Source organism: Miniopterus natalensis, chromosome 5, assembly GCF_054644295.1.
Source record: "Miniopterus natalensis isolate mMinNat1 chromosome 5, mMinNat1.hap1, whole genome shotgun sequence".
In the NCBI taxonomy this organism is placed as follows: Eukaryota; Metazoa; Chordata; class Mammalia; order Chiroptera; family Miniopteridae; genus Miniopterus; species Miniopterus natalensis.
In genome coordinates, this window is record NC_142085.1 from 63,098,952 (window position 1) to 63,315,727 (window position 216,776).

Sequence of the window (216,776 nt, forward strand, 5' to 3'; positions counted from 1 at the left end):
CTGGAACTCACCAGTGAGGGAGGGCGTGCAATGTGGAGCACATGCTGAAACCGAAGGAGGGAGCCGGCCTGGCCCAGAGGGTGCACCCAGGGCAGCTTCCTGCAAGGAAAGGAGAGAAAGTCAAGGACAGCAGAGTCTGCTTCCCACAGCCTCGGGGCACTTCTACATCCAGTCAAACCAATCATTTTGCAGACTGTCGGCCCAGCCGGCTGTGGGCCAGTGTTTTAGGGTGATGTAAATCACCGTCACTGCAAGTCTCCTAAGTCTGACCAGGAGCCAAGCAGGCCATGGTTTCACTGGCAGAGCAGTAGATTCTCTCATCCAAAAGCACCGTGTGTGTGTGTGTGTGTGTGTGTGTGTGTGTGTGTGTGTGCGCGCGCGCGCACGCGAGGGGGGGCATTGAGCCCTCACATGTAGAAAAAGTGTTGAAGTGAGAAATCCCAGCCCAGTCAGATTCAACCTTCAGCACTATTTTATTTTGGCTTGTGAAACAAGGTTTATTTCTTGTTTATGTTTTTAATTTGGGTGTTTTTGATGTGAAAATATGACACAGCTTTTAAAGCAATAGTATCTTAAAGACGGGGTGTGGGATGTCAAGGGAATCGGGTGTTATGACGCCAATATGAACCTGTTTCTTTCTAGCACCGGTGTCTCTGATGTGTCTCTGGCCCCGGGTACATCTGTGTCTGCTTTTGTCTTTGCATCACTTGTCTTTCACACAGTCTCTTTCTATTTGTCTCTTTCTCTCTGTCTCTGCCTCTTTTTTCCCCACCCTTTCCTCTCCTTTTCTTCCCATTAATTTATTCAAAGCCAAATTAAGTGCCAACCACTGCATATTGTCTCTAAGAATTGTAAAATTCCTTCTCTCCTAACTCTAAATCAAGTATCCTTTCAGGCAGGTCTTAACTTTCAATTGACCTTACTTTCAAAGGTGAGTGCCCTCGAGAAAAAAAATATTCTCGATCATTCTCCTGACCCCAAATGGAGTTTCTAGGGGTGTCCTGTGTTCGTCTACACAGAGCGCTGGTGCCCTTTCAGGCTTGTAAGAAATAAGTTGGTAAAAGGAGAACCCAGGCTTTTAGATGTAGAGGAAAATGAGACCATACTTTCTGTAAAAAGAAAACATTTAATTAGGTTGCCTCATTTTACACTTTTACATGGCTCTAAAAAGCATGGCACAGGAACTGAAAATGAAATAACCTGGTCAAAGCATGAGTTTTTCAAATCTACAAATAAGGCTTTTCAGTCTTAAAATGACTCAGACTTGTGACTGGGATACTCCCTAATTTATTTCTCTTAAACAGGCAGAAAACAAACCTTCTAAGGGCCTCAGGCTAGGAGAGCTTCCAGAATCCTAAACACAGGAAGCCTGCAGAGCTGGCACCTCACTGCCTTGCAGGTAGTTGGTACCAGGTACATGTGGGTTGAAATTCATCAGAGAAAAAATCCGATGCTTGAAATGATTTCTCCCTAGAATGTACTATCACACTTTCTAAGAATTCCTCCATTGCCTACAGTTACTGGAAGGTCTCATGTTTCACACCAATAATTCCAGTGTTCATGGGAAACTCAGAAGACATGAGGGAAGACGGATTCATTATTAATGAAAATCCTGCCCCCGCTGAGGAAACACAGTGCACTTAATGCTCAGCTTACCTCATCTTTCCATCAATAAATCCATGCTCTCTAATTGTTTATGACATCCCTTGGTAGGCTCACTGGAGAGGATGACAGCTAATTAACAAAAATGCTTTGGCCTAATTAAGCTTGGCCTTCCCTGTCTATGATCTGACTTCAATATAAATGGAAACTCTTCCTGTTTTATCTTATTTCCCTTATAGAACTGATTTCCAGGTTAATTCTTTTAAACCATGATTCAATTAAGCTTCCTTTAGCTATTGAAATGCACATATTTTGTATTTTCAATGAGAAGGGGAATTCTCTAGGACTGCTGCAGCAAAGGACCACAGGCTGGGTGGCTTACCAGCAGGAACTTACCTTCTCAGTCCTGGAGGCCGGCAGCTCCAGGTGAAGCTGTCCGCAGGTTTGGCTTCTCCTGCGGCCTCTCTCCTGGGCTTGTCGACTGACTTCTCCCTGCGTCTTCACAGCACCTTCCCTCTGTGTCTGTGTCCAAATTTCCTCTCCTTATAAGAACACCAGTCCAGACTGGATTAGGGTACACCCTAACAGACTCATTTTTAACGCAGTCACCTCTTTTAAAATCCCTTTCTCCAAATATAGTCACATTCTGAGGTATTAGGGGTTAGGGCTTCAACATATGAATTTTGAGAAGACAAAGTTTGGCCCTCACAGGAGGAAGAGGCAACATTTGCCAGGAGAGGCAGTGGAGTGTGTGGTTAAGGGCACCACCTCTGGAGCCAGACTACCTGGGTTCAGACCTCAGCTTCTCCGCCTGCCTCTTTTGTGGTCTTGGGCAAGTCACTTCAATTCTCTACCCCTTAGTTCCTCCATCTGTAAGACAGGTTAATAATGATGCCTACCTTGGGGGCCTCAGTATTTCTGGAGAAAATCACCCCACGCGGGCGAGTTCCACTAAAATATCACGGTCTCCAGCCTCTCCCGGGCCCTCTGTCCCTCTGAATCATTTTCCTATCCTTGGTCCACACCGCCTCCCATTCTCCTGGGCAGCTATTCCCAACTCTTAACCCTGCACTCAGGGCACACCTCTCTCTCTCAGGCCATGACAACTTGCCTCTCCTTCCGCAGGAGCACAGTGGTTCTAGCAACACGGAACAGCTCAGTTCCACACGCACCACGCCGAATCTCTCCTCTGGGACTTTGCTCTTGCACAAGGAAGGCCTTCTTTTCCTCTGGGCTCCTCTGTCTTTGACTTACTTTCACTCTTCTTGTAAGACCTGGCTCAAACACTGCATGGCCCTCCCCAGAGCCTCCTTAGGTCAGCGTCCCCACCTCCCCGCTGGTGCTTCCACCACTCCCCGCACACATCTCTAGCATGTTCTTATGACATTGCTATACCATTTTCTGTTACGTACCTCTCTCTCCCAACAGAATAAGTCTCTTGTTGTCAGAAGTCCTGTGTGTCCATTACTGACTCTCACTGCAGCATAGCAGATGCTCCTCAAGTGTCCTGTCGTGCCTCCAGCAACCGACTGCATTGGGTCACTTGTGCACGAGCTCCTGGGGGCCCGGGGTCAGGCTCCATGGCTCTGCCTCCTGTGTTCATCAGGGCTCTCAGCTGTAAGAAAGATGCACCTGTGTTTATTGAGGTGCACAAGGATTTTGCTAAAAGGAACTGAGTAGCTTACTGAACCAGTGGGAACCTGGGCTTGAAAACAGGTGTGAAAAAAGGAATTCAGAAAATTGAGCTTGAAAACAGGTGCGAAAGCAGCCAGGGCCACACTGTCAATCCAGGCCACTTGATGTCCAGAGTGCACTGCCTTCCAACTGGCCCTGCCAACTGTTCCTGGAAGCTGGAGTTGGTGGCAGCATGTGTGATAGCCCTCCTCTGGTGGGTAATCAACCCTCCCCGCTTCCTGGCCTCTCTGGCTCCCAAATAGCACTGGGGTGTGCACATCTAACTGGCTAAACCTTCGTCAAAGGGCCTGTTCTCTGAATGTGAGAGAGACTAGGCCGGTGTGTAGCTGATGTTTTCAGCCTAGTCGGAGGAGGTGAGGGAATTCCTCACATAAGGAGGGTGGCTCAGGTGATGGTGGCCAGATTATTACAAGTATCTATTCTAGTTCCCTCTGGCTTAGCTCAGCCTGGCAAACAGTGAGTGCTAAGTAAAGGCAGATAAAAAATAAAATATGAATGAATCTTCTCTGTTTTTCCAGAAACCCACTTTTTAATTGAATTTGACATATAACATTGTGTAAATTTAAGGTGTACGTTACTTTGTTAATTTATATATTATAATATGATTGCCATTGTAGTGCTATTTATCACATTGCATAATTATAGTACAATATTATCTATATTCACTATACTGTGCATTAGATCTCTATGGCTTGATACTGGTTGTAAATTTATACCTTAAGCAGCATCAGTCTTATTCCCCACTCCCCATCTCCTGGTAATCACCATTTTACTCTCTTTTTTTTTACAAGTTTGACTTTTTTAGATTCCACATGTAAGTGATATCATGTAGTATTTTTCTTTCTCTTTCTAACTTATCTCACTTAACATAATGTGCTCAAATGAGAAAGAAGGGAATCTTGACCTGCCCCAGTCTGTATTTTTGAGAAGACAGGAGGAAAGGATGCGAGAAAAGAATCAGCGTGTGCCAGGCACTGTGCAGACATAGTCAACTTTTGTTAGGACGCAATGTGCAAGAGACAGGTGCCAACCGTGTCTGTCCTATCGCGTATCCCTCCTGTAGCACATGCCTGGTGTCCAGTCTATCCTTGATGAATACTTGTTGGTGTTGAACAGTGCTGCAAAGGAGACACTGTGCAGTTTTGTTGATGTCAGATTAAGTACTTCTGGTGGTCACAAAGCTGAGTGGCAGCTCTGTCTGCCACCCAATCCCATGTTTTTCTCTGTCATGACACCTGCATGATGCTAAAGTACGAATCACCAATATGAAGGCTACTGGGAGGAGTGACTTCAGCATCATGATAGCATAGATGTCCCTCATTTTTGGCCCCTTTTAACACGTAAAATTTGGCTTTTTTCTCTCTCTTCATGAAGCGCCTCTGTGGGAGCCGTAGGGTCTAGTACCACATACCAAGGGATGCGGAGGAGTCCACCCCCCTGAGTAATAGGCCGACAGACCCAGGTGCGGGCTGTGGAGCCAGCAGGCACCTGTGGACTGGCTCCAGCCCCTCTGGGCCAAAGTCCGGAGCACCTGGAAAACAGTGGGGCCGACATGCGCAGGCCAGAAGCCTTTGTAGAATTCCAGGCTTCTAGGCAAGTTCTAGCACTCTGTTGGAACAAACAAAACCCAGTTTGGATAATGAGGGTAAGGGAAATATTGCCAGCATCACCCCTCCACAGTGGCCTTAGAGAAAGAGGGGTGCAGGGAGCCCTCCGGGGCAGGGAGCAGGAGAGCGGTGAGCGAGCACCCAGCCACCCCAGCTGTGCAGACGCTGCTGGAGTAACGGCCTCTTTCTCACAGCACCAGGGCTGCTAATGCGAGAGCCCCATGACCTTGGCGGGGAGGAGGCTGGGAAAGAGGCAGGTAAGGATATCGGAGGGCAGTAAGGGACATGGTTCTTGCTGACTGCACTCCAGAGACTCCAGCACAAAGCCTGCTCATGAGATACTAGGAAAACCCTACCCGAGGATCCCCCAACTGGCCCAGGAGCACCCCCAAGGCCCCAAGTGCCAAATCCACACCTCCTGTAAAACTCCTAGAGATAACATAGTGGGGAAGCTCCTTGGCATTAGTGTTGGCAATGACTTTTTTTGTGTATTTGACACTAAAAGAAAAAGCAACAAAAACAAAAGTAAACAAGTGTGACTACATCAAACTAAAAGGCCTCTGCACTGAAAGAAAACCATCAATAAAATGAAAAGACAACTTATGGAATTGGAGAGAATATTTGCACATCATATATCTGACAGTGGATTAATATCCAAAATATATAAAGAATTCATACAACTTAATAGCAAAAAAAATAAAAATAAATCTCCAGTTAGATTAAAAATGGACAGAGGAACTCAATAGACATTTTTCCAAAGAAGACATTCAAGTGGCCAAGCACATGAAAAGATGCTCAACATCACTAATCATTGGGGAAATGCAAATCAAAACCACAATGAGATCTCACCTCACACCTCTCAAAATGGCCAGTATCAAAAAGATAAGGAATACCGCGTGTTGGGGAGGGTGTGAAGAAAAGAAAATGCTTGTGCACTGTGGGTGGGGATGTAAGTCGGGGCAGCCACTGTGGAAAACAGTATGGAGGTTCCTCAAAAAATTAAAAATAGAACTGCCTTATGATTCCGCAATCCCACTTCTGGGTATATATCTAAGGAAATGAAAACAGGATCTTGAAGAGATATCTGCACGCCTATCTTTAATGCAGCATTATTCAACACAGCCAAGATAACCTAAGTGTCTGCCAACGGAAAAATAAATAAAGATGTCACACACACACATACACACACACACTGGAATATTAGTCAGCCAAGAGAAAAAAGTACATCCTGCCTTTTGGGACAACAGGGATGAACCTTGAAGGCATTAAGCTAAATGAGATAAGCCAGCGAGAGAAAAACAAACATTGTAATGATACCACTTATTTGTGGAATCTGAAAAAGCTGAACTGGTGAACAGAGTAGAATGGCAGTTACTAGGGGCTGGGGGTGGGGGTACTGGGGAGATGTTCGTCAAAGGGTACAAAGTTGCAGTTAAAAAATGAATAAGTTCTGAAGATCTAATGTACAGCATGGTAATCATAGTTACTAACACTGTACTAAATACTTAAAAGTTGCTAAATGGTTAGATCTTAATTGTTCTCACTACTATATATATGTATGTGTGTGTATATATACACACACATACATATATGAATATATATAATTATGTAAGATGATGGAGGTGTTAGTGCTAAGGTGGTAATCATATTTCAATATATAAATGTATCAAATCAACAAGCTGTACACCTTAAATTTGCCCAATGTTGCATGTCAGTTATATGTGTGAGATGTTGGAATTTTTTTGAAGCTTTTAATAAAAATCTCTGAGGACCCTGCAGCTTTGGAATTGGACTGCCTGCTCCCCACCTCCCAGAGAAATCACGTTATTAACTGACTCTTTTAGAACACAGGCTTCCATAGAATGGGCTCTGGCCGCACGGCTCCGAGCGTTTCAAAGCCCTGTTGCAGTCGGCTCTTTACTCATTTCGAAGCCTTCAGGAGATGGAGCAGCCTTTCCACAGGGACCAGAGGCCAGGCCTCCTGAGGTGCCCTCGCCTGTCCTCCTGCCCACCCCTCGGCTGGACCGCGTGCCTGCCGGAAGTGCCCAGATGAGGCTGGCCCTGGGAGAATGTCTTCACGGGAGCTGAACGCGCGCGGGCCGGCCTCCAGCTTTGGCTGGTCCATTTTTAGGGCCTCTATCGGGGACGCCTCCCGCCCCCTAGTGGTGTGAGCAGCCGAAAGAACAGCTGACCTGGGTTCCCTTTCCAGAGCCTGCTCTTACCCTGAGAGCAGTCACTGTTCAAGGCAAAAAAGGGCAGGAAACGAACCAACAAAAAACCCTTCAGGAGGGTTATCTAGGGTCTAGAGGCTGGAAGTGTTTTAATGAGGAAAAGTGCTCTTTGAAAACAGTGCACACAGTCGGTGGAAAATGAAAGGGGCTGTCGCCCTGCCGGGCAGCGTCAGTGATCTGCGGGGCCGGTGCCTGGGGCCCAACCCGAGGAGCGCGGCCCTGCCTGGCCCGGCTCGCCACGGCCGCCCTGCAGTGTCGCTGCACCTCCCGGGCGCCAAGGCGCCGAGGGGTCGCCTGCTTTGGAAAGTGGAGCCGCTGCTTGTGGCGGAAAGGGGCCCGCTCGCAACGTGGCACTGTTGCCCCAGCGTAGAGGCCATCAGGGCGGGCTGCCCCCCGCTTTTTTCCTGAAAGCACATGATGATTGAATTGGAGATGAGCCAGGATCCTACGGCTCTGGCCTTCCCCTGACACAGTCCCATTTCTTTGCAGAGCGGTCCCGATATTGCTGACCGGGCACTGGCTTTGGACTCAAGCAGAATCCATTTGTTAGCTGTGCTACCTTGAAAAAGCTTTAGCCCTTCTGATCCTGTTTTCATCTGTAAATCAGGGTTTATGATACCTTTCTCACAGAATTGCTATGAAAACTTAATATCTATCTATTTATTTATCATCTATTTATCTTATCTACCTATCACTCGTATATATTATATGTATAGGCCCATACACATATATAAAGTGTCTATGTGATGCCTAACACATAGTAGGTGCTCACCATGGTCAGTTCCTTCAGCTCCCATATCTGCGCAACCGTGTGCTCTCCTCGGATCTCTCTGAGCCTGGGAAGGCGCAGTGCGTGTGCATCCCGGGGCGGGACCCCGTCAACTCTCCTGAGGCTGCACGTGTGGCTCCTGCTCCAGAGAGAGGCAAGACAGCCGACTCGGTTCACCTGCTTCGGAAACTTCTCAGGTCTGTATTTTTATTTGCCAGGCTTGTATTTTGTTTCGAAATGACATTGGAGATCTCATGCTTGGGACTTCTTCTGTACTCTCACCTTGGCAGGACACAATCCCACTTGTCTGTAGTGAATGGGAGTTGCCTTTAACCCACTGAGATTCTTTCTGACCCAGAGACTCCCAAGTTCCCTTCACTGGCTAAAAAGAACGTTCATATTGGCTGTGGGTGCAAACGGGTAGGGTGTGGCGACAGCAGGCCCTGCTGCAAGGAGGGAACGTGGCAGAGTCAGAGCCTGGCGGCTCTCCCGGCATCGTCTTTCAGCATCATGTGTGAAAGTGCTGCCAGCTAACCCACACCCAGGGGGTGCTGTCTCCATGAACCAGCGTCAGCCTAGCTCCCCTCAGGGCTCGAAAAGTCCCACCCGGACGGAGAGCAGGGGAGGCGAGCAGCCTGCCGACCGCTACACTTTCCACCTGCATCTGAGTTTTCTCTTTAACTTTTGGTCCTGGAATTCCCGTCCATACTTAGGGGGCAGGGCGAGTTCTTAGGAGTAGATCTGAAGACCATTTCTCATAATTATACAAGCTGACAACTAACAGCTGTAGTCAGGACAATGGCATGAACTACATATATCCCTTATATCTGATGATGAAGCCAATGAAATATTTTTAAACACTTACACCTCAAAGTTGACCTGTATAATAAAACGCATCCTATTTTGGTCAGATGCTTTCCCCAAGTCGAGCACGGCTCCCTCCAAGTCTCGTGGCTCCCAGGTGAAGGCGGCCTCCTGTGTACAGTCAACTCTAGTGAAGAAACTGGGAAAGAGAGGAGGGAGAAACAGGGAAGTGTAAATAAGTGGGCATTCCTTCTTCAAATGTCTTAAAAGTCTCATTCAACAAATATTTACTGATGCCAGACACTCTTCTAGCTACTGGGGGTGCACCAGTGAGTAAACCAGACAACAGCCCCACCCTCAGGGAGCTTCCATTCTAGTGGGTGTAGACAGAGGATGCCGTGCTAAACCACATGGAGCCTGAGGCAAAGAGAGAAACCAGTGACCTTGATCCTGCCTTTATCTAAAGTTTTCATATTTTGCTCATCGAAGACTTGTTTTCACATTTCGATGTTTTAAAATATTTCATCAAAATATTTATTTTTACTTATTTATTTTTAAAGATTTTTTTATTGATTTTTAGGGAGAGGGAGAGAGAAACATGGATGGTGATCATGAAACATCAATCAGCTGCCTCCTACATCCCCCCCATTGGGGATCGAGCACGAAACCCAGCCATGTGCCCTGACCAGAAATCGAACCAGCAGCCCTTTGGTGCATGGGACAAGAGCCAACCAACTGAGTCACACCAGCCAGGGCAAAATATTTAATATTTAATTTTCTGTGCCTGAGACAAACCTTACTCCCTCACTCCAGTCCCAGACATGAGACAGATGCTGGTAGATGCATGGTAGGGCCTGAAGGGCACTGCCCACATTTCCCCATCAAAACCAATGCACTTATTTTCCCCAGCTGCTGAGTGTTGACAGCTGACAGCTCACAGCTGAATTCTCGCCCCAGAGATTGCCTTCCACCGCCCAGAGCCCTCGCCCAAGGGCATGCCCTCTCCCCAGAAGCAGCTACACCCAATGATTGATCATTGACAGAGAGAGATCATCCCAGAATACTGGAGGCCAGGTGACAATGCTTAAAAGTCAGAAGCAAATGGGAGCAAATATCTCACCCAGCAACAAGGTCAGAGCAGCAGGCAGGGAGACTATGGAAATGGTTGGAGTCCCTACCCCCAAGATCAATCTATACAGGTGTTCTCAAAGTGTGGTTCCCGACCAGCAGCATCAGCATGTGGATGAAAAGGGGCTGAAAAGGGGCCACATACTAAACCTGACAAGCCTGCATGGCAGCCTTGCAAACTCAGAGACCTAAAATAACCACCAGGGATGGTCTAAAAGGAAACTTCTTAACTAGAAGCAGTTTATGGTGGGCAGTCGTGTCCTAGGCTAGAATCTTTCCTGACAAAGGTCAGTCTTTGCCTTAACTAAGCCTGTCTTACTGCCTTTTGCATCCTTTGGAACGTCAGTGTAACTCCCTTTTTCTGGACCCCTCAGGCACAACCAGTGCAGCAGGGGGAAACCCAAGTCCTCACATCGTTTTCCCATGTTAATCGCCAACTGCTAACTACGCTGCACCCACCTACGTAAAAGATGCGCCTCTCATTTTACTTCTCACCCAATCCCAGAGGCTCCCCTGCTTTGCTTTCTCCCGCCACCTACTGTGTCACCCACGGATTTCACGTAAACCGCTGGTGTGCTCTCTTTTGATTGTAATGTATAAAATAAGGTGCAAAGCTGCCATTCCCCGGGGCCTTCTCTCAGTCCGTTGAGATTTTGCTTCCCGTCAACTGTCGACAGTTTGGCTCAAATAAACTAAAAAATTCTTCACAGACTGACGAATTTCAGAGGGAAGGTGGGGGTGAGTGGGTGGGGAGAGATCAACCAAAGGATTTACACACATATATGCACAACCCAAGGACACAGGAAGTGCGGTGAAGGCCTGGGGTGGGGGTAGTGGTGGGGGGTGGGAGGGGTGCAGGGTAGAAGGGGTCAGTGGGGAAATAAAGGGGACATGGGTAATAATTTCAACAACAAAGATACATTTTTAAAAAATCTTCACAGGTTTTAATGTTTCTTATGTTGACAAGCAGCACCTAGAAAATTATTAGAAACCAATCCTCAGGCCCCCACCCAGGCCTACTCAGTTAAAAACTCTGGGTGTAGGGGTTAGCAATCTTTAACAACCCCCAGGTGATTCTGATGGACTGATCTGTACTGCCAAGAGAAAGAAATACAAAAAGAAAAATTGAAAAAGAAAAATTAGGGAGGGGCAGGGGCCAGGCATGAGGCTGAGGCAGCTGTGCCAATGAAGTCGGAGTTCTATGAACAGCTTCTGGGCCTGAGCTAATTTTTGGACCCAGAATCCACCGACTAAAGGAAAGGCCAGCTCCTCAGAAAGGATCCCCCGCAACACCTTGGCAAGCTTGCGTGACAATAACTGCCCGTCTGTCTCCAATAGGCACTTACCTGGGTAACCATACCCTGGGGCAAGGAAAAAGCCCACCATTTTGAAAAGTGCTGGGCAGGTCTGAGCTGACAATGACACTGTCAGTGTAAGAAGTGTCCAAGCCTGTGGAGAATTTTTATGAGTGAATTTTAGCCAACTGATGGCATATGTCACCTACGCATTTCCCTCTCCTCATGTAGATCTAGTCCCTGCTTTGTGGGCAGTTAAAAAGATGATCTTGTCCGGCCGGTGTGGTTCAGTGGTTGAGTGTTGACCTATGCACGAGGAGGTCGCAGTTCAATTCCCAGTCAGGGCACATGCCTGGGTTTCAGGCTTGATCCCTGGCAGGGGGCAACCGATTCACACTGGTTTCTCCAGGTCCCTGGAGAGGGGCAGTAAATGGGAGTGACTCACCAAGAGAAGCAGTGGCAAGGGACCTTGAGGACCCAGGAGAGGTTGAGGGAACTTCCCAGTTCCAGGGCTCTGTAACCTGGTTGGTTAGACTTTGTTTCCTGCCCCTAATGAGACTCCCTGATGTAGCCTTAGGGGAAATCCACTTTTACTTCAGCTAGCCTGCTAGGTTTTCCTTTTTTGTAACTCAAGAATACCTGACTCAGGGATCCCTGGCTCAAAGAGAGGGCAGGAGTGCCTGCAGGGTTCACAATGTGACCCCAGAGCCCAAACCACCTGTTCATATAGTTGTTCTGCTGCATTGCCCTGTTACACTCAACTTACCTGTGATCACAAGACAGTTGGGCTACTGAAGGAAGCGTCACACACCTTTCAGATTCACTAAGGCCCATGCACACATGTGCATGCAAACACATGCACACACACCCCCCCCCCCAATATTTGCTGAATTATTGATGTTAGGAAAGCACTGCTACCTAAGAATACTTGTAAGGTTGTTCTCTTTCCTTCTCTAAACAATCTTTTTTCTTACAATTGTTTTTACATCCTACCAAAAAGTTAACATTTGAAGTTATCAATCACTCACAGAGTACAGATTCACTAGCATGGTTTTTTTCAGATGTCAACTTTAATGAAGAATGTTGCATTAAATATGTTTAAATCTAAAAATATATATATCTGACTTAGAAATGCCTAATCCTCTGCTGTTGTGGACGAGATCACTGAAGACAGGGCGGGCACACTGCAAGCAGTAGTCATTCGTTTCTAGAACCCAACTTGCCTGATTCCCAGTTTTGCTACCCTACCCCATCTCCTTTATGCGTCAGCAGGCACTGAAAAAGTTAGATTGGAAATATTAACCAACATATTTCAACACTGGCTTGGATTGTAATAAAAATCCTAAATTAAACCAAGTTTGTCCCCCCAAAAATGAATCTACTTCAAATGCTTGCTTTCTGGTGGTTCATCTTGGCCAAGGTTTAAGGTTCCAACCAAACATAAAGAGCAGCCTAAAAACCATCTGTGCTCACAGGATAAATAATTTACACCCTACGTCTTGGTGAGATCAGGCTCAGTGTGTATATCCTGTTTCCTTTCTTGGCTTGTATTGGAGTGTTTACATATGTATATCATCAGTTTAAGCCTAATTTAGCATTACTGTTAAGTCACTTCCACAAATATTACCTTTAGACATATTTTAAGCCTTGAAGAAGGGAGACAGTGGACCTGCTATAAGAACAACAGAACAACCTGTGATCACAAGACAGTTGGGCTACTGAAGGAAGCGTCACACACCTTTCAGATTCACTAAGGCCCATGCACACATGTGCATGCAAACACATGCACACCCCCCCGAACAGAAGAGGGCTTCATCGGGGGCAGTCACCAGCTTCCCGTGTAAGTCCTCTCAGTGAAAGGGGATGTGTTTCCTGCATGAACTCTGAGTGACGGTGAATGGGATGGGTGTGGGTAATGGCTCCCCACATACCTGGGGCGCTATGCCACCTGCAAGATGGGGCGCAAATAGCACAATCCCTATTGGAATGAGTATTAATGTGAACCAGGAGCCTTCTTTTATCTTTGTTGAGTGTTAAAAACATGAAAAGCAGACAGGAATGTTATTCTGAACACTGAGGAACAGCACTGGCCTAGTGTTTCACATTGAGTTGGTGAAATTTGGAATGAGGCTGTCTGATAAACTGCATCTGAAAGATTAACCTGGATCCAGGGTAGTCCCTTGTGACCTAGACTTTTAGGGTATGTTGATCTGAACTCCCAAATGTTGTGCATTGGCTAAAAGTGAGCTCTAAAGATTTTCCCTAGAATTGGTTTTTCAGTAATTTCACCAGGTAGGCAGGCTAAGCACTTGGGAAAGGCACAGAAATCAAGTACCATATACACATAAAGAATACACAGGTTTGCTGGCATTAAAATTTGTCAACCAAGAAAATATCTCTATTGTTAAAGTTTTGGTATACTTTCAGAAAAAGTTTAAAGTTTGGTTGAACTCAGACAGAGTTAAAGATAACAGAATAATATGCTTGTTTTATTTTTATGAAGCACCAAAAATTACAATAAAATCCCTATTATAAATTTTAGATTACCACATATACACTGAAGAGTATATCTTTTACTGTATCAGAAAACTCAATTCTTTTATATAGTTATAAGAAAATTAAGTATCTGGTTTTGTTCTCTCACACAAAAAAAATACGTATAGCTTTCATTGTGCTTAAATAATTTTACATTATTAAAATGTTTTCAAGGAGTTCACTGGCCTGAAATAAAAATATTATGATACGCTGATACAGAATTAAAGGTTATTTTTACACTTTACTGACCAGAAATCTGATTTCTGAGACTGTACATATTTCTCCTGAGACACCTATGTGCTACCTTGGTCTACACACTAAATGCCATGTAAGAGAACGTCTTAGTTGTGAAATCACATAGTTGGCCTCTAACACCATTAGATTCTAAAGGAAATACAGCACCTTAGGGGTAGCTGATTCTGTGCTTCAAGGCAGGGAAAAATATCAAACGGGATCGAGAACATGCTCTTGTTTTCAGACAGCATGGATGCTGTTAGCAATGTCAGTCATAAAAGAACACTGGCATCAGCATAAAGGGACTTCCTACTGACCAAGTTGTGAGACTTTGAGTATCAAATACAAGCACAAAACCAGGGTGATACAAGTTTAATTTTTAATAAGTAGGGGAGTGTTCACACTGAATATTTTATTCTAACAATCATGTCTGTTTACATTATTTACATATATAGTTATTTTTATCTGGGTAAGCACTGAAGAATAAACACATGGAACTTGTAACTTGGCCAAATGATTCCGGCAGAAGTTACTAAAATAAACAACAGGGGGGCTTTATTAGGACAAATAATAGGATGTACGGTGAGTACAAATAATAACCAGGTAGGCGGTGACATGGTGGTCATATACAATAACTAGGAAAGGGAGGCAATTCAACACTGTATTTTAAAATATGAATTACTCAATGTCCTTAAGAGACAAGTTAACTACAGAAGCTAAATCCCTCATTGCTAAGAAATGAAAGTTCTAGAATCAAGATTCCCAATAAGGAGTACAAGCATCTTAAATGACAAAAAAGAACAATCTAAACACCCTAAATGATAAGCCAAGAGGTTAAGTGCTATCAGCCATGTAAAGCTTAATACATCATTACTGCAAAAGATACCAAGTTTCAAAGATAAAAAAATTCAAGAGAGGTATTTAGAAGTTTACCTTAAACAAAACAAAACAAAGCAAAACAAAACAAAACAAAACAAGTCAGCTCAACACTGGCTCAGGTTTGAATTGCCCTAGTCTACACAGTCAGACCAAGAGTCAACTCGTCAATAACCCAGATCCTTTCCTTTTCCCTTAGTTCTAGTAAAAATACTAAAACCCAGGAAAGTACTAGTATCAAAAGATTAGTAATATATCACATTAAGAATCATACTAACTAGAGAGTTATTAAGTACAGAAATAATAAAGAAATTATCGAAACCATAATCTTGATGTTTTAGAATAGGTTTAAAAGAATGTGCAATAATACATTTTAAGTTACTGCTTATGTATGTCTTTTATCAGCTGTTTAAGGTGTTTAAAGATTTCAAAAGGCCCATGCATACTAAATTTGTACTCATAGCTTAAATTTTTTCAGAAAATTTAATCAATTTTGGTCTGTTATTTAAATAAATTAATGTTTAAATAAATGCGCAAGAAAAATTAGGGTTCCTATTTTTTTCTGTGTAAATTTAATGAAATGATCATTAAACGAAGTACATATAATTTTGAGTATTCTTCATGTCTAAAAGTCCTTCAATGAAAGAATCTATTATTATTATTTTTTTAGAGTCACACTTCAAAAGATAAATCCTATAATTATGGATTCCTGAGAGCCCCTGCTAGAATCCAAAGGAAGAGGGACTTTAAAGGACTCAAGACAGACAAAGCTTGAGTTGTCTATTACTACCAAATACAGTCACTTGCTTGGTTTAAAGACAAATAAGTCATAACAGGAGGAATCACTTTTCCACATTAACTACTTGGGCAGATGCCATGATAGATGACTGAGACTACTACACACTCTTTCCTTCCAACTACAGGACTTAAGCTGTGCTGAAAGGAGGTCCCCAAAGATAAAAAGAATTTGAAGTACACAATGTTGGCTGAAGGAGGAAAGGAAACCTCAAAAGGGCAGTATTTCAGAATGCTTCTATCTGACCGGCTGTCAGATCTTTAGGAATACAATGGAATTGTGAGGGTGACTCCCAAAGAAAGAAAAGTATTAGTCACTGTCAATCTTACACATAATAAACACAAAAACTATATTAGAAAAATCATATGATTTTGTCAAATCCTAATATTCACCACACTTGGCACATCATGGGATTAAAAAAAAGGAAAAATAGAAGAGTTCACCTAACCTGTTGGCTCTAAGAGTGCTACTGTCCTGACATTTGTTCCTGAGGGTGTGAAGGGAGGAATCCTGGGAAGACCCACCCTTAAAAACAAAACAAAACAAACTGAAGCATTGTCAGGAATGCAAGTACTCCATTCTGCAAAATTACACACAGTGTCAATTAATTCGATTCAAATGCTGGTATCACACTGACCGACACTGACTAAACAGCTTTTTGAGTCATGAGGATAAACCTGAAATTACAAAACCTGACTGGGGACCTGGTATTCAGAAAGGCACTCAGTATGGCCAACAGTTCTGCACGTACACAAGCGCCACGCAGATATCCTGTGTTGAGTTGGGATGAAATTTGACCAGCAGGCTTTTCATGATTATGACTTTTTTCTCATTTCTTCATCCCAATCAAAATCTAATGCTTCATCTTCTAGTTCTGATAAAGTAAAGAGAGATTTTTTAGAAAGACTGAACCTCTCAGTGGACCCCTCCAACTGAAAAGTTTTCCTTTTCCTGCCAAGCATTGTAGCTGTGGTGGTGGGAGGAGGGCTTGGGCCTCTCTCACCCCAGTTCTCACTTTCAGAAGGAGGCAGGGATGCAGATTTGGATTCAGTGGACGTAAAGGAGAAGTTGGCCAACTTGGCTAACGTGCAAGCATGAAGCTTGCCGCTTTTATTAGTGCACGAAAGCTCTTCCTTTTTGTCTTTTTCACAAGTACGACGCAAATGCTCAGTTTCGCGCCAAAGCTCAAATTCAGGCTGAATAACTCTCTTTCCAGGGGCACAGGCCCTCTCCCCTCTCGACCCGCCTTTCTCTGGTGGCTGCCGAGACACCTCTGTTGCCCTCCCCTGCAGCAGACCCCAGTCTCTGTTTCCTGAGGCAGAGGTCACCTTCTCTGGACCCTGCACAGGCAGCGCTGCCTCCCGTCGTGTTCCGTGCTGGGAAGCTTTGGGATCCTGCACTGCCACGTCAGCTGTGCCAGGAGACGCACGGCTCTGGTCTCCAGGGGGGTGGGTCAGTTTTGACTTCCGTTTGAAAGTAAATTTTGCTAGCTTGGCCACAGGGGGACTTGGGCTCTCAGCACTCGCAGGCTCGGGCGCTTTCACCGGAGGGAGGGGTTTCTGCTTCTTCCTTTCGGGAGTTCCCAGCGCTCTTTCTGGGCTGTGCACAGGGATGGACGGAGGGGGAGAAGGGGCTGTGGGCTGTGAAGGCGGCCTGGCGGGATTTCGGCACAACCCCTGGGCCCTCTCCCTGCGCAGCCTGTGCAGTCTCCTGGGGACACGATGAACCAGCACCGAGTCCGCTTCGCCAGCAGTTCCCACTGTTTCGGAAACTACCGCTGCATTTGTTTCCCTCTTACCCTCAACGCTCTCCGGCCTCAATGGAGCTTCTGTCTCTCCTGGTGCTGGAAGCCGTCCAGTTTCCAGCTTGCTCCTTTGGTCTGGCTCACTCTCTTCCTTACCCTGAGGCTTGTTGTTGGAGTTTTTCAAAGCCATTTTCCCCCCAGTTGTTTTGGGACCAGGAGACACAGAAACAGTGTTTTTCGGTTCAATAAGATGAGTTGTCAGGGAGTCAAACCAATCCAAACTGTCATCTCTGCTGCCTCTGTGCTGAGCTGAATCTTTTCTGCTTGTTGACCTACTAGGCCCCAGATGGGGCGGGGGGTGGAGAAGTGGGCTTCCCCTGGGACTGCCTCCAGGAGAAGAGGTGTGTATGCTACAGTTCACTTCTCGCTGTGTTGATGTTCTGAATTTGGATTCCTCCCCTGGATCATTTCTCAAGGATTCTGGAGTAGACTCTGCTTCCGCTGTCTTTGGTTGGGACTGGTACACACTCTGATTCTGTAACCTGTAGCAGAAATAAGAAAAATATGTATCAAAGGGAAGGAAATTTGCTTTACCCTTTTTATTTCTTTAGTGTCTGAGATGCCATCTAAAGGGATAAGTCCAATATAATTCCAAGTTAACACCAAATTATCCTTTTTCATCAGAATAGAATTTAAATGATCCGATTATCATTCTAATTTTACCTTAAACTGAAGTAAAAAAAGAAAATGAAGTAGCAGGTTTGTCTACATTTTCCTTCTCCCTGAAAGACTATTTAATTCATTTAAGGCTGTTTGGAGGTCGATGTAAAACGCTCACTCATAAGACAGACTTTTAACTATCTGCACGATAGCTTATTGCTGATTTAAAAAGTGGCTCTAGTTGCTTAGTAGCAAGTCTGCAGATCAGAACCAAAGTGGAAAACTAGAAATTATGATCTCTCACATCTCTTTACCTAACTGAGGTACTGAATTTTAGTGCGCCTAAAAGGTCACCTTCCTCAAGAGGAGAAACTGTGATTCCTCTGTACCCATGGCTCCTACGTTCACATTCCTGGCAGACCTTCCCCAGGCAACTGTGCCAGCTTTCCTGCAAAGCCCAGCGCTGTTTCAAATGTGCTCTGGGCAGCTACTCTCCATCAAGTTGATACAGATCAAAACCTAGTGACCCTCCCTGAATGATCAGTGCTATCCATTTTAAATCTTGTGCATTTTAGAAACAGAATTAAAGCCAGAGGCTCAATTTCTCACAGAAATTGTAGTTTCTCAAAGAAGGTCCTTTAGAAATTCCTGCCTAACAACCTAGAAACACATTTTCAGCATCAGGGCAACATGACCCTGCTTCCATGTACTAAATCTGAAAAGGAATTACACAGAAAAGCAGGTGAATAAACTATTCTAAAAATATGTGATCATAGAAAAAGGAATAGAGGAAAATATATTAAATTTAAATGAATTTTAAATTTTAATGTTGTAAATACATTAAAATGTTAATGGTAGATCTCTCTGGGAAATAAGATTATATGTGATTTTTGTTTTCTTATTAATTCATTACTGTTCCTTTTAAAAATACTCTATAAAGAACATATATTACCTCTTAGAATCAGGAAAAAAACCCAACAATTTTACTGAAACTATATTAGGTTACATTCACACATGCTAGATTTGGAAACATCGCTATAGTAAATCCATGTTTAATTGCAGTTGCAACCAACCAACCAACCAACCAAACCCCCAAAAAACAAATAGCTTTCAAAATTACTACCATGTAGCCCAGCTGGGCGTGGCTCAGTGACTGAGCATCAACCTAGGATCCAGGAGATCGCGGTTCGATTCCCGTCACGACACATGTCCGGGTTGCGGGATTGATCCCCAGTCGGGTGTGCAGGAGGCAGCCAATCAGTGACAACTCTCTCATCATTGATGTTTCAACTCTCTCTCTCTTTCTCTCTCTCCCCCACTTTCTCTCTCTGAAATCAATAAAGATATATTTTTAAAAAATTACTACTACCTAGTATACTTTCAGCAGCAAACTGAGGTCAGGAATACTAGTAATTATTAAAGCTCCATAACAAAGTCCTAAAAGGTAGGAAATTTTCAGGGCTAGGATAATAATTTAGCTCACCATTTTAGTCTAATTCTGACTTTGGGAATTAAATTCTCCCCTATATAATAAAATGTCTGCAGTTTAACTATAACTCCCTAGAAGACAGCATCTTTGCACCCTGATTCGAGGTAGGTAGAATAGCCACCAGTAGAGGCAAGGATGTCACTAAAAGCATTTTCCAGAAGAAAAATGTGATAAAAATACAAATAGTTTTATGATTGATATGTGATCTCTTTAAGCAATAGAGAACTCTTTCCAAAGGGGGTAAACCCATATGCTACTCAGGGTTTTCTCACTGTTAAGTTAGCTTTAGGTTGTGTTCTAGAGGTAATGCACTTCCATCTGGGGGCACCTGGTTTTGTTTCTTTGAGGATCACTATCCAATAGGCCTCTGCATTACAAAGAGATACCAGAAAAAAAGAACATTTTAAGGCCCAATCCTATTTCCTAGATCATTACTTACTCTTTTTTTTCTTTATGCCTTGCAGGAGAGTCATTCTGAATTTGGTTAAGTCCAATTGCTATTTTTCTATCACATGACACTGATTCTGAGCCTTGCATTCCTTCCCTTCCTGAATCTAGCATGTTTTTGGTCGTCAAAATGATCAGTTTCTGGTCAGTCAAAATGAGCTGTGTCTCCACAAGCCAAGCCAAGCCAAGCCAAGCCCAGGGCAGGCCTGGAAAGGATCTGCTATATCAAACCATAAAAGAGCCAAAGGAATAACTTTTACCTTAACACCATGCTCTGGGTCATTAAAAAAAACCCAAGAGACCAAAAGAAGGGGACTGATTTTATACAAAGTGCAAGTTTACTGCAGGCTGCCACCTGGTGTATTAGTAGGACAAAGCCAGGCCCACACTTCCCCGGGAAGGCTGTGCTGAGGTTTTATAAATTAGAAAGAGAATGCCGTTGGATGAAGGGAAGAAGCAAATAGGAGAGAATGCCAGGAAAAGAATTCTCAAGGTCTTACTTAATACAGCAACAATCCAAAGTGGTCCCCACACTCTCTTGCAGCTGCTCCATTTCCACATGGGCTCCATTCCCCAGACCCCAGCTTTGAGATCACCATCAACAACTGACCAGGAAGATACCCAAATGGCTACACTTGCCATTCCTCACTCCTGTTTCACAGGCACAGACTCAGGAGTCTAGGTTTTTAGAAGCTCATATATTTAGGGACATGTAACATTAAATTCCTGGCAACAATTCTTCAGGTGATGCATGTGACAAAGTCCTTCCCATATGTCCACATTTTAACAAGTCCTTAGAAAGGTGAGTTTTGGAACATTGCCATTGTCATTCCCGAGTTGTTACCCTGTAGGATGATCTCCCTCTTTAACATAAAATACATCACTCTCACTAGGGATTTTTTGAGTCTTATTGTTAAATATGCAAGTTTTTAAAGGTCATGAATTTGGGCATTCAGGAAAGGAAAACTGCTGCTAAGGAACCAGGAGGGCCTTTCCCAGGTAGAGGTGAGTGCTAGTTATCTCTGTTCCTATAACTTGCCCTGCATACTAGCTTAGGCTGGCCTAAAACCAGTGGCGCTTCAGTCTTCTACCTGTGAATTTCTTTCACCAGGGTAACATAAGGACTAACGATCAAATATTTATTATGTTTGGAAGAAAGCTTTAAAAACAACAGGAATAACATTAAAATATTAATAAACACTAAGGTTCTTTATGTAAACTCCCTTGCGCATGTTGTCCCCCCTTGGTGAGAAAAGGGGTAAGGCCAAGTAGATACTTTGTGTTTGGGTCTGGCCTGGCATAGATGGCTCCTGGAGTCCAACTTCCTCTTTCTCAACAGCAGTCCCAGCCGGCTCTGTGAGGGCAATGCTCTCCTTTGTGTAGCGAGCCAAGGAAAAAGGGGAAGAAGTGGTGGAAGCAAACATGATAAAGCCCACTCACCAAGGTGTCTTGATTCTGCAGCAACTGTGCATCTTGGGTGTGAACTGCAGGTAGCTTACCTTGGTGCTTCTCATGTAATTGAGAGCCAGTATTATACATTTTACTATATATAGTAAATTTATATATAGTTTACTACATATAGTAAAGAACCAGTCAGTGTTCTCCGTGAGGTTCACCAAACCAGCAAGGCAGGAAAATGTAGCCTTGGAAGGTAGTCACCAAAGATGGCAGCCATCAGTTCCCCCATTCCTATGTGCCACACTGCCCATCAACTGGTGGTGTCTATTTGCCTTTACTTTGCCTGTGGGCTGACCTTGCGACTTGCTCTAATCTACAGAATGTGACAGAAGTGAGGCTGCTCCAGTCCTGGCCCAGCCCGCAGGACGCCTGGCAGCTCACACTCTTGCTGTATTGGAGCCCTAAGCTACCATGGTAGAATTCTGACTACCCTACAGCAGACAGCCCAGACAGCCCCCAGACATTTAAGCCACCCCAGCAAAGACACCACACAGGTGACGGAAGCATCTTGGATGTTCCAAAACCAGTTGAGCTCCCAGTTAAATGCAGGTGTATAAGTAACCCTGGCTAACACTATGTAGATTAGAGATATCCCCTTGAGCCCTCCTGAATTTCTAACTCCCAGAAAAGTGAGCACTAGAATGAAGGTGGTATCTCTTTTTTTAAGCCATTGAATTTTGGGGTAGCTGATTATATAGCAATAGATAACAAACAATCCCCTACAGATAGCACAGACAGATTTTCCACTTAATTTATACTTCCTTTATTTCACTAAATGTGAAATAAAGACTTTCCATTACATGACTTTCTTGGTTTTCTTTTCTCACCTTTCAAGTCTTCCTAGCTCTTCACTCAGGAGGCTGTGCAGCTCCAGTTTCTCCAGAATAAGTTCACACTGCCTCCGGTACTGCTCCAGAGGGTTTTCAGGAAAGGAAGTGTGGAGTGCGTTCACACCTCCTAGCAGTGCACCTCCCTGAAGGGTGAGAAATGGAGAATGCCAGGGAGAGTCACCAGGCCAGCCTGCATAGAGGAAGTACACACGAGGGACCACTGATCCCAGATGGCTAAGACCAACCCTCCACAACCCCACCTTGAAATCAGAATCGCCTGGGAGCCTTTTTCAAATTTCATTAGTCTTCTCCCTGTTCTTGCTGGCAAGCATTGCTCTGGGAAGCCATGCTCTCACTAGTGGGACCGTGAGCATCCCTCAGGTGTGTCAAGGAGAAACAGGATTGAGACCCACTACTTTACACTGATGGGCAAAAGCAATGCTACTGGTGCAGAGAATGTGTCAATGACAATTTTTTCCCCTTCTTTTAAATGGTTTCTTTTGGCTATATTTCTAGGAATTATTAGGTCTAGAATATGATCATTTTAATAACTCCTGATATGCTATAAATTGTCTTTTATTTAATGCTTGTAATTACAGTTCAAATATTACTACAAAATGTTCTCACCTGCATTGAGGACTCCATTACTGACACCACTGTAACTGCGTCTTCCAGAGTCACAGTCTCACGAAACATTAGGCGAGCATGAGCTGAGAAAATAAAGTGCATTTAAAATTATAAAGATAGAACATTTTTAAATGAATATGTGAGGTGATAAATGTAGTACTCTACCTGATCTTCCTCCAAAAAATTGTCTATTATGAATGATCTACTAATAAAAATTAATTTCACCAGAACAAGCACGAAGTCTAAGTCCACCTCGCTTTAAGACTGTCCTTCTAAAAAAGGGCCTAATCCTTGTGCACAGTGCATGGCAACTCTGTGTATTTATATGAAAAGTACTCTGGGCTCCAGTAAAGAAAGGGACTATATAAGCATATATCAATATTCAACAACTTTTAATCCTCACTTTCTAGTCTATTACAGAAATACACAAAATTAAACTCATTTCTCATCTCTGGCAATTTTCTTTATCTGTGAGCTTTTTAAAACTATCAAACCTGTGAATGTAAAATTTTGGTATTTCTTGCCCTAATATTAGCTATAAATCCTTAAAGAAGTAAAGTGCATCTGTTTTATAGAACTTTTTATGAAGCATATACTATGTTATCATATGGTACAGTCAGTTCATGTTAATTTTTTTTTAAATTATTTAAACAAGGGCTAAATGTAAAAGCCAGTGTTAAAAAAACAAAACATCTTGAGATGCATGCTAGCTACAAGTCTGCATGTGAGTCTCATACCTCAGGGATGGATAGCATGGCCTTATAAATTTGATGTCATATATTACTGGTGGGTTGCTATATAGGAAACAATTCCAAACACGGCAGTATCTCAGCCAAAATGCTAATAGACTGCCATTGAGAAACAAAACCTCAGTAAATGAGACTTTCTAAATGAATGGTCTTAAGTTATAGGAGGTCCTGAGATACCACAAAGATGCCTCTTTCTTAATGACACCACATTTCACTCAACACCCATAAATGTCCCAGAAGAGAGGTTTCATGGCTCAGAGCCTTTACTTCAATGAGCAACTTGAGCATCTCAGAGTAGGGATTACTGTCACTCCTCTGAGTTCATGGTGCCAACCCCCATGCTTTGAACATGCTGGGTACCCGATAGAAAATTCATTTGTTGAATGAAATAAACCTTCTGCTAATCGTATCAAGCTCTCCAGCAGACGGATGGTTGTCCGGGCAGCGTTCCGGGAATCACTCTGCCTTTGCATTTGGTAGTACCGGAGAAGAACCTGATTGCCCACGTCAGACAGCGTGGGCTGAAGATTCCTAATGAGGCTGAAGTAGGTTTTCATCTTTTCCATGCTCCAGAGCTTCTCTGATTTGCTTGGGTAACCTGTATATAGCAGGTGTTGGTCAGTAACTTCTAAGAACAGGCAAACATCTCATTTTAAGGGTTTTGATGAAGTTCTTTTACTTATTTTTAAAAAGATAACCGTTAGGTTTTGTGGCCATTGAAATCTAGACCTGACTCTGTGTAGCATATAGTTCTAGAACAAACAGTCTTAGGATCTAAGCTTAATAAAGGTAAGCTGCCTACAGGGGTTAAAATTACTCAGAATAATTCTGGTCTGCCCTATAGGATTAAATAATACTTGAGTAAATTGAATTGAATTTAAAGATAAACCCATATTTGGATTTGTTTCATAATTCAGTCCAGTTTTCTTTGTGTGTAAGAGGTGAGTAATAATTATATATCATAAGATTGTCCCCTTTCATCACAAAAACATTTTCACAACCATAATCCCATCAACGGCAGACAGAAAGGCCCCTTACCTTCTGCTCATCATTCTGGGCTCACTAGTCCCATTGCTTTCAGTCTAAGCATCTCTCTGTTGTCTGTTAGGTAGGGTACCTTGGGTATTTATTTAATTTCTTCAAAGAGAATTTCATTTGGCTGTGCCTACCTTTTTTCTTTGTAAATAATTTATTTGTCTCCACCTACCTTTGTTTTCTAAGATAAAGGAGGAAATTATACGATCCCAGTCTTCATTCTTGGTATCAAGCAAAACCAGGATCAGGTCAAATCGACTTAAGAGTGGGCTGCCAAGGGCGATGTTCACAGACACAGACTCGTGGGGGTCGTACTGGCCTTTGGGGTTAGTTGCTGCCAGGATGGTGGTCCTTGTGTTCAGCTTGCACACAAGGCTACCAAAAGAGAGGGTACAATTCACTGACTGTTGAGATGCAAATAAAAAACAATATTAAACTTAATGAAAAGGGGTTGCTCTTGCTCCTTGGGAATCTAGAGAAACTCATGTGAAAGAGAAAGTGGAATGATACAAGGAGGTATCACAAACACCAAGTTCAACAAAGTACATTTACACCAGCTTATCTTGCAGAGAAATAAGTGTTCGTGAACACTTTTTTGACACTCCTATGAGCACATCCCTCTGCTGGGTGCTAAGAGGTACACAAAACAAACCAAACATGGATACTGCTCTCAAGGAGTTTGCAATCTCCTAGCTATAATAGTAAGACAAAGAAGAATACGGTAAGTTCTAGAAGTATAAAGGTCCCAGGAGAAGTAAAGACGATATCTATTCATCTATGTGGATGGAAGAGATGATCAGAAAAACACTACGAAGTAGCTTTGGAACTGGGCCCTTCATGACATACGGACTTTTTTAAGTGGAGACATATATATACATATATGTGTGCAGAAGATGAAGGTGGAGGATGAGGGTGATTTTGGAGAATCGTGAGTGCTTGAAGCAAAAACTTTGTGTCACTTTGTCTTGATTTTTCCAAAAGTGAAAGAAACAAAAAATAGAAGTAGAGAGATGGAGGGAGGGAAGGAAGGGAGGAAAGGAAGCAGGGGAAATCAGGAAAAATAAAGGCTGATTAGCATCAAGTTTTTGAGGAGTAACAGAGAAGGGAAGATTGAAGGGGACTGGGAATGGTGGGTGGGTCAGATGGGGGAGGACCGGGGACGGGCACATGGAGGAGACGAGGGCAGTGGTCTAGGAAGAGGCACCAAGTCCTAAACGGACAGTGGCAGGATAGGTATGGATATGCCAACATTTAGATATTGTTTTTTATTTATTAATGATGGGCAAGTCCTCAAGATAATATGGCATAGGCACTGACAATAAAAAATGTAAAATTTTTCCTCTATAAATTTGTATGCTCTGCAGTTGATGACTGTTTTTAATTATAAAGGCATGTCTGCCTCTCAGCAGTCATAGCCCTGTGGCATCAGCCAACATGTGCTACATTTGTTAATCCCTGATCTATTTCCAGTTGGCTCTAGCAATTACCTCATGCCCTAAGACTGAAAAAGTTTGAGAATCTTAATTTGCGGTAAATGACACAAGTAAACACCCAAAGAAGAGAAAGATACTCAAGACACTTTCACTGAAAACACAATCCCCTTTTAAATTACTGAAATGTAAAAATTCTGGACAGTCCACGTCTTCTACATTATGTGCCAAATGATTTTGTAAAGGTAGAATCTAGCTTGCCATAAAAATAATGTAATAAATGGTTCCTAACTAATCCCACAAAAGCACATTTAATTCATATTGTAGTGAGGCTGTTTGCATTTATCATCAAAAAGGAATATTGTGGCAATACTGGCAATGAAATAAAATACAACTGCATATGAAATAACTTCTTTAAAATTATTCTGAATGTAAAATTAATTGACTGCTCTTCCTCTCTGGTCAATAAATATTTACAAGCCATTTCCTGTGTACAAAGAGGTGTGTGGAGAATTCAGGAATGTACACAGCTGCGCGCTGCCTCCAGCTAGCTGAGTAGGAGTGCTGGAGGGTGAGGAAGCTCTGCACGGAGCCCGCAGACAGTGCAAGTGCTCGGGGGGCATCGGCGTCAGCGTCAGCAAAGGGAGGCTTCTGGGGAGACTCCTGGTGTCTGTGAGGCAGCTGAGCCTAACGCAGTCCATGGCGTGAGAAGGAAAATGAACTAGCAAGGAGAGAAAGAAGGTGGGGAATCATTCCTCAAGTAACTGAAAAAGAAAAGAAAAAGAATAAGCTTAAGGAAGGGGCCAAGGGAGAGTCTCAGAGGAGTGAGCCGGCTGCCTGGAGCAGGCAGTGGCCGCGCCAGCTCTGAAAAAGGGGTGGGCGGGAAGCGGAAACCGTGTGCGGGGATAAGGCAGGCAGCCGCCCCAGCAAAGAAAGAGCACAGGACGGCGCCAAGAGGGGCAGGGTGGTCTCTGGTCATCTGAAAGAAGGGAAGACAGTATAGATAAGCCTGGGGGTGCACACCTGTGATACAAACATCACTGCGTCCAGAACTGAATAAGGCTTTTGAAGACACAGATACAAAGACACAGTCTGATTCTAAGTGCTTCCTGCCCACTGATGGCTCACTAAATAAGTACTGAGTGAATTAACTCACAAATTAGTATAAGGCAATGTTCTCCACCTTCAATAATAATAGTAAAGCTTTCTACCAAATCTGGAACACCAAGCACTGTGTTAGGCTTTATATATACAAGTATCCCTAATCTACACAACCACCTAAAAGGCAGACATTATATTATTAACACCAATTCAGAAATTAAGGAAGCCAGAATTTCAGAAATGTTAATAATGTCCCCACGGTTACAGAGAGCAAGCAAAAGCAGCAGAGCTGAGATTCAAACCCAGATGTGCTTAGCCCCAAAACCAATGTCTTTCACCTCCAGACTACTGCCCCGGTGGTGAAACATTTTAGATAAACAGTTCCTGCGGTCCTAAAGATTATGCCTGATGTTGTAGGCATTAATTTACTTACCTTACTTTTTTCCTATTAAATTTCATCTTCCTTGCGGGACTGTCACTTATTGTTATAATCCTCACATTGCCTGTCACATATTAAATGCTCAATAAACATACACTAAATAAGTGACAAAAAAATAAACCTTTTTTCAGTATTTCTAAAATTTAGAATTATTTTATATTCACAGGCTTCAACAGTCATAAAATAATCATGCTAATATTTTTTTTCTGGTTAATTTGGAGTGAAAACATTCGTTTCTCAAAAAAACTACTGTCCCATTTTTAATCTACATAGGTTAGCTTTCCTACAAACATAGTAGTAATTTTTCTAAATATTGTACAGTTAGGTTACATAAATTATTTTTAGCATTACAGGCCCTCCAGAAGGTGCCCTTGTTTTTGAGACAGTCTCTCACTACATCCTTTACGGGTGATCCCAATCTTCACTCATGGCTGTAGTCACCTACATTTTGTCACTTGCAAATTTAGCTCTGGACTGTGGTGGTAGCTGCTATATGTTCAACCAAACCTTATTTCTTTTCCCCCTGGTAACAGAGCAAGATTATGTTTCCTATCCCCCTTTACAGTTAAGTAGGGCTATAATACTAAGTCTAGGCAATGGAGCGAAGGTAAAAGAACTTATGCTACTTTCAGGTCAGGTAACCATCCTGTGCAACCATCAAATTCACAGAAAAAGAAAGTAACAAGGTGGTTGCCAGGGTCTGGGAAAGGTGCAAATGGCAAATTGTTGTTTAATGGATACAGAGTTTCATTTCTGCAAGATGAAAAAGCTCTGACGATTGCTTGCACAACAATGTGATTATCCTTAACAGTGCTGAACTATATACATAGAAATAATTAGGATGGTAAATTTTATGATATGTGTTTTTTAACAACAATAAAAAAAAGAAAGTAATGAAGGCTGTTATGGACTAAATGTTTGTGTCCCCTCAAAATTAGTTATGCTGAAGACCCTAATGACCAATGTGACGATATTATAAATTGGGGCCTTAGGAAATTAGGTTTGGATGAGGTCTGAGGGTGGAGTGCTCATAATGGGATTTATGTCCTCATAAAAAGAAGAAGGGAGACCACAGCTCACTCTCTGCTCATTCATGCATGGGGAAAAGCTGTGTGAGCACATACAAAGAAATGAACTACTGACACATGCGACAACCTGAATGAACCTTAAAAGCACTATGCCAGTGAAAGATGCCAGACACAAAAAGTCACATCTTGTATGATTCCATTTATATGGAATGTCCAGAATAGGCAAATCCATAGAGACAGAGTATTGCCAGGGACTTGAGAGACTGGGGAGATGGGGAATGGAGGGAATGAGGACTGACAGCTAAAGGCTACGAGATTTCTCTTTGGGGTGATGAAAATATTCAGGAATTAGATAGTGGTGATAGTTGCACACTCTATGAATGTACTAATGTCCATGAAATCGTATCCTTTAAAAGGGTGGATTTTAAGCATCCAGGACAAGTGTAAGATATTAAAAATCCCAAATTTTAAAAATGGTTTTAGGCTCAAAGCTGTCATGAGGAAAAAGTGAGAGAAAAGAATCAAAATAAGTGGCATGTTTGTAAAAAAAAATCAAAAACAATCTTTGCTCCCCTAAAGAGGAGCATGCAAAAAATGGGGGTAACCCCCCCACAAAACTACACAAAGTAAAAACATATCAGTATTAGTGATATCCTCATAATCCATTATATACATATTTTTGGTAATCTAACATGCTGGGACATACACCCTTCCTCTCTTTTTAACAGGGCTGATAAAGTTCACAATTACCATTCATGTCTAGACTGACTCAGTGAGTGATAACAGGAGATTCACAAGCAACGGGAATAGGAAAGAGGAGAGGGGTGAAAGCACTGCTCATCTACTTCATCTGGAAAGAACAGAAAACTCTCAAAGTGCTTGATCTGAACTTATATTTTCCTATCTTGGGAGCATGCTTAGAGGCCTCCAAGGCAGGATTCTCATGTTCCACAGTCCCTTCAGGCCCCAGGAATCAGAGCCCTCTCAGGGGTTGGGTAGAGGGGCTGGTTGCCTCCTCTCCCGGCCTCCCCCCTCGGCCTGAGGATGGTTTGTGAAAGATGCCACAGAGATGCAGCTTCACAAGATCCTGGGAGGGAAACGCAAACAGGGCGCCTGGCTGTGGAGCAATCTCACCTGGAGCTGTGGTTCCTAAGCCTGCCTCTTCAATGAGAACCCAGGTAGGTTTTGACAGTACAGGTTCCCAGGTCCCGTCTCAGAGATTCTATCAGTGGCCTGGTGTGGACTAGAAAACTGAAGAACCGCTGAGTGGGACTGGTGCCGTGGTTCTTCTACGGCTGTTAGAACCACAGCGCACAATAAGTGTTCTCTGTCTGCCTCACTGCCAGGTTGTGAGCACCGTGAGAACAAAGGCCTTGCCTTTTCATCTCTGCGGTGTGAGCAGCCAGCAGAAAGCAGGACACTGCTAGTGCTCAGGCATGTTTACTGAGTAAGACAAAAAACTGCCATCTTGCTGTTTTTAAATTTGAGACTACACTCCCTCCCTAGGCGTAAGTATAATTTAGTCACACCAAATACACAACTGCAATGTCAAATTTTCTCCTAAGATGTGTCTTTGGCAAATAGTGAGAGTCTCCCCTATTATTTAAGAGTCTACTGATATCCTGCCCTTGATGAGGTGCTATCCTAGTTAAGTTTGAAAAGAACCTTGCAGATAATGAACCATTACCTTTCCCAAATCATTACGTAGGTCAGCATTCTAGTCTTAACGATCATCATCACATAAAGCTCTCCCCCGTGACTCCACACTGCGGCGTGGCCCTGTGCTGCCTGCCACTGCCCCGGCACGGGGACTGATCTGCAGTTTTAACAGACAGGTAAAGGCAAATACTGATAATCCCTTTAAGCCCATATTGCAGCATTTGCCTCTTGGTTTCCTTTTCTATTTCATTAAGTAGCCAGGACAAATGTAAAGTATTAAAAATCCCAAATTTTAAAAATGGTTTCGGACTTAAGTAACATAAGCAAAGAACAAAATTATCGGTCTTCTCAAACATGCACTGATTTAATACGACCTATATTTTGGTTAATGACACTGTAAGTTATATTTTAGCAGACTCTAGGCATCCCGAGTATTTTAGCTTTTTTTTTTTTTCTATTCTGGCTACCCATAACAAGCTTTTACACTGTAGAAATCATACTAACTGGTTCCTTCCCAGCCACCCGCACATCTGAATGGTGGGTGTATGGCTTATGATATGCCCTTCCAGGAACATGTCCACCACATGGATAAAGTTTAACCTCTATTCAAAAACCAGTTTGTATGGAACAATTACATGCATGGTTCCTGTTTTTTAAATGAACTCTCTAATTCTGTACAGTGTATATAAAATGACACATTAAAAAAATATCTGAGAAATTCCTTGCAGCCTCAGAGGCCAGCCAGATGTTCCGATGCAGTGGTTTACACTATCATCCATAGGGAGATTATAATTCAAATAAAAGTCCTTTACAAATGAATCAGACTTTAGTCACTTGAGACATGTGAGAGAGAGAGAAAAAAAAGCCAAAAAATCAAGAGATCCTGAAAATGATATTGCAAAGTATCAAAAATCTCAATGAAAAACTTGAAGTGGTGCTAGAGGGTGAAGGCTCAAGGAAAGTCTCCAGTTTTAGGGCACAGGAGACTTTGTATTGCTGGTCAAAAAAGAGAAGTCTTTGAACTGGGGAGTGGGGAGTAGGGAAGGCATTTTAAGGGGAAAATTCAGTCTTTATTTTACTTTGGCAGAATACATGATAAGTACTCCTTTTCCACACTTAACTCTTCTTACCTGCTACTAATTAACATCCTGATATGCTTTATGACTCGAGAGACATTTTCTCAAGGGTTCTACATTTAGCGATTAACTGTATACTTGGAATCAGAAAGATTAAAAGGCTTCTAATTAGGGGAAATGAATTTATATTCTGAAAACTGTTAGCGAAAAAATTAGATGAGCTGCTGCTGGGAGGCAGATCCAACTTTTCTTCAGTCGTAGAGTGGCACACAGAGTAAGGGCTATGAAGAATGAACACATGAGCTAAAGTGGAACTTAAAGAATATTTTCATTGGTTCTCACCACCAAGTGGATTAGATGTAACTGTTGATTGAGGGCACATTTAACTGCTGGCCCAAGAGCAAAAACAACATGTACTACTCTTACAATTCTTTGTAAGTAAATACAATGTCAAAATAAAAATTAAAAAACAAAATTTAAAGGACAACTTGAATGGAGGGGAAAAAAGTCATATAATTGGTGGTAACTATGATCTGGGGAAAAATTGTAAAAATGACTAGAGAGCTGAACCAAGCTAGGCACATGTGACTGAATACTTACTGTCTTTAAAAACCCTGCCTCTTTGAAACCCACCGAGTTCAAGAGTTTTCTCATAAAGAGCTAGCTCCTATTTATATTGATTCACCAGGCTATTCTATCTTTTCGTCTAAACTATTGTTTACCAGCAATGACTAACCTACCAGCAAGGACAACTGCTGTATGACTCTTTCTTTGGTACATTCCTTAAGTGATTCATTACAGTCCTGGACAGGCCAACCACTGGAATGCCCACCACACACATAACCCTACAACCTCTTCCCTGAAAACTGCCAGACAAGAACAGCACACTGGACCCATGATTGGAACCTGACTCTGGGGGAGTCAATCCATAAACTGGCCAGAGGCCTCTGAGCTGGTCTTGCATAAATCTTCCAATAGGGATGGCGGTATCTAACTAGGCCTCTTTTGAGGATACTTGGCATGAACACAAGAGGGAGAGTTGAACTACTAAAGAGAGCTGACCAAGTCTAAAAGATCCACAAACACAAGCAAAAATCAGTGACAGAGAAAGCATCCAAGTCACAATGATGGGAAAGCAGGTTTGAAGAGAACATACTTCTGTTGCTAAGGTGGCAATGAGTCAATATAGCTGCTATATTATATCTACTTTGAATATCCCCCAAATTATCTTCCAATCATCAAAATATACTGCTTTTGCTAATCCCATGACCCTAGCAGCCCTTCACCATAACTAGTGTGAAAAGCACTGTTCCAGTTCATAAAGTAGTCATAGCTACGACAAGAGTGTCCAATCAGTGGGTGTCGCAAGTGAACTGTTCATCTACAAGAATGTTTCTTTTGGAACTTAGGACATACGTATGGATAGCATGGAGGAGTCTTACTAACTCCCACTTGCAGAGGGTAAAGGCAGGAGTAGTAGTTAATAGGATGTTTTCACTTATAAAGATTTATTCTGTAGCCCATCATACAGCACTGCCAATGTTCTCCCTTTCTAAAATACAATCACAGCATTTGTTTCAATTTTCCCTGATGCCAGCATTATTTAGGAATCTTTCAAAATGTCCCAGATTTCCTCTGGAAAAGGTATATAAAAATAAACCACAGATTCTACCAACTAGCAAAGGTACTAATTAAATGAAGATATAATGAGAAGAGAAAGTAGCCTTGAAGACACTTAGTAAACTATTACCTCCGATTTCCCCTGATAAGTAGTTTTGAAGCATTAATGATTCTAAAATATGTTCTCTCATAATATTTTTATTATGGACTTATCACTTTGATGCTCTTGTGTCTATCTTTCCCAACAAAATAGTAAATACTTCAAGGACAGTGTTGTATTCATCTTTGGACTTCTCAGTGTCTAGCACAGTGCCTGGCATATAGCAGGTTCTTGATAAATACATACTGAGTGAATAAATATTGAGGAAAATGAATAGATCTGATAATAGTTCTGTCTAGTTTTTCTTTTATCTTTTCCCTCTGGGCTATAGCCTCACCCCCCCACCCCTTTCCTTTTTTGTGAGTGTATATAAACAGATCTCACATAATCTATAACACCAGTGTCTGTCTGCCTGGCTCCCAAGTAACCATTAGTTTGAAGACTGCTCGCAGACCTATCTACCTGATCAGCTGGCCTCAGACCTATAATAGCAGCATTAGGGATAAGATAGTTCTGCCTCTGTTCTTTGCTTGGATGACCTGGCAGCCTTTTTGGGGGTCAGCCTTTGTAGCCAAGTAAGTTTCTCATAATCACCTCAGGACCTGGATTTTTATTTGAACCTGCCTATTTTTTTCTTATTGGCCATGTGTAGTCAAGGACTCACATACCTCAACCCTTGAGCCTCCTTGAGTCACAACAAGTACTTCATCTTATGCTAATACATACTATTCTTTAGTTTTCCATATGCTGTAATCAACCTTCCATTCAAATATATTAGGGGGGGAAAAGACATAAGGAGAATACCACTGAAAGCAGACATTATGTTTTGTCTTTTAGAATCTTTCAAAATTCCTAACATAATAAAATACCCAGAGTAGACACACAATTATTGAATGAGATAACAGGTTGAAGCCTAAATTGAAAGCTCTTCCTAAGTTCCCTCCATGAATTAAATCAACTTACATTTACACTTTAGTTTTCCCTTTCTTCTTCCCAACTCATTTTTACTGCTCTTGCTCGCCTCCATGGGAAAATTAATATGTGTCTTGAAGGGTGATAACTGACAGTCCCTGAGAGGGACAAAAACACCTTACAGTTCAATAAGGTTTGCATTTTTCCATAATCATATATTAACTAATCTCACAATTCAAATAGATCTAAAGAAAAGAAAGTCTTACCCAGCCTTAGCAACGCTTATGGTTTGTTGCTCCATGGCTTCATGGATACTGGTTCTATCATGCTCTTTGAGGCTATTAAACTCATCGATACAGCAAAGACCTGCATCTGCAAGCACTAATGCTCCAGCCTCCAAATTCCATTCTCCTGAGTCTTTTACAGCAGTTACCGTCAGACCTAAGGAAACAAGCAGGCTGTGTTAGCTTTTATTTTCAAAAGGTATCTTATACCTATGAAAGGGAATAAATACCTACATTTTAAAGGGCAGGAAAGGACATAGAGTCAAGGCTTTTATTTGTACTCTACCAAGAATGGATGGCATCAGGACAACTATTTCAGGTTGTCACTAGGTCTTGGAATATCCTATGTTCTAAAAACCTAACAAGCATTACTGAGTATTTTGTAGCAACCCAAAGTCCTCAAATTATCTGTCGTCTGTCCTTGGTAGGAACCCTCACTGAGTGGTCTAAACTTTAGAAGGAGCAAACAAATCTCCAGAGATCTTACGACAAGAGGTTTAGTACTATGTACTATTTACAGAGAAAGGTCCAAAGACAGAGAACAGTGGATATTACAGTCAAAAAAGAAAAGTTTGCTCCCAGTCACTGAGGATTCTCTTCATATGTCTTATCTGATTTTAATTCATCCTTTATACCAATCAATAAAACAGAGTGGCAAAAGCAAAGCCTCTGGGGTCACCCAGACTTGGATTTGAATCCTGGACTTCTCATTCTGGCTATCATATAGCAGGTGAGTTTCATAACATATCGAGGCCTAGGTTTACTAACCTATAAAAGAGGATAACAGTGGAAAATATTTTATAGACTCTTGAATATTCAAATAGAATATAAACAAAGCTCTTTTAAAAAGGTGTATGATACATAATGAGTATTTATAATAACTATTGTTGATTAAAAAAATTGATAAACCTCTGGCTAGACTGAATAAGGGGAAAAAAAGAAGACAAAAGTTACATGTATCAGGAATGAAAGATGGGACACCACTATAGATCCTATAGATACTGAACTAATGATACAGAAATAAAATTAACAACTCTATGTCCTACGTTTAATAACTTGGATGAAATTGTCAAAACCTTTGAGATATATAAACTGTCAAAGTTTATCTTAAAAAATTATAACTTGCATAATCTTATATATGCTTTGAAAATTGACTATGTAGTTAAAAACCTTGCAATGAAGAAATCTACAGGCTGAGATGACGTCATGGTGAATTCTACCAAACAAATTTACAGAATAAATAATACTAATTCTATACAAAATTTTCAGAAATGTAGAAAAGCAAGAAACACTTCCCAACTCATTTAATGAAGACTGAACTATCATGGTACCCAAAATAGATAAAGACATGGTAAAAGAAAACTATAGACCAGTATCCCTCATAAACATAGATGCAAAATCCTCAAAAAAAAAAAAAAAAAGCATAGCAAACAATACATAAAATAATAAAAGATCATAACTAAGTTGGGTTTATTTTGGGAATGAAGGCTAGTTCAACATTCAAAGATTTATCAATGCAATTCTCCGTATCAACAAACTAAGGAAGAAAAAGCAAAAGATAACCTCAATAGATACAGAGATAACAATTGGCAAAACTCAACAATCATTCATGATAAAAAAATATCTCTCAGATAACTAGGAATAGAGGGAACTCCTTCAATTTGATAAAGTGTATTTACAAAAATCCTTCAGCTAACACTTAACGATAAAAGATTGAATGCTTAGAGCCCCATACCCCTTCTACCCCCAAGATCAGAACAAAGCAAAAAGATTTCCTCTCAACACTCTTTTTCTTGAAAGGGAAAACTAAAAAAAATTTTATATACTTACAGACAATATGATTATGTAGGAAATTACAAAAATTACAAAAAAGCTGCTAGAACTAATAAATGGGTATAGCAAGGTTGCAGTTTGCAAGTCAACATACAAAAATTAATCTTATTTCTATATATTAGAAAAAAATTAGAAACTGCAATTTTAAAATAATACATGATAGCACCCAAAAATATGAAATACCTGGGTATAAATATTTTAAATGATGTATAAGATCTGTATGCATAAACTACAAAACGCTGATAAAATCAAAGATAACCTAATCAAATTGAGATATCCCCGTAGTTAATGAATGAATTAAAAAACTCAACATTTTAAGATGTTTCCCCAAAGTGCTCTCTAATTTTCCCCCAAATGTTCTGTAGATTCAATACAACTCCAAACAAAATCCTAGCAGGATTTTTCTTTTTATAGAAATTGACCAGGTGATTATAAAATTTATATGGAGAAGCACAGAAAACAGAAGAGTCAACCCAAAAACAAAGTAGGAAGTCTCACATGACCCATTTCCAGATTTACTAAAAGGCTACAGTAAATCAATTCAGAGTGGTATTGGAGGAAGGACAAAAACAAATAGAATAGTGGAATAGAAAAGTCCAAAAATAGGCCCACACATATATGGTCAAGTATCTAAAAGTAAAAGCAATTTAATAGAGAAAGAATAGTCTATTCCACAAATAACTGGACAGTCTTATGCAAAAAGAAAAAATCTATCTTGATGCACACTTCACATGTAATACAAACATTAAATCATAACAAATGAAAGATCTAATGAAAAATGTAAAACTTGTAGAAGAAAACACCTGGCTTTTGGTTCAGCATTTAAGGAGCTTAGAAGTTACTATTCCATCTTAACACCAAGTAAAAACCTGAATAAAGTGAGAAATCAATAATTCTGAGATCCATCAGAGAAACGAGGTCACAGCGCAAACCCCTGCCCCCCAAATTAAAAAGACATAAAGACAGAGAATCACAACTTACCAGAGCAGAAACTTCCAGGGGAATCTGTACTGGGAAAAGAAAGTCTGAACCATAATTCTCAAATTGCTAGAGGCTCAGTATGGAGAATTCTGAGAATTAAAAACTCCAGAGGAACCCAGTCATTGGGGGCAGAGAGTTCCCACATTTTTGTGAGTTTTAATTCCAGGAGCTCTAACAGGTTCTCACACTAAATACTGACATTTTTTCTCTGATATTGTAAGCAAAGAGATGGAAAGTCTAAGAAATAATAAAAAAAATTCTAAAGATGAAAAACACTACAAAAGAAATGAAGAATGCTTTTTGATGGTCTCATTAGCAGACTGGCATGGCTGAGGGAAAAAATCTCTGAGTAAGGATAGTCAATAGGAACTTCTGAAACTGAAGAGCAAAGAGAAAAAAGGTGGAAAATAACAGAACAGAATATCCAAGAACTATGAAAACTATAAAAGGTATAACATAGATGTAATTTATGTAATGGGAACAACAGAAAAGGGAAGAGAAGGAACAGAAGCAATATTTGAGGCAATAATGACTAAAAAAGTCCCCAAATTAATGTCAGATGCCAAACCACAAATACAGAAAACTCAGAGAACACAGAGCAGGAAAAATGTTAAACAAAATTACACCTAGGCATATCATATTTAAACTTCAGAAAAATCAAAGATGAAGAAAAAAACCTTGAAAGAAGCCAGAGCGGGAAAAACACTTACCTATAGAGGAGCAAAGATGAGAATAATACCCAACTTCCCTCAGAATATTTTAATATAACCTTCAAAATACATTAATGCAATAGCATTCACAAGTGAAGATATAATCACACTAGGCTCTGCACTGGTTAGATAACATCTAGAGCAAGAGTCAGCAATTTATGATTTGTGGGCAAAACCTGGCCCGGACACCTGTTTTTGTAAAAATACTTTTTTTGGAACACAGTCGTGGTTATTATTTGTATTGCCTATCGCAGTTTCATATTACAAGGGCAGAGTTTAGTAGTTGTGACAAACATTGAATGGCACTCAAAATCTAAAATATCTGTATCTGGCCCTTTATAGGAGGTTGCTGACACCTGTTCTAGAGTATTGATATCTACACTTTGAGACATCAAATTTTAAAAGAAATACTAATTTTTAAAAAAGGGCAAACAGATTATGAAGGACATGTTAATAATACCTTAAATTTAAGGAATAGTTTATAACATGGGGTATAATTAGCCTGAAAGAAAGATTTAGAGAAGTGAAAACAATGTTTATATATTTAGAGAACTATCCCATGGAAGAAGCATTAGACTAATTTGGGGCAACTTCAAAAGAAATAACCTAGAACAACATGTAGAGTTTTACAGGGGACTGCTGGATACATTGAGATGTTTAAAAATGTGGGATACTTTACAAAGTAGTGAACTTTTCCTCAAAGTAACTATTTAAAGCAAAAATGGAATGTCCATTTGTCAGAGGTAGTGTAGAAAGGTATTCATGCAATGAACAAGTAGCCAGACAAAAGAAAAATTAGAAAACACTGAGATGAAAGAAAATGAAGATACACCACACCACAACAATGGGATGCAGCTAAAGCAGGGCTTACAGAGTAACATAGCTATAAATGCCTACATTAAAAATAAAAATTACAAGAATACTCAAGACCAATATCTCTTATGACTACAGATATAAAAATCCTCAACAAAATGCTAGCAAACCACATTCAACAATATATAAATAGGATTATACAGCATGACCAAGTGGGACTTATCTCAGGAATACAAGAGTGGTACAACATCTGAAAATCAACTAATGTAATATCCCCATATTAATAGAGTAAGGGACAAAAAACATATCATCATCTCAATAGAGGCAGGAAAAGCATCTGATAAAATTCAACAAATTAGGAACAGAAGAGAACTTCCTCAACCTGATAAAGGGCATCTACAAAAGAAAACAGAGCTAACATCATTCTTAATGGTGTTAAGATGGAATGTTTTCACACTAAGATCAGAAACAAGACAGAGATGTTCATTCTCGCTACTTCTATTCAACATTTTACTGGAGATACTGGAGGTTCTAGGAAGGGCAATTAGGCAAAAAATGAAATAACAGGCATCAGGAAGGGAAAAAAAATAAGTAAAATTATTGCTATTTACAAGTGACATGATCTTGCATATAGAAAAATCCTAAGGAATTCACTAAAAATGTATTACAACTAATAAACAAGTTCAGCAAGGTTGAAGGATTAAAAGTCAAGTTTTAAAAATCAATTTATACACATGCAATGAAGAATACAAAAATCTATTAAGAAAATGCTAATTCCATTTTCAATAGCAACAAAAAGAATAAAGTACTTAGGAATACATTTAACAAAAGTACAAAATCTTATACTCTGAAAACTACAAAACATTGTTGAAAGAAGTTAAAGATGATTTTAATTTAAATAAATGAAAACACATCCCATGTTCACTGACAGGAAGACTTAACATTGTTAAAATGGCAATATTCCCCAAAGGGGTCTACAGATTCAACGTGATCCCTATCAAATTCTCAGTTGGCTTCTTTGCCGAAACTGACAGTGATTCATAAAGTTTATATGGAAATTCAAGGAATCCCAAATAGTCAACACGATCTTGAAAAAAATTTTTTTGAGGACTCAAACTTCCGACTTGAAAACTTCCTACAAAGTATCAATAATCAATACAGTGTGGTAATGGCATAAGATATAGATCAACAACAAAAATTAACTGTGCAAAAATGAACCCATACATTTATGGCTAATTCATTTTTGATAAGGGTTCCAAGACAATTCATTGAGGAAAGAATAGTGTTTTCAAAACATGCTTCTGGGAAATTGAACATCCACATATAAAAATAGGAATTTGGACCCCTACTTGACACCATATACAAAAAATAATTCAAACTGGATCAGGCTTAAATGTAAAGCGCTAAAAGTATAAAATGGTTAGAAGAAAACACAGATGTAAATCTTCATGGCCCTTGATTAGGCAATGTTTTTGAAAAAAGACACCAAAAGGACAAGCAAAAAAAGACAAAATAAATTGGGCTTCATCAACATTAAAAGCTTTGTACTGCAAATGACACCCCCAAGAAAATAGAAAGATAATCCACAGAATGGAGAAAAACTTTCCAAACACGATAAATATGTCTCTGATAAAAGACTTGCATTTAGAATAAAGAACTCTTTACAGCTCAATAACGAAAAGACAAATAGCCTCATTTTTTAAATGGCCAAGGATCCAAATATACATTTCTTCACAAAAGATATACAAATGGTAAATAAGCAAATGAGAAAACGTTCAACATTTTTAGCCCTCAGGGAAATGTAAATCAAAAAGACAATGAGACACTACTTTACATACCGCCCATGTCTATAATCAAAAAGACATAATAACAAGAGTTGGGAGGGATGTGGAGAAATTGGAATGCTCATACACTGCTGGTGGGAATGTAAAATGGTGCAGATACTTTGGAAAACAGCCTGGTTGTTCCTCATAAGGAGTTAATCACATGATCCAGCAATTCCACTCTCAAAACCCAGCGAAATAAAAACATATCCCCCTCCCAAAGAAATTTGTACACAAATGTTCATCCCAGCATAGCTATTATTTTAAAAAAAAGTCACTATGTAATCATACTAGGGGTACTTGTAGGTAGGTTCTTTGTATGCTGGATTCAAGGCCTTAGCAGGCACAAATCTACCAACCTAAAATTCACCAATTAATTACCTATTAGCTCATTTGCGAAACCTTTCTCCTTCCTATCCTTTCTGGTTTTGACCTTTTCTAAACAACCCTGCATATATGACCTCCAATCTCACAAAGCTTACTTGCCTAGCTCTGTCAAGCATATCTCCATTTAATGTCATTTATCTCTATAGTAACCAAATAAAAAAGCTGCTAAGCTTAAGCAGTGGCTTTGTGCAAGCAGTGGTCTAGCGAAGAGATGTTTTAACGATCTGAGTCCTCTCTCTACTTATGACCACACTTCTCCTGGTTATCTGGAAAAGGGCCAAGCCTCTGATGAATGGGAGAGGTGGACGGTTAGAGAGGAAGAATGGAATGTAAAACATGAGAAGATGGATTATAAGTGGAGACCGAGTTCAAGAGGAAAATGAGTTCAGAAGGAGCTTCATGTAATAGGACTAAGAACACAGGGCAAAAAACTAGGTACATGAAACAGAAAATAATTATTAAGCATTCCATTAATACTCTTCTGGTCAGAATATTAACATCAATAAATTGTCAACAATAAACATAATTATGGTGCTTCAGAAAGCAGACTGATCTCATGGATAGCTATCCAAAGGATGTTCAACAGTATAGTCCAGCTATGGATAGGGGCTGAGACACAGCTTATATCTTCAACAAAGTTGTGCCCAGCCGGGCGTGGCTCAGCAGTTGAGCATCGACATAGGATCCAGGAGATCGGGGTTCGATTCTCGGTCAGGGCACATGCCCGGATTGCGGGCTGCAGCCGATCAATGACTCTCTCATCATTGAGGTTTCTATCTCTCTCTCTCCCTCTCCCTTCCTCTCTCTTTAAAAAACCAATAAAAACATATTAAAAAACAAAACCAAAAAACAAACAAAGTTGTAACCTAATGGTGGGTAGCAATGAATGCAAAACAGTGAAAATGTTATTAATGACAGGAGCAAAGAATGGGGGAGGGGGATACAAATATGGAAACCCTAAAGTATAAGAATGCATTTTCATTCCAGGATTCATTCTATCCTCCCCGCCCCTGCAATCATCCCTTCTGTAACAGGAGGCTTTACATCTGCAGTGTCTCATGGGAAGATTCCCAAAGCTTTGCCTTGGCTTGGGCCTCCTCTCACTCCCAGTATATACCTGGGCCAACCTCATTCATGGAGCTTTGTTCCTAAAGAGTTCCTTAAAATCAAGTCATTACTACAGTGTCTGCCAGCCGGTGGGTTCTTCCAGGAAATGATACCAACTGCTTTTAAAATATTTTTTTAAATATTTTAAAAAACTTTTAATCGATTTTATCTGAATTTAATTAGCCAAGTTTAGTGGTTTCATAAAGTCCACTCTAAGTATTACCTGACACAGTGAACAGAAAGTAGAGAAGCACTTGGTCAGTACTTAAAGGAACAGGTTTCTGAGTACCACTGTCCTCATTTGTTATATGGAGGTGATAACACCTTACTCTCCTACCATAACAGGATGTCTTAAGGCTCAAAATGTATCTATACATACATAACACATCACCACAGTAGGACTCCCACTCTGTCTAATGCACACAAACAACTGGGCTTGAGGAAACCATTTTTGGAAGGTCCTATTTGACTCTTTAATCCATTGACAATAAAATGGGACCCCACTCTAAGTAGTTTTCCTAAATGTGGGAAAGCCTGGTGTTAGCTGTCCCATATTGACTTTTTTAAAAAAAATATGTTTTTATTGATTTCAGAGAAAGGAAGAGAGAGAAACATCAATGATGAAAGTCATTGATTGGCTGCCTCTTGCACGCCCCCTACTGGGGGTCGAGCCCACAACCTGACAGGGAATGCAACGGTGATCTCCCGGTTCACAAGTAAAGGCTCAACCACTGAGCCACCCAGGCCGCAACATACTGACTTTGAAGACCATCAGATGAAGTTTCATCAAAAGTGACCTACTTAAGGATGAACAATGCCCGAAGAATTACAACTCGAAATTCTGGGCACTATATTAAGAGATATTCTTCCAGCATAAATTATACTTCAGAATTAATTTTCTCGCCCAGCCTGCGTGACTCAGCTGTTGAGCATCCACCTATGATCCAGGAGATAAAGGTACAATTCCTGGTCAGGGAACAGGCCCAGGTTGTGGCTGATCCCAGTGCAGGAGGGGCGGGGGGAGCCCTTGATCAATGACTCATCATTGATGTTTCTATCTCTCCCTTGCTCTCTCTGAAATTAATAAATGTATATTTAAAAATTTTTTAACTGATTTTATCTCTGAATTTAATTAGCCAAGTTCAGTGGTTTCATTCACAACTCTTAAGGAAAAAAAATAATGGTTTGTAAAACGCAGCCAATAACTTAAACCTTTATACCACTCTTATTTCGTAAATAGAAACAGTTCAACCACCTCATAAACGTGCTAAAAGCTCCCCCTTTTCCAACAATGGTAGTTAAGCAGCATAAATGAATCCCCAGTGAATGTCCATGAATCAAGCAAAAGCTCCTCAAAACTTGTGTGTGGTGCCACAGATTTTTATTTACTGACAGTTTAGGTCATAAATTTTTTTTTAAAAATCACACTTGGTATGCTTTTTCTCTACTCTCCTTTTCCCTTACATTTATTGCTCTTTGGTCTCCTGACTTTCATGTTCTCCTTTTACGTTCCTGTTATGCGCATCGAGCGGCAGAAACATGGGGTGTAACTGATCACATCCCCAGCACTCTTTTCTCATTCTAGGGCTTTCCACATCGGAAAGGGAAGAAGACCGAGGCGCAGCCCAAATACTGCCTATTCAGATTTTCCAAGCAAAGTGTGTGCGCAAATGGGTCTTCTCATCCTACATTTTGTCTCTATTTAACTTGCAGCGCTGTCGTGCCCAAACGCAGATATTGACTAAGAACTGGATTTCCAAAATGGCTTTGCTCCTTTTGAGCCGCCATCGATCTATAAAATTTAATTTATTTCCACTGCAACCAATCCTTCAAGCTACCGCAAATATTATTCAGTACATAGGCAGCTACAGCTAATCTGGTGCACACGGCCGAATCCTATTTGCTAAATTCAGCAGAGCCCGCACAGCCGCTGACCTGATGCAAAAGGAAAAAAACACATTAAAAAACACTAAGCGGACCCGAGGGGTGGGCGTCGCCCAGGATCGCGCCCTCCCCCCGAGGATGCCGCCGCGAGCACGCCTCCCGCCGCGGCCCCGCCTCCCGCCGCCGCGGCCCCGCCCCTTCCGACCCCCGCCCGCCGCGGCCACGCCCGACGTGGGGCGCGGGAGCCGCCGGGCCGGGGGCGGGGCCTGCGGGCCGCTCCTCCCCCGCCGGCGGCGGCTCCGCGCGGGCCTCCGAGCCTGCATTCCACTCACTTTGTTCTCCGCCTTTGTCCTAATCCACACCAGCAGGTGGAGCCGCAGTCTCAGCGGCCGAGTCCGTTCCGGGAGCCGGAGCCCCTCTTGCTCGGCGCCGAGGCCCTCGCTGGAGGAGGGTCAGGGCTCGGGTGCAGCCAATCGCGACCAACGCTGCTAGTTATCGGAGAATGGGCTGTAGTTTAGTGAAATAGGAAAGCTGCAAAACACTGTGGAGTGTTCCCGTGTAAATAAAAAGAGGAAAAAAAAGTTTCTCAAGTCGCCGCGGCACGACGTCGGGCCGGCGCCGGGCGGGGGTCTGCGCTCTCCCGGGAACGGCCGCGCGCTGGACCTGATTGTGCCGCAGCCAGCCCCGTCCCCATTGTTTGTTTTTTTCAAAATATGGCAAAGGTTCAGGTGAACAATGTAGTGGTGCTGGACAACCCTTCTCCTTTCTACAACCCATTCCAGTTCGAGATCACCTTCGAGTGCATCGAGGACCTGTCTGAAGGTGAGTCGCGCCCGCCCGCCCGCCGCGCCGGGCTGTCAGTTGCGGGCTGCGGACGTTGAAAGTTTCCCGGGCCGGGCCTCGCGAGGGCGGCCGGTGCTCGGCGGGCGGGCGGCGGGCTCGGCGCTCTGGAGGGAAACTTGAAGTTGATGGACGCCGGCCGCCGGGGCGCGGGAGGCGTTCAGCCGTCGCCCGGGCGCCGCCGCGGCGCAACTTGCGGGGAACTTGTTCGAGCGGAGGTAGCCATGTTGTCAGCTTTGTCTGGCGGGCGGGCGGCCCGCGAGACCCGCACCCGCCCCGGGGGCGCCGGCCGGGGGTCGAGGCGGGCCGGCCCCGCGCCGCCGCCGGCCTTCCCGGGCCCCGCAGCGCCGACGGGAAGGCCGGGGAAGGAGAGGCATGTGTGTGGTCGCGCTGGCGAGTTAGCAGCGGAGCCATCTTCCCGAGTAGAGAACTGGGCCACCGACCCCGGCGTCACGACGCCTCCTCTCCGCGGGTGACGAACGCGGCGCCCCGCCTGCCCACCTCCTGCCCTGAGCCGAGAGGCGAGTCCATCTTTAGAGCTTATGCCGGAGTTGCCGTCCTCCCGGCGGCCGAGCCCGGCCGCCCGGGGAGGAGCGCGAGCCGCCTCCGCGCCGGTTTCTGCTCCCTCGACCAACCAGCGCGGGAGGCGGGCGCGGGCTCGGCGGGGCCGCGAGGGCTGCGGCCCGCGCCCGGGATGCTGCGCGCGGGCTGCCGAGCGCCGCGGGCGCCGCCTCCCCGGGGGAATCCTGGCTCGGGGAGAAGGGCATGCTCAGCTGGAAAGTTACGCCGAGCCCCAGAGCAGAAATAAGCGCAGTACTTAAGTAATTACCAGGGCTTAATCCCTGGCTGCTGAGTAGTCTGAAAGAAGACTTAATTCAAGAACATGTTGAAATCTAATTAAAATAACTCCACATCCAAACACCCTGAACGTAAAACACAAAAGTGGGCTAGGAAGCCATAGTGGCAATGCATAAATTTTTCACTGTTTTTTCTAAGTACGTTTTAAGGTCAAAAAGATATGCTTAATATGTGCAGTAATAAATATTTAGAAAGCTGAAACTTGCTAAGGTTTTATCTTTGCGATTTTATTAAAATAATACAGTGCTTTATTTTCTGAGTTGAGGGGGAAGTTTAACTTCATCAGTGGTAATTTTACAAATTACATCTTTGAACTTACAAATCTACTTAACAAAGTGCATTTAATATTATGCTAATCAATGCATATAAAGCACTTTCCCTTTAAAAATTAGTTTTTAGTCTCTATAAAATGTATTTTATGTAGGTGTTAATTTTTTAGATTATAAAAATACACATTCATTGTAATAAACTTTCAAAAAGTCATAGACATAAAGTAACAGTTCTCTGTACTCAATGCCTTGCCCATCTCACTCCTGTAAGTAACCAGTTAACACTTTAGTCCGTGCTCTTCCACGTAGTGTAAGTACATTTATAAAGCATATATGCACATGTACAATATGTAGTGCACATTTTGAAAGATGCTTCATTTGTTAAACAAATTTCTAAATAGGCCATTGATAATAAAATTAAAGGGGAATTTTCTTAGTACTTTGAAACCATTTGATTACTTTCCCATTAGTAATACTGTAAGCATTTCAGCTCCCAGGCCCTTTTTAAAAAAACTCAAGTCTAATATTTTCCATCTTTTTCCAATTGCATATAAAAATGAGTGAATGTAAGAGAAACCATTGATCTCTTCCAATTTATACTATAGTGTTTTAGGCATTAAAAGTTCTTCAGATTACAGGTATTTCTCAAGTGATAACTTACATTTTAGGAGCCAATTCTGAACAAGGAAGACAGATGCTTCAGGATGTTACAGGGCCCTGACATTGGGTGGTTGAAGCCTGCCACTCATGGAAGCAGAACTATGTTCCATTTTTAACTGGAATCTAATCAGTTAAATTACATCAGAATTTTTACAACACTAATGTCAACAACACCCTTACTTCCACTTGTATACTTCACTTCCCAGGGTACCTAGACTGGGCATTTATTTAGTATTTTTTTTCAAAGAGTTTAAGCTGAGTCATACCAAAGCTGCAAAGGAATCTTTCAAAAAGGTGCCATGCTTGTGTACTCCACCTAGAGGCTGTGTGAATTAAGGAAACTATACTTTTATACTATTGCAATTCTTTATAAAAAATTTTTTCCCACTTTATAATTTTGTCACAAGTCACAACCCAGAGATTGACCACCATTTTTCATACTTGAACCTGTCAATAGACCCCCACATTTTTCACTTTCCTTTAAAAGCTTTGCTTCAGGAAAAGCCTTGAGGAGTATTTGCTTTCAGAATAATTTAGTTCTTTCTAATAGTGGCTACATGTCAGTTCAAATCTTACAATGTACCAGAATCGAGCATGGTGCTTCATACTTTCAAACTTAAGGCTTGTTCTAATTTTTAAAGACTACATACTTTCCACTAGACAACAGGTCTTGCCAAATAGTGTAATTAGTTTAAAATTCCCTTGGTGAATCCCTCACTCCCAACACAAATAGATACTTGCAGTCTGGGATTACCATGATTAAGTGAAACAGTTAACTTTTAAAACAAATGAATAAACTCCTTCAACTGATTAACCTGTGTAAAGCATCTGACCCTTTCCCTCCTTCCAATACAGGGGGCAGGGGAATAAGTACTGAGCATTTCAAAGTGAGTGGTTACAGCAAGCATCCCATAAACAAAAATGGTATAGGTGTTCCCTGAGTTACAGCCTAGGTTATCTCCCCTAGAAGGAAGAATTTATCTTCCTAGTTACATTTCTGGAAAGAGCCCAGGCTTTGGAGTTGCAGAGAGATAGCTTGGATTCTGATTCTTTGATATACTGTATGAATTTGGGTAGATTACTTAGCCTCTCAGAGCCTCAACTTTCTTGTTTGCATAATAGGTATAATTAAATCCATATGATAAAGCTGTCGAAGTTTAAACAACAGGTGTGAGATAGCAAGACCAATGCCCAGCACATAGTAGGTATTTTAAAAAAGGTTTGTTAGTCATGACTATGTTCCTGACAGACCACAAATGCTAACTTATACCAATTAGGAGGCCAAGAGCTCTATTTAGAGGTACAAATACATATGAAATGAACAAAATTTGAAAACCACATGACAATTCCTAGTCTTATATTCACTTGGCTAGTTTAATAGGTTCACACCCTTAAAACAATTCTGCCACTTGGCTTTTGGGTTACCTACCTCATTGGACACTAGTTTTGTAACCTACAGTATTGAGTCTTCCTCATCTCCATGACGTCTTTGGACAGTCCCATGGCTCACTCCCTAGGAATCCTACCTATTAACAACTTCCAAACTTTTACCAGATCTATTAATTATCTCCACTTAGATATCTAGTAGACATCTCAAACTGAACATGTCTAAAACTAACTCCTGATTGTTTCCCTCCCCTACCCCCTGCACATGCGCGCACACACACACACACACACACAAAGTGACTCTTGCTACCTCTACAAGATCTATCCAGAATGTGACTACTGCTCACCACCATGGCTACCTGTGATCCTAGCCACCATGATTTCTTGTGTCATGTGTTGAAATATCCTCCTGTTTCTTCCCTTGCCCTCTTACAGACTGTACTGAACACAGCAGCCAAAATGATCCTTCTGAAATGAAAGTTGGATTATGTCACTCCTCTACTCAAAGCCCTCCAATGGCTTCCCATGCCATTTGATGTAAAAGCCAAAGTCTTTTTGATGGTCTTCAAAACTTTGCATAATTTGGCCACGCCCCTCGCCCCCAATGTCATGGTGTGTATTTTCCTCTTTGCTCATCCTAGTCTTGCCTTAGCAGCCCTGCTTTTTCTTGCCAAGCATGCTTCTACCTCTGGGCCTTCAGATTTGCTGCTCCTTCTGACTAGATATTATTCATACTGATGTTTCCTCTCTTCATTAACAAATAGATGATCTGTTGAGATGTCAGATGCAGGATGCTGCATCTGGAAATGTGCTAGAAGCTGGAAATAAAATGGTCTAGCCTAGGGTAGAGCCATGCCATGAATGACATAATAGGTCCTCAGAAAATTACTGACTTCATAAGAGAAAGTATAAGCCTAAAGGAGCTTTTAGTTCAATAAATTGCAGTTTATAAATACCTTATGAATAAGTAGTACCTATACTATTTCTGGTATCTATTTAGGGAACAAAAATACCTACACAATTACACAAAAATGGCAACACATGGTGGCACTAACTAGATTCTCCACAAGTGACCCGGAAACACCCCCGCTCCTCTGGGAGGGCTCAGGTAGTCCGTGCAGTGAATCCGAGAGGCAGGCCACACACTGTTAACCACCTTGAGAGGCCAAGGAGGTCTCGGCTGATTTGTATTTGTCCAGTTTCTTCCTCTCCCTACTAAAGAGGCTCCTTCAAAGGAGCAGTCATTTTCTTCCTCTCTGGGTTCTCACAGAGCACACTGTAAAGGTACTCAATAAATCCCAACTACGTGTAATGGCGGAATTTCACAGAATGTCTTGAGTTGCACTTCAGCATGTCTTGTTCTTCCCTGTGGCTTTTCCCACCATATATACTCTTGTATCAAGTGGCAAGAGGATCCTTGGTTTCTCCTTCAGTTTAAAGAATGTACAATAGGAAGGGGTGCACTGGGGAAGAAACCAGACTCCGGTCCTTTTACAGTTGATAAGCTGAAGCCCCTTCTGAGCCACAAGGAAGCTGGCTAATGATTTTTCCACTTTGGAGCTCTTTCAAGATTTGGATCTGTGCAACATAGTATGGGGCAGTCCTTCCAAAGTGTGGTTAGTAAGTTAAAATATGTCACGAATAAAGGGGAGGTGGTGATGCCATAGCCAAATACATTTGGGAAATGCCGGATTAACGTTCCTGTTTTTACTGAAGGATGTCTCAGAACACTTCCTCTGCCAGTGTGCTTCATGAATCTTCAAGGCAAGGTTGAAGCATTTCCACGTTTTGGGCCATATTGTTTGTGAGGAGTTCTGCCGAGGTACTAGTGTTTCACAAAAGAGCATTTTGAGAAACTGGTACAAAATGTAAGCATTTCTTAAGGAGCCGTTCAGTGCCTTCTTGGATTTTCTGCTATGAAAAGCCAATTTCAGCAGCCAATAAATGGCTAAGTGGACATTAAAAGGGTTTTTTATGTCATCTCATAATGTAATTACTGAATATTAAATAACACTTTGGTTTTAACCGTAGACTTGGAATGGAAAATTATTTACGTGGGCTCCGCAGAAAGTGAGGAATATGACCAAGTGTTAGACTCTGTCTTAGTGGGCCCTGTTCCTGCTGGAAGACACATGTTTGTATTTCAGGTAAGATGATTCTTGGTAAGCATGTATGGCATTCATGTTTCTTGACAGACTGTATCACATGGTTCTTATCCCTCTCCTTGTGGGTTAAGTCACTCTACTTCTGCTGCATTCACTTTTTATCTGCTGCTGTCATGTTTTAGGAAGTCTCTGTGTTATACAGGCATGCCACCTCTTGACTTAATTGGTGTTGTCAGTCATATGCAGCTTCACTTTATGGTTTCAGCTGCTAGGAGTGATGATGATATAACAAAAGCAACAACTTGATTTCAGCATAATCAGTAATTAAACTAGGTTAACAGGTATGTTAGTAGAGATCTGTGTGATCTTGGGTCATTGGAATTGAAGTCCAGTTTCCTAAAGTATCTATTCTATGCATTTTATAAAGGATTACTATTACAAATCCACTACTGTGTTTACTGTATGTGAGGGGAAATTCTAATACAAATTATGTTCTCACATATTATTGACAACATCTGGGTCTGTGCCAAAACTTCAAACATTGTCTTCTGTGTTCAAAAGTTACTTCTTTTAACCCATGCTAAACTGTATAAAACTATTTAGACCCTTTCCAATTATCCATGCTTATTAGAGGGAGATATTTATAATAGTCCGAAGAGTAACTATCCACAGGTTTTTACAAGACTATTAATTTTATTGGAAGTATGTCTACAACAGAGTCCCATCAGTTAGGTAGAACCCACTGAAGAGACTTCATCTAGAGAAAAAATGGACTCCTCCTATCCCTGACTCCCTGTTTTCTCACTTCACAAATGAGACCAATTTCAACAAATACTATTGCTCAGATAATACCTTGAGATATGGGTCAAGACTCACTCAAACCTATGGTATCTTTAGAGCTGCTATCTTTCCCTCCCCTCTCCTAGATAGAAAATCAGAATCTTGGTCTCCTAGCCTGAGTACTTTTTATTAAAAAGCGACAGATAATTTACTGTGCCTAAACAAATGCTTTTAAAAACTCAAATACATTAAAGTGCTGTTAACCCGCGTTGTGCGAGTGCATAACCTTGGCAAAAGACATAGGTCCCAGAGAATGTGTAGGGGGAAGCACTGTAGGTACAGACCTGGTTCAAATCCCACCTCACTGCTTATTAGGCACATGCGACTTTGGACAGGCTCCCTAACCTCCCTTAGCCACCTATAAAATGTGGGGAATATCCCACCCCATAAGAATGTTATGAGGATTAAATGAGAAATAAAGCAGTTAAGTATAATCACTGACAGCGCCCTATTTCTATGTTTAGACTAAACTTTTATTCTTTTGGCTTCTTGAAATTGTTATAAAAAGAAGCAGTATTTGCTTTAAGCTTGGAGAACCTGTACTTCACCAATGATAACTCATGATGTAGTAAGAAACTTAGTTTAACGTGCAGCGAGTGATATATGTACCTGTTTATGCCACTATAAAAAGTTCTAAATAAATCCCTTGTTTTTGAAATAAACCCTTAAAAATATTTTCTTTGTATTTATGTTGTTAAGAACATTCCTAAGCTTTTGGCTCAGAATGTTGGAGAAAAAATATTCAAAAATATTTGCTCCTAGTGGTTTTCCACTGGTATTACCTTGGTAACAGTGCACGTTACCAAAAAGCAACGTAGGAAGCATGTGCAATTTAGATCCTATGTTCAGCTTTTGCATTTTACAAAATGTACCATTATCATATCAGCAGAAAGGGACTAAAATACAGTTTTCGTTTTGTGCTTTAAACACTCTGCTATAGTATTCTCCTGGTCGGCCCTGTTTTGCCTCTCAGAATAAACATGCCTTTCTCATGAGCGTCAAAAGCTAGCGGAAGATGTCCAAACATCTGCCTAGTACTGCTGGTTGGAGTCAAAGATCTCTTATAAATTCTCCATCCTGAATGATCTGAGAGGTTTACAGGTTTTTCTACTTGAATTTGCTCAAGCTGAGTCCTTTGGCAAACACATTTTAAAACACAAACATGCCTAGAACCAGTTTGCTGAGGGGATTGGAAGCACTATGGGGGAAAGTCCCCATAGCAATACTGAACTACCTCTTTCCCATCTCTACCCACTTCAGGTACATTGAAAAAAACTCTTTGGGTACCTGTAAGTAAACCTAACACCTCTGTGGAGAGATGCTCAGGATCTCTAAAATAAACATATGCCCAGCCAGTGTGACTCAGTGGTTGAGCATCACCCTATGGACCAGGAGGTCACAGTTCGATTCCTGGTCAGGACACATGCCTGGGTTTCAGGCTCCATCCCCGGTAGGGGGCGTGCAGCAGGCAGCCGATCAATGACTCTCTCTTATCATTGATATTTCTCTCTCCCTCTCCCTCCCTCTCTCTGAAATCAGTAAACATTTAAAAACAAAAATTAAAAATAAACAGCATAGTCTCAGGACAGTGCCCTTTGTCCCTATTCTGGTGTCTCTCCATAGAGATCATACCATTTCAGGGTAGGAACTGAGTTACGAATGAATTTCAAAATACGAAGTATATTGTGTGCTCAGAGCTGTGCCAGACATGAGATTATATATAAAAATGAACTGGATGGCACTTCTGCCCAAGATAAAGCTTAAAATAATAGGCAGGATTGAAGGGTAAACATATTTAGGTTGTTAGGCATCCGTTAGAGGATTTTTATTAGGTAACCTGAGTGCATAAAAAAGATTGCTATTAAATCTAACTTTTGAATGAGAAAGGGCTTCACTAAGAATAATACATTTGATGTAAACTTTAAATGATGAAAATTTCAGGCTATTAGGCAAGGACCTTTCAGGCAAAGGGAACAGTGTATGCAAGGCAGAGGCAGGAAAGATCACTGCATTATAAAGAACTATGTAATTCCCGAACAATACAAGAGGTGTGGAGTTAAAGGGAATGTGAATGGAGGTCTTGGTTGGAGGCAAATTATGAAGTGCCTTACAAGTGAAGTTAAAGAACTGAGATTTTTATCTTAGAAATGGAGGGGTAATCATTTGAAGTTTTAAAACCTGGTGAAGGAACAGGAATAGATCTAAGCTTAGGTAGCTAATACTGGCAACAGTGCAAATGACAGGCTAATTTAGGTCTGAAAATTATGGCTGGAAAAGGTTGCAGTCAATAAGACTTGATTTAATTGTTTATTATATTTTACGAAAGGTTTTATAATGAATATTGCAAAAACCCTCATAAATGACAACATGCTGCAGCCAGATTTATTTTACTCTGAAGTAGTGATGCTTTGCCCAGGGTACTTAGGTATACTGTGGAGAAATATGTGAATTATATTTTCTGGATATAAGTCAGTCTCAAAAATGAGCATTTGCCTTCCCCAGTATGATGCCCTCAACTGATGATGCCCAAGGTAACCAAAATTCTAGTCTTCCTTACAGTTAACAGCCTTTGTGACATGTTTCTTTTCTTTTAAAATTATTCTAGGCTGATGCACCGAATCCAGGACTCATTCCAGATGCAGATGCCGTAGGTGTAACAGTTGTGCTAATTACATGCACCTATCGAGGTCAAGAATTTATTAGAGTTGGCTATTATGTAAATAATGAATATACCGAGACAGAATTAAGGGAAAATCCACCAGTAAAACCAGACTTTTCTAAGGTAATGTTCTAACTAGTACTTTTACTATATAGTTTTTTAAGCAGTTGCCATTTCATAGGACACCATGAAAATGGCTGAGACAAAGAAAATTTGAGGTCCTTGTGCCAACTAAGCAAACTAATCATGGTTCCATTACCATGGATGACCTCAAACCCTCTCTCCAGATGAGTCATAAATAATTAATGTTGGGCAGGCACCTTGAGTCTCTGGTTTAGGAAATTGGAAGTGCCTTCTGTAAAAAATAGACCTTTGTTTATGGCTTTCTGTATGGCATTTCCCATATATCATGATTCTATTAATTTCAACTTTTAGGAGATTCAAATTCATCTTTGTTATACTGATTATTCAATAATACTTTTGTCTGTAACTCTTCCTCAGAACACTTGTTTTATCCATTATTCTTCAAAGTTTACACCGAAGGTATTAAATATTTTTGGTGATGGAGAACAGCTTCTGAGTGAGAAGCTGAAATCAGTGACTCAGTATTCTCAGAAATAATTAGTACTTTATGATTTCCATTGGGAACTGTTAACAGTTTAGTAACTGGTAATTTTTGAGATTAAACAACCCTGTCTGCCAGACCATGAAAGAAATGGGAATAGAAAGTAATAAGGTTAGGATGGTTTTTATCCTGTGTAGGACCTCCCATTGATCCAATTTATTAGTTCCCTGTGTGGCACTGCACCTAGTATAGGAAAAAGAGAAGAAACGAGAATACTGGGGGGTTTTGCGTGTTTGTTTTTATCCTCACCTGAGGGTATGTTCATTGATTTTAGAGAGAAGAAGGGAGAGAGGGAGGGAGGGAGGGAGGGAGGGAGGGAGGGAGGGAGGGAGGGAGGGAGAAACATCGATTGGCTGCCTCCCGTACTTGCCCCAACCAAGGACTGAACCTGCACCTTAGGCTTGTGCCCTGACCTGGAATCGAGCCCGTGACTTTTCGGTGTACAGGACAACGCTCACACCAATTGAGCCACACTGGAACAGGGCTAGAATCTGTTTTTAATAATGAGCCATAATAATTAAAAGGGAGGAACCCACTAATAACAAGAGGTTATATTTGGGGGAATTTCTCATTTTCCTTGAAAATATTACTGAAGAGACACCACATCTATCTAGAAAGCATATTAATTTGTTAAAGAAAGCATCCTCTGAAACATTCACCTTCAAAAAAGAAGAGATTCTCTCCCTTTTATAAAAAAGCAGTATCGAGGGCTTAGATAATTTATTGGATAGTAAAAGATCGGGGTGAATTCCCTCAGATTCTCTGTATCTTGTTTCCATCAGACTAAATAATTCCTTGGCTGCGGCCCTAGTCCTTGTGTATTAGTTACGTTTTAGGTGCTTTGACTTATACCTTTGTGTGTATGTGAACTTAGCCCTTTTGGAGTATTAATATTAAGCTCCTGTTTGTATATGGTGATCTAACTTTCTTAGTGTTTACCATTTATATATTTCCTTCTTCCTATAGCTTCAGAGGAACATTTTGGCATCTAATCCCAGAGTCACAAGATTCCACATTAATTGGGAAGATAACACAGAAAAACTGGAAGATGCAGAAAGCAGTAATCCAAATTTACAATCACTTCTTTCAACAGACGCATTACCTTCAGCATCAAAGGGATGGTCCACGTCAGAAAACTCACTAAACGTTATGTTAGAATCCCACATGGACTGCATGTGACCACCTGCCATCCCTTTAGTACAAATTAAGCTATAAAAACAAACAGAACTATTTCCCTGAAATTCCGTAAGTCATAGTCACTAAGACACAATGTGAAGAATTCGTTTAAAAAACATCCTGTAGAAAGTTTATAAGAAAACCAGTATTTGAGCAAATTGTGGAATATAAATACAACTATTTTTAAGTAATTTTTTTCTCTAATGTGTTATTTTATTTGTTCTGAAACTAATCTGATTAAAACATATATTATTTTTTTCTCTGTATGTAATTAAAGCACTTATAAAGAAATATGAATTATTAGACCAGGTTGTAAAGATGTCTTAACCTCTTGGACAATAATCTTTGGACCACTATTTTACTGGCCTTCAAAAGAACAAAGTTCACTTCAACTAAAATGTTTCTTCCTGTAATATAGTTTGGTTTAATTTAAAGGGTGAATTTCCATTATTTTTTGGCATGTCCTTAAAGAAGGGATTTGAAGTCAACTATATGCTACCAAGAACTTCAGGATCTGAATTTCCAGGCCATCTTAAAGCCTGCTATGGCTACTATTACAGTTTATGTAATGTTAGCATTCAGTTTGGTTTCTAAGATGATAAGTGTGGTTAATTCTTTATAAAGTCCTCTGGCTATGGTTTTTGTTATTTTAAGAGTTTAGGACATCAGAACACTGACTGAATCATATACATCATTATTACCCAGTGCAATCAACATGTCAAGAGCAGATACAAACTCCTTCAGTTTAAGAACAGGAGAGTATAATGACTTAGATCTGTTCATTAGATTTATAATAATCCTATAAACTCTTTAAAATTGTTGTCATAGATCATCTGTTGGTGGCATTTATATAAAATCTGGATTTGGGAAGGTGTATTTAGCTTTACCTTAGCAAATAAATTATTATTTTGGAAATGTATATATTTTCACACATATAGTACTCTTCTCCATATCCCTGACACTCATGAAGAGTAAGATGAGGCATATTTGTAGATGACATATTCTAGATAGCTTTTCCAGATAAGTTTTTTTAAAAGCAGTCTTAGAAAGGAATTCATTAACTAAATGGGCCTAAAGGTTCTTTTTCTTTGATGAGAGCTAGGTCCTTCCTCAAAAAGTTTTTTTATGGTCCATTAAGTTAAGTGTAGAATATCCTTATTGCTCTTGCTGCTAAGCAAGACATCAGCCATATGATGCGGAGTTACGCAGTGCCTTCATATCTAAAACTTTTATACTATACTACACTTTTTAAAGCTTTTATTTTGAGGAAGGGAAAAGAGCATGTCTGAATATGGAATCTAAGTTGTACATATTTCCTGTCATTCTAAAAGAGTTAATTTGTGAAGCAAAATTTTGCTAAATGTTAAACTCTGAAATTTAATATACCAGATTATTAAAATACTGTCCACTAACTAGTTCATAGACTTTAAAAATAAAATTCCTCCTCCTGTCAAAACTAAAGAAAAAACTAATTTTTTGTCTAATTGCAATTAAAAGAAAATGTTAAAGTATTAAAAATAAAAGTAGTATTTTCCAACAAAAAGCTCAGTGATTAATATAACAGGGACAAGATACGTGCTTGTTAGAATTAAAGCAGCTATAAGCCAAATCATCAATAAAGCATTTCGCTGCTGAGGTTTTTTGTTTTTAAAAAAAAATATTTTTTATTGATTTTTAGAGAGAGGAAGGGAGAGGGAGAGAGAGAAACCTAGACTGGCTACCTCCTGCACGCACCCTACCAGGGATTGAGTCTACAACCTGAACATGTGCCCTTACCAGGAACCAAACCCTCAACCTTGGTCGGTGCATGGGAAGATGCCCAACCAACTGAGCCACACCAGCCAGAGCACACTGCTGAGTTTTTATTCTGATAAATTATAATATTGGTTTGTATTAACAACTAAGGGTTAGGTTTTTACTGTAAATGGACAGCCAATTATCACAGAGGTTTGAGACTTTAAAACTGTTACCTCATTAAAAATTATTATGGTTCTGCAGGATAATTTAAGTATTAAAATAGATTTAGAATTCAAACATTAGGAACAAGAAACTAGTGTTTTTTTTTCGCATTTAGCCTCATTTACAGACACTATCTGAATTATGGTCAGAAGGTTTAGAACTGTTTTTCCCCCTTTTTGATCGTAGTAAATAGCTGTGTTCTGAGAAGATAAATATAAACAAATGACTTATGCCACAGAAGAGATTGAAGAGGAGGTCGGAGGGAATGAGGATATCATATCTGAGCTGAGAAAACACGCAGGAAGTCGAAGAAGCATGCATGCATTGGTTCATTTATGACCTTATGTAACCTTAGGCTTCCATGTGGTTTCTAATTTTACCAAGAAGTCTATGGCAGCAGTTTTCAAAACTTTTCTATAATCCATGGTAAAAACAATTTTTTTAAAATACATAAGTATGTATTTATATTAACAGTTTTCATGAAAATGCCCCCATATAGTGCACCTTACTATGTGCAGTATATTCTGAAATCATTGATTTCATTTTTTAAGTGCTGGTTCTGACTCACTGAATTGACTTTTATGACTCTATTGGGTTGTGATACACAGTTTGAAGAAAGGCTAATCTGGCTGTTTTGGTAGATGTAAATAGCAATAACTTTTCTATATATATATTTCTAAAATAATTTCTGTTCCCTCTCCCTGTCTTTTTTTCTCATATTTGGATTATGATCTTGGTATTTAAAAAAGGAGAAAGTGCTAATATAGTGAATCAGTAGTCATTCACTTTAAAATTTCCAAATATTCTGAAATTACCAGTAGCTCACAAGATAGCTTACACTCATTTCTTGGCCCTCCATACAATCAACTTAGGAAAAATTCCACTTCATTACTTGAGGGACACCTCTATTGTTTCTTGATTTTATACAGAACTCGAGAACATTGGGACATAAGAATTTAAAACTGCTCATGAAGTGTTCTTTATATTCTTGCCTACTTCCCTTCCAGTATCCTGAAGCTTGTCCACCCCTCTCAAGTCACAAATCCTCTCTTGTCAGTTCTTAATGTACTGATCAGTTATAGTTCAAAACCTGAGAGCTCCTTAGAATGGAGCTCTCATTTTGTAAGGCCATTAATGGGACATTTGCTGCTTTGTAAGTTTAAAATACAAGCTTCTCCTAAGAAATCTGAGTATAGGGCATGGATGGTAGGCTCCCCTGACAAGTAGTAAATAACATTTATAAAATGTGTGAAATCAGCCTATTATAGAAGAACAGGAGAAATACTTCCCCAATCAAAATAGTGTAAAAATACAAAATGGCATCAAAACATGTTTTTTAAAATAAGTTTTTCCTAAAGTCACTTTGTAATCTAATCTTGACGTCTATCTGCAAAGGCTTTTAAATGTACTTGTTGAAGAATCATTACAATGTGTGAATAAAGCTCCACATTGCAATGATGAAAATACGCTTTCCATACTCAAACATTTTCTACCTAAGAATTTTCCATAGGAGCTACTGCTGCCGTGAGATCTATGAGCATGAAAATGCTTTAAGCGCAATGTCATCTATCTACTTTACATAAAGAGATTTTCCCCCCCCTCCTACTTAATTTATTTCAATGTTCTGTTTGCTGGGGCTACAAAAAATGCCAGGTAATACATATTTTTTCCTGCGTACGTATGTATGAAGATCATCACTTGACAATGAGAAAGATGAATCATTCAAAACTAAGGTGCAAAAAGACATATGGAATAAGCTTTTGGAAAATAAGTGATGGAGCTTTTAAAATATCTTCTTAAGAGCTACAAAAGAAATGCTACATATTTCCTTCCATTTTCGGCAGTAACTCTCAGAAATTAGCTTGAAATTTATCCTATTGTAGGTTCTTTTTCCTAAGGAAAAAACTGTTGTGTTAGTTTCTATAGTGACATTAAATGAAATTGTCATGTTAAATACCTGCACTAGTAGATCCAATTCCTGTGGTGAGCACAGATCTCGGTGTAATCTTTGCTGCATATTTGAGGAATTGAGATTTCCCTGTGCCAGGATCCCCAACCAATAAAAGATGAGATTCACCTAGAAAAAAGTAAATAATGTAAAGTTTTAAATTTCTATGAAAAGATCCATGAACAAGTGTGATTAATCAAAAAGAAAATGGTCCACTTGGACTGTCAACACTATTTATAGTTTATATAATGCTTTTGCTGTATACTTAAAGTCATTTAAGGAAAGATTAACTAGAATATCTTAGGGAAGTTAACTGTCATAAATAATCTTTAAATGACTTCTGAATGTGACATTTAAAATCTAAACTCTTAATAAATTTTGTGCTATTTCTAGATGTTCAGGCCTATGTTTAACATTTTTTAAAAATTTGGCTTATAATTTGGTTTATAAAGTTTCTGATTTTATATTTTTATTTAAGCACTTTTTAAAAAGTGGAACTTTATAAGTGCTTTATAAGTATCACATCATTTATTATTTCATCTCAAGAAAATTTTAGTTTAATTAAAGAAATATCTATCTTAAAATACTCTTATTTTTCAAATATAATACAAATGAACATGAAAATCTTGTGGTGTGTATTATCTCACTGATCAAATTTCTTCAATAATATTTGAGTATTTTCTAAGTGTACTAATAGGAAACTCCTGTTTAGGCACATTTAGCATAGTACCTTGCAAACAGTAGGTGATCAAAACATACCATACACATAAAGCTTATGGCACTATTCCATACTGCACTACATGGTTTTAGAGTACCTACTAACTGCCTGATTGACTAATGTACTCATAGTCTTTTGGTTTAGTCTTTGGTTATTATGGCTCTCATGTGGCCTACAGGAGGACCATAATAAACCCACTCTATGCCAGAGTCAGGTCAGTTAAGTGTGTTAGCTGCAAAAGAGCTTTCCGCCATTTGGACATAATTACATACTTGAGTAACCTTTGCTTGAATGTGTGACCTACAGCAACACCGAACGGCAGATGGCACATTTGCAACCCACCAACAGAAGGGGAATCAGCTAAGAGATGGAAATACACTGACTTGGTGACATTAAAAAGTACTACTACTAATCTTTTCTTCTTGAAGAGAGAGTGCGGATCCAATGAAAAACACAGTAATATATATGTAAAGATTTTATTTTGTGGCACCCTGAGAGGTTGGAGCAAAACTATACTCACTGAGAAACTTAGTATTTCTTTTAGTCTTTGGAATTCTAGAAAGTAGCTCCTGATATACAGATGCTGGGCTAAGTATTAGATAGCCAGACAACTATTAGCTTTAAAAGACTACATTTGAAAAATACTGTCAGCTTTAAAAGGCTACATTTGGAAAATAAAGCTCAACAAGCAATTTTTATTCAGGAAAGGAAAATTCTAGCTTCTCTCCTTATATGTATTAATATTTCTCAAAAGTTTTAAACAGGTACTAACCTCTGACACGTGTTCCTGTAGCATCAGTCCTTTGAATCCCACCAGCCAGTACCATGGCCACAGCAAGCTTTACTAAATACATCCCAAAAACTTGAGGGCATAAGCTGGCCAATATTTCATTCCTTCCTAGGAAAGGCAGAAAGATCAGAAGTTACCAACAATTTTTAAGAAATCATAACCGAAAATTTCCTTCTACCCTATAATACACTCCACCATCTAAAATGATCAAAGGCCCTGGCCGGATGGCTCAGTTGGTCAGAGAGTCGGTCCAATACGCTAAGGTTGCAGGTTTGATCCTGGTCAGGGCACATACAAGAATCAACCAAGGAATGCATAAATAAAAGTGGAACAACATAAATAGATGTCTCCTCCCTTCCTCTGTCTCTCTAAAATCAATCAATACATAAGGAGTAATAAAGTAAAATGGTCAAGAGAACCATTTCCAAATGACTAAAAAGGGGTAACTCAGTTCTTATTAATGCCACGAGATGAAGAGTCTGCTTTATTCTTGGGTGCTACCTGCTTAAGTTTCTATAAATTTAACATACTTTAGAGGGCACAGAAAAGAATACTCTTCTCCATCAGGCTAACAGTATCCCTTAAGAATAATACTGGCTGCATTTTCTCGGCAGTAATTTCAGTAAAATTACTACATTGTGTAAATAAAAGGAAAGTGCTTGATCTCAGGACAATGAGTTAGAGCCAGTAACTTTTAAATACAGATACTTGGAGCTTCTCCAGAGGTGTTAGAGAAGTAAAATCAATCTATCCTCTGAGACAGTTCAGCATTTTCTCTGAGCAGTTTGGTAAATTGTTTTATTTAGAATAAGTTACTAGGGTGTCGGGATATTAAGATTATTATAAACTTCAACTCTGCAATCCAAGCTGGAGGTCTTGGATTCTTCTGATCATGTGCTTTAAATAAGAGTATCAGTTTTAGGTTCTGTTTTCAGAACTGTGAAAACACCAAATCTGAGAATCTGCCTATCCCATCCATGAATAAAGTAGGTATTTCATTCGGTTACTGGCCTAATCTGGTAACTAATTTGCATGTTTCAGGACTTTTATACTCATCTGAGTTTTTACTCATGTTTCAATGATAGCTGTTTTGAGGTGGAAAATAATCATACAAGTACTTCCCTAGCTAACTATTCCAGTTCCAGAAGCTTTCCTGCCAAACCATCAAGGGAAGGGAAAGGACCTTCCTCCACAATTTAGGGCCTGATACACAAAGGCTGCTTTTGTAAGGAATCGAAATTGACTCAGTGGCATAAGGTACAGTGATATGACCTAGGACGGCAGAAATGGTGAAGAAAGAAAATATTTTAGTCCTGGAAGGATGTTAATTAACCGCTAGAGGAAATCCATCCCTTTCCTGTGGTAGAAAAGCCCAGAGAAGAAAAGACGAAGCCTGGGGTCTAAGCAGATGAGAAGACCTGGCAGCAGGTAGGTAAATTCTGACCAGAATCTAGAGATTATATGTAGAAAGAAAGAAGCAATAGCCCCAAAAGTAAGGGCTATTGGGAGACATCCAAGCCAAAACTAAACCAAAGAGCTAGTTTTGTTGAATAAAGGTAGACTCAGTGACTCTCGAGTCAGGTGCCTGGATTCAAATCCCAGTGCTATTACTTACTAGCTGTCTGATCTTGGGCAAGTTTCTTAACCTCTCTGCCTCCATTTCCTTATCTGTAAAATGGAGATAATAATGGTATCACACAGAATTACTGAGGATCAAAGGAGTTAATAAGTGTACAGCACAAAGAACAAACAATACCTAGCACATATAGGAGCTACTTAACTGTTAACTCTTACATTGCCCATATTACTTGTGATTATTTCTGAACTTAAGATTTCCTGACCCTGTAGTCCACACAAAAGATATAATATGAAGGCAGGTCTGAGGAACCAGAGAAATGCAAAGGTATAGGGCGACTCCCCTAATTTGCCGTCTGAATTTGAAAAACTCGCTTCCTTAGATTGTGGCACTGGAGCTCCCATGGCTGTATCATGGAAGAAAATGTGTTAAGAGTAGATACTATTCCCATCCCTTCCTCCCTTCAAATTTTTGGCTCTAGACCATGTTAATAGTGTGGCTATGGCCTTCAGTGACCCCAATGAAGAGAACTTCTTCAATCTAAGATAACTGAGTCACTCCAGAGTGGGCTGATAGCCCAACGGATCCCAATTCCTATGTTTGGGTTTCTATCCAGCACCTAAGCACCAGGTCATGGGATCCCTGAGGTCACTGTAGATCAGAATCAAGTCTTTGGCTCCTCCTAGTCAGTACCCACAGTATCAGGTCTTAATGAAGCGGGTCAACCTCCAAGAGCTGAGCGTTGAAGTAATCTCTGGCTTTCGACTAGCAAAATGAAGATCCCGTCAGATACAGCCCCTCACCTTCAGCCACCCCACCCACAACACACACACATATACTTTACTCCTTTCCATTGAGGCATTTTATTTGTGCATATGTATTACATCCCTATAAAAGAATCCCACGGTCTTCCCTCCTATGTGTTTTTGTCTTGCTTCTTCATGATCCATGCATGATCCCCAGTGAGGTTTCCAGTTCAATGAAACCAAATTGATGGCTCGGGAGCACGTTGTTCTGCCATTTTTCTAGATCTCTGAGTTGTAAATCAAATCTGGGACTGATTACTCTGCACTGTTTAACCTCCCAGGAGGTTCACAACACCTTTCCCAGCTCTGGGATCATCAATAATTTCAAATCTGCCACTGTAACCATGCTTCATCATCACAGTTAGACACCAGACAATGCTGGAGCATGGCCTAGTAAGAACGTGGTTTGCCTTGCTTTTCTGCACCATTAATACTCTTGAGAGCATCAGTCAGAACATTTATACACACTGTTATGGGTGCATGGGAAGATGGTGGAAAAAGCCCTACTTACATTTTTCATAAGGTTATTATATTTCTTTCTTTTATTCAGTAAATGAGTCGTACATCTATAATTTTATAAGTAAAACAAGATAGACTCTTTTTAATAGCTAGCACACAGCACCGGATGGTTTGGTCAGAGCACTGTATGGTGCTTTTCCTTCCCTGTCACTAGGCAGAGTTGAGCTGAGGCACTGCAACTGATAAGGAATGACCGTGGGCCAAGGAAGAGTTACAGATTTCTGTAAGGACTTGATCCTAAGAAACAATTTCAAATAAAAAAAATCGTTTAAAAAAATATATGATTCATAGGCGATTTACTTCATAAAGCCACAATACAGACTTTTTTTCCCCAGTATGGATTAGGTAAAAGAATGATACGTGCTACACACATAAGAAAAAAAAAATCACCCCACAAAATAAAAGCAAAATGCCTATATTTAGGCAAATAAGGGCCTTTTTTGTATGTGTGTGTGAAATGATAGCTGTCCAGTTCAGCATGTGATTTAAGAATAAAGTAATCACTATATATTAGATTGGAGGTGAAGTTTATTAGAAATAGCCTATTACTACCTTTGGTTTATTTTTCTTAGAAGATACCTCCAAGGAAGAATGAAAACAGACATTTGAAGATATAATTGTTGTTTTATACACTTGGAATTTTTATAAAAAACACTCTACAAACCCAAAGGCTGTGATGTTTTAATCTATGTAATTATAGTTAGTGTCATAATCAAAATTTTTGCTGTGATGACAAAGATTATTTTTGCATCTTTCCATCTCTCATCATCTCTTTTCTATTATCTCCTATTTTTAAATCTTCAGCTAAAATACTGTGAAGATCACATATAATTTAAAGGACATCAGAAAAGAAATAATGGCTTTAACAGGATGAGGTGTCATAATAGGATGAGTTTTGCCTATTTAAGGAGGAACTGTAATATTTAATTGGTAAAGAAGGTAGAAGATTCCAAAATGATTTTGGCAGTATAAGATGTTAAAATAGTTAGAAATGAAAAATCTCTTGGAATTCAGCCTTATTTTTCCAGATTTCTAAATAGAAAAGGCTGTGCCAGAAAAGGGCTTCAGGACAGACCGTGGCTGGAGACACTGGCTGATGCTGCTACCCTGTGAACTCAGTCATTGCGTTATGGAGCGTATAAGGCTGCCCCCAATCACAGACAGCATGTTCAACTGCTGAATGAAATGCCACTAATAAGTGTCCACTTTCTACCCTCAACCACAAACCTGCAAAGGGGTCGCTCTCATAGCGTTCCCAAAAGCCTTGAAATTCCTTCCGGACCTCTTCATCCATGACGACCCCTGCAGGCTGCTCGTTATTCACTTGCACATAATTGGCCTTCAGGACTATCTCGACTTCACAGCGCACATCCTTCTGAAAGGGCTTCCACCGTTGCATCACAACCCCATAAATAGTGAGGTCATCGCCTAGGAAAAAGCACCAAGTTAGTCCAGCAGCAGCACCCTACGTGCTGGGCACAGACTCGCATGACAAAGGACCTGAACTAAGACATACACCATTTCCCGACCGGGGTTTAGAGTGCTGTACACTCATCCAACACTCATTCAGAAAACAATCTGGGTGCAAAACATCACCACAGATTCCTGATTTTTTAAAAACAGAGACTTCTATCTGCATAACTAAAAGCTAAAATCAGCATTTTTATTTTTTCTTAATCTGCCACATTACAATCACACCAAGTTATTACCCTTCACTGGGAAATAGTTTACTGGATGATTTACTCATTGTTATTATACTGGGTGAAAGGCTCATCCTCTCAGAATCTCTAGCCATAGAATTTTCATTTAAAGAGGTGAGAATTGCAGCCAGAAGGTTAAACTATAATCAGTTTGCTGTCAGGAAAGGAGACAACCTTGTGATGACTGATACTAGTTTTAGTTTTTTATTTATTATTTTTTACTTAATACATTTGTTAACATTTTTTCACTGCTTTTTTTTTTAATGAACAAAAGAATCAATGATCAAAGTAATGAAGGAATGAATAACCATTTCACATCAAAGTAACTTTGAATAGACTATGAAAGCCTGGGACACAAACCTGCTCACTCCTTCCTGGTTAGTTCCTTCTCACCTGAGGAAACTCTCCCATTCCTGGTGGGCAGAAGAGTCAACTTTTATAGATTTTTCTAAGAGGCCTTGGGTAGTTTATAGGCACCTTGTCCAAACTAACATTTGTGATAATTGCATACAATTCAATGCCTCAGTAACAAGTCTTTATGAATGCTTGGCATTCAATGTTTTGGCACTGGAGAAAAGGGGGCCCAAAAAAGAAGACATAATCCTAGTCCCCAAAGATTTCAATCTTATTGAACATAGGATGCTGGACATACCCCAAACCCTATCCTGGTGTTTATATTTTGCACAAAAATATTGTCTCTGAACTAACAAGTGTTGTCTTTATTTCCAAGGCTGTGTCAGATACATATGTACTGATGCAAAATGCCTTACACTTTCTAAGTTTCAATGTGCAATGTGTAATCCAAAGAGCTTTTGATTTTCTGAAGTTTTCTGTAAAGGCTAAGTGCATGGAACCGATGGTAGCAATTCATAGAATAGAAAGCATACTTCTAGCCAAAGGCAACTTCATAATAACAACAAATAGATGCTTTACACTTGTTTTTAATGTCCTTCCCAAGCTACTGCCTGGATGGTTTTCAAACTCAATCAAAAATAATGATCATTTACTATACTGTCTGCCCCCAATTTTTTAGATGAAAATGACTGGGGCAACATTATATGAGCACATGGAACAGTTCTCTACTATGGGCATTTTAATGGGTTATATTTAGGTTGTTTCTAAATTAGTCAAATGAGGAACTTAACTTTTAGATATAGCACATACTAGTAAAAATCTGACTTCAACAAGCAATGATAATGTGGAAAACATAGAGTACTGAAGAATAGCCAAGAGCACCGGCTCATTACATTTGGATTCAAATCCCAGCTCCACCACCCACTGACTCCGTGACCTTGGGCAAGTTACCTAACTTTGCTGAGCTTATGTCTTGACCTACAAAATGGGAATAATTATATTTATATCACAGCACTATAGTGGAAATTAAGCCAAATAATGTTTGTAAATTACTTAATACAATATCTAGAAATATAAATGCTCAATAAATATTAGCTATTACTATACTAAGCCTACCTTACATTTGTAGAGCAACTAGTACCTTTAAAAAGCCCTTAATATATACATGTTTTGAACTGCAGATTCATATGATCATCAGAACAATTATGAGGTACATATGATAGTCCAAGTTAACAAATAATCATTTTAGTTTTCTATAGTAAAAATTATAAACGATGTTATTTTCAGAAAGCTAAATTTCTTACTTCCATACAGCCGGGTCTCGGTGCCATTCTGCCTTCTGTAGTGTTTACCACTGCAGCCACCCTGTCAGGCCCGCCTCTGATCTGCTGCCCTCACGTGTTCAGCACACAACCGCCGACTTTATGGCTTTGCAGTGTCAGTTTGGGGTTCCTACCTAGACTGTAAATTCCTGAAGGGCAAGGATGATGCCATGTATGCCTTCTGATTTTCACAGAAATTTGTAGCTTTGAATAAGTGGAAAATAGCTGTTGACAGACTGCTTCCATATATTCTTTTTTATTAGTGACATGTGAAAGAAAAATACCTTAAGGTTTTTTTTCAGTGCAGAAAGAATTCCATTTAGATGAACTGTATGAAAACAACTTATTCTCTATCAAAGGATATTTTCACGTTCAGGCTAAGTTCATACAAGCACTGCTTTGCTGATCTAGATATTACAGATTTGGGTTAAAATCTAGAGTCCCGTATGAACAAGGTACTGTGACACAGACTTGCCCATTTAGCAGGAAATCCATGATCAAAGCTGTTATTTCCTTAGTATACTGTTTAGATAACTATAAACTGTTCATGTATTTGACATACATTTCAAACTATGAGTTGGTGATTTTTAGATGAATGGGGGAGTCTCTTGATAGAGAATTATTATTGACTCTAGATACCGACCTCTTTTATTTCCATACAGTGTTTAGCCTATCATTTTAATGTCAGTTCAGGAAATATTTTATAAATGAGGCATCTGGAGAAGTCTAAGGTTAAAAAAATGATAGAATTTGGCAAAATGAAGCATTTTCGATCTGTCTTGCAGAGGAGAACTGGGATATGGAATAAGAGATCAGGAATACCTGTTACAGCCCAGCATACACACCTGTGCTATCTGTTTTTTATAGAGATAAAGGTTGTTTTGGAAAAAATGGGAAATATTCAAAGCAGCGAATGTTGAGGTGAACTGAAAGGCAACTGCTGATATTCAGCTAACGTTTTTTTCTGACCCACCTTCAATTTAACTTAAATGCTAAAAAGGAAGTGGAAATTGTTAGGCAGTTTTTAAGTTATTTGGAATAAGAGTAAGAAAGACAAAGGATATGCTCTCATATCCTCCTCACAGAAAAGGTCTGGAAGGCCTGGCAATGCATGTGGGAGACAGAAGACGCTGGCTTTAAGGGAACAGGTTTCCATTCTCCTTTTCTTGGGATGGAAATAGAAGCCTTAGAGAAGCTGATGAAAGATTTGTAGTTCTGAGGAAACTTTGTTTGGGATTGAAAGTCTATAAATCCAAGACTTTTGAGCTCTATAGCAGAGTCTCCTGTCAGTATGAAAAGATGACAATAAGGGAGAAGATGGACGAGGACACCTGTGTTGACATACGGAAAACATCAAGGACTCTGGTTAGACAAAGTTTTTGATTAAAACTTTAAGATGATCACTTTGAAGGCAGTCTGCTTCTGTGATCTTCACCCTTTGCTGCCCAGTGCCATGTAAATTTTACAGCCCTACACTCTACCAACAGCTAAAGAATGCACAGTTTATTCTCCGATTCTTTTTGCATTATAAATACTAGCTATCACCAACATATCCATTTAAAAAACATACCATATTTTATTGAGAATATCTCTTATGATATTTAAATGCAGTTACTGCAGAAGAGAATAGTATTTACCCATTTGGGTGACACTGCTGATTTATGAAATCTAATATCTTGATTTTTCAAATGAAACCTTTCCCTACCATTTTCTTTATGAAAACAGTAATTTAAAATTCAGTGTAGAACACTTCCATTCTACAGCGGTGGGCTGAGATTAATCCTCGCCCTTCCACAAATGCTTTTTAAGTTTGCTTCTTCCTAGGCTCCCCAATGAAGAGTAAGAGGAGACAAGGTGAGTTGAGAGGGGCAAAGGAGAGCTTAGGAATTGTCTGTTTGACCTAAAGATCAAAGCATAACTAAGGATGACATCACTACAACCAGGTTTCTGGAGCCTTGGATTTACAGAACAGTTCCAAGGCTCAGACTCTTTAATTTGCAGGGAACACTGTAGATCTCCAGATCATGAGGCCTAAATAGCTAACTAGATGCTGTACATCCTCTGCTTAAACTCAGCATTATCCAAGGCCCATGTTGGAGACCTCTGATTAATAGATACTGAGTGGGTCTACCTTCCTGTACCTCCAGCCCATGAGACCCAATAGCATCTTCTGTAATTCCAATTCCATTTCTATATGACAGTCTTCCAACAAATGAAAGTTGGTTGTCATCTCCTTCCTGAGACTTATCCATGCTAACCACTCACAGTTCTTTCAGTATGATTCAAGTTCCCTCCCAATTCAGGCAACTGGCCAGTGGAAACACTGAGGACCCTCAAAGGACAGAAGACCAACACAGAGCAGGGAAACACAGTCACCTCCTTTTTTCTAGACATCATTAGGCTGCAGTAGCATTTGACAGTCACAGCCTCTGATGCATCTTATATAATTGCCGCTAAAACCAACACTTATAAAGTTGCTCCTGTTACATTATGGTGCACTGAGAGAGTGCTGGACTAGAAGTAAGTAGATCTGAGTTCACGTTCCAGTCTGTCACTTAACTTTCCAAGTGATCTTAGGCAAGTCAGGTTCTTTAGCTATAAAACAGGCAGCTAGACTAGATCGCTAAGCTCCAGCCAGCTTCTTTCCTGCTATCACATCCCACCTCCACGCCAGTCTCTGTCTCAAGGTAAGCAATTAAGTCTCCACACTCACTCTTGGGAAAATAAAAAGTGGCTTTATCAATATGTTAGGACCACCTATGTAAGCTAACAAAAGTTTAATTCTTACCAGATTTGCAGGTGTCTACTAAGTCATCTTCTAAGATAACTTTCATAGATCGTGGAATACTTCCAATAGCTAGCCTTTGAACCTAGCAAAGAAAAGAAAACAGATGCTGAATATGCTTAAATACATGCTAAGTAATCTGAAGCCTAGTAATTTTTGAAATTACCATTTCTATTTCTCTGGTATTGTAATACAATTTAATTATGATGGGAATTTACAGACTTTTCTTACAAATTTTGCATACTATCAGTTTAAGAATTCACTGTAAGTAGAGTAAAATAAAAACACCAATATTTGGAAAACATCTGCAAATATAATCTACACCTTGTGGATTGTCAAAATAAACGCATGCTCCAACTACTAAACATAATAAACTTACCTAAAATAAAGAGGCAGTTCTCCCTTGATTTCTAGTCATAAGACCTGGGATTAATCACTCAGTTATTTTGATTATTCCTTAGAAACAGAACTCTGGGTTTATTCTATATTAACAAGTGCCTAGTAAAAAGACTATATCTCCCAGGCTCCTTGCAGCTAGGTGTGGTCATATGACTAAGTTCTGGTCAATGAGATGTAAGTAGATACGTTATAGGAGATTTTGAAGGAAACTACTTAAATGGAAACTTGGGTTACATGGCAGGTGCTTTTGGCTATCCCTCCTTATTTTTGTTCTCTAACTAGGATACAGATGTGATAGAGTTGTAGCTGACATTCTGAAATATAGATAACCATAAAAATAGAAGCTATGAGTGAAGAATGGTGTAGAAAGACAGAAGGAGTCTGGGTCCCTGACACTGAATAAGCCTTTGTGTTTGAGTGGCAAGTAAAATAAAAATCAGGTTTACTCTCATATACTAAAGAGTGGTTATGTATACCTTACTTGGCTCAGAAAATAAAAATTAGGCCTAAACCCCAAAACCTGCCCACTCCAATGTTTAACAACCAATTAAACCCACTTAATTTTCTCCTATCCCTTAGGTAAGTACAGCTAGTTTAAACTTCTTAAATATTCATTAAATTTAACAAAATTATTAAGTCATTCCACAACCCTCTTGCCAATCCTCTACATAAAAAGATGTTTCTATCATGGCCTCTAAAGACTATATTCTGATATATGTGCAACAGTTTCACACTTGATCTTCCACAAAGTGATGACACAAGTTTCACTTGTAATCTGTTGTGTTCCCTAGTCCTGGCACTTCACCCACTTTTTAAAACAAAATATGTTTTTATTGATTTTAGAGAAAGAGGAAGAGAGAGGGAGAGAGAGACAGAGAAAGATCAATGTGAGAGAGAAACACTGACTGGCTGCCTCCTGCATGCCCCCTACTGAGCATCAGGACCACAACCTGGACATATGCCCTGTCTGGGAATCAAATCTGCAACCTCTTGGTGCATGAGACAACACTCAACCAACTGAGCCGCACCAGCCAGGGCTGAATAACACTTCTTAAAATTTGTCATTTTTCTCATTTATTTCATCATTTACCTGTTCCTGAATTTTGATTTCCTGATAATCTCTACACTTGGTTGGAGATGAAGACAAGTCTGAGAGGCAGGTGAATTTTGAAGAATCACAGCTCTCTAAGCTGGGACATGAGGAGGGGCGGCAGAAGGTATAATACTGCTCAAAGTCAGCCTTGACCACAAATACATGTTTGCATTTGTTACACATGTAATCCCGTTCAAACTCCAGGATCTTCACCAGACTTGTTCGAATCACTGTCCCAGTGACAGATAAAAAGTGTCCTACATCCTTGGTTTTAGGGATGTGCTCCCTTACCAGCTCAGGACAAACAGGCAAACCTGATGAAGAAAAAAAAACTACATCAACCTTGGCATTTGACTCCATGGAATATACTTTTCTCATATTTCCTGAGGAAAAAAGTATAATTTCAAGGGTGAAAATCTTTGTGTTTTACTCAAGAAAAAAATCATATGAAATCAAGAAAATAGAAAAGAATTATTTCAAATAACAATTAACAGTGGACTCGCTTTAAAAGTATACATCTAGATGATATAATAACCAGGATTTAAAAAAGGATTCATTCTCGTACGAGGGCTATCTCAGTAGGATCTAAATATAGTATATAATTATAACCATATTCAACAAAGAGTATATAGTGCTCTCAGCCATACATAAAATCAACTTATGACTCTCTGAGTAAACCACAAAGCTGAGTGGTAAAGAGATGGTAGAATAATGACCAAAGTGCACAGTGCTAGAAGGCTATTTAGTGCTTTTTCAGTTAGATTCAGGATTCATTAACCTGTAAGTCTGACAGTGTAGCCAACCCTTGACTTACCTAGAGGTTTACCCACAGCATCACTTTATCTTTTAAAAACCTTGTTGTTTTCACCATGTATAAAGAGGCAATTTAATAGGCGCAAAATGCCAAAGAAAATTTTTATGTGGAAATGCCCTCTTTCTCATGTTTGGCTATAATGCATCTCTGGAGTAGAGCAATGCTGGCTGTGACGGTCAAAGGCTGCCTCCTAACATGTTTATTAAGGCAGTTCTGGTTGATGTCCTACGGTCTAGTGTCTGGGCCTCAGATTTTAGTAGCTCTGAAACCTGGTAAGTGTGCATACAGAAGACGGATCTGTCAGAATTGCCAAGCTCATGAGAAATAACCATAATAGGTATGATTATACTTTAAGTTTCTATGGCCAGCACATTTTCTCCCTATTGATATATCTACTCTGAAAGCCAAATAATAATAATAATCAGAAGATAGTTTGAGAAGCATGGAATTTTTTTTTTAAAGAAAGCAAATTCGTTAGACGAACTGAATGCTTAAGGCACCAGGCTACATTAACCTGGTGTTACAGGTTACAAGTCCACAGATAGACTTGAATTTTCTGTTGCTTGCTGAAACTCTCTCTCCATATACTACATACTATACAAACAAGGGAGGCACTGCCAACATTTGCCACTATGACTTCTTTTTTTATGCTTCCAAGGCTGACTTGCCCGCTTTCTAGTGAAAATATTCTATATTTATATTAACTTAGATTGCATTACATTTCGTCAGTAAAGGAGTCAGACTTCTGCTTAGGATAATTTTTGTATATCTCTGCTCTATTCTGTGTTGGCTTTACAATTTAACTCTCAGAAAACAAACTTATTTCCAAATTCCTGTGGAATGCTTCATGAAAACTCCTGGGGCTGACAAGTGCCATATCAACCACATGATGAAAATATTTATAAGTACAAATAACAATTATTTCTTAGAGTTCGATATGCAATATGTGTTAGGGATTCTCAAAAACCTTCCTAGAGAAAAACATGACAATAAAATCCTTAAATGATTCACCTGATATCCTAGCATGAAGATTCTGCTTCATGGAGACACCCTCAGGCTGAGAAAGGGACTCAAGAATTGCCAAGGCTGATCTTCGCAGTGAACTATCAAAAATAGTTAGTACTTCATTGGGGAATGCATTGAAATATTCCCCAATTTCCATGTTGGTCTCAAAAAGGGTCATGGCATTAATCACAACTGGGTAATGAGCATCTTCATCTCTTTCCTTCAGGATTACAAGAATATCGCTCTTATGGTGTTCCGAAACATAGGACTCAAACACTTGGCCAACCAGTGCAACGTGATCACTATTCATCCTGAATCTAGGTAGCTAAAGAAAAAAGAAAGAACTGTATTACACCTTTGCTACTAGACTTACACAAAAGTACCAAACAACTGTGTGGTTGTACATCATCCTGGCTTTAGGTCATGCTATAATCTCAAAATACTAACTGAATTTATACTTCAATTAGATCTGAATTATCTGTTACTTAGTAAATGTATTATTTTTTAAGTGGGAAAAGAATTATGTTGGTACTGATTATCAAATTCCAAAATGGCCCAAAGTCTTCCCCATTTCCTTTCCAGGAAACTTCCTCCTCATTAGCCCTGTATTATGTAAAAGGTCCTTGCCTTTTCTTTAACCAGTTTCCACACACACATTTGTTCTCAAGTATAAAATCTTAAATGCTAGTCCTTTGACAAAAGTTACTCATGATAGAGTTCTCTGCAAGTGTCCTGTTTCTGGGTTTTATTCATATAAAAAACATCTCTTTCTATCTCTCTAGTTACACACACACGTATTCTGCTACATAAACGGAACATACACTACTATTCAGATTGATAGCCAGTTATGACTTGAATAGTTATCAGATTGGCTTTAGAAATTTCGATTTGGAGGTGAATTTATTTCCTGTTTTCTCTTCCTGGCCCAGGAAAACTATTGGCTTCAGCAAAAACAACTGTCAAGAGTGTAAAAAAAACCCACTAAATAATTAAACTGAAGAAAGGAAAATTGGTCTTTAAATAACTACAGATTGAGAATAAGTACAGTATTTTATTACTTCACCTATCCTATTCCCCTGGCAATATTTTTTTAAATCTGTATCTACAGATTAAAAGGGCCTACCCCATTCTGTTTTCATGTGTACATGCAGATATGTACCAAGTTCAAGGAGCTATGCTTTGAAATGAAAGCACAACGAAAGGTTCTCTATCCCCTCAGAGAACTAAAGGACAGATGAATATAACAGCACTCTAACAGTGGTAAAATGCAGCATAAATAGGAGCACAAAGGAGAGAAAGATTAAACTTAAATGAGGTGACAATCCCAAATAAACTGTCCGAATTGGATCATTTAAGAAACTCTTACTTGGTTTGGAAACAGAGAGAGCACTGGAGGACAAGTGTACATTAATTTGACTTATCTCATTCAACTAACATTAACTGCATTAGGCTCTATAAAAAGAAAAATGATTAAAGAATCCTGACAACTACAGGAAGCCAGTATGAGATTAACAGATGAGTCTATGTGTATCTAGGAGAATAAATGAACATAAATTATGGGCACTACATTGACAGTAATTTGTTTTGGTTAGGTAATGTCAACTCAGCCAAGTGTAAAGCAGAGAAAGCACCCAGGAAGGATCCAATCATATAGTCTTTCCATGATGTGGCCTTTGCTTTAACAAACAAAAACAAAACTGTACTTCCAAGAGTGGCTACCAGAGTCTATAAATGCATATTAAATTTGGAGCCACAAGTTTAGCAACTTAAAATACAGCTCCACACCGGGCAGGAAGGGGGCAGCCACAGAATTCATGGTTGAAATTCAGATCAGATTAAATTTCGCCTGTCTTTTTTAACAGAGCATCTTCTTAAAAAACAGCATTCACTTTCAATATCTGCGCAAAACTGATCAACTGTTTCTAAGCAGTTTGCTAACCCCGCCAACGTACTCACCCAGATACAAACTGGAGCCACTTATTCTTCTACAACTTTCTAGTCCCCCTTCCGCTTTCTTATTGAAATATTTGGGGTTAAAATACAATCAAAACCAGTGACTGCGGCCAGCGGGTTCCCCGGGAATCACCGCCCCCGCCAGCTGCCGCGCCGCACCTGCCCGGAGCCACGCCCTCTCGCGGGGCGCGCGGCGCCCTGGCCCCGCCCCGCCCGCAGGCCCCGCCCCGCCCGCCCCGCCGCCCGCCCGCCGCCGGGCACAGGCGCTGAGCCCCGCGCGGAGGGCCGCTCCCCCGACCGCCGCCCTGCGCAGGTCTCCGACGCTTCCCGGGCTCCGCTGCGGGGCGGCTCTGCCACCGGACCGTCCCGGCGCTGAACAGTTTCTGCACTAACCAAATGTGGGCGCTACTTGGGCGAACGGCGGGAGTGAAAGTACACACTGCTGAGCGAGCAGCGGCGGTCACTTACGGGCCAACGCGCAGCGCCAGAAGTCACTCGGGGCGCGGAGGGCTACGGCCTGGCGGCGGGGGCGCGCCGCGGGCCCGGGGCGCGGGGAGGCCGGTGGGGGCGGGGCGGGGCGGGCAGGGCGCGCGCGGGGCCGCTGGAGGCTCCGCGGGCCCGCCTCGCCCGAGGGAGAAGCGGCGCCGGGCGAGCGCTCGGCTCGGCTCGGCTCGGCTCGGCTCGGCTGGGCCGGCGCTCCCGACGGTGGCCGGGCGGCGAACCGCCCAACTTCGCAGCTCAGGTGGCTCTTCCGGGTGGGGAGGCGGGCGCGCGCCACGAGACGCGAGGAGGCGGGGCGGGGGCGGGGCGCGGAGGGGGCGGGGCGGAGGGGCGGGGCGCGGAGGTCCGGGAGGTCCCGGAGGCGCGGAGAGCCGGGGCGGGGCGCGCGGAGCCGGGGCGGGGCTGAGGCCGCGCGGGCCGCGGGTGGAGCGGAGGGTGCGGGCCTTGGAGGGAGCGTCCGGACTGCGTTTGGGCTCAGAACTCCACCAGACCCAAAGCCACGAAGGTTTGCTCCTGTGTCCTCTAGAAGCTTTAGAGCGAAGGTTGATGTGTACGCAGAGGACCCACTTTGAGCTGGTTGTGTGCATGCGAAAATACGATCTCAGGTAACTCTTTTGGCATGTGGATAGCTAGCACCATTTCTTGAATTATCCTTTTCCCACTGAAAAGCCTTTGCACTTAGGTGAAAAATAAGTTGTCCTTGTATGCGTGGGTTTAAGACTTTCCTATTCTGTGGCCCTATCTACTTGTCTATCTTTACAAAAATACCACGTTGTCTTTGATTACTGTAGCTTTATAATGAATGAGTCGAAATCAGATAGTTTTTGCATCCAGTTTTGTTCTTTTTCAAAGCGGTTTTGTGTTTCCGTATGAATTTTAAAACCAGTTTGTCATTTTCTGTTAAAAAGCTGGGATTTTTGTTGGGGTTGAATAGCATCTATAAGTCAATATGGGAAGACTTTACATGTCAATAATGAGTCATTACGACGTTTGAACAAAGTAAACCTCCACCATTTATTGAGGTGTTAAATACGTAATATATCTCAACTATGTTTGATCTTTTGTAAATCTACCTCTAACTCAGATAAAATCATGTGGGAGGGGGAAATCATACTTGTTGGTCCTATGTAAATGATATTTTCAATTTTAATTTCTGATTGTTCCTTTCCAATATATAGAAATAAAATTGATTTTTTAAAAGTTGTATATATATATTTTAAATATATCTTTATTGATTTCAGAGAGAGGAAGGGAGAGGGAGAGAGAGAGAAACATCAATGATGAGAGAGTCACTGATTGGCTGCCTCCTGCAGGCCCCCCACCAGGGATCGAGCCCACAACCTGGGCGTGTGCCCTGACTAGGAATCGAACCTTGATCTCCTGGATCACAGGTCGATCCTCAACTGCTGAGCCATGCCAGACGGGCTAAAATTTATTTTTTTAAATAAAAAATAAATAATTTTAGAGCAATTTTAGGTTCACAGCAAAATTGAGCAGAAAGTACAGAGTTCTCATATACCCACTCTCCCACACACACCCACAATCTACCCCACTATCAACATCCACTTACCAGAGTGGTGCATTGTTTTACAATGGATAGACCTACATTGACATGATTATCACTCAAAGTTCATGGTTTACAGTAGTTTCACTGTTGGTGTACATTCTGTGGGGTTTGACAGATATACAGTAACATATATACACTATTGTAGTATACAGAATAGTTTCATTGCCCTAAAAATCTTGTGTTCTATTCATCCTGCCCTCTCACCTAACTCCTAGCAACAACTGATCTTCATAATTTTGCCTTTTCCAGGATGTCCTATAGTTGGAGTCATACAATAGATGGATAGCCTTTCAGATCCTCTTCTTTCACTTAGTAATACACATCTAAGGTCCCTCCATGTCTCTCATGGCTTGATAGCTCATTTCATTTTGTTGCTGAATAATATTCCATTATCTGGATGAATTCACTCACTCACTGAAGGACATTTTGGCTCCTTCCAAGTGTTGCCAGTTATGTAGAAAGCTGCTATATACATCCATGTGCAGGTTTTGATGCAACATAAGCTTTCAATTCTTTTTGGTAAATACCAAGGAGCATGACTGCTGGATCATATGGTATAGTTTTGTAAGAAACTACCAAATTGTTTTCTAAAGTATCTGTTTGCATTCGCACCAGCAATGAATGAGAGTTCCTGTTGCTGCTCCACATTCTCTTCAGCATTTGTTGTCAGTGTTTGGGATTTTAGTCATTCTAATAGGTGCATAATGGTGCTTCATTGTCGTTTTATTTTGCATTTCTCTGACATAAGATGTTGAACATCTTCTCATATGGTTACTTTTTATAACTGTGTATCTTTGGTGAGGTACCATCTCAGGTCTTTTGCTCATTTTTAAATCAGGTTGCTTGTTTTTTTTTTTTCCTTTTTTTAATTTAATTTTTATTTTTGTTTAAAGTATTACAGATGTCCCTTTTTCTCCCCAATGCTCCGTTAGGTTGCTTGTTTTCTTATTGTTGAATTTTAAGAGTACTTTGTCAGATTATGTCTTGCAAATAATCTGTATTTGATAAGTCTGTCTTCTCATTCTGTTTAAAAAAATCATAATCACTCTATTGATTTTATTTTTAAATATGGTTTTATTGATTTCAGAGAGAGGAAGGGAGAGGGAGAAAGAGATAGAAACATCAGTGATGAGAGTCATTGATTGGCTGCCTCCTGCATGCCCCCCACTGGGGATCAAACCCAAAACCTGGGTATGTGCCCTGACTAGGAATCGAACCCGCAACCCTTTGGTGCACAGGACAATGCTCAACCAACTGAGCCACACCAGCCAGGACTCTCATTCTGTTTCACAGTGCAGATTTTAAATTTTAAACAAGTCCAGCTTATCAGTTGTTTCTTTCATGGATTGTGTGTTTGGTGGTGTACTTTAAAAAGTCATCAGCAGCCTTAGCCGGTTTTGCTCAGTGGTTAGAGTGTTGGTCCGCAGACTGAAGGGTCCTGGGTTCTGTTCCAGCCAAGGGCAGGCTCAATCCCCGGCCCCAGATGGGGGGGGGGGCAACCATTCAATGTGTCTCTCTCACATCGATGTTTCTCTCTCTCTCCCCCCTCCCCCTTCCACTCTCTCTGAAAAGTGATGGAAAAAATTTCCTCAGATAAGGATTAAAAAAAAAACATCACCAAACTCAAGGGTATCTAGATTTTTTCCTATGTTCTAGGACTTTTGCAGTTTTGTGTTTAACACTTAAGTCTATGATGCACTTTGAGTTAATTTTTGTGAAGCGTGTGAGATCTAAATTTTGTGTTATGCATGTGGATGTCCAGTTGTTCTAGCACCATCTGTTGAAAGGACTATCTATGCCTGTTTGTTGAAGGTCTGTATTGCCTTTGCTCTTTTGTCAAAGACCGGTTGACTATATTTACATGGGTGTATTTGTGGGCCCTCTGCTCTGTTCCATTTATCTATTTGTCCATTCTTTCACCAATACCATGCTCTCCAATACCAATACTGTAGCTTTATGGTGAGTGTTCAAGTTGGGTAATGTCAGTCCTCTGTTCTCCTTCAATATTGAGTTGGCTATTCCAGGTCTTTCGCCTCTCTATATAAACTTTAGAATCAGTTTGTCAACTTCCACAAAATAACTTGCTGGATTTTGACTGGAATGGGATGAATCTATAGATCAAGTTGTGAAAAACTGACATTTTGACAATATTGAGTCTTTTCATGAACATGGAATAGCTATCTTTCCATTTAATTCTTTGATATCTTCCATCTTAGTTTTATAGTTTTCTTGGTATAGATCTTGTACATATTTTGTTAGACTTATATCTAACTATTCCTTTGATGGGGTGCTAATGTAAATGGTAACATGCTTTTCATTTCAATTTCTTGTTCATTGCGATTATATAAGAAAGCAATTGACTTTGCATATTAACTTTGTATCCTGCAGTCTTGCTATAATTTATTAGTGCTGAAGGGTTTTTTTGTAGATTCCCTTAGATTTCCTAAATAGACCATCATGGCATCTGTGAGTAAAGATAGTTTTATTCCTTCTTCCCAATCTGTATGCTTTTTATTTCCTTGTCTTTTTGCATTTAGCTAGGACTTCCAGTATGCTGTTGAAAACAGTGATGAGGGGGGACAAACTTGCCTTGTTCCTGATCTTAGTGGGAAAACTTCGAGTTTCTCACCACTAAATATGTTAGCTGTTGGTTTTTCTGTAGATGTGCATTATCAAGTTGAGGAAGTTCTCTATTTTTACTTTTCTCAGAGTTTTTACCATGAATGTTTATTTTTTATTGGGATGATATTGGTTAATAAAATTATATAGATTTCAGATATACAATTCTATAATACATCCTCTGTATATTGTATTGTGTTCACCACCCCAAGTCGTCTCCTTTCATCACCATTATCCCCCCATACCCTCTTATACCTCCCCCAACCCCCTATGATTTTGTCAAGTGCTTTTTCTGCATCTCTTGATATGATCCTGTGATTTTCCTTCATTAGCCCCTTGATGTGATAGATTACATTAATTTATTTTCAAATGTTGAACCAGCCTTACATACCTTGGATAAATCTCACTTGGTGTGGTGCCAAATTCTTTTAATATCATTGGATTCAATTTGTTAATATTTTGTTGAGGATTTTGCATCTTTATTCATGACAGATAACTGTTCTCTTTTCTTGTAATGTCTTTGTCAGATTTTGGTATGAGGGGTAATGCTGGCCTAAAAGAATGCGTTTGGAAGTAGTCCCTCTTTCTGTGCTCTGAAAGAGATTTTAGAAAATTGGTGTAATTTTGTCCTTAAATGTTTAGTGGCATTCAAGTAAACCCATGGGCCTGATGCTTTCTGGTTTGGAAGATTATTATTGATTCAATTTCTTTAATAGATATAGGCCTGGTTAGACTATTTTTTCTTGTGTGTTTCAGCAGATTGTCTTTCAAGGAACTGGTCCATTTTATCTTCATTATCAAATTTGTGGGTGTAGAGTTTATAACATTTATTATCCTTTTAATGTCCTTGTGACCTGTAGTGATATTCCTTCTTTTATTTCTGATATTAGTAATTTGTGTCTTCTCTCTTTTTTTCTTAGCTTGGCTAGAGGCTTATCAATATTATTGATCTTTTCAAAGAACTGGCTTTTGGTTTTGTTGAGTTTATTGATTTCCTCTTTTCTGTTTCATTGATTTCTGCTTTTTCTTAATATTTCCTTCCTTTTGCTTACTTTGGATTTAATTTGCTCTTCTTTTTCTAGTTACCTAAGGTAGAAGTTTAGATAATTGATTTTAGATCTTTCTTCTTTTTTAATATATGCACTCGATGCTCTAAATTTCCCTGTGTACTACCTTTGCTGCATCTCACCAATTTTAATAAATTGTTTTCATTTTCAGTTCAAAATATTTAAAAATTTTAAGATTTCTTCTTTGCCCCATATGGTATTTAAAAGTGTGTTGCTTAATCTCCAAGTATTTTGTGATTTTTTTTCAGCTTTTTATTAATTTCTAGTTTACTTCCATTGTGGTCTTAGAGCTGACACTGTATGATTTCTATTTTTAAAAAATTTAAGGTGTGTTTTATGGCCCAGAATGTGGTATATTTTGAATGTTCCATGTGAATTTGAGAAGAATGTAATCTGATGTTGTTGGATGAAGTGGTCTATAGATGTCCGTTGTATCCACGTGATTGATGGTGGTGTTGAGTTCAGCTATGGCCTTACTGGTTTTCTGCTTGCTGGGCCTGTCCATTTCTATAGAGGGGTGTTTAAGTCTTTGACTATAATAGTGGATACATCTGTTTCTCCTTGCAGTCTATCAGTTTTGCCGCACATATTTTGAGGCCCATACATATTAAAGATTGTTATATCTTCCTGGCATGTCGACCCCTTTATCATTATGTAATACCCCTCTCTATCCCTGATAACTTCCCTTGCTTTGAAGTCTGCTTTGTCTGAAATTAATATAGCTACCTCTGCTCTTTTATTGTTAGCATGGTCTATTTATCTCCGTTCTTTTACTTTTAACATGTTCCTCTACCACTTAATCTTTCACATTGATAATTATGTCGTTTTGAATCATTTATTGTTTTATTTACATAAATGTTTGTGTAGTTTAAAATTATTTTATGGTACTACAATAATTCTTAATTTCTATTTTTGTCCTATTGTCTATTATTTTATTCCATTTTATTTCATAATTTACATTCTGGTAAAATGCAAGCAGGAAATTTGGCTGGTTTTGAAGCTCCTAAAACAGTGTTTTCCACCTGAAGAGGCTGAGTAATGTTTGTTGAATTGAATTTTTGTCATATCACTAAAATGTTTGTTTTTATGACTTTATTTTAGTCTTTAAATATCTTTTTTCATTGTATATCCTACTACTCTCCTGTGCTCACTCCATTATAGCAGCAATGCTGATCCTAAGCCATTCCTGGTTCTCTTCTGCCTTAGCACCTTGCATTGGCTGTTACTTCTGCCTGGAATGCTCATCTCTCCTCCCACAAGAATATAAGCTCCACAAAGCAAGGACTCCGCCCCCCATATAACTAGTTCTAAAACAGTCCTCGACACATTGTCAATAAATGCTGGAAATAGTACTGCTTTGACATGACTTTAATTTTTAAAAACTTTACCCTTTGATTTTTTTATTCTTACATGGAATATTTTTCCATTTCTTATGTCTTCTTCAGTTTCTTTCAACAATGTCTTATAATAAGTTTTCAGTGTATAGGTTCGTCACCTCTTTTAAGTTTATTTCTAGGTACTTTATTCTTTTTGTTGCAGTTGTAAATAGGATTGTTCCCTTCATTTCTCTTTCTGATATTTTATTGTGAGTATATAGGAATGCAACATATTTTTGTATATTGATTTTGTATCCTGCAACTTTACTGTATTTTTTATTGTTTCTAATAGTTCTTTTGTGGAATCTTTAGGGTTTTCAACATACAGTATCATGTCATCTGCAAATAGTGACAACTTTACTTCTTAATTCCCAATTTGGGAATGCGTTAGGAATTATTCCCTCTTGTTCAGTGTTTTGGAAGAGGTTAAGAAGGATTGGAATTTCCTAAGTGATGAGAGCCATAAAGGTGTCTTTTGTTATATTAATGAGGTGATTTTTGGACCCCACCTAATTATGGGGGCTAGTTGCCAGGGGAACCAACCATGTGATTAGCAGGTTGGAACCCCTTGGCCTCTGGTGAGTTCCATCACCAGTGGCCAATTAATTTAATCAATCATGCCTATGTAATAAAGCCTACATAGAAAACCAAAAGGACTGCATTTGGAGAACTGCAGGCTGGGAACAAGAAACTTTCACATTTCACTGAGCTAGGGCCTAAAGTCCACGAGGGGGGACCCTCACCCTATCTGTTTTCATCTGGCTGTTTGTATCCTTTAATATCCTTTGTAATAAACCTGTAATCTAGTGAGTAAATGGGTATCCTGAGTTCTGTGACTTGCTTTAGCAAATTAACTGAACCCAAGGAGGGACTCATGGGAACCTCTGATTTATAGCCAGGCATCAGAAGCACAAATAACAACCTGAGCTTGTAACGCTCTAAATAAGTCAGCAGTATTCACAATTTCCATAAATTTTTCATTCTAGCCTTGTAAGTTTAGAGAATACAGTTTAGTTATACCTATACATAGTAATTGAACAAAGTAAGATAACATACTTGCCTATCCTGATTTTGTTATGATTACTGAAACCAAATAATTTAGTATTTTATAATAATTATGCAGTAAAACTTTTTGGCAAGTCTTACCTGGAATCAAAATGTATTTAAAAAATTAAACTTACTTGAAAAAAATGAAAAGCATAAAATGAAAAGCATTATTGTTTGTTCTAACAAAATTTATTATGCAGTAATTACAAAGGTTAAAGACTCTTCCATCTCAATTAAAAATAACTATTATAATTACACACATAACATAGTACCGCATAAGAATGATTCCAATATCACAGGTAATACAGTGCATTTTCAGATCGGAGAGACAAATACTTTCTCGTTCACAGTGTTTGACATAGGAAGGCCTGTTCTTCATTATGTAAGGTCATGCTCTTAGTAACAGTCCACTCAGAGCTGTGCCAACCCAATTCTTTCAGAATGTGAAGTACCGGGCAAACCACTCCTGGCGCTGGGGATCTGGAGAAGCCGCCGGGGAAGCTTCACTCTGAGGAGGACTGAATTCATAAAAAGAGAGACATGTAACCCAGCATTAAGCTCTTTTGCAAAATGAAGGGTAAAGCACATAAAACATCAGCGTGGATGACCAAGTGGTTCCCTGTGTTAGAAGATGCGCGTTAAAGATTTGCTGCTACTCTACTCTAGATTCAGCTCTCCACTCCATGAGGCCATGAGAGTGCAGCAGCAGCTTGGATGAAGTCAGTTCAGGAGGAGCCACATCACAACAATTACAAAAAGCAAAATCAAACCGTTGAGGAAAATAATGTCACCTTTGAATAAAAAATAAAAAAAATTCAGGCATGGGGGAATAAGAGAGAACAAGATAACATTCCTCTTTCAGTACCTTTTCTTTAGTTAATTTCAGAATCTGACACAGCACTTGATTCATACAGATGTGTCCTTAAATGTAACTACATTAATTAAACCACAGTATGGTATTTTACTATAGTATATTTATATTAAACTTTCATTTCATAATTCCATAAGCAAGTACTCTAGGGGAGAGGAGTGCATTAAAAATTCAATTTCCCCTCCATTTCCAAAGTTATATAATTTATACTTAAGTTAAACTAAAGATTCTTTGGGCTAGTTGAGAAAATGAAAGCATCCCTACCGTCTTTGGGGGAAATTACAAGGCACGCAACAATGTGTAATGGCAACTCCAGTAGTCATGTTCCTTGAGCTCATGCACATGCATCTTACTGATACCTGAACACACCCATGCACGGGGGGAAATAAGCAACACAAAATATTTAGCAGGAGACACAATCAAAGGTGTACTTGGCTATTTTTTATTCTTGTGATTTTTTTTCTATTTAAAATAATTAGTTATTAACTATGTCATTAATCACTTAACCTAGAAAAAGAAAGTCTACCTGTAAGACTATTACTAGTGACACTGCTAAGAATTAGTAAAAATAAGTTAAAAAGTAAATAAATTTAAAGCAGCACAAAATAAGTAATAGTAAGTTAAGCACAAAATGACTACTTTCTGACTTTAATCTTTAATGGATAGACAACTGGATTTTGTTTAAATTTTATTTGTTAATGCATTTAATCAACAATTCTGAGATAACTTAAAATTGGGATGTCAATTTTAAAAACTTTTTTCTAAATTTATTTTTTGCTTACATATATTAAGTTCCCAGAGCTTACGTATTTTTTACTTTGGCAATAGGCATATATATTTATAAGTAAGCCTGGTAAACAAGAAAGGGAAAAAATAAACATATAAGAAACAAATAAAAGCCACTAAATTAAAACAAATTTTTAAGTTCTGTAATAAGGATGATTAATGAAAAATTGGTGACAATACTAAAAGTGAAGCAAGAGTCCATAAATATTAAAATTCCAAGCATGTGAATTACATTAGCACCTCTTTAAGCATTTAGAAAATTGCCTAACAAATTGGAAAAAATCTTTTTTTCTTTTTTTAAACATATCTTTATTGATTTCAGAGAGAGGAAGGTGGGGGGGGAGAGAGAAACATCAATGAGAGAGTCATTGATCAGCTGCCTCTGGCACGCCCCCTACTGGGGATCAAGCTCCCAACCTGGACATGTGCCCTGACCGGGAATTGAACCGAGATCTCCTGGATCATAGGTTGATGCTCAATGGCTGAGCCATGCCAGCTGGGCTGGAAAAAGTCTTTTTAAAAGTAAAAAAAAACAGTTCTCTAGAGAGGTGATAAATATATTTTGAAAATATTTCACAGAATTTTCCTAGGCTATTCTTAAAGTAGTAGATTTCTACAATGTAAGAAGATAAATTTCTCAAGTTAAAAAAGAGAAAAAAAATCACTGGTGAGACGGGGCTCACCTCAAAAATGTCTTGGGCTCTTTGGGTGGCACTGGCTGTGGAAGTGGCTTGCTGCTGTTGAACTCAATGTCGTGGATTGGAAAATTAGGAATGGGATCCAGGCGGTTAGGATGTCCATTGCCCACTCCACCAGATTCCAGAGCACTTAGATTAGGAACACTCACAAACCTGTTTGTTGGTGATTTATCATTCTTCTTCTTTTGCTGCATTAAAAATAACACACGTGAGGACAGTCCCTGCATAAGGACAAATGAGAAAATAGGAATCGTAGAAGATATAAATTTGGCATGGGGAAGCTTTGGAAGCTTTCTGTTAAGTTGGGATGCTAAATTGAACCAGTGTTACCCAAAGTGTGGTCTGGGGGTCCTTGGAGGTGTTTTTTATCTACATGGAATCCTCACAGACATGCTGCTAGGACAGACAGGAGGAGGAGGAGGAAACCTTTAGGAACGGTTCCTGAGGAGAGGCGGAGGAGGTGGAAATTGCCAGGCGATAAGAATACTGGGAGGAAAGGGAAGACAGAGGGGAAGAGAGGAGGTCTTTCAGATACCACAAGGATTTAGGCTAAAGTTAGGAGAAGGTGTCAAGTTAAACATAAATATAAGAGAGAGCCCTGTGAACTTTAGCCGTCTGTCAAAGGGAGGCAGTCCTTGCCTGGAAAAAAAAGTAACGAGAAATGCTTGGCAATGTAGTTTGAAGTAAATCTCACATTTCTACTTAAGACCTAAAGTTAACTTAGAAAAATAATTTGGTCTTAAATTTACTGCACCATCTTTCTGAAGAGAGAAAACTAAATCTGCATAGTTAAGTCTTCAGTTCCCAATTAATTGGTAGTATCATTAATTGGCTCTCAATCTTTTGAAAAAAATTTAAAGATTATAAAACAAATCAATTTTTTATTTTTAATTGTTCTTTAAAAAGGGGAATATAATCACAGATTATCAAAATTTATTATCTTGTAAATTATTAACTTTATTCACACCTCTAGAATCAAAATATGGGAATGTTGTAAAATATTTTGCATATTCCCATATTTTACTAATTAAATGTATGCTAAATTTATGAAATAACTTTTGGAAAATTACCGCAGAGGTTGGGAAAAAAAATACAATAGATAAGAAGGCCCTTTTCCTTTACTTACAAAGTAATAATCTTACTATCTAGACACTGTCCTCTCTATCATAGTCTATGACCATAGAGTCTCTGATAGGAGCCTGTTTTAGCATAACTGAAAAAAGAAAGTAAGAATAATATTTTCTTCAGAACTATTTGTGAAAATTGAAATCACTCTTAGGAGTCAAAATAGTTTTGAAAGTTCTCAGATGTATCTTTTGCATTTTCTTGTTCAAGTCACTAGAGGGCATAATGAAACCACCTTAAGGTTTCTATTTTAAGAAATCAAAGGTATCATTGGTAAAGTTATATAGTAATGGTTTTGTAGCTAAAAATCTAATTCCAATAAAATAAATAATAAAAGGAAAATATTTCTAGTATATCTTGTATTAACAAGTTTCATAATCTTGCTTTATAATTAAAAGCTTATTATTAACTTAAAACTAAAACTAACTACATTTATTATTCATTCACCAATTATTTATTGAGAGCATTCTATGTGCCAGGCAATATTTTAGGCTCTAGAAATACAGCTATAGGCCTCTCCACTTCAGTCATTCTATTTTATAAAACATCTAAGTTTGGAGCACTTTAATTTGTGAGAAGACATATTCCATGTTCTTAACACAGACATTTTATGGCCTTTGAAGGCAAAAATTCCTGACTAATGGCCTAATAGAAATTAGGCATGATGTACAAATTAATAAAATCTGAATTAAAGAATATCTTTAGCACTAGCACTTTTATTTCTACTGAATTCTGCTAAAATATATGTAATCCTATGAAGCCAATATACATTAATTATTTATTCCTTATTACTTGCTTTCATCACTAGAATAATTTTGGTACCTTATAGGAAATGTGATGCAATTTTGCAACTGGTCAGATATTTATTGAACACCACTGTACCCAAAGCACTATGGTGGGAGCCATAGGAAGCTGGGGTACAGAGATGTACAAGACTTAGCCATGTCCATGTCATTTATCTATAAGGCTCTTCTATCCTAAAGGAGTAATCAAGTATCAGAATAGGTCATGTTCAATTTTAATTGTTAAGGAAAGGTCGTAAGACTGAGAAAGGTAAAGCCTTTCTCTGACAGCCGGTCCAACCCAGTGTCTGTTGAGACGGCAGGCCTTCGGGAGGGCTGTTGGGTGTACAGGCTGGAGTGTCTTTCAGGACCTCCCCACCCCAGAGGCTGGTGAACACTAAGGAAATGACGGAAAGTTATCTTGAGGAGACTTAGAAGTTAGTTTTCTTTAGAGATATGAAAAACAAAATGATAGCACCAAAGTTTTATAATATTAATAAGATGTTATTTTAAGGAGTATTATCAACAAATAAATGATTATAGGAGTCTCATTCTGAAAACTAATACATAAAGATTTCATAGATTTTAGTCCTAGATTATTAAATTTAGGATAACATCTTTTGGAAGCTTCAGCCCATGCTGCTCTAAATATTTTATAAAAATGTCATCAAGTTTTAAACCATATCCCTATTTCACTGTGTGTATAGCACGTACCTTAATCAATGGATTAATAACACCAACAGTAGGACTTGAATTAAACACTTTGTTGAAGTTAGTTTCTCGATTGATTAATTCCAGCTGATAAAATTTATTATCCTCCTAAGCAAAAGAATTACAAACATCTCTTAAACAATTTCTGTTGAATATTGAACAACTTAATTGTATAAATGCCATTTCATTCAAAATGTAGTAAAAACCTGAATGAAGATTTATATAACTTGCTCAAAGATTTCTCAACCCGATTGCCAGTGTCTTAAAGACTGCTGGTAGGTAAGTTTTCAACATCTTTTAAACCCTATGCTCCGGGACTCTTCTCTATCCTTTAATACCTTTTTCCTTAAGACTGGGTCCAAATGTTTTATTTGCTCCATCTCTGTTGTGAAGGGCTGACAGTGCAATTTGAACCGGCTTAACCTGCATTTGTGGAGCTGTGTGCATGGTTGAGCTGTTTCCACATATGAAGATGACACTAGGATATACTGTTATTCTTGAGTACTGGAAAGGTATGTGATCTTGTCCAAGCTGCTCTCTGAGACATCAATGCATGACAGCGGTGGTAACCGGAGAACAGAGAAAAAGTGAACGGCCCACAGAGAGACAAACACTTCGCCTTCGCCTTCCCCAACAACCTGTGCTACTGAGCCACCAGACGGGAGGAAGTAAACATAGGAAATGGAACAGTGTGTGAAAGGCAGGGTTGTGCTCTAGCAGAACTAGATTCTTCATCTCCCTCTCCGTTACCACTAGCGGTTCCATCGTTAATTTCAGCCCATGTGCCTCCCAGTCCACAGAATTGGGGTGTAGTAGGAAGAGTGTGGAACAACCCTTGGCTAGATTGATGCCTGGCTCTGTCACCAACTGTGTTGCTTTGTAAAGTTAACTTTACTCTGAGGTCTAATACCTATTCTGTTGTGAGGAAAAAATACAATTTTATCTGTTACACCTGCTCAGTAAGAACTAGAAAATCAATAGCTATTTCTATGGACCACAGATGACATACACGTAGTACACTTGCTAATTTCATGTATGGAATGTAAGCTAATTTTCCATGAATCTACTGCTATCAGACAACAATCTGTGAGGCCTGTGCTCCTGCTCTCAATGCTGGGAGAAGGGGGTGGTTAGTGGGCTGAAGCAGCACAGCACATGCTCCATCTTTCCGATGCCCGCTTCATCTACGAACCCCAGTTCTACCTGCTGCTTGTGGCAGGAACGTCTAGACCCAGACAACAGACTTGCTGTCGAGGTCTAGAATGCTAAAAGGGATATGTTAAGGTAAAAGGCCTTCAGAAATAAGTGCTTTTAGGCTCTCTTTGCATGCTAATGTCCAAAGTTATTAGTTGAAGGGATTGATGAGCAAATAGGAATGGTTAGTGTTCTATTTCTAGTTTTACTCTGAAAGATTTTTCATTTGTTATAGGCAGTAAAAAGCAGTATCTTAATTATTGATCAGAACATACAATTTAGAAGACTCTGCAATGTCTTATGAAGTTTAAAACATGCGTACTTTTTATTCTTAAGGATTAGTGGCTTTAATGGAAGCAGTGTAATTGTTAAGTCTGTATTTTCTTCCCTGATGAATTTCTCAGAACTCCTAACACCTCAACGCGGACTGAGACTCTTCAAGAGAGCCTGTGGCTCAGGCTACATCATGGCACCTTTCTTCCATGGGGTGCCTCCTGGGACACACACTTTAGGAAATTAACATGACTAACCTACAATGCAGACCAATGCATGAATGTGTTGACTGTTCTTTACTATCCAATTCTAATTCTGCATGTACAATACAGACACCTCAAGGGTATATTAACTGTACATTGACAATGATATATTATTAAACACTTGATATGTACTAAAATATTGAAAAAAGAGGCACAATCTCCTTATCCTAATACCAAATTTAAATTTTAAAATTACTTAGAATTTATTTCCCTTGTTCATAACATTTTAATAAACTTTCAATCAAAGTGCGCATATTTTATACTTTCAGTTTTTGTTTAGCATTACTTAAAAATGCTTCCCCCTGTCTTCCCAATCAACAGTCTCTTGATTTACTACATGGTTACACCAAAAACAAAATATCTTACAATTAGTTTCTTTATGACATGGTCTCTTTCTGTAAGCATGGCTTTTAATTCTGTAATCATCTGTACATCTTCAGGTTTTGATTCTCTCATTAGATATTTTTCTTCCATTTCTTCTAGTCTAAAAATAAGAAAATCTTTAGCTCATTAAGATGACTCAGACACATTCTTTTGTAAAACCTACATTTTTCATATTAGTCCAGTTGAATACACACAAATACTTAAAACTGAACTTTTTCCTTAAAACTTTTGAGGATAATGACAAGATTGCCTTAAGAGCTACAGTGTTATTAAAGACTCTCCGGGAGTAGATGATATTAAAGGCTTTGCAGTTTACTTTTTTGAATAACTCACTCATGCCATTCCAAGAGTACATGGGATTGAGGTGAGATAAGCTCTGTGAAAGAAATGATATGCTGAATGATACTAAACTAGCTGGACATGTAGGCTTACAATTAGAACTCACCACAGATACAATATTGTTATGACATTAGACTTGGTAACATATACAAAAGGGACAAGAAAAAATACAGAGGAAAGGGAAACAAAGGACACACACATGACATCATTCTTTCCTGGTTTATAAGAAGTTCAATTTAAAAATTCTATATTACCAGATAATCTATATATACTCTAAAATAAGTTGGTCAGGTAAGAGAAGAATTATATTTCCTTCTAGGCCTAGTGTGCCTTGAATGAAATAGAAGGTAATTGGTCTAAAGGCCACTGAAGACTCTAGAATAGAGGCGTTTTATGAGCAATGGAGACATGGGCCCTGAAGAGTCTAAAATACAGAGCAGGGTAGAATTAAAAAGAAACAAAAGGAACCTGCTGGTTTAGTTTAGAAGCATTTTCAATTTTAGAAAATTTAAATAATTAGAACAATTAAAAACCATTATTATTTTTAGAATAAAAAGGATAACATTTAAGCTCAATAAAAGTATAGTTAATGAAGATTCATGGAAAACTTTATTCGCCCAACAAGGTCACCCTTCGAGGAATCAGTGCCCATGCCCATCCAGACTCCAGAGGGGTGCCAGAATCCCTGTATGTTAGTAACTTTAGTAAACTCCTTCTAACTCAGCCCAGGATAGAGATGTGGAGATAATACGTTTGGCTCCCAACCCAGTCCCGAGGCTAGAGTCCTAACCTTGGTGTGGGGAGGGCGGAAGGTGACGAATAGTGGGGTTAGGAAGTGACTGTCTTCATCAGCTGGGACTTTGTCAGCTCAGGGTGAGGCTTCACTATCTCTACTTTTGTTCTTTTGTGACAATGCAGAATGAGTGGAAAATGTGATTCACTGAGCTAACAAAAAATGACCTTGCTTTTTATCACAATATGGCATTTTATGAGCAAAACTTTATTTTACGGGCAAAGGTTTTAAGAAGCTTGAGAAACAGTGACATAGTCAAGGAAAAAGGCATTTGGGTTTAACACTAAAGTAGCCACAAGATGTCACTGGAGTACTTTCTTTATCATTAAAAGCAAGGTACAAGATTTTTGAACTACTTCTTGTAGCTGAACAAGAATATGTGGTTGCTGATGATCGTCAACCCCCCCCCCAAGTTTATATCTATCTTTTGTTCTAATACAGCGATTTCCAACCTTTTTCATCTCATGGCACACATAAACTAATTACTGAAATTCTTACCAAATAATATATTTTTGCTGATCTGCCAAAAAAATTAGGTATAATTTTGATTCATTCACGCAGGATGGCTATTGTGTTGGCTGTTGTCATTTTTTTATTTGAAATCTAAGGGGAAAGAGATCAGTGCACCTGACTAAACAGGTATTGCAGGTTTAAAACATTCTTGCCACACACAGGTTGAAAATTGCTGATCTAGTGAGGACGGCGTGGCTCAGCTGTCGAGCACTGTGGTTCAATTCCCGGCCACGGCACATGTCCAGGTTGTGGGCTCAATCCCCAGTCGAGGCAGCCAATCAGTGACTCTCATCATTGATGTTTCTCTCTCTCTCTCTCTCTCCCTTTCCCTTCCTCTCTCTGAAATCAATAAAGACATATTTAAAAAAAGAAAATCGCTGATCTAGAACAGTAAGGTTAGATAAAGTGAGTCTAAAACGAGTTACAGTCCCTGAGCCACTTTTTGCATAATAAAGGTCTGCTCTATACTGAAATTCTAACATATGTTTACATTTAGCTTAAACATTCTTTACCTACAAAATTATCAGTTATTCTTCTTCACAAAATACCTTTACATCACCAAAAAAATTTAAAAGTACCTGGAGAAATTAAAGGGAAAAAATAACATTAAATTGGAGAAACAGAATCCACATAAACACAAATGGGAAAGCATTAAAGGAGAAAACAAGTAATATGATTTAACTTGCAAATATATTTCCAGAATTATTAGTCCTTTGAAATTCTAATAGGAAGAACACATAGTACTATTTCAATATCCACTTCAAGCCAACACTTGCCAACATTTTACCTTTCTTCAGTTGCCTCATGCGGCATTCTAAGCTAGCACTGCTTCCCAAAGTCTAAGTGTAAACGACTGGAGGTACAGAAGATGATTTTTAATTTGTTCTCTTAATCTTCCTGATCACAAGAAGGAGAAAGTGTGTGTAGGTCCATATATCTTAAATAGCCTTCATAATATGTGCTTCTTACCCTGTTTCACAATACTCAGGCTGACCGTTGAACATCAGTGCTAGATAGAATCTAGTAACGTTTTATTTTCACAGAACTTACATTTATTTAACTATAGTTCAACTCTATTTAGAATAACAGATATAATTTTTTGGTAGTGATAATGGTTTTATTATAGAGATAATTGAGTTTTCTGTTAAATTTTTAAGTTAAAATGAGTCAATTAAAAATATTAAGAAAATAATATCCTAAGTAGCCAGAAATGACCAAATTCCCAAAGGCTGCATAGGAGTGATTATAGCCTGGGAAACACTGTCTTGAGGTAATCACACAAGTACATATAGCATTTTTACTCGAAATACAGATTCCCTTTAAAAGTAATACAAAGAGAGAACAGAAGTAGAACATACAAAATTACTAATTAAAGTCACTGTTGGAGTCTCCCCAGGCATGCATGCCCTGATTTTTTTTGGCTCTGAGAATATATAGGTCAATGTCTATGACCTATATATGGACAAAACCAATCTAAAATATGCCTAAAAAGCTGTATAAAACTGTACTTTAAAAAGTTTCTAAGTTGATAGTCCTCCCATGATGCTTTTAAAAATAAAGAATTTTCAAAAATACCAGTAAATTGAGAGTTTGGAGCCAAACAACAGTATCACTAGGCACACATACATTTTAGAATTTCAACTGAATAAAGACAAAAGAACTGTTACACCTTCCTTCTCTACGGCGTGAAGAGAAAGCAGTAATTGGAGCAGTGTAATGGCAACCATGTTTCTCCCCATAAGTTGTGGACCTGTGACAACAGAACTATCATCACATCCTTACCTCACAAAGTTTATGGAAATAACCTGAACGTAATTTAAAAATCAGATGACAACAACAAAAAGCAACGGGTGTCACAGATAAAAGAGCGGGAGCAGCTCTTAAGAATACGTAACTGTGGAGTTGGATGCTGCTCTTCAGTGGGGACGGCTACCTACCTGAAGTCCCGGTACAGAAACCAAGTGTTGCCTCCAAGAAGAAAGTATCTTTTACTTCAGTACGGTAAGAAGCTGATGTAAAGCGACCTAAGCAATCAACAGTCTTCCAGTATCTTTTCTGCATAATAAAGATCTGCCATTCTAGCGTATGTTGACATTTAGCTTAAACAGAGTTATTTGAAACAGCCCATCCTCATTTGTTTCTAGAACAAACTAAAACCATGATTTTTTTTTATTAGATAGAGGTTTTTTACTAAGATGCTGTATCGTTCAAGAAAATAAAAGCATTTCTATAGAATGTCTGAAAATCTAAGGCGACTTTAATACCTAGCTCTAGAGAAGAGGATTTCTAATACTCATTCCATGAGAGATACAGACTCTCATCACCATCTCTACAATGTTTAGACGGCACTTTTCATCCTTTAAATTTTTTGGCCCCTCTTCCCTGGCGTCCAACAGGGTTCGGGCAGGAACAGAAGCAGCTTCAGTCTGCTCCAGAGGCCCCTTCATCCTGGGAGGCTGACCTGTGTTCCTCCTCTACTACCACCCACTTCCAGTTCTTTCGGAGCTTGAAAGCCAGCATGCAGGCAGTTAGGAACGTCAACAGTGTGCCCTCAGGCCTCTGTAACAGGCTGGGAACAGTGCAGCGCTGCTGTGCCCAGCTCCTGAAGCTGGAACGGACGCTTCCTGTTCACTGCCTGTGTCTGAATGCAAACCATTCAGCAGAACCAAGCAGCTGCCTTTAAGAATATGGGTCAGAAATATCCAGTAGTCTAAAACTATAGCCCACGTGTTGGCATTTACACTTAAAAATAAGTAAAATTAACTGAAATGAAAAATTCCGTTCCGTGGCCTTGCTAGGCACAGTTCAAGTGCTCAACAGCACTGTAGCTACTGTACTACATAGAGCAGATACAGGAAATTTTCATCATCAAAGAAGAATCGGGACAGGGCTGATCTAAAATACATTTGTTTGTTTGTTTGTCTTTAACTAAAAGAGTGAACACCTAAAGCTAGAGGCAATCATGATGGCAGCAGGCTTCAGGTAAGAAAGGAAATATGATTGGTTAGCATAAACCTAGTTGAAGTATAAAACAAATGGTACTTCTAGAAAAGTGAAAAAATATTTGACTTATGAGTAATGCTAATTCTTCACTTACTGAAATGATCATAATAGAAAGACTAAGCTATTACTAAAAATCCATAATGTGCAAAACCAAATAAAACAGGATAAAGTGAAAATAAAGACATAACCTTTACTCTTTGTACATTAACATTCCTAAGGAGACAAGACACAGGACAGAGGTTATTCTTTTTGTAAGCATGCTTTTTTAGAATATATAGTGGGGGATGCCAGGATTTCAGCCTCAGCCTGATGAACAAGGCAGGTATCAAGCAACAAAAATCACTGTGCCTGGGGAAATGACCTTATGTCTCATTATTTCAAAAGTAACTTTATGAAGTAGTAAGTATTGTAGGAAATCCTCAAAAAATTCATTCATGAAACAGTCATTGAGTGCCTACTATATGAAAATTCTGCATATACCCATTAGAGAAGCTCGCCTCAGAGCCCCTATGTTCATATTGTTTCAGTTTAAGTGAATGTGAGTATATGTGCTACATATATAACAGTATTTAGTGGGAGGCTTACTTGGTTAAACGGGTGATATGTGAGGAGATGATTTTTAGATTGGGCAAAGGTATCTAGGTAGTAATGACATAGGAGGCTATTCTAGATTGTAGAAGACAGCACAGGAGAATCTCAGAAGGAAACCAAGAAGGCCTGTGTGGCTGAGCATTCAGTGAGGCATACTGAAGCTATGAGTTTAAGTTTGACTTTGACACTGAGGGTAATGGGATTAGTCACTATTTTGACTTTACTGAAGTATGTGGGAAGAATTATGTATCTTTTTTGTAACTTTTTTAATGGATTGGAAGAGGAGAGATGGAAGGTGGATAAACCATCTACAGCAGCTCAGGGTAGATTAATTCTGAGATAACTGAAGTTGCACCAGGGTTTGGACCACAGAGATGAAGTGAATGCTAGCTGCACTGACTAGAGGAGTTTAGAAATTAGTGTCTAGAAAAGAGAGAAGCCATTAAATATTTTTAAAACATTAAGCAATAATTAGAAAATTGGGTTTTAACATTAGAGCTACTATGTATGAACTTTATTTGTGATGTTTTAACTTTTGATTTAAAAAATCATAAAACAAATGCTTGTTATAGAAATTCAAACAATATCTAAGTAGAGTATATAAAATAAAAAGGAAGTCTTTGCTCTTCCCTACCCCCAATACCTCCTAACTCACTCCCAGAGGGAACCACTATCATTAAAACTTTGTATTTGTTTAAGACCTTTTGATATTTTTGTACAATATGTATTATTAGTGTGACCTACTGGTCACAATGTGCTCTTTTTACCTAACGTTACATAGGGGACATGTTTTGAGTTTTCACCATGGCATGATCCTGAGGGACAGTCTTTAGACAAGTATTTGTCCCAGTAGAATTGCAGCAGTAGCAGCTAATAAACATAATCACTCAACTGACTTATGCTAATTAAAAAATATCATACTACAATTACCATCTGTAATATGCACTTGTTTTATTTTTTTAAGTATCATTTAATTAGCTCCAAAGAGTAGCTAATTTGAGGTTAGACACAGTGCTCCTCAGTTTATTGTCCCCATATGAATTTTCTTTAATATAATGTGACTTACGACACTTGCAAAGCTGCATTTATTTCCTTGAGTAGCTCGTTAGTCTTATTAAAATCTGCCCGCATGACATTTTTCTCTCTGAGGTGGTCTGCTGTCAAGACATCCAGCTCTTTCTCAAGCCTCTTGTTTAAATCTTGTTCATGCAACCTGTTTATTTTTAGTTAAGAAAATGTTATTCTGAAGTCATGTTTCAAAACTTTCTATATTCTACCAGATTTGAAATGGTTTTTGGTATAATATATAGAAAATCAATGGAAACAGCCTAAAGTAAGTTACTTACTTTAATCTTCTAGCTTGTTAAAGTTGTCTCCTTTAATGCTTTTTAAAATAACATTTTTAAAAGGTTTTAATTTTGTACAATTTCCAAAGTGGATGAATGCATATACATCATTCAAAATATAACATTTCATCTACACTCTAGATTGTAACAGTCAACAGAGTCAAAAGTGGTCTTTGGTATCTTACTAGAAGACAGTCTATTCATAAAAATAGGCATGTATTGCTAAATACCATCCCAATAGTCTTTCAGATAACCCTGCAAATTCCTTCTGATGTAATTAATGGCATACCTCATCTGCTGGTTAGAGTCACTTCGTATCCTGAGAATTTCTTTCCCTTTAAATTCCAGCTCTTTGGTCAGGGCACTTATATTTTCATGAAGGTGCTGTACCTCTGTATCCAAGTCAGAGATATGATGCTCTCGGTGCCTTAATTCCTCCTGGAGATCTGTTATTCTGCACATGTGCTCCTTACTCTGCAAAATACAAACAATTCTTCAAAGTTTTCTACATATTTGCTTTCTGTGTTTATCGGAGGGCAAGAAAATGGCACACAGGAATGTCAAATGTAACAAATCTGACATTATTTCAAAAGCAAACTGCTGAAATGAGAAAACCTCAAGGCCTTTTCTCTTTCCATATATATAAGAAGTGTTTATATGGATACAGCTTCAATAATGTCAGAGCCACAAGGAACTCAAAAGACCATAAAAACACATCTCCCTCATTTTACAGATGAGCAAACTAAGACACAAGAGATGATGTCCGAGGATGATGTATAGTCAATGGCAGAACTGAGATTAGAACACAGGGCTCTCAGATACTCAACAAATTACATGGTCTGTGATAAAAATGCTGGTACCACTGTCTTTCAATCTAAAAAGGACCCACATCTATGGAGGTCATCCCAATACATACACACACGCGCACACACACACACCCATGGCTTAGAAAACAGACTATGTCTGCTTAGTGCTGGTCTAGCAGTTATACTGTCTGAAAGATAAAATTTCCTCCAATTTTCTTAAAAGTCACTGTTTTCTACAAGTTCTGCAGACCTAGACATTGTCAATTTCAGTGTCAGCTTACTTGAAGAGAATATAACTTCTGTCCATGATTATAAGGTAGCTCATTTATTTATTTATTATTATTATTACTGTTTTTTAATCCTCACCTGAGGATATTTTTTCCACTGCTCTTCAGAGAGAGTGGAAGGGAGAGAGAGGGGAGGGAAAAGAGAGAGAAAGAGAGAAAGAGAAAGAGAGAGAGAGAGAGAGAGAGAGAGAGAGAGAGAAATACTGATATGAGAGAGACACATCAATTGGTTGCCTACTGCACAGCCCAGACCAGGGCTGAGGCTCAAGCCTGCAACCGAGGTACGTGCCCTTGGTCAGAATCAAACCCAGGACCCTTCAGTCCAAGGGCTGACGCTCTAACCACTGAGCAAACTGCCTAGGGCAAAGGTAGCTCATTTAAAACTTCCTAGTAATGAAGAGAAAATTTGGACTGACCATTTAATATGACTGAAGACTAACAAAGTAAAAGTCGTAAGTCTAACAAACCAATCATTGTCTTCACTGTAAATGTTTATGTCTAAAAATTCCATCCATCTAGATATACATACATTCAAAATCACAACTTATTAAAGGAAGTATACTTGGCCAGAGTTTAAAAAGTATAAACAGTAGCTGTGCTAGAGTGATATGGAAATATAAGTTATCCTTTTTCTTCTTCAGGACCTGATACTTCTATAGCTGTGTTATCCAATATGGCTGTTTAAATTCAAGTTTAACTTAAATAAAATTGAAAATTCAGGTCCTCAGTCACACTAGACATGTTTGGCCTATATAGCTAGTGACTACCATAGTATACGACAGAGATGTAGAACATCATGAAGGTTCTACTGGACAGTACTATTTTATAGCACTCTGTCTTCACACTTTGTGTTATTTGTATTTGGTTGTTCATTTTCTCAAGGTGCAAGTAAAATTCAAAATAGTCAATTAAAAGGTCAAAAATAAAATGTAAATTTCTGACCAACATATTAGTCAAGTTACCTATTTACCTTTAAAAATAAAGCTCTTTAATATAGATAGTAAATAATAACTAGTGAAAATACTATTTATTATAAAATACTTTTCAGAAAATTGTGGAATAATCGGAGCAGAATGTTTTTCTCTACCTGTCTTCTGCTGATGTCTATGCTTCTCTCTAATTCCATTTTAGCGGCTGCCAATTCTTGCTGATGATTATGCCGTAACAAATCAATAGCAGCTGCATGTTGATGGTTTAGTTCTGAGCGTAAAGAAGCTGGAATCCAAGGATAAAAAGAGGTTTAGCATATTTAAAAAATATTATAGATACATAGATAAAAATTCTAAGTGTCACAGAATATTTTTAAAATCAGGACACTTGTATATATATTCCCATTAAAATATCATAAAAATGTGTATGTCTCTTAAAATATTACAGACTATCATAGAACATTATGAATTTTGAGGACATCTAACTTTCATAATAATTTCCAACTGCTTAAATGGATCAAGATATTTCTATATATGCTTTCAGCTTGCAATTCAGGTGCTAATGAAATGAAATTTTTTTAACTCTTCTCATACACTATTAGACTAATAATATTTTAGAGTTGAATGATACATAACACATATTTAGGAGGCAATTTCCCACCCAGGTAAGAATTCTCCCACAACATCCCTAACAGATGTTAACCACACTAGCTGGTAGATAGATGCTTTTAGCGATTTGAAAGTCATCATTTTCATTTGAATTTGAGATTGATTATTTCATACAATCCACATTTATTAAATGTCAGGTACTATACTAAAGGAAAAGAAAATATGACCCTGTCCTTATAACTGCCCAGACTAGAAGGAAAAGCATCTTGCCAGGAAATTAAGAGAAATATCAGAGATGAATATTAGTTATAACAGGACTGGCAAAGGAGATTAAAGAGCAGAGATCAGTACCTATCATGGAAACCAAGGGGTAAAAAGATTCAAGAAAGTCAATGGGGTCAAATGGTGCAGAGGAGGGCAAACAAGATGAGAGCTAGTGAGAATACTTTGGATTTGGAATTTCAAAGTACAATCATGACCTCAGGAAGAGTAATTTCAATGGAATAATGGGGGTGAAATGGCCTTCCCTTTGAGGCCTAAAATATTCACAACACTTTGCTCTTCTTTGTTGTGAGTTTCTACTTGGAAAGAGTGTGCCACTAAAGTGTGACAACATACATTAAAAATATTAGGAGAATTTGGATAAAAAAAGCAAATGGGGAGTGGGGAGAGATTAAGAATTTATATGCATATGTGCATAACCCATGGACACAGACAATAGTGTGGGGAAGGCCTGGGGGGGGCGAGAAGCGGGTGCTGGGTGGAGGGGGTGAGGAAAAAGGGGCATCTGTAATACTTTCAACAATAAAGATAAATTTAAAAAAACTATACAAATAAATGGAAGGAAAATGAGATGGTAGGACTAAGAAGTTATTGACTGACACTAAAAACAAACAAACAAGAAACCCTTTAATATATATTTTATTTATATCTGGTTTTTCTTCAAAACACATCTCCTTATAAAAAGGGTAGTGATTTGAACACCTGAAAGATAAAAATCCCATTAAAAAATAACTAAACAAAAAGTCAGATCTAAACATGACTTTTCTCATTAAAAACAAACAAACAAAAAAACCAGAAGTAGAAAAAACCAATATGACTATCTAGTCTAAGGACGTGGCTCCATGCCTCTCTTTCCCTTTCGTCACTGGACAGTTGGAAGCCTGAATGTCCTGACTCCATTCGGTTGGTTAGTGACAGATGGAAGCACCAGTAAGTGCGGCTTCAGCAGCCAGCATACAGAGATAGCACATTCTACCCATTCCATTCCACCATGCTTGACTCATCTGGTAGCTTCAAATTAAATATGCAAAACACTTAGATATTCATTGTGATATTTCAAATCTTAAAAATAAAACTTTGTGGTTTCATGTTAAATTTTAAAGTAGACGAATATGCAAATAAAAATGGCAAGATTATAATCCATTCAAAATACCAAGCATAGCCTTTCCTTCATCTTCTAATTCAAACCGAAGAGTCTGAAGTTCCTGTTCCATTTCTATCCGGAAGCCTTCCATTGACTCTCTGTGTGCATCTTTTAATGATTGAAGCTCTGCAGAATGTTTTTGTTGTAAATGATTTTCAAGAGCCTAGGACAGGAGAAACATATTCAAACTGTTATGTTAGAATACAGGAAGGAAAATGCAAATAAGAATAAAATAATTACTAAAATTCAGTTCTCATTTAACAAAAAACAAGGCATTTTAATTCATTTACAAGAAAATTAAATATAATCACCATTAGGACATAAATTAGTAGAGTCACTTAGAACAATATACTAATCATCATAAAACCAGTTTGACTCAACATATGGTATTTGAATTGGAATATGGACTCTTGGCCTAAAGCAGTTTTCAATAACACCATTTTCTAAAGCTGCTAACAGGTGTGAACCACCTGAAATTAATGAATAATTCTTCTGTGTGCACAGACTTAAGACTTAGGGAAGATGGGAGGAGGGCATTAATAGGAAAAGATCTTATCAGGAAAGAGGAGATGGGGGTGCTTAGAACTTCAACCGTATCAAGTACTTTGTAGCTACTTTCTGCAGTCATTCTTTTTTACTCCATTTGTGATCAGAACCAAAAGCTCTGAGAGGAGGAAAAAGTAAACTAAAGCCTTTTGTGTGATTAGTTTTAAAAGCCTAGCCAGAGAGAACAGGATGCATGTGGCTAAGACTAAGAAGATGTATGGCCACAGGAGGAAAAACAACTCAGGTACTTCAAGTTTAGAGACTGACTGCTGTAACCCGGAACACGAAAGCTTTCTGAGAAAGGTACCACGTTGTAACTAGGGCAGCGTTTCTTTCATCATTATTCTAAAATGCTGTTTTTAAAAATTAGTATTTGGCTACTTAAGTTCACTGCTTTAAAAGTGTTTTATTTCTGAAAAATAAAGCATACACTTCTTTGAATAAAGGTAAAACACAGGACTTTTAGTTTAGACATTACTTAGGTAGTTTGGCTACCTAATGACAGACATTACAACTGCAGATTCTGATTTCTTTTAAAAAACAATCAGTTTCAAAAAGCCTGAATGTGTAAAATTAAAGTACTGACATGAGAACTTATGTGTTATTCCAATTCACAAATGGTATACAATGAATCGATTACTTAGCAATGCAATCAGGCCTAACTTTTAAAGAGAGGAAATTCCTTGACCAAAGCAAGAGACTTCAACTGACTGTACTGGCAAGTTAACTGTTTTTAAAAGGATGGAACTTTCTTGTTTTAATTTCTTTATAACATACCACTTCTTAAAATAGTGCCTGCTCCCACATAAAGAATTAAGAAATAACTTATATCTGCAATGGCTGTAGATATTGAAAATTATTGCTAGTGAAACTGTATTTTTCTATCAGTCTTTATCTTAATTACCACAAGGTCCTTAGAAGAAATTGGAAAATACAGTGTTAAGAAATAAACTATATCAAAATTAATCACACCAAGGCTATGTCAAACTAACTAAGAACTAAGTAATGGATATTGGGAGATTCTGGCACATATGATTAACCTAATAATACATCTATTTGATTTCAATCTCTTCTGAGTGATCTGTTTGTATCGCCGCTTTTCACATAGCCTTTGGGGCTGTATACAGGGGATTGCACTATTTTAAAATGTCTATAATTTCATTGTGAGTTTTGTACACTTTTCAAAAAGTGTAAGAAAAAAATCTGGTTTGAAGAATATATAAATTCTTTGGGTACATGCCTCTTGTAGATCCAGCCTGAAAGAGAAAAATTAAAAATTTGATGCAAGAATATTGTACTTTCGAGAGAGTATAAAGTGATTAGAGTGGGCAGAGCTCAGTAGGACCATGCTAAATTTATTTAATCACCGTTAACTATATGACAGAACAGATGCACTATTAGTCTCATCACACACTTGGCAATATAATGGAAAACAGATATACAATGTTGGCCCTAGTCTAACTTGTCTGCGATAGTGTGTAGCTGTGACCCCTACAAGAAATCACATACTGGAAGAGACACTGAAATAAAGCCATATGCAATTTCTGGGAGCTGAAGATTTCTTAGGAATCTGAAGGCTCATCAATCACAATGAGGCTGCTGGGCTCCACTGGAATGTTTGTCCCATTAAACTTACCCTTTGTTCCTTTTCCTTTTCTTCTTCCATAGTCTGAAATGCAAGGACATGCGCTTCTTTTAGAGACTTATGTCTCTGCTGATGTTGTTCCTCTAAGTCTTCAAGCTCCTGTGTAAGTCGTTGTCGTTCTTGTGTGAACTGGGCTTGCAGTTGCTGCAAAGAGGTCTGAGACTGGGAGAGCTGCAGCTCCAGGTTCTGTTTCAGCAACGAGATCTAGGCCACAGAAGGGGACACGGGAAGAATCACCGCGGCAAGTTTCACACGCTGCCGGCCTCAGGGGAAGGCATTTCAATGATACTCACCATAGTAAAATCACTGCCTTAAAATAGGAAATATCTACTTAAAATGTTCACAACATATCATAGGTATCTAATCTTTAGGTATTTCTACTTCCGATTCTATTTTTAGTGGTGTTAAGTTTGTAGACTAAAACCAGACTGTTTTAGTGGTATTAAGTTTGTAGACTCTAAAGAACACTGCAGCCCCCATTTAGAAATACAATGAACACCTATGTCGTACTGCAATACATATTCACAATATGAAATAAAAACAAAATACAACTAATGTATTTAGTAGATTATAGTCACTTCAAAGAGATAACATGAAAAGTTAAACTGCTTATTTGTGAGGCAGTAATGTTGAGTAGTTAGGATTGTGGGCTCCGAGTTAAAATCCTAGCTTTGCACTTGCTAGTATCAACACCTCATGGGGCTGTGTGAGAACGAAGTGTGTTAGTTACCGTGCAGAGTTCACTTAGAACAGCCCCTGGAATGCAGTAAGTGCTCAACAAACGTTAGCTAAGATTATCTGAGGATTAAAAAGCTACTCTTTGAAAGACCATCAGTTCCTAATTTAGAATCCTTGTGTTAAAAAGATTTTTATTTTGAGTTTTGATTTAATTCAAAGGACTTGCAAACCTTCAAGTTTTTTAAAAATCATAAGCATCCCACAATCCTCTAGTTATATCCTTATAATAATAACAGGTGCCTTTACTTCACTATAGAAAACTGCTTTGTCACTCCTTTTGAAAACAGGTATCACCCTTAATGTCTGTATTATTTCTGGATGTCATAAATTACTTAAATCTAAGTCCTTTTTTAAAGAATAAAAACACAAAATATGTGTATAAGTATATATGTATCTATATGATTGATGAAAACATTTTGATCTGTTTCTCTCCCCCTATATAGGAGACTATAACTTGAAACTAGGTAGCCATAGTCTGAATTTAAGGGGAACTCAGGGAACCGAAATAAAAAGTTGTTAAATGTGTTCCAAAAGTAACTTAAGACACTTTATGTGTTCACATACAAGTAAAAAATTTCTGTGGCCAAGAAAGCCAATGGAAAGAGGAAGCTTTAAAGTGAGTTTTTGTAAGTGGGAAAAGACTTTCATTTCAGTGAGGGAAGGCAAATATGGACTGCCTCACGTCTCACAGAGGAAGGTACTGGGAAAGGAAGAGAACGGGTAGGGAAGCACTAGAGATGCAAAATAAGAGAGGAGGAACTGGAAGGCAGAAAGGACCAGAGGCAAGCCGCAGTAAAAGATCAAAGGCTACAGTGACTTTGGGTGGATGACTAGACATCTGGAAGGGTTTGGGGCAAAGCTGTAAATCAGGATTAGCTGTAAAGGTTAGCACATGCCTTTATGGAGACAGTCAAGCACTGGTGAGACATGACAGCGCTGACACAGGTGTTCAGTCTGTTCTAATGTACTTCCAAAGGAGTGACTCTACTTACTGAGAGTGACATGAATTCTCCTTAATGATTTCTACACAAACCTAAGGTTTCAGAGGGTATTTCATATGATCAGAGAAAAGTGGAACTGCAACACTGCCTCCACACAGTGCCACCCCCGACACCTCTAACTGGCAGTAGCACCCATGATTCACAGACTGAAATAAACCCGGCAAGTGTGAAAACTGCAGGTCACAGCAACAGCTCAGGCCATAATTAGGAAGACCAGGACAAATTATACTCTGTGACTTCTCACCATTTTATGCAAAGAAAATCAGGGTGAAGTAAGTATTAAGGACAACCCAGAAAGAAAAATAAATCATAAAAGGGTAAAAGGCAACAAAAATGTGTGTTTGTGAACATTGATATTGTAACCAGTAGAGTCATTTTCTTCCCAGCTAGCTGGCTCTTGAAACAGACAAGGAACCAACTCACTCTCCCCCCAAATCAACTCTAATCCCAGAGTTGGTACGCGGACTCATGCGCCTGCCACGTGACAACTCGGGAGAATATGTGTAGGAGTGTTCGGGAATGACTATGTTACACGCACAAAAATGACTGACAGTCAGAGCTATTACTTGGTCCCTGGCCAAGCAGGGACTAAAACCCACCCAGTGAACAAACTGCTCCCCACACGTCTGCCCTGGTATGCCTGTGTCCACCCAAGGAGAAGGGGCATGTTTCTAATGTGCACACAGGCACCATATGGGCTAGCAGGGGCCCTGGATTGTGCCCTCCAATTAAGTGTGCACGTAGGTTAGTAAGAAACTAATCAGTTCACAGCAGTGTATCTTACATTCAACAATACCTACTTCAAAAGTTCGCTGCATCAAAAAGAGATCTGTTAATTTTGACTACAATTTGACTCACAGTTGAACTATTTAAGGATGAAACTTATGAAGAAATATAACACTGAAAATGAAAGAAGTACCATAGTAATATGAGTTATAAAATCTAGCACTCTTTCAAACCTCACTAGCTTAAATAAAATATATTTAAATATTTTACATGATAATATACTTTACCTTGAAAGGACTCCAAAGCAATATTTTTCATTTTAGGATATATGATTTATCTTTATCTATACTCAAGAAAATATAAAGTATGTACAAAAAGACATTAACATGCAATTTAGTCTTTAAATATACTCAGTTTAGCTATTTTATATTAACTTTGAAAGCACACCAAAGTAATATTAAGGCTATCTAAAATCTTTTGATTCATGCTCAAGACAGTAACATGAATTATATGCAGAAAGCTTTTGTCATGCAATACAGCATCAAAACTTATTTTGTTTTTATAAATATATTAGTCGAACTGCATTGACAGCCTTTATTTAGCGTGAAAATGACATGAACTTTAAAAGACAAATAATGAGCAAAGGAATGTAAAAAAAATAATGTTTAACAGCTGAGTATAGTGTACTTTATGGAAATATATATTAATATAAAACTTCATTAATTCAAAATAAAATAAAACAAAGGTAGATTTTACATTCAATAGTTTGGGCAATCTTGATCAATAGGATTATGACAGAATTATAGAGAGACATTTGTTGAATGAATGAGAAACAGTAGTTGCTTCAAATTACATGTTTAAATTATAAAGTTTATGGTATTAGTCTTTATACATTGTTATCATTTTAAATTTTAATGCTTTTAATTTTGTTGATTTTAAATAAACCAAAAATAATCCTTATTTCAGAAAAAATTTTAATCCTCACTTGAAAAATTCTTACCACAGCAGTTTAGATGTGAATTACACAACATACTGACTGATTGATAGGTATCAGATACTTTATTTTAATGTACTTACTGATCAATAGGTACCAGATACTTTATTTTAAACAATTTTAAAGGCCAAATTGCACTGATAGTAAGTACCACAGTTTGATTTCTACCACTTAAAAATACTGTTGTTTTTTGAAAATAAAGTATTGTAAAAATGTCAAAAAAGACAGAAATTAAAATAAAAAACATATGGATACATTTTTCTGAAGAAAGGAAAGCTTTACCTATTTCCTACAGAGCAGTTTCACGAGGATTCTGTGCCTCAACAACGGGCCCCAGTGTAACATTTGTGTGTAAGACAGAGCTACTGTTCTGTCAGATCATGACAGATGTCCTCGCTACATATGGTGAACGTTGTCCAGCCACTTACAAATGATGTACTAAAAATAGCAAAAGAAAACAAAACAGGCAATTCTATCAAGAGAGATAAGTCATTCTAAAGAGTTCCTTCATAATGGAAACTGAAATGTCAAATCTGAAGTACAGGATATGACTGGATATCGACATGCCACTAATTACCTACAGCCTTTGGTTGCCGATGCACTGTTGGTGTTTTTTGTAACCCCCCCCCCCCAAATATGTCTTGTTACAGAAATGAAAGAATATAGGAAATACAAATGTTTTGTCCTCAAAACAAAGCATTTCATGAGACAGTAAATGTAATCTGTGGTTCTCAAATCTGTCTGTGTATCAGAATTATCTCTGTAGATTTTAATAAATATACTTGCCCAGGCCCTGACCCCTTGATATTCTGATTTAGTGGGTCTAGAATTGGGCCCAGGCCACCTAACAATTACCAAAGTAGTAAGTGTTCATTGTGAAAAACATTTTAAAAACATAGAAGTTACAAAATAAAAGGGAACATCTCTTTCATTCCCTTTCCTTGCCAAATCCCAATCCCTAAGGGTAACCCGTCTTAACACTTTGGTACCTCCCCAGAAATAATGACTTACTTCTCTTGATAGTACTGCCTGTTTTGTTTTCTTTTGCTACTTTTACTACATCATTTGTAAGTGGCTGGACAATATTCACTAAATGTAGTGAGGACATCGGTCATGATCTGACAAAACAGTGGCTCTGTCTCATACACAAAAGTTACACTGAGGCCCCAGGGCACAAGTCAAGAGAGCAGTAAGTGCTTACCATCTAAAGTAGCTGAAACAGACCCACAGGGCTGCTGGTTGGGAAAGACATTCCCTATGCATTGCACAGAGGGATAAACACCGCTTTAAAACCAAGAGACGTCCTGACCTGCAGGGGCTGATATGTGATGGAATGGCTTTTCGCACACCCAACTCTATGTAGCTTCCTCCAAGATGAGTATACCCATGGGTTTACTTAACAGATGGTTAATGATTTTTCCACTGGGAGGCCAGTGAGTTTGTGTTTTTATAGGTTTATTTTCCCCTTCACAGTGGTCTTTATAAAGTACACATATCCATGATAATTAGGTATACCCCATTCTTTCAGTGACTACACAGACTTCCTGCTGGAGGCACTATTTCTTGCATCCCCAACAGCCAACCTCCCCCTTTCCTTTCTTCTCAGCAGAACTCTTCCTGAGTTTGTTCAGGGATTGAATGGAAATCCCTATCTTAAAGAACGTAAGAAAGTCACATAAATCTAATTATAAGGACATGTCACCCTCTTTTCGTTAATAAGCTAAAGGAAGTGTGTGGGGAATTTGGGGGAAAGATTTTATTTCCTGATAAGTTAAAAAGCACCTAAGGGAGAGCCTGTTGCATTAGCACAGCTGTTTAAGACCATGATAACTGCAGCCATGTTGCAACTTTGACATGACAAACTTAAGGTCAAAAAGTTAACATGTCGGCACAGCAGAAGGACAGAAAATATCTGAGTTCTTAATTAAATTATCTTGACAGCTTAAGCCACTGTTAACTGGGTGTTCTGCTGTTTGTAGCCAAATGCATCCTAACAGACATAATTCCAGAATATAATCCACAATAAATTACTATAATCCTTCCTGATGGAAATTTGGATCATCTCACATAGTTTTGATGTTACAAATATTGCACATACACAAAATTCCCCCCAAACAAAAAAAAAAGAATGGTCAGAACATGCACACACATGAGTCTATTGCAAGGCTGCACCTCTCTCTCTTTAAGTTTCACAGATGGCCTTCATGCACAGTCACAGTTGAGAACCGTTGCTCTGGACGTCACAAAACTAAAGATTTTGGCTGCTGCTTTTATGACAATCTTAAGGCAATGTCTAGGGAAGTCTTTGAAATACTGGCCTTCTACTTATCCTCTGCTCTCAGTTCATTTTATGAGGTCAAGACAGAAAACAAAATAAAATTTTATTTTCCTCAAGTAATACTACCTATGGCCTTCTCTACTGCAGCTTTTATATCAATAAATGGTTATCTGTGTATTTTTTGAGGAAGGCTGTATATAAATCATGGTTTTTGAAAAATGATTTGTTTTTGTAGGGCAGGGTTTTTGTGTGAGGATTCACTCAATTTTGTGACAAAAAAAATTTTTAAGAGAAAAATTTTGAAAAAATAGGATGTGTAAATATAATTTTTTTTTCAGTGAAATAAGTATGGAATTGTGGGATTTTGAGCTAGAATACTTAACACTTTTGACAAGAAAGGTAAAAAATTATTAGAAAGTCTAAACCATATGATATTAATATTTAGTTCAATACTCTCAAATATATAAAGCAATATTAAAAACTGCTAACATAGGCTTAGTAGATGACAGTAAGGATAATTTATTACTATGTAACAACATACATGAATGCTCATGTAAAATGTTTGAAAAGTGCCTATTTTAATTCTCTCATAGTTTTCTCTTTCTAAACCACTAATTTGCTAGTTTTGAAGAGTCTAGCTAAGAAAAGTAAATTTAAGCTTGTGAAATTATGACCATTCTAAAGAAATTCTGAATTGTTCATAATTTTTTGGTATTTTCTAAGAAGACATATAAAATGAGTCTGTCAATTAAGAGCCTCTAAATAATGCCTACTTGATGTCCCTAAGATATTTCTGCAATATGTTCCCATTTGTCCTCTCATTCTTAGTTGAAAAAAATTAGAAAGCTTTCATAAGGAACAGAAGTATCAATAATCACATGTGCTTTAGAACCAGATGTATAGAATGGAAAGTTTTTGCATGGAAGGCTGGGTCAAGACAACATGTGGAGGGGGTGGGTATCATATTTTGTTTGAATAATGACAGAGTGAAGAGTTGATCCTCAATGACTATGATGTTACAAAGGAGAATTAATTAATGGAGATTTCATTGTGTTACGAACACCTTTTACTTTTTCTGTAGATGAATCAAGGCATTCCCATTCTAGTTACTAACAGATTTAACTTCATTAAGATAGTTTTTATTTTAATGAACACCTTTCCATTTATAACTGTTAAGGAAAAAGGGACTGTTGTTACAAGTGTTCTAAAGTACAAGTCAATTAATTTTGGCAATAATTATATCTTATTTAAGTTCTTATTTCTATGTCAATTAGCACATTTGTCAAAAAAGAATATTAATCCTTTTGGGTTATGCTAAAATTCTTACTAGGTTCTATATGACTGTTAAAAAGAACTTCTAAATGTATCCTTACTTCACCAATATTGAGATAAATATCTGTGTTGGTTATTTTTAAATATATTAAGGAAAATGATGTTAAATGTATTTGTGTATTTCTAATTATTTTTTAATGCAGAAAGCAAAGTTGAATATGAAAGACAGGTAAAATTTTTATTTTCTTGCATAGTAGAAAGAAATTAGGGAGATATGAGGAAATAGTTCCACTCTAGAAGAATCAAAATTTCACAGGATATCTCAAGACTCAAAGCTTTGGTTCCTCTAGGACAGGAATTGGGGAACGATTGCCTGTTTTTGTAAATTAAGTTTTATTGGGACACACCCACATGGACTCATTTACATATGTCTGTCTTTGGCTGTTTTCGCCCTACAGCATCAGAGTCCAGCAGCTGCTACATAAACCGCATGGCCCTCAATGCCCAAGGTGTTTACTAGCTGGCCCCTTTCAGGAAAAGTTTGCTCAACTCTGCCCTTGAATAGCAAGAAAAATATTCAGTAATGTTTAACTTTCTTTTCTTATTTTAAAGAACAAGTTGGGCAATGATTTGATGTTAAAATAAATCTCATTTTTTCTTTTCATATATAAAGAAAAAAATGTTAAATCAGTGTTTAAATAGAACATTGTTTTGAACCTAAATTTCTGTATGCTTGAGTGTACATAGGGAAAAAACAATAGCTTTGCTAATTCTTAGGAAACGGTTTTACTCCACTCTAAATTTTTTAATAATTATAACATTAAAATGTAAGACATATTCTGAACCTTAACAACTATCTAAACCTTTTAAATAAAAAATAGCCCTGCTGGTGTGGCTCAGCTAGTTGAGCATGGTCCCGAACACTGAAAGGCTGCCAGTTTAATTCCCAGTCAGGGCTCTGGCTTTGGGCTGCATTCCCTGGCTGGGGTGCCTGCAGGAGACAACTGATCAGTGTTTCTCTCTCACATCAATATTTCTTCCCCTCTTTCCCTCCCTCCCTCTCCCTTCCTCTCACTCTAAAATCAATTTTTAAAAAAGTCTATTGATACTAATTTTTTGAAAAAATAAACTAGTTTAACAAAAGAAGAAATACATTTCTATTCATTTCCAATTTTATGCTAGTCAACTAGTTAACAGTTTTTCAAAAACATTACTGTATCTCACAAAGTAAACATTAAAATAATAAATTTTGTGTGTGACATGTAAAATCTTGCTTGGCTTCATAATAAAATATAAGCTCATTTATACAATGTGGTAGATGTATGCACATACACAAATGAATGGCTGAAAGTTAGAAGCTTTTATTACTCATATTCAAAACATATCTTATTGAATGTCAAAGTGCATTTTTATATAAGTTTAAGCTTTAAAGCAGTGATGATGTTTATGCAAAACCAAAAGTGCAACATGCCCTTGTATACAAACTGTAAGTGCCGCTCACTTACATTGTTGACAGATTTATGCAAAGCTTCACCCAGAGAGTGCCGCTATGAAGAAAAGATCACAGGAATAAAGAGAAACATTCAGAAATCAACTAAGTGAAAGAAAGAGAGGGTAAAAGGGAGAGTAAAGCACAGAACATTAATTATAATATACTCAAGAAAAAATAAGTTGAAAACAGTTCTGAAGAAGAAATCATACAAAAAGAAATTTAAGACTTACAGTCTAAATTATCTGTAGTCTTTTAAAACAGAGTCTGATGTTTGTGGGCCGGCAGACTTACCTATGCAAAATACCAAAGGCCAGTACATATAAATCAGAGTCCAGTTTAAAAGATGGTAGTTACTGCCCGGCTGGGTGTGACTCAGCAGCTGAGCATTGACCTAGGATCCAGGAGATCATGGTTTGATTCCCGGTCAGGGCACATGCCCAGGTTTCGGGCTCGATCCCCAGCAGGGGGCGTGCAGGAGGCAGCTGATCAATGACTCTCATCATTGATGTTTCTCTCTCTCTCCCTTTCTCTCTCTGAAATCAATAAAGAAATTAAAAAAAAAAAAAAAAGATGATGGTTACTGAAGGACCTAGAAGGCATATCACTGCCCTAAATTCCTCCCAGAAATCTACAATCTATTGCTTCAAAGTATTACACTCAGTATTAATGTTGGTTCATGAAAGACTTCTCTTAAGAGAAATGAGCAGATGAGAAGGGAGCACTAACTTGACTGACTACATGATTTTGGGGCCAGAAAATAAATAAGAGATAAGCATTGAAAAATGTGAAGACTCACTATAACCTGGTTTAGTACTGGGGGAAAGAAAAAAAAGATGCATTCATATCTTTTTGATCCTATTATCTAGGACATATTTGGAAAAGTTATTTATGACCTGGGTTCCTTTTTCAGAAGCTCAATGATATTTTGAGTGATAAACCACTGGGAAAACCACTAGGCACTCTCCCTCCCCCCAAATATGAAAAACAAATGTGATTTCTGTTTTAACTACTTTACTTTTTTGCCCTCCAAAAATACAAAATAACATTTAAAATTTTTATTACTAATATAAATAGAAAAGTTCCTGTAAAATGGTGTTGACTTTGGGCAATAATCAAATTTTCAGACAGAACAGAATTATCTTTTTCCATAATGTGATTATTCCTTGGCCTGTCCCAATGTAAAGCCAGGTTTAATTTGGTAGACAATTTTTTACTAATAACTTAGACTAACATATTCTAGGGTAGAGTTTACTAGAGTTGAAAAAAATAAGTTGAGAAAAACGATTAACTTTCTATTTGATTACTCCACGACTTCTCAATCTAAACTTCCTCACACTTTTATACATATTAAGCTTATTAATTTTATTTTTTACTTTTTTCCTATTCTTTCTCATACTATTAATATTCTTTATATACTAATGAGACACTTAACTTCTCTAGATTGCATAAAACTTAAGAAAAGCTGAGGGATTTTTAATTATAGTTTTTTACCTTTTTGTAGTTGTCAGAACTGACGTCCTAGTACTAGAAGTTAATCTAAAATGTATGGCATTTGCTTATGAAGTAGATTTTACTTTTCACTCTTAAATTTATCACAATACAAAAATATGTGTGTTGTTGGGGATTCCTGAATGAACTGAAAAACTAACCAACATAACAAATCAGAGTGGAATGCCAGGTGTTCCCTTAGGGATTTTAGACTTTCTACAGCTGAAGAATACTTGAGTCTAAACTCAAATGGCAACCACCTCTGTCAACATATTGTTGCAGGCCATGGAATTACCTAAACCAAAAGGAATGGTCCCTAAGCTGTGACCTGGGTGACTTACCTCACAATCAGGAAAGGCACAACTAGTGCTGTTGGGTGGCAATACCGTTATTGGTTAATACATAAATGAAGTATTCATTTTATTACTCATTTAAAAAACATTATGGTACTACTATATTCCAGGAAATGTCATAAGCAGAGTGAGATAGATGACTGAATAACATCGTAAAACAAAAACACACAAAAAACAAGAAAAAAAGTTCATGATAAATATTATTTAAAAAAAGAAATTTGCTGTAATAGGAAATGACTGGAGGCGATACTGGGTTGATGGCAAAGACAGATGTTTTGAAAGAAGTGACATTTAACTGGGAATGAATGAAGGAGCCAGCACAAAATGAGATGATCTTGGGGAAGAGCACAAACACCCTGAGGTGGAAGTAAGCTCAGAGTAACTGAGCACGTGCCTGTGGGGGGGGGGGGGGTGCTGTGTGTAAGGCTGAAATGAGATGAGAGACACCCGCAGGGGCATGATGGTTTAAGGTCTTGTTGGACAATAGAGTCAGAATACAGCCTTAATTCAAGGAAGTGCCTTGAGAGAATTTTAAGCAGGGGAATGGCAGGATCTGACATACATCATAAAAGATCACTGAGTGCTGTGAGAAAGGTGAAATTGGGGAGGTTATGTAGGAGGCCGTTATAAGAGTGGCTTGGACTAGTGTTTACTAGGGGAAATGGAGCGGACGGAGCTAGGTATGTTTTGGAGGTGGAATAAGGAAGACTGACAGATGATGAGAGAGGTAAAAACAAAAAGAGAGAAATCAAGGATGACTCTTCATTTTTTTTGTTTTGAGCAACAAGCAGTGCCAAGAACTGAAGACGTTGGGATGATCGATGGAGAGTGTGAATCAATACTTCTGAGTCAGACATGCCAACTCTGAGATGCCTACTAGCCAACCAAGTGATTGTGAGTTCAGGGTAAGAGGTCAAGGCTGGAGATTTAACTTTGTAAGCCACTGATGACGGTATTTAAACAAGACTGGCTGAGATCATCCCAAGTAAGTGTCTGCTTGAAAGAATACTGGATACGCAAAAGTATTATTTGGCAAGCATTCTACATGAACAAAATCCACATTAATAAAAACTGATGCCCTATATAACAGTCAATTTGCTTTAAAGCATCTTAAGCTTCTTGTTAGTTTTTCACTCAGCCTCCCTCCCATCTGTCAACCATCAGTCTGTTCTCTGTATCTATGAGCCTGTTCTATTTTATTTGTTCATTTGTTTTGTTCTTTTTGTTCCCATATAAGTAACATCATATGGTATTTGTCTTTCTCTGACTAATATCACTTAGCATAATACCCTCTAGGTTCATCCATGCTGTAGCAAATGGTAGGATTTCATTCTTTGCTTTATGGCCAAGTAATATTCCATTGTATATATGTACCATAACTTTTTTTATCCATCTGTCTACTGATGGGCATTTTAATCACTGTGTATGGTACAAGGTGTGTACCTAAAATATCGAGGGGATCACTTTGTAAAGTATATGATTACAAACTCTAACCACTATGTTGTACACCTGAAACTAAAACAAAATAATACCAGATGTAAACTATAATTGAAAAATAAAATTTAAAAGAAAAAAATAACAAAATACACTGAACGAAAACACAATGTTGTATAGTGTTTCCCTACCTAGAGAATGCCAAAGAAAGTAAAACTTCATGATGTGCAGACGTTTAACTACCTGGTTTAAGAGATCTTCTACTTTCTTCTGCCACGAGTCCCTGGCTGCATTTTTCTCTCGCTCTTTTAACTGCAGAAGTTGAGACATAGCCGCCTTCTTATCCTCTTCGTGTTGAAGTCTTAGCTCTTCACGAAGTTTACAACACTCTTGTCTAGAATAAAACAAATGTGTTTCCTTTATAAAGAGCACTGTTTCTCTCAGTAACTGTAGTATAGTTGCTCACGTTTCCTAAGTACTTAACCAATCCTCCTCAAAAATCAACTCAGAAGAGGAGCCCACTACTTTACAGTTAGGGGCTATAAGGTAAACTGGTAACTTGCCCAAGATCATGGTTTATCAGTTTTATCAGTGGCAGAATAGGTGCTGGAACAAAGAAGTCTTCTGACTTCAGGTTAGTACTCTACCTATTTTATATTCAAGGAAATGAAATCAGAAAAAAGCAATCTGTATTCAAGTGAGAGAAAAAAAGAATTCCAATTTCTCTGCATCTAATCAAGGGAAAAATTCATTGAAAATTCTGCTACTATGTCTTTAACAGGAAGACAGTGTAAGCCATAGAGTAGAAAAACATTTTCTGCACATCTGTATTGATGAGATTACATTACAGAGTAAAAATAGTACCTAAGATTTTCAGTCCATTTTATTTCTAAGTCATGGGCCATTTTGTCCACTCTGAGCTTCTCCTCTCCTCTCAGGGCAGCAAGCGTTTCTTCATGCTGTTGCCTTTCTTGTTCTAGCTCACTCTGAAGAATAGAAACTTTTCAGTCAAGACTAGTCTTTAAAAGCAAAGTTACTGCTGGTTATTTCAAATAGCAGAGTGCGTGCATTATAACTTTAAATTCTTACAGCACAATAATTAATAGTGCTATATCTATGATCATTACTTGAGATTTTCTGACAATAAAATATACGGTATACATTTTATAATTTAAATGTCCTTGTGTAAACTACCTTTTATTAAGGTCTATAACTTTAAAATAATTTTAAATAGTTTAAAGTCAGTATAATTAATAATCTTAACTAAACCTTCCACATCATGGGCACGTGACTATTAGTCAATTCTCTTTATAGGCACACATGTTACATAGACGGATACGGTATTCAAATTCATTCAGAGTCATACTCAAAAGTATGCTATTTATTCAAAGCTTAAACATTACAGCTATACCCCACTGACCTGATTAAAACTATGAGAAATTTAGGCTACTGAGTGTTTTTATTATATAACTTCAAACCAGTGGTCCTTGAGTTTAGTGTTATGGTAATATGATAAGACAGATATGAAATCCTGTTTAGATTAGCATAAATCAAGTGGCTCTCTGGAGCCTGGGGCCAGAGGTGACCTTTTAGACAACACTGGCGACCATCAGTCCCTGTCAGCAGTGTAATAAGGGAAGAACAGATGATGGTCTGTCCTGTTATCACAATGACCCTTTCTGGATCACCCACCTGCTAACTGCAGTTGTGAAGGGGTATATCCTAGATTAATGGGAAAGAAGCAAGTCAATGTGGAAACTGCCATTCCATACCGTATTGTTGGCCTGGCTATGAAGCAGTAAGTACTGAAAACTGAATTCAGCCAACTATCCTCTTCACTAAGTACTCTGTCTCTGGGAACTATTTTTCTACCCCAGGTATCAGCATTAGATGGAGCAGAATTACTTAAAGTATATCTCTTTTACTGAATGCCCAGCACTTTTATTAGACATTACTGGGGTGGAAAAAAGGGTAAAAAGAAAAACAAACAAACAAAAACCCCACTTGCTCTTAAGGAAATTTCCCAAAGTTCTGGTAAACAGTGATGCAGCACCTATATTTTCTGAATTAAAACTGTCCAGATCAAAAAAGGAACCGATGATAGAGTTTTGCCTAACATTTGTATTATGTTCTACTACGTCACAGAAGAACAATGTAAATATGAGCAAGGACCTTAAAGAACTGAAAATGAATCCCTAAATCTAATTCTCAGCGCCACAATGAGAGTGGAGAGGGAAAGGCAACCAGGATAACATGCCCTGAAGGCAGAAAACGGGTGTGCAGCAAAGCAAGGGACACAGAACCTCCAAGGTACCATATCAAAACAATTTATAGTCTATCAACATTTGTTCAGAATATCTAAACTGCTTATTTTAAAGTATATTTTTACTACCTTATTTTTTTATTGAAGTATCGCTGATATATACAATATTATATTAGTTTCAGGTATACAACAAAGTGACTCAACATTTATATACCTTATGAAATGGTCATCATGATGTTGAATAATCATCTGTCACCATATTTACTACCTTAACATCATCTTCCTGTTACTTCTGACTATGGAAAGGACACATCTTAATACAGTTTAGTCAGCTTTATACCACAGAATGCTAACACTGAGATTATGGTCGGTATGTTTGGCATCACATAAATATCTTAAGTTGTGTATTACACAAGCTCTAAATTTCAATCTATTCCTTGTTACATATTAATGCTCATCTCACATAGCCACTAGGGACAGGTAAACAGAAGGAAAAAAGATTCAAAGAGAATCAATCTGTTTATTTTGTCACAGAATTTAAAAACAGAATGGAATTAGTATTCAAAGTTTTATATATAAAAAAATATAACTATACCTTAGATAAAATATAAATAGGATTATATATATGCATAAACAAGCTATATCCACTAAAGTTTATTTATATGCTTTTAAAATGTCAATTCTAAGCTAAAAAAATTTTGAAATATTAAATAAAAGGCGGCAACATTTACTATGTGCCTACTATCTTGCTAAGCACTGTGCTGTAAATGTTTTATCTCATTTAATTACTACGAGAGTGATGTGAAGTTTATTATTTTCCCCAGCCCCTCCAGCAATGATCTGATGAGGAAATTGAGGCTTAGAATAATTAACATGCCAAAAGTTATACACTAAGTGGTGGATCCTGAATTCATACCCAACCAATCTGACTTCAGAGCCAATCTGACTTCTTCACCTGTATGAAAGAAAAAGAAAAAAAAAAACTCCCTGACTACTATTCTCCTAGTTTTATGGATTATTTTCTCTCCTGTCGAAAGCAGTCTAAATATTTGCTCTGCTCCATGAGAATGGAAGGGGGAAGACAGACCTTTCTGATAGGGGTAGTCACAGAGAATCAGTTAGTTGCTATACATGAGAGTTCTAACTCTTACCAATAAAAGAACCATACACACTGTTATGGGTTGAACTGTGTCCCCAAAATATATGTGGAAGTCCTAACCCCCAGTACCTCAAAATGTGACCTTATGTGGAAATAGGGTCAGTACAGATGCAATTAGTTTAGATGAAGTCATACTGGAGTAGGGTGAGCCCTTAATTCAGTAAGACTGGTGGAGTCCTTGTAAGATGTGAGGACCCAGGGAGAATGCCATGTGAAGACAGAGGAAGAAACTGAAGTTACACTGCCATAACACAAGGAATGCCTTGGGCTACCATGAGGTGGAAAAGGCCAGGAAGGGTCTGCCCATGGAGATTTAACAGGGAAATGGCCCTGACAACATCTTGGTTTATACTTTCAGCTTCCAGAACTGTGAGAGAACAAATTCCTATTATGGTAAGCCACCCAATTTGAGATGCTTTGTTACGGCAGCCCTAGGAAACTAATACACTAAATTATATGCAGTGGGATTTTAATAACCTTTAAGCAAAGTGACTAAATGATACTTTTACCTTGCTGATGTTTAGACTACAGCAGGATTATGAAAGTACCTGAACATTTAATAGAGCATCCTTGGTCTCCTTCAGCCTGCCTTTAGTCAAGTCGAGCTCATTCTGAAGTCTTTCTTGGGAGCCTTGAAGACCAGCAATGAGTCCTTCCGCAGAGCCCAGACCTTGTTCACTTTTCCTTACCAGGTCTTGGAGGCGACCAACCTGCAAGTAAATAGGGTACCTTTAATATACCGCATTGTATTCCACTAGCAAAACAGTCACATTTGTTTTCCTAAAGTCTCCTCTTTAGTTGTAAATTTACTGGATGAATCTTTCTTGATGAGTTTGGAAGGAGCACTCAAATAGTCATTATAGCCTTCATCTGTTGTTTTTGGAAAAAGACCTCCTTATTTATGATTGCCCCCTTACATGACAACCATGTAAATAAACACTTATGAAGTATGCCCTAATTCTTTCCACAGATATATCTACTTGCCACCCAATAAATAGTAAATGTAAATGGAATAAACTATTTAAAAGCCAAAAAACTTCAGACTGTATATATATATATATTTTTAATGCAGCTATATGTGGATGGCAAGAGGCACATATAAACAAGAATGCACAAAAACAGAAAGTCCGGGTATGGAAAAAGATATACCAGTCACATCAAACTAAAAGAAAGCTGGTTATACAATAATAGACAACACAAACTAAGCCAATAAGATGATTAAGTAGCTAAAACAATTTTATATTTGTATGCACATAACAAAGTCTCTACATATAAAAAGCAAAACTGACAGAATGTAAAGAAAGAAATCCACCATCATAGAATCAGTTTTAGTAATTGGTCAAGAACATAAAAGTAAAAAAGAATACAGAATTTTTGAAGAAAATAGCTCAGAATCTTGATTTAATAAACAGACACATAGACTATACTGTTTTCAACAACTGGATGCACCCAGAACATTACCTTTCTTTCACGTGCCAGGTCACAATGCTGAAAGCCTTAAGAAGTTTCAAAAACTGTTCTATACAACCACAATTTCTAACACAAAGCAATTAAAGTTTAAAAAGCATTTCAATCTCATATAACTCTTCCAGAGAAGAGAAAAGGGAATGTGAGGCTAGTAAAACCTTGATTCCAAAACCAGAAAAGGATGGTGTGAAGAAGGAAAAGTACAATCTTACTCAAACCTAGGCTCAAAATTTCTAAAATCAGTATTAGCAAACTAAATCTATTATTAGATTTAAAAATATATAGTCCCAGCCTATTTGGCTCAGTGGTTAGAGAGTCGGCCCTTGGACTAAAGGGTCCCAGGTTCGATCCCAGCCCAGGACATGTACCCTGGGTGCAGGCTCAGTCCCGGCCCTGGCTGGGGCCCTAGCGGAGGCAACCAATCAATGTGTCTCTCTCACATCGATGTCTTTCTCTCCCTCCCTCCCTCCTTTCCACTCTCTCTGAAAAGCAATGGAAAAAGAAAATACCTTTGGGTGAGGATAACAAAATAAAAAAATAAAAATAAAAGAGATATATATTCCATGACTAATTAGGACTTACTCTAGAAATCCCACATTGATATAATATTAGAAAATTTACTAACATAAGGTACCACGTTAACAAGTTAAAGAAAAAAAGTATGATCTCAATATATACAGAAAAATCAACATCAGTTTGTGGGGTTTTTAAATTAAGAAACTAGAATTACAAGAGAATTCCCAAACCTGATTAAGATAATTTACAAAACAAAACTTTAGAGAAGCATCATAATTAACTGTGAAATGTTGTTAACCTTTACTTTAAGAGCAGAAAACAAAACAAGAATGCTTAATGCTTTTTATCTCTGGAAAGCCTAGTCAGAAAAAAATGACCAATAAATAAATAGGTAGACAGATGACGATAGATAGATAGGTAGACAGACAGACAGACAGATAGATAGATGATAGACAGATGTCCCAGGCTAAAGAAAAGACAAGTAAGTGCATATGGAGAAACGAGCCAGGCAGATTGTTGGGGAGCCATTCCAACATGGCACCAAAGCATTGTAAGGGTGCTAAAATATAACTGCAAATGCATTAAGAAGAAAAATCAATTACATGTTTATTAGAACTCTTCTCAGTAAGATTAGAGTGTGTAGGCTTGAAGAACACTTAAGCCATTAGAATTGAGAGTAGAACTCCAGGGGACCTGCATGAGAAACACAGATTGTCACTAAACTGCCTTCTAAAGAGAGTGGGACACTACAAAGATTGCGTTCTGCCAAGAGAGGCGTGCAAATTTAGAGCCAGTGGTGGATTATCTTGGACAACAGAAGAGAGCCTGAGTTAATAATACCAATAACAATCTCAGTCTCTATCACTCCCAAATGATATCTTCTCTGGATAAATGTTTAAATATAATTAAAGAATACTGAGAGCAAATTATTAGCCTCCCCATGGGCCCTTGTGAATTTTGGTGTGGTTTCTGTGAGAAGAAGCAGAGTGATGAGGAAGCAGGACTTAAGGACCGCTGGGAAAGAAGGCTCCAGGAAGGCAGGAACAGCTGACAAGACAAGAGGGGTCAAGACAAGAATTTGAAGGAAGATCAGTCCACAATCTACAAGAACAGTGAATGGAATGGAGGGAAACGAGGACAGTACTGAGACTGTTCTAAGGCCTAGCTGAACCAAGGGCCAGAGAGAGAGGGGCAGAACACACGACATCATGATTTTAAACTTTCTTTACCTTTCATTTATGCACAGCTTTTTGGTTTGTAACATTTTTATTCTATTCTGTTCTTAGGCTTTTCTAGGCTAACTAATACTATTTTTATGTAAAATTAATTTAGATGTTACTATCTAGAACTTGGGAAGTCTTTTTTCAATGGAGTCAGAGTAGAGAATACTAAGCCAATGTTTTGCAAAAAGGCAGAGGAACCTCCTTTGTTTTCTTCTATACAATGATATTCTTTGCTTTGCTTTTCCCTCCAAAAGCACCTTGGGTCTCATGTGTTTGGTAGTCAATTTTTACCTGGTGAGATATAACCAATGTACTGTGAATAATTCAGCATCATTTTTTGATTCTTTTTATCCTAGACGTTACTGTCACTGAAGCTCCCCTACTTACACAATGTTACCAAATAGGGTTTTATGGTAAAAACCTAACACAGGTGACAGGTCTAAAGAACTCTTGCCTCCTGACTGGCTGTGCACAGCTTGTGTTCCAGTTCTTTCTTCAGGCCTTCCAGCTCCAGCTGAAGCTGACTCTTACCCTCTTCCAGGTTTGCTTTCTCCTTTTTATATTGTTCCTCCAGTTCCTTAAGGAGAAGAATGTTTAAAAGATTAACAAAATTTCAAATATCATATACTTCAAAGACTCCAAGAAAAAGATCATTGCTTATATTTTGATAATTATTTCTCCAAATTAGCTTTACCCATAGTTAATAATATCAGAATTAATACTGAATCTAATTAATCCCAGGGGCTTAAATTCTATCATTCTGAATAACTTACAATGTAGCGGTTAAGTAATTTTTTAAATGGTAAGACTATTTGGTCTAGATCAAGTTGTAGTAAAAAACCCAGAAATGTGTTATATAAATGATAATTTAATGAGATAAAGAAAAAATTCTGTCTCTTAAATTCAGAATTCTTTTATATTTACATTGTTAAAAAATCCAGTAACACTCTGGAACTCAGTGCTAGACTGGAACATAGTGAAAAATTAGCAAGTATAGAATCCAGACATGAAGAGCAATACCAGCAAAACTGATACTTACTGAAGAACACTTACTATTTCCCAGGCATGTATTTAATACCTTGGATACAGATGCAATAAGACATGGTGCCTGCTCTTAATAAGCTCATCATATTAAGCAATTAAAGACTATGCAATTAAAATTTGATGTATATGGGAAGTACTGGAGTATATGGATGGGGAACTGGTAAGTTCTAGCTTATTGAGGAAACCGTGTAAGGCCCAGATCTACTATGCAACACTGTCTGTCAATGGACTACTATTAGCAAGCTTAGTACTTAATTGAGGGAAAACAAAACAAATCATTTTCCCAGGAAAGAAAACTGTCTACAAGAGAGTAAGTGCTTCATCTAGCCGAGGGTCCCTGAGGAGCACACCTCTTACTGTCTCACGAAGAGAAAGCTCGAGATCAAAGGAGTGTTTCTCTTGTGGCTTACAAAATAGAAGTGCCTCATATCAACTTAATAAACCATATCCCATATCAAGAGCTTTCATGTATGTTATTCTTTGAACCAAGATTTACAGAGTAGTTACAAGTCAGCAGCCATCAAAATGAAGCAGCTCATTACTCCACGACATAGGTCACACTGGATCATTACAGGAACTCCATCAATTTAAGTGCAATCCTCAATTGCATTTTTCTTACCATTTGCAGTTTTCTCTTATCCTTAATTGCATTACTGTGGACAGCCTCAATTGCCATATGGTGCTTCCAAGCCAATTCTTCCAAAGTCTTCGAATGGGCCTCATTTAATTGAGCCACTTCCCCTTCCAATCTATTCTGCAGGTTTTTTAGCTCCAACTCATAATATTCTTGCTGAGTTTTCTTTGCTTCATTTACCTTCTAAAATTAAAACAAATAAAGGTCAATAATTGGCACCAGCTTTTTTCATTACTGCTATTAGTATTTTGAATACTCAGTAAATACATAAACTTGAATGAACTGAGTACCACGGGGTTCAGACTATGGAACATGAGAATCATATACACACCATTGGTGTTTGCAGAAAATGACAGGGTGGCACAGGCAAAATAAATAATTTTAAAGCAAGTGATAAAATAGGCTATTATTAGGTTAGAACCAAATGTGAATTAGCACATCTGTACACTTAAGAGAGGCTCCCTACATGTCAAAGCTGTTCATAAAATGGCTTAACAATTTACCCGCTCAAATGATACTACTCAATACAATTTTATTGAGTGCCAATTATATGCCTTTTAAGCATTCACAGTCTAATGACAAAAAATGTCAAAAGACAGTGGCAATATAATTGTATAAGTTCTATGAAAGAAGTGTGCGTCACATGTTGTGAGAGTATACAGCAAAGGAGCCTAATTTGGATAGGGTGGGAAAGAGTATGTGTGTGTGGGGGGGGGGTCTGTGTGTGTAAGAGAAGGGGAGAGAGAGATCAGGGAAGGCTTTTCAGAAGACAAAACATCTGAGCTGATGACGATGACATGTTCTCTCAGTTACATTCTTACAAGCCCATCAGGAAACTAGAGATGAGAACATTTCAAACCTAGATCTGGTGTCAAAAGCTTGCATTCATAGCCATTTATAGCATTTTGAAGATGAGAGGTAGTCAACCAGGTGGTAAAGTTCAGGTGTAGATAGAACATAAGACACAAGGCTGGGAGTGGTCAGGGATGAGGCTCAGAAGTAGGCAGGAGTCAAATGATAAGGGGTCTTTTCTGCTAAGAACTCTGGATATTATTCTGACCAGAATGAGAAATCAATGAAATGTAATTAAATGACATATTTTAAAAACCAATCATCTTGGCAGTAGGTTAGTGGGCTGACTCAAGGCAGGGAGCGCGGTCAGGGGGTTGTAATGGCCGGCAATCCAGGCAAGAAATGGCAGGTGCCTCAACCTAGCATCTGTAAATGGGTGTAAAGAGGAGGGGATGGACTAAAGATACATTAAGGGAGCGGAACCAATGGGACTTGGTAACAGATAAGGGGTTAAGGAATCTTAATCGAGAATTACTCCCAGGGTTCCAATTTACCAAATTAGAAAGACTAGTGCTATTTGTCCTTTTGAGGGGACAAAGTTCTAGGCATACTGATTTGATACATTTGTGAGATATAGTGGGAGTTAGATACACAGGATTCAAGTTCAGGGAAAAGATCTGACCTAGACCGACAGATTTGGGAGCTGTCACAAACAAGTGACAGCTGATGTTACTGAAATTGATGAGCGTGTGGAGTGAGATGAAAATGCTGGAGAACATCAATGGTAAGGAAACAAATGGAGGAGGGGCGCTTACAAACAAGCCTGCAAGGCCAGGAGACAGGAGGAACACACGAGAGAAATACCAAGAGAGAGGGGATGTAAATCAGAGAGGAATAAGTACCACAGTAAGACAAGATCCACCAAGTCCAGCAACCAGGATGTCACTGGAGGCTGCGGCAAATGCTGATTCTGTGGGGTGGTAGTAAGAGAAGCCAGACTGCACCCGGGCAAGGAGTGAATGGGAGGTGAGCAGGGGGCAAGGAGAATAGACATTTTTCAACATGCTTGGTTGTTGAGGGAAGGAGAAAGGGTATCCAGAACTCCCACTTGGTATTGTAGATATCTGAAAAATTGGAATGAATATTCAGAATTACTCTACACATGATATGTCTTACTAGTTTAATCTAGAAATTCAGTATGTTGGTATATGAATTTTCAGAGCTTGATGTTTGTCATCCTTTTCAGTTTGATGGAAATTTCCTAAGTACATATGTGACAATACATTTCACCCATAGAAAACCAAATATCATTAACCACAAGTATACATTCCACACAAATAAAAGTTTATTCCGTTTGAAATAGATTGAAATGTCTTAAGTTTTTACATTATAAATTATTACTGACAATGTTTTGAACATGTACACAAAATGGGATAGTCTAGATTTACACCTTTTTTCCTCAAACACAAACAACTAGAGTTAAGAAATAGACTGAAAAGAGGAAAACTGAACTCGTTCCTTTGCTTTCTTGGGGAGGGGGGTCCCCCATTCATTTTACCTTCTCCAGTTCCAGAACCTGCTGCTTCTGCTCTTCATCCAGACTCTGAGTTTTGCTTTTCAAAAAAACTCTTTCTTCTTCAAGCTGAGATAATCTCTCATTGGCCCTTGATTTTTCTGATTCTAGATCTTTAATTGTAACCTCCTGGGTCATTTGAGTTGCTTGAAGCATTCCAATATGACCTACTCCCACAAAAGAAAAACCCCTCCAATTTAAAATCTGTTGCAATGTGGTATAAAACAGTCTATATTTATTGACACAATTGTACTTGATACCTAAGTGAAGTAAATGGTCTGCATGTACACATAGTTGATTGATTTCTTCACTACATAAAATGGAAATATCTGCCATGGGAATACTTTGCACCCAAGTAGAATAATTTAAATTACAAAGAAGTGCACCAATACTGCTCCTTGCACCCAGGACCATGCCACTTATTTTTAAAGATTTCAAGCTATACAAGCTGAAGTGAACCAACTATTCAGGGGTTGGAATAAATGTATTAGGAAGGAGCAAAACAAAGCAAAGGCGGGTGCCCTAAGATTATGGCACCAAAATGAGTAGTTTGTTTTTTCTAATCTCTTCTTTTTCAAATTCTAGCTAAAGAGGAAGAAATCTGTATGCAGAGAGTAAAGACAGTAGACAGCAGTTTGTTTGACACTGAATTTTTAGACAAGAGACCTCATAAAGAACTAAGGTGGAGTAAAAGACAGATAAGGACAGCGATGTTATGAAAAAATAAAATGAATGACAACAGCAAAAAAGCGGGGGGAACAGGGAGATAAAAAGTGAGTGTGACTGTTCTGAGCACAATTTGCACGTAGCTTGTTAGAAAGGTATTGATTAAAACAAACTCATAAACGTAGACAACAGTCTGGTGGATACCAGAGGGAAAGGGGGCTGGGGAGAGGGTGAAGGGGGTAAAGGGGGTTAAATATATGGTGATGGAGGCAGACTAGACTTTGGGTTGTGAGCACGCAATGCAGTATACAGATGGTGTATTATAGAACTATACACTTGAAACCCATATAATGTTATTAATCAATGTCAGCCCAAAAATTTAATAAAACTTAAAAGAAAGTGAGTGAGAGGTAAAGGTATCAAAAAGCATATGTTAGGGCAGGTCACAAAGCACCCTGCACCAGCAGCACCTGGGAACTCCAGTTCGAAATGATGCTCACCCCAGACCCGCTGAATCAGTGTCCGGGGCTAGAGCCCAGCATCTGTGACTGTACATGTCCTCCTGGTGATTCTCATACATGCTTGATTGCAAAACTATTACTTCAGGGAAAGGGTAATCTGGGATTCACTGATGAATCATCAAATCAGGTGATTCTCAAAGAACTAGTTCAAATGGCTTCACCTGGCACACTAAACACTCAGGCAAAATATCACTCCAGAACTGACATGGGTCACCCACATCCTCTGGTAAGGACTAGGAAATTAGCACAATAGCCATGTAAGAATGGGCAACTCAGCTTTAGTTTGTAAAGTGATCCTTATTAATAAGCCAAATGAAATGAGGATGCTGCAATTTACATACTGTTCCACTAATTTACATATTTTACAATGCATGTTGTTAACAGACAAAGCATCTTAGAGCGCAATTTTTAAAAATATTGTTTTATTGATTTTAGAGAGAGAGGAAAGAAGCGGGGGAGAGAGAGACACATACACACACATCAACGTGAGAGAACAACATCAATCAGGTGACTCCTGCACACACCCTGACCAGGGACTGAACCTGCAACCTGGGCATGTGCCCTGAATGGAGATAGAACCAGTGACCTTTTGGTGCATGAGACAACACTCAACCAACTGAACCACAATGGCCAGGGCTTAGAGTGCATTTTTATTTTAGTGACTGGCTTACTGGTGCGTTAGTAACTGCTAACTTTTAGTTTTTCTATAAAAATATCCATTTCTAAAAATAAGTTGTCATTTGCTTATTTATGATTAATGAGTAAGATATCAGAGCCCTTTAACATCGAGTCTAAATAATTATAAAATATTAGAAGAAATAATTATAAAATATTAGAAGAAAGACTAATTTTGTCTTGAATCAGCAGTTAAGTGTTGGTTCTCGTTGAGGAATACAGCAAGAACGAAGGTCAGACATACTGGCTTTGAGGACAAGGTCGGAAGCTTGCTGCTGCACACGCGCTCTGGTTGCTGCCAGCTCACTCTCCACTTCCTTGTACTTGCTCAGTAAGGCCACCTCTCCCTGCTTGGCATCATCAAGCTGTTTCTGAAGACCCTAAGAGAGATCAAATAGCCATTACTAATATGCAAGATTGATGCTAAGCAAATAATTAAATTATAAACATCAACAACTTCTCATTAAAAAGTCACACATAACAGTGCCAAGTTTTAAATATGTTTTGGTGAGTGACACTTATAACCATTTTTAATGAAGGGAAAGGTAAACACAGAAGTAAACCCAAAGTCCAATATTTTAATGATCCCAAAGCACTTATGGAAAAATTTAACATGTTATTTAAATAAAACCCTTTCACAGAAAACATTCAACAAGACTTTAAGTTATTGTTTGGCCCTTTAATATCTTTTCAGGCCTTTTTGGGTCTGAAATTCCAGTAGGAAATAGTAATAACTACAGAGTAGCAAAAATTATCCCGTCATTGATTGTTTTCCTGCAAAGGAGTAGAAAATAGCAAAATGGAAAAGTGAAAGTAGTCTCATTGAAAAGAAAAAGAGGAAAACTGGGGGAAAACCTGTGTGTTGAATGTAGTATTCTTTACTCACCTGAACACTGTTCTCCGCTGTGACAAGGGCTACCTGAAGTTTTTGGCATTTGTCACGGAGACTTCCGGCTTCATCCTGTACCATCTGTAACTCTGTCTTTAATTTCCCTATGGTTTTTCGTAGAACTGCCTCTTGGGCCTGAAATTCTTTTCTAAGGTCAGCTTCCTTTTCCTTGCTAGCCTGCAGGCTTTCTGCGGTAAAAAGCTGCGATCTTTTCAAAGTATCAAGCTCCCGTTCATAAAAGGTCTGAGCTTTATTCAACTTGCCTTCGTAATCCTCAATCAGCTTTTTCTGTTCGTGTCTCAGCTTTTCTAGGGTTTTGTTTAAGGTCTCCACCTCCGCTCGGTGCGGGTCCCCTGCCTTCTCCTGCCCCTTACCCACGGAGGCACTGTGATCCTGCTGGGACTTCAACAGCTCTTGGATCTCCCGTCTGTGAGCAGTCCGCAAATCTTCCAATGCTGACCTTTTGTCTTTTTCAAACTGTACTTGGAGCTGTCCAAAACTCTGTAATCTTTCTTCAAATTTCCTTCTAATCTCTTCCACCTCCCTAGACATGGTTACTATGCGCTGGACATGCTGGGCTTCTGCACAAAGCTGCATATCCTCAACTCTGTGCTTGTAAGCTTCAAACTCTGTCAGAGCCTGCTGCTTCATCTTTATGTGGTCTTCCAGTGATGCTTCTAAAACCTGGATCTTTCTCTTAAGGTCTAACTCCTCTGTTATTTTGCTTTTATATTGTAATATTTTTTCTCTTGTTTCAGCAAGAATTTGTTGGATTTCTTCTTCGTGAGCATCTTTGAGGGCCTGAATGGCAGATTCATGCTCGTCATTTTTAGTGTTCAAGGCATATATTACCTGCATAGTTTTAAAGAAAGGAGAAAAATTCACTGAATATACACTATGTTTTTGCTGATTTCATTTTCATTTATTTATTTTTCTAACTTGAAGTTAATTCTTGCATTTTGATATTTTTCTATGCACTTAATATCAACTAATATTAAATACTGAAACATCATGCATTGATTTTGAACTCATAAATTGATTTACTTAGCAAATTGTTATCTTAGAACAATCTTAAAATGTGCATTTGAAGAGTTTTTAATTAGGATTTAAAAGCATTCAAATTAAGAATGTTTTACTACAAATAAAACAATGAGGAAGAGAGAGACAAAGGAGGCCACCTGACCTACGAGAAAGGAGTTTTCCTACGGCCCAGTCGAGCTTCCTGGGGGCAGTGTTGGGGGTCAGGAGGAAAAGCTCATAGAAAGTCTCTACCCTACACTAGTATCCTAGAGAGAGGAGAGGCTTAGCGTGAGTGGAAGCTCTGGGCTCTAAGTCTTCCCAAAGGCCTCTTTCACCTGTTTAGTATCTGACACATTCTAAATTTAGAAATTTCCTTTTCTAATTCCCCTCTGGTTTTAAGGCCCATCCTCTTCTCTCCCAAGTGGTCTCCTTACAAATGCTAGTTATTACTTTTCTGCTCACATATCAAGTGCTGTAGTTTGACTCACTGCCTCATTTCCCCTCTGCCTCCAAGCAAGGCAGATTCTTACAGCCAGAGTGTTCTGGGTACAGGTCTTTATTTCCATTTTAGTCCCCGGGTTTTAATGACCCCACAGCAATCTCCCCAACCTTAATTCCAAATGACATGTTCCCCTTATAGTAACACTCCCATTCTTTTATGTTCCCTGACACCCTCCATCACACCACTGCAGTCCAATAGTGCACTATCCATGACCATTACCTAAGGCTTAGAGATGTGCCCACTTTCTTCTGAAGAAAAACGAAGTGAACACTATACAATCCAACAATCCAAAAGCGAAAAAGCAGCATCCTGGAGCTTTGCTCATTTTAATGTGCTCTTACTCTGGCTTTAGAGAGGAGTCCCAGCACCAACAGCAGACACTGCAATTAAGATGCGAAAGCCTTGCCATTTCTGTAGAGAACTTGTTTATGTAACCTGCCGCAATTACACAGACTACCTGGCTCTTCACATTATCCTGGTGGCTCTAGATCCTACTGCTAAATCTGGGCTGTACCTGCTGGGCCTGCGGCTGCACCTGGAAAAGGATGACACCTTGCAGGCCTTGCCCACTCCAGCGGCTTCACTCTCTCCACACAGAACTTTGTCTTGCAGACCCAGTCCCCTGTCTGTATCCTCACTTGGTCTACTATAACATTTTGTGAGAAATGATAGGATCCCCATCTGTCTTAATATAGCTACCCTTTCTCCTCCAAGGTCCACAGGAAAATAAATGCACAGGAGGGAAATAAATGTTTACTTATAGTCTTTCTCTAACTACCCTAATTCCAAAGCCCAAGCCGTGTTAGCTCATTATGTCCCTAATGAGCTAACACAGGTCCCCCTGGAGGGCTCCTTTCATTTACACATTTATAAATCCTGGAAAGTTCCATGGCTTCCTACTCCCTCCCCCAGGGTCATACCTGCCTACTATGCTGATGCAGAAGAGACTGGGACCCTAAGAAAAAACATGCCAGCCAGCCATAGAGAAGTCCATTTGACAGAATGCCTAGAGCAGAGCTGGCCTTGGCCTTGGGTCTCATACCTTCTCAGGGCAGGTCTTCACGCATCCCCTATACATCTCAGAAGCACATGGAGGGAAAGAGATAGAATCTCCAGAGAAAAACAAGTCACACCACTGGCACTTTGCTTGAGGTAATGATCTTAAAAAAGACCAGTCCATGGTGGGGATAAAATATGGGAGGGAAGCAATATATGAGCTTCCCCTAGTCAGTAATTTATTGATATACTCTTCTCTTTTTTATAATATTTCATTTCACTCCAGTCTTTCAAGAGTCAGCTCAAGTCCTGCGTGCCTGAATAGGTCCTGCCAGACCATGCAAATCCACCAGAGTCTAGCCATTTCCTTAGCACCACTCACGCCTGAAACTCAATAAATATTACAATAACTTAATTGGGGGGAGGGTCTTGACAACAGGCTGGAAAGCTGTGTGAGGATGTTAAAGAGCCTGGAAAAGTAGCTGAAGGTATAAAAGCATAGTAGCACACACAAGTGTGAATAAAAGTAATAAAAGGTGAAATTAAAAAGGACAGAAGTAGGAATTACAGCATTGTTAGGAAGAATAGAATTTAAGAAAAGTAACCAAAACACCTGACAAATAATAAGGAAATATTATGGTGAGGAGCTCATTTCACTTTATACTCTAATCCAGGGGCCAGCAAATTATAGCCTGCAGGCAAAATATGGCTGCTGCTTCTTTGAAATAGAGTTTTATTGGGGCACAGCTATGCCCATTTGTTTATGTAAAGCAGTGCTCTCTTATCCACAGGAAACACATTCCAAGACCCCCAGTGGATGCCTGAAACTGCAGATAGTCCTGAACTCTATATATACTATGTTTTCTCCTATACATACATACCTCTGATAAAGCTTAATTTATAAATTAGCCACAGTAAGAGATTAACAACAATAACTAATAATATAGAGCAATTATAATGATATACTATAATAGTTATGTGAATGTGGTCTCTCAAAATAGTTTACTGTACTGTATGTACAGCATGGATACACTGGACAAACGGATGATTCACATCCCGACAGCACCAAGTGGGGCAACACAAGATCTCATCATGCTGCTTACAATGGCGCACAATTTAAAACTTATGAATTATTTATTTCCAGAATTTTCCATTTAATATTTTCAGACTGTGGTTGACCATGGGCAACTGAAATCCCAGGTAAGTGAAACTGGGTAAGGGGAGACTACTGCACTGCTGACAGCGGCTTTCCCACTCTAACAGCAGAACTGAGTAGTTGTGGAAAAGACCTTATTACTGACTTCTGTTCTGACCTGTATATATACAGACAAGCCATTTATCACATAAAATTGATAGCCAAAAATAAAATTAAAAATCTCAATTTGCACCAACTTTGTTTACTTTCTACTGAATAGTCCAGGGTTCTTACAATTACAATTTACACATTGAAAAAACCAATTATTTGATTTGAAAGTATATTATATAAAAGAAATGTAATATCATAGAGATCACATATTAGTATTTCTCCCAAGAAAGAAATGTTAAAATAAGTTTCTAAAAACTTAAAAAGTAACAATAAAAGGATGCCAAACATAATAACAAATCAATAGTGCTCTTGTAAATGACCTTTTGAAATACATCACTATTTAATTATATTATTTTAAAATCAGAAAGCTATATATAAATTTTCAAGTAGACCTTTATTAGAGGTAGTATTCTCTAACTGTTCACTTTTCTACATAATTACAAAGGTAACCATTTATTGGTGTCTCCCTCTGATTATTTACTATTTCTCAGACCAAGGTAATATAAATGTTCTATGTTCTTTAAACACTTAGCATATATGACTTGAAGTAGCAAAACTGACCCAAACTGAATTACGACTCTAAGTAAAATAATTTCTCCAAGCTTCAAGTTTCTCAATGTTGAAGAAAGATCATATTCATTCTACCCTAGTGACACTGTTGTTAAAAGATCAACCTATCTTTGACATTTTTAGAATAATGTTACAGAAAGTTTTTATGAAAAATATAAAGCACTATAAGATGGTAAGGCTTCCTTATCATTGCATCATTTATTTATGGAGAGAATGAGACTAATTTTAAAAGAAACTTCAGTAAGTGATCATAATCACCGATAAAATTGGCTATTATTTTCCACATAGGAAAAGGAAACTCCCTAATGTCTCTTTTCATAAACTATTTTAAAAGACACTAAGATTCATTTACAGTATTTTTCTGGAACTATGAACATTCATGGAATGGGATAGTATAATCATTTCAGCAATTTCATAGTTCTATTTTACTCCAATAATGCATAACTTAGCTATAGACTCCAAGATGAATAAGCAATAGTGAGTAATTTTTACTTTTTCTATGAAGATTTTCAGATAATCTTACCCACAGATAAAATGAGAACAATCCTAGCTCCCAGTTTTAAAAATGTCACTAGGTAAAAACAAAAAGTTTCTGAAATAGTTTTCATTGTTGGCTGCTATGGACTGAATTGTGTCCCATCCCCCCAAATTCATGTGTTGAAGCCCTAACCACCAATATGAGTATTTGGAGATGGGGCCTTTGGGAGGTAATGAAATTTAGGCAAGGTAATGAGGGTGGGCCTTCTTGGTGGGATTAGTGCTTTCATAAGAAGAGACACCAGAGAGTTTGTTTCTCTGCCATGTGCGGGCACAGCAAGAATGTCTATGGTTATTTGTTAAGTAGACCAAGATGACTGATATACTGGTAATACATATATATGTTCCCTCTAAAATCTAACTCATTAGTAATGAAGTACAGTCACTGAAAAGTATGTGTTACATTAGCTTAAAATATTTTAAGTTGCACATTATACAAACATGTTTAACACTGCTAGGTAAGGGAATCATTGAATAAATGATGCTACCTTCATACAATGTCATGTCATGAAACCATTAAAAAAACACATCTCATTTAGAAGAATATCTCATAATATAAGAAAAAGCTTAGCCCTAGCTGGTTTGGCTCAGTGGTTAGAGCGCTGGCCCACAGACTGAAGGGTCCCAGGTTCAGTTTCGGCCCAGAGGACGTACCTTGGTTGCTGACTTGATCCCCATGTACAGGAGGCAACCAATAGATGTGTCTCTCTCATATCAATGTTTCTCTCCCCCTTTTCCACACCCTCTGGAAAGCAATGGAAAAAATATCCTCCGGTGAGGATTAAAAAAACCCACAAACTTATACACAATGTTATATACAATAAAATCCAATCTATCCAATCTTATAGAGAGGGAAAAAGTGTGCATGTGTGTGCAGATACATAAAGGTGTAAAGAAATATATCAAATTTCTACTGAGGATATTCAGTATTTCTAAACTTTCTATAATGAATGTATGTTCCCATTATGATCAGAAAACAATAAACCTTTTTAAATGATTAACATTAACAGTGCTAAAAGAATGAATCAAACCCTGGCTGGTGTGGCTCAGTTGGTTGGGCATCTTCCTGTGCCAGTTAGATTCTGGGTCAGGGCACATGCCCAGGTTGCAGACTCAATCTGCAAAAGGGGGGTGTGCAGGGGGTAGCCGATCAATATTTCTCTCTCATTGATGTTTCTCTCCCTCTCCCAAATCAATAAAAGCATTTTAAAAAAAGAATAAATCAATACTCAAAATGCCTTAGTTTTAGAAAACAACAATAATGAAATTGGAAACATAAATTAAAGGAACATTTGTTAATTAGCAACAGATACCCTGCAAGTTTCTCTTCAAATCGCCCCCTGAACTAAAACTTATTTTTAAAAATTATACTTAAACTTTTTCAAGAATATTGAATATTAATCATCATACTTATGGAAAAGAACATATATTCTGAGGAAAATGTAAGAGCAATAGGCACAAAGGTGGGAAAGCACAGAACTCTGAGCGTAAGATGGGCTCCGGAGCTCGAAAGGTGGACCGGGTCCAAACTGCAGAGATACTCACAGCTGGGGCTGAATGACGCCCAGCAAGGAGGAACTACTGAGAAAGAATGAAAGGACTGAGGACCAGGCCATGGGCAGGGCTCAGCGGATGGGGGAGGACGGGGACAGGCAGACAGAGGCGAACTTGAGAGAGGAGTAAGAGTGTACCAAAGGCAGGACACTGAGGTCCAGGATGCAAGGGAAGGGCAGTGCATCGTGTCCGAGGCTGCAATCAAGAAAAATGAAGACTTGGAGGCCCTGTACAGAATCTAAATCTTGAAGTAACCTCTGAGAGAGCACATTCAGTGAGGGCACAAGCTAGAGGACAAGTGGCAACAGTGGACGAGTGGGTGGTGAGTGAATGGAGGCAGTTAGCTAGCAGAGAAACACTCCAAGAAATGCTTGGTAAAAGGAAGGAAATGATTAGGGACAGCAAGGATGATGACAGAGGAGGCAGCAGAGTCCAGGCAGAGCTTCTTTTAAATAAAAAGGAGAGAAACTGGAAATTCAATCCAGGGAAGGTTCATTTTTGCACCAAGGTCATAGAGAAAGCTTGAGGCCAGGCTCGCCTGACACAGGTGCCAAGACTGTGCTGGCTGAGAGCAGAGAAAAATTCCTCCCGAGACATAAAAAATAAAGACTTGAGTGGAGAGGGAAGGTGGGCAACTCCTGTCTGATTGCTTCATACCCCTCCAGCACAGGAAGATGAGGTAATCTCAGAGCACAGAAGCCATCAGCAACTTCTCTCCATCCATCATAAATGATGCTCCTCAGCCTTCCCAGGGTGTCTGCCTCTGACTCGCGACGGACTCAGCCACAAAGCAGCACAAGCAGACCTTCTCATCATTGCTCCTCCAGGTGACGCTTTTCCTACCAGTCTCAATCCTTATTTCTTATGTATTTGAAAATTCTGGATACTTATTCACGTTCCCGTTCTGATCAATGCCAGAGACAGACAAAGAGGCCAGTTGCTGCACACACACACGCACACACACGCACACAGGGCGGGGGGGAGCTCACCCTTGGAGTACACACACACTACACTGAGACACAGGGAACTTACAAAGTAGTAAAGGAGCAAACTCTAATGCTATTTAAAAAGAAAAAAGAAAAAAGAAAGACCTGGTACACTTTAAACAGAGGAAAAATATGTTTTCATCATTCTAGCTTGATTATTAAAACCTCAGTTCTTCTAGTTAAGCTAGTCACCAAAAGATTACTTGGGCCTTAAGGCACCAGAGTTAAAGAACATTGAAAAGAGGCTCTCAAACCTCTCAGAGCAGTGGGTCCCTGACCTCTGCCACGCAGGCTCTGTTCTATCTGTTACACAGTGGTAACAACACAGACCACAGCTCAGAACCTCGGTTTATATTCAGTAGCACTCCCAGACCAATCTTATAAATAAAATCTTCACAAGTTATCAAATATTACTGATGAACTCTAACTAGCTTGCTTAGGAATCGAATGTGTCTACGAAATACTACGTTAGTAGCATGTTTAAACTGCTTCTTTTAGAGGTAACGGAATCTCCCGTCCTTTTCTTGAGTGGGGTTTGTAAGACAAAGACCAGGCCTGAACTGCTCATAACCACGGAGGGAAACTTTAAGAGGCTGTGAGAGTGGTGAGAAAAACAAGGCAATTGGCAGGCAGAATATCTAAAGAGGATTTTAACAGTCTTTTATAACATGATGTGAGATGTCAACCCTCTTAACCCATATTCTCACAAAATAGCTCTATATTTATTTAAATGATTGTAAAATTAGATCTACTAGGGAGATGCACTGAAGCTCTAAAGTTCAAGGTGAGTGGGAGGGAAACAGATGCTACCATACAGAGTAGTTTAGTCTTGGCAATGAATTACTTCTACTTTCCCTCATTTCTTGGTCCAGTTTTTAAGTTAGAAAAAATAAATAAAAAAACAAAAGCTGCTCTTCATACATTATGTAATCAAATTAATTCCAGCAACAGAATTATGTCCAAATGAAACATTTACAAGGCAGTTAACAACAACAAAAATGCTCATTTGGATTTACTTAAGCCAAGGACACCATAAAACTCTAATTTAAAAAGAGCTTTAAAATCCAATTGTTGCCCGGCCGGGCGTGGCTCAGCGGTTGAGCATCGACCTAGGATCCAGGAGACTGGGGTTCGATTCCCGGTCAGGGCACATGCCAGGGTTGCAGGCTAGGCAGCCGATCAATGACTCTCTCATCATTGATGTTTCTATCTCTCTCTCCCTCTCCTTTCCCCTCTCTGAAATCAATAAAAATATATTTAAAAAAAAAAAGCAAGATACGGTTAATTCTAAATACTGTGAGATGCCATTAAAAATACATTTAAAAAAAAATCCAATTGTTTTGGGAATTACCTTTAAAGATATGTTTGCTCTGAGTTTCTACAATAATTGTTGGAAACGTCTTTTTGAAAAATAGAATGTCTAATAAAATTGGAGGTAGATATTTTCTTCTATGGTAATATAGAATATATATGTTTCCCCAGAAGACTTAACTTGATTTCTAAAAATAGCGAACAAAAGCCTTGTTATAAGGCTTATCATTGAGGGTCCATGCAATGGAATTTGGCTCCCAAACTTTAACAACAACAAATATCAATCAACAAACTTGTCGTGAGCACCTACTATGTGCTCAGTACTTTTTAAAATGCATTCTGGCAAAGAAAAGTATAAATGTTCTTACTTAAATAGAACTGCTTAAAGTAAAACACAAAATATGGAAGACAATTTTAGATAATATATGTTAAGTGTCAAGCTGCAGAGTACAGAATGCTGTACAGAGCATGAGAAGTTTTCAGCAGAGGTGACTGGATGAAGACTGCTATAAACAGAAAGGCAGGAAAAGGGTGTTGTGGAGAACTGTGAGGAAAGAACCTGAGTTCAGGCACGAGACAAGAATGATTTTAGTGGCTGCTGTTGTTAGATAATGCTGAAAAGAGAGAAGGTGAGTGCTAGGGAAAGCCAGTTCAAGTTAAAAAGCTCCTGGTGATAAATTTTGTTCCTGCAATTTAATTAGGAAATTGTTCTCTCTAGGAATTTTAGGAGATTTAGAATCTATATAGTTTCCTGTATGTATGATCACAATTATTATAAGGCATATTTTTTCATATTTAAACATCTCTTAAATTAGGGTGCATCTTAAAATCAAGTGTATATCATAGTTTGACTGCCTCTTCTAAGATGCATCTTAAAAATCAACCACTAGTATGAATCGAGAGTGCTGTGAAGCCATTAGGAAGAATGGGTAAGTAAAGTGTTTTATGATTAAGGAAGAACGTAATTCTGAACTCCACAAAAATTTGTCTGAACCTCTTATTCACAGGGAACAGAAGAAACCAGACATCATAGAGCAGAAAGGAGCAGGAACACCTAAACCGAGTCCTTATACAAAGCGAAGAGCTGAAACCAGAGAGACCAGAAGATGCAGAAATAGTAAATGAACTGTCAAGGGTGGAGAGGGAGAAATACCACTGATGATAAGCAAATTGGTAAGTCCAGCAGAGTGCTGGAAAGCACAGGGTTAAACCAAGGCCTGAGAGGTTGTCTCCAAGTTTGTCAAGAGCAGTTAAGCCCCCAGGTTATCAGCTGGATCAAGCAATTAACTCCTTCTTAGATGGTAAAAGATAGAAAGAAAGTGAATTGAGAAAAGTGAGCTGGAGGAGCGCCAGGCTTAGGGACAGTGGGCACAGAGAGGGGCAGGGATGGGTCAAGGGGCAAAGAGAAGAGGCTTCAGTGAAAAATCTAACAAGACTCAGACTGGGAGAAAACACTTGCAAAAGACATTTTAAAAGGACTGTTATCTGAAATATACAAAGAACTCTTAAAGCTCAGCAACAATAAAATGGATAACCTGATTACAAAATGGGCAAAAGAGCTGAACAGGCATCTCAGTAAAGAGGATATGCAGATGGTAAGCAAGCATATGAAAAGATACTTAACATCACACAATCATTATGGAATTTCAAGTTAAACAATGACATACTACTACACACCTATTAGAATGGCCAAAATACAGAACACTGACATCAAGTGCTGACAGGGATGTGGAGCAACAGGAACTCTCATTCACTGCTCATGGCAATGCAAAATGGTTCAGCTACTTTACAAGACAGTTTAGCAGTTTCTTAAAAACTAAACACATTCTCACCATATGACTCTGCATAATACTGTTTATTTTTTACCCAAACGGGGTTGAAAACTTTGCCCAGAGGGTGTGACTCAGTGGTTGAGCATCAACCCATGAACCAAGAGGTGCACCATAATTTTTAACACACCCATCTGATTCTCTGACAGTATTGTTGCTATTGTCCATTTCTATTTTTCTTTTCAGAGGAAATCCAGAGAGGTGCATAATATATAATTATATTAATCAATATTGTCAAAACTGTAAGACCATAGAAAAACATTTTTTTAAATCTACCATAACATCATCTCTGCTCCAACCAGAATCTGAAGCCTAGGGAAACCCACACTATGTGGGTTCCTATAATACTTTGAACATATCTCTACCTATGGTACTTATTTAACATGATATAACACATTCCATCCCTATATACATCTATTTTTTATCCTATATTTGGTGTCTTTACAATAACTAGATATCTTACTTGTAAATATGTACTGGGCAGCATTAGCGAATTGTCAACCAATGTTTTACACATGCCTTAGAAGGTTCTATATCAGATAAACAAAACAAGAGGATACTAATATTCCCAATTTCCTATGCCGTTTAAGCAAGATGGTGAGTAAAGTGTCCTCAGCCAGGAAGAAGAATGATGAAGCCAATGTAAGGTTCCAGCAGCTGACTGGTACCTTCTTTTTAGGAAGCCCAGGCAGGGAGCCGATTTTTCTGACTTCAAGAGGTAGTACAACAAAAGTATGAGTTCCCTGTGCCAGATATCAAGTGAGTGCAGCCATTATGACTGGCATTTCTCCAGTATTTGGGAGAGGCCATACCAGACCCCAGCCCTGCTCTTACATACCCTGACATTGTGTCTCTAGATGGCCAGGAATGCAGAACAGAAATTAAGAAAAATTAAAAAGAGCAAATGCCACTACAACAATCACCTGGTACATCACAGAATCCACAAGACTGTAGAGTCTTTATTGGTAATAGCATCCTGCCGATGGACAGAGAGGTGGAATTAGAATGGGAGGGCTATAATATGTTATCTTGTTTTACTATAGATTTCTAAATAAGAGCCCAGATGTCAGCAAAATAATAAAGGAAGTCAGATAGGACTGGGATAAGATTATTCTATACAACATATATAATAGAATCTGGTGAATTTGGTGAGATCCCTCCTTGAGAAGTCAGAGCCTTCAGAGCCAGTGGGCATCAAAGGCCCAGGTTCCCAAATGCCAGTACCTGAGCATGAGACTCAGGTCCTAAGAGGCGATCTGGACTCCCTGAATATCGCCAAGGCAGTCTGTCAGACAGTAGTAGCCTCTACTACGTCAGCCTTTGAGTAGCATTTATATTGTACAAGTCACATATTCCCTTCCAATCCTAACATCAGCTACCTAACTCAAGCATAATTCAAGGACTTAAAACAATTTTAATGATCTATTTTGGATACAGACACTTATATTCTAATTTTCTCATTTCCTCCTTTCACACCTAAATGTGCTGTTAAAGAATGAAAATATGCATATGTGTCCCCTAAGAGTTCTTGCTTCTACTGTTTTCCTCACCCTCCGACATAAAGCCATTTTTAGGTCCTTTCAGTTATACTTGCAAAATATACCATGAACCTCTGCACATCTCTCCGTCTTCATTGCAACCACCTGGTGCAAAGCCACCATCATCTCTGGCTGCAGGGCCAGGACCACTACAGTGGAGACCTAACTGGTCGCCCTGCTCCCATTTGTGCTGTGTTGCAATCCATTCCTCACCCAAAAGCCAAAGTGGTCATCTCAAAATGTAAATCATAGCATAACCCTTGCTTACAACCCTACAACAGTTTTGATCAAGTGCATAAAGGGAAAAAAAAAAGCCAATATCCTGTTGTGGCCTTCGAAGTTGTACCTGATTTGGACCTGACTCCTGTCCTCCCTAAGCCTAAAGCCACTTTCCCCAAATGAATCAACAAACATACTAGAGACAGAAGAGGGGGCAGTACCAGCTTACAGAGACCAGTATTACACAGGCTGTGCTGAGAGGCTTCGTGCAAAACTCATGGGGAAGCTGAATTTCTATATATTGAGTTTTCTTAATATAATAAATATAATATATAATAAATCAATCAAAAGTCAAGGTAGCAGCATCTTTTACTGAAATCAATAAACATGCCTTTCTTTGTAGGTAATAAGAAATCAGCCAAGGATTTTGAGCAGAGAATCAACTTAATCCTACTTGCATTTTAGAAATTAAAATTCTGGTTGCACTGTGGAGCATATATTGGATGAGGTAAGACTATAAAGAACAGTCAAAAGGCATTGAAATAAGTCAGGAAACCGCCTTGAGGTTCCTAATACAAACCTTGGCAGGGAGAGATGACACCTGAGTGAGGAGCTATTTAGCAGGTCAGACATACCAAGGGAATCTGGTGGTTGGTTCAAAGCAGGAGAGATGCCTTCTCCCAGCTGTTCAGTCTGTCAAGGAGGTTACTATATATATCTCTACAAATTTAATTCTATCTTCAACCAGGGCTCATGCCTTATTAGTCACAGGGGGTTTTTATAGCATCTGCTAACTGAGATTACTCACATGCCACTGACGCCCCCCGAAGCCTCCATGGTGACTGCTGTTTCAGACAGACCTGGGATGGAACAGCTATAACTGAGGAGCCTTTGACTCCCACGTCTACAGTTCTGCTCTTACCTCCTATCTGATCCAGCGGAATAGGTACTTCTAAAAACACATCACCCCAAATTTCTCCAGCCTTCTCTAAAACTAATTGTGCTTAACCATTTTTCTGCCCAACAAACAAGGGGCTATTACACTTCCATTAATAACTTTTGATACTATGGCAGCCATCCTCAATTTGACATAGGGGTAGGAGGTAATGTAAGAATCACCAAGTGGCCTTTTTAAAAACTACACATTTAATCCCCTCCCCCATTATGGTGGCCACCCACACACCCACCTAGAGGACTGACTGAGTGGAAACAAGATTGAGAACCACCTACTGCTTTACTTAAACACGAAGAGCCTATAAAATTAATTGAGTAATTAAAAAGAAGATATACTTTGCCAACCTATTTTATAAGAATAAGAATTCTAAAATATAACAGCAGTATTCCATATTAAATTCTAAGAGAAGTTATTCTGTGTTTTTGAAATGGTGTTTTTTTTTCTGTTCTTTCCTCTGGTGATAAACATTTTCAGGTCTCAATCTACTTCTCAGCAGGAGCTACATATAGTTTAATGAGATAAATATTATGATGTGCTCCCCACTGAGAAAATCTCAGTGCCATTCCGAAAGAATCTGAAGTTAAGAAAAGTAATGAAATTCTAGGAAAGAGCTTTAAAGTTGTCAATATTCAAATTCTTTCAAGAAAATAATCATGTTTAATTTAATCACTGAAAACAAAAGAAAAAATATATATTCCTCTTTCTACTATCCCATCTCCACTTTTTTTTACAGAAAATTTTAAAGAAAATATTGCATGTAACCGTGAAAGGGAAGTTAAGGTAAATGAGCGAATTACAATAAAATAGAGTGTGCTAGCTTGGCAATTACATACATTACAGACTTTCTCAGAGTGTGGCATAGGAGTAATCAATACGTTTATTTCAATGATCACTAGAAATAATACAAGTAAGTCGGCACATCTGTGAGGTCATATGTTATTGCTGAAGATAAGACTAAAGCAGGCAGAGGAATTCACAGACTTCTTGTCTTGAGCCTTGAGTAACTGAACCTTGCAACAATTCTTTTTTTAAAATTAAATAAGAACTTTGAGACATAATCCACACACCATAAAATTCATACTTTTAAGGGTACACTTCAATGGTTTGAGTACATTCACAAGGTTGTACAGCCATTATGACTAATTCCAGAACAGCATCACCCTAAAAAGAAACCCGTAACTACTAGTAGTTACTCCCACTCCCTTCTCCCCCTAGCTCCTGGGAACAGCTAATCTACTTTCTGTCTATGGATTTGCCTATTCTGGACATTTCAGAGAAACTCAATCATATAATAGGATGCCTTTTGTAATGGGCTTCTTTCACTTACCATATTTTCAAGGTTTACCGTGTTTTAGCACGTATCAGTACTTCACTCCTTTTTAGAGCCAAAAATATTCCATTACATGAATATACCACATTTTGTTACCCATGCATCTGTTGAATGGGTATTATAAGTAATAGCTATTATAAGAAACTCTGCTATGAATGTGTACAAGTTTTTATATGGACATATTTTCCTTTGGGGGATATATACCTAAGAGTTGAATTGATGAGTCATTTGGTACATCTACGTGTGTCAACCTACTGAGAAACTAAAAAACAATTTTCCAATGTAGCTATATCATTTTACAATCCCACCAGCAATGTATGAGGCTCCAATTTCTCCATATCTTTGCCAACATTCTTTTTCCTTTTATAAATATTACTATTACAGCCATCCTAGTGGGTATGGAGTGGTATCTCATGTGGTTTTCATTCGCATTTCCCTAACGACTAGTAATGGCAACCTAACTCTCTGAGAGTACGCATGATACAGATAATACGTAAGTCCAGTCTCATATACTGCATTTTGCTGGGCACGACGACATGCTTTTTCACCCTCTGCTACTCTCCGCAGTGGGTGCGGTTTATTATGGGCTCCTTCCACCCTTTTCAGCCTCTGTCTCGGTTACCTCCCCAAAAGCCATGCCTTTGCCTAATAAGACTACTTTCTTCTTCCTCCTACAAAGCCTGCAGTCATTACTTCTCTAAGGTCTGGTCTTTATCATGTTCCTGCTCCCGTTCTGACAACACACATTCAGCTTTTTCTCTCATAGCCCTGCCCTCACCCAGCAGCCTTTGTCAGCCCTACCTCTGTAGACTTCAGCTTTTCCCTTTCTCTCAGTTCCCTCTTCTGTTTCTCAGTCTCATTTCCACATTTCCAAAGTCCTAACTCTTCCTCATGCCAACCCACCTTTCCCTTCGACTCCAGTCTCCTCTGTGCCCCTCAGTTCCTCTGTGTCCCTTCCTCCAAGTACGTCTTCAGCTACAAGTCCCACAGGCCCAGTCCTTAGCGATCCTTTCTCCTTACCGCTGTTAAAAGTTACCCCATTCACTTCCTCTATTCCCAGTTTCTCACAGTAGTTCAAAGACTGCCTGCCACCTGATTTGTAAGTAAAAGCAATGATGGAAGAAAACCTTTTTTCATTGAGGTGCTGTGATGGCTAATGTATGTGTTTACTTGACTGGGCTGTGCAGTCCCCCGAACTTTGGTCAAAAAGTCTGGGAGGGTGTTTCTACATGAGATTAACATTTGAATTGGTAGACTGAGTAAGGCAGATTGCCCTCCCCAATGTAGGTGGGCCTCATCCATTCAAGTGAAGACCTAAATAGAACAAATATGGACAGAGGGAGCTTCTCTGTCTCTTCCAGCTGGAACACTGGTCTTCTCCTGCCCTGGGACTGTAACTACACCACCAGCTGGAGACCCTCCAGCTAGCCAACTACAGACCCTGGGACTTTTTAGCCTCCATCATTATGTGAGCCAATTCCTTATAATAAATCATAGTTATATATCCCACATATATCGCTAAAAGGAAAACTGAGGCATAACATTTTCAAAGTTTATTTGAGCAAAATTGATTAGAATCTGGCAGCACCAGGCAGAAAGTAGTTAGAAATGCTCCACTGACGGGAGCCACAGGAAAGACTTACAGAAGAGGGGTGGACACAAAACAAGGAAATTATTTGACTGCCTATAGCTTAAAGCCTAGCCAGCTGTTTGTGACTGGTTGTCCTTAGGTTTAGATTTCATAACCTTGAGGCATTTTCACGTTAAGATTTTGGTTTGCTTATACAGGGTGCCAGAGCATCAGAGTTAACTCAGTGTAATGGCCTCCTTGTTTAATTAACGAATCTATCTATCATCATCTATCTATTATCTATCTATCTGTCTATCTATCATCATCTATCTATCATCATCTATCATCTATCTATCTATCTATCTATCTATCTATCTATCTATCTATCATCTATCTATCATCTATCTATCATCTACCTATCACTGATCTCTGCTATTGGCTCGCTTTCTGTGGAGAATTCTAATATAAGTGCTTAAGCCCTGGAAGCCACTTACCCCACAAACAGATAGGCAAACAAGAAAAATACATACAGAGGAGTTTAGATTTGGTCTGGTGGACGACAAAAGAGAAAATGAGCACCTATGCAGGGGATTACACTTACTAGTAGGACCATAGCAGTAAGCAAGATAAATTAAACTAAGGAGAATAGGAAAGCAGGGAGAGTACAAAAATAAGGCCTACACTGATTCTTACCCGGGAGGGTGAAAATGAAAACCTAAAAGATATTTCAAAGAAAGAAACAAAACTACTTAAAAGAAAAAAACAGAGAAGAGGAAAATTTAATTCCAAAGTTCCACTTTAAAAGGAGGGTAGGGTCAGACTGAAGTGCTAGAACTGAGAAAGGAAAGTAGGTTTTGGGGAGTTATTCCTTAATTCTTTGGCATGTGGGAGATGTCTGATGGAGAAGATGATTAATTCAATCTTGGACATGTGGCAATTGAGGTGATGGCAGGCATCCAGGTACAGATGACAGTCTTAAGAGATTAAATGGACAGAAGTTTCCTAAAATTAATTAGGGTTCTGCCATCCCACAGCAATACTTTATGTTCACCAGAATATCTTTCTTGTCTTACTCAAGGACATCACTTGGCTTCGGGCATCAAAGTAACTGGCTACTGAACCCCAGTTCTACCATGCAGTCAGTTTATCAGCTAAAAGACTGGCAAGTGGCACAGCAGTGACAATATCCAAAGTGTACACCATTATAAAGTATAAGTTCTAAAATTCTTCTAAGCTTATAGTAAAAATGCCTTTCTTAGTACCATATATCACTATATCTAGTAACGCCTTTATTAAATGCTGAGGGAAAGTGTCTTTGTTAATCTGGAGAGTCTTTATTTGCATTCAAAATGACAGAAAGAGCTCTTTCCTGATAATGTATATTAGGCTGTCAGCTGTCTTATTTTTATTTCTTACTCCCTTAAAAATCTGTGGCCAATTCCTGAAAAAGTTGTGAATGTGAGTTCCATGTGTTTACCTGTTCCCAGAAAGTGTACATTTTGGCAGCCTCAAACTGTATTTTCCAAAAGAGGTCATAATATTTTCCATTCCACATGGGCTTCTGCAATGTGACCTTGGCACTCCCCTACCAAGAAGTAACATCCAATTCTCCTCTCAAATCTAGGCTGGAATCAATGATTCATTTGCAACTAGAAGAATGTGATAAAGTGATAATAAATGGCTCAAGCCTAGGTCAGTGGAAACCTTGCAGCATCTTTCTGTCTCTGGAAGACTCGGTCTGCAGATGCCACCATGGGGTGAAAAGCCCAATCTACATGGAGAGGACACTTGGGTCTTCTAGTCAACAGCCCCAGCTGAGCCCAACCTTCAAGTCATCTCAGTCCAGGCACCAGATGATTAAAAAGTCACCTTGGAGTTTAAGACTGACAGGAAAAGTGTTTGTACAGATTGAAGAGGTCAAGAACTGTGAAGCTAGGATGTAGATGGGCCACCCATGGACAGTGACTCTCTACTGAGTATGGGAAGTAACAAGGAGGGGGGACAGGCAGAAGATCTAAGCCTCAAGATCTAATTTTACATGAGTCTAGGAGCCATGGTTTACAAGTTGCAATGTGAGTTAGAAGAAAGAAGATGTCATCTCCAGGACCGCTGCTTAATGAAATGGGTGAAAACAGTGGTCATCTGCAAAGGCAGCAGAAAATGTAGTACCCTGGGAACAGAGCCAGGTTTTCAATTAAAGTAAGGAGATAAGAGTATTTATGAAGAGATGTGGTTGCAGAGACATTTGTTCAGCATGGAATAAAAGAGTCTAGAGAACAAGTATAAAAACCCAAGTGTCCAGGAAAGGGAAGCACACAGCTGCCTGAGAATAAGCTAGATGACACAGAGGCATGCATTTGGAGCTGGGGTCCAGGGACAGAGACATGAGCCTGCTTGAAGCTTCCAAGACGCATTCTGGGGCTTGTCATTTGGACATAACAGACTGTGGACTTTACACAGGATTCCCCATAATGAAAAATGCCTCTTGATTTATGACTCATCCTATTATTTAGATTTGTCACTCATCACAGTAATAATCCAGTCACTGCCCACATTCAACGTAGATTCAGGCATGGGACTCACAAACTTCTCTCCTATCCCAATCCTGCTATTATCTTTGGAGATTTCAAAATGGGTGAGGAATCTGAAACACCAGACTGACAGGTCTTTGGGATTCCTAACCAATACCCTTCACTCCCCTGTAAATATTTTCAAGACTGTACCCTGGATGTTCTTATAACTTATTCCATCTGAGAAGTCTTAAGATAGCCCCTACTACCCCTCAGCCTCTGGGAGTTATCTATGGATACATCAACGCTCCTGTCAAATCCTAAATTTTCCTTAATCTGTTTGCACCATCCCAGCCACACTTCCTTCTCTGCAGCACATAACTAATGGTAAATTAACCAAACTACTCTATCAAAGCTCTTGAACTCTCTTAAACCACAGTTCTTCTGCTCTACTTAGCAGGCAAAACTCAGACTCTGTATTAATCTTTTTTTATATATATCTTTACTGATTTCAGAGAGAGGAAGTGAGAGGAGGAGAGAGAGAAGAGACATCAATGATGAGAGATTCACTGATAGGCTGCAGCCCACAATCCGCGCATGTGCCCTGACCGGGAACTGAACCCTGATCGCCTGGATCCTAGTTCGAGGCTCAACCGCTGAGCCACGCCCAGCCGGGCTGTATTAATCCTTTAATAACTTGCCTTCTCTCCTACATTTGGTAAAAAATGGTCCTCCCCATAGGACTGCACAGGACTTTGCAGAGAACTGCGAAGCATTCAGACTGATACCAGATTCACATCTAATTTTTTCTTGGGACAACTGCACATCTCACTGACCTTTTCACTTGCCTCTGGTCAGCTGTTTTCTCCTCCTTCCCCCAGCGGTTATTCTAAATGATTTCTACTCTACTTAAGGCCTCAACCACTCATGATTTTAAGCACTGCCTATATACTAAGAGCTTTTAAATTTTTATTTCTAGTATGGATCTCTCCTTTCAGCTTAAGACACATATCCAAATGGTTGTTAAATATTTCTACCTGAATATACCTGAATATGGTCATCTCAAATTCTCTGTACCTCTCCCATCAATGCTGCTTCTTTCTTGGTGTGACCAACCTTTAAAATGGCCCCAATGATCTCTGTGTCCTGACATTCAAATTTTTGTGTAGTCACCTCCTTCCTTATACTGTGGATGGTCTGTGTAACACACGTGCCATGGAGAGGCCCATGTAGTGAAGAACTTAAGTCTCCTCCAAACAATCGTATGTGTGAGCTCAAAAGTGGAACCTGCAGCCCAGTCAAGTCTTCAGCTTGACTGCAACCTCATGAGAAGCCCTAAGCCAGAGCCACCCAGCTAAGTGGATTCTTCAACTTCAGAAACTCTGTGAAATAATGTTTGTTGTTTTAAGCTGCTAAATTTAGGGATAATTTGTTACACGGCAATAAATGTCAGGACAGAAAACAGTAAGACTAATTATCTGCCAAAGACATTCTATTCAAAGTAATAGTTTTTTCAAAGTTGTCTTTATGTTGCATAAATTATTCCAGAAACTTCCAACCAAATGTGCTGTAGCTTCAGAAAGTATAAGATTTCTAGTTATCTTCAGATACCTAGACAAAGGCTTTTAACAAAACCATCTCCTACACTGACAGCTTGTGCTGGGAAGTAACTGCAAACATATTTTAAGCAAATGATAAAAAAATAAAACTTTATTTTAATGAAATTAAAATGGCAACATTATATTTTTAAAGGCTTCACTCCATCCCATGAAATAACTTAAAAAATTTTTTATTCCTTCTTATGACCTAGGACAATGTTGTAGATCAGGTTCGGTTTAGGAAGATTATAATTTACATACTAGTAGAGAATTTGTTTGCAATTTTATCCCACGCTTATGATTGTAGGGTGGCTGCTGAATGATTGGCAACTCACACAAAAGATGAGTATTCCTGCCCCCACTGTCCCTCCCACCCATCTCAACAAAGGGATTTTAGGGAGATAATAAGAGTCAAAGTCACACTCATGTGAGAGTGTTTAAGGTGGTAATAAGAGAAACAGTCACACAGGCCTTGACAATAGCTGACAAACCAGAGCGGGGGCTAAGGAAACAGCAGATGCAAAGTTCTGCATCCATTTTTAGATACAGAGGATCCTCTATTCATGGATTCCACATTTCTAAACCCACCTATTTGCTAAAATTTATAAGTAACCTCAAAAATCTAACACAGTGTTACCTAAGCTTCATTCTGGCATGAGTTATAGTGCTGTTGTCTGTTAGTTCACTGTTAATCAAAATGTGTATTAAATAAGGTGTGCTTAAACAGAGACACACCTAAAACAAGGTTATATATTGATTGATGAAAATATGACCGGAGGGTGTCAGAAACATAATCCTGTACTTTCCCTAGAATAACTTGATACAATATAACTACCTCAAATAATGAGAATCAACTGTATTTTATATGCTGTTCAAATTTACTTTTGATAGCTGTGGTCCCTAATGCCGTAGGGTACATCTCCATCAAAAGGGGAATATATACAAAACATAATTGTTAGACTGTGTCAGCAGTGTGAACCAAGGGGGAGAGTGGGTAGTAACTGACATTTATTGACTTCTCCAACACAAATTATCTCATTTAATCTTTACAACAATTCTATGAGATAGGCTTTATTATTTTCATTTTACAGATGAGGAAACTGAGGCTCTGGTAAGTTAAAACACTAAAAGTCACACACTGGTGAATAGGGCTGAAATTCAAACCAGAGTCTATCTAACCAATGAACCACACGTCTGACCCATGTGGTGAGCACGGCTGCCACACGGGGACACATGGCTCTGGGCGTGTGGCTCTCTGACTGCCCATGAGAGCCCTAAACCTAATACAGACCCATGAACTCCTGGGACTCAGAAAAGGAATTTTCCCTTCTTCCCAGACAATGATGGTACAGAGAAGGTGTCAACAGTATTCTTTAAATTATTCTTAAAACCCTCATTAAGTAAGAAGGTGGAAGACACTAGCTTAGTTTCTCAGATTATCTAAGAAAATTAGATATATAAATTCTACCCAAAACAGACAGAAAAAGTTCAAAATTGGACATTTTATATTTGTGACATAAAATTAATCTTTTTATTAAAATGTTCACGTTTTCTCAAGAGTCTATTGGAGCCCTGGCTGGTGTGGTTCAGTGGATAGAGCATCAGCCTCAGCACCAAAGGGTGGCGGGTTTGATTCCCGGTCAAGAGCATGTACCTGGGTTGCAGGTTCCATCCCGGGCCCCAAACCAGGCGCGTGTGGGAGGCAACCAGTTGATGCGTCTCTCCCACATTGATGTTTCTCTCTCTCCTCACTCCCTTCCACTCTCTAAAAATCAATGGAAAAATATCCTTGGGTGAGGATAACAACAAAAAGTCTACTTGGGAAAAAAAGAAAAACTATTGTCTAAAGATGGAATAGTAAATTAATACTGTTAACTAATGGTGCCTAGCATAGTATCTTTTATGGACTAGGCATTCGACAAAAGTTTAGCAACCATATGGACCTACGTGCTCTATTTCAGTCATATTTAAGTATATCTTTTTTAAAAATATATGTTTATTGATTTCAGAGAGAGGAAGGGAGAGGGAGAGAGAGATAGGAACATCAATGATGAGAGTCACTGATCGGCTACCTCCTGCACGCCCCCCACTGGAGATAAGTCCGCAACCCGGGCATGTGCCCTGACTGGGAGTCGAACCACGGTCTCCTGGATCCTAGGTCGATGCTCCACTGCTGAGCCACGCCGGCCAGGTGAGTGTACTGTATCTTCTTTCGTTCCTCTGACTAGACCATTATATTAAGCACATACATACACACACACAACTTCCTCTCAAAATTACACACGCTCTGTAAATAAGGTGTTTCACTAAGCAAAAGATCTCAAATAAGAATGAAATACTATTCAGTGTTTTGGTTATAAAATGTTTTTTAGAAGAAATGAGATTCTGTTAAGACTGTGCTGAAGGAGAAACGGCGTGAAGAATGCCAACACCTATGAACACACAGGCACACATTCAGCAGAATAATGGGATCTCTCTGACCAGGGAGTCCAATGTCTAGATATGCAAATATTCAGACTCTGTACTTCACAAGAAAGAAAGACATGGCAAATAAAAAAGTAACAGAATTTATTCAGAAATAAAATTTTAGCATTTGCCACAGGATTAGCAGAGGTTTGGCCTAATCTCCCATACATATCCCGAGATGGGAACCATGATCTGCAGGGGATAAAGGACTCCATGTAACTTATAAATAGCACGGTTTAAATGTAAGCATGTTATTCTGGAAGGTAGGAAATTATTAATCTCTATAGTGCCTTCTAGTGAACTAAGATAACTCATTCTCTAACAATTTTGAATAAATAGGATGTATCCTATTATTTTACTAAAATTACAATTTTATTGATAATTTAAATATTAGCAGTGTACTCTATGAACCAAACTTCTATTTTCAAACTGTCTCAAACCTCAAAATAGAGATGGTACATATAAATAAGAAAATACAGATTAGTAATCTTTAAGTCACTAAAAATACTATCCTTTATCATAAATAAAGTGGCACACATAGCTGAGTCTACTACCCAAATCCTAAGTCTTATGGCTGGTCACTCAGTCTTGTTTCTCCACCTTCCACACGTCCTTTCACAGCTCATCTTCCTTCTAGGTCTCAAAATGGCAGCACTACAAGATGTAGGACAAAAACTTTAGATATTCAACTTGACTACTTTTTATACATTCTTGTTAAAGTTTTGATAGGAAAGAAAGATATAATCATTAATGAAATAAGTCTGAGACGTACAAATGACAGTTCTATTTTCTAAAATATTGGCTTAGGTCTCAAATGTTAAATATACAAAAATACTGCCTACGACTCGTGATCCCCAACCTGCAAAGACTAGTGTTTCCAAAATTCATTTTTATGTATTAACTGACTGGCAGGCAGTACGAGACTATTTTCCAATAATGTTTTAAAGTACTGTATCACACTTGAAACATAAAATATAAACCTGACAGTAATATTTCCCCCACATTTAGAACTTTTCATTTGCCACAAAAAAAAAATCCTGTATTCAGTTAGCAACTGTCTCCCACTTCTCTTCAAAAACGGAGGGGACACCAATTTTGGAAGACTGAATGTCCTCTTTACTCATAAGTAGTCTGCAGGATAGAAACTTTCTATGGTGAAAAAACAAGTATGGCATTAAGAATTTCCATGATTCACATCAATCCCATTTCATGGCATAATATCCGAGTGCTCACAGATAAAATTTTTTAAATCTCGTAAGATAAAGTGAAAGGGCAGATTATCAATATTTTACCAACCTTCCTCCCACCCACTTCCTATTGTCATTTATAAGTTGAACTGGTTTTACAGGCCCTTTACTCTTCATTCTCATCTCAAATTTAAGAGAGATAAAGTTTTCGGAAATACTCATAATTTTAAGAATTAGTGTACAGTAATTTACTTATTAATTCAATTAAAATGGACAGGTTGGGTCATCACATTTTGCTGAACCTTGATCCTTCATTCCACTTTTTAAGAGGCTGGCAATTAGAAGATGGCAAAGGATTTTTATAAACAAGTGAGAGAGGCAGAGGGAGAGAAGCAATTGGAAAGCTTCCAACTTCCTGCATTCAGGAATGGTTCAGGAACAGGTGGGTCTAAGCAACAGTCCAATTAAGCAAGCAGTCAAAGGAAAAGCATTTAAAATAACCACACACAACTTTGACACCAAGTATGGCAGTCTGTAAATCAATGCAATTTAAAAAATTTTAAGTCTGAAATGACTAAAGTTGTTAATAAAAACATGAATAATTATGACATTTATCTGAAAATACAAACATAAGTAGCTCCCTTACAAATTTACCAAAGACACGGTTACATACTGTACCATCTATAAATCCAGAGGTTCTGCAGTATATGGGAGAGGAACACTGGTGTTTCGCTCTCATCAAAAGTCTGTGATTCAGATGGTAAGTAAAATATGATTCCAAGATGAAGAAAAAACCACCATCACCAATTCTGTGGCCTCTTAGGAGCTGAATGAATAATATTAGTTAGAAACAAAGCAGACACAGGAAAAAGAGACCTGCTATTATAGCTGCACCTCTCCTAGACCAATCCAGAGACCTGGGTTCATGTTCAGGTTCTGCCAGTGACAAACTGTGTAATCTTCAAATGACTTTGGGAGCTCACCTTCCACACCTATGAAATGAGGTGAGGCTGGTCAGAATCTATGGTTTCTTCCAGCTCCAAACCTTTTAACTCTAAAGGAAGTCCCATTATAAGTTTTTTGGACAACTGATAAATAGTATATCATGCTTTTGTGATCATTAGTAAAATACAAGAAATTAACTGAAACTACTCTACTATGACTAAAAGATTACATTCAAGCTACTGCATAATAAAATGGCAAAGCTACAATGTAATAAAGAAAAAAGATGTCCCATTTAGCATGTTCTATGCTAAAACAACACAAGTCATAACCAAAAGTAAATATATTATGAAACAGTACCTAGATAATTCGAACAAGCCACCTAGTGAACACTCAGATGTATTTAATGTACAGAAAACAGGATGGTTTGAAAATTTCACTGGTTTCGGTATTATCTAAACACATTCTAGTTTTTAATATAGTAAAAGCAGTCAGTATTAAGCCACTGATCATAAGACTTTATTTGCTAAGAATCTGGTATATCAATTACCTACCTTTTGAAATGACAAATATTTATACTTAAACAGAGTGCTTTATATTTTTATTTATATCAAAAATGTAAGTATATTATGAAAGCAGTTTAAGAGGAAGCCAATAAATATTTAAATACTTATGAGTAATATATGGGACAGTATGGATGGACCTGGAGAATATTATGTTAAGCGAAATAAGCCAGGCAGAGAAAGACAAACATCACATGACCTCACTTATATGTGGAATCTAAAGAACTTAATAAACTCATGAACAGAGTAGATTCAATGACATGGAAGTATGGATCAGAATGATGAATCTCAGAGGGATGGAGGGGGCAGGTGCGTGGATGGGGAGAGATTTACCAAAGAATTTATACGCATATATGCACAACCCAAGGACACAAACAATGATGTGGTAAGGAACTGAGGAGGGGGTGGGGAAGGGTGGAATGGGTCAATGGGGAGAAAAAGAGACATCTGTTATATTTTGAATAATAAAAAAAAATTAATAAATGAAAAAAAAGAGTAATATAACTCAGCTGAAATGATCTAGCAATAACCCAGAAGACAAGCAGACACAATTCCTCAGAATTATTTACTACTGACTTTCTCTACTGTATAACAAAATTACTTGATACAGCATCATCACCATCACTTTCATGACATCATCTTCAATAAATATTTATTAACCTTTATTCTATGTGTAAAGCTTTCATATCAAGGTCACAGAAAATATAAGATACAGTCTCTATAGCTGAGGAATTTAGTCAAATTAGAAAAACAAGAGAACAGGAAAACCTAATGCTAAGCATAAGGAACACAAAGAAACTACTTGCTGCTCTGTGGAACCTTCCAGTACTCTACCTTATACTAATTATGTAAGTGATAAATGGACTGAACTATATCGAAAGTGCAATCAACTGAGAGGCACTGGGTGAGCAGTGAATATAACAGGATATTAAAAGGGAAGCTTCTATTGAGAACCAAAGACAAACCAATGTTCCAAAGCAGTTACCAGAACAGTCTCAAAATTTCCAAAGGCAGTCTAAAGAAGGGGGCGCTGAGATGTGTTACCTCCTATCCCCAACACCAATGAGAGAGGCTTCAAGATTGCAGAGGGGGTTTGGAGAAACGTTCCTTGCGGAGGGAGTGCTGTGGGAACAAGTGTCCTTGTCTTCAAGGGGGAGGGTGGAGGTGGATGCCTGTCCTTCACCTAAAGCCTAGGGGAACGGGCTTTGAAGGGACCATTTGAAGGGCTTGATGTGTATCTCACACCCGATAAAGAACATAACTGAACTGGTACCTGATTCATCCCTGGAAAATCTAAACATGAGGAGCTGGATGAAGAGGGCTGTGAGGGCAAATGAGAGACGGCTGAATTGGACCCCTTCGAGTGTGCCTGGGCAAAGAATGAGTGCTACCTCTTTCAGCACATGTGAGCCCTTTGGGAAAGACACAGCAAGCTGGGGTGGGGTCACCTAAATCCATCCAGGAGGGTTACCTGGAGCTTCAACAGACCTCAGCAAAATGAACATGATGGTCCTGCCAGATCCAAGAGGCTAAGGAAGGAGCACGCAACCAGCCAGAATTTAGACATTTTCTCACTGCCAGGCAACTGAGGTGGAAGTTAGAGAAACCACATCTGCTGCTCCCCTTTCCTCTCTTCCCTTCTTCCATGTCCAACTTGGGAGGGGTCAAAACCAGGACTGGCAAGACAAAGCAGTAGAAAAGCCCAGTCAGAAGAAAAAGATTATTGATGCTCCCCCTCCCAGATTACTGGCTTCCCCCTTTGCAGGCAGAGCACTGGGGAGAGGCTTCATCCCTAACTCAGCTTGGTGTGGGGTGAGATCTTTGCAACTTACCTACTGAAGGACAATTCGCATTATCTAAAAGCACCCAGAAAAGTCAAGTTGATCCACGAGCAGGGGATGAATCAACCTCATAGAATAAATTGAAAGGGACAGTGAATGACAAAACTAAAGCTGCTTTATAATTACATCCCACAAGTCCTCCTTTTCAACCTAATGCACAAAAGAGCCAACACAGTGGAGAGCAGAGAAGTATACAAATGTGATCCTATTAAGACAGAACTCAAGCCACCCAGCTTCTCTGCCAATCCTGAGGTGGTTCAGCCATTAACAAACCCAGAAATCTGCCACTACGTGATTCAAGAATCTAACAGAAATTCTTAAAATTTGACATGAGCAACCTAAATATAACTGACTCCCTTTAAAGGCAGAGACTGCGCCTGTATGTCTGACACTCAGCGAAGGGCCTCTTACATAAAAGGTGCTCAGAAGACTGCTGTTCTTTCCATGATATGGCTGCTGTGTTAGGGCCTTAGGAAATAGAATCTCAACAAATACGTCTGCAGCTGAGACTGGTTTTTAGTTAAAAATATAGAGCCCTACTGTGTGCAAAATTGTAACTTAGATGATTTTCACCCTTACCCTTCATAGCCAGCCAAATCTCTGCAAAATGCATGTTGTATTTTTCAATACTGTACTACAACAATGCAGAATAAATGTGAAAACTTTAAACTTTTGAACAAAAGAAAAATTAGTATACACATTTTTAAATAAAGTTTAGTAGAAAATTCTCAAAAGAAATACATTGTCACATGATGCTATTAAATGCAAATGGTTTATTTTAAAGAAAGGAACATTTTAAAAATATATTTATCCAGTACTTTACTAATACTTTGTTTGTTGGCATAAAATATCTCTTTTCGGCGACGGCCTGAATTAAGAGTCTAGTATCTCAGAGAGTTATCATCATCCCTCTTTAAAGACTAGGGAACTGAGGCTCAGAGCTTAGTGACCTGCCCAAGGTCATACTGCTAGTAAGTGGTAGAGCAGGAGTTTTAACTCAAGACAGATTCCCAAGCCATGCTGACTATAATGCTAAAGAGCTGAGTTCTACTGACTCATTCCAATAGAAATAAAATCCTATTTAACGGATACCTTTATAATGTCTAACTTTGAAATATAAGCTATTGTCAAGTTCTAGCCACAGTTCTATTAACAAACCTATGCTGATGTAAATGTATTCTATATAGCAAAATACCAGTAAAGTCTAACTGTTGGCATAGTACTTGCGCTATCATTCTTATTATAGTATTTACAATGTGTATGTGTTTGTAAAATTTGGCGGTTTCCAAAATGGTCCATCAGAGAAACAGGGCTTAGGGTATGCTTCAGAAACTGAAGAGGGTTGGCTGCAACACAGTCCTATCACCAGATTGTGTCTCTCTCACACCTTATCTTAGAAATAAAGGCACAAGACAGGGGTGGAAGAAAGCCTAGATATTTCTCAAACTCGGATGATCCCCCCACCCTCACTCCAGGAACATTTGGACAATGTTTATTGTCACGACTGTGTATGGGGTGGGAGGGTGTTACTGGAACCTATTGAGTAGCACCTGCTAAACATACAGTAGTGCACAGGACAGTCTCACTATTCCCAACACAGAATTATCCAGTCCAAAATGTCAACAGTGCCAAGGTTGAAAAACTCTAGTATAAGAGATTAAATGTCTGAGGCACTTAGCAGAATGGGTGGTGCAAGTGTTAGAGATTGTAGCTATAAACACTAAATCAGGAGTCCAGGTAACACTCGTGATGAGGGCCCTGGCATGGGGGCAGCCTCCTGCTTTCTTAGATTTGAGGTAGGTCTTGGAAAAAGAGAAAGTGACAGGAACTTCTACCAGCACTTCCACCTTAAACAGTTGTGCTACATTATTTCTGATAAAAGAAGAGGAAACTGAAAAAGTGTAAATAAAAAGAAAAGTAGTTTACTGGAGAGATGAGGAATTTCTTTTATAGAATGGTGCACAGTTCCACAACCAAGTTATTGAGGGTTTCTATTACTTAGAGAAGGGCTCTGGAGGGTATGATCTAAAATAAGAACAATGGATGTTGTGGATACATCATAAGGGAACATGAAAATAAATATATATCCATGTGCTTCATTTTGGACATAAATATTTTGAAGATCACACACGACTTCAAGAACCCTGGCTTTTAGCTCCCAAATGAATACATGTTCTGATGGCACAGTATTGTTCTTTCTTGGGCCTGCCTTTCTCTGAATTTGGGGACCCTCTGTCACAAGAGGAAACAGTAAAAACTGGACACATATCAACACACAAACAAAACGCAAAACTGCACCAAACGTTGCCTTGCTTTGCATGCTTGAATAGGTGCACCCCTTCCTGTGCCTTCCATTAGCTCCCTCATTCTTTAGTCTTTTGTGTTGTCTTTCTACCCTCAATCACATTTCTTTGTTTTCTTTTTTTTTTTTTTTTTTAATATTTTGCATTGATTTCAGAGAGGAAGAGAGAGGGAGAAAGAAACGTCAAGGATGAGTCATTGATCGGCTGCCTCCTGCACGCCCCCTGCTGGGGATGGAGCCCGAAACCATGGCATGTGCCCTGACCCGGAATCCGACCGAGATCTCCTGGATCCTAGGTCGGAATCCAGCCGAGATCTCCTGGATCCCAGGTCGACGCTCCACCGCGGAGCCTCGCCTCGCAGGCTGGGCCTCAGTCACATTTCTTCACCAAAATCTTTTCATTCTATTTATCCCCTTTTCACTCTCATTTCCTTCTTTCCCTGTCTTCTAACTGTCCTACTTTTCTCTTTCAAAAGTGCCCACCAGTAGTGGAATCACGTGGGAACTATGGAGTGAAAAGTCGGGCTTGAGGGGTTCCCTAGCAATACGCCCAGGCCGCCCCTTGCCGCCAGCGCACCCCCGGCACCCGCACCCCCGGCAGGCGGAGAGGGAGCCGGGGCACTGCGGCCCCGCTTCACCTCGTTCTCAGAAACCGCCAACCACCTCACTCAGTGGGTACCGAGGTTGCTCCTGAGATCAAACAGGCCGAGGCTGTCTAAACTGCTCTTGCTTCGAAGATCACGCCTTTCTCCGAGTCAGCATTTGCTGCACCTGTAAGCGCGCGCCGTCGGCACCATCCTGAACGACAGGTGGGCAACCGAGCAGGCCGTTTGCTTCTTGAAAATTACCCTCTGCGAGGCCGGACAGCCAACGAAGACAGGCACGGGACTCACTCAGTAAACCTCGTCTGACGCTGTCGTGACCACAAAGACCCACTCCGTCCCCACGGCAGCGGGCGCGGGCCCACGGACGGCGCCCCGCCTCGGGCCCACGGACGGCGCCCCGCCTCGGGCTCCCGGACGGCGCCCCGCCTCGGGCCCACGGACGGCGCCCCGCCTCGGGCTCCCGGACGGCGCCCCGCCTCGGGCTCCCGGACGGCGCCCTGCCTCCGGCACGCGGCGCCAGCAGCCCCTGAAGTTGCAGCGGCCCTGGAGGCGGGTCCGCGGCCGCCTCCCCGAGCAGCCCCGCTCGCCGCCCGGGCGCGCCGGCCCACGCCCTCTGACCTTGGTGAGCTGGGCGATCTTCTTGCTCATCTTCAGGTGCAGGTCCGGGCTGTAGTCCACGCCGGGCCCCGCCGCGGCCGCCGAGGGCACGAACTTGGCCGCCCCGGCCGCGGGGCCTCCGTAATGGTGCTGCTGCCGGCTCAGGCCCGGGGTCGCCATCTTCCCCGCAGACCCCGGCCGGGGCGCCTGCCCCCGCGCCCGGGGGGCGGCCCGCGGGGCGACGGCGTCGGGGACGCGAGAGCCGGGGCGGCCGCTGCCCGACCCTGCGCCCGGCGCCCTCCGGCCGCAGCCCCGGGTGCCCTCCTGCCCGAGACGCCCGGGTCACCCACGTCCAGGGACCCGGCGGCCGCGCCGATCGGCGGCCGCGGGCGACCCTGGCGCGGGACAGGCTGCGGGTCCGCGGCGACAGCCCTGGCCCGGCCCGGCCGGCTCCCGCCCGCTCCTCAGCTCGCGCCCGGCGGGGGCGGGGCGGCGGGGCCCCGCAGGGCCCGCTCCCACCTGGCCCCGGGACCCGGCGAGACGGCCGCCGGCGCGGAGGGAGGAGGAGCCGCGGACGCGGACGCGGACGCAGACGCAGGAGCCGCGGAGCCGCCGTTACCAGGGCGCGCGGCCCGCGGAGCGCGGGGGCGGCGACGTCATTTCCCCGCAGCCAAGCCCCGCCCCGCGCCGCCGCCGCCTGCCCGCGCCCCGGGGTCCGCGCGGGCGCTCGCGACGGGCGCGCTGGGCCCCGCCAGGTGCTGGGCGCCGCGGGGGGCTTCGGGGGCGGGGCAGGCGGGGAGGCCCTCGTGCGAACCGTTCGCGCCGCGGAGGCGGGGCGGCTTTGCGGGCCGGCGCGTGCCCGTTTACCGAGCCTTCCCACGCGCATCGTCGCGTGCGGTGGGCCCGAGTGGCTGCTGTCCCCAAAGCCGAAGTTCACGCCCGGCTCCCTCCCGGCGCCGGCCAGCACCGAGCCCGGGGCGCTGAAGTCGCGGGGACCCGACGCTCCCCGCCCTGGCCCCGCTTCCAGACCCCGCGAACGGGACGCCACGGCGCCCCAGGCCGGCCTCCCGCTGCCGCGCTGCAGAGCCGGGCCCGCGGAGCGCCCCCCTCTCCCCCCCCCCCCCCCCCCCCCCGGGGCCGTCCCCTCCCCGGGCGGCGCGCACGGAATCCCGGGGCCTGGGGCAGCCGGGCAAGGCGGAGGATGGAGCGACGTCAGCCCCGTAAGGACGTGGGCTGGACCGAAACGGCCACTCCCGGACATGTTCGCCTTCCTAAGTGTGTCCGTTTCCTAGCGGTTTTCTTCTAACATCTCTACTCTTAAAAGTCAATTGAATTTTTTCTTTTAACATGTACCCCTCGTATTGCAGCAAGTAGGTCGTTCTGGGGCAATCTTAACACAAACTTCAAAAATGTAGAATTGTGTCTGTTTTTACAATATCAGTTCTCCATGCGGTTTGGGAGACCTGAATTCCCCCACATTGTAATATGTGATTTCTGTTTAGCATGCAAATAAATAGTCATCATATAAACCTGAGATTATTAACAAATTCGAACGGGGCCCAGACTAACAAAGTGTTTGTGACAAACATCTGAACCAATAAGGGGAAGGTTGAATAGGACCTTGAAATACTTCCAGAACTGCTGGAGTTTCAGAAAGGAAGTCTGAAACTGGCTACATCTTTTCCCAGGTGCTAGGTACTCAGCCCACCCCCTGCCCTTCCAACCGCATGAATAAATACATAAGTAAGTTGTCTAGGTCCCAGGTTCTGAATGGAGCAGATAGCCAGAAACAAGTATCAGGCAAATTGTGCTCCTTTCTTAAGCGCTAATGATTAAATGAAATTAAAGAGAATTAGGAGTTAGTGTTTTTTCACCAAATTCTAGGCATGGAAGGTTCACATTCACTTCAGCACTCTCAGGTTCTGTACATTCTAAGCAGATTGGATGCTCAAAGGGGCCCCAATTTTATAGCTAAGTCATGCTAGGGCAGAGAAGGTGTTTTTGTCTCTATGATATCATGGAAAGAGTAAGTACAGGACTAGAAACAAGGAGACCGATGTGTCACCTCAGCTGTGTCACCGAACCCATTTGCCAATCCGTAAGTGTCCCTCCTCTGAGAAGACTTATCCATCCCTTCTGGCTCTAACTTGGGAGTTAGAGGCCGCAACCCCTGTCCACTGGTAACTCACTCTGAACCCCATCACACGAGTTTCTGCCATCACTATACAGCAGAGCCCAAGAGGAGCCTTTTCCTAAACACTAAGCTCAAAAATTATCCAGTGTCACCCCATGAATTTATTCTCTTGCTCTACCACAGTGGGATAAAAACAGGTTACCTGCTATATAATCCTATTACAAATAATACACAGAAACAGGAAGAATAATATAATAGACCCAGATTCCTATCTTCCAGAACCTTACATTTTAAAAATCCAGTAAAAGAAGTATGTAATAGGGGGGAAAATGGGAGAAGCTAGTTAAATCTTTATTAAGTACCTGTTTCCCTCATGAGATGGTTTATGAGGAAATATTTATTTATTGAATTCCTGTTATGTGCCAGGTTCTGTGTCAGGTGCTGAGGCTGCAGTGAAGACAGAATCAGTCTCTGTCCTCAAGAAATTAGCAGTCTAGTGGAAAAGACAGACAAGTAAAGAATTAGGTGCAACACAGTGTGGAGTTAAAGGGACTTGAAAGAGGAGCACTTAACCTAGCCTTGGGTGTCAGAGTAGGCTTCACACGCACAAAAAGGGCAATGCTTGAACGGACTCCTAAAGAGGGTAGGGAAGGTGGACTGCAAGCCCTGAGGACAGCAAGCATGAGGCCTTGGAGATCAGAGAGAGCGTAACATTTAGGGAATCGTAAGTGGTACAATATGACTAAAGCAGATACCAAGATTCTGGGGTGGGAGGGGGCTTATTTGCCTTGATGAGGAGGCTGAGACTTTATTCATAAGGCAATGATGAGCCACTGAAGGGTTTTAAGCAGGAGAATAAAATAATAAGATTTGCTTTTAAAATATTTTTTAATGTTTTTATTGATTTCAGAGCTAGGAAGGGAGAGGGAGTGAGTGAGAGAAACATCAATGATGAGAGAGAATAGGCCACATCCTGCTCGCCCCCTACTGGGGATCAAGCCGGAAACCCTGGCATATGCCCTGATCTGGGATCGAACCACAACCTCCTGGTTCATGGGTTGACGCTCAACCACTAAGTCACACCAGCCAGGCTAGATCTGCACTTTAGTAAACATTATTCTTGTGACGGTGGGAAATGGGTTACAGAGGCAACTTTACAGGTGAGGAGACTAGTTAGCTAGAAGGCTATTGCAATTATTCAGGTGAAAGAGGGTAGACCATTGACCTAAAATATGGCAGAGAGAATAAAAGAGATGATGGGTCATCTCCTGTCAGGTCCCAGCCTGTCCTTGGTACTGGTAGATAACAGGCTGATCTCCAGGCAGCCTGTCCAAGTTCAGAACTTGGAGACCAAGCAGTGCCTTTGGCACAGTCCTGCTTGAAGCTCCTTTCCTAATTTGAAGGTTTGATGGTGTCAACCTGTAGGATGAGAAATGGGGTTAAGGAAGAGGAATTCAGGGAGTACAGAGTGGGGGCCAGAGAGGCAATAACGAGGAGAGTCCAGATTTGGGGAAAGTATATCTAAAGGAATATGGGGGTGAGAGCGATCGGGACATTATCTTCCATCCTTCCCACCTAGTGGTTTGCACTGTTCGCTCTCACCTCTGCCTCCTGACTGCTTCTGTTCACAACCTGAGAAGTGCTAGTTCCCGTTTCAGAAATGTTTCTTCACTTAAGTGAAGGGCTTGGCCTTCAGCTCTCCGCCTCTTTTTCTCTCTCTTCCTGTCCAGCTTCCCGCGCTACCTTCATAAAAAGAACAACAAAAAGCAACGGCCGAAGCAAACTAGGAGCCATCTGGAACATACAGCTACAGCACAAGTGTTACATGTCCACTTAACCGAATTAAGGAAACGAAAAACTGAGATGTTTCTCGTCTTCAAAAGCAGAGTCTGCAACAAGGACTTGGATACAAGAACTGTATTTGGAGAGTGATGAAAGAAAGCGTGGTGAGCGAGGGCAAGTGACAGGAAATGGCACGTTATTTCTGCGCCAACACCAGGGCTCACTACCACCGTGACCCTCTAGGAGAATGCAGAGCACTTCGGAAATAGTCCCCACAAGGGGCAAGGAGGTGGGAGCATTTGCCCATCAATATCTACTCATGATTGGTTGATGTTTGCTCTCAGGGCATTAACTCCCCAGGCAGAGACTTGCTTAAGGTTAAGAGGTCATTGGAGGTAAGCAAATTGTCTACCCAAGCCCAGCTGACTTCCAGGGCGGGTTGAGGGCATGTGAGCAGGGCACTGATGTCACAGTTGCATAGTTTTGTCTGAGAATGTTTTTCTATATCCTGATTATGTAAAAACCAAGGAAAACTGAACAAAGTATGGGCTTCAGTTAACAACAATGTATCATGCATTAACATAAAATGTTAATAATAGAGGAAACTGGGTGTGGGATTTTGGGAACTCTCTGGTATCTTCACATTTTTCATGTAAATCTAAAATTGTTCAAAAATTAAATTATTTTAAAAATATATGGGAGCCTGGCCGTGCATGGCTCAGCAGTTGAGCATCAACCTAGGATCCAGGAAATCACGGTTCGATCCCCAATCAGGGCACATGCCTGGGTTGCGGGCTTGATCCCCAGCAGGGGGTGTTCAGGAGGCACCCGATCAGTGACTCTCATCATTGATGTTTCTATCTCTCTCTCTCTCTCTCTTTCTCTCTCTCCCTCTCCCTTTCTCTCTCTGAAGTCAATAAAGATGTATTTAAAAATAAATAAAATAAAAATAAATAAAAATATATGGGATACAGTTAGAACAGACCTTAACTTTCAAGCTATGTTTTCGGTTTTTCCAATAATTTCTTAATAAAGTTGCTTTACCTTTTAATAATATAAATATACATGAAAACAGATTCATGACATAAATTCATTATAATCTGTACTTTGACAGCTAATATTAAGTATATTTATTGCCAAGATACTAGTAAGTTAGTTGGCAAACATTAATTTTTATTAACTGTGTGTCCCTAACTTGAAGATGTCAGTCATGAACAGCCAAGTGTCATTAAATTACTCATTCTATACTTAAATTGCATCATTATTCAAGGTCAGAGAATCGTCTTGGGTTTTTGGCGTGCTTTTTATAAATGGTCATTTGTGAATTGGATATCATTAGGAACTGAAATGCTATTAAAAATCAAACTGATTTATTTAAAGAGGGAACATACTAAACAATAGTTTGTATAGCTATTACTCAGAGTGGGGCCTTTTGTCTTTTTTCATATTTTCACAGTCTCATGATTTTGAAAAAAAAAAAAGTAAGCCAAGAGCTGACTATGCCATTAGGTTCTTTTACTAACTTAACTTTTATAATTAGAGGTCATATGAGTTATTCACTGTAAGCTCAATATATCTACTTAATTGCTTGGCTCTCATCTTAGTTTTGAAACTAGTTAACTGGATGGACTTTGGTAAACTGCTTAACCTTTTTGTGTCTCAGTTTCCTTATTCCTAAAAATGACAAATTGTAGTTATCTCACAGGACACAAAGATGTCAAGACAATAAGTAAAGTAATAAGACATGAAAAGCATTTGGTAGGTAAGGTATATTTCAGAGGACTAAAAGTTCTTTGTAAGTACAAAACTCACTGAAAAAAATCTCTGAGATGTTATGGTGAATGTGAAAGATTCTATAAGATGACAATTGGTAATTGAGACTTTTTCCAAAAATGAAAAACACACACACGCATATACTTGTTCTACTAATTTATCCAGGTTACTTTGTGAACTATTTCTGTATGCTATATATCCCTTTCATAGCTCTAATGGGGATATCAAAATTTAGGGGTAAATCTATATCTTAAAGTTTTAATAAAAGTTAATTCATAGAAAATACCACTTTATATATAGTAAACATTAAATATATAAATTGTATGTGGAAAATAATTTCTGCATCATCATAGTCTGCCAAAGTCAGTAACCTCTCTCATAGATGCTTATGTTCATACCTCCTTCTTAGGTGTCATGGGATTGTAAAGTTTTTTAAAACTTGTATTTGTTAGTACTCCCTGAGTGTGAACTCACGGTTTCTGAAGCAGAGCGGATTGTTACTTGCTTATGGCAAATAACTGTGCCAGCTCCCCTTTGCCCAGTTCTTAACCCTATGCTGACGCAATGAGAGGTAGACCTGGTGTCATCCTACACATGGCTAGGTTTGTAACGTAGGCAAAAAGTCCTGAAAACATGTATCTGGGCACTTTAACAGGAAGCGAAATCTGTCTCCCTTCCCCTCCTGAAAGGTGGGGACAAAAACCTCTGCGGGGAAGATCCTAGGTTCTTAACCCCCACCCTTTGAAATGTAAATAAATTTCTCCAGGGGGAGATAAGACTAGTATCTCCCTGGAGGGTTTTTGTGGCAATTTCATAGCTAACCCAAGTGGCAGGCTGAAATGTGAAATGGTAAGAACTCCATCACTGCAGCCTACAAGGATAAACTTGAAGGGCATATTTTTAAATGGATGTCACAGATGGAATTTCTGTATCAGGAAAGGTGATAAAACAGAGATTCTCCAAACTTTCTCCTTCTGAGTATGTGATATAAGTAAAAAGAGCATTGATTCCCCCCTCCCCTGTTAGTAGTCTGAGGAAATTTAAGACACATTCATTAGTAGCAACATTCTTTCCAAATATCAACTGAATTGGAATAAAAGGTCAATCAGACCAGGTTCTCCAGAGAGTGGAAGGAGGGTTTCTGGGAAGAAGGTCCAGAGCTGTGTTTTAATGAGCTCTTCACATAATTCTTACGCACTCTAAAGTCTGACAGGCACTCTTGACCATGGTGCTTGTTAGTACAGTATAGAGAGCTCCTGCGTGGTTGCCATGACATCCCTTTTCTTCTTATTTATGGTAAATATAGGTAGCTCATCCAGACACCTACTGACACCCTTCTCAAATAGTTACTTTTTTGTTTAATGCGGTAGAAGTGTGAGGAACTGGAGAACTTGTCCAGAGCAGAGTGCAGCCATTTCCAGGGACCTGAAGTCTTTTCTGTCTTCTAAAAATCAGTGTGAAATTCCCTATACCTGATCCAGGCTGTCCGGCACACCTCTGGACTTCAGCTTGCTCCCTCCACGTCGGTGGCTGAAGATGGAAGCAAGCCTTGGTAGCTATTCTTGCCTCTGCCAAAGTTTCAGCAATCTGGGCTTGTTACTTTAGAAAATTTTTTCTCGACTTATTTTTTTAGGACTCTCTCTACCTTTTCAAATTGTATACTTCTCTTCAAATTGCAGAAGCCAGCTGGTTTCCCGGCCCCTCTCCATGGATTGAAAATGACTGTACCTCTGAAGGTTGGGTTGGCCTTTTCTTTGGAAGGAGTCCTCCAGGCCTCGATGGTTTGATGGAGAGTGAACAAAGCTGCTGGTTCATGAGCTGAGACTCAGGACAATCTTGGGTACCCTGGGAGGCTGCTAGGTTTTCCAGTCATAAGGGTTTGAATGGAGTTGGGAATTCTGGAAGGGATAATCTCTATTCTCCAGAAAATAGGATGGGCCTCTCCTAGTCAGCTTCAAAACATTTTCTTCCTAGTATTTGAGGTCACCCGTGAATTGACCCAATACTACAAATCTAAATCTATTCTCCATTATTTTCCAAAACAAGATTTCCTCTGTCCCACAATTAAGTCAGTTGTCTTCATATCTCTTTGCTTTTCCTTCCTTTCTACTTTTCTACTTGGAAATTTCTTTCTTTTTTTTAACCTTTTTTCATAAATTCTTTCTATTCCCTTCTCCTCCATAAAACCTTTCTCAACTTGTTTTTTTAAATCCTCACCAGAGGGTATTTTTTCCATTGTTTTTCAGAGAGAGTGGAAGGGGGGGGAGGGAGAGAGAGAGACATCGATGTGAGAGAGAGACATCAATCGGCTGCCTCCTACATGCACCCCAACAGCGGCCAGGGATGGAGCCTGCAGCCTTGGCCAGAATCAAACCTGGGACCCTTTCAGTCCACAGGCTGACTCTAACCACTGAGCCAAACCAGCTGGGACTCTCAGCTCTTCTTGGTCTTAAATAGTCTCAATTTCTGTAGCACTCATCCTCCAAAGCATATAACTTAGCCATTAATTACATACTGTGCTACATAATTTGCTCTACTGTTAACGTCTTAGTTTTTTTTTAAATTCTCGGAATAGCTTACAAGTGTCATGAGACATTCCACACCTCTCACTTTACAAATGCAAAACCTGCTTTTAGTATAGAGAAGAAATGAAGGTCGCAGTTTAGCTCTATCCCACTGGGTGTTCTGATTCTCAAATATCTTCTCCAGACTCTCTCATTTTACTTTTTTAAATGAATCCTTCTCCTTCTCTCTCGGATGTTGATAAATGTTCATTTCACAGAATAGATGTATTAGTTATGTGTGCAAACCACCAAGTGTTCTCGTAAAATAGAATACGGATGTAAACAATTATTTTGACCTTGTGGCATTTCATAAGCCAATTGTTATAGCACTGTGGTAAAATATGACAAATTGAACTCTTTAGTGAATAGAGACTCCCACATTCATGAGGATTTTTAGGAGAAATATTAGGAAACTCAAATCTACTTCTATTATTTAAAAAATCATTCTCAAAATAAAGTCATTCTCTTCTGCTAGCTTCACTCCTAAATGCCATTCCTTCGTTTACCTAAAGGTCTACTAACTTATTACTTTAAATACCACACTATAACTGGCTAACTATTTTTAGATGCACATCTGATTAAAATGTAATTCTGCACTATATTTTAGGCACATTTTCTCAATTAAAAAACAATTTTGTTTAGTATTTCTGTCTTTAAACACACCTTTACCCATCTCAGAGGGTATCCATCCATCTCACTTAGGGACTGGGTTCTGCTTTATCTGCCATAAACCCAACCATGGTAATTTAACCAAATAAGGGGAGTATTTTTTCTTGCAAAGCGAGAAGTAGGAAGTTCTGCTGGAAGGTGAGTAGCCCAACTAGATAGAGGTGGGTGGCCCAGGGATGGTTAGCACCTCGCCTGAGTCTCCTTCCCCAGGCTTCTTTTCTACTTTGTGGTATTGAACATGTGGCTTTCATTTTCCTGGTTGTCTCATGATTTCAAAAAGCTGCCCCATATTTTGTTTCCCATCCAAGTTTTAGGTAAGAAGCAAACAAATAAGACGCACAAAATAGAACAATAAAGAAAACAACAACAAAATTACAAGGAAAGAGGAAAGACCTACATCAGGAAGGCAAATCCTTTGGTCTTCTCAAGGACAGAATTGTGCCAGGTGGTCTCCTCTGGCGGCAGCAGAGACCAGGAAATTTAGTGGTTTGGTTTTTTTTGGTTTTGTTTTATTTTTGCCTTTTTAAAAGTTGGGTACATGTGGGCCTAATAAAAAAAGTTTTTTGTTTTTAATTTTTAAGGAGGAAGGGTCAACAGCTAGCAGTGTCTCACAGAAAAGTCAGAGGCCAGTCACCCATGAGTGAGTAAAACCCAGTTGCAAGTTCCCAGATGTGGCAGGGAGATTATACTGCATGAGTGCTTGGCTGAGGCACTTCAGGCAAGGTTGTGGAAAGCTCTGAGCTAATTTTAAGCACTCAGATACTGCCCCTGATTCATTAGTCTTTTATATTTCACAACTAAAGTGCTCCTTATTATACTGATCACTTCAAATGAACCCAAATAAACGCTTCAAGTGTTCCTTTCAGTGAATGTAGGAGACCTAGAGAAAAATGTTGATTCTGCTCTGAAGGGGCGACATTGAACACCGTACACAAAGCAGCTGTGCTTTTAAACGCGTGACGACTAGTTAATGGATATTTGCTGCCACCTACTGTTTAAGCTTGATGTTCATCCTGGCCGTCACCAGTACCTTGAACAATGAATCCAGGAGTGGAAATGAAGCAAGCTGCAAGGAGAGGATCCTTGCCACGGCTATGGTCATATGCTTTTTCAAAACCGAATTCCCTGTCAGCACACCAAGGTTCATAGCAGCAGTGTGCACAATAGCCAAAAGGGAGAAGAACTCAGGTGTCCGTCAGCAGATGTGTGAACAAATGTGGTACCTACTTACAACAGGATATTCTTCAGCCTTAAAAACGAAGGACATTTTGACACATGCTACAACATGTGAATGTCTTTGAAGACATTTTGCTCAGGGAAATAAGCCAGTCACAAAAGGACAAATACCGTGGGATCCCACTTACATGAGATTCCTGGAGCAGTCAGCTGCCTCGAGACAAAGTGGAAGGGGGTCAGCGGGGTGGGGGAAGGAGGGAGTGGGCAGCTAGTGCTTCCCGGGTGCGGCATTCCCGCTGGGGGGAGGCCAGGGAGCCCGGAGCTGGGGGGGATGAGGGTTGCACAGTGTGCATGGACTTAACGCCACAGAACCGATCACTGAGAAACAGTTACAATGGTAAGCTTATGTTGTATACATTTTACCACAATAAACATTTAAAAAATATATGTATATATATGTGTATATGTATGTATGTGTGTGTGTGTGTATTACATTTCCAGGGAAGCAAGCAAGCTGATTCCGTGGAAAGCAGAACTGGGCTTACTCTATATTACCCTCAGTAGCAAATTGGCACTGTCTTTGGGTTCCTTCTCCTCCTGAAAAAGTAGGTCCCTTGCTGTTGATGGAGAAACTGCCATGTTCTAATCGCTGTGAAAACTGTTTTGACAGCATCAGGGCTGCAGCAATTTAATGTCCTACAAAAAAGAATGTAGCAGCTTCAGCTTCAGGGAAGGAGGCAAATGCAGTAATTTGGGCAATTCATATTTCTCTAAAAGAGCAATTTCTTGGTATATGGAGCTGAATATTTTCATGACAAGTAATAGTTTTTGGGCTGTTTAACAGTCCTAGAAAAATTTTTAAAAATTTCTATGGTCTTTTGGTAGTTTTAGAACATAGCAAAATAATAACAGCATGGCTATGTATACATTATTTTAACTGTTAAAAACTATAGAATCCCTGAATTTTATTTATTCCTGGAAAGAAAGCATGTGGGTGCCTCCTATGCCCATGAAATGATTACATAGCATCACTTAATGAAAGTGTTTCAAATTGAACATGTCATGTATAGTGACTTCCATCCAGGTTATGTTTGAGTCATTTAAAAAAATCTTTAAAGATATCTTTTCTTTTCTGATCATTGAAAGTTTAATGGATTTTACACATAGTTGTCTCCTCGTTTCTTCTCCTCTTCCAGTTTAACGGTTTCCACCCCAACACGTGATTGGAGTCACCAGAAGCTGTTCCCCTGAGGAGTGGTCCACCTGAACTCACTCCAAAGAGAAACGGAATTTTATTCTTTTAGGAATAAAATTAGGAAATCGACTACAATCCTGTTTCATTACTTGAGACAGTCACACTATTTTTTAAATAAGGAAACACATGTAGAAAAGATACAAAGTGAATGGAGAAATAGATGTAACATCTCGGGAAAGGTGAAAGGGCAGATGCAGCGGCCCACCGGGTTACACTTCCCCAGAGCTGCTCGAGCCCATGTCTTTTTTGGGCAGAGGCACCGATCCCCTGGATGGGGATCAGGAACATTTTGGCTGTCAGGCTCCCCGCCAGCCTGGTGGAAACTTTGCTAGAACTGTGCCGGAGCCTGAGACTCCCCAGCCCTTCTAACTCCTTTCCCAGGAGTGGGGCTGCCTCGCCCTCTGAAGCCGCGGCCCTCCTCCTCCTGCTTTCTGCCCATTCTCCTCCCTGAATAAGCCTCTCGCACATCTCAGCCACCTGCTGTCAACGTTTCAGAAGTCCTAGTTTACACACCAGTAAACACACCGACTTACCAAGCTCAGTACAGGCCGAGGACGCCTGAGTGAGCCCTTCCCCTGAGACAGTAACCCACCCAGCCCCAGACCTCGCTTTCCTACCTGCCTCAGGCAGCCTCAGAAGGCCCAGGCCCCAGAGCACTCATTTCAACTTGTTTCACGCATCCCTCCCCTTTTAAACTCTTTCAGGGTTGTCTTTGAAATTCTAGTGTGATCAACACACTCTCCTGTATTTCAGCTGGCCGTGAATTCTCCCAGATCTCCCCAGATTCCCAACATCCTTCCCCTTCATTTCTGCATTGAGACCCGGCTGTGCCCTGAGGCCATGGGTTCTCCCGCAGCATCTCTAGTGCCCTTTCTGCGGCAGTGCCAGGGTATGGGCTACGAGTCCCCCTCACTTCCCAGTCACTCTTCTGAAACCATTTTTCTCCTTTTTCCTACCTCCCACCCCCAGTGGTGGTCCCTTGAAGCTCACGCCACATAGCTATGCCGTGTTGCTCTCATCTGTTACTCACGGAGCACTTTAGCTTCCAGCTCAGAATTGTTCGCCACCTAGGGTTGGCAGATTAAGCAAATAAAAATGCAGGATGCCTAGATGAATTTGACTTTCAAACAGCACACAATTTTTAAATTTTATTTGGCAACTCCCTCTCCTTCCTTACTCCCCTCATCAATTTCAGTGTTTCCATGTCCACGTGGATAACCCCACTACCACTGGCCTCTTGGTTACTAACCTCCTAACCTTGAATGATCTTTCCTTTTGTTATCTTTAGCATGCATTTCTATAGTCACACTCAAAAACTCTGCCGCCTCCAAATCTCAGTTTAAAACAAGCATCTTCCACTTCGGCCTTCTAGTCTTGTGGCTCACATGCTCTAGAACAGGAGTTGGCAAACTACGGGCCACATGTGGCTCAAGGACAGCTTTTGCGCAGCCCCTGAGCTAAGAATAGTTTTTACATTTTCAAAGAGCACTAAAATTAAAAAACAAGAATATGTGACAGAGACTGTAGATGGATCATAAGGCTGAAATATTTACTGTCTAGTACTCTATAGAAAAATTTTGCTGACCTTGTTCTAGAACCTTCTCCATTACAATTGTTTGACCTTGTTGAGACCTTCAATTCATTGGTGTCCCTTCTGTCTCAATATCAGTTATCTCCTGACTTTCCTTTTTATCAAGCTTAGATTTCCTCACTCCCTCTATCTCTTTCATTTATCTCTAACTTAACCAAATTTAACCCAACTCCACTCTTTGTGCTTGCCCTCCAGCGGCTGAGTTTTGCTCAAGAAAAATCAGAAAACCTGGCTGACAAGGACATGATCACAATGCCCAGTAATTCTACCACTTTTCCCTCATGAATGGGCTTTTCCTACATCTGAGATCACCGCTTCATAGCTTCTCTCTAGTCAGTGCTCCTGAAGGTGTTGTCCTATTTCTCTATTACTTTACCCAAACTTCTCAAAATAGTTGTTTACACTCACTCTAAAATGATTCTTAAATTGTTTCCACAGACCTAATTCTCCCGTTCTTAGCCAGATGTCACAAGAAGGCAGAGCCTGCGGCCAATTTTAACGCTGAGGCTATGAGGTGACAGAGAGGGAAAGTGAAGCAGTGTGCGTGGGAAGCAATGCGCTGCCCTGGCCGCGGCGAGAAGCTTGGCCATGAGGAGTTCTCTGGGCAGATGGAGGAACCGTGTCTGGGAAGAGGCCGATGTCAAGAGAGGGGTAATTCATCTGCCCGCGTCCTCCCATGGCCTGTCTTCCCATTGTCAAAGTGACGGGGGGAACCAGAGGCCCTGGGTTGTGGTTGGTTGATCAATCTCAGTGGCAGAATGGTGTCCACCCACAGTGGTGGCTGAGGCCGGACACACTGTCAGGAGGTCGGGAGACAGGCAGTAAGGCTGAGGGAGCCAAGGGAGGACAAAAGCTATGCCCACATCTTACATCAGGCTGTTAAAACAGAACACCATAGACTGGGTGGCTTAAGCAAAACACCATAGACTGGGGTGCTTAAACAAAATCCCATTTTTTCCTCACAGTTTGAAGGCTGGGAAGTCTAAGACCAAGGCACTAGCAGCTCTGGTGTCTGCCGACAGCACTCTTCCTGGTGTGCAACCGGCCATCTGCTGTTTTTCCCCCACGTGATGGGGGAGAGAGGGAGGGGAAGCAAAGTTGGTCTGAAAGCAGCAGTCAGAACCCCCGTGCCACCCCCAGGTCCTGAGGTCCGTGGGCGTGGGAAAAGGGGCTGCAGGGAAAGCAGCGTCCTCGCAGGAGAGCCCGAATTCCCTTAGAGCGGGGAGAGGAAGAGAAACACTCGGGGGAGCTTGAGGATATCGGGGATTTTGCTGATGGGGACGGTGAGCCGCAGATGGCGCAGGCGGAACATTCCAGGGAGTGGGGAGGGGTGGGGGAAAGGGGCAGGAAGGGGACACAGGCCTGTGGGGTGGAGTGCAGGATACAAGGCGGAGCAAGGGCTTCTTGCGGATGACAGACAGTCAAAAGCGATGATGATGGATCCGAGGCCGAGGGTGGGGTGTAACTGCTGAACATTAGGGGAGGCTGGGGAAGCAGGGTCTTGTTCTTAGTGTACAGACCTCCCTTCACCCCGATGCTGAGGGTAGAAGGTCTAATGCAGGTGTAACCGCGGGCCCAGAGCAGGCTGTGGGCCCTGCCCACTTCATTTACCTCGTGCCATGCCAGTCTCCTCTTCGACCCTGTACTGTGGCCATACCAGCTTTCTGGTGGTTCTCAGAACTGAGCCCTCTGCAGCCGGAGGGCCTTTGCACTTACAGTTTCCTCTGCCTGAAATGCCCTCCTTCTCTCAGCTCTTTGCATGGCTGGCTCTTCTCCCTCAGGATTCACCTGAAATGTAACTTCCCCAGTGAGGCCAAAGGTAGACACTGTCTGCTATTCTCCGTCATAGCACCTTCAATTTCCACCCTAGCAGCTATTTTTTTAGTTCATGTGTTTTGTTAAAATGTTTATTGAAATTAAAGACCCATGAAGACAGTTGGATCTTTTATGCTCCCTAGTGCATCTCCCCGAATAGTACAGTGTCTGGTGTAGTAAGTGCTTAGTTTATAATTATTGAGTAAATGAAACTCAGCCAGCGTAACAAGAACCCAGAGGTTAAGGGGTGTTTCTACAGAGGGATAAAGCCAGTAGCCTGCCCGCCTGCATGGGGCCTTCCAGCTCTGTAAAGCGGATTTGTAAAGCTGCCCCCTTCGGCAGGAAGGAGCCGCAGGCAGACCGGGATATGCGTTCTCCTGGGGGCTCCCGGTCCCTCTCACTGTTCCTTGGGAAGCCTGTTGGGGATGGTGGCCCCGCTCTCCAGAAGGCCACAGGGCAGAAGGCGAGGAGGCGCGGCTCCTGAGGTCAGCATCATTCGCTCATCGCCTCCCCTGTGGGATTAAGGAAAGCTTGGTGGTGGCTGTAATGAACTGCAGATGGGACACTTACTGTGGGTGGGTCTGAGAGTATTAGTGAGGTGTTCTTGGTTCTTATAAAAATAATTAGGGGCTAAATGAAAGAAAGACACAGCTTCCCCCTTTGCTTAAACACACCTCTGGGCTGAGAGGTCTCATTCACGGGAACAGTGCAATAGAATGAAAAGCAAAAGCAGAATAAAATAAGTAACAAATCATTCCTCATCCCCTTCCAGTGATTGTTCAGCATTAGAAAAGAAGAGTACATGAATATAATGGAATATTATGAATCCCTTAAAATTATAAATGTGTGGATTATGTGTACAAATGGGCTAATATAATCTGATAAGTGAAAACGGAATATGTAATTAATACAATGTATATATATTATAATATAATTTGATATATAATTAAATGTACACTACACTTTCTAGTGTGAAATACGTATTAATATGAATAAGAATTTAAAGTAACATGCAATATGAAGACAGTTTTATTGGCGTGATAGATACAGTAATCTTTTTCTTTAACTGTCCATTTATACTGTTATCTTTTAAATTTATTTTTTAAATGTTTTTTATTGATTTCAGAGAGAGGAAGAGAGAGAGGGAGAGAGATAGAAACATCAATTTGATGGGCTACCTGCTGCACGCCCCCTACTGGGGATGGAGCCAGCAACCTGGGCATGTGCCCCAACTGGGAATCGAACTGTGACCTCTTGGTTCATAGATTGACACTCAGCCACTGAGACACATGGGCTGGGCATAAAGGACATTTTTTAAAAATTGTGGTTAAAACACTGTAGGGGTAAAAAATTTCCCCTTTTTCCTTTCTAGGTACTTTGGCTGGTCTAATGATTAAATTGATTTAATACAGGAGGAAAAAAACCCTTAATTCTGTATGTATGGAAGCCCCATAAAAATATGATACTCAAAGTAACCAAAGTAGGTAATTTTTATACCTTTTTTGACAAAGAAATGATAGTTCGTGAAGACCTGACAAGACAAAAGGGTTTGGGCTAGGGGTTGTAAATTGTTGCAGTGACAAGTTTTGTTTATACAGCTTTCTGGGCCCTAAATTCCCTGTCTCTGGTGATAAGGATGCCTTCTACCTGTCGGGCAGAGGGAGGGTACCTTTCATTTGGGAGATTTGTCTCCAGCTTTCAGGGAGACAAAGGAGGGTCAGAGAGTCCTTTTCGTATCAGTTGTTTCTCAAGTACCTTTCATTCAAAATAATCAGTATGCAAAGTGGCATATTTTGGGTTGACATATTCTGAACCCCTTCAATACATATACAATAAAATTTATCATCTTAACCATCTGAAGTATGCAGTTCAGTAGTGTTAAGTATTCACACTGTTCTACAACCAACCTCCAGAATGCTTTTCATCTTGCAAAACTAAAACGATACCGTTAAACAATTCCCCATTTCCTTCTCTCTCTAGGTCTGGGTGACCCATTTTCTACTTTGTCTCCAGGAATCTGACCACTCTAGATACCTCATATGAGTGGACTCACACAGTATTTATCTCTTTGCATGGGTGGCATTTTAAAGGTGGTGTTCATAGGCATTTTGTAGAAACATTTATTTGCAGTCATTAATGCAGCATTCCATTTTGGAAGAATGTTCTACTCATTAGAGATGCCAAATGCAGCATAACAAATAATAACAGAAATAGGGTATTAGAAATACAGTTGACCAGTGTACTTCAAGGGTAGAGAAAAAAATTAAGCATTTCCCCTTCTTTCCCAAGATGTAAAAGCACTGGGAGTGGGAGAAAAAGGTTGACAAGGAAGGGAGACGGACACAGAGTAAAATTGTTCCTTTGGTCATTCACTCACTCATTCCTTCCTTCCACAAATATTCAACTAAGATCATCTACTTTGTGCCAAGTGCTGTGCTAGGCCCTGGGGAAGCTAAAGAGAGTAAAGCTGAAGCCTCTGCTTACTGTCCAGCCAGGGAGACAGAGACAGGTGAGTACAAGATGATGAATGTTGTATAGGGGACCTCAGGGTGCTCAGAGGGCTGAGAACAGAGGTTCTCTGTGAGGAAGTGATGTGAAAGGAGTAGGCATTAGCTGGAAAAAGAGGGTGGAAACGCAGTGAAGAGGGGGAGGTGGAGACTGTTTTAGGCCAGGGAAAAGCATTTACGAAGGGTGGAAGCTTGAATGACTAGGGCACGTTTAAGGAACTACGGTTAGTCCATTATGATCTGAGCTGGTACTTGTCATAGTTAGCTTTACAGATCATGCTAATGAGTTTGGATCCTCATCTTAAGCCAGATGGGAAGACATGGAATGGTTTTAAGCAAGAGTGACTAGAATAGATTGGTACTTTAAAAGTATCACCCTGGCTGTAGTTAGAAAATATAGTGACGGGAGTGGCTATGGTAGAGTTAGGAGGCCATTGCAGATGGCCAGGACCAGAACAGCCAGTGGGCATGGAAAGAAGGCAGACTTAAAAGAGATGCAGAGAGTAGACTCAAGAGCACAGTGGTTGGTTGGATTGAGAGGTGATCTGTGTATCTCCAATTGCAGGAGTTATAGGATTAAATGTGGCTGCATGTATTTTAACTCACAGTTGTTCCTTTATACCACTAACATTGTTTCTTCTCCATTCACAAGATCCTTTGGTTGCAACAAGACAGCAGATCTTCTGTACCCTTTTGGAATACTTTCCCAATGGTTTGGAGTATTTCACTATGAATAAATATTTAAGCAGGATACAGAAGATCTGGATTTCAGTGTCCGGTTTCCGAATTTGCTCTATGAGAGGGTCAATTAAGCAGCCAAAAGTCTACTTAAACCTCAAGGACTGAATCTAGGCCCGATCCTTCTGAATAAGTGGAAACTAATCAGAGCACTGGGCTCACTCTGCTTTCTTCCCAGGTTGGCCTGAGTTGCCAGCTGCAGTAATAGAGGAGCTGGTGGTACCCCCTGAGGAGGAATTTTTGTATTACTCCAGCCCGAGGAGTGATGCAAAACTGGTAGCCAGAGACAGCTATGCCCATAAAGCTGCCTTCATGGCCTGGTCTCTCTGGAATTTGCCCAGTGTATCACATGGCAGGGCGATCTACCTTGAGCACCTGGGGCATTTAACCAGAACCAATTTCCTTTAACTTATTCTCTCTCAGTGGAAGAAGATAATGACATGAATTTGACATAAAATGTGCTGAGTTCTGAACTTTATTTTGTTCTGTCCTCAGAAATTTTAATCAGCCTTGGAGCTCTGTGCCTGGGCACAGACACCTGGATGCCATCTGCAGGGGGCAGCACTGAGAGAGCCCTGCCTGTGGATTACCTATCCTTTGCCAATCGGGGCTCCCCTCAGGAAAACCAGTCATGAAGCAGATGTAGTGGGGATTTTTTGCCCTTTTAGAGCCCAGATCCATTTCATTGGGACGTATGTTGCCTTTTTCTGAATTCTTCTCATAATTTGTCTTTACATGCATTTTAATTTAATTTCACTCTTATAATTGCTTAGATGAATTGTTATAAGTGCATTTTATTTTAGTCCACTAGAGGGAACCAGAGGGATTTAGACATTGGAGCCGAAAAGACTTACCCAAGATTCATAATGTATTAGAGAAATTTCCAGGGGTTCTCAAAGTGAGCTTATTATCAGAATCACTGGGGGGTGCTTTTTGTTTTCACTTTTTAACATATTTGCATTAAAAAAATAGATTTTATTTTTTAGATGAGTTATAGGTTAGCAGCAAAACTGAGCAGAAGAGGAGTTTAAAAAATATGTAGCATTGCCCGGCGAGGCGTGGCTCAGCGGTTGGGTGTCGACCTAGGATCCAGGCGATCAGGGTTCGATTCCCGGTCAGGGCACATGCCCGAGTTGCGGGCTGCAGCCGATCAATGACTCTCTCATCATTGATGTTTCTAGCTCTCTCTCCCCCTCTCCTTTCCTCTCTCTGAAATCAATAAAGATATATTAAAAAAAAAAAAAAAATGTAGCATTACACACACTGCCCCAGATCCACCAAATAAGAATCTTTGAGGGTGAGGTCTCAGAATCTCTATTATAAGAGTTAGTGAAACCCCTGCCTTTGTAAAAAGTCTACTTAACTATATAAACTTAGAGCCAAGAACAGGGGCAGGAATACATTCAACATTATGTAGCATACACAGCAGAATAGAAAAACAGAGGCTCTGTTTTTATATGGATATGTTTGTTATCTTGATGATGTTGATATTTTTACATATATGACATATACATATGTTATGAAGTTATCAATTTGTGCACATTAAACATATGCAGTTTATTTTATGTCAATTATGCTTCAATAAAGCTGTTTTTAAAAAGATACCTAACAAAATCACATGTAATTCCTGCAATGTAAAAATAAAACAAGTAGTTCTAGTCAATTTGGCACAGTGGTTAGAGTATCGACTCACAGACTGAAGGGTTATGGGCTCGATTCTGGTCAAGGGCAAGTACCTTGGTTGCAGGCTTGATCCCTGGCCCTGTTGGGGGCATGCAGGAGGCAACCAATGATGTGTCTCTCTCATCTCTCTCTCTCTCCCCCCCTTCCACTCTCTCTGAAAAGCAATGGAAAAAGTATCCATGTATGAGGATTAAAAATATAAAAATAAATAAAACAAATATAAAATATATTATTGATAATATTATAACATATTCTAATAATAATAAATAATATAAAAATGTAAAAAAAAACATCCAGAGGCTCACAAGGATTTAAACATAAAAAAGATAGAAGTTAAACAGTTGGAGATTGTCAATATTTAGAATATCAGTTATATGTTTTTCCAATTAAACAATTTCAATTGCTAAATAGAATCCACATCATTTACTTAGAGTCAGAGGAAAATCTGAAAACTACCATTAGAGTAAGACTTCTAGCTTCAGAAATGAGATTTTAGGAAACTCTCAAGTCAGGCAATAGTATACTGTTCCTGAAACAAGCGTTTCAAGAAAGACCGCCAGATTCCTGCGGATCTCACCCAGGGACTAGAAATAAATATCCTGATCTGACTGCCGTCAGGCACAGATGTTTCCACAGTATCAAATACCTCCTGCCAAACTGGTGCAAAGACACAAGCTGCTTAAAAAATTACAGAGAGAAAAGAGGGCACAGAGATCATCATAGGAAGGGATTTAATAAATTTTTTTCCTCATAAAAAGCAGTTTAAAATAAAATGGAAGTAATCTTATTAATTAATAGGAAAGTATGTTAGAAAACCCAAATGATATGAAGAAAATTAATAATCTAGTTTAAGAAACACTGCATTGTCTGCCCCTGTGGACGCTGCTGGCCCTGTGGAAATCACAAATTTGTTTGTTTAAATGAACATCAAATAGCCAGAATCCCTGTGATCAGAGCTGGTCTTTATAACAGGTCTCTGAAACCTAGGTTGAATATCAAATAAAAACTCACCAAAACACCCCCACCAAGGTCCACCCTAACTGGATATTTGCTACAATCTCAGAATTGTATTTTCTGATCCCAGTGTATTTTCTAAGCCAATGGTCAAAAGAATGCCTCCTGACTTACTGCTACCTCTAAAGTCATAAGATTCTGAGCACAGTCAAACTTAAAACATTTGTCCTAAAAGACTGTTCTGGATCAATCATTTGAAAACAATAATTTTTAAAAGTTGCAAGGCCCAATAGGCCAACAAACCCTCATCAGTGTGGGCAAATCGGCAGCAATCATAAAGTTCTTCATTATTCTTTCTCCAAAGGTTAATTTACTGTGTATGGAGGGCCTCATACACTTTTATAGTCTAATCTATTCAATCATAAAACACAGTCTTGTATTATGTTTTATGTTATAGACATATTTCAACTCAGAAAAACAGTAGAGTATTGGGAGATGAGGTGGAAGAAGTTATACAGGTAAATCTATTATTTTAAAATTTATTTTCAAAGCAGCATTTGGAAGGGAGGTTATATGAGGGAGAGCAAGATAATAATTTATACTGACTCGTACAAGTAAAGCATGCAAATGAACAAAATTCCATTTATAGCTAGCTTGATTATATGGTCATGCATTGCTTAATGACAGGGATATATTCTGAGAAATGAGTCATTAGGTGATCTTGTCATTGTGCAAACATCATAAAATGTACTTACACAAACCTAGATAGTATACACACCGAGGCCATGTGGGATAGCCCATTGCTCCTAGGCTGCAAGACTGTATAGCATGCTACTATACTGAATACTGTAGGCGATTATAACACAAAGGTAAGTATTTTTATATCTAAATATACCTAAACATAGCAAAGGTAAAATATAGTATAAAATATGATATAAAAGATAAAAATGTTACACCTGTTCAAGCATTTAAGAATGGACTTTGCAGGACCAGAAGTTGCTCTGGTGAGTCATTGAGTAAGTGAATGTGAAGACCTAGGATGTTACTGTGCACCACCATAGACTTTATAAACACTGTACCTTCAGGCTATGCAAAATTTATAAAATATATTTTTCTTTCTTCTATAATAAATTGACCTTAGGTTACAGTAAATTTACTTTTTAAACTTAAAATTTTAAAACTTTTTCGATTCTTTTGTAATAACCCAGCTTAAAACACAAATACATTACAAAGCTGTATGAAAAGTATTTCTTTCTTTTTATTCTTAGTCTATAAGTTTTTTTCTACTTTTATTTTTTTTTTAACTTTATAAACTTTTTTTTTTGTTAAAAACTAAGACACAAACACGCACATTAACCTAGGCCTACGCAGTGGCAGGATCATCAACATCACTGTCTTTCACCTTTACATCTTGTCCCGCTAGAAGGTCTTCAGGGGCAATGCGCGCACAGAGCTGCCCCGTCCTATGCTAACAATGCCTTCTTCTGAAAAACTTCCTGAAGGGCCTGCCTGAGGCTCTTCTTGAGGAGATGTCACTCTTTTCAGAAATATGTCTATGTTGGTTTGCTTTTTTTTTTTAAATCATAGATTTGCTTGGAAGCAGATAAAGTACCATGAACATTCCTCTCTATTAATGAAAACCTTTCAGGGTTGGGGTCCATGTCTTTAAACTTTTTAAGGAGCTTGTCGAGGTCTGCAAAAGCTTCTGCTAAACCATCACTGTGAACTTTCCTAGGAGGTCTTTTCCTTCTGTGGTTCCTTTTCTCCTGCCTCTTCTTCAGCTGTACGTGCCTGTTCCTGCTCCAATGACTCCTCATTAGTCAGTTCCTCTGGAACCACCCCTAGGAGCTCCTCAGTGTCATCTCACCCACACTCAGGTTAACGTTGTTTGCCTTGTCAACAACAACCTTGTTGATTTTTGCAATCTTTTCATCCTTGGCAAATTCTTTGAAGTCATGGGTGAGCTGTTTGAGGGTCTTCTTCCAGATGCTATTTATACACTCCTTGGTGACATCACCTCAAGCCCGAGCAAGGTTCTTAATGCAGTCATAGATGTAATTTTTCCAGAATTGCATCAGTGTCTTCCTCAGTTGCAGCAATAGCATGAGCAAAATTCCTTCTCAGGTCATAGGTCTTAAAAGCTGTTATAGCTCCTGGATCCATTGGCTGGACCAAAAAGGTGGTGTTTGGAAGGAGAAACACCACTTTGATATTCAGAAGAAGATCACCAATAAAAGGAGGATATCTGGGAGCATTATTAACAAAAAGCAAAACCTTGAGAGGTGCATTATTCCCCATTTCTCTGGCATAGCAATTCAGGAGGGCACCTTGGAAAGGGAGCCGGGTCCTCCATGGCTTCTTATTGCTCCTATAGTACACCGGCAGTGTGTGGGGGTTGATGTGCTTGAAGGTCTTAGGTTCTCACCGTGCCAGATCACAAAAGGGCTTTAATTTGTAGCCTGTGATATCGCCCCAACCATGATTATTATTCTGTCCTTAAAAACCTTGAAACCTGGCATTGACTTGGTCTTCTTATGGATAAAGTCCTTTCAGGCATCCATTTCCAGAATAGAGAGGTTTCATCCATATTGAACATCTGCTCTGGCAAGTAACTCTCCTCCACAATCAGCTTACCTAGAGTTTCCAAAAATTCTTTGGCTCCTTTCACATCAGCATTTGCAGACTCACCACTCACTTTCACATTATGTCATGAATAACAATTCCAGGGCTAGAAGTAAATTCAGTATCCTAGCTGGTCCAGGCTTTTCTCTCAGCATTGCACACAAACTTTTTGCTTTGGCAGTGACTGTAATGGTGCAGAGAGAGACACACTTCTGTATCTTGTCTTCAGTCCAGGGCATTAGAAGCTTCTCCATGTCTGATACAGGCCCCTCTCGAATGTTGGCTAGTCTCGCTGTCTTCAGTGAGCAGACCCTTTGACAGTTTCTGTCACTTTGTTCTTGCTCTTCAAGTTTGTAGAGATGGTGGAATGGGATGTGCCTGATAACTGTCACTGATTTTTCACTTTTGTTGTCTTTAATCACTTTTAATCTCATTTCCAGGTCAGTCACTAATGTGACCTCTTACTGGCAACATTAGCAGATTTTGTATCTTTAGGGGCCATGATACGCAAAGCAACTCAAGATTAAATCAAGCACACGGGAAATGATGCAATCAAGAGAGGAGGTAATCAAGAGATGTGACGTGGCATACCGTTTTTAAGCAAAGTTTGTTTTCAATAAGTAGAAAAGGGTATACTGAAAAATAACAATAAAAAGTATAGTAAAAGCATAAACCAGTAACATAGTTGTTTATTATCTTTATCAAGCACTGTGCACTGTACACGATTGTATGGGCTATACTTTTATACAACTAGCAGCACCGTGGGTTTCTTTACATGAGCATCACCACAAAGATGTGAATAACTCTTTGCCCTGTGATGTTAACAACGGCTATGACATCACTAGGAAGGAGGAATTTTTCAGTTCCATTGTAATCTAGGGGATTACATCATTATAAGGCACATAACTGTATATCCTTTCCTATGTAATCATATCCCATTTTGAGAATAAAAATGATAAAAGTTGTTTTTTTTTCCATAAAAGTATTCCATTGATATTATTTTCTGTTTTGAAACAGCAAGTGCCAAGTTTCCTATAGATTTTAATGAAACTGAGTATCAGAATGTATTTCTCTCTCAGACTGATGGATGCCAGAGGGGAGGGGGCTTGGGAAACTGGGTGAAAAAGGTGAAGGGATTAAGAAGTACAAATTGGTAGTCACAAAACAGTCATGGGTGTAAAAGTACAGCATAGGGAATATAGTCAATAATATTGTAATAACTATGTATGGTGCCAGGTGGGTACTTAAATATCGGGGGGACCACTTTGTAAAGGATTTTTTAAACACCATGCTGTATATCTGAAACTAATAAAAAATAATGTTGAATGTAAACTGTAATTGAAAAGCAAAAAAGAATATATTACTCTCACAATAAAGAATAAATTTACACTGTTTGCCAAAAAAATCAATTTTAGTCCTTTGCCTGCCTTTATCTGATAAATATTTTTCTCTTATCAGTCTATGGTTACAAATAAAATAAAATTTGCAATAAGCTAGTTGGTTGCAACCCCTGGTGACCCCTGCTAGGCTGGCTTGGCTAGAGGACAACAGCTCTTGTTGAGGTTCTGATAGAGCTCCAACCCCACCAGGTCATTAAAAGTGTCAGCTGGTGCTGCAACAGCTGCCTGGATCCCAGTTTCAAAAACTCCTGCACTCCAAACTTATCTTTTAGAAGAGAGAGGTCTTCCAATTTTAAATGCCACTTCACATTCATTTGCAAATTTCTTCTCTTATTTATTCAACCTCTGATTTTCTCACACCACTCCCCATGGTGCCCCGTCTGTCCCACCTGGTGAGAGACATCCCTAATGGATTACATCTCTCTGTTCCTTCCAATGGGGATGTAGCCCTCTAATCCTTTATAGCATAGTGATCCAAATAGTTCCTACCAATTGTTGGAAGCTGACACTTGAGGTGAAGTCTATTTTCTACCTTGGCTTTAAGTTATACTTTTCAGAAGCATTAGATTACAATGAAATTTTCCCTTGGTAATAAGAAGCTTGGAGAATGGGTTGAACTAGGACCCTTTTGATCATATAAGACAACTGATGTTAGGTGAGGATAGAAAAAAAGCTTTTCTGGGGCTCTGTGGTCACTCTCCAAGGAAATGAAGGTGACAACTCCTAATAGTGCTGGTGTCCTTGGGGGGAAGTGTAGAGTCTCCACCAAAGGCCATGGGGGAGTCAGGGCAAATGCAACACAGATGAAGTAGAGGAGCTAAGGGTGCTGGCAACTGAATCCTTCTTGTTTGATCTCAGTTAATACAGCTAACATTGGAGATTGTTCTGAATTAATCAACAGGGCCAGGCCAAAGTAAAAAAAAAAAAAGTGAACTTGGGTGGCTGAGCCACGAAAGGTGGATTAAATGGCTCAAATTGGTGGTTTGGGTGGTTGAACCACTAAAGTTTTCTGAGAGTGCAATACAAAGCTGACAAGAGAAAAGCTAGGCACCGACATAATTTACTTCCACAGAGGAAAGTGTTTGCGCCAGGGCAGGCCCGAGTTGGAAGACGGTGAAGAGAGCAGGAGTGGCTGGGCTCCCAATGGCCTGCTTGGTAAGAAGGGACACAGTTAATTACAAATGATCCCTTCATTGTAATCAACACTTAGAGTTGAAAATATCAGGGGACAAAGAGCTAAACCCAGCAATAAATACAGGCTTTGTTCATAAATATTACTGATCTGAGACTTCTCACTAAGTTGAAGAACTGGGTTATAAAAATCCTGTTTCATTGCAGTTGTCTATGCTCAGTTGTGGCTATTTTTGTGTTACCAATGGGTGATAATCTTATTGGAATTTTGAGAAATAGTAAACTCTCAGGAGGAAGCACGAGTTCAAAAGAGAAAGTTTGGCACAATGTTTGGCACATAAGTAAACTCTACTAATTGGTTGTTGCCAACTGCACTCTATAGCCCAGTTCCTACACAGGCTTTTCAATGTGAGTTTTAATTTATCCTGGATTGGTTTACTAATTTATTCTGAATTATCTTAATTGACCAAAAATGTTAGACAGATAATTTATACTTCTACTTCTGACAGTGTGGTAGGTTGAGGGAGGTGGTGTGTTTATTTATTTAGCTCTGGGCCAATAAGGAATTCCTCAAATTACTTAACCACACCATTTCTGGCAAGGGTACAAAGCAATATTTCTAATGGAGTCCTTTTTATAAGTTCAGAATATTCTGTTAACTGCACTGTGTTATTACACATCTATATCACAGTGAATCTTTTCTTATCTGCAACTATTTGTTTGGTTCTTCAAAAAATGACTTTTTTCTTTGAAGCACTAAAATCTTGGATAAATCATTTTTTAAAGCCTTCCTCCCTTCCTTCCTTCCTTCCTTCCTTCCTTCCTTCCTTCCTTCCTTCCTTCCTTCCTTCCTTCCTTCCTTCCCTCCTTCCTTCCCTGATAAACTGACATGAGAAGAAGGAAACTGAAGACCTACTACACAGAAGTGAAAGAGGAATTCCGGAAGGCAAGGTTAACTGTAGTTTTTAAGTATGCGTATTAAGATAGCTTGCATTGCCATTAAAAGGCTAGAAGTAGTACCTTCCAAGTTAAGGAAGGAAGCATGCAACAGAATGACTACTCTCAGAGGGAAGGGGCTGGGGGAGAGATTAACACATGGACACAGAGAGTAGTTTGGTGGAGGCCTGAGGAGGGGGTGGAAGCGGGGAGCGGAGGTTCAATGGAGGAAAAAAGGGGACATCTGTAAAACTTTCAACAATAAAGATACATTTTTAAAAAAGAGAAACGAAATGAGGATGATTTGCTGCTTTTGGCTATTGCCATGTGGAGAAACTGCTTGAGGGTCCTTGCGACATGGCATAGCAGCCGGCTCCTGTCAGAGCAAGTGATCCAAACGAAACCCAGGCAAAGCTATGATGCCCTTTATGACCTCACCCCAGAGATCACAGTCTGCCATTTCTGCAATATCTTACTGTTTATGCAGATCAGCTGTATTTTTTGTGGGCGTGCAGCCGATAAGGAGATGAAAACCAAGAGGCAAGATTCATTGAGAGCAGTCTTGGATGTGAGCTGCCCCAGATACCACTGCACATCTAACAAACTGACAAAAATTTAAAAGTCCACCATGGGACTTTCAATTTGCTAACTCACTTTGGATAGTCTTGACCTCATGCACAACTTCGATTGCAAATTCTGTGAGTGTGCCATGTCCTACGTAATCTGCCAGGGTTTTGTCAGGCTCTGTGGAGAGCCCTGCCTCTCCTCCTGGACTGAGAAACATTGCCTCCCATCGCCGTGTGCCCGGCTGGCTTGTCCGAGTCTATGACTTCTCTGCAGTTCAGCTCGACAGTCATCGCTGCTCCAGTCCTCGTAGTGTTTCCTCTTCTGTTTTTCTGACACCCCACATGTAGAGAGGCCGTGTGGAATTGTGGAAAGATGTGGAAGTCAGAACACCTGCGCTCTATTCCTAGCTCCAGCACTGTAAGCTGTGTGACTTTAGGGAAGTCGCTGAACTTCAGTAAGCTCATTTATGCCACCAATGTGTATTACCTTCTTACCAGTGTGGGGCTAGGTGCTGAGGAGTCAATGATACATGCTATGAAGAAAAAGTGTAGGATGCTCTGTGGGGAGGGTGGGGAGCCTTCAAGTAATCTGGTAGCGCAGGCCTTTGCAGAGGAAATGACACTTGATAAGATGAATGACGAGCAGGAGTGGCCTAGGAGTAACAGGGGAGGAAACACGTTCAAGACCGAGGGAACAGCATGTGCACAGGCCCTGCGGTAGGAGGGACTTGGCACTTTGAGCTTCTGGTCAGATCAAAGAAAAGCGTGGGAAGAGCCATCTAAGATGAGGCTGGGCAGGAAGGCAGTGGAAAGAGCACGCCAGGTCCTGTTAAAGATTTGTTCTTTGTCCCAGGGCCTGTGGCGGGAGTAGGAGAGAGACAAGCTCTAATATGTTTTCAAAAGATCACTCCGACTAGAATGTGGAGGTGTCCTGGAGAGGAGCAGAGGTGGCTACGGCGAGACCAGTGAGGTGGCCAGGAGGACAGTGGTTTGGAATAGGATGGGGGAGCAGAGATAAACAAGTATGTTAGTCATTTCCGGCAGGGTTACCCTGCCTGCAGATTGCGTTACATCTACCCGATTGGCCCGAGTGTTACTTACTGAGCGCTTCGTTCATTCAACAACGTTATGGAACCAGACTCTTTTCTAGGTGCGAGGATACAGCGGCCAGCACAGAGCCTGCCTCAGAAAGCTCGCTCTCTCGCAAAATGGTTACGGTCTGGCGGGGCTGTTGTAGGATCAAGTGAGATAAGCAAGCCGCCCAAATGTGAATGGTTCCTTTGGGATCTTAGTTCACTTATCTCTAGACAACACCTTTTTCAAATTCTTACCTGTAATAATTCCCTGTGGCTGCCGTAACAAATTACCACGAACTTAGTGGCATAAAAGGCGACAAATGTATTACCTTTAGTTTTGCAGGTCCGAAGTCCTAAATGGGCCTCCCTGGGTTACAATCAAGGTGTTGGCAGGGCTGCGCTCCTCTGGAGGTTCCTGGGGAAATGTTTCCTTGTTTTTCCTGCTTTTAGAGGCCGCTGGCATTCTTGGCCCATGGCTCTTGTATCTTCAAAGCCAGCAGAGGCCAGTAGAGTGTTTCTCATGTCATCTCACTCTGAATCTTACTATCCTTCCTTTCTCTCTCACTTATAAGGGTTCTTGTGATTACATTGGCCCCATCTGGATAATTCCGCAAACTCTCCATCTGAAGATCCTTCACGTAATCACGTAGCAAAGTCCCTCTGCCAGTTAACACGTGCAAGGGTCCTGGGGTTGGGACGAGAACGTCTTTGAGGGCAGGGCATTCTGCCTACTACGCTCCAAAATGCAGCGCTAGTAGGTCCAGTCATGAAACAGAGTCAAATTTTCTCTTCTCTCCTTTTGGTTTTGTTCCCAGTGTGCTACTAAGCAGTAAAGTGACTGAAACACAGGAACAACCAAAGTTGAACCAGTCTCTTTTTTCTGCATCTGAGAGGTTTTAAGAGAATCCCAGAGAGCTGCTCCTTGATGAGAGGGCCAAGTGTCAAACCACAGGCCTCTCCCAGGGCTGCTGGGGAGAAGCCCTCAGAGGCTTGCTTCTGGTCATCAGAGCTGACTCACTGTTTCCAGAATATTCCAGCCAGTGTCTGGAAATCTTTAACTGTGAGAGCTCTGTTGAGCAAGATTTCCTACCTACAGGGCTACTAGTGGGAAAACAAAAAGACGCGTACTGAGTATCTCCTGAGCCCTGGCCGGGTGGCTCAGTTGGTTGGAGGGTTGGCCTGTGTACCAAAGAGTTGCAGGTTCAATCCCTGGTCAGGGCACATCCGTGAGGCAACGGATCGATGTTTCTCTTTCACATCAATTTTCTCTCTCTCTTTTGCCCCCTTCCTTTCTCTCTCAAAACCAATAAACGTATCCTCGGGTAAGGATCAAGGGAAAAAACACACAAAGAGTGTCTCCTGACACACTTAACAGCACAGAGGCAGGAAAAAATTCAGATGGATAAGAGAAGACACGGAACTTGTATCCTTTTGGGGGAGAAGAAATTCTAAGCAAGTCCTTAAAGTATTAAACTTTCTCATAATGCTGCTATTAAAGTATGAGAAAAGCTACCGCTGGGGATTTTTAGTGACCCATTTAAAACTAAATTAATTGGCATTTCATTGTCAGGGACCAGGCTGCAGTTTAATAAATCTCTCCTGTGGCCGCTCTAGAGGAGCAGCTCTGAGAAGGAAATGAAGGATTGTGCTCAAGTCCTCTTTTTACTTTCCAGCCAGTGACTAGGGTTCCCTAATTCCAGGTAAGAAACGGCCCGGCCCAGTAAGAGCAGGTGACAGACACTGCCCCCAGGTGCACAACTGCGCCACGCCCTAAGCCTGGTGGCGGGGCTCCTCCGCCCTCAGCTGCTGCCCTGAGAGCCAGGGCCTGAGGCACTGGCCCTGCGGGGTGGGCTTGAGAGGAAGGCTGGGTACTAGAATGTTCCAGAAGGCAAGGCCATTATCTGAACAAAGGTGGGATCTGACCTCGTGAGTATGACAGGGACAGGAGTTGACAATGGGAAGGGGAGCTGAGAAAGGGGGCACCTTTCCAGCCACCTGTCTTTATTGCTTAGCAGGTACCGTGTGTTGTGTCTGATTTGCTTCCTCAGTGACAGCGAGTCTCCTTTTCCCCTGGGCTCATGAGGGGGTCCCTGGGAGAAGCAGCCAAATGAACTTCAGGTAAGACCGGCCTCATCTTTGAAGGAAAAAAAAATGCACAAGAGGCAGCCCATCTGCAGCATCCACTTTCCTGGGCTCACAGGGCCTTTCTTTCCTCCTTTCTCAGCCCCTCTGAGAGCCCCGCTCCCGCTCGCTTTCGGTCCCTGTCATCAGCATCATCTCCGCACCTTTCAGTCCTGGCACCAGGACGCCTGAGGCCTGGCTGCCCCGCCTTAGTCTCCAGTTTCCAGGGCACCAGCAGAACAGAGGCCCATTCCGCCAGAAATGGAGTCTTCTTCCCCACGGGGCGAGCAGGGAAGCGGGGGAACGGGAGGTGAGGGGCAGGGGGCTCCCCCCCTCTCGGACCCCTGGCATCGAAACCCTGCTGGGATTTACAAGCCCTGCTTCCTTGTGCATCGCCTTCTCCAGCCGCAGTCTTTCTGTTAAAGCTGGAATTGATTCACGAGGTAATAAACGGAAGAATCTTCCCCAGGCTTTCCAGCAAAATTACTCCTGTGATTAGCGGCAGTAAGCAGGCTTTTACAACTGCAGATAAGCTTCTCTGATGTCCTGTGTGTCTGCATGTGTGAAATCCAGGGCTACTCATGTGGCTGCAAAGAGGAGGCAGGGCCAGAGGAAAATGTGGCCATTAGTGTCCCGAGTTTCTTGATGTGTTCCTGGGAGGAACTGCTCTTTAATTCTTTTACTAGAAAGCCACAGCTCATTAAAACCAGCTAGACACAGAGAGCATAAAATAACAACACTTACACTCTGACTTTGCCGCAGGGTGTAGTGACCTGCCTAGTCAGGCTGCCCGGGTGTTGATTTAGAGCAAAGCTGCCTCTGTAAATAAGTCACCAGGTGGCCCTGCCCGAGCCTCCGGGAAGTCTGTGTCACCTGGTCTGTCACTTCTGCTGTAGGCAGTTTCCACAGTCGATGCAGGGCTGGCGTCAGCCCGAGTGGCCTGTTTGCAGGGTTGCTGAGCTGATGAACAGGGAGATCAGCTGATCGCCTTTAAAAGTCCATCTCAGGCCCCAAGAGCTGCAGGCCCAGATAGAAGGTGTGCAATAAATAATCAACAGTACCCTTTTCAAGAGATGAACCTGGAAAAATCTTAAGTGAAATCTTATGTTATTATTATTGCTATCACAGTCTTCTCTTTTAAGGAATCACTTAATGAGTTCTTTTTACACACAAATAATCCTCTCTTAATTTTCTCTCCTCTGGAAATGCTGATTTTCATATGTTGGAAAATGGTTATTCCTCTAGAGAACAGGGCACATGGGTGAGTGAGCCATTTAGCAGCAATATAGTTAAAGGGTTGAGAGTTAATCATTTCTCTTCCTACTGCCAGTAAATCTGTTTTGTGTGACCCAGTTTGGAGAACGCTAGGGAGCACACAGATGAACATCTGAAGACACTATATCAGCAGGGCAGCCCTTGCCTCTCTGGGGTGCGGTATTTATGGAGGTGGTGACTATTGAATGGGCCCAGGAAGGACACAGTGACCTCACAGCCCTGATTCACTTCCCGAGAACATCCTGGGCACGCTGTTTGTTTCTGCCTGTCCTCTGGGGAAAAGGGGGGAATGCAAAGCAGCAGAGAATGTGTTCTTCAGAGACCAAAAGCAACAAAAAAATATTGTAAGGAGCCGAGTTGATCTACTGAAGTCCACACTTAATGTTCTTCCTTCTCCCAGGGATAAAAACGACATTGAACATTTAACAATACACGGCGAATGTATTCCCAGTTGGAACCAGAGGGACACTCAGTAAACAAGAATGGAGTTAACACTCTAAAATAAGCCAAGCAGCACAGGGAGAGGGAAGTTCTTGTAGTCAGAAGACACATGAGCTAAATGTCAGCTTAGCCATGATCATTACTTCCATCCAATATTGATGCTTCAGCATTTACAAAATGCACTTAATGCTCACAGACATCCTGGAGGGTAGGTCTGGGTTGAATATGTCTCCCTGAAAGTAATTTAAGTCCTAATTCCAGCATCTGTGATATGACCTTATTTGGAAATAAGGTCTTTGCCAATGTAATCAAGTTAGGATGAAGTCATACTGGATTAGGATGGGCCTTAACCCGATGCTGGTGTCCTTGTAAAATGAGGAAAATTTAGACACATATAGAGAGGAGACTGCCATGTGAGGACACAGACACACAGGGAAGATAGCCATGTGACAATGGAGGCAAATGTGAGTCATGCAGCTGCAATCCCAGGAGGCCAGGATTGCCACCCACCACCAGAAGCTCGGAGAGAGGCATGAACAGATTCTGAGCTGCCAAGAAGGAACCAATCCTGCCGACACCTTGATTTTGGACTTTTAGCCTCAAGATTGTGAGAAAATACATTTTTATTGTTTTAAGCCACATAGTTTGCAGTACTTTGTTATAGCATCCTTAGGAAACTAATAGTGTGGGTATTATATTTTCATTTTATAGAAGAAAATCACAGGTTTCAGAGATGTTAAGAAATTGCCTAAGTGCCTGGCCAGGTGTGACTCAGCGGCTGAGCATCGAGCTAGGATCCAGGAGATCGTGATTCGATTCCTGGTCAAGGCACATGCCCAGGCTGCAAGCTCGATCCCCAGGTGGGGCGTGCAGGAGGCCGCCGATCAGTGACGACACTCTCACCAGTGATGTTTCTATCTCTCTCTGAAATCAATAAAGATATATTTAAAAAAAGAGAAATTGCCTATAATTACATAGCCAGTAGAAGGCTAACATCGAGACTCAGAAGCCAGGGCCGTGACTTCAAATCCTAGGCTCTCCACAACACATGACCTCTGGAAACTATTGGCACAGAGGTGAACAAAGAGATGCGCAGCCATTTCATTTCTGGGTCTACACTCAAAAGAACTGAAAGCAGGGTCTCAAAGAGCTATTTTTACATCCACATTTATAGCAGCATTATTCACAATGCCCCAAAGGTGGGAGCAACCCGAGTGTTCTTCGATGGATGAGCGGATAAACAAAATATGGAAGAGACATACAATGGAATATTATCTACCCTTAGGAAGAAAGGAAATTCTGACACAGGCTACAACATGAATGAACCTAGAGGACATTTTGCTAATGGAAATAAGCCAGTCACAAAAAGACAAAGACAAAGACAGTGTTTGTCTACCCTCTTATATGAGGTACCTAGAGTCGTCGAATCCATAGAGACAGAAAGCGGAACGGTTGTTGCCAGGGCCTGGGGGGAGGCGCCAATGGGGAATTGTTGTTTAATGGGTATAGTGTTCAGTTTTACAAGATGAGAAGAGTTCTTGGTGTTATAACCGCATAAAAGAGTTCTCGGTTTTATAGCCTCATAAATGTACTTACTACTGAACTGTACACTTAAAATGGTTAAATGGCAAGTTTTATGTGTATTTACCACAATCTAAAATCAAGCAGAGATGTGGATGGAGCTGGTGCTGATGGCAGATTGCTGGGTTGGCCATGAGAAGGCAGGCAGATTAGACAGGCTGTTTTCCTCGTTTAAGAAAACACTGTTTCTGCCTGTGTGTTACTTGCACCCTGTCGCCTGCCTTCCTCTGGTGGGGCCTGGAAGCCCACACTGACAGGTGCCAGCTCTGCCCTTCATGCCAGCACACACTCTGCTGCTGTTACTCCAAACTGCCTTCCAGGCAGCTTGGCTCAGGTCTTCAGCATCTGCCCCCGAGACGTACAGTGCTATGTTATCTCAAAAGACTTGGGGCATGCTCCCTTTCTTTGTCCACAGGAGAGCAATTCTGATTGTGCTGCTTCCTGACTTTGCCAGCTTGTGGTGGAGATGAGAGTCATGAGGGTCCCTGCTATGGGCTGTTCCCCTCGCTTCCAAAGCCATGCTCCTTGGGGTCAGAGCTCTGGCTAAGAAAACGGCTTCAGTATTGTTTCCTGACCTGCAGGGGATGCACTCTCAGTGCTCTAGATGGGTGGCACATGCCTTTGTTTTGTTTGCCCCCACCTCCCAACTCTTCTTTGTGTTGCTGATACAACACATTCACAGCCTGATTCACTTCACGTTTATAACTCATTGTACTGAGTTTAAGGGTTGCAAAGGTGCATCACAAAATAATCTGGCCCTTCTCGATCTATTCTTGGCCCATCTAAAGATGACACCTTCAGTGCCCCCTTGTCCTCTGGCTTCCAGTCAGATTCATTCCCTGGGAGCCGCTGTCAGGGGATGTTAGGCAGCAGGAGCGTCCACCCACAGGAGCTGCTCTCTCTCTCTGCTGGCCCCAAGGCTGTGACCCACAATCTGCAGTGATCTTCCCCGAAAATCAATCGTCTTATCCACAGGTATTGACCCAGAAAGCCAGCCTGCCGTGAGTCAGATTTACAGGAAGCCAGATTGCTGTCTCCAGTGGCAATCCAGGAAGCCAAACAAGAACTTCTGCAACAATTGACCCCACGTGATCAGGACTTGATTAATACATGACAATTTACCTAATTTATGTCCGTGTTCCAACTTAGGACCAACCAGAGAAAGCCACATATGTCCCCCTAACCAATTATACAGGACGCCCACCTCTAGTTAATCCCTCCTACAGCTTCCCCAGGCCGCCAGCCTCCCATCAGCACACACCTGAAGTCTTCACTTTTTTGCTCTGTGAAGCTGTCCCACTCCTTTGCCTGCCTGGGATCCCTGACAAAAGGAAACTGATGGTGGCTGACTCCCCTGCTTTAGTAACCTAAGAATAAATAGCCTTTGCTGTTCTCATTTGGTTGGTCCTTGTTTATTTCGAAAGGGCCGGTAAACTTCTTATCTTCCTAGTGTCCTGCCCGGTGATGATGAGACTCAGAGCCCAGGTTCCCCAGTGTGGACTAGATTCCCTCCCTCTGCTGGGGAGAAGTGTGCGGCCAGCAGAGTGTCAGCAGGAGCACTCTCCCAGGGAAGAGCCCGGGCCGGGCTTGGCTGGACTTCTGGTGCTCATGAATGAGATACATGGGACACCTGAATTCTTTTAAGAGCCGGTGGTTAGGCAAGACCGTAACAGAAGTTTAACTCTGGTTCCTACTTTATTTTCTAGTTGCATCCACCCCAAGAGGGTTGGGGCCTATTCTTACTCTTGCCAATAGACCCAAGCCCACTAGTGTGGCCCGAATCCCCACTGGACAAATTTCCTCTCTGCCAGCTGCCTGTCTCCATGGCCAAGTCCAGCTGCCGGCAGTGTCCTTGTTCTATCCGCTCCCCTCAGGGATCTCCCCAGGCCCCAGCACACACACTGTTGCTTCCTGTATCAGGTGCAGGACTAGCCAGCATCGTTCTCACAAGCCGCCCAACACATCATATCTGAATCCCTCAGTCTCCCTGCCAAGCGTGGCTCCAGCGGAATTTTTGCGCAGACTGAGAAGTGACCACATGGTGGCACTATAAAGCCGCCAGTGCTCTGGGAAACTTGGCAAACTGCAAAGCTCCAGGGCGTCAGGATCTGTATTCTGTTTTTGTGAATGTCAGAAAATGAAAATTGATAATGGTCAACAACCTCCTGAAAATCTGAATACATTTTGCCAAGAACTCTTCCTAATCAATGGCCATCAGTGTTTGACACTTGCCAACATCAACTCTCCTTCCTCAGCACACGTCCCCACTGCCCGAGGCCCTGTTCTCTTTGCACTCAGCACATGTGCAGTGTGCCCTAAATGGTCTCTCAGTTGCTATGAATCCAAAAATACACACAGAGCGATTTAAGAAAGATGAAAGTATCTTACCTAAGCATGAGGGAAGGGTTTCTCCTTTTGTTTCTCCTTTATGCTAAATAAATAGATGCCTTTGCCCTTTCCACATACATAGCTGGGCAAATCACATGCACAAATGAAAACTGTCCACATCTAGAAAATCCCTCAGCTGCCCTGGTCGATTAGTCATTACATATTTACCTAGCACCGGCGAGGTTGCCCAGGTAATCATACAAACATTTGGTATCTTCCCACACCTCTCCTGTCTGAGTTAAAGTCTTAGGAATTAAGGTTTGTTTGGGGCACACTTTAAAAAACAGCACTGGTGAGATTCAGGTGGATCTTATTTTTTCACGTGACCAAATGATAACCTGATATTCCCCGGTTCCGTGTGAAAGGCAGCAAAGCACAGGGGGGAGAAATATACCTTCTGGGTCAAGATTGGGGAGGGAGTGACTCGAATCCTGGCTCAAGCCTCCCTTTATTTATGACCTTGACCAAATGTTCTCAGCTACTTTGACCTTTAATTTGCTTATTTTTTAACGGGTGTAAAGAGTATCTGGCTCCTAAAGTTGTTTTTTTTCCGGGGTGGTGGTGGCGGGAGTTATATGAGCTAAGCAAATATTCATACTAGGTGCTCATCATTGGTAGCAAGCATTCCTGTGAGTAGGTTGGATGTTTCTATCTCTCCCTCTCCCTTCTTCTTTCACTAAAATCAACAAAAAACATATTTAAAAAATTTAAACACCTTGAGCAGAGAGAGCAACCCTAACTAGAAAGCCCAGTGTATAAAGAATGATTTTATACAAGATGAGGGTAGAACCAGACAACTTCTGTGATTAAACGCCGAGGCGTTCTAGCAGGTGTCAGGCCTGTGGCTAGCAGGAGACAAGCCAGCAGCACTGAAGCGGGCTCTCCGCATCCTGATTTGCTATTCATACATCTCCAGGGAGTGGAAAATCATCTATGAAAAGCACGAGATTCCTGCTAGGGCTCCTTAGTGGCTCCTTATTTTACACTTGTCCTGTGACAGCACAAGGGAAGCGGTGTAATTCTCTCATTTTTTTATGTGACCTGTCTCGCTGATGACAACTATGCAGAAGTCTTGACCCGTCTGGCCTGTGACTTGATTTTGGATCTTGGCATCCAAACCATCTCTGCACCACCCACACAGTAGAGAATTGCACATGCTTCTGGCTCACACAAGGTGTTCAATAAGTATGTGTTGTAAGAAAAAATGAACTGCAAAAATAAGTGTGTATTTTACTAATACTTAATTCTGGGCCTTAAAGATCATTAAGACAGCCTCACAGGAAAATGCAGTTCAAAAGTTTGAGGTAGAAAGTGTTAGTGGTGTTTCTTTCTGGAGAAATTAAAATCATAAGCATTTCCTTCCTCTCTTATATACCGTGTACAAACAATCCCTAGAAACGAACTGCCTGGAGTATTTAATTTCTTAATTAATTCAGTTTTGCTCTTTGGTATAAATAGGATGATGCTCAGGCTGAATGAAAGAACAGGAAAGTTTAGGGGATACAATCCAAAGAGGAATTTCAACTCCCTCCACATCTGCTGTTCTATTTTGCTTTAAATTAGATTTGTAAATTAATTTAATTTTTCATGTGAAATTGCTCAGTTCTCCCTCACCCCCTTTTCTTTTCTTCCAGCAGCTGGTCCACTTGTCTGTGCCCCCAGTCCTTCACCAGGAGACCAAACTCTTCTTTCCACATCATCTGACAATTCTTTTTCCATCATTAAAAAAAAAAATCACTTAAACTATATAGGTGATGTCTTGTAAGAAGAGCATGGCATCAATGGACAGGACTAGGCTTATTGGTATATGACAAAGACAAATATCCCCCTCACTGGTGTTATAAATTCCACTGATTTATCTCTTTTAACATGCAAATACTCAAGGTAACACAATACTATACAACTGGACACAGCTTCACCTTTGTTTCCTCATGTGGAAACACTGAGACATAGCTTGGGGCTAACTATTCCACAGGGCTATTCTTGGGAATTGTATTTTCATGTACTTATTAACACTCAGTTTCCCAACAACCAAGATTTTTATCTGCTGAACACATATCATACAAGAAAGTGGTGAAATAAAATGAAGGAATCAGGAACAAGGAGCACAGTAGCACAAAGTCAAGACTAAGGTAGGAAAAACATGCTCAGATGTTGGGGGTGGGGTGGCTACGTAGTTTCTGTAATTAAACTTTAAATATAACTCATGTTTTTGAAAGTTCAAGGTTAAGGGTCAGTTACATGGTTTTCGTTTTCAGAGAGAAGAAGGCTCCTAAGAGATGGCATGTGGTACTCTGTGCCCACACATGGTGGAAGGAACCAGGGAGCTCTGGGGTCTCCTTTATAAGGACACTAATCCCATTCATGAGGGCTCCACCCTCATGACCTAAGTTCCCCCCAAAGGCCCTACCTCCTAATACCATCACATAGGATTTCAACACATGAATTTGGGGTGGGGGGTGGCACAGACATTCAGTCTATGGCAGTGGCAGATTCCTCTGCTCAGCAGTAGGGTGGGTCTGGTCATGGAAAACTCATATCTTTTCTCTTTTTTCAATAAAAAAATGAACTCATTTTTTTTAAAGTTGCCTTTTTTGAACACAGTTAAACCCCTTGAGTCAGAGGGATGAGGAAATGTTCAACGAGCTAATAAAAGCCACAAGAAAGAAACCAGGAGGAGTTCACCTGCGCTGGACTGAGTGCTTGGCTCCTCATCAATAGCCCATTACGCTCCCTCCCCTCCTTCCTTGGCAGAGTCCTCAGCCCACACTCCACGTGCCCTCAGCACACTTGTCTGTCTCTCATTCTGGAATCTCATTCTGGAGTTGCTTGGGGGGAGAGTTTCTTTTTGTCTTTCATCTCAGTATCACCACTTCTGAGCAGATTCTTAGCTCCAAGGGGGCAGAGAATCCATTCTGTTATTTTCTGTACCTCCTGCTCAGTCTCTAGCAAATATTTGTTGTATGAATAAATACATTACCCAGCAAATTGCAGGCACTTAATAAGTATTTCTTCAATTAAAGAATTGTGCTTAAAATTAAATCATATTTTATGCAATTGAGGAGTTAAGTATTTTGAGAAACATTTACTATATCCTATATAAAGTGATTATCTTATCTACTTAAAACCTCTAGTCCTCTCTTTAGGTTTTTGAATTATTCAAATAACACATGTGTCTTGCAGAAAATCTGGAAAACACAGAAGAAAATGAAAATGATACAGAATTCCTCCTTGTATTTTCATGTACTTATTAACACTCAGTTTCCCAACAACCAAGATTTTTATCTTGCAGAAAATCTGGAAAACACAGAAGAAAATGAAAATGATACAGAATGAAGAACTGATATTACAGTCTTAATGGCACACGCAATTTTTATCCTGCTTTTTACTTGTTCGTGAATATTTTCCTACATTGTTAAGGCACATGGGTGTGCCTTAATTTTATCTAGCTACTTATCTTATTACTTCTAACATAGGTTTGTTTTGATTTTCCATTATTATAAATAATATTGAAGGGAAAATTGAATCTAAATTTCTGTCTTCATTTCTGATTGTGTGCTTAGAATAGATTCCTAAAAACCTTCTCCCAAGTCGTTCATGGCAATATATTCAAGAAACACTGGTACTTTCTGCCTTTCGTTAGTGACTCTGGGAGAAGGTAAACATGGTTACCAGCTATTAGTTTGCTAATTGTCCTTATTTGAAGCTAGTGACCAATAATTTCTACTACTCTTAGCCTTGTGCCCACCTCCAAAACTGCATCGTTATCTCAGCCAGGCTTGCAATGGCCCCGCACCCTCCAGGGTAGCCTGTGCACTCTGGATGTTTTCGTGACATCCAGAGAAGGGTTTTGAAAAGGCCAAGATTGATGGGGTCCATTCAGGACTGTGCTCTTTAGGTGGAAAGGATAAAAGGTAAGTGCATTTTTATGACGGCTTTCAGTCATCCTGAACACCTATTGACCCAACCAACCCCTTGAGTTTATGCCCCTTGTAACCCTCTGCAGAGCACTCCGCTCTATACGCACTCCAGGGCATGCTGATTCTCTAAAGACAGGCTGCGGCCGCTGGCCATCTTTTCTTCTTTCTGCCTAAAATACCTCATTAGAAGTGGAGATGAGTATCCTTTAGCCCAATTCGTTACATCAGCAATGCAGCCTCCACTGCAGGAGGGATGGCTTACCTGGGCAGTCCAGAGGTAATCCTTTCCTGGCTAAGACCTAAGTGGCTACAGATTTTAAACAAGGCTGAAAAGAAATTGCCACAAGGCTGAAGATGCAGAACTGGTCCTGGTCACTAGCTCCGCGTCCACCAAGGAAGCTGTTGTGTGATTCCCTGCGGCTGCTGGCCCATGAGCTCCAGCTGCCCCTGGGATAGGGGCCAAGTAGCCTGCATGAAAAGCCACAGAGGAGAGGACAGGACGGCATGCAAGGTGGCCATGTGGCTTAGGAGGGGGTCAAGAGAGTCCAGATGGCAAAGCGCCTACTGCTGTTATTAGAAAATTTGTGGGTTACAGTTCCCTGAGAGAAGAAAGGAAATCCTTGCAAATCAGGGGAACTGCAGTCATGTGTTGGAAAGCTGCATCTCTCAGGTGTAAGATAAGCACAGAGCCAAGGAGGAGGTGAGAAGAGTGGTAGAGGGAAGGTGCAGGTAACTGTTAACACGCCCAGGTTCATAGCCAACTAGTTCCTTCTGCTACTCTGACAGTTTTGTTTTAGAACAAAAGAAACATTTGGTCAGGAAATAGATGACAGGCAGGATTAAAGCAGACATTAATTAATAGCATAAACTTTAAATAAGTGATACACACACTTAACTGCAGCCCAAACACTGTGGTTTAAATAATATTACATGGCCAACGACTGTTGCCAATATATTTTTACAAGGCTGTTAAGTACTGCCAACACTCTGATCTTGAGCCAAATTACTCTGGAATATCGTGGCATGGAGCACAGCACCGTGTTTTTGTGAAAGACTCAGGATACCAGGGGAACAATCCATATAGCTCATGACTGTGTCGTGGGTGCCGGAATGTATGGGTGGGAGCCAGCCCTCAGGATTGAGGGTCTCACCTCCGTACCTCTGATGGCATGTGGGCGTAGAGTTAGAATGGGTGGGGCATCTTATTAGGAGGCAGGGAAGCCAGGACCTGAGGCTTGTCTTTTAAAACCCCGAGAGTATATTTCATAACTGAGTTGGGAACTTCTCCTGGCTTACCCTTGCCTCAGCCTGTGTGCCCTATAAAATGCCAATGATCTCTTCCAAGAGCAGATCTCAGCACTGGCTGAGCTCGGCTTGCAGCAGCCTGGAGCAGGTCTCCTTGAGATCATCACCGTCAAAACAGGCCCAGCATCCATCAAATGCTCACTGCATCTGTGGCCAGGCCAGGCCTGCTGCCCGTCTTCATAGACCTCCTGGCCAGGGCTGCTTCCCCTCTCTCCCAGTGGGACTTCCTTCGTGCCTTACTGACGTTCCTCTTAATTTCATGACATTTTAGCCAAATTGCATGATTAGTAAGCTCCGGTTCAGTGTATTTTTCAGAATCAGGAGAGGCAGAGGCCTGGGAGTTTGGCTAAGATTTAACTGGTACCTAACCCAGAGTAGAGCTGAGAGCCTGCTGAGGGGGCAGATGGATTTCTTACCTCTGGCTTTTTCCAGAGGTTCTCTGCAGAGTTGGCTCTGGCCTGGCTGTGTATTGCGCAGTCTCCCAGGGCACTGGCGGAGATGAGCAGATGGGTGCTGGGTGAAGACATTGGGTTTCTGGGGTACGGCAACCACACAGACCATCAACAGAAGCATCAATCACTTGCCATGGAGCATGGAGTAAGTTGCCATAACTATTTACGGAATGAAGAAATCAATGACTTCAACCATGGATCACTGTGAGAAAGGGAGAGAAGAAATCTCGTCTACACCAGGAAGTATAGATAACCAGTTATTTTCCTGGGAACAACCACCCTTCCCACCCCAACCTCCACCCTTCGAATGAAGGATGGTATGGAATATGTAACAGGCATACATTGATCTTTTTGTTTCCTCCCCTGCAGTTTCCCTGCCATCAATACTAAGCCATGACAAGTGGGAAAGAAGGGAGCCCCTGCCAACTGTAAAAAGGAGAGGAGAATGTTCTTTTCTTTGTGGGTGGATATAAAACTGAGCTGAGAGGGGACATGAAGTGGAGGCAAGGGGTCCGCTGCGAGTGTCCTGGCCACCATCTGTTGCGGTTAGGTGAGGTGTAGCAACAGCTTGAGGGGCAGACGTGTCAAGTACCAATGGAGTCTGGAGCCCTCCTCACTGTCCCTCTCCCCCACCCAGCTCAGCTCTCTGCCATGAAATGTCTCCTGGGTCACTGTGGTTGGAAGCTAAAAATGCAAAATAAAAGAACAAAAATGAATGGCACCAAAACAGTGCAGTCCGAGCTTGCCATCTGTGAGTTTTCAGAGCGATTTTGCTTCCAACCTCGCCTCCAGAGGTGGCTGACGTTATTTTCATAGGCAGAGCTTCCCATGTCCCGGCAGCCTTCTTTGGCTGCCAGAAATAGAGTATTGGGGTCGAGAAGCTTCCCCAGATATCTGATCCCCTCGAGAAGAATGTTCTCTGTGGCTCCAGGGGATGCGCCGAGCGTGACGTGTCTTACGGAGGAGGCCTCCTGCGGGCCTTGCAGCTGCACTTTCATCAACATCAGCCCCACGCACGAAACCCTCCATGACCCTGTATTTCCCAATGGATTATTTCTTAACAGGGAATTCTAAATTTTTCTTCCTGGCTTTCAACACCCTCCTTAGTCTGACCCCACCCTGCTTATGCAACTTGTTTTGGCCTCAACATCTGATCCCAGCCTGGTTGCCCTGTTGGATTGTCTGTAAATTCCTCACTTCCAGAGACTCTTCCCAGTGTCCTGGCGCTCTCTGCCTTTCTGATCACCGGTGGGGCTTTTCGCACATTAATTGTGCACTCTCTCCCGAAGCTCGCCCTCATCTCTCTTGTGTCCGTTTTGTTTGCCCCAACTCACTTAAAAATGCATTGAGGTCAGAGTCACTGCCCAGTTCTTCCCTTTGGAGCCCTATCTTGGTTAATACAGACGAAGGTGAGCTTTCCCTGGGGTCAGGTGCTGGGTCTCCTACCTGGGACTGAGCGCTGTTAGCTGTGACCCGCTGTGGAGCAGGGAGGGCCAGCTAGTTCGGGGAAGGGGAAGGGGAAGGGGAAGGGGAAGGGGAAGGGGAAGGGGAAGGGGAAGGGGAAGGGGAAGGGGAAGGGGAAGGGGAAGGGGGCAGCAGCAGGCTGACAGCTACGGTGAGCAATTCCTGGACGTCGAAAGCGTTTAAGTGGAAAGGTTCTGATGGCTCCTAGGGCTCCTGCCCTTTCTTTTCATTCCTCTCGCCTCTCCTCCCTCCAGCTTAGGCATAAGGTCCGGGCTGGAAGAGAAACCCCGGGCTGCGGCCCTGCTGGGAAGGAGCCCACGCCACCTCACTGGGCTGGGCTCCTCCCTGAGTGAGGTTCCATGTGATGGGAAGAGGCATTTGCCACAGAAATTGTGCTTCTGGGAGCCTGGCTGCTGCAGACGCCCCTCTAAACACCTGTACCTCTAGGGTAGGGAGGCGAGGCTCCTCTCGTCCTGTCAGCACTTTGCTTCCTTGCACTGCTGGTAAGACAGGCGGTGGGAGCCCCAGGCAGAGCAGTGGCAGCTAGCTTCTCCCGCCTCCGTGGCGCGCAGAGAGGGCTGCCCTTCAGACTCCCGGTGCCAAGCATCCCCCCCCGGAAAGCCCTACCAGCTCGCTTTCCTTCTCCAACGTGCCCTCCTCTCTCCCGAGAACCTGCTGGTTCACACCTACCTCATTCATTAAAAGAGAAGATGGGGGACACACGGCCAGGGGCCCCCAGGACACTGTGCAGCAGGGGAAGGCCCCTCCCCTGAGCCTAGGGCTTGGTCAACCCCAGGGGGGAGAAGGGGGAGGGGGAACAAGGGAGGGAAAGGAAAGCCCCTTGGGAACAGAAGTTCCTCCACTTCAGGCTCTTTCCCTTGACCTTGGGTCTCTAGGTCATACCGTGTCCACCTGCTGCCAGGGACTGCTGGCCACGAGCTGCCAGGGACTGCTGGCCACGAGCTGCCAGGGACTGCTGGCCACGAGCTGCCAGGGACTGCTGGCCACGAGCTTGGGCTGCTGGCTGGGGGTTGGGGGAAGTGGAGGGTGGTGGCGAGGTTCAAATTTGTTAGAGAAAAACACCTTATTTTAAAATGTTTGCCCTCTGCTACTCTGTTGTAGGGCACAGCTCTCATTTCCAAGCCCTAATTTTGGGCTCATGGGCACGAGTTCTGCCTTCCGAGGAAACAGAGGAGGCGGCAAAGTCCTCTGAGCTTTCCGGAGGCTCTGCCTGTGCCGTGTCGAGCCCTTCACGCCTGTCACCACGCTCGCACAGCCGCCTGCAGAGGCGCTTTTGTATCTATCACACCCAGGAAAAGCTGAGGGCCGAGAGAAGGCGACTTGCTCCCGACAGCGGTCTCCCCCCCGGCAGTCCTCTCCTCCTGCCCTCACTCACTCCATTCCTGTCGCCTCCGCTCCTCAGCCGTCCCTACCCCAGCCCGTGCCCCGTAATCCCCTACCCCATTCCACGTTTCCATTTTCCTGCCGTTCTCACCTTCTAGCATTTATGTAATTTTCTTATTTACGAAGTCTTTTTGTCTTCTGCTAGAAGGTAAGCTGCCCAGGGAAAGGGAGCTAGGTCTGTTCACTGCTGTCTCCAAAGCACTTGGAACAGTGACTGACACGTGGAAAGCATCCATCAATAGCTAAGAAATCAATTTAACGAAAGGTGACCCTAGTGTCGATCTAGCAAGAGGCAGAGCTGGATTTGAACTCCAAAGCTGGTCATCCTGCTTCCCACCTCTAACCCGTGGCCTGTGCTGATGGACAGCGCGTCCTTGGCTGCTCTAGAGATGCCCGGTAGCTGGATTTCCCCTCAGCCACTCCCTCGTACCAGAGATACCAGAGCTGTGTGTGTGAACATAGGGCCTTGCCTTGTTTTTCCTGGGTGACAGGTTTGCTGGCGTCCTGCCTGTCCTGATGAGGTGGCACGTTCCTGGTCACAGAGCACTAAGCTTTATGGTCCTTGGGAGTGTCCGGAATGAATCCTCTTGGAAAACAACACAAGCTGTTGGGCCCATGCTGAGTGCTCAAGACATATGCTTGTGATCTCTCCAAGTCAGACACCTGTCACATTCCGAATTGGCTCCCGGCCTTGCTTGAAGGATTTGCTCTCTAGGAAATTATGGAGGAAAACAGCTGGGGCTTGTAAGGCATGAGCTGGAGGTGCCAGGGCAGAACAGAGCCTGAGAGGATGTGAGGAGAAGCCTTGGAGCAGGGACACCAGGCATTACCTGGATGGCTGCTCTCTGGGCAGAAACACAGCTGAGCCCCTGAGGGTTGGGCTGCTGCGGTGGTTTTGTCGTTTTTGTTTTTAATGAGGTTCTAAATATGGACCCTAATTAGTGTGAAGAAGCTCCATAATGTGAGGGCAGAATTGGGCCAACAGGGGTCCAGCGGCTTTGAGGATGCAGGCGCTTCACTGCTCACCCGCCATCAGTTCCCTCGGGACAGGTCCTCTCCTGGACTCAGTCACCCGATCCTTCTCCTTGTTATGCTTGTGGTTCTGGTTTCTGTTTTGTTTTTCTTGTTTTTGTTCCTGTTATTAGCTGACCTTGTTTATGTTGGAATTGAGGACAGTTTTCATCCTAATCTCGATAGCTTGGTAATAGAAAGTTACACATTAAATGGATTTGGGTGAAAGGGAGCAGTCGTATTTGGTCTCATACGTGCTGGCTCACTGTGTGTATTTCTAGGATAGCCCTGGAATTAATGCTTTAATGAGCACTCCAACTGCTCAGGAATACCATTCTGGAACGTATTAGCCCAGAGAGCAGCCAGGGAGGCTGGTTATTTGGTCAACAATAAGCATTTCTTCCCCACAAAAGAGAGTAATGGGATTAATTTAGCATTTCCTAGCTTGTGGCGTCTATTTTGACATAAATCTCTATATAGAGATTGATTGCACATATAACAATAAAACATAGTATTTGGGGAAATATTTTGATGAGGAAAATCAGAACACAAGCACAAATCAGGCCTTGGCTGGTGACATACAAGAAAACCAATGCATGCTCTCGGGAACAGCACTTAGAGGGAGGTTGGGGGGCTGGGCAGAAAAAGGGAAAGGATTAAGCAAAAAGAAATCCCACCCCTAATACCAACCTCACAGACACAAACAGCATGGTGATCACCAGAGGGAAAGGGGGGGGGGAGGCGGGGGGGGTACAGGGAGATACATGGGGACGGAAGGAGACTTGACTTTGGGTGGTGAACACATAATACGATATACAAATGATCTATTATAGAACTGTACACAGAAACTTATATAATTTTATTAACCAATGTCACCCCCATAAATTCAATAAAAATTTAAAATGAAAAAATGAGCCTAATGAAAATAAATCACCTCTAGATGACTTCCCATTGCAAGGAACTGGAGTCTGCAGGTAATCTCAGTATTTGCAATGAGTGTGGCATTGTTTTAGTTAAACTTGGGTGATTCGGTTTTGCTCCCAATGAATATACATTCTCTTCACAAGTTGCTTTGCAACAGAAGATGTCAAAGTGTGTTGTGGGATTCAGATTGTCACTTTTTGGTCACCTAACAAATAAATACAAAAAATCTTTTAATCAGCACCCTGGTGACCTGAGAGAATATACATAGCTTCCCAGAGTGTATAGCTTACCACGATGTAGTGTGCCCTGGCCCAGATTGCCTGGCCTAGCAGAAAATATACAGAGTGTCACACACAGTAGCAACTTCCCTTTTTTACACATGTGCATCTCTTCCTTGGTATTCTAGTACAAGCTGCCAAATGAATAAAAAAGAGGCTCACCTCTTCACCCTACATTAACTAGGGTCACAGAGAAAAAATGAGCCATCTTAGCACAATTCCCCAGATCCAAATAGTGCCACAAACCTGCGCTTGGAGATCTCTGAAGTTAACTGAACCAGCTATATTTGTTCACTGTAGCATCTATCTAATACAGCAGTTTCCAATCTTTTTTAGGTCAGAGACTCTCCTTCGCCCCCTTTGAGAATCTGATTAAAGCTTTAGATCCTTACCCCTGAAAAATGGACATATACTCGCAGACCCCATGCACAGACACCTTGGTCAACTATCTCTTATCTGACACCATGCCAGGAATTTCTTTTGTTTATGTTCCTTGATGTGCACTCTGGACATGTGCAAAATTCGCTGTTTACACTGAAACATGTGCACACAATACATACACATATGAATGACATTTGCCCCATTAGAATGGTTAAATGAAATAATGTGTGTGAAGATATGTCATAAAAAGCCAAATGTGAGAGTGTCCCTATTATTATTATTATTAATTATTATTATTTGCATTGGCCATTTAAAAATTCAGCACTAAAGCTGTTGGCTGACGTTGGAGCTAATAATTTATTTTATGGAAACTGCTCTAAAACATGACTTTTCCGTTCTTGTAATCCAAAATGCCTCTTTATTCCTATTTCATTCTAATTATTCATTAAAAAAAAATCACCACATGCTTATACTCCGATTTTGTAGGACAGGTAGTTTTGGGTGTGTACTATATGTGAGGCCCTTTGCATTGTGTAAAAAACAAAACAAAACAAAACACTTCTCTGCAGTCCTCTGATGGGCTTGCACCTGACTGTAACTCCAACCAAAGTCTTGCCAAGAGCAATTCAATTCTGGCCCAAATTAGTCATTTTATTAACTACATTTTAAACAAGCTGATTACTTGTTTGTTTGATTTCTTGTTATAAACTGATTATAAACCATTAATGTTCATTAATATACTGAATTAGATATCATACTTTCTGCACCATATCCTGGAAATAACACCAGTCACCGCTTTGCCAGGATGGGTTCTAAAGGATCCCTGCTCCAATCGCACTCCCATGTATGATTTTGGAAGCAGGTAACCACTCAAGAATAATTTATGAGCTTGCTAATTCTTTTTTTCCCCTTGTGTCTTAAGTGATAATATACAATTCTGATATGAAAAGCCCTTAGGAAGGTTGTCTAAATGAAATTCTTAGAGTTGGGCGGAAAATAACTCATGGAAGGGATAACTCTGTCCTAACATATGGTTTATAGATAGTGAGAGTTTGGCTTAACATTTGGGAAAGAGGAGGGAATGGGAGGAACTGGGAACTGGAGAAACAGACTTCCGTCTGAGAGGAGAGTAGGGAGAGAAATGATGTTTACTTCCCATTTGGAAAAATAGCATCTTGGCTCAGTAGAATTCAATGAACAGTGCATTCATACAAAATCTTCAGTAAAGAAAGATCTCTTAATATAGACACATTTGTTGAATGCCTGAAAGAGGAAGTACCATCTACTGAGAGGGACTGAACTTAGAAGAAAAAGATTATATCCATAACATAATGGCAGCTATGACAGAATATCATAGACTGTGTGGTTTATGAACAACAGAAACCTATTTCTCACAGTTCTGGAGGGGAGAAGTTTAGGATCAAGGTGCTGGCAGATTCAGTCTCTTCTGAGGACCCTATCCCTGGTTCATAGTCTTTTTGCTTTGTCCTCAAGTGTGAGTGGGGTGAGGAAGCTCTTTGGGGTCTCTTTTATAATGGCACTAATCCCATTTATGAGGGCACCACCCTCATGACCTAAACACCTCCCCAAATCCCTACCTCCAAATACCATCACACTGGGAATTAGGTTTCAACATATAAATTTAGCAGGCGGAGTGTCACAAGTATTTAGTCTATAGCACACACTCATTTATTAGATGCTTATTTTATACTATGAGCTAGAGTCAAGTATGAATAGGCATCGTTATAATATTTTTCTAGAAAAAGAAAAATATAACTTACATATTATTTTCCAGCCAATCGATTTTAGATTTTAAGGTTGCTCCAGTCTGATTTTGTACTGAAAATTTGTTCCCTTCAATCTCTTAAATTGGATCTTATGGATGTTTCAACTTTTAAAATAACACAGAGAAGCAACAACTAGCTGAAAATAAGTTAGCAAAACAGAGGAAAGCTCCACTCCCATTTCTGAAAAAATGACAAAAAAGCTTCAATTCTGGATTCACAAAACAACCTCATTTGACAGCAAAATTATCAAACTTGGTGACAGTGACTGGGGATATTAATTTCTGACTAAATTATAATGTAGCCTGGCTTATACTTGTCCAATCTATAAAGCTAAATTGCTTTCAACAGGTTGTTCTGGTCTAAATCACTAGCAGAGAGAGATAGACTGGCAACAAATAATTGCAGTATAATGTAATAAGTACACCTGTTTAAGCTTATCCAAGGCGCTAACAGAGCAAAAAGGAGGAAGACAGGGAAAGACTCAGAGGTGACAGTTGAACTGGGCTTAGAAGAGTAGGCTTTGCCATTTAAACCCAGTGAGCAATGTAAAAAAAATGACTTCATGTCTTTAAGGAGTTAAAAAAAAAAATCACCGCATTCTGTGCCGATGAGTAATGCTATTAAACTAATAGAGTCAGAATCAAAACAAAACAAAACAAAAACTTAGGTTCCCTCCTTGCATGATCATTTATCTTTCATCGTTTTTATGCTCTGCTAAGTAGGATATAAAACTAGGCTGATGTATTTGGGTTGGCAGATAAAGGCTTAGAAAGTGCTATCAGTCATGTGAAAATTTGGAGTTAAAATCAGCTGTGATCCAAAGCAGATTGGCCGAAGTTTAATCACTGACATCTAAAGAGGATCATTTTGATGGCCATGCCTTCGGCAGGTTGTACTTGAGGCATACGTGTCTTTCTATCCTGACAGCAAGTGCTTCATGAACCCGCAGGTTTCCTTCTCTCAAGCCTATTCCTTTCCTGAAAGCACTTGTTCAACCTTTTTGAACTTTCTGGATGAGCAGATGTGGCTTCTCACTAGCAAGTTCACTGCTGAGATTTGAAGGCTCAACAATTTGTCAAATACTTTTGCTGTGTAGCTCAGGGATGATGCACTGATCATTGCAGTCAAGGCTTTCTGTCAGTTCCAGGACCTGGTCGCCTTCAGGCGTGTGTTTTCATTAGCGACATCTCACACTAAGCAGAGGTCGCTATTGTCACGTTGGCCAGTAATGTACCTGTTTTCTTTCCTAAATATTCCCTACCCTCCCCAGCGTGGCTCTGCATCTCAGGGAGCTGCATTTCCCAGACGCCCGCCCTGCTTTCTGGAAGTCTCAACCCAGGGAGGCATTTCCACAAGATGGGGAAGCAGGAGGCAGAGAAGCCAGGGCGTTTCTCCCACGGGCTGGCTTCTCCCGGGGCCTCACGCAGCAGCAGCACCTTCGCGATCTAGCTCTGCTGGACTACTTCTTCCCTCTTCGTCTCGGTTCCTGCTGGCAAGTCCTCCGCTGCAGATCTGGTTCATGCTCTGGCCGTCTCTGGCCTCGGGTGACATTACCTCTGGCTGTGTCTTTCCAGCTCGTGCCCCCGAGTGGCATCCTGCAGCTCCTAATTTCTGACTTGCCATGAGAATTCTCCGTTCCTGTTGGCTTTGCAGCTCTCCTGCCACCTGTGGAACTAAGTCCCTGTGTTCAGTTTCTCCTTTTTGAGACAGAATGATTTCTGTCTTCATGCCTGATACACCCCTGTAATAATCACAAAGACAATGGCAGCGAAAGAACACAAAAAAATTAAATTAGTTCCCAATGTGATGCCTGCTTCTGAGGCCTCTCTCTAGGAATCTTAACCGTCGGACTCAGAGAAGGGAAGGTTTCCCTGGCTTCCCTTTGAGATGTGGGACATCAGCAGTTTAACCAAAGGTCCCAGGGCAGTTCCTAATGTGTACTGTGGAGCAGCCAGGTGACCTCTGCCCAGTGGAGTAGCAATTGGCACTTGGTCTTGGATTTCCATCTCGGTAGAAAAATACAATCTCATTGCCAAATAGATTTTCTTTTTCTTCATTTAGCTCTTAATAGAAATATCACGGGCAAAAAAATAAGGCAACACATCTGCAGGGTTGGGGAGTGATATGTATGTCTCAGTTTTCCCTTTACACTCTTTATTCTAAAATAGAATAAAACATTTATTTTAGAGAGTATTCATGAATCATTTTAAACAAAAACTCTTCTACAGTTAATCAATAGATAAAGACTCTTGAGAAGTGTTTGCTCCTGCCTGGACGTGCTGAAACTCCTATTTAAAGAATGAGCTGTGTACATGAGCCAAGAATGCTTTTTGGTTTGGCAGTTTTTATCTGATCTCTGCGAGAGGTTAAAAGCCCAGATATAAAATGTGGAAATTTTGAAACTTCTCCTTAATATAATCATCATTGTGTGAAGGGGAACAGAAAGAAAAAAACAATCTATCCTGTACTTTTTTTTTAAAGCTGCAAAATAAATCTAAGTTCTTGTGAGAATTCACTATGTTTATTTACCCTTTAATCACAGTTTTGACATACTATATGGTTTTTTATCTAGTGCTTAAAGAAATCCTGCATATTGATTTATAATGGTGACAAATGTCACTTTTGGATTTTTCGGGGACTGATTCATCGCTCTGAGATCCTTTGTTTTCCTGCTTGTCTGCTGTGTGCTCATTTATATCAGCACCTCCCCTAGACGTGAGAGACAAGAAGATAAGGTGGAGGAGAGTGAAAATTCTCATCAGTCACTTCTGTCGCCTGTTAGGGGCTGAAGAAAGGCCCCTTGAGAAAAGGAAGCTGAGCTTATTAGAAAGAACACAACAGCCCAGCCAGCATGGCTCAGTGGCTGAGCATCGACCTACGAGCCAGGAGGTCAGGGTTCGATTCCCGGTCAGGGCACATGCCCGGGTTGTGGGCTCACTCCCTAGTAGGGGGTGTGTGGGAGGCAGTCATCAATGATTCTCTCTCATTGATGTTTCTGTCTCTCCCTCTCCCTCTCCCTTCCTCTCTCTGAAATCAATAAAGATATATTAAAAATATTAAAAAAAGAAAGAAAGAATACAACAATATAATTAGTAAAGGACTTGCTTTAGTCCTAGAGTCTTTTGTCCTGCTACTACAGAGGATTACAAAAGGCCTGCAGTCACCATAGAAGCGTTCTTTCTTGTTTGTGTCACTGACAGTTTCCCTTCAGTGTTTCATTGACCAGAAGAAGCCAGCCCTTGATGTGTGGGCATGCCAGTGAGCAACCTTTATCTATGAGGCTAAACAAACAAACAAAAACAAACAAACCCCTTGTCCCCCACAAACAAAATAAGCCAACTCTCTATGGCATTGAGAGTATCTGATGTGTCTGCTGATCTTACCAACAGCATGGAGTCCAGAAGCAATTACAAGAGGGATACAGCTTGGACTCCTGGGGTTTTCCCTGAGACAGTTGATATATTTTGAACATACCAAAAAATGAGAAGTGGCCTATTTTTGGTGAGTTTGCTTTTGCAAGTACAGTGAGGAAAATTTTCTAATGACAGCTTATAATTAGGAACCTCACAGTTAAGGTAAACACTAGATTATTTCCTAAAAATAAACTCTGTATTCAACTTGGCAGGTAGCTGTACCACTCTGAGTTGGTAGGGCCTAGCAGGGGCTGTGTTCTCTTGCAGGAAAACTTAAGGTGAAAACTGTGTTTATATTTTTTGAATGAATGTTTGAGACTTTTTCTCCATTTCTTAACAATTTGTTCACTCTTTGCCAAATGCCCTGAGTGCCTCCTATATACAGGATAAAAGCGTGCAATTGGGTTGAAACAAGTATGTGCCTGATGCCATATTAAGTCATGTATTTATATGAATGAACAAGCCATCGCACCTTCCTTTATAAATTTTATTTATTTTCTTGGTGCACATTTGCTTTTTTTCTAGTCTTTAGCTCTAATAAAACAAGAAGCAAGTCTACCTTGCTCCCTGCTGAATCTCTAGGTCCTGGGATAGTGTCTGGAACCTTTTTGGTGCTTAGTAAATATTTGCTAAATGAATGAAAACAAATAGTGACACTATCGTATGCTGCACCTGAATAGGAGTTTGCATAAAGTCCTTAGGAGTCCCAGAACTACAAGAATAAGCTGGGGGACCAGAGAGGCAGGCAGGTACATTGAGACTTAAGGGAGTAGGCATTTCCCAAGAAGAGGAGGAAAGGACTGGGAGGGCCATTTCAGGCAGAGTGCTGGAGAGGTCAGCCCGAGAGCGGCATGCCAGGGAGGGAAGGACACTGAGCTGAGCGCTCGGGTAAGCACAACCTGGGGCCAGAAATGCAAGGCCCTCTTCAGGAGCTGCGGCTTACCCCCTGTGAGGGGACGGCCAGAGGGAAAGGAAGTGTTACTCTTAGTGTTTGGGTCCCAGTGCTGCAGAAGCTAAGGGTTTCCCGGGGTGGAGGAGTGGGTGGGTGGGGACAGGTTAAATCGTCTCTCAATCAAAATCACTTCATGCATTTTTCTTTGGATGGGATTAGTTTTCAGTCACTGCAAGTGATTTTCAACCATATAAGCTGATTTGGGAAGCAATACTGGCTCTTTCAGAAATTATTTCTGCAGCCCTTCCCAGTTCGTAAAATTGATTTGTTGGGATGGAAATAAAACTAAAATTTAAAAGTAGTTCTTAACTTGCAGTCGTTGTTGTATTTTCACTGGATTATTTCAATAGGTCCATGACACAATTCATAAGAGTGTTCTTACAAATGCTAAAAGAAAACCTGTTCCTCAGAAAGGAAAAACGTCCGTGGAAACACCTTCCATTAGTGCACCACGCAGGCCTGGAGAGCGAGCTGAGTTATCTGAGTTATCCTCGCGGCGGGGAGGGAGCGCTGACTCTGCCCTGGGCCGGGCAGGCTCTGAGGCAGACTGAGGGTGGCACGGGCGCCCGCGGTGCCGCAGGCGGCTGGCGGGGACAGCACAGCGCGTGGCCACAGCAGAGCGGGCCTCCCTTCACGGGGAGCGCCGCAGCGAGGGGCTGCGGGCAGGGCCGAGGCGTGCCCCTGCCCCAGGCCTGGGGCCTTCGCACTCACCGGCCGCTTTCATCGCGGGGGCAGGCGTTACTTGGCCCGCTTCCCGGAGAAGGAAACTGAGGTTTGGGGTCTGGTAGTTTGGGTGTGGCGGCCTCTAGTCCATGGTGGGGACTCCAGCGCCCCACAGCAGACACGGCGCAGGGCGAGCCGCTGGGCTAAGCCCTCCTCTCAGCTTCCAGAGGACACTGCGGCGGGAAGGCCTGCGCGCCCGTCCTGACTCCTAGTGAAGTCTGCTGACCATCGGCCCAAATGCACCCATACCTTCTACCCCTTCTACCCCGTACCAGATAAAGGAGAGAGACCGGGGGACTTAATGTATTATAATGGAGGCATTGAAAATGTATATAAGCTTGCAGCTCCTGGCTAAGGCCACGTGAGTCACAAAGCTATCGATTTGGCACTAGCGAGCCAGGAGTGTGAAGAGCTGAGAAACGTACTTAGGGTTTATGTAACCCGTGAGGTGAAATGTTGTGCTGAACGGCAGAGTGGTGGTGACATTTTGTGCACAAAAGGAAAAGACCTGGTTTGTTCTCCTTCTGTTATTTACTAAATAGAGGTCACAGCGAGCAAGCGGTCGTGCCCATGAAGCGGGGCCAAGAGCACGGCGCTGCTGGGAGAAGCCGATACGCTCTCCATGCCGGTCCCAGGAGATGGTTCCAAGCTCCGCTTCTACTTTCCACAAAGAACTCCAAGAGAGTCGCAAAGCCAAGACCAAAGTTCCCAAAGACCGTGAATTAGGGTCATTTACTTGTTCCCCCTAAGAGAGTTAAAAGCAAAACAAAACAAAAACCTCTCAGGTGCCGGTAATTTTGAAAAATATGATTTGAAAAGCAGTACATTTTAAGAACTTGTTTGCAAAATTATGAATTAATATGTGCTCCTAGCCTAAGGCCAAAACATCCCAGTATGTGAAAAAGTTTTTTAAAAAGCTATATATCTGTTACTGCTGTCTAAGCTTTCATGGTAATTTGCATGCACTGGGGAATTAAATGGATTTGTGACACAAATTTACATTAATTTATTCAGTAAGTAATGGCATATTTTAAGGGGATTCAAAGTGATCATAATAATGGCAAGCCAACAAATCTCTGACAATTAGCATTGCAATGAATGTAAAAACACAGGGGATGGGCCTAGAAATGAAGGTGCTTTTCAGAGGTCATGCCCCAGAACGTCTTATATATTTACAAGACATATGGCCAAACGAATTCTGCGTAGTCTGTGCAAGTGACAATCATGTCAAAATTCAACAAGAACGGGAGAAACAATTTGAGAACTGGCTTTAAAAGTGGCTATTGGGAGAAGAAAGCAAATGAAACAGTTACTGAATAAAACCAGAGATGACTGAAGTGAATACTTTTGAGTTTGCTCAATAGGAAAGAATTGTTTCAAAATCCAGTGTGAATCTGTTTCTAAAAGATTGAGGTTACATGGCTTACTGCTCAGAAATACTTTTATAAAAGGGTACATCTACATTTCCAAGGTGATCCAATTTATGCTTCAAGTTGTTGTGCTTAAATCTTGAAGTAGAAACAAAATACAAAAAACAAAAAAAAAAAGGTACATAGGGTTGTCTTGACCCGCTAATTAATTCACTATTTCTTCTGCTATCTTGGGACTTCCACCTCTCTATAGTTTAAAGTTGTGGTTCTCAACTTTAGTACTCCAGGGCCCCACCACACCGTTGACTGGATAAACCTGGGGTATGCTCTGGAATCTGCGTTTTAACAAGACTTACAGGAGGTTCTGATGTAGATGAACTGGAGCCCACACCTTGAGAAATTGGGCCTTAGACCAATTTCCAAGGGTGAGCTCTGAATCTCCACCTTTATTTTGGAGTGGCTGGTTATAACATTTTATTACCATAAACTTTACCAAACCACTGTGTCTGGCAGCACAGAGCCAGGATAAAAAACAGTTCCTGACCTTGGGAAAATCCCATTTCTTCATATTTAAAATAAGAGTTGGACTAAACGCTGTCTAGACTCCTATGTCGTCCTAATTCTTTATATGCATATCTGATGCCTGGCAGATATTCCTTGAAGATTATGACTCATGTGTTGGCCAGTGTGGATGGAATAAGCCAGGAAAAACAGAAATCAGTCATTGGGCCATTAAATCAAGATTAAATGAGGTTCCTTTCCCCACCCTCACAGTTTCATCACAACCTAGGGAACTGGAATGGCAATTAGATATATTTGCTGCTTAAATAAAAAAGATTTATCTTGTTTTCTTAAAATTTTAAGGAACTGTCTACATATAATCATGTATCAGAAGTTGGATGAATTAATTGCCAAGCTGCCATCTCTGTGTGGATGGTTGATGATTAGTATAAAATTGTCTTTAGAATACTTTTTAGTGAGTCGGTCACCAACAGAGTTAACACAACCAACATCATTTATGTTATAAACAGATGAATGCAGAGGGTTCTCATTTGACTAGCTTTATTTTAAATGAAAAACCAATTCTTTTGCTTGATGCCATAGAAAATTGTTGTTTTGTTTTTATATGAGACAAGGACTGTGAGATTAAGTCAGAAAACGAGTAGGCTATTCAAATAGTCACACTGGAAACACTTTATATTGGAGAAATCACGACTTACATTTTTTGGTGGGTATTTTACATGATAAAAGTGATTTTTAAAAATCTGGTTTTTGAGAGTTAATTTCTGTCACAAACACAAATTTACTCTATATTTCCTTAAAACTACTACAAATAGCAATAAAAGAAATTTCCCCTTCTTATAATTATTCATTTAAAACAACAGCATGTTACACAATACTAGTAATTAATATTTTAAAAAATGTACAGCTTATTAAAAGACACTTGCAAAGAGTTGTAGCAAACGTTATGAATCTCATTCATTCCTTCATCCCTTCATTCCTTCACCCACCGGTACACCAGACACTCACTGTGCGCTGGCTGCCAAGAGCTAGATGCGGCTTTAGGCTCAGGAGGTGGGGGAGGGGCACCGAACAAAGTAACTTCTGTCCTTATGAGGCTTAAATTCTAAGGGGTTAGAAAGACAATAAACCAGTAAGGGAACGAACCTGTAGTCTAACAAATGCTAAGTAGAGAGTGCAATAATACTAAGGGACAAGGGTGATGGGAAATTTTATATTGATGTGTCGAAACAGCCACTCTGGTGAGGTGCCACTGAGCAGACACCCAAATGGACTGAGGAATGAGCCATAAAATCACTGAGGAAAGAGTTCCAGGCAGAGAAACAAAAACCAAATATCTACAACATTCTAAAAAGTAGAACATGAATTTGAAAAACCTAGGCTTTTCCAAAACTATTGGAGGCTCTCCGGTAGCTTAAGTTCTCTCTTTCCCACTAAGCCTCTGCGACTACTCAAATCCTAGTGACCTCCTGCTCCCTGAAGAGAAGAATTTAACTTGTCATTTAACACAACTAACTGCTGCTTTCTTCTGGGTCGGTGGTAGGATGAGTCAGGTCTCCTTGGCTGTAAACTTAAAAACAAGGATCATGCTTTGTGCTGTTTCTGA

At 40.5% G+C, this 216,776-nt stretch overlaps 3 protein-coding genes and 1 pseudogene across 7 annotated transcripts; 1 reads left to right on the forward strand and 3 right to left on the reverse strand.

Annotated features, from left to right (window-relative positions):
• Positions 1 to 14,262: 14,262 nt before the first annotated feature.
• MCM9 (minichromosome maintenance 9 homologous recombination repair factor) lies at positions 14,263 to 75,513 on the reverse strand. 2 transcript variants are annotated; one of them, XM_087817583.1, is made up of 13 exons: positions 75,426 to 75,513; positions 73,011 to 73,329; positions 71,183 to 71,499; positions 69,697 to 69,778; positions 64,760 to 64,960; positions 60,614 to 60,739; positions 59,133 to 59,252; positions 34,243 to 34,417; positions 24,784 to 24,986; positions 23,971 to 24,174; positions 22,828 to 22,910; positions 22,198 to 22,343; positions 14,263 to 17,858 (listed from the first exon to the last, which is right to left on the reverse strand). In XM_087817583.1, the coding sequence occupies exons 2-13, from the start codon at positions 73,312 to 73,314 to the stop codon at positions 16,388 to 16,390; spliced, it is 3,432 nt and encodes a 1,143-aa protein (XP_087673709.1). In that variant the 5' UTR covers positions 73,315 to 73,329; positions 75,426 to 75,513; the 3' UTR covers positions 14,263 to 16,387. The 2 variants fall into 2 exon arrangements, with proteins under 2 accessions (XP_087673709.1, XP_016054199.2); XM_016198713.2 differs by lacking the exon at positions 75,426 to 75,513 and adding an exon at positions 74,961 to 75,039.
• ASF1A (anti-silencing function 1A histone chaperone) lies at positions 44,278 to 55,407 on the forward strand. Its single transcript, XM_016198714.2, has 4 exons — positions 44,278 to 44,620; positions 49,843 to 49,958; positions 53,362 to 53,538; positions 55,007 to 55,407. The coding sequence occupies exons 1-4, from the start codon at positions 44,512 to 44,514 to the stop codon at positions 55,217 to 55,219; spliced, it is 615 nt and encodes a 204-aa protein (XP_016054200.1). The 5' UTR covers positions 44,278 to 44,511; the 3' UTR covers positions 55,220 to 55,407.
• Positions 62,916 to 64,655, reverse strand: LOC107526304 (small ribosomal subunit protein uS8-like; annotated as a pseudogene).
• A 7,850-nt stretch (positions 75,514 to 83,363) lies between the features above and the next one.
• Positions 83,364 to 159,278, reverse strand: FAM184A (family with sequence similarity 184 member A). Of its 4 annotated transcripts, XM_087817587.1 has the most exons (19): positions 159,108 to 159,278; positions 128,250 to 129,104; positions 127,608 to 127,743; positions 125,487 to 125,668; positions 124,831 to 125,052; positions 123,122 to 123,319; positions 121,913 to 122,035; positions 118,801 to 118,962; positions 115,695 to 115,816; positions 115,074 to 115,224; positions 103,046 to 103,258; positions 100,873 to 101,026; positions 98,987 to 99,114; positions 97,096 to 97,280; positions 96,527 to 96,673; positions 90,204 to 90,321; positions 88,111 to 88,215; positions 85,475 to 85,677; positions 83,364 to 83,652 (listed from the first exon to the last, which is right to left on the reverse strand). In XM_087817587.1, exons 1-19 carry the CDS (start codon positions 159,264 to 159,266, stop codon positions 83,571 to 83,573), a joined length of 3,645 nt encoding a protein of 1,214 aa, XP_087673713.1. In that variant the 5' UTR covers positions 159,267 to 159,278; the 3' UTR covers positions 83,364 to 83,570. The 4 variants fall into 4 exon arrangements, with proteins under 4 accessions (XP_087673713.1, XP_087673710.1, XP_087673712.1 ...); XM_087817584.1 differs by lacking the exon at positions 124,831 to 125,052; XM_087817586.1 differs by lacking the exons at positions 96,527 to 96,673; positions 124,831 to 125,052.
• Positions 159,279 to 216,776: the final 57,498 nt, after the last annotated feature.

Excerpts from the sequence above, each read along its gene's own strand:
- FAM184A (XM_087817587.1), bottom strand. The coding sequence starts at position 159,266 with ATGGCGACCCCGGGCCTGAGCCGGCAGCAGCACCATTACGGAGGCCCC. Across the intron at positions 103,259-115,073 it reads TAGAAGATCTCTTAAACCAG|ATCTCGTTGCTGAAACAGAA; the intron begins GTAGTTAAACGT and ends TCTGTGGCCTAG. Across the intron at positions 101,027-103,045 it reads AAAAGGAAAAGGAACAAAGG|GCTCTTGAAAATCATTTACA; the intron begins GTAAGTTTAATG and ends CTCCTGTCCTAG.
- MCM9 (XM_087817583.1), bottom strand. The coding sequence starts at position 73,314 with ATGAATAGTGATCACGTTGCACTGGTTGGCCAAGTGTTTGAGTCCTAT. Across the intron at positions 24,987-34,242 it reads ATAAGCGTTGCTAAGGCTGG|CCTTGTGTGCAAGCTGAACA; the intron begins GTAAGACTTTCT and ends CTCTTTTGGTAG. Across the intron at positions 22,344-22,827 it reads TAATGGAGTCCTCAATGCAG|GGAGGTGCACTGCTAGGAGG; the intron begins GTGAGAACATTT and ends CTCACCCTTCAG.
- ASF1A (XM_016198714.2), top strand. The coding sequence starts at position 44,512 with ATGGCAAAGGTTCAGGTGAACAATGTAGTGGTGCTGGACAACCCTTCT. Across the intron at positions 44,621-49,842 it reads CATCGAGGACCTGTCTGAAG|ACTTGGAATGGAAAATTATT; the intron begins GTGAGTCGCGCC and ends TTTTAACCGTAG. Across the intron at positions 49,959-53,361 it reads GACACATGTTTGTATTTCAG|GCTGATGCACCGAATCCAGG; the intron begins GTAAGATGATTC and ends AAATTATTCTAG.